This window comes from Pseudophryne corroboree, chromosome 1, assembly GCF_028390025.1.
Source record: "Pseudophryne corroboree isolate aPseCor3 chromosome 1, aPseCor3.hap2, whole genome shotgun sequence".
Classification (NCBI taxonomy): Eukaryota; Metazoa; Chordata; class Amphibia; order Anura; family Myobatrachidae; genus Pseudophryne; species Pseudophryne corroboree.
Window position 1 is genome coordinate 849,980,864 of NC_086444.1, and position 237,413 is coordinate 850,218,276.

General features: G+C 44.6%; 1 protein-coding gene across 3 annotated transcripts; it reads left to right on the plus strand.

Moving 5' to 3' along the window:
• The first annotated feature begins 22,412 nt into the window (after positions 1–22,412).
• On the plus strand, positions 22,413–191,256 carry PRKG2 (protein kinase cGMP-dependent 2). 3 transcript variants are annotated; one of them, XM_063919955.1, is made up of 18 exons: positions 22,413–22,951; positions 49,901–50,067; positions 51,448–51,561; positions 53,222–53,327; positions 54,178–54,241; positions 82,165–82,242; positions 142,148–142,242; positions 143,432–143,500; positions 146,556–146,654; positions 156,507–156,657; positions 159,311–159,447; positions 172,810–172,899; positions 173,716–173,857; positions 176,097–176,260; positions 178,523–178,645; positions 184,853–184,915; positions 188,198–188,264; positions 190,333–191,256. In XM_063919955.1, the coding sequence occupies exons 1-18, from the start codon at positions 22,413–22,415 to the stop codon at positions 190,426–190,428; spliced, it is 2,364 nt and encodes a 787-aa protein (XP_063776025.1). In that variant the 3' UTR covers positions 190,429–191,256. The 3 variants fall into 3 exon arrangements, with proteins under 3 accessions (XP_063776025.1, XP_063776023.1, XP_063776024.1); XM_063919953.1 differs by lacking the exon at positions 22,413–22,951 and adding an exon at positions 30,570–31,244 and having other exon boundaries at positions 190,333–191,251; XM_063919954.1 differs by lacking the exons at positions 22,413–22,951; positions 49,901–50,067; positions 51,448–51,561; ... (4 more) ...; positions 143,432–143,500; positions 146,556–146,654 and adding an exon at positions 153,609–153,710 and having other exon boundaries at positions 190,333–191,251.
• The last annotated feature ends 46,157 nt before the right edge of the window (positions 191,257–237,413 follow it).

The following is a 237,413-nucleotide window of genomic DNA, read 5'->3' on the forward strand; positions in this document are numbered from 1 at the left end:
ACACTGCAGTGCCACTCCTAAATGGGCCCGGTGTTTGTGTCGGCCACTAGGGTCGCTAATCTTACTCACACAGTCAGCTACCTCATTGCGCCTCTTTTTTTCTTTGCGTCATGTGCAGTTTGGGGAGGGTTTTTTGGAAGGGACATCCTGCGTGACACTGCAGTGCCACTCCTAGATGGGCCCGGTGTTTGTGTCGGCCACTAGGGTCGCTAATCTTACTCACACAGCTACCTCATTGCGCCTCTTTTTTTCTTTGCGTCATGTGCTGTTTGGGGAGGGTTTTTTGGAAGGGACATCCTGCGTGATCACTGCAGTGCCACTCCTAGATGGGCCCGGTGTTTGTGTCGGCCACTAGGGTCGCTAATCTTACTCACACAGCTACCTCATTGCGCCTCTTTTTTTCTTTGCGTCATGTGCTGTTTGGGGAGGGTTTTTTGGAAGGGCCATCCTGCGTGACACTGCAGTGCCACTCCTAGATGGGCCCGGTGTTTGTGTCGGCCACTAGGGTCGCTAATCTTACTCACACAGCTACCTCATTGCGCCTCTTTTTTTCTTTGCGTCATGTGCTGTTTGGGGAGGGTTTTTTGGAAGGGACATCCTGCGTGACACTGCAGTGCCACTCCTAGATGGGCCCGGTGTTTGTGTCGGCCACTAGGGTCGCTTATCTTACTCACACAGCGACCTCGGTGCAAATTTTAGGACTAAAAATAATATTGTGAGGTGTGAAGTATTCAGAATAGACTGAAAATGAGTGTAAATTATGGTTTTTGAGGTTAATAATACTTTGGGATCAAAATGACCCCCAAATTCTATGATTTAAGCTGTTTTTTAGTGTTTTTTGAAAAAAACACCCGAATCCAAAACACACCCGAATCCGACAAAAAAAATTCGGTGAGGTTTTGCCAAAACGCGTTCGAACCCAAAACACGGCCGCGGAACCGAACCCAAAACCAAAACACAAAACCCGAAAAATTTCAGGCGCTCATCTCTACTATATAGTCTTAAATTATCTTAAGCACAAGTTTTAAAATAATTTCTATAACTCATAGACACATAGCAGTAGCATAAATGTGAAACACAGTCCTAAATTCCTTGTAGAACTAACATATATTTATGCTTTCCCACATACAAACAAATACAGTAGGTCTGAATTTTCAACAGAGTTCAAATAATAATTGTAAATATATGTAATTACGATGAGAAATAATTTATAGATATCATAAACAGACTAACGTCAATATTCCCATGTAGCAGTAAGCAGGAATAAATTGCTATGTGCATTAAAATTGAGGGCCCTGGTAATATTCCCAGAGGTGCGGAGTACAGCTTTTTATGGCATCTGGAGTAAGAAGAGACAGAAGGACAAGGCACCTCTGCTTCCCTTCTAGGCCACCACACATCTTATCCACTTACTCCCATGGGTGACAATAGTGTACTGCCGCGCCCAAGGCTACCACCTCCCAGGCAGAGGTTTGATTGGGGGAGGGAGATGACAGAGCAGTGACTGATTTTTATCACTTACACTGCACCATGTGTTTCCAAGTGAAGAGACACAGCTCTCCTTCTGTCAGACGTGTACCCTGAGGGAAAGAGGGATGACAGTGAGACTCTTTTTCTGATGTCCACAGGATTTTGGGACAGGCACCAGAATACTGTGCATAAGAGGTAAGTGCAGCAGGATGGCATACCAGTTTGTACAACTCTTACTAGAAGTCAGATGAATAAGAAGGACTGAATGTAGATGATAAGGATTTTAATTTCATCTCAAATACAGGTGTAAGCAAGTATAATTTTTTTTCACTTGCTGTTAATTACTAAGACATGGTATTGGAATAGTTAATTCTTGACAATTACTGATTGATGTTTAGTCAGAGCAAAATGCTGTAGTCAGCACAAACGGATTACAGGTGCCTGGACCAACAGTGAAACAAACACTGAATCCATTCCCTCAATCCTGTAGCTGCTCTGCAATGGGGCAATAAAGCTGCACTTTAGCACTGTAAGTGAATGTGGGTGTTATTACTAATTGATAACGATTTACAGTAATTTGTAGTTATGTCAACTGTTAAATTTTTTTTTTATTATTACTATTATTATTATTATTATTATTATTAATAATAATAATAATAATAATAATATTTTTAATAATATTTTTAATAATACTTTTTAATTATTAATTAATGAATATAAAATTATATCCTGCATTCCTGGTACCCTAAACACGTATTGTTGCTTGGAGAGATGATCTGTTACGGCAATAAACATGTTATAGTGCACCTGCAAGGATGATACATTTCTTTGCTATATTTAGTTTTTATTGGTAAAAGTGAACAACCTAGCCTAAATTGTGTCTTACAAAGTCTCCTTTATATAACATAAAATGCCTTAGCTACACAGGCTGTACTTATTGTCCACAGAACCTCAATGCTGTATTTATCTTCTGGGCTATTATATAGTATACAGTAGGTCAATCTGAGGCATGAAATGTGTCTTTTTAATGTACTCTACATTTCGACCCATTAATGACTAGAGAATTTTTGTATTGTTCCTTTAATATGTATTAGAACATAAGGAACTGTAGAGGAATTTGTTCACATTTGTTTTTTATAGAAATTCACAAAATAGGTCAACTCCCTGAATATAGCAGAGATGAAATTAATTTGATCATTTCTGTCTTTATATATTTTTTAAAACAGGAGGCATACAGGAGACTAGATGCTAGCAGAGTAAACGTAACAGAGTCTTAGGCGGGATGTACTAAGCATCGCATCTGCAATGCGATACATCCCACCAACTATCGGGTACATACTCCCGATAAGAGTTTTTTTCTCTGCGATAGAAGAACTTATGGGTTTAGGACCTGGAAGTGCTTCTGCACATGTGCAGAGAGTCTGTGTGCTGCAGCGGGGGAGTGCTTGGAGGGGTCCGATTGGATTCCTCTCAGAAGAAACACCAAAAAAAAATCCAAGGCCCTTATTGGGTATGGTGTTACCCACCTGGTCAAAGCTTCGGAATGTATGGTATTCTGGAGCTTGGTACATATGGAAATGTGGCTAAAACTCAGAAAATTAGATTTTTTGAGTTTTGGACGCATTTTCACCTTTAGTACATCCAGCCTTTAGAGCCTGATTCAGAGATGGATGCTGTGCACAAGTATGCTAATGCCTGCAGGAAGCATCTGAAGATAAAATATGCCTCCTGCCAGCATCTCAGATCTGAGACCTGCATTTAAGGATACACCATCGGATCACCAGTTCGACTAACAGACACAATAGTGGCAGCATCAGGCATATGAGTAAGCCTTAGCTTACTCAGAAAATCCACCTCCTGCATGCTTGTGGGGTCAGTATTCTGCATTGGAAGACTCAGACACTGGCATCACCACTCCCAGAAAACAGGGCCTACATCCCCTTCCCTCTACCTTCTGGAAACACTGCCTACTCACAGTCCCAAACAGCTGCAGCATGTTAATCATGGTGGGGCATGGGGGCACTGCTTGCGGTTTTGCAGGACTCATTTTAACACCTCTATTACCCCACTCACACCATCTAGGCCAGGCATGTCCAAACTGCGGCCCTCCAGCTGTTGTGAAACTACACATCCCAGCATGCCCTGACACAGCTTTAGCATTCTCTGACAGCAAAACTGTGTCAGGGCATGCTGGGATATGTAGTTTCACAACAGCTGGAGGGCCGCAGTTTGGACATGCCTGATCTAGGTGAAAGTGATGAGTCCTAATGCTATCAGCACAGGGCTAGTTTCTCCTAGTAAGGCGGTTGCATTTTTATTATTATTATTTTTTTTTTAACCGCGGTTCCAATTTCCCTAGAAAATTCAGTCCTGTGGTAAACAGACTAGGGCTGCAGAACATTGTGGTAGGGGGACCCCACACTTTGTGCATCCCTGTTATGGTGTATAGTGCTGGAAGATACTTTTTTGGGGGAACCTCATGCTGTTTGTATTTCCAACTATGTCACTGCCAGCCTAGGCTTTGAGTGATAATGTTGATGATGACATGTTTTTTTTGGGGTGGCTGACACACTTTATCATTATTATTATTATTTACAATATTTCTTTTCTAGAACAAGGTTACCAACCAGGTAGTTGTTATCTCGCTGGCCAGAGGGACCTCTATTTTGTGGTGACTTCTGTTGAAAGCATAAAAAAAAAATCAGTCAGGCACGTATTTGAAAATATCTGGAAAACCGCCATTTTGGCAAAAAGAAATGCTATTACATCCTAGAAAAAGGGTCTGCCGCAAACTCTCTGTGATATAAAAGCACTATAAGTGAATTTGTGATATAACATAGTTACTTTTCATTTGTGGCACCCTAACCCATTTATACGGTGTTATAATGGGAAGTGGTTAAAATTAGAGATGAGCGCCGGAAATTTTTCGGGTTTTGTGTTTTGGTTTTGGGTTCGGTTCCGCGGCCGTGTTTTGGGTTCGACCGCGTTTTGGCAAAACCTCACCGAATTTTTTTTTGTCGGATTCGGGTGTGTTTTGGATTCGGGTGTTTTTTTAAAAAAACACTAAAAAACAGCTTAAATCATAGAATTTGGGGGTCATTTTGATCCCAAAGTATTATTAACCTCAAAAACCATAATTTACACTCATTTTCAGTCTATTCTGAATACCTCACACCTCACAATATTATTTTTAGTCCTAAAATTTGCACCTAGGTCGCTGGATGACTAAGCTAAGCGACCCTAGTGGCCGACACAAACACCGGGCCCATCTAGGAGTGGCACTGCAGTGTCACGCAGGATGTCCCTTCCAAAAAACCCTCCCCAAACAGCACATGACGCAAAGAAAAAAAGAGGCGCAATGAGGTAGCTGTGTGAGTAAGATAAGCGACCCTAGTGGCCGACACAAACACCGGGCCCATCTAGGAGTGGCACTGCAGTGTCACGCAGGATGGCCCTTCCAAAAAACCCTCCCCAAACAGCACATGACGCAAAGAAAAAAAGAGGCGCAATGAGGTAGCTGTGTGAGTAAGATAAGCGACCCTAGTGGCCGACACAAACACCGGGCCCATCTAGGAGTGTCACTGCAGTGTCACGCAGGATGGCCCTTCCAAAAAACCCTTCCTAAACAGCACATGACGCAAAGAAAAAAAGAGGCGCAATGAGGTAGCTGTGTGAGTAAGATAAGCGACCCTAGTGGCCGACACAAACACCGGGCCCATCTAGGAGTGGCACTGCAGTGTCACGCAGGATGGCCCTTCCAAAAAACCCTCCCCAAACAGCACATGACGCAAAGAAAAAAAGAGGCGCAATGAGGTAGCTGTGTGAGTAAGATAAGCGACCCTAGTGGCCGACACAAACACCGGGCCCATCTAGGAGTGGCACTGCAGTGTCACGCAGGATGGCCCTTCCAAAAAACCCTCCCCAAACAGCACATGACGCAAAGAAAAAAAGAGGCGCAATGAGGTAGCTGTGTGAGTAAGATAAGCGACCCTAGTGGCCGACACAAACACCGGGCCCATCTAGGAGTGGCACTGCAGTGTCATGCAGGATGGCCCTTCCAAAAAACCCTTCCCAAACAGCACATGACGCAAAGAAAAAAAGAGGCGCAATGAGGTAGCTGTGTGAGTAAGATAAGCGACCCTAGTGGCCGACACAAACACCGGGCCCATCTAGGAGTGGCACTGCAGTGTCACGCAGGATGGCCCTTCCAAAAAACCCTCCCCAAACAGCACATGACGCAAAGAAAAAAAGAGGCGCAATGAGGTAGCTGTGTGAGTAAGATAAGCGACCCTAGTGGCCGACACAAACACCGGGCCCATCTAGGAGTGGCACTGCAGTGTCACGCAGGATGGCCCTTCCAAAAAACCCTCCCCAAACAGCACATGACGCAAAGAAAAAAAGAGGCGCAATGAGGTAGCTGTGTGAGTAAGATAAGCGACCCTAGTGGCCGACACAAACACCGGGCCCATCTAGGAGTGGCACTGCAGTGTCACGCAGGATGTCCCTTCCAAAAAACCCTCCCCAAACAGCACATGACGAAAAGAACAAAAGAGGCGCAATGAGGTAGCTGTGTGAGTAAGATAAGCGACCCTAGTGGCCGACACAAACACCGGGCCCATCTAGGAGTGGCACTGCAGTGTCACGCAGGATGTCCCTTCCAAAAAACCCTCCCCAAACAGCACATGACGCAAAGAAAAAAAGAGGCGCAATGAGGTAGCTGTGTGAGTAAGATAAGCGACCCTAGTGGCCGACACAAACACCGGGCCCATCTAGGAGTGGCACTGCAGTGTCACGCAGGATGGCCCTTCCAAAAAACCCTCCCCAAACAGCACATGACGCAAAGAAAAAAAGAGGCGCAATGAGGTAGCTGTGTGAGTAAGATAAGCGACCCTAGTGGCCGACACAAACACCGAGCCCATCTAGGAGTGGCACTGCAGTGTCACGCAGGATGTCCCTTCCAAAAAACCCTCCCCAAACAGCACATGACGAAAAGAAAAAAAGAGGCGCAATGAGGTAGCTGTGTGAGTAAGATAAGCGACCCTAGTGGCCGACACAAACACCGGGCCCATCTAGGAGTGGCACTGCAGTGTCACGCAGGATGGCCCTTCCAAAAAACCCTCCCCAAACAGCACATGACGCAAAGAAAAAAAGAGGCGCAATGAGGTAGCTGTGTGAGTAAGATAAGCGACCCTAGTGGCCGACACAAGCACCGGGCCCATCTAGGAGTGGCACTGCAGTGTCACGCAGGATGGCCCTTCCAAAAAACCCTCCCTAAACAGCACATGACGCAAAGAAAAAAAGAGGCGCAATGAGGTAGCTGTGTGAGTAAGATAAGCGACCCTAGTGGCCGACACAAACACCGGGCCCATCTAGGAGTGGCACTGCAGTGTCACGCAGGATGGCCCTTCCAAAAAACCCTCCCCAAACAGCACATGACGCAAAGAAAAAAAGAGGCGCAATGAGGTAGCTGTGTGAGTAAGATAAGCGACCCTAGTGGCCGACACAAACACCGGGCCCATCTAGGAGTGGCACTGCAGTGTCACGCAGGATGGCCCTTCCAAAAAACCCTCCCCAAACAGCACATGACGCAAAGAAAAAAAGAGGCGCAATGAGGTAGCTGTGTGAGTAAGATAAGCGACCCTAGTGGCCGACACAAACACCGGGCCCATCTAGGAGTGGCACTGCAGTGTCACGCAGGATGGCCCTTCCAAAAAACCCTCCCCAAACAGCACATGACGCAAAGAAAAAAAGAGGCGCAATGAGGTAGCTGTGTGAGTAAGATAAGCGACCCTAGTGGCCGACACAAACACCGGGCCCATCTAGGAGTGGCACTGCAGTGTCACGCAGGATGGCCCTTCCAAAAAACCCTCCCCAAACAGCACATGACGCAAAGAAAAAAAGAGGCGCAATGAGGTAGCTGTGTGAGTAAGATAAGCGACCCTAGTGGCCGACACAAACACCGGGCCCATCTAGGAGTGGCACTGCAGTGTCACGCAGGATGGCCCTTCCAAAAAACCCTCCCCAAACAGCACATGACGCAAAGAAAAAAAGAGGCGCAGTGAGGTAGCTGTGTGAGTAAGATAAGCGACCCTACTGGCCGACACAAACACCGGGCCCATCTAGGAGTGGCACTGCAGTGTCACGCAGGATGTCCCTTCCAAAAAACCCTCCCCAAACAGCACATGACGAAAAGAAAAAAAGAGGCGCAATGAGGTAGCTGTGTGAGTAAGATAAGCGACCCTAGTGGCCGACACAAACACCGGGCCCATCTAGGAGTGGCACTGCAGTGTCACGCAGGATGTCCCTTCCAAAAAACCCTCCCCAAACAGCACATGACGCAAAGAGAAAAAGAGGCGCAATGAGGTAGCTGTGTGAGTAAGATAAGCGACCCTAGTGGCCGACACAAACACCGGGCCCATCTAGGAGTGGCACTGCAGTGTCACGCAGGATGGCCCTTCCAAAAAACATTCCACAAACAGCACATGACGCAAAGAAAAATTAAAGAAAAAAGAGGTGCAAGATGGAATTGTCCTTGGGCCCTCCCACCCACCCTTATGTTGTATAAACAGGACATGCACACTTTAACCAACCCATCATTTCAGTGACAGGGTCTGCCACACGACTGTGACTGAAATGACGGGTTGGTTTGGACCCCCACCAAAAAAGAAGCAATTAATCTCTCCTTGCACAAACTGGCTCTACAGAGGCAAGATGTCCACCTCATCATCATCCTCCGATATATCACCGTGTACATCCCCCTCCTCACAGATTATCAATTCGTCCCCACTGGAATCCACCATCTCAGCTCCCTGTGTACTTTGTGGAGGCAATTGCTGCTGGTCAATGTCTCCACGGAGGAATTGATTATAATTCATTTTAATGAACATCATCTTCTCCACATTTTTTGGATGTAACCTCGTACGCCGATTGCTGACAAGGTGAGCGGCGGCACTAAACACTCTTTCGGAGTACACACTTGTGGGAGGACAACTTAGGTAGAATAAAGCCAGTTTGTGCAAGGGCCTCCAAATTGCCTCTTTTTCCTGCCGGTATAAGTACGGACTGTGTGACGTGCCTACTTGGATGCGGTCACTCATATAATCCTCCACCATTCTTTCAATGTTGAGAGAATCATATGCAGTGACAGTAGACGACATGTCCGTAATCGTTGTCAGGTCCTTCAGTCTGGACCAGATGTCAGCATCAGCAGTCGCTCCAGACTGCCCTGCATCACCGCCAGCGGGTGGGCTCGGAATTCTGAGCCTTTTCCTCGCACCCCCAGTTGCGGGAGAATGTGAAGGAGGAGATGTTGACAGGTCGCGTTCCGCTTGACTTGACAATTTTCTCACCAGCAGGTCTTTCAACCCCAGCAGACTTGTGTCTGCCGGAAAGAGAGATCCAAGGTAGGCTTTAAATCTAGGATCGAGCACGGTGGCCAAAATGTAGTGCTCTGATTTCAACAGATTGACCACCCGTGAATCCTTGTTAAGCAAATTAAGGGCTCCATCCACAAGTCCCACATGCCTAGCGGAATCGCTCCGTGTTAGCTCCTCCTTCAATGTCTCCAGCTTCTTCTGCAAAAGCCTGATGAGGGGAATGACCTGACTCAGGCTGGCAGTGTCTGAACTGACTTCACGTGTGGCAAGTTCAAAGGGCATCAGAACCTTGCACAACGTTGAAATCATTCTCCACTGCGCTTGAGACAGGTGCATTCTACCTCCTATATCGTGCTCAATTGTATAGGCTTGAATGGCCTTTTGCTGCTCCTCCAACCTCTGAAGCATATAGAGGGTTGAATTCCACCTCGTTACCACTTCTTGCTTCAGATGATGGCAGGGCAGGTTCAGTAGTTTTTGGTGGTGCTCCAGTCTTCTGTACGTGGTGCCTGTACGCCGAAAGTGTCCCGCAATTCTTCTGGCCACCGACAGCATCTCTTGCACGCCCCTGTCGTTTTTTAAATAATTCTGCACCACCAAATTCAAGGTATGTGCAAAACATGGGACGTGCTGGAATTTGCCCATATTTAATGCACACACAATATTGCTGGCGTTGTCCGATGCCACAAATCCACAGGAGAGTCCAATTGGGGTAAGCCATTCCGCGATGATCTTCCTCAGTTGCCGTAAGAGGTTTTCAGCTGTGTGCGTATTCTGGAAAGCGGTGATACAAAGCGTAGCCTGCCTAGGAAAGAGTTGGCGTTTGCGAGATGCTGCTACTGGTGCCGCCGCTGCTGTTCTTGCGGCGGGAGTCCATACATCTACCCAGTGGGCTGTCACAGTCATATAGTCCTGACCCTGCCCTGCTCCACTTGTCCACATGTCCGTGGTTAAGTGGACATTGGGTACAGCTGCATTTTTTAGGACACTGGTGACTCTTTTTCTGAGGTCTGTGTACATTTTCGGTATCGCCTGCCTAGAGAAATGGAACCTAGATGGTATTTGGTACCGGGGACACAGTACCTCCAACAAGTCTCTAGTTGGCTCTGCAGTCATGATGGATACCGGAACCACGTTTCTCACCACCCAGGATGCCAAGGCCTCAGTTATCCGCTTTGCAGTAGGATGACTGCTGTGATATTTCATCTTCCTCGCAAAGGACTGTTGGACAGTCAATTGCTTGGTGGAAGTAGTAAAAGTGGTCTTACGACTTCCCCTCTGGGATGACCATCGACTCCCAGCAGCAACAACAGCAGCGCCAGCAGCAGTAGGCGTTACACGCAAGGATGCATCGGAGGAATCCCAGGCAGGAGAGGAATCGTCAGAATTGCCAGTGACATGGCCTGCAGGACTATTGGCATTCCTGGGGAAGGAGGAAATTGACACTGAGGGAGTTGGTGGGGTGGTTTGCGTGAGCTTGGTTACAAGAGGAAGGGATTTACTGGTCAGTGGACTGCTTCCGCTGTCACCCAAAGTTTTTGAACTTGTCACTGACTTATTATGAATGCGCTGCAGGTGACGTATAAGGGAGGATGTTCCGAGCTGGTTAACGTCCTTACCCCTACTTATTACAGCTTGACAAAGGCAACACACGGCTTGACACCTGTTGTCCGCATTTCTGTTGAAATACTTCCACACCGAAGAGCTGATTTTTTTGGTATTTTCACCAGGCATGTCAGTGGCCATATTCCTCCCACGGACAACAGGTGTCTCCCCGGGTGCCTGACTTAAACAAACCACCTCACCATCAGAATCCTCCTGGTCAATTTCCTCCCCAGCGCCAGCAACACCCATATCCTCCTCATCCTGGTGTACTTCAACACTGACATCTTCAATCTGACTATCAGGAACTGGACTGCGGGTGCTCCTTCCAGCACTTGCAGGGGGCGTGCAAATGGTGGAAGGCGCATGCTCTTCACGTCCAGTGTTGGGAAGGTCAGGCATCGCAACCGACACAATTGGAGTCGGACTCTCCTTGTGGATTTGGGATTTCGAAGAACGCACAGTTCTTTGCGGTGCTACTGCTTTTGCCAGCTTGAGTCTTTTCATTTTTCTAGCGAGAGGCTGAGTGCTTCCATCCTCATGTGAAGCTGAACCACTAGCCATGAACATAGGCCAGGGCCTCAGCTGTTCCTTGCCACTCCGTGTGGTAAATGGCATATTGGCAAGTTTACGCTTCTCCTCCGACAATTTTATTTTAGGTTTTGGAGTCCTTTTTTTACTGATATTTGGTGTTTTGGATTTGACATGCTCTGTACTATGACATTGGGCATCGGCCTTGGCAGACGACGTTGCTGGCATTTCATCGTCTCGGCCATGACTAGTGGCAGCAGCTTCAGCACGAGGTGGAAGTGGATCTTGATCTTTCCCTAATTTTGGAACCTCAACATTTTTGTTCTCCATATTTTAATAGGCACAACTAAAAGGCACCTCAGGTAAACAATGGAGATGGATGGATACTAGTATACTTCTGGATGGACTGCCGAGTGCCGACACAGAGGTAGCTACAGCCGTGGTCAGTGTGGTCACAACAATGGCAGTGTGGCACTGACTCTGGCAGCAAAAGTGTGCACTGTACGTTATATGTACTCCTGAGTCCTGCTCTCAGACTCTAACTGCTCCCCACTGTCAGTGTCTCCCCCACAAGTCAGATAATACACTTACAGTCACACTATCTATTATCTAATCTAGTATAAATATCACTTCAGCAAGTAGTATAGTAGTATACAGTATAGTAGTACTCCTCCTAATAATGCTCCCCAAAATACTGTGTCTCTCTCTTCTCTAAACGGAGAGGACGCCAGCCACGTCCTCTCCCTATGACTCTCAATGCACGTGTGAAAATGGCGGCGACGCACGGCTCCTTATATAGAATCCGAGTCTCGCGATAGAATCCGAGCCTCGCGAGAATCCGACAGCGTGATGATGACGTTCGGGCGCGCTCGGGTTAGCCGAGCAAGGCGGGAAGATCCGAGTCGCTCGGACCCGTGAAAAAAAACATGAAGTTCGGGCGGGTTCGGATTCAGAGGAACCGAACCCGCTCATCTCTAGTTAAAATACCGCTAGTTGGGATCCCGGCGGTCACAATGCTGATGCCAGGATCCCGACTAGCGGTGAAATGCCGCCACCAGAATTCCCGGTGACACAGGCTATTCTCCCTCTGTGGGTGTCCACGGACCCATAGAGGGAGAATAGAACCTGTGACGAGCGTAGCAAGCCACCGTGCCCGCAGCCTGGTGAGTGCAGCGAGCCTGCAAGGTGCTTTCTAGCACTTGCCCCCCTGCCAGCATTGCGGCAGATGGATCCCGCTGTCGGGATCATGACAGCCAGTGTCCCATCTGCCGGCATTTCATACCGATCTCGTTATAATGTCATGAACCTGTTTTTCTCCACAATTTTTCAATTAAAAACTTGGGCTGCATTGACATAGCTTAAATCCAATATGGTAAGGCAAGTTTTCTTATACCCATTTCACACCAAACTCCAGGATCCAACCCGTGATATGGGACACGGTTCCAATCTAGGTCAGATCTGGGATAGACACTGGGGAGATGACGTCAGACACGCTCACGTGGTCATCTCCGGCTGTTCCCAAGCAGTGCCGCCTTTGGGATTCTCAAAAGAGCTGCAAACATTAATATGCTGATGTTTTATATGTTCACTTTTCCAGTTGCCTTGGCAAGGCCAGACCAAATGATTTTGTGGGCCTTGTACAGCCCACGGGACGGACATTCCCCACCCAAGATTTATATAATTGTACTGGGATATGAAAAATAAAGCTGCTTTCAGTAAAATAAGATTTTTCTCACCGGTAAATCTATTTCTCGTAGTCCGTAGTGGATGCTGGGGACTCCGTAAGGACCATGGGGAATAGCGGCTCCGCAGGAGACTGGGCACAGCTAAGAAAGATTTAGGACTACCTGGTGTGCACTGGCTCCTCCCACTATGACCCTCCTCCAGACCTCAGTTAGGATACTGTGCCCGGAAGAGCTGACACAATAAGAAAGGATTTTGAATCCCGTGTAAGACTCATACCAGCCACACCAATCACACCGTATAACTCGTGATATGATACCCAGTTAACAGTATGAACATAACAGAGCCTCTCAACAGATGGCTCAACAATAACCCTTTTAGTTAACGATAACTATATACAAGTATTGCAGACAGTCCGCACTTGGGACGGGCGCCCAGCATCCACTACGGACTACGAGAAATAGATTTACCGGTGAGTAAAATCTTATTTTCTCTGACGTCCTAGTGGATGCTGGGGACTCCGTAAGGACCATGGGGATTATACCAAAGCTCCCAAACGGGCGGGAGAGTGCGGATGACTCTGCAGCACCGAATGAGAGAACTCAAGGTCCTCCTCAGCCAGGGTATCAAATTTGTAGAATTTTGCAAACGTGTTTGCCCCTGACCAAGTAGCAGCTCGGCAAAGTTGTAAAGCCGAGACCCCTCGGGCAGCCGCCCAAGAAGAGCCCACTTTCCTCGTGGAATAGGCTTTTACAGATTTAGGGTGCGGCAGTCCAGCCGCAGAATGTGCAAGTTGAATCGTGCTACAGATCCAGCGAGCAATCGTCTGCTTAGAAGCAGGAGCACCCAGCTTGTTGGGTGCATACAGGAGAAATAGCGAGTCAGTCTTCCTGACTCCAGCTGTCCTGGAAACATATACTTTTCAGGGCCCTGACTACGTCCAGTAACTTGGAATCCTCCAAGTCCCAAGTAGCCGCAGGCACCACTATAGGTTGGTTCACATGAAAAACTGATACCACCTTAGGAAGGAATTGGGAACGAGTCCTCAATTTCGCCTTTCCCATATAAAATACAGATAAGGGCTTTTGTCAATTCTGATACACGCCGGGCCGACGCCAAGGCCCACAGAATGACCACTTTCCACGTGAGGTACTATAGCTCCACGGATTTAAGTGGCTCAACCCAATGCGACTTCAGGAAATCCAACACCACGTTGAGATCCCACGGTGCCACTGGAGGCACAAACGGGGGCTGACTATGCAGCACTCCCTTAACAAAAGTCTGAACTTCAGGCAGTGAAGCCAGTTCCATTTTGGAAGAAAATCGATAGAGCCGAAATCTGGACCTTAATGGAACCCAATTGTAGGCCCATAGTCACCTCTGACTGTAGGAAGTGCAGAAATCGACCTAGCTGAAATTTCTCCTTTGGGGCCTTCCTGGCCTCACAGTACGCAACATATATATGCGGTGATAATGGTTAGCGTTCACTTCTTTCCTAGCTTTAAATAGCGTAGGGATAACTTCCTCCGGAATTCCCTTTTCCTTCAGGATCCGGCGTTCAACCGCCATGCCGTCCAACGCAGCCGCGGTACGTCTTGGAACAGACAGGCCCCCTGCTGCAGCAGATCCTGTCTGAGCGGCAGAGGCCATGGTCCTCTGAGATCATTTCTTGGAGTTCTGGTTACCAAGCTCTTCTTGGCCCACCCGGAAACAATGAGTATAGTTCTTACTCCTCTCCTTCTTATTATTCTCATTACCCTGGGTAAGAGAGGCAGAGAAGGGAACACATACACCGACTGGTACACCCACGGTGTTACCAGAGCGTCCACAGCTATCGCCTGAGGGTCCTTGACCTGGCGCAATATCTTTGTAACTTTTAGTTGAGGCGGGACGCCATCATGTCCACCTGTGGCCTTTCCCAACGGTGTACAATCATTTGGAAGACTTCTGGATGAAGTCCCCACTCTCCCGGGTTGAGGTCGTGTCTTCTGAGAAAGACTGCTTCTCAGTTGTCCACTCCGGGAATGAACACTGCTGACAGTGCTAACACATGATTTTCCGCCCATCGGAGAATCCTTGTGGCTTCTGCCATCGCCATCCTGCTTCTTGTGCCGCCCTGTCGTTTACATGAGCGACCGCCGTGATGTTGTCTGACTGGATCAGCACCGGCCGGTGTTGAAGCAGGGGTATAGCCTGACTTAGGGCATTGTAAATGGCCCTTAGTTCCAGAATATTTATGTGTAGGGAAGTCTCCTGACTTTTCCATAGCCTTGGAAGTTTCTTCCCTGTGTGACTGCCCCCCAGCCTCGAAGGCTGGCATCCGTGGTCACCAGGACCCAGTCCTGTATGCCGAATCTGCGGCCCCCTAGAAGATGAGCACTCTGCAGCCACCACAACAGCGACACCCTGGCCCTTGGAGACAGGGTTATCCGCCGATGCATCTGAAGATGCGACCCGGACCACATGTCCAACAGATCCCACTGGAAAATCCTTGTATGGGACCTGGCGAATGGAATTTCTTCGTAAGAAGCTACCATCCTTCCCAGGGCTCGCGTGCATTGATGCACCGACACCTGTATACGTATTAGGAGGTCTCTGTCTAGAGACGACAACTCCTTGGACTTCTCCTCCGGGAGAAACCCTTTTTATCCTGTTCTGTGTCCAGAACCATACTCAGGAACAGTAGACGCGTCGTAGGAACCAGCTGCGACTTTGGAATATTCAGAATCCAGCCGTGCTGTTGTAGCACTTCCCGAGATAGTGCTACTCCGCCGAACAACTGCTCCCTGGACCTCGCCTTTATAAGGAGATCGTCCAAGTACGGGATAATTATTTCGGCCATTACCTTGGTAAATACCTCGGTGCCGGGGACAGACCAACGGCACCGTCTGGAATTGGTAATGACAATCCTGTACCACAATTTTGAGGTACTCCTGGTGAAGAGGGTAAATAGGGACATGCAGGTAAGCATCCTTGATGTCCAGTGATACCATGAAATTCTCCAGGCTTGCAATAATCGCCCTGAGCGATTCCATTTCGAACTTGAACCTTCGTATATAAGTGTTCAAGGCTTTCAATTTTAGAATGGGTCTCACCGAACCGTCTGGTTTCGGTACCACAACATTTTGGAATAGTAACCCCGGCCTTGTTGAAGGAGGGGTACCTTGATTTCACCCGCTGGAAGTGCAGCTTGTGAATTGCCGCCAGTACTACCTTTCTCCGAGGGCAGCAGGCAAGGCAACGGCGAGGGGGAGTCGCCTCGAGCTCCAGCCTGTATCCCTGTGATACTATTTGCAGAACCTAGGGATCCACCTGTGGGCAAACCCACTGGTCCCTGAAGTTCCCGAGACGCGCCCCTACCGCACCTGTCTCCACCTGTGGAGCCTCAACGTCAAGCGGTGGACTCAGAGGAAGCGGGGGAAGATTTTTGATCCTGGGAACTGGCTGCTGGTGCAGCTTTTTCCTTCTTCCCTTGTCTCTGTGCAGAAAGGAAGCGCCTTTGACCCGCTTGCTTTTCTGAAGCCGAAAGGACTGTACCTGAAAATACGGTGCTTTCTTAGGCTGTGAGGAAACCTGAGGTAAAAAAAAAATATTTTTTTTTCTTCCCAGCTGTTGCTGTGGATACGAGGTCCCAGAGACCATCCCCAAACAATTCCTCACCCTTATAAGGCAGAATCTCCATGTGCCTTTTATAGGCAGCATCACCTGTCCACTGCCGGGTTTCTAATACCCTCCTGGCAGAATGGACATTGCATTCATTCTGGATGCCAGCCGGCAAATATCCCTCTGTGCATCCTTTATATATAAAACGACGTCTTTAATATGCTCTATGTTAGCAAACTATTATCCCTGTCTTAGAGTATTAACATTATCTGACAGGGTATCAGACCATGCTGCAGCAGCACTATTTATGCTGAGGCAATTGCAGGTTTCAGTATATAACCTGAGTGTGTATATACAGACTTCAGGATAGCCTCCTGCTTTTTATCAGCAGGCTCCTTCAAGGTGGCCGTATCCTAAGACGGCAGTGCCACCTTTTTTGACAAAAACACTGGCTGCTTTTTCTCCCCAAAAATAAAACCCCTTTTATGTGGTACTTGGGTTCATGTCAGAAATGCGTAACACATTTTTCATTGCCGAGATCATGTAACGGATGTTCCTAGTGGATTGTGTATATGTCTCAACCTCGTCGACACTGGAGTCAGACTCCGTGTCGACATCTGTGTCTGCCATCTGAGGTAACGGGCGCTTTTTTGAGCCCCTGATGGCCTTTGAGACGCCTGGGCAGGCGCGGGCTGAGAAGCCGGCTGTCCCACAACTGTTTTACGTCATCCAGCCTTGTAAGGAGTTGACATTGTCGGTTAATACCTTCCACCTATCCATCCACTCTGGTGTCGGCCCCACAGGGGACGACATCCCATTTATCGGCCTCTGCTCCACCTCCACGTAACCTTCCTCATCCCACATGTCGACACAGCCGTACCGACACACAGCACACACACAGGGAATGCTCTGACTGAGGACAGGACCCCACAAAGTCCTTTGGGGAGACAGAGAGAGAGTATGCCAGCACACACCAGAGCGCTATATACTGCAGGGATTAACACTATAACTGAGTGATTTTTCCCCCCAATAGCTGCTTGTATAAACAATATTGCGCCTAAATTTAGTGCCCCCCCCTCTCTTTTTAACCCTTTGAGCCTGAAAACTACAGGGGAGAGCCTGGGGAGCTGTCTTCCAGCTGCACTGTGAAGAGAAAATGGCGCCAGTGTGCTGAGGGAGATAGCTCCGCCCCTTTGTCGCGGACTTTTCTCCCGCTTTTTTATGGATTCTGGCAGGGGTATTTATCACATATATAGCCTCTGGGGCTATATATTGTGATATATTTGCCAGCCAAGGTGTTTTTATTGCTGCTCAGGGCGCCCCCCCCAGCGCCCTGCACCCTCAGTGACCGGAGTGTGAAGTGTGTATGAGGAGCAATGGCGCACAGCTGCAGTGCTGTGCGCTACCTTGGTGAAGACTGATGTCTTCTGCCGCCGATTTTCCGGACTCTTCTTGCTTCTGGCTCTGTAAGGGGGCCGGCGGCGCGGCTCTGGGACCGAACATCAATGGCCGGTTCCATGCGGTCGATCCCTCTGGAGCTAATGGTGTCCAGTAGCCTAAGAAGCCCAAGCTACCACCAGTTAGGTAGGTTCGCTTCTTCTCCCCTTAGTCCCTCGCTGCAGTGAGTCTGTTGCCAGCAGATCTCACTGTAAAATAAAAAACCTAAAATATACTTTCTCTCTAGGAGCTCAGGAGAGCCCCTAGTGTGCATCCAGCTCAGCCGGGCACAGGATTCTAACTGAGGTCTGGAGGAGGGTAGTCCTAAATCTTTCTTAGCTGTGCCCAGTCTCCTGCGGAGCCGCTATTCCCCATGGTCCTTACGGAGTCCCCAGCATCCACTAGGACGTCAGAGAAACACTTGTATTCAATGGAGAGAGCTCTCCCAAATCAATGCACATAAACTGCAATCCCTTATCACAGGCATTCCCAACCGCAGTTCTCAAGGCACACCAACAGTGCAGGTTTTAGTGATATCCAGGCTTCAGCACAAATGGTTAAATCAAAATAACTGAGGTACTAATTAAGTCACCTGTGTTCAAGCCTGGATATCACTAAAACCAGAACTGTTAGTGTGCCTTGAGGACCGAGGTTGGGAAACACTGCCTTATCATATAATGGAATGGCAGTGGAAAAGAAGGATAAAGTAAGGCCTTTATTAATAGATGTAAGAAGACATAGGGGGTCATTCTGACCCGATCGCACACTGCAGTTTTTTGCAGTGTAGTGATCGGGCCAGAACCGTGCATGCGCCGGCGACGCAGTGCGCCGGCGCATGGACGCCCGTTGCTGCGCTACGATCGCTTCTGCCTGACTGACAGGCAGAGGTGGTCGATGGGTGGGAGGGGCAAAACGGCAGCGTTTGACCGCCGTTTCTTGGCCGTGGTCCGGCCAACGCAGGCGTGGCCGGACCGTGCGGGGAGTGGCCTGCAGCGGCTGTGTGATGTCACACGCAGCCGCTGCGGGCAGGGGAGCGATGAGTAGCTCCTGGCCAGCACGCTAAAGCTGCGCTGGCCGGGAGCTACTCTTCAAGTGCAAAGGCATCGCCGCTGTGCAATGCCTTTGCACTTCTGCGAGGGGGGGCCGTACTGACGTGCGGGGAGGACTAGCCCTGTCCCAGGGACGTGCAGTCAGGGGAGGCAGGGGAGGCAGTGCCTCCCCTGTCTTTACTGATTAAAATAATATAAAGTAGATACTTATGACACATATTCTGTGTCATAAGTATTTGCTTTATATTATCCTAATCATCCGAGTCCTGTGTAAAAGTGTTTGGGAGGCACCGATCGGGGTGCCTCCCTGTCAGATAGGGAAAGGTATGGGGAGCGGGCGCGGGCGGGGCCTAGCAATGGGCATTAAAAGCCCATTGAAAAATCATGGGAAAGCGGCACCATTAGAGGTGCCACTTTCACTCAGGGACGTGCTTTCAACCCATGAAAGCACGCCCCTGTCAGTGAGGCCACAGTGATTAGCCAGCGGATCCGTCACTGGATCCGATGTCAATCACTGTTGTGGGCGCGGCGGAGGTGCTGGCGGCGTTGGTGCGGGCGGCGGGGGTGCGGCGGTGCGGGCGGCGTGAGTGCGGGCGGCGGTGCAGAGTGAGAAGCTGAGCGGTAACCCATTTCAAAAATGGCACCTCAGCGTCATTTTTGAAATTGAAGATGGCCGCCGCGAGCCAATCACGGCTCGCCGCGTCATCGCTCCGCCCCCTCTGGCTGACTTATATAAGTCAGCGCGAGGGAGCGGCTGTCAGTCCGACGGCGGAGGAGGAGCGGAGAAGAGCTCCTGAAGGTTGAAGACGCCGGAAGTCCTGGATGGGCGGCGGCTATGCAAAAAAGCTTAGCAGCCGCCGCCCACCAAGTGAAGACGCTGGAAGCCCTGGGGAAGGCGGCGGCCATGCAAAAGAGCTTTAAGGCCGCCGCCTCCCAGGTGAAGACATCAGAGGAAGATGCTGGAAGCCCTGGGGAGGTGACGCCCCCCCCAGGTGAAGACGCCTGAAGCCCTGGGGAAGCGGCGGCCATGCAAAAGAGCTTAAAGGCCGCCCCCCCCAGGTGAAGACCCTGTGCAATAAAACTTATTTTTTAAGACTGTGTGGTGTTTTTATTTTAATATTTTCTTTACAGGTGGGCAACAGGTGCCAGCAGGCCATTTATGTCCGGGCATGCTGGCACTTGTGGTTCTCCAAGTGCCAGCATGCTGGGGCAGGCTTGCTGGGACCTGTAGGCCACCTGTAAAGAACAATATTACTATTCTTTACAGGTGGACTACAGGTGCCAGCGGGCCCATTATGTCCGGGCATGCTGGCACTTGTGGTTCTCCAAGTGCCAGCATGCTGGGGCAGGCTTGCTGGGATCTGTAGGCCACCTGTAAAGAACAATTTTAACAATGAACCCCGCACCCACCACCACCAGGGGTGCGGGGCATAGCACTGGGCTATCAGCCCAGTGCTGGTTATTGCTCGGGAGGGGGACCCCATGTTTATTTTTTGGGGTCCCCACTTCTGAGGAATTCCAGCCCTGGGCTGACTAGTTTGGGGGGGTAGATTAATGCTATGGCAGGGGGACCCCATACCGAGTGTCCAGTGTTGGACTGGGGCATGAAGGGCCCACCGGGGGAACGCAGCTATAGGGGCCCATAACTAGGGGTGTGACCAGCCTACAGATGGGGTGTGGCCAGCCTCTTCAGTGGCTTCAAATACACAATAGTTTAGTGCAGTGTAATGCAGCATATCTACCATGTATAATACGAGTGCACAGTCTGGAACCTGATCCCTAGAGGAAGGAGTGGGCCCTCAGGCAGTGGGGCCTACCGGTGGTTTCCTGGTATACCTGTGGGCCAGTCCGACCCTGCGAGTGTCTCCCCTGCTATGGCATGACCCCCCCCCCCCCCTGGCTGGTTCTGCCTGGTCCTGGTTTTACGGATAAAGGGGGTGGGGGGGCTACGCTCCCCCCCCCTCTATTGGGGGGGGGGGATGGGGGGGGTGTTAGCTGCTTGCGCTTCCCCAGCCACTGACTTCACCGCACGCCACTGGCTTGCAGTAGCGTGAACAATACACAATGGGGCTAATTCAGACCTGATCGCTGCTGTGCATTTTTGCATAGCAGCGATCAGGTCTGAACTGTGCATGCGCCGACGCCGCAGTGTGCCGGCGCATGTCAGACAGCCGACGGCTGTCTTAGCCCTGCGTTCGCCTCTGCCTGATTGATAGGCAGAGGCGGTCGCTTTTCCAGCGGCGCTTGTCCGCTGTTTAGGGGGCGCGGGCTGGGCAACTCAGGCGTGCCCAGACCGTTGGGAGCAGCGACGAGTAGTTCCCTGCCAGCCCGCAGGAGGTGCGCTGGCTGGGAGCTACTCTTCCAGTACAAAAGCATTGCTTCTGTGCAATGCTTTTGTACTTGTGCGGGGAGGGGGTCGGGCCTGACATGCGGGGCGGACTAGCCCTGTGCTGGGCGTCCCCCCGCATGTCTGAAGACTGATCGTAGATTTGCTAAATTTAGCACAGCTACGATCAGGTCTGAATTGGGCCCATTAAGGCTCCTAGCTATGTCAAAAGATACAGGTTCTTGACAAGCAATATTACTTCAAAATCATTTTCTTGGAGATCTGCGCAAGTGCAGTAGATAAATCACTGGGAAAATGGCCACCACGCCATTTTCCCGGAGATCTGTACATGCGCAGTAGAGTCTGAGCCCTCTAGTATTCAGACTCTACAGCGTTCCCGGCAGAGGGGAGGGGGCCTGAATGGAGGAGGCTGGACACAGGCCTTCTCCTCTCTTAAAGTGCCCCTGACTAGCACAGTTAGCACAGAAAAATCTGAAAAATCTCTGCTATCTCCAGTGTAGACATTTTATTAAATTTAGAGTGGCTAAGAAAAGCCCCTTATCCGGTGAAAAATCCTTTAGATATGGCTTTTTTTAACTTCAGGAATAAACTTCCGTATTATTACATACGTGCAAAGGCAGAAAGATACTTCAAGACTATGCTTATCTTTCACGTAAAGTAACTTGAGCAGTAAGATTCAGAAAAAATACCAGGGACAATAACAAACAACAAAAGCGATACAATACAACACATGGAAACATTAGTAAAACATTTACGCACGTTGGGGATGATACAGATTTTGGTGCAAAGCACTTGGACAAAACAATTCTGCACTGCAGGTGGGGCATATTTAAAAGAGCTGGGTGTTCACACTGAAATCTAAATGAAAGTGTAAAAATGAATGAGTCCAGCATTTGTGGGCTACATGCAAAAGTAGCCAGTATTTATACTAAATGCAAAAAGAAAAATGTTTTTGCATCCCTTGGTTTGCAGCATGGATTGTCTAGGTACACAGTTGTTAGCTTTTTTCTTTTCTCCCCACTCAAAATCATAATTTCAATTATAATTGTAATGAGCAATGGAATATTGAAACCTTCTTTGTTATAATAAGGGGAATACATTTTTATCACTAGATAACAGACCTGAAGAACTCTCAAAAACACAAGTGAAAAGGATGTAAATATCATGCTTATTGCTTATGGAGTTAGAGAGGATCGATACCTCTCAATTGTAGCTAGAAGACAAATGTTTAAATCTCAGGTTGCTGTCATACCGCTGTCTAGGGAATATTGATTAATACTACATTTGTGGTTTCTGTATAGGGTATCAAGAGAAATGGGAAATGGCTCCATGAAACCCAAGCCACTGAGGCAGCCAGATGGTGGACAACTGGTGAATCTCTCCATCAGCTCCTGCAGCAAGTTTCGCAATACTGATACCATAAAAGGAAAAGTATGGGAACTTGAAAGAGAGCTGAAGATGAAAGATGAGGAACTTATGAAGAGAGAAGACATATTTCAAGAGTTGCAGGAGAAGATGACCAAACAGACTCAGGTGATATCAGAAATCACAGAGGAGCTTCAAAGCAAGTGTGTCCAACTTAACAAACTGCAGGATGTTATTAGCTCTCATAGCGGAAACTCCATAACACCCACTTATAGAATGTTACATGGTTCCCCAACTAAAAATCACCATACATCACCTTCAAGAAATCCACAGACATCACCTTTTAAGACACTATCTGGATTTTTCAGCAATAGTAAACGGAAAGGAGCCAAGGCGGGGGTCTCTGCAGAACCTACCACCAGGACATATGACCAAATTAATCCACCAAAATTCTCTTTGGAGAAAGCTCGTGTTACCAAAGATTCAAGGTAAGCAGTAATGGTTTCCTTCTGTAAAAGAGCTGGACAATACCATACAGGTTTATTTTATAAATGCAGCATTTCTTCTCAATTAGATGTGCAAAATACATATAGGAGTTAATTAAGAGGGGAACTTAATGTTTATCAGAAGAATAGGACACGTATAAAGTTCCTTCATATTAGTGTTACATTTGTATTAATTGTTTTATTGATTATACAGCTTTATTAATGGCACCAACTAAATGAGTATACTGTTGTATAACTATGTGAAGTACGATATTTGTTACCTATTGGCTGCGGTGCATATGTTTTTAACACAAAGCATTTCAAATTGTTTTCTTGTAGAATATTTTAACATGAATACTTGCACCATCTGAGATGCTGTGGTTACTGGGTGACATGTGTCAGAAAATAAATAATTAGGCATCTGTCAGTTTAGTTCAGAGGCGTAGCGTGGAGCCATGGCTCCCAGAGCAAGCTCACGTCATGGCGCCCCCCTTCCCATATATAGATGCTAGGGTGAGGAGGGAGACAGATGCTGGGGGGAGAGAGAGGAGGGGGGGCAGATGTTGGGCAGAGAGAGGTGGGGACAGATGCTGGGGAGAGAAGAGGGCAGATGCTGGAGAGAGAGAGAGGGGGGGGATGCAGGGGAAAGAGAGGTGGCAGATGCAGGGCAGAGAGATGGGGGGGTGATCTAAGCAGAGGAAGGGGGCAGATGCTGTGGAGAGAGAAGAGGGGGGCAGATTCTTGGCAGAGAGGGGGAAGAGATGCTGGTGAGAGGGGGGGACAGATACTGGCCAGAGAGGAAAGGAGGGGGGGGGGGTAGATGCTGACCAGAGAGAGAAGGGGGATCAGATTCTGGGTAAAGAGAGCAAGGGGAACAGATACTGTGCACAGAAGGAAGCATGTACAGTAGCAGTGAGAGAGACACAGGCTGCACAGAGAGGTGACAGAGTTAGGCAGGAGCTATGGAGACGGTAGAGGCTAGATCCAAGTGGCCTAAGGGACCTTTTCCGTCAGGGGGAGGGGCCACGACACAAGGGGGAGGAGCTACGCCAGCGGTACAGTTGGTCTAGTATCCACACCACCAACTATTACCTTTAGTAATTAGGTGGCGAGCAAAGCGAGCCCGCGAGGGTACTTTTCGGGTACCTTGTTCGGCCGCAGCTCCTCCCCCTGGTGACGGCTCTCCTCCCCTAGGTACGTCAGAAGGTCCCTTCTCCCACTCCAATATAGAACCAACCCTATGGAGACAGAGAAGGCAGGCTTAATACTCACAGACAGAGGCCATGCTGTGAGATCCTCCGTGTTCCAGGGGTCAGAGGAGCATGTGACAGCTCCTCCAATCAGGGGCTCTTCTAATCAGCATGTGCCAAGCTCCTCCAATCAGAGCTCGGCATATGATCTTCTGACTAGAGATGAGCGGGTTCGGTTTCTCTGAATCCGAACCAGCCCGAACTTCATGTTTTTTTTCACGGGTCCGAGCGACTCGGATCTTCCCGCCTTGCTCGGTTAACCCGAGCGCGCCCGAACGTCATCATGACGCTGTCGGATTCTCGCGAGGCTCGGATTCTATTGCGAGACTCGGATTCTATATAAGGAGCCGCGCGTCGCCGCCATTTTCACACGTGCATTGAGATTGATAGGGAGAGGACGTGGCTGGCGTCCTCTCCATTTAGATTATAAGAGAGAGAGATTTACTGGAGCTTAGGACTAGGAGGAGTACTGTAGAAGTGTAGAGAGTGCAGAGAGTTTACTAGTGAGTGACCACCAGACAGTGCAGTTTATTTAATATATCCGTTCTCTGCCTGAAAAAAGCGATACACACAGTGACTCAGTCACATACCATATCTGTGTGCACTGCTCAGGCTCAGCCCAGTGTGCTGCATCATCTATATATATTATATATCTGTCTGACTGCTCAGCTCACACAGCTTATAATTGTGGGGGAGACTGGGGAGCACTGCAGTGCCAGTTATAGGTTATAGCAGGAGCCAGGAGTACATAATATTATATAGTGAGTGACCACCAGACAGTGCAGTTTATTTAATATATCCGTTCTCTGCCTGAAAAAAGCGATACACACAGTGACTCAGTCACATACCATATCTGTGTGCACTGCTCAGGCTCAGCCCAGTGTGCTGCATCATCTATATATATATTATATATCTGTCTGACTGCTCAGCTCACACAGCTTATAATTGTGGGGGAGACTGGGGAGCACTGCAGTGCCAGTTATAGGTTATAGCAGGAGCCAGGAGTACATAATATTATATTAAAATTAAACAGTGCACACTTTTGCTGCAGGAGTGCCACTGCCAGTGTGACTGACCAGTGACCTGACCACACTGACCACCAGTATAGTTAGTAGTATACTTATATTGTGATTGCCTGAAAAAGTTAAACACTCGTCGTGTGACTTCACTTGTGTGTTGTTGTTTTTTTTATTCTATAAAAATAAAACTCATTCTGCTGACAGACAGTGTCCAGCAGGTCCGTCATTATATAATATATAATATATACCTGTCCGGCTGCAGTAGTGATATATATATATTTTTTATATCATTTATCATCCAGTCGCAGCAGACACAGTACGGTAGTTCACGGCTGTGGCTACCTCTGTGTCTGCACTCGGCAGGCAGTCCGTCCATAATTGTATACCACCTAACCGTGGTTTTTTTTTCTTCTTTATACATACATACTACTACGACATCTCTTTATCAACCAGTCTATATTAGCAGCAGACACAGTACAGTACGGTAGTTCACGGCTGTGGCTACCTCTGTGTCTGCACTCGGCAGGCAGTCCGTCCATAATTGTATACCACCTAACCGTGGTTTTTTTTTCTTTCTTCTTTATACATATATAGTTACATAGACATCTCTTTATCAACCAGTCTATATTAGCAGCAGACACAGTACAGTACGGTAGTTCACGGCTGTGGCTACCTCTGTGTCTGCACTCGGCAGGCAGTCCGTCCATAATTGTATACCACCTAACCGTGGTTTTTTTTTCTTTCTTCTTTATACATACATAGTTACATAGACATCTCTTTATCAACCAGTCTATATTAGCAGCAGACACAGTACAGTACGGTAGTTCACGGCTGTGGCTACCTCTGTGTCTGCACTCGGCAGGCAGTCCATAATTGTATACTAGTATCCATCTCCATTGTTTACCTGCGGTGCCTTTTAGTTGTGCCTATTAAAATATGGAGAACAAAAATGTTGAGGTTCCAAAATTAGGGAAAGATCAAGATCCACTTCCACCTCGTGCTGAAGCTGCTGCCACTAGTCATGGCCGAGACGATGAAATGCCAGCAACGTCGTCTGCCAAGGCCGATGCCCAATGTCATAGTACAGAGCATGTCAAATCCAAAACACCAAATATCAGAAAAAAAAGGACTCCAAAACCTAAAATAAAATTGTCGGAGGAGAAGCGTAAACTTGCCAATATGCCATTTACGACACGGAGTGGCAAGGAACGGCTGAGGCCCTGGCCTATGTTCATGGCTAGTGGTTCAGCTTCACATGAGGATGGAAGCACTCAGCCTCTCGCTAGAAAAATGAAAAGACTCAAGCTGGCAAAAGCAGCACAGCAAAGAACTGTGCATTCTTCGAAATCCCAAATCCACAAGGAGAGTCCAATTGTGTCGGTTGCGATGCCTGACCTTCCCAACACTGGACGTGAAGAGCATGCGCCTTCCACCATTTGCACGCCCCCTGCAAGTGCTGGAAGGAGCACCCGCAGTCCAGTTCCTGATAGTCAGATTGAAGATGTCAGTGTTGAAGTACACCAGGATGAGGAGGATATGGGTGTTGCTGGCGCTGGGGAGGAAATTGACCAGGAGGATTCTGATGGTGAGGTGGTTTGTTTAAGTCAGGCACCCGGGGAGACACCTGTTGTCCGTGGGAGGAATATGGCCGTTGACATGCCAGGTGAAAATACCAAAAAAATCAGCTCTTCGGTGTGGAGGTATTTCACCAGAAATGCGGACAACAGGTGTCAAGCCGTGTGTTCCCTTTGTCAAGCTGTAATAAGTAGGGGTAAGGACGTTAACCACCTCGGAACATCCTCCCTTATACGTCACCTGCAGCGCATTCATAATAAGTCAGTGACAAGTTCAAAAACTTTGGGTGACAGCGGAAGCAGTCCACTGACCAGTAAATCCCTTCCTCTTGTAACCAAGCTCACGCAAACCACCCCACCAACTCCCTCAGTGTCAATTTCCTCCTTCCCCAGGAATGCCAATAGTCCTGCAGGCCATGTCACTGGCAATTCTGACGATTCCTCTCCTGCCTGGGATTCCTCCGATGCATCCTTGCGTGTAACGCCTACTGCTGCTGGCGCTGCTGTTGTTGCTGCTGGGAGTCGATGGTCATCCCAGAGGGGAAGTCGTAAGACCACTTTTACTACTTCCACCAAGCAATTGACTGTCCAACAGTCCTTTGCGAGGAAGATGAAATATCACAGCAGTCATCCTACAGCAAAGCGGATAACTGAGGCCTTGGCATCCTGGGTGGTGAGAAACGTGGTTCCGGTATCCATCATTACTGCAGAGCCAACTAGAGACTTGTTGGAGGTACTGTGTCCCCGGTACCAAATACCATCTAGGTTCCATTTCTCTAGGCAGGCTATACCGAAAATGTACACAGACCTCAGAAAAAGAGTCACCAGTGTCCTAAAAAATGCAGCTGTACCCAATGTCCACTTAACCACGGACATGTGGACAAGTGGAGCAGGGCAGGGTCAGGACTATATGACTGTGACAGCCCACTGGGTAGATGTATGGACTCCCGCCGCAAGAACAGCAGCGGCGGCACCAGTAGCAGCATCTCGCAAACGCCAACTCTTTCCTAGGCAGGCTACGCTTTGTATCACCGCTTTCCAGAATACGCACACAGCTGAAAACCTCTTACGGCAACTGAGGAAGATCATCGCGGAATGGCTTACCCCAATTGGACTCTCCTGTGGATTTGTGGCATCGGACAACGCCAGCAATATTGTGTGTGCATTAAATATGGGCAAATTCCAGCACGTCCCATGTTTTGCACATACCTTGAATTTGGTGGTGCAGAATTATTTAAAAAACGACAGGGGCGTGCAAGAGATGCTGTCGGTGGCCAGAAGAATTGCGGGACACTTTCGGCGTACAGGCACCACGTACAGAAGACTGGAGCACCACCAAAAACTACTGAACCTGCCCTGCCATCATCTGAAGCAAGAAGTGGTAACGAGGTGGAATTCAACCCTCTATATGCTTCAGAGGTTGGAGGAGCAGCAAAAGGCCATTCAAGCCTATACAATTGAGCACGATATAGTAGGTGGAATGCACCTGTCTCAAGCGCAGTGGAGAATGATTTCAACGTTGTGCAAGGTTCTGATGCCCTTTGAACTTGCCACACGTGAAGTCAGTTCAGACACTGCCAGCCTGAGTCAGGTCATTCCCCTCATCAGGCTTTTGCAGAAGAAGCTGGAGACATTGAAGGAGGAGCTAACACGGAGCGATTCCGCTAGGCATGTGGGACTTGTGGATGGAGCCCTTAATTCGCTTAACAAGGATTCACGGGTGGTCAATCTGTTGAAATCAGAGCACTACATTTTGGCCACCGTGCTCGATCCTAGATTTAAAGCCTACCTTGGATCTCTCTTTCCGGCAGACACAAGTCTGCTGGGGTTGAAAGACCTGCTGGTGACAAAATTGTCAAGTCAAGCGGAACGCGACCTGTCAACATCTCCTCCTTCACATTCTCCAGCAACTGGGGGTGCGAGGAAAAGGCTCAGAATTCCGAGCCCACCCGCTGGCGGTGATGCAGGGCAGTCTGGAGCGACTGCTGATGCTGACATCTGGTCCGGACTGAAGGACCTGACAACGATTACGGACATGTCGTCTACTGTCACTGCATATGATTCTCTCAACATTGATAGAATGGTGGAGGATTATATGAGTGACCGCATCCAAGTAGGCACGTCACACAGTCCGTACTTATACTGGCAGGAAAAAGAGGCAATTTGGAGGCCCTTGCACAAACTGGCTTTATTCTACCTAAGTTGCCCTCCCACAAGTGTGTACTCCGAAAGAGTGTTTAGTGCCGCCGCTCACCTTGTCAGCAATCGGCGTACGAGGTTACATCCAGAAAATGTGGAGAAGATGATGTTCATTAAAATGAATTATAATCAATTCCTCCGCGGAGACATTGACCAGCAGCAATTGCCTCCACAAAGTACACAGGGAGCTGAGATGGTGGATTCCAGTGGGGACGAATTGATAATCTGTGAGGAGGGGGATGTACACGGTGATATATCGGAGGGTGATGATGAGGTGGACATCTTGCCTCTGTAGAGCCAGTTTGTGCAAGGAGAGATTAATTGCTTCTTTTTTGGGGGGGGTCCAAACCAACCCGTCATATCAGTCACAGTCGTGTGGCAGACCCTGTCACTGAAATGATGGGTTGGTTAAAGTGTGCATGTCCTGTTTTGTTTATACAACATAAGGGTGGGTGGGAGGGCCCAAGGACAATTCCATCTTGCACCTCTTTTTTCTTTTCTTTTTCTTTGCATCATGTGCTGATTGGGGAGGGTGTTTTGGAAGGGACATCCTGCGTGACACTGCAGTGCCACTCCTAAATGGGCCCGGTGTTTGTGTCGGCCACTAGGGTCGCTAATCTTACTCACACAGTCAGCTACCTCATTGCGCCTCTTTTTTTCTTTGCGTCATGTGCTGTTTGGGGAGGGTTTTTTGGAAGGGACATCCTGCGTGACACTGCAGTGCCACTCCTAGATGGGCCCGGTGTTTGTGTCGGCCACTAGGGTCGCTAATCTTACTCACACAGCTACCTCATTGCGCCTCTTTTTTTCTTTGCGTCATGTGCTGTTTGGGGAGGGTTTTTTGGAAGGGACATCCTGCGTGACACTGCAGTGCCACTCCTAGATGGGCCCGGTGTTTGTGTCGGCCACTAGGGTCGCTAATCTTACTCACACAGCTACCTCATTGCGCCTCTTTTTTTCTTTGCGTCATGTGCTGTTTGGGGAGGGTTTTTTGGAAGGGCCATCCTGCGTGACACTGCAGTGCCACTCCTAGATGGGCCCGGTGTTTGTGTCGGCCACTAGGGTCGCTAATCTTACTCACACAGCTACCTCATTGCGCCTCTTTTTTTCTTTGCGTCATGTGCTGTTTGGGGAGGGTTTTTTGGAAGGGACATCCTGCGTGACACTGCAGTGCCACTCCTAGATGGGCCCGGTGTTTGTGTCGGCCACTAGGGTCGCTTATCTTACTCACACAGCGACCTCGGTGCAAATTTTAGGACTAAAAATAATATTGTGAGGTGTGAGGTATTCAGAATAGACTGAAAATGAGTGTAAATTATGGTTTTTGAGGTTAATAATACTTTGGGATCAAAATGACCCCCAAATTCTATGATTTAAGCTGTTTTTTAGTGTTTTTTGAAAAAAACACCCGAATCCAAAACACACCCGAATCCGACAAAAAAAATTCGGTGAGGTTTTGCCAAAACGCGTTCGAACCCAAAACACGACCGCGGAACCGAACCCAAAACCAAAACACAAAACCCGAAAAATTTCCGGCGCTCATCTCTACTTCTGACCCCCATTGCTGAGATCAGGGAGGAGGAGACTGAGAAACAGAGTGAGATGCAGGGACTTCCCCTGCTGCTGCTCTCTCACATAGTGAGTCATATATTATCTAATTCCCCCTCCCATCCCTGTGCTGTCGGCGCCGCTGCTTGTCATGCAGTGTGACAGGCGTAGCAGCAGCCGGCAGCAAAACTAGCAGAGTAGCAGAGCAGGGAGAACGCCTCCCTACTTTGCAGACTCTGCTTAGTGGGTAGCGCTGGGCCTGCCTGCAGCGCTGCCAGGCACCCTCTGAGGATTCCGGTGCCCGGAGCTTGCGCTCCACCAGACCTGCCCTCCATATGCCCCTGGTTTAGTTTTAATATCAACCAATTTCTTGAGAGCAGGGGCTTAGAGAGCCATGCCGCAAAATGGCCACCCGCACACTGTGCAGGGGGCACCATTCTAATGCAGGGGGCCAGAAGAAGGAGTGGGCTTGCGCCATCTTATGTATGCAGTGCAATCAGAGACACAGGAGTATCAGGTTTCATGAGCTACCTGTGAAGCTTTCCGACAGAGGAGAGTTAGGATGGTGAAGAGAGCTGTAAGTGACACAGGGATCCCAGCTTCTCCTCCTCCCTGCCTGAGTGTCTGAGTCCTGTGTAACCTGTTATCTAATGAGTGTCTAGAGTGAGAGACACACAGAGAGTTCCCCTGAGTCCTGTCCCAATGTGTAAGTAGTACAGAGGCTGCTGCCATTCTTGCATGCGACAAGATAAATTATAGATTTAATTTTTTATGTGTATTTTAAGGTAATTTAAGTTGTCTTTGTTCCACTACAATACATTTTACAAAGTAGTTGTCTTTCAATTAGGTTACAAACAGTACCCAGGCATTATTTAACTATTAGTTTAATCTAATATACACTATTGGATAACATTTAATATTCACAATCTATACCTCCCAACATGACCCATTCCAGGAGGGACAAATGTCTACCTGGACCTCCATCTTAATTTATGATTGCAATCACCTGTGTTGAAACATCTTTCTTATCAATTAAATAGATCAACACAGGTGACACCAACCATATATTATGAGGCAAGTCTAGGTATAGAACATTTTGTCCCTCCTGGAATGGGTCATGTTGGGAGTTATGCACAATCTTATATTCAGCCCCTCCCCTTCCACCAGGGCCCCCCTGTCTTAAGTGCCCCGGGCACCCCCAAGGCTTAATCCGGCCCTGGTGATGTGAAAGCGGTATTAGTAGCACATGCAGTAACAATGGCCCTCATTCCGAGTTGTTCACTCGCAAGCTGCTTTTAGCAGCTTTGCACACGCTAAGCCGCCGCCTACTGGGATTGAATCTTAGCATAGTAGATTTGCGAACGAAAGATTAGCAGATTTGCGAATAGACAGTTCTTAGCAGTTTCTGAGTAGCTCGAGACTTACTCTGCCACTGCGATCAGTTCAGTCAGTTTCGTTCCTGGTTTGACGTCACAAACACACCCAGCGTTCACCCAGACACTCCTCCGTTTCTTCAGACAATCCCGCGTTTTTCCCAGAAACGGCAGCGTTTTTTCGCACACACCCATAAAACGGCCAGTTTCCGCCCAGAAACACCCACTTCCTGTCAATCACACTACGATCACCAGAACGAAGAAAAAACCTCGTAATGCCGTGAGTAAAATACCTAACTTAATAGCAAATTTACTTGGCGCAGTCGCACTGTGGACATTGCGCATGCGCATTAGCGACTAATCGCTCCATTGCGGAAAAAAAATAACGAGCTATCAACTCGGAATGACCACCAATGTTGCCAGTATCAAACTTTAAGCCAGGCAAAGCAGATTCATGTTTTTGGGGGGTTTTGCAGATCATTTATAAAGGTACATACAGATTATATTCCATTAAACTGACATCCCACTGCGGATTTCCATGACCCCAATAGATCTCCTTTTAATAATTAACCAGTAGCAGATAGCTGGCAAACTTACAAATACGCTAGTTACCCACTCTATGCAGTCCAGATCCAAATGCTGGTAAGCGCAGCTGTGCTGCTTTGTTGGGCAATCAGTACTTGCGTGTGGGCTGCTGGTGAGCGGAAACAGGGCTGCCATTAGAAATTGTGGGGCCCAAGACTGACAAAGTAGACAGGGCCCTCCATCCAAAAAAAAATAATTCTGCCGCTGCATCGCTCCACCCTATGTGAAAGCTGATGCACAGGTAATGCTTGTTTTAAAAAATCCTCCCTGCGCAACAGTCCACTGTTGTTTTATAGCCTAGTGCAGCTCTCCAGGTATTGATGGTAGGAGCCATTGTTGGGACCCACTCTCTGTAAGGGCCCAGGAAACGAGTCCCCACAGTCTTCCCCTGATGGTTGCCCTGAGCGGATAGATACACACTGGGGAACTGTGAAGCTGGAGGGAGCTGCTGTGGCTTTGCATGCGCAGCCAGCAGCTCCCACCGGAAATTCTGTTTGCAGAGAAATACACAGCTCTCTGCTGCTGTAGCCATACCTCCCAACTGTCGCGTTTTTTTGCTGGACAGTACCCTTTCTTTTGGTCTGTCCCACTGTCCCGCCCATGGGCCGCAGTGTCCCGCGGTGGGGGAAAGGGCAGTTAGGAGGCTTCTGTCACTCATCAAGTTGCTGCTCTGCGGTGAATAGACGCCATGCGCATGTGGAGGCAGAGAAGCTGGGGGCATAGCCAGCAGCTCACAGAGCGCTGGTCATGCCCCATAGTGACGGAAAAAAGGGACGTGGCTTGTGATAGTAGCATTTCCATGAAGCCACACCCCTTCCCAATAGGTCACACCCCCTCACTGAAATTGCCCTCCTTGCCAGTTGACAAAGTTGGGAGGTATGCTGCAGCAGCTCCATGGTCGCAATTGCGATTGCGGTCACAGCTTTTACTGAAACGGAGACACTGCTGTCTCTGTCTCAAAAATAAAAAAATTAGCTCATCAGGGGAGTTTCCAGGTACCGGAACCCCCTCTGCGTGCGCCACTGACTTCTGTGACACGCCTGCAACACTCCTGTTACGCACCCAGTGCACTTGAATTGCCACCTCCCAGGTGTGCCCATTAGATTTTGGAAACTGTATCGCAATCATTACTGCGTCTCTGTGTGTACACACTGTCAGACACTGTGGGGTATATTTACTAAGGTTCCGATTTTGACCGAGATGCCGTTTTTTCTTCAAAGTGTCATCTCGGTAATTTACTAAGCAAAAATCACGGCAGTGATGAGGGCATTCGTAATATTTTGGAAGTCCTAGGAAAAAAAACACGAATCAATACACCATCGGTCAAATACGCCTGCAATTTGGTAGAAATCGGTCATTTACTAAAAAGTGCAAAACACAAACACTGCCGACAATAGCCAAACACTGCCGTGCTAAAATACAAATCGTGAAAAAGTGCTAAAAGAAACAGACCTGCTTTTTTATCCCGTGTTTGTATAGGCATGCACGGATCCATGAGATCCGTGCATGTTTTTCAGTGGGAAGGGGGGGGGAAATGTTCTAAATTTTCAGAAAAAAAATTGCGTGGGGTCCCCCCTCCTAAGGCAAACCAGCCTCGGGCTCTTTGAGCCGATCCTGGTTGCAAAAATATGGGGAAAAAATGGACAGGGGTTCCCCCATATTTAAGCAACCAGCATCGGGCTCTGCGCCTGGTCCTGGTTCCAAAAATACGGGGAACAAAAAGAGTAGGGGTCCCCCGTATTTTTGAAACCAGCACCGGGCTCCACTAGCTGGACAGATAATGCCACAGCCGGGGGTCACTTTTATACAGTGCCTTGCGACCATGGCATCAAATATCCAACTAGTCACCCCGGGACGGGTACCCTGGGGGAGTGGGGACCCCTTCAATCAAGGGGTCCCCCCCCAGCCACCCAAGGGCCAGGGGTGAAGCCCGAGGCTGTCCCCCCCATCCAATGGGCTGCGGATGGGGGGCTGATAGCCTTTGTGAAAAGTGATTGATATTGTTTTTAGTAGCAGTACTACAAGGCCCAGCAAGCCTCCCCCGCAAGCTGGTACTTGGAGAACCACAAGTACCAGCATGCGGCAAAAAAATGGGCCCGCTGGTACCTGTAGTACTACTACTAAAAAAATACCCCAATAAATACAACACACACACACCTTGAAAAATTTAACTTTAATACATCCATCCACACCTCCATATACACATACTTACCTTATGTTCACACGAGGGTCGGTCCTCTTCTCCAGTAGAATCCATGGTGTACCTGTTGAAAAAATTATACTCACATAATCCATGGTTGAAGGCTCCTCTGCTTGTAATCCTTTTGTAATCCACGTACTTGAAAAAATAAAAAAACGGACACCCGACCTCGCACTGAAAGGGGCCCCATGTTTTCACATGGGACCCCTTTCCCCGAATGCCAGAAACCCACTCTGACTGATGTCTAAGTGGGTTTCTTCAGCCAATCAGGGAGCGCCACGTTGTGGCACCCTCCTGATTGGCTGTGTGCTCCTGTACTGTATGACAGGCGGCACACGGCAGTGTTACAATGTAGCGCCTATGCGCTCCATTGTAACCAATGGTGGGAACTTTCAGGTCAGCGGTTGACCGAAAGTGACCTCACCGCTGACCTGAAAGTTCCCACCATTGGTTACAATGGAGCGCATAGGCGCTACATTGTAACACTGCCGTGTGCCGCCTGTCATACAGTACAGGAGCACACAGCCAATCAGGAGGGTGCCACAACGTGGCGCTCCCTGATTGGCTGAAGAAACCCACTTAGGCATCAGTCAGAGTGGGTTTCTGGCATTCGGGGAAAGGGGGCCCATGTGAAAACATGGGGCCCCTTTCAGTTCGTGGTCGAGTATCCGTTTTTTTATTTTTTCAAGTACGTGGATTACAAAAGGATTACAAGCAGAGGAGCCTTCAACCATGGATTATGTGAGAATAATTTTTTCAACAGGTACACCATGGATTCTACTGGAGAAGAGGACCGACCTGCGTGGGAACATAAGGTAAGTATGTGTATATGGAGGTGTGGAAGGATGTATTAAAGTTATACTTTCAAGGTGTGTGTGTGTTGTATTTATTGGGGTATTTTTTTAGTAGTAGTACTACAGGTACCAGCGGGCCCATTTTTTCGCCGCATGCTGGTACTTGTGGTTCTCCAAGTACCAGCTTGCAGGGGAGGCTTGCTGGGCCTTGTAGTACTGCTACTAAAAACAATATCAATCACTTTTCACAAAGGCTATCAGCCCCCCATCCGCAGCCCATTGGATGGGGGGGACAGCCTCGGGCTTCACCCCTGGCCCTTGGGTGGCTGGGGGGGGGGACCCCTTGATTGAAGGGGTCCCCACTCCCCCAGGGTACCCCGGCCAGGGGTGACTAGTTGGATATTTGATGCCACGGCCGCAAGGCACTGTATAAAAGTGACCCCCGGCTGTGGCATTATCTGTCCAGCTAGTGGAGCCCGGTGCTGGTTTCAAAAATACGGGGGACCCCTACTCTTTTTGTTCCCCGTATTTTTGGAACCAGGACCAGGCGCAGAGCCTGATGCTGGTTGCTTAAATATGGGTGAACCCCTGTCCATTTTTCCCCCATATTTTTGCAACCAGGATCGGCTCAAAGAGCCCGAGGCTGGTTTGCCTTAGGAGGGGGGACCCCACGCAATTTTTTTTTAACATTTAACCTTTTTTTCTTTTTTTTACAAGCTGCACAATGAAGCCCAGCACAGATCTCTCAGATCCGGCCGAGATTCATTGTATTAAAGTCGGCAGTGTTTTACAAGTCACTCACGTAAAACACTGCCAAAAAAAACGAATGACATCGACATCGGAAAAACCGAAAATGCAGAATACGGCAGCTTAGTAAATTAGTCGTAATCATTTACAAAAAGTTGCATATTTACACTTTCGATGTCATTCGTGATTGAACTTTGACCTCAAACGGGAAAATACGAATCTTAGTAAATTTACCCCTGTGATTTAGATGCATGTGCAAATGAAAAACATTGACCATTTCAATCAGGCCCCAAATGTCTGGTCATCAGAGGTGTAAGTATTGGTTGTAGCAAAAATGACAAGCTGAAGAGAATTACAAAATGTCACTGGAAAAAAACATATGTGGCGAAAAAGTTGGTATAAAAAGAATCTAATACACAATAAAATAATAATCTAATCTAATAATAAAATCTAATACAAACTTTGGAATGTTGCCTGTGCATTATGTCTAACAATGAAGCTGACTATGGCAGTACAGTAGTCTCCTATTAAGCAGATTATTATCTGCGTATGTACAGCCATATAGTGTATAGTATTTATATTGTACTGTATTTATCCTAGTGACATACAATGGTGAGTGAGTGGCATTGGCGTAACATTGGGTGTTATGGAAGAAAGACAATTCTTGTTTTTTACTTACATCTCTATAGGCTGTGCACAAGTGCGCCCATAGTGAAGTGCAGTGAAATTTGCAATGTTGTGGGTACCGAAATGGGCAAATACGTGTACAGCCAAACTTCACACTGATGTTTTGTGGCACTTTTAGCGTAATTCAATTGATCCCTTTTCCTCCCATAACAGCCAATACTAATGTAATTGGCAATTATGCAGTTTCCAATTCCATGTCCATAACTGACTTCTGTGTTTTAATCCATTGACATTGGGGGTCATTCCATGTTGATCGTAGCTGTGCTAAGTTTAGCACAGCTACGATCCTTAACTCAGACATGCGGGGGGACGCCCAGCACAGGGCTAGTACGCCCCGCATGTCAGTGCCGCCCCCCCCCCCCGCACAAATACAAAAGCATCGCACAGAGGCGATGCCTTTGTATTTGAGGAATAATTCCCGACCAGCGCAGCTCCTGCGGCTGGCCGGGAGTTACTCGTCGCTCCCGCTGGCCGCGGCCGAACGGTCCAGCCACGCCTGCGTTGACCGGACTGCTCCCCCTAAACGGCGGCTAAACACCGCCGTTCAGCCCCCTCCCGCCTAGCAACCACCTCTGTCTCAGAGGCGATCGCTAGGCAACGATGACTGCCATGCGCCGGCGCACTGCGGCGCATGCGCAGTTCCAACCCGATCGCACGGCTGCGAAGAACTGCAGCGTGCGATCAGGTCGGAATCACCCCCATAGTCAGTGCCTTATTAGACTAATGTTAGAAACAAGGTTGCCACGGTGGCCACATCATGTCTGCTAGTGTACACATCTTCTACGCACTGTCCCTCATTCCGAGTTGATCGCATGTAGCAACTTTTTGCTGCTCGTGCGATCAACTTGACGCCGCCTATGGGGGAGTGTATTTTAGTATAGCAGGGCTGCGATCGCTTGTGCAGCCCTGCTATGCTAAAAAAGTTTTGTGCAGAAGTAGACTAGCTTTACCATGTGCGATCGATCCAGCGATGAAGGTCCCAGATTTGACATCAGACATCCGCCCTCCAAATGCCTGAATACGCTTGCGTTCGACTCTCCACGCCCGGAAAACGGTGAGTAGACGCCCCAGAATGCCTCCCCACTGTCAATCTTCTTGCGATCGCGCTAGCGATCACTTTCTTTTTATTCTGGCCGCTAGTCACCGGGCAACGACGCGAGTGTGCATTGCAGGTGCCACGCATGCGCAGTTCTGACCCATTCGCACTGCAGCGAAGAACCGCTGCATGCGAACGGGTCGGAATGACCCCCAGTGTTATAGATGGAGACAGCCCATCTTATATGTTACCCTGTTGCAGACTACAGTTTATGAGGGGGAACATTATTCTCTCCAACACAAAAATAATGACTGCTCAGGTGAAAGCGAAGAAAGTTAATATGGCAACACACAGGGGCATAGCTATGCCATTTAGGGCCCCTTAGCAGAATTCCATGCCCCCCCCCACCCCCCATCCCTGCCCTGACAGCACAGAGGCGCCCCCCTGGGGAATGCTCCTCTCTTGCTGCCCACTCTCCTGAGACAGTGTGACTGTGTGCTGCTGTCAGGGGGCGGGGACACAGAGACTCACAGAGAGGGGCAGGGAGGAACAGAGACAAAGGGCCAGATGCATCATCGCTTGGAAAGTGATAAAATGGAGAGTGAAAAAGTACCAGCCAATCAGCTAACTGCCATTTTTCAAACACAGCCTGTGACATGGCAGTTAGGACCGGATTGGCTGGCACAGTTCACTCTCCATTTTCTCACTTTACAAGTGATGATGCATCTAGCCCACTATCTGCCATATGCAGTAAGATGACTGGTCCCCTGTCAATCATCCTGCATAGACCTGTGCCGGGCCAATAAACTTTCAAGTGGAGTTCCCTGGAGACCTGAACTGATCCGGCTCCATCACCCCCTGAACTGGGCTTTGATAAAGTCCCCCCCCCCCCCCCCCTATATCTACAATTAAGTACTTGGGAGGAGAGTGGGGGAGGTCACAGAAGGTGAACACAGCAGCAGCACCGCGAGGTAGGAGGGAAGTCCGCACTCCGCATCTCTGCATGCCATAATCAAAGTCAGACTCAGCGCTGCTGTAATTTTGAATCTTGCGCCGATCGCCAGTCAACCAGGACTCAGAGCTGCCACAGCAGCAGCTCCTGATTGGCTGCTGGTCAGATTCAGAATGACGTCAGCTCTGACTATCACATGGCTGCCTGGCCTGCCAGTGAGACAGCGAAGTGTGATCAGCTGACGTCTCGACATCAAATCTAAACTAGGTGAGCGGTGGGCGGCGTGCTGCAGCAACAGTGAGAGTCAGTGAGAGTGGGTGCAGGGAAAGGCTCAGGCCCCAGAGACGATTTGGGCCCCATAGCAGCCGTATCCCCTGCACCTATGGTAGCTACGCCCTTGTCACAGTTTCTACTGAGACTGTCATACAACTCTTATCTAGATTCGAGGGGAGACGGCTGTGTACCAGGTGAAATAATATAACCTATTTTCTAACTCTTTTCATTATAAGAACAAATGCATACCTCCCAACATGACCCTCTCCAGGAGGGACAGAATACTCTGTTTCTGGACTTTTCTCCTAATGTATGATTGGTACCTTTCTTATCCATTAACCTGTTCAGCACAGGTGATGGCAATCATACATTAGGTGAAAAGTCCAGGAACAGAGCATTCTGTCCCTCCTGGAGAGGGTCATGTTGGGAGGTATGCAAATGATGCTATTTTCTTCATTGCAAAAGAGCAGGAATGAATTTAACACACACAAGTCTTTCCATTCTTCTTACATATATTAGTATTCTTTTTATTGTACGTGCACAAATGTTCACACGTGTAAGAGAAAAGAAATCTGTATATAAGGCTCTCCATGTGGAAAGTTGTGTGACCTACATCCTAATTAGCTGCCAGTGTTGCTCACCTGGGAATACACAGGCAGGTTGCACAAATCTCAAAGCAATTAGTTCTCAACATACCTTTCGCTGGATGGGTTAAAAGGATTAATAGTTGCATCTTAATCAATATTCTGGCCTGCAGGCTGGAAGCTTTAATTGTCCAGTTTATGCAAAGACTTAAAAGTTTTGTGGGATATGCAAACCGCAAGGTTGCCTAAGAGAGTGTGGTATATACATTTATTTTCGTCATGGCAATTAGACATTTCAGCACCATTGCCTTTCTGTAATCCCAATGGTATAATAATCTCTGTGTGATATTGTATGACATATGCAAAATACCCATTATACAAGCAGCAGGAAACCATTCAAAGAATACAAATAATCTATAGATTATATATGTCTACCTTAAATTTTTTCTCAGTTAACAACTGCATTTCTTAAATGGCACTTCTAAGCGCCCCCGATAGCAGGCCGATATGAGTGGGCAATGTATGAATGGTCAGCATCGCTGATAGTTCCGACACCTGCCGCTGTCGATTTTCGCCAGCGGCAGGTGGCGATGCCCTATCTAGTAGCGTGAGTAGCGAGATCCCGTGCATGGGCAGTGGAGCTGGCCGGGCAGGGAGACACAGCGCACCACAATATTCAAATGTTTCCCGTTTTCCCCCGCATGCTGGGACTTGTAGTTCTGCTACAAAAAAATATTCTTTTATTTGACACAAGGCTATCAGCCCCCCATCTGCAGCCCTTGGATGGGGGGACAGCCTCAGGCTTCACCCCTGGCCCTTGGGTGGCTGGAGGGGGGGACCCCTTGATTTAAGGGGTCCCCATTCCTCCAGGTTACCCCGGCCAGGGGTGACTAGTTGGGGATTTAATGCCACAGCCGCAGGGACCAGTATAAAAGTGTCCCCCGGCTGTGGCATTATCTCTCCAGCTAGTGGAGCCCGGTGCTGGTATGAAAAATACGGGGGACCCCTATGCTTTTTGTCCTCCGTATTTTTTGCACCAGGACCGGACGCAGAGCCCGGTGCTGGTTGTAAAAATACGGGGGATCCCCTGTCAATTCCCCCCCCGTATTTTTATAACCAGGACTGGCTCAAAGAGCTCGAGGCTGGTTATGCTTAGGAGGGGGGACACCACGCAATTTTTTTCTGTTTTTTTTAAACACTTTTATGCCGTCCAAAAAGTCGAATCCAGGACGCACACTATCCGTCAATTGGTCCGTTTTTCGACAGCGGTCTGTCTAATCTGTTTTTTATTGAATATGTCGAATTCGGGTCCCGGCGGCAGGGTGTCTGAATGTCGAATTGTGTTGAATTAAAAAACGGTCGAATTCCAGCCGGAATTCGACCGCAATTGCATATATCCCTATATCTTTCTAGCCTTGCCTTCAGAGTGCAAAGAAAAGGGGCTGTGCCGTGTGACCACGCCGCTAGTGTCATGTAGCCACTCCCACTAGTGGCATGTGGTCACACTCCCTCCCAACACATAACCATGGCCATTTTTCCGGCACTGAGTACCACTAAGAAAATATTTCTACTTGCACCACTGGCTATAATACATTTATCCCTGAGTGACAGACTCACATACATCTCAGCCGCATCTCCACAGGCAGGTGAGGGTGTAACTGAGCAGTAACAGGGCAATCACACAAAGGATAACTTCTCTAAAGGTGTATTGTGAGCAATTAGCCAGAATTGTGGGCTATTCATATTCAGATTTGTACATATTATAGAGCCGTCTTATTTCTGACAAATCTCTTCTATCAGATATAGGACTGGTGAAACTGTGGGGTTGACAACATTGCAGGATGCAGGATAAGTCAAAATACCATCGGTCGACATACAGTATGTCAACACCAAATGTCCACATGTTCAGAATATCAACATTCAGCATGTGTACGTGTTCAAAATGTCGATAGATTTCATGCCAACATCCACAATGTTGACACTGTCAAAATGTCAACTGCAGGATTTTTTAGGTTAAAACTAACCCTAATTTACCTTAGTATGCGTAACTTTCACCCTAAACATTGGTGGATCCCCAAGGAGGGGGTGAGCGATTAGGGTGAACGCCCCCCCACAATAACACACAGACCTCCTCCATGGGCTCTTCTGATGGCCGCTACTTTCCTTTCTTACCTGAGAACGAGCTCTAGGCTGGCCACACCCCCAACTGCCCCCTCTGCTACAGACCCTAAATCATAACTCCCAACACGACCCTCTCCAGGAGGGACAGAATGCTCTGCTCCTGGACTTCCCTCTTTATCTATGCTTGCCATTACCTGTGGTGAAACACCTTTCTTATCCATTAACCTGTTTAAAACAGGTGATGGCAATCACAAATTAAGAGAAAAGTCCAGAAACAGAGCATTGTGTCCCTCCTGGAGAGGGTCATGTTGGGACTTGGGAGGTATGCCTAAATGCAGCTTAACCCTCACAGCAGCCGGTGGTCTCTGTTTATACCAGTACCTCTCTGAAAGTGAGTGAGATCATTTATTGCTGGCAGTGTAGTGAGTCTGTGACAGTGGTAGGGTTTATAAAAAAGAGGATGGTGGAAAATAGTAAACACTTTACGGGTGCCTGAAAATCACCCATCCTCGCAGCCTGGAACAACCGTCCCAGATTGAGTACATCTGCACGGGGTGTGTGCGAACGGCTGCCCTGGAAGCCCAGGTAACTGATCTAGAGCAAACCATTACAAGACTGAGAGATGTTCACATTCTCGAGCAAAGCTTAGATAGGTGGAGGAGTTGTAGGGGGTGACACCGGTAGAGGAGGATGAGGACAGGTAGCCAACTGCGTCACGGTTAGAAGAAAAAGCGGGGGAGGCAGGACATCTCTGAACTACCAAAACCCATTAAATTTGCCCGATTGGACGAAGATTCTGTGGATGACAGTGAGGAAATGAGGGAGCTGGAGGAGACTGCTCCCTCTAGCAACCAGAGGAGCTGTCCCTCCAGCACAAAGGGGATAAGAGAAAGCGAGGTACCTAGTCAGATTGTGGGGGTAGGGGATTCTATTATCAGGAAGACAGATAGGGCAATCTGCTACCGGGGGCTGTGATCGCCGTACAGTCTGTTGTCTCCCGGGTGCTCAGGTACGACACATTGTGGACCGGGTAGAAAAATTGTTGGGAGGGGCCGGGAACGACCCGGTGGTCTTGGTGCACGTTGGCACCAACGACAAAGTTAGTGGTAGGTGAGATGTCCTTAAGAAAGATTATAGGGACCTTGGCCAGAAACTTAAGGCAAGGACATCTAGGGTAATATTCTCTGAAATATTACCTGTGCCACGCGCTAGTCCAGGGAGGCAGAGGGAGATTAGGGAGGTAAATGTGTGGGTTAGAGACTGGTGTAGGAAAGAGGGGTTTGTGTTCTTGGAACATTGGGCTGACTTCTCAGTCAGGCGCCATCTTTTTTGTCGCGATGGATTGCACCTGGATTAGGAGGGGTTGCAGTGCTGGGGGGTAGGATGGTTAGAAGGTTGGAGGAGATTTTAAACTAGGTGCCTGGGGGGAGGAATTAGAAAGCATTAGTGGGACAACTACAGAGAGAAGAAAGGAGGGACCTATAAAGTATAATGGGGGTGGAGAGGGGGGAAGCGGAATAATTGTCAGTGATTGTAAATCAAGGAATACTCAAGTTCCTAAGGAAACGGTATCTACAACAAAACTTACAGATCAGGGAATTACTAAACTTAAGTGTATGCTTGAAAATGCAAGAAGCCTAACAAGTAAAATGGGAGAATTAGAAACGATTGCACTTAATGATCAATATGATATCATAGGCATTACAGAGACATGGTGGGATGATTCTCACGACTGGGCAACAAACTTGGAGGGGTACACTCTCTTCAGGAGAGATAGGACTAATAAAAGGGGAGGGGGTGTTTGTCTTTATGTTAAAGGAGGTTATTTACGAGGGGACTGGAGACAACGTGGAGTAATTATGGGTTGAGATTTCGAGTGGGGGGTAGATACAAAAAAGCTTTTAATACGGACATACTACAAACCGCCAGATAATAGTGTGCCTGCCGAATTACAACTCTTGCAGCAAATCGAAAAAGCTGTAGGAATGGTGACTTTAATTACCTGGACATAAATTAGAACAATGAAACAGTAAATACAGCTAGGGGTAACAGGTTCTTAAACATGCTTAAAGATCATTACTTGTCCCAGGTAATCGAGGAACCAACTAGACTTAGGACTATACTGGACCTCGTACTAACTAATAATGTGGAGATGATATCAAATACTACAGTAGGGGAGACCTTGGGAAATAGCGATCATCATATGATCACATTCAATATCAGCTTTCAAAAACAACGTTAAAAAGGGTCTAACTAAGACTTAACTTTAGAAAAGCGAATTTCAACATGGTGAAAAAAGAAATGAAGGACATCAATTGGGAAATTGTATTTCATGGTAAGAATACGGCTGAAATGTGGGATCCTTTTACAACTTTGCTCAATAAGTACACTCATGTGTTCATTCCCAAGGTCAGCAAAAACAGGAGTAGTATATTCAAACTGATGTGGCTTAATAAGAAGGTCAAGGAACTAATGGTTAAAAAGAGGTGTGCTTTCAAAGCATTTAAGTCTGACGGGAAGGCAGAATCATTCCAGTATTACAAGGAATGTAACAAAAAATGCAAAAAAGAAATCAGAGCAGCTAAAATACAAAATGAAAAACAAATCGCCAAGGAGAGTAAAACAATCCCCAAACAGTTCTTTAAGTATATAAATGGTAAAAGGTTAAACAGGGAGAATATTGGACCATTAAAAGGCGAGTTGGATGTCTTGATTATTGATGATAGGGAAAAAGCAGATTTATTGAATAAATTCTTTTCATCAGTATTCACGAGAGAGGACCAGTTGGTGGGAGTAGGGCACAACATATGCTATGATTATGACCCATTACTAAGTACTTGGTTAAACGAGGAAGTAGTCCGGGAGAGGCTAAGTAAAATTAAGATAAATAAATCTCCTGGGCCAGATGGACTTCACCCCAGGATTCTTATGGAACTTAACGCAGAGTGATCGAGGCCCCTATACATGATTTTCAGTGAGTTAATTACATTAGGAATGATACCAAAGGTTATGCTCTATACAGGCAATATAAAGAAATAATCAGGCGTGACTAATAACTAATAAAAAACAGTTTGGTACTCTGGATAAGGACTGATAATTTAGACAAAGCTGCTCCCAATGAATAGTCTGCAACTATTCAGATGTAACAAAAAAAAAAACCACATATATATATAAAGATATATACAGGGAGCGCTAATTGGTCATGTATTAAAAAAAAAACATTTAATAGTAGCAATTAAGAAATAGCACAATACATTATTACATATCAATAATAAGAAACATGGAATGCTTAAAAATGGATAATAACCAATGTATACATGGTCCCAATTGAGTAAACCCACTGCTGAATAAAGGATCACAGTCCACAATTTACAGAGTTCAAACAGGCTGGATGGAAGCCCTCGCGCTGTGCTACTACCTCTAGTCACTCACCACTCCGTTGATGTATCTTTGAAAAACGGGATCAGCAGCGTGAATGTTCTGTACCGCTGCAGGTGTGGTGGTGAGCCCCGGCGTGGGGAGAGGGAGGGCGCGGCAGTTGTAGCTCCGTTAGCGGCTTAGTGGAGCGTCTCTGCCAGAGGGCTTGTGTGCCAGCCTCCGTGACCGCACTCAGCAGCGCTGCAAGAGTAATTAGCAGCCCCGGCGTGGGGAACGAGGAGTTTGGCAATTGCGGCTCCGTTGGTGGCTTAAAGAGGCAGCTCTGCAGGGCGGCTTGCGTGCCAGTCTCTGTGTCCAGCAAAGATGTTATAGGTGGCACAGCTGAGTGGCTCACGGGGTCTCTGAACCAGTATTAAGTTGGTTAAGTTGGTATTAAGGTGATTAATATCCAGATGGGTTGGCGATGTTGGTCGTCACAGTGGGAACATACACAAGTCCTTGACGCGTTTCTCTGCTAAACAGGGGGTATGTGGTTTCCTCAGAAGGTATATTTGGTATACACATGAATGAGTATTTAAGTAAATGGTATCCAATCAAAAAAGGCTACTAATTAAAACACAGATGAGGTGAATTTAAATAGGTAACCTAGCCAATCAATTCCTTATCCAGGTGTCAGACAATCAGGTTCAGAATGACAATTGAATATTATTTTTATATGCTCTTTAAACAGAGTTCAAATAAACATTCTTATTTTGACACAGTATGTTTCAAATATTATAGAAATGGCATCAGTCTGGAACAGTGCATATTATATAATAATAGATCCCTGAGCTTTTGAGCTGCAAAAAAACAGCATATTTACATATTAATTAGTGTTAAATAAACTAATTAGTTCTTTATGGCAGATAAGCCTAGATAGTTCAGTGGGTTAATGCACCACAGCAATCAATAAGACAGCTCAGCGTCACAGGTTCAATTTCCATATGAGTTTTTTTAAAAAGGGGGAGAAAAGAGAGAAAACAACACGAATATAGCGAAACAACTATTTCTATTTTAGTCTCTTTACAATAATTATATAATAGTGTTTCTCAGAGGGAGACACACATCTCCAATAGCTACAACAATATATGTTGTTTTAGAAGGAAGAAGAGCGACACAAATATAGTTAAACAACTATTTCTATTTACCCTTGTTGCATTAGTTACATAATATCGTTCTCTGAGAGGGACATGCCTTATGATACCGAAGGACTGCCGTACAGCAGAGGTGGTCCCAATATTTAAAAAGGGAATTAAAACTAATCCCTGTAACTATAGACCGGTAAGTTTGACATCTATAGTGGGGAAAATACTGGAAGGTATAATAAGGGAAAGCATTCTGGAGTACTTGGATTCCTCCAAGGTTATTAATAGGAATCAGCATGGTTTTGTGAGGGACAGGTCATGTCAAACTAACTTAGTGAGTGATAATATTGATCAGGGTAAAGCAGTGAATGTGGTCTTTTTAGACTTTGCTAAGGCCTTTGACAAAGTCCCACATAATAGACTTATTTTCAAATTAAATGAGCTTGGGGTAGGAAACACTATTTGAACTTGGGTGAGTAATTGGCTGTATAACAGGGAACAGCGAGTGGTGGTTAATGGGATGTTCTCTGAATGAGCCTCAGTGCTTAGTGGAATACTGCAGGGTTCAGTACTCGGGACATTGCTGTTTAACATATTCATTAATGACCTAAGAGTGAGCCTGGAAAGCACAGTGTCATCTTTCACAGACGATACTAAACTGTGTAGCATAATTAATTCAGACAAGGATGTTGAGTCTCTACGGAATGACTTAACGGGACTGGAGGTCTGGGCAGACAAATGGAAAATGAGGTTCAATATAGATAAATGTAAAGTTATGCACTTTGGATTTGGGAGTGCTTATCGATAATAGACTTAGTAGCAGTACACAATTCTCAAAATGCAGCAATAAAAGCAAATAAGGTGTTAGCATGCATTAAACGGGGAATGGAGACAAGGGATGAGAGTGTAATCCTGTCACTGTATAAATCATTGGTACGGCCACACCTAGAATATTGTGTACAGTTCTGGGCACCTCACTGCAAAAAAGATATCTTGAAACTCAAAAGGGTTCAGAGGCGAGCCACCAAACTGGTTAAGGGGTTAGAGGCACTGAAATCTTAGGATTGATTAATGTTATTTAAAAAATATATTATTTTATTTTTTTTCATTTCTATTATCAAAAAATTAGATTGGAAGCACCAGCTAGGCTTCCATTCCAATGTGCGTGTGAGAACCAGTAGAAAATGCATGACCACAGGAATCCTGATTGGCTGGCAGAGTGGTAAGTTCAGCTTTAACGCTGTCAATGTGGATACCTGGAAGGCTGTTTCATTTTACTACCCTTTTCTCAGTAAAACTGTGGTGATAATGGTTTCCCTTTGCTGTAAGAGGCAATAGAAAATCATAATTTTTTTCATCAGTGTATACTAGAGAGGACCAGATAGTGGGATTAGTGAGTAGCATTAATAATAGTAATGTTAAAGGCCCATTACATAGTACATATCTGTCTGGGGAAGTAGTCCATGATCAATAAAGAAAATGGAGACTAATAAATCTCCTGGTCCAGATGGACTTCATCCTAGAGTTCTGATGGAGCTAAACGCTGAAATAGCTAGGCCTCTGTATCTGATTTTCACGGACTCACTTACATCAGGCATGATGCCAAAGGACTAGCATATAGCAGAGGTAGTCCCAATATTTAAAAAGGGCATTAAACTCGATCCTGGTAACTATAGACCGGTTAGTCTGACATCAATAGTGGAGAAACTTTTGGAAAGTAAACTAAGGGATAGCATACAGGAATGCTTGGTGAACTCCCATGCTATTAGTAAGATCCAGCATGGTTTTATGAGAACTAGGTTGTGTCAAACTAATTTGATTAGCTTCTATGAGAAAGTAAGCAACAATCTTGACCAGGGTAATGCAGTAGATGTGATCTATCTGGATTTTGCAAAGGCTTTCAACACAGTGCCTCACAGGAGGCTGATTTTCAAATTAAGGGAGCATGGTATAGGAAACACTGTTTGTACATGGGTGACTAATTGGCTTGAAAACAGAGAACAGCGAGTGGTTGTTAATGGGATGTTTTCCACCTAGGCTAAAATAATCGAATTCCGCAGGGTTCTGTTCTGGGGCCTCTATTGTTTAACATATTTATAAATGATCTAGGAGAAGGACTAGATAGCACAGTGTCAATTTTTGCAGATGATACTAAAATATGTAAGGTAATTATGTCAGATGTCGATGTGGAGTCTCTTCAGAGCGATTTATATAAACTAAAGTTTGGGCAACGAAAGGTATTAGAAAAGGATTTGGGGGTACTCATTGATAGTATATTTAGCAGCAATACACAATGTCAAAGTGCAGCAACAAAGGCAAATAAGGTGTTAGCATGCTTAAAAGGGGAATTGAGACTAGGGATGAGAGTGTAATCCTGACACTGTATACATTGGTGCGACCGCATCTTGAGTATTGTGTACAGTTCTGGGCACCACACTATAAAAGAGACATGTTAGAACTTGAAAAGGTTCAGAGGCGAGCTACCAAATTAATTAAGGGGTTGGAGACACTGGACTATGATGAGAGACTTTCTAGGTTAGATATGTTTACACTAGAAATAAGACGACTAAGAGGAGATATGATTAATATTTACAAATATATAAAGGGGCAATATGTGGAGCTATCAGGTGATTTGTTTATTATGAGACCTCTACACAAAACGCGCGGATACCCGCTAAGGCTTGAGGAGAGGAAATTTCGTATTTTTCCCTGTAAGGGCAATACGAATATGGAATTCACTGCCAGTGAAGGTTGTAATGGTGGACTCGGTCAATGCATTTAAAAATGGGTTAGATCAATTTCTAGCAGAAAAAAATATCTGAGGATATAGCCTTAAACCAGAATAGAATAGGGAGTATAATATATTTCAGGTTGAACTCGATGGACTACCGGTCTTTTTGCAACCTCACCAACTATGTTACTATGTATCATTGGGGGTAATTCTGAGATGATCACAGCAGGAACTTTGTTAGCAGTTGGGCAAAACCATGTGCACTGCAGGGGAGGCAGATATAACATGTGCAGAGAGAGTTAAATTTGGGTGTGATGTGTTCAATCTGCAATCTAAATTGCAGTGTAAAAATAAAGCAGCCAGTATTTACCCTGCACAGAAACAAAATAACCCACCCAAATCTAACTCTCTCTGCACGTTATATCTGCCTCCCCTGCAGTGCACATGGTTTTGCCCAACTGCTAGCAAAGTTCCTGCTGCGATCAACTCAGAATTACCCCCATTGTCATATCAGATTAGTACAGTAAATACACCCCTCACATATAATGTAGGCTTAAAATGAATTCAGCCAGAGGAACAGCAATAAGAACTGAGATTTCTAAACTGAGTAAGATGTTTTATTAATGGTCTTTTGCATTTTTAGTATTCTAAGTAAAGTGCCAGGAAAACCGATGTTCATGTTCATTTTTATACATTTTAGGAATAGTATTCTTGTTTACTGTAGGTGGTGTCTATTTATCATTAATTAATTATCCTTTCATTTCTTTTCTTATAAAGCGAGAAAAAACTGATAACGGACGCATTAAACAAAAATCAGTTTCTAAAGCGACTAGATCCTCATCAAATCCGAGACATAGTAGAATGTATGTATGAGAGAAGATATGCTCAAGGAGAATATATTATCAAGCAAGGTGAACCAGGCAGTCATATATTCGTATTAGCCGGTAAGTGCTTTAGCATTTGCTAGATGGAACCTGTTCTCCTGATTTCGTATAATGTTTAGGAAATGTTGAGCTGTGACTGCATCCAGTCATGGAGAAAAATAGAGCAGGTGATGCGGTCTAACTCTGTTACTCTGCACTCAGAGTGTACTTATATAAACATATCTACTAAAATGGCAGCATGGTCCCAACAATGACACACTGTCTTTCAGCATAAAAAGTTGTTATACCTGCACTATTCCTGGAACCTTAAGAGACCACACTTGGTATCCCAATATTCTAAGTGCTAGTATTTCACTGGTGTGCCTGCATTATATATGCAGAACCTAACCTCAGCAAACATCTCAGGCTGGTGACGTTTTTGCTATTTCAAATGTAACTTGTACTGTTTCCAGAATTCACCAGAAACAGGTTCTTATGGATAGATGTGAGATGAATTACAAAAGCAAAGTTTAATGTTAAGAGTTTGAGCTCTGTTTGTTAAGTGGTGAAAAGCCCTATCTCCATCAAACACATGGGGGGAGATGTACTAAGCCTGAAAAGTGATAAATTTCACAGTGATAAACTGTCAGCCAATCAGCAACTAACTACCATGTCACTGGCTGTGTTTGAAAAATGACAGTTAGGAGCCGATTGGCTGGTACTTTATCACCGTGATATTTATCACTTTTCAAGGCTTAGTACATCTGGCCCATGGGAATAGAACTGTGATGTCTTGCCAGGGAAAGCTTACCCATCAAGGATTACAACAGTATAAGTATGGCTGCAGTTGTTCTGTGACAGCAAAGACAACAATAAAAAAAATGCTTTATTATTGAAATAAAGGATTGCCTTCATATTTTTTAAAGGGGAGGTTTATCAAACCGTCTAAAGCTGACAATCAGATTCTAGCTATGAATTATCAAGTACAGATTATAAAATGATAGCTAGAAACTGATTCATTGCAATGGGCAATACCTCCACTTGTCCCTGACTGCTTACTGTACCAGCAAGTAATCTAATCTTGCCAAGGAAACAAAGCTTAGGTAGCTGCTTAGGTGCCAGGATGCGGGAGGCGCCACTTTGCCCGCTTATCACAAAATTAAGAATGTCTATGAGAGAGACATTCTTGTTGTACGTAATGTAGGCGGCGACTGTGGAACTTCTAAGACACCGCCTCCCTGTTTTCACCTGAGGGGCTAGAAGTGGGTATAGGTGGTGGTGGTTTGTGAGAGAGGGTCAGTAAGCTGAAGTTTTGCCTAGGGTGCTTAGAAACCTTGCCATGGCCCTGTAAGCTATATAGTATATATTTATCACTGAAATAATAAGTACACAATAAGTGAACCAACACTGAAATATTTAAATGAATATTTTTTCATCAAAAATGAAACAATATATTTTTAGAGGGAAAAACAGAAGTTTTCCAGCAGAATAAATTTCTGACATCCATCCCAGTATGGACAACGTTTGGAGAGCTGGCAATACTATACAACTGCACAAGAACTGCCTCTGTCAAAGGTTAGTGTACAGTTATTAGTCCATGAAAATATGTTACTAGTGATAAACTACATTTTCAAACTGTTCAGTGAAATATCGGGGGATATCAAAGTTTGGAGCAAGATAAAGTGTACAGAGATAAAGTACCAGCCAATCAGCTCCTGTTATTTTTCAAACATAGCCTGTAACATTGCAGTTCGGAGCTGATTGGTTAGTGATTTATATCTCTCTGCGAGCTCTGTAAATCTATCCCATTGTCTGTAGAAAGTTTGAAGCATGCGGTCCCTCAAGTTTGACCAGAATTTGGCCTGAAGAGTTTCTAGTCCAACATTAACCACACCACACAGCAGAAGAATTCCCTGTTGTACCAGCACTATTAGCAGAGTTAGTGGGTATGGCTTTCTGCTGAATGGTAGAGCAAAAGCGGAACTTGAACAATGTATTTCCTGATCTTTGCTTCTCTAAAAAGGCCTCTTCCTCCAGAAATCAGATTATTATCACTAAGTCCTGCATTGATTTCACTTTATTTCATTATGTCACAAAAATCATCTTTTTAGTTCATTTCTATATTTAGAGCTAATTAAAACTATGGGGTATATTTGCTAAATGACATTAAACAATGATACATTTTTTAGTATTCCTGGCAGTCACATCAAAGCTGCAAATTGTCACTCCTGGTATTGAATTTAATATTATTTCAATTTTAAATCCTGCAGGCAAAAAAAAATGTTGTGAGTCGGAGGCTTTGAAAAGCCCCTATTTAGTAAATATACCCCTAAGACTTTCAATAGTTGTGTTACTTGCTTCAGAATTCAATATGATGTATCTCCTATTTGTAATTTGGTGCTTTGTTATTTAGTGTGGCTCTGCATTCCAATATTGTGGTATATATTGTGAGGGTAATAGGGGTGCTAATTCACTTGATGGCTTCCATTGATTTGATTGTCAGGGATACTAACAAAGTTATCTTTGTTTCACATTCTCAAAATAAGGACTAGAATTCACGAATGATTGAGTTAAAAGTGCATTATCATCCCACAGGGCATAGAGAGCATCCCTCTTAGAAAGAATAAGCGAAGGCTTGGTTTCACCCTCCAGTGGTAAACACTAAACAGTGAAACTGCTAGTTGTAGGAAAAGACTATGAACAAGACCTAAGTTTTATATTCCCCTAACGAAGATAAACTGTATGCAAATATTAAAATCAGACATATCCACAAACTGATTATTTGCATATTATTATTAACTGCTCTACTGTAGAAATTGGTTGGCAGCCACATCTATTGGCAGAGTACATACTGGAGTGACTGGCAATAGGGCCGATTTAAGGGATGATTTCCCTTGAACCTGGTTTCCGAAACACACTATACGATTTAATCAACGAAGGGAACGATATATCGTTCCGTCCTTCAGTAGCATACACCTGGTCGCATGCCAAATCGTCCGGTTCACCATGCAGCATGGCCAATTGGATGACATTGCATGCTACCGTGGGAGTGAGCAAATCAGTCCACACTAGGCGATGTAGACGATTTGTCATCATGAAATGTCAAATTGTCCCGATATCGGTCCAGTGTGTACACGGCTTATGTTTCCATTTGAATATCGTAGAGTAACCTATTGAAAGAATAAAGCAAACAGTTTTTTAGTAAAGATTAATCACATATATTTTTTTTCTGAAGCAATCATCAATGTTAAAACATGGGCTCTTGACAGAGAAGCATTTCAAAATATTATGAGGAAGACAGCACAAACTAGACATGAGGAGTACCGGAACTTCCTGAGGAGGTAAATCTTTCTATAGAAATTCTATAAATGGGATAGTAAATGATCAGGACAGACATTTGTAAAACTGACATAAGAAGAAATGTTTAAAGCTTTATTCCTACATAAATTGTGAATATTTCCACTCACCACTGTAAAATGGCTGCAAAATGGGGTGGGGGAGCAGGCTGCAAGGTGGACTAATCCTCCCACGAACACAGCTTTTCTGTGGTGTCAAAGCTTACATTTTTGGCTAGGTTATTAGATGAAAATGACAGCATTGAGCAAACCCAGGGATCCGGGAGGGGGAAGGAGCTAATTAACACAAGGAAGTAATGAACTGCTATTCATATAGCTTCATATTCTGCTTTTACACAATGTACATAAATGTCACAACATGTTTACATTATGTTGGTGTGTCAGCAGGGCTATCTTAATGTACAGGCACACTGGGCAGCTGCCTGGGCCCCACAACTCTAGGGGCCTTTGAGCAGGGACGGGTGGTAGTCACACAATCAGAGCAGTGTGGCATCATTCTCTACCTGCCTCCCAGCCTGTAGCCAGAAAGTGAATGGCTAACAGCATGCTGATTGATGGATGGCTGGAGCTATCCTCCAATCAGAGTGCTGAAAGTCATTTACTGTATGGAAGCACTTGTCGAGATGGGGTAGGACCACAGAAGAGGCATGTTATGATTTGTTTTTCCATTAAATTGGCTCTTGTGAATGGGTGAGTAGGAACCCCAGTGCAGTGCTTTGCTCAGGCCATACAATACTGTAAAAATGGCCCTGTGTGTCAGAATACTTTCTTAGAGTGCTATTTAGATAAAGCACATAACATAACATAGTATTTAAACTCTCTTTGCTTTTAAAAGTGTATTTTTGTTGAAGATGCTTCCAGAAGACAAGTTGATGAAGATTGCAGACTGCTTGGAATTGGTAAGTTCATATCAACAAAATATATATAAATGTTGAATAGGAACTGTAGGCAGAAGGTTATATGTGATTGGGAACTTCCTACCCCAACTAGAAGAGCCATTGTGGCCCCATCTCTGGGATCTACTGACTTCTGGAGAATAGCTTATGTTAAAGGCATAAGGAGGAATGACATACATCATTTAAATATCTAAAATAATGAATAATTATTTTTCAATGCATCTCATCATAGTTTGCTCAGAGAATTGAAATTCTCTGTGAATCTGCATTTACTAACAAATATTTACATATACAAACCTATGCTTGCCCTTGGTACGATGCAGAGATCACAGTGGCTACAGTCACTAAATTGTGACCATAAAAATTACACAGGTGACTTCTTGTATGAGGTGTGGTATGTTGACATTTTACATGTGGGTCATTCCATAAAAATGAGTAAAAATGTCCCCCCAAAAAAAAGCTGTGAATCTTTTCAGTTTTCAACATTGGTTGACAAATTAACTTATAGTTCTTTCGACAGATTTTCATAAAAAAAATAATACAGGCTCTTAATTTGGAGTTGAGGAGAATTATCAAGTAGATATTTCCTTTACGAAAAACAGAGGTGAACTTGGCTTCTCCCATACGTGACTACTAAATTTTGTGATATTGTGTGGGATATAACAGAGAAGAAAATGTTCTACCTAAAAAATATGTCTAGTTAGGCACTTTGATTTTACATTCATCTTTTTTTTTTTAAACTTCTTTATAGCAAACATTGATATGTTAAAACTTGTTCAATTATCCTGTACGTGACAGTGGAATGGCCCACGTCGGCACTCATAATATTAGCACTGCCCTAACCCTAATTGCAGCATAACTCTAAACCCACCCTTATAATTGCAGCTTAACTTTAATTGTAGCCTAACACTGACCATAATTTCATTTGTCAACATTATGAACTTTGACATTCAGACTATATTGACATTATGGTGTTAAAATTCTTCATGTTGACATCCTAACTGCATCCCTTTTGTATGCTTATAATTCCAACTGCACAATATATGTTTTCTTTTACAGGTTAAGTATCCCATATCCAAATATTCCGAAATACGGCATTTTTTGAGTGAGAATGAGATAGTGAAACCTTTGTTTTCTGATGGCTCAATGTACACAAACTTTGTTTAATACACAAAGTTATTAAAAATATTGTATTAAATGATCTTCAGGCTGTGTGTATAAGGTGTATATGAAACATAAATGAATTGTGTGAATGTACACACACTTTGTTTAATGCACAAAGTTATTAAAAATATTTGCTAAAATTACCATCAGGCTGTGTGTATAAGGTGTATATGAAACATAAATGTATTCTGTGCTTAGACTTGGGTCCTATCCTCATGATATCTCATTATGGTATGCAGTTATTCCAAAATACGGAAAAATCCGATATCCAAAATACTTGTGGTCCCAAGCATGTTGGATAAGGGATACTCAACCTGTATAATACTAAAGTTTTCTTTTTAAAATATATATATATATTAAATATATTGGTTGCAAATCATTTTTATAAAACTTACTTATAAGTAAGAGGACAAGTCTGGTAGAAGTAGTGTTATGCACTCACTGGTCGTAGGTGCGTTTTGTCATAAGCATCGTTTATGTTTGCCTGATTCTGTAAAAAAATGCCTAGACAGCATACAGTATGTGAGACGATTACATTGGATGTACCGCGGTTTCATGTTTATTAAGAATATAATTAAATGCTAAAAGAAAAGCTCAAACAGTGTCAGACTGTCAACGATGTACATTAGCAATAAATAGTAAAATCATAGACCCTATCTGGTTTGTACATGGCCAGTTATTTGTAGTGGGTCTGAAATGCAGGTGAAAGTCTTGAATTTCCTGATTTATAGCATGGAAAAGGTGTAAGTAATAGATATAGAGTAAATCAGTCAGGTCTGCCAGACTTTGTAGAACTTCCTCAAGATGTTTCAAGTAGAGTACACATCATTTTAAGTAGGGTAGTTATGACTTGACCTGTATTAGTCACTTCTCCTGGGAGATGGTCCTGTGAAGAGTGACTTTTGGGAATAAGCGTTGTGGACTAACATAATTCCTGAATTACTACAGGAATATTTTGAGCTATATTAATCAGTAATACTATGATAAAAAAAGCAAATGTTTTATTTAGTGATGAGCGGGTTCGGTTCCTCGGAAACCGAACCCCCCGAACTTCACCCATTTTACACGGTCCGAGGCATACTCGGATTCTCCCGTATGGCTCGGTTAACCCGAGCGCGCCCGAACGTCATCATCCCGCTGTCGGATTCTCGCGAGATTCGGATTCTATATAAGGTGCCGCGCGTCGCCGCCATTTTCACTCGTGCATTGGAAATGATAGGGAGAGGACGTGGCTGGCGTCCTCTCCGTTTATTCATGTTGATGCAAATATTTGTGCTTATTGCTTAATTGTGGGGACTGGGGAGCAGCTGTATTATATAGGAGGAGTACAGTGCAGAGTTTTGCTGATCAGTGACCACCAGTTTTATCCGTTCTCTGCCTGAAAAACGCTCCATATCTGTGCTCAGTGTGCTGCATATATCTGTGCTCACACTGCTTAATTGTGGGGACTGGGGAGCAGCTGTATTATATAGGAGGAGTACAGTGCAGAGTTTTGCTGATCAGTGACCACCAGTTTTATCCGTTCTCTGCCTGAAAAACGCTCCATATCTGTGCTCAGTGTGCTGCATATATCTGTGCTCACACTGCTTAATTGTGGGGACTGGGGAGCAGCTGTATTATATAGGAGGAGTACAGTGCAGAGTTTTGCTGATCAGTGACCACCAGTTTTATCCGTTCTCTGCCTGAAAAACGCTCCATATCTGTGCTCAGTGTGCTGCATATATCTGTGCTCACACTGCTTTATTGTGGGGACTGGGGACCAGCAGTATTATATAGGAGGAGTACAGTGCAGAGTTTTGCTGACAGTGACCACCAGTATATATAGCAGTATGGTACGGAAGGCCACTGCTCTACCTACCTCTGTGTCGTCAAGTATACTATCCATCTAGATTCTATACCTGTGGTGCATTTTAGTTTTGCAGTTTGCTGACAGTGACCACCAGTATATATAGCAGTACGGTACGGAAGGCCACTGCTCTACCTACCTCTGTGTCGTCAAGTATACTATCCATCTAGATTCTATACCTGTGGTGCATTTTAGTTTTGCAGTTTGCTGACAGTGACCACCAGTATATATAGTTGTACGGTACGGAAGGCCACTGCTCTACCTACCTCTGTGTCGTCAAGTATACTAAACATCTAGATTCTATACCTATGGTGCATTTTAGTTTTGCAGTTTGCTGACAGTGACCACCAGTATATATAGCAGGACGGTACGGAAGGCCACTGCTCTACCTACCTCTGTGTCGTCAAGTATACTATCCATCTAGATTCTATACCTGTGGTGCATTTTAGTTTTGCAGTTTGCTGACAGTGACCACCAGTATATATAGCAGTACGGTACGGAAGGCCACTGCTCTACCTACCTCTGTGTCGTCAAGTATACTATCCATCTAGATTCTATACCTGTGGTGCATTTTAGTTTTGCAGTTTGCTGACAGTGACCACCAGTATATATAGCAGTACGGTACGGAAGGCCACTGCTCTACCTACCTCTGTGTCGTCAAGTATACTATCCATCTAGATTCTATACCTGTGGTGCATTTTAGTTTTGCAGTTTGCTGACAGTGACCACCAGTGTATATAGCAGTACGGTACGGAAGGCCACTGCTCTACCTACCTCTGTGTCGTCAAGTATACTATCCATCTAGATTCTATACCTGTGGTGCATTTTAGTTTTGCAGTTTGCTGACAGTGACCACCAGTATATATATATAGCAGTACGGTACGGAAGGCCACTGCTCTACCTACCTCTGTGTCGTCAAGTATACTATCCATCTAGATTCTATAGCTGTGGTGCATTTTAGTTTTGCAGTTTGCTGACAGTGACCACCAGTATATATAGCAGTACGGTACGGAAGGCCACTGCTCTACCTACCTCTGTGTCGTCAAGTATACTATCCATCTAGATTCTATACCTGTGGTGCATTTTAGTTTTGCAGTTTGCTGACAGTGACCACCAGTATATATAGCAGTACGATACGGAAGGCCACTGCTCTACCTACCTCTGTGTCGTCAAGTATACTATCCATCTAGATTCTATACCTGTGGTGCATTTTAGTTTTGCAGTTTGCTGACAGTGACCACCAGTATATATATATATATAGCAGTACGGTACGGAAGGCCACTGCTCTACCTACCTCTGTGTCGTCAAGTATACTATCCATCCATACCTGTGATGCATTTCAGTTGTGCGCAGTATATATAGTAGTAGGCCATTGCTATTGATACTGGCATATAATTCCACACATTAAAAAATGGAGAACAAAAATGTGGAGGGTAAAATAGGGAAAGATCAAGATCCACTTCCACCTCATGCTGAAGCTGCTGCCACTAGTCATGGCCGAGACGATGAAATGCCATCAACGTCGTCTGCCAAGGCCGATGCCCAATGTCATAGTAGAGAGTATGTAAAATCAAAAAAACAGAAGTTCAGTAAAATGACCCAAAAATCAAAATTAAAAGCGTCTGAGGAGAAGCGTAAACTTGCCAATATGCCATTTACGACACGGAGTGGCAAGGAACGGCTGAGGCCCTGGCCTATGTTCATGGCTAGTGGTTCAGCTTCACATGAGGATGGAAGCACTCATCCTCTCGCTAGAAAACTGCAGTGCCACTCCTAGATGGGCCAGGTGTTTGTGTCGGCCACTTGTGTCGCTTAGCTTAGTCACACAGCGACCTTGGTGCGCCTCTTTTTTTCTTTGCATCATGTGCTGTTTGGGGACTATTTTTTTGAAGTGCCATCCTGTCTGACACTGCAGCGCCACTTCTAGATGGGCCAGGTGTTTGTGTCGCCCACTTGTGTCGCTTAGCTTAGTCACACAGCGACCTTGGTGCGCCTCTTTTTTCTTTGCATCATGTGCTGTTTGGGGACTATTTTTTTGAAGTGCCATCCTGCCTGACACTGCAGTGCCACTCCTAGATGGGCCAGGTGTTTGTGTCGGCCACTTGTGTCGCTTAGCTTAGTCACACAGCGACCTTGGTGCACCTCTTTTTTTCTTTGCATCATGTGCTGTTTGGGGACTATTTTTTTGAAGTGCCATCCTGCCTGACACTGCAGTGCCACTCCTAGATGGGCCAGGTGTTTGTGTCGGCCACTTGTGTCGCTTAGCTTAGCCATCCAGCGACCTCGGTGCAAATTTTAGGACTAAAAATAATATTGTGAGGTGTGGGGTGTTCAGAATAGACTGAAAATGAGTGTAAATTATGGTTATTGAGGTTAATAATACTATGGGATCAAAATGACCCCCAAATTCTATGATTTAAGCTGTTTTTGAGGGGCTTTTGTAAAAAAAACACCCAAATCCAAAACACACCCGAATCCAACAAAAAAATTTCAGGGAGGTTTTGGCAAAACGCGTCCGAATCCAAAACATGGCCGCGGAACCGAATCCAAACACAAAACCCGAAAAATTTCCAGTGCACATCACTAGTTTTATTCCAAACAACTGGAATATCCATCTTGTCATGAAAAAAAAAAAAAAAATAGCCGGATTTAAGTCCAGCCTTCATATAGAAAATGGCACAACACGGGCCTTTATACTACAGATTGTTTGATAACATAATTCCATGTGAATTGCATTATAATAGACCCAACCCTGCTGTGCAAAGATAGGACAGCCCATGATGTACTTAAGCATCTACTGCAGGACAAAAATTGGAGTGACCTAATGAACAGTGGGGGTCATTCTGAGTTGTTCGCTCGTTGCCGATTTTCGCTATACTGCGATTAGTCGCTTACTGCGCATGCGCAAGGTACGCAGAGTGCATGCGTTTAGTTATTTTACTAAAAACTTAGCTGTTTTGCTGTGGCTTCTGCAGCGCTTTTCAGTCGCACTGGTGTTCGGTAAATTATTGACAGGAAAGGGGCGTTTCTGGGTGGTAACTCAGCGTTTTCCCGGCGTTGGCTAAAAAACGCAGGCGTGTCAGGGAAAAACGTGGGAGTGTCTGGAGAAACGGGGGAGTGGCTGGCCGAACGCAGGGCATGTTTGTGACATCAAACCAGGAACGAAACAGCCTGAGCTGATCGCAGTGTAGGAGTAAGTATCGAGCTACTCAGAAACTGTTAAGAATTTTTTATTCGCAATTCTGCTAATCTTTCGTTCGCAATTCTGCTATGCTAAGATTCACTCCCAGAGGGCGGCGGCCTAGCGTGTGCAATGCTGCTAAAATCAGCTAGCGAGCGAACAACTCGGAATGACCCCCAATGATCCTTATTACCTCAATGACTTCTCTACCACTAAGTTATTTCCTATGAAAGGGGGTTATTCAGCTTGGATAGCTCCTGCGATCCTCAGCGCAGTTTCCTGATTATTAGGAAACTGGGCATAAGCAGTACCCATTCTGTTTATACTGTATACCTAAAAGCATAGATATACCTAAAACCTGGACTGTTGGGGTGCCTTGAGGACCGCATATGGGAACCACTGCCATAAGGTAAAATATCTGCCCACGGTAAATCAGAAAATGTGTTACATGTGCCTCTAACACATAAGTCGGTGAGACATTTGCAAAACAATTTTACCAAAGCACAGGAGAGCTCATTAAAGGGGTTATATGTACGCATGTAACAAACTGAAAAGAAGACCCAGTTAGTTTATTTTCTTGGGCAGAAACATAATATGGAAGTTAGCCACTTCAAATACATGCCGAGGAATCACACGCTCTATTTCTGAAAGATTTTACAGAAAGAAACTATTTTAAAGGTGTTGACTTTATGTCAGTCCTGTGTTCATCATATAATTTAACTAGAAGAAAAGCAACCTTCCATTTGAAATGTAGTCAAAGAGCACTTTGCACTTAAGTGTAAATTACACCACCAATGTATCAATGAGTATTTCATAGAAATTCCCTGGTGTCGTTTATTAATTCCATGCCACGATGATACAGTGTTTGCTCTCTCATTTCCCAGGGTTTTGATGATGAAATCATTCTGAACAGGTCTTCTTGGATCTGCTCCCTCTAGAGGGTTGGCCATGTAATGTAACACTGACACAGATGTTACGAATTAATAATTCAGCGTAATTTCACCGAAGAGCACAGTCATTTTTCTTTAAAAGAAGAAAATGTGTTTCTAATAGAGTATTTGGAGAGCAGACGTAATAACCACAAGAGAATTCCATTCTGATCCCAGATATTAAATCTAGAGGTATGAGGATTAATGGTAGTGCACTTTGCCTGCTACCTCTTCACATTACAATATTTAAAATAGATTGTTTAGGTTATTTATTCCTCAAGTTTTGCTTTATATGTATATATGTATAATGTATATTCATACATTTGCCCTCAACATTAGTCTGCGGCTATTATGCTGCTAATCTGTCTTACATTTTAATTAATATTAATTTAATTTATTATTATTATTATTATTATTATGTCTTCTCTCCTGTGCATCAGTATACTATGTATACTATACATATTGAGCATTATTTTAATTTTTTTCTGCATTAAAACCTAACAAGATTTTCACAGTAGAATTTGCTATTCATTTATTTAGTTTGATCCTACTAATTTAATGAATGAAGTTTGGGATGATACAACGTATCCTGTATGTTATCGCTTTAGAAACCCATAAATAAAGTTTAGTTTGAAATGTAGTTGGAAATATTCCTAAAAAAAAAAAAAAGTTTAGTTTCTTATATAAAAAAATCTGAAACCGTTTGATTTGATATACATAAGGTTACTGTGTTTACAGTTCTATTAGCAAGAAAAATTGAATATGAGTATAGAACACATGTAGCATTCACTCGCTACATTTAGTACATAACCCTGGAATATGTTCTATATTGTTCTTCTAGTCTCTGAAATGAGGAAACTGTCATTTCCCTCTATGTGTCAACCATTCTCAATAATACTTACGGTAAATGGAGCAATATAATTCTGCACAGAAGCAAATGAATAAACTTCAGTGCAGTGGCGCACCTAGAGAGGAGGAGGCCCGTGTGCAGTCTCTGTCCGAGCCCCCTCCTCTCTAGCTGGCACAGCAAAAGACTCTGGGCACTGGGGTCACTAGGACACCCTAGCGCTGTCCCAGACACTAGTGTGCATGCGTAGGTCTCCGGGAAAATGCATACCCTCCAACATTTTACACATAAAAACCGATACAAATTAGAAAAGGGGACGTGGCCATGGGTAAAGGGGGTGTGGCCATGCCCCTTTTCCTATACTTTCAAAGGAAGTTTGGAGAGCTAAAAATCGGTACAGACCATAAAAAAAGGGTACTGTACCTGCTAAAAAGGAGGGTATGAAAATAGCACAGCTGGCATTTTCCGGGCAATTTTCCTACTGCGCCTGTGCAAAATGCCAGGAAAATGGCACCATTTTCACGGTAGTTTCTGAAGAGCTGCTGCTACTGACATGGGACTCCAGAAGGTGAGTACTGAAAAAATGGGTGCTGGGTGTGCAAACACTGCATCCATTACAGATACACCAGTGCTTCATTGGAACAGTGCCTCTAATTGTCATCTTACAGTATAAAAATAATGGTCCTTTTGCACCATTAATTTTTTTTATTTATCTGCATGGTAAAAAACTGGAAAGCAAATACATACACCGCAATGTGATAGTTTGACTTATTGTTAGTATTGTGAATATGCTATTGTGATTATAGCTTGAAAAGCAAAATGTAGCAAATGCAAACACCTGGAATAAAAATGTAATACGGGTTGAGCATCCCTTATCCAAAATTCAAAATCCCATATTATATATCTATATAACATATCTACATATACACATAATATATAATATGTATGTCATTATCTCAGTAGGAGACCTAAAAATGTGGGATTTTGAATTTTGGATAAGGGATACTCAACCTGTAATGGAACACAACAGTCAAAACAGAATAAGAATTGAGTGTAATCTACGTTAAAATGGACAATAGCATAGGACAAATATGCAAAGGCAATACATATACACTTAGGTAACATTGCAGTGATTCTGCTGTGAATGGAATAATAGTAACTCCCAACCAGTACAGTCTGTTAGTAAGATAATTTAGAAAATGCAGAAAACAGAGATAATGAAAGAGATCACCCATATAGCTGTCAGATGTAAGTAACGTTCCTGTAAAGGCAGGAAGTAAGTGTAAAGTGTAAAGTGTTGGATAATGGGCGATTCAACACACTTTAGGGGGCCAGTTTAATTTGGGCAAATTCGCAATGTTGCAAAGGGCAGTCACAATGAAGTGGGGTTGTTAGTAGTGGCAGCACATCACGACCGCATCATTGCTCATTTTCCCTTGTACCCCACAAGGGTATACAGTAAAATAAGCAATGTTTGTATACCATAAAAATTGTCAGTATGATGCACATTGCGATCCAACATCGCTCTGAATTAATTTGCCTCTTATACATACTGTACATTGTTTCTGTACAGATGCTAATAGTAAAAAGGCCAAATCAGTCCTTTAAACCTTCAGAGAAGACTCAGGGAGGTGGACTTACATAAAACTTCCCCCTTAAAAGATGATGTTGTTGGGAGTTGGGAAAGGGTGGGTCTTGATGACGTTATCATTACATAATAAAGAATTGTCCAAATCAGGCAATATACTAAAGAAATGTTAAAAAGTGAGAAAATAAGAAAACATGCTCTATCTCTCCATTTCTGGCACTCAGGGGTACTCATTATGAAAGAGGGGAATATCCTCTTTCAAATAATATGACTGTGACAGGACGATTCAATACGAAAGCACTCACCGCTTCCGCGTCCCGTTCCCAGTGCACAGAATGGAAGGTTTAGGTCACACGGGACCTGACCACATAGGGGATTCCCGCTTACCGTCAGTAACCGCCTGTTACTGACTCCACCCACTGCGCTGTGGGCGGGTTTATGCTGCCACCACCAAACTCCTAACCTGCCGTGGCGTTTGGAACCACGGTTCTGCTCTGTATGTGCCGACACACTGCGTTACCACACCTGTGTGGTGTTGACGAATCCCCACTAGTCACCTGACTAGGCCGCTACCAGTAGCTGGCGGAAGGCGGAACTTGGAGACGTTAGGTGCTTCCCTGGACAGCCGGATGACGGGGCTATGTTTGGCATAACCCTGTAGGTCACAAGATGACGCAGTCTTCTTGAGGCAAATGGTATTTATTTGCAATAGTTCTAAAGAGAACTCTTCCCTATTGCTAGGGGAAACAGCATACAGCAAGATGTTCACAGCAGAAAGTAGTTGGTATAATACCCTCTGGATGCACGCAGGCCTCCTTTTTATGTCAATTTTCCACACAGTACAACAGGGGGTCATGTCCTCCCTGAGCCCTTTCTATCCAATCAGGATATCTTACAAAATACCATTAATAAATTACATTTCAAAAGGAGATAAGTGCAATAAAACAATATCCTCCTTCCTGTCACCCAGACAACGTTTGGTATCAGATTAACATTCACTATTGATAAATTTATCACAAAGCTTCAAAATACAAATGTTTCTGTCTCATTCACATCTCCATGCAATCCCAGTGTTTGGGATTACAACAGGAAAGGCTGCAACACAACAAACAGTCTTCCTTCCTGCATCTGCCATTCAGGGTTCGTATATCAATTAAATCATTACATGAAACAGGTTCCAAGCCCAGAACTACTTTACATATGGAATAAGGAGATCCCTGTGAGTAACATCTCTCTAAGGAACTTACACATCAAAAGGTGTTGTCATTCACACCTCTCTGCTAGGACAGGGCCATTAGCATGCCACTTCCTACTGACAGGAGATGATTATTCAGACATCTATAGTAAGTGCATTTTTCCTTTAAATATACAGGTGACCACATCTTAAATATAAATAAATTTAAACATGCATTCCTGCAATTGTGCACAGAGCACTACATATGACATGTTAAGACACATAATTAAACATATTTTTAAACAGTCTGCGCTCAGCGCCGTAAGTACATTTAACAGTGACGCCAAGCGCCTATTGTCCACAACATGGCGCCGGGCACGAGGGTTAACCCCTTCAGTGCCGCAGCTGCCATTACACGTGTGGCTGGTTAGTCTCTCCGGCCACACTCCTCCCCTCCCATTCAAGCGGGCCAACCAGGGACCCATGTCCCAACGATTTGGTCCCTGGTCCCGCAGTCCTTAATGAGGTTACTGGGAGTACTTTGGGGGTTCAGGCTCCTCCTGACGTGACAGCCCAACCGCATTACTATGAATAATATGAAAGTCATAAACCTGAAGAGCAAGGCTCCACCGCAACAGTCTGCCGTTTTCCCCCATGGTGTGCTGGAGCCACCGTAATGGATTGTGGTCCGTTACCACCGTAAAATGGTGGCCATACAAATAGGGCTGAAGCTTCTTCACAGCCCAAACAATAGCCAAATTCTCCTTCTCAATTGTGGCATACCCCACCTCCCGCAGTAGCAGCTTTCTGCTCAAATAGGCCACAGGGTGCTCCTGTCCATCCGGCCCCTCCTGGCTCAGTACTGCCCCGAGTCCGTACTGTGACGCATCAGTCTGTACAACAAAGTTTTTACTATAGTCCGGCGCCATCAGTACTGGGGCTTGTACTAGAGCTGTTTTCAACGACTGGAATGCCAACTCACATGCGGTCATCCAGTCAACTATCTTCGAGAGATTCTTCTTAGTCAGATCAGTCAGGAGTTTGGCCACGGAACTAAAGTCAGGGACAAAACTTCTGTAGTACCCTGCGATCCCTAAGAAAGCCAGGACCTGTCTCTGGGTTGTGGGCCAGGGCCAGTCTCGGATTGCCTCCACCTTCGCTGGTTCAGGCTTCACCTTACCTCCCCCCACACGGTGTCCCAGGTACTGTACCTCTGACATCCCCATTTGGCACTTGTCAGCCCTGATGGTCAGACCTGCCCACCTAATTCTCTCCAACACCAACCCCACGTGCCTCAGGTGACCTTCCCAGGTTCGGCTGAAGACAGCAATGTCATCCAAGTAGGCCTGGGCGAAATCTCTGAACCCCTTCAGCAGGTCATCGACCACACTCTGGAAGGTGGCTGGCGCATTCTTCATCCCAAATGGCATGGTTTTGAACTCAAACAAGCCAAAGGAGGTGATGAAGGCGGACCGTTCCTGAGCCTCGGGAGTCATTGGTATCTGCCAATACCCCTTGCTCAGGTCGAACGTAGAGATGTATTTCGCTCCAGCCAACTCGTTTAACAGTGCGTCAATGCGGGGTAGGGGGTAGGCGTCGGATTTGGTCACTTTGTTCAACCGGCGGTAGTCTACGCAGAACCTGGTTGTCCTGTCCTTCTTGGGAACCAGTACAACGGAGGCGGCCCAGGGACTGTTGGAGCGCGTGATTACACCTAGCGCTAACATCTCCTGCACCTCTTGGTAGATACTCGCCTGCGCCTCTGGTGAGACCCGATACGCGGGTTGCTGAATCGGCCTATGCTCACCAGTGTCTACTTCCTCTACACCACCCTCACCCTTGGCATCCGCGAGGAGGTCAGGAATGGGATCTTTTCCTGGTTCCTCCATCGGCAGGCAGCACACAGCAGCTACCGACTCCACACTCTCGTGGTATGCCTTTAACATATTTACATGGTAGGTACGCTGCCTCCTACCATCGCTGTCAAATGACACCACGTAGGTGATGTCGCTTAGGCATTTTGCGACCGTGTACGGTCCCGCCCAGGCAGCCTGGAGCTTGTTCTGACGTGTGGGCACCAGAACCAGCACCTTCTGCCCTACTCCAAAGACCCGAGCATGCGCACCCTGGTCATACCAAGTCTTCTGCTTGGTCTGTGCTTCCGAAAGATTCGCTTGTGCTAGTCCCATGAGATTCTCTAACCGATCTCTGAGTTTCAACACACACTCTACCACGGACTCATCCTGGTGGATCAGCTCCCCCTCCCAAGACTCCCGGAACAGGTCGAGAGGTCCACGGACTCTGCGGCCATATAGTAACTCGAAGGGCGAGAATCCGGTTGACCCCTGGGGCACTTCCCGATATGCAAACAGGAGGTGCGGCAGGTATCACTCCCAGTCTCCCCCCTTCGAAGTCACAAATGCCCGTAGCATCTGCTTCAGAGTGCCATTAAATCTCTTGCAAAGTCCGTTAGTCTGGGGATGATAAGAGGCAGTGCGGAGTTGACGCACTCCGCACCTCGCCCAGAGACACTGGACCAGATCACTCATGAACTGCGTCCCTTGATCAGTTAGGATCTCACTGGGGAATCCTACTCTACTAAATATGCCTAGCAGAGCGTCCGCTACCTTTTCCGCAGTGATGGCGGACAGAGCCACAGCCTCTGGATACCGGGTAGCATAATCCACCACGGTGAGGATGTATCTCTTCCCCGATCTACTGGGCACAGGTAGGGGACCTACTATGTCCACGGCCACTCATTGGAAAGGTTCCCTGACTATTGGCAAAGATTGCAGGGGAGCCCGAGCATTGGGGCGTCCAAGCCGTTGGCATACATCACAGGACTTACAGTAGGTCCGGACGTCATCCGACACTCCAGGCCAAAAAAAGTTCTGTGTCAGATGCCTCAGTGTTCAGTCCCGCCCCTTGTGTCCCGCCAAAGGGATTTCATGTGCAACTGACATCAGTTGCTCCCGAAAGCTCCTAGGAACCACCAGTTGAACTTGCTCCCGTACTGGCCTATCCCCTTCTACCATGGCTACCCGGTACAGTAACCCTTTCCACCAGGTCACACTCCCTGCCCCCATCCCAGCAAGGCTGCGACCAGCTTGGCGCCTCATACCTTCCAGGGATGGGTCAGAGAGCTGAGCTTCCCTAAACTCCTGCCTGCGGCCCTCTCTTTCTCCTAAGCCTGGACACTCTACAGGGGGAATATTGGGGTCAGTCAAGTTGGGGTCAGTCATGGTAGGGTCGGGGTGGTCGATCATACTCACCGCCGGAGTTGTCAAACCACTAGGGACAGGAGCATCACTGGGCACCCCCACAGGATTCAACAAACTGGAACCGACATCCTCTGCATTGCTAGGGGACGTAGGCCCACCAGAGGCAAGGGGCGGATGTGCTGATCTGGCCGCTGTGGTCTTTTCCTCTGGGCTGGGATGCGCTGGCAGAGAAGATGAAGACTGCAGTCTGGCCGCTTGACTCCGGGTGATGGCGTTCGCGAAGGCAGTAACGATTCCTCCACCGAGATCATTCCCCAAGACGACATCAGTTGGGAGGCCATTGATTACGGCAACATCTCCTTGCTCTTGTCCAGCTCCCCAGTCGAGGTAGACTCTGGCCATGGGCACTTCTCGCTCTAGCCCATCGGCCACTGTAACTTTTGCAGTGCAACCCTGCAGTACTGCAGCAGGGTCGACAAGGTGGGGGCTCACAACAGTAATGGAGGCCCCAGAGTCTCTTAACCCTTCGCCCTGCAGGGACCCCACTTGGACCGGCTGCAGGTGCCGCCACATATTTGGTGGGGGATTCTTAGCCATGCAGGTGACTCTCTCCGCAGAGTCTACCAGTTCCTCGCCACACTCCATCGGACTGACAGGAGGGGGTACAGTCTCTGAAGGCTCACCTCCACGGGTTAAGCAAGCAATCCGGTAGAACTGCTCCCTGCAGATCAGGTCAATCAGTGCGTCCCATGTAGTGGCTTCAGAATCTTTCACCCACTTCACCACGTACTGCCGCAGCTTGGTGGCAAACTGCTCACGGGTGCTGCTAGGATTCTTGGGCAAGTCTCTGAACTTCTTCCTGTAAGACTCTGGAGTGATGAAGAATCGCTGGAGGAGGGCCTTCGCAACTTCGTCGTAATCCCCACAGTCCTCCGTGGCCACTCCTCGATAGGCCTCCAAGGCCTCTCCATGCAGAGTGGGCACAAGGTGTCTCACCCACTCCGACTTGGGTAAATCGTGTAGTTTACAAGTCCTTTCAAAAACTTGTAAATGTCCATCAATGTCCCCATCACTGTCTGCAAACTTGGCAAACTGAATGCGTCCTGATCTGTGTACAACAGCTGACAACGGCTCCCGGGGTACCACGGCCTGTGGTGCCCGCTCCGCATGCCACATCCGAATGACAAGCATGTGTTCTTGCTCCGTTGCCCTTTCCCCCAATTCCGCTAGCCAATCTGATAGGGTATCCGGGGCGCCCCCCCCTGGGACGTTGGAATCCTGGCCCTGCTAGGGATTGCTGGGAAACATGGCTGCTGCTAGAAGGGGCGGGGCTTGTGGGTCTCACCGCTTCCATACGAAGGTCCACTGGTGGGCCGTCCTCTGCGATGCTGACACCGTCAGTGCTTTCCACCTCCGCCCGATGGGACCCCTCCAAGCTCATGAGCGCCGCCTTCATGACGCTTCTGGATGCGTTGAAAGGTATATCCACATCCTTCTCCTGGCACACGATCTCCAGATCGCCCTTAGACGTTCCACTGAAGTCCATCATCTTGTGCGTTCTCCTGCGCTGCAGTTACTCCTCTCCTGAGTAACTCTGCTTCTCTAATCGGGTGACCGAAAAGCCGCCTGGGATGATCCCACCGCTATGCCACCAATTTCTGTGACAGGACGATTCCGTACAAAAGCACTCACCGCTTCCGTGTCCCGTTCCCAGAATGGAAGGTTTAGGTCACACGGGACCGGACCGCATAGGGGATTCCCGCTTACCGTCAGTAACCGCCTGTTACTGACTCCACCCACTGTGCTGTGGGCGGGTTTATGCTGCCACCACCAAACTCCTAACCTGCTGGTGGAAGGCGGAACTTGGAGACGTTAGGTGCTTCCCTGGACAGCCGGAGGACGGGGCTATGTTTGGCATAACCCTGTAGGTCACGAGATGACGTGGTCTTCTTGAGGCAAATGGTATTTATTTGCAATAGTTCTAAAGAGAACTCTTCCCTATTGCTAGGGAAAACAGCATACAGCAAGATGTTCACAGCAGAAAGCAGTTGGTATAATACCCTCTGGATGCACGCAGGCCTCCTTTTTATGTCAATTTTCCACACAGTACAACAGGGGGTCATGTCCTCCGTGAGCCCTTTCTATCCAATCAGGATATCTTACAACATACCATTAATAAATTACATTTCAAAAGGAGATAAGTGCAATAAAACAATATCCTCCTTCCTGTCACCCAGACAACGTTTGGTATCAGATTAACATTCACTATTGATAAATTTATCACATAGCTTCAAAATACAAATGTTTCTGTCTCATTCACATCTCCATGCAATCCCAGTGTTTGGGATTACAACAGGAAAGGCTGCAACACAACAAACAGTCTTCCTTCCTGCATCTGCCATTCAGGGTTCGTATATCAATTAAATCATTACATGAAACAGGTTCCAAGCCCAGAACTACTTTACATATGGGATAAGGAGATCCCTGTGAGTAACATCTCTCTAAGGAACTTACACATCAAAAGGTATTGTCATTCACACCTCTCTGCTAGGACAGGGCCATTAGCATGCCACTTCCTACTGACAGGAGATGATTATTCAGACATCTACAGTAAGTGCATTTTTCCTTTAAATATACAGGTGACCACATCTTAAATATAAATAAATTTAAACATGCATTCCTGCAATTGTGCACAGAGCACTACATATGACATGTTAAGACACATCATTAAACATATTTTTAAACAGTCTGCGCCCAGCGCCGTAAGTACATTTAACAGTGACGCCAAGCGCCTATTGTCCGCAACATGGCGCCGGGCACGAGGGTTAACCCCTTCAGTGCCGCAGCTGCCATTACATGTGTGGCTGGTTAGTTTTGCCGGCCACAATGACCAATGAAAAGTTATTCTTTGGTGATAGTATGAGATCACCAGAGAACGCCATTCTGGCTTTAATACACTCAGTGGTACCGTCATTGGGAAGAGAGAGCTTCTCTTGCAAATTATGTGGCCACATATATTGTTATTGTCTGATGATCAACAGACAATGGCCCTCATTCCGAGTTGTTCGCTCGCTAGCTGCTTTTAGCAGCATTGCACACGCTAGACCGCCGCCCTCTGGGAGTGTATCTTAGCTTAGCAGAATAGCGAACGAAAGATTAGCAGAATTGCTACTAAATATTTTCTTGCAGTTTCTGAGTAGCTCCAGACCTACTCACAGATTGCGATCAGCTCAGTCAGTTTAGTTCCTGGTTTGACGTCACAAACACGCCCTGCGTTCGGCCAGCCACTCCCCCGTTTCTCCAGACACTCCTGCGTTTTGCCTGACACGCCTGCGTTTTTTAGCACACTCCCGGAAAACGCTCAGTTACCACCCAGAAATGCCCCTTTCCTGTCAATCATTCACCGATCAGCAGTGCGACTGAAAAATGCCGCAGGATCCACAGCAAAACTGCTAAGTTTTTAGTTAAATAACTAAGCGCATGCGCCCTGCGTGCCTTGCGCATGCGCAATTAGCAACAAAGTGCAGCATAGCGAAAATCGGCAACGAGCAAACAACTCGGACTGACCCCCAATAAACTTTAATTGCAGACATACTAGTAGTGGGGGGAGGACACTTACTGTGTGTAGTACCTGCACATTTGGGGGACTCTCATTTGAAAGAGAGAAGTCCATTCTTCCAAATAACATGCCTCTTAGCAGGGAGAACCCTGAAAAGTTATTCCTTGGTGATCCTTTGTGATCACCAGAGTACAGTACTCCGGTGAGCTACAGAAATCATTACGAAATACAAAGGTGGAGAAATACCTTTCTAATCCTGACATAAACAATAAACTCAGGGATTTCCTCATTTGATAGGGGAGTAGTCTCATATTTCAAACAGTGTGCCCTCTTAGGGGGGAATTCAGTTACCCATGGTAAATTACCGCAGGTGAAAACGGGTGGAATGAAAGGGATTCTATTGCCCCGATCTCCCCTATCCTGGCATCAATAAACAGTGTTTATCTCATTTTGTTCTTTAGGTTGTCTACTTTTTAAAATGCTATACAGTACATTGTTGGGCTAACATATTACTCCTAACCATTTCATTATACTTGCAAAAAAATGCATTATCATATTCACATGCATATTTAATTATATTATGGAAAATCTACATGTAGAATCCAACTTTTTGCTGTTTTGGAATGGTGGATTAGAAACAAATACACATATTTGATTTTTGGTAGATTATCCTTGCCAAGAGAAGTCAGCAAACTAATGTTATAATATGGACAAACCCCCCCCCCCCCAAAAAAAACAAAAACAAAGTATCATTTGTGTGGATACTCCAAAAAACAGGATTTTAATACCTGCCGGTAAATCCTTTTCTCCTAGTCCTTAGAGGATGCTGGGGTCCACTTCAGTACCATGGGGTATAGACGGTTCCGCAGGAGCCATGGGCCTTTCAAGACTTTTTCAGAGTGTGAACTGGCTCCTCCCTCTATGCCCCTCCCCCAGACCTCAGTATAGGAACTGTGCCCAGGGAGACGGACATTTCGAGGAAAGGATTTACTTTTAATTTAATGGTGAGATTCATACCAGCTCACATTTCAACCATGCCGCACAACATGGCATTCAACAAACCACATGCCAACGAGCATGAACATTACAGCAAACGTGCTGAAAACATTTTTAACCAAATAACAACTGCAGGTAAAGTACGCACTGGGCTGGGTGCCCCGCATCCTCTACGGACTAGGAGAAAAGGATTTACTGGCAGGTATTAAAATCCTGTTTTCTCATATGTCCTAGAGGATGCTGGGGTCCACTTCAGTACCATGGGGTTATACCAAAGCTCCAGTACGGGCGGGAGAGTGCGGATGACCCTGCAGCACCGACTGACCAAACTGTAGGTCCTCATCGGCCAAGGTGTCAAACTTGTAAAACTTAGCAAACGTGTTTGCCCCTGACCAAGTAGCTGCTCAGCAAAGTTGTAATGCTGAGACCCCTCGGGCAGCCGCCCAGGACGAGCCCACCTTTCTAGTAGAATGGGCAGTCACCGAATTCGGTACCGGAAATCCTGCCGTGGAATGAGCGTGCTTAATCGTACCTCTGATCCAGCGCGCAATAGTCTGCTTAGAAGCAGGACACCCAATCTTGTTGGGAGCATACAGGACAAACAGCGCCTCTGTTTTCCTTATCCGAGCCATTCTGGCGACATAGATTTTCAAAGCCCTGACCACGTCCAAAGACTTTGAAGCAATGAAGGTGTCAGTAGCCACTGGCACCACAATAGGTTGGTTTATATGGAAAAAAGAAACCACTTTTGGAAGAAATTGCTGACGAGTTCGTAACTCAGCCCTATCTTCATGGAAAACCAAGTAAGGACTCTTGTGAGACAGGGCCCCTAACTCAGACACCCGTCTTGCGGATGCCAAGGCCAACAGCATGACCACTTTCCAAGTGAAAATTTTTAACTCTATCTCCTGGAGAGGTTCAAACCAATCCGATTGAAGGAATCATAACATCACGTTAAGATCCCATGGTGCCACAGGAGGCACAAATGGAGGTTGGATGTGTAGCACCCCTTTCACGAATGTCTGAACTTCTGGAAGGGTGGCCAATTGTTTCTGAAAGAAAACTGACAAAGACGAAATCTGGACCTTGATTGAACCCAATCGTAGGCCTGCATCCACACCCGCCTGGAGAAAACGTCCTAACTGAAACTCTTCCGTTGGAGCCTTCTTGGTTTCACACCAAGACACATATTTTCTCCAAATACGGTGGTAATGTTTAGACGTTACTCCTTTCCTGGCCTGAATAAGAGTGGGGATGACTTCTTTGGGAATACCCTTTCGGGCTAGGATTCAGTGCTCAACAGCCATGCCGTCAAACGTAGCCGCGGTAAGTCTTGATACACGCACGGCCCCTGCTGCAGCAGGTCCTCGCAGAGAGGAAGAGGCCGAGGATCTTCTATGAGCAACTCCTGAAGATCTGGATACCAAGCCCTCCTTGGCCAGTCCGGGACAATGAGGATTGCTCGAACTCCTGTTCTTCTTATTATTTTGAGAACTTTTGGTATCGGTGGAAGTGGAGGGAAGACATATACCGACCGAAACACCCACTGGGCCACCAGTACATCCACTGCTATTGCTTGAGGGTCTCTCGACCTGGAACAATATCTCTGAAGCTTCTTGTTGCGACGAGACGCCATCATGTCTATTTGAGGAATTCCCCAAAGACCTGTCAACTCTGTGAAGACTTCTTGGTGGAGGCCCCATTCTCCTGGATTGAGATCATGTCTGCTGAGGAAGTCTGCTTCCCAGTTGTCCACACCCGGAATGAAAATTGAAGACAGAGCTCTTGCATGTCTTTCTGCCCAGCGGAGGATCTTTGACACCTCTGCCATTGCCGCTCTGCTTTTCGTTCCACCCTGACGGTTTATGTACGTGACTGCTGTTTCATTGTCTGACTGGATCTGTACGGACTGATCTTGAAGAAGATGCACCACTTGTAGAAGGCCATTGTAAATGGCTCTCAACTCCAGAACAGTTATGTGAAGACAAGTTTCTTGACTTGACCATCTTCCTTGGAAGCTTTCCCCCTGTGTGACAGCTCCCCAGCCCCGAAGACTTGCATCCGTGGTCACCAGGATCCAGTCCTGAATCCCAAACCTGCGTCCCTCTAGTAGGTGAGAACTGTGTAGCCACCACAGGAGCAAAATTCTGGCTTTGGATGACAGGATTATCCTCTGATACATGTGTAGATGGGATCCAGACCACTTGTCCAACAGGTCCCATTGGAATACTCTGGCATGGAAACGGCCAAACTGTATGGCCTCGAAGGCCTCTACCATCTTTCCCAACAACCGAATGCATTGATGAATCGACACTCTTGTTGTTTTCAAAACTTGTTTGACCATTCTCTGGATTTCCAGAGCCTTTTCTACTGGAAGAAATACCCTCTGTACTTCTGTGTCCAGTATCAATCCCAGAAAGGACAATCTTGTCGTTGGTTCCAATTGTGACTTTGGAAAATATATGATCCAACCGTGATGTTGAAGTATTGTCAGGGAGAGTGCAATATTTTGCACCAGCTTTTCTCTGGACCTCGCTTTTATCAGGAGATCGTCCAGGTAAGGAATTATATTGACTCCTTGCTGTCGAAGGAGGACCATCATCTCCACCATTACCTTGGTGAACACCCTTGGAGCCGTGGAAAGTCCGAACGGCAACGTCTGAAATTGGTAATGACAATCCTGCACTGCGAATCTCAGATAAGCTTGATGCGGAGGATAAATGGGAACATGTAAGTAGGCATCTTTTATGTCCACTGACACCATGAATTCCGCCTCCTCCAGACTGGAAATCACTGCCCTCAGAGATTCCATCTTGAACTTGAACCTTTTCAGATAGATATTCCGATTTTTCAGGTTCAGGATTGGTCTGACCGAGCCGTCCGGCTTCGGAACTACAAATAGGCTTGAATAAAACCCTACTCCTTGTTGTGACAAGGGAACCAGGACAATGACTTGGTCCTGACACAATTTCTGTATTACTGCTGCTACTACTTCCCTGTCTGGAAGAGAAGCTGGTAAGGCCGATTTGAAAAATTGGCCTGGGGGAACGTCTTGAAACTCCAGTTTGTACCCGTGGGACACAATTTGTAAGATCCACGGGTCTAGGCCAGATTGAACCCAGAACTGACTGAAAAGTTTCAGACGTGCCCCCACCTGAGCGGACTTCCGCAAGGGAGCCCCAGCGTCATGCTGAACATTTGGCAGAAGCAGTGGTTGATTTCTGCTCCTGTGATCCCGGAGACGCTACAGACTTTTTTCCTTTTCCCCTTCCTCCCCTTTCTACCTGCAAAGAGAGGGGACCCTTTACCCTTTTTGTATTTATTGGGCCGAAAGGACTGCATCTGAGAGGGATGTGTCTTTTTCGCCGGCGCAGGAGCATAAGGCAAGAATGTCGACTTACCTGCGGTAGCTGCAGAGACTAAAGCATCCAGCCCATCTCCAAACAAGGCCTCACCTTTATACGGGAGAGCCTCCATATTTCTTTTGGAATCTGCGTCAGCATTCCATTGGCGAATCCACAACCCCCTCCTTGCTGAAATAGCCATGGTAGCGGCTTTTGATCCCAAAAGCCCAATATCTTTCATGGCCTCTAGCATATATGCAGCAGCGTCTTTGATATGACCCAACGTTAGGAGAATCTCGTCTTTATCTATTGTGTCAATCTCTGATGACAAGTTTTTTGACCACTTTTCAATAGCACTACTCACCCATGCACAGGCAATGGTAGGTCTGAGTAGTAACCCATTGGCCACATAAATAGATTTTAATGTAGTCTCTAACTTGCGGTCTGCCGGCTCCTTTAGGGAAGCCGTCCCAGGTGCAGGGAGAATCACCTTTTTTGTCAAACGTGACAGGGCACTGTGCAAAACGGGGGGTGACGCCCACCTTTTCCTGTCCTCTGCCGGGAAAGGATAAGCTACCTGAATTCTTTTGGGAATCTGAAATTTCTTTTCAGGGTTTACCCAGACTCCCTCAAAGAGAGTATTCAGCTCATGAGATGGAGGAAAAGTTACGTTAATTCTCTTTTCTTTATAAAAGTAAGCCTTCTCCTGAGGTAAAGGAGGGGCTTCTGTAACTTCTAAGACCTCCTTTATAGCAACAATCATGTACTGAATGTTCTTCGCTAATTTAGGATCTATTCCTCTGGAATCACTAGTGTCGACTCGACACAGGAATCAGAGTCCGTTTCGGTATCAGTATGTACTATTTGTGCAAATGGCCTTTTATGTGACCCAGAGGGGTCCCCTGTGGATGAATAAGCAGAACTATTAAAAATCACATCTTCGACTGATTTTCTCCAGGATTCTGCATGAGACTTATCCAATCTCTTACTGATATGATTCACACTATCACGTAATTCTTTCACCCATTCAGGCTCGTGGTGTGCCGGCAGCGCCACCACATTACAACTCTGTGTCCTTAAAATGGCTCCCTCAGGGGAAGAGCTCCCTGCCTCAGACATGTCACACACCACACAAACACACCACAGACACTCCAGGGCTTATAGGGGACAGACCCACAGTAAAATCTGTCAGAAGGACACAGAAAGGATTTGCCAGCTCACAACTCAGCGCCAATATAAAATTCCCTGTGTAATCTAAAATGTCCACAGAGACCTGTAGCGCTTTACAATGTCAAATTATATAATACAGCACCAAATACACTGTGCCCCCCTAATTTACACCCTGATACTTGGTTCAGTAGTGGAGGAGGACCAGCGTTTCTTCTCCTGAAGCCTGTGTGGAGAAAATGGCGCCGAGCAGTGTGCTGGCTGACTGAGGAGGAAGCCCTGCCCCCGTAATGGCGCGTTTCTCCTCAGAAATTTCAACATTATTTTTTATACTGGTGCGGGCTAGGACTGTGCCTCAGCATCTTATGTCCCTTTTTAGCCAGTTTTGAGTAGGTTTCATGCTGCCTTGGGCGCCCCCCCCCCACGCCCTGCTGTGCCTGTGTTAATGGTTAGCATGGAGCGCAGCATTCCCGCCCACTGCGCGGTACCTTTTAGCCGTCACGATGACTGAAGATCCTCTTCTGTACACTCACCTGTCTTCTGACTTCTGGCTCTGTAAGGGGGTGACAGCGGGCTGTGGGAGTGAGCGCATAGCCGCAGCTAGTGTTCAGTACCCTTCAGGAGCTAATGGTGTCCTGTCAGCCAGAAGCAGAGCCATGAAACTATTCAGGAAGTTGGTTCCTACTTCTGCCCCCTAATCCCACGAAGCAGGGAGACTGTTGCCAGCAGCCTCCCTGAAAATGAAAAACCTAACATAAAGTCTTTTTAGTGAAACTCAGTAGAGCTCCACTAGAGTGCGACCAGTCTGCCTGGGCACATTTTCTAAACTGAGGTCTGGGGGAGGGGCATAGAGGGAGGAGCCAGTTCACACTCTGAAAAATTATTTAAGTGCCCATGGCTCCTGCGGAACCGTCTATACCCCATGGTACTGAAGTGGACCCCAGCATCCTCTAGGACATATGAGAAATAATTACTGATACTGATGCTGGAATGTGATCAACCCAAAAAGTGCCAAAATAGGATCAGCTGTGTGAGGTCAGATGGAAGTCAATATTAAAAGTGTGCTGGGTAGGGTGAATGCAGAAATAATCCTCACAGTGTGACACAATGTGAGCCGGTACCTTTGTTTTAAACAGATTGTCTTTGCAGCAAAAGCTCTCTTTAATATCTTTGTTGGTGACATTGCAAATGGTATTGAAGGGAAAGTATGCCTTTTTGCAGATGATACAAAGATATGCAACAGGGTAGACACACCAGGAGGGGTAAAACAAATGATTGATGACCTAGCTAGGCTTGGAAAATGGTCAAGAACATGGCAACTACAGTTTAATGCTAAAACATGCAAAATCATGCACTTGGGTCTCAAAAATCCAAAGGCTAAATATAGTATCAAGGGTACTATAATGGAAACTACAGAGGAGGAAAGGGATTTAGGAGTCACTATTTCAAGTGACTTAAAGGCAGGAAAGCAATGCAACAAAGCAATGAGAAAGGCAAGTCAGATGCTTGGTTGCATAGGGAGAGGAATCAGTAGCAGGAAAAAAGAAGTAATAATACCACTGTATAGGTCATTGGTACGGCCTCATCTGGAATACTGTGTCCAGTTCTGGAGACCATATCTCCAGAAGGATCTAAATACATTAGAGAGTGTACAAAGAAGGGCAACTAAAATTGTGCATGGCCTACATCACAAAACTTACCCGGAAAGGCTAAAAGATCTTAACATGTATAGTATGGAGGAGAGAAGGGAAAGGGTGGACATGATAGAAACTTTCAAATATACCAAAGGTTTTAACAAAGTTCAGGAGGGAAACATTCTTCGAAGGAAGAGATGTATTAGAACCCGAGGACATACACTGAAACTGGAGGGAGGCAGGTTCAGGGGAAATTTAAGGAAAAATTACTTCACAGAAAGGGTAGTGGATAAGTGGAATAGCCTACCATCAGAGGTGGTAGAGGCTAAGACTGTAGAGCAATTTAAACATGCTTGGGATAGGCATATGAATATCCTTACAAAGAATTAACAAAGAATTAAGGTTCAAAAGGGGTTGAGATTACCTAAAGGATAAAAAAGGGGCAGACTGGGCCAAGTGGTTCTTATCTGCCGCCAAATTCTATGTTTCTATGTTACTAAGCCTTGGATGGAGATAAAGTGGACAGAGTTAAAGTACCAGCCAATAAGCTCCTAACTGCAATGTCACAAGCTGTGTTTGAAAAATGACAGGAGCTGGTTGGCTGGAACTTTATCTCCATCCACTTTACCTCCATCCAAGGCTTAGTAAATAAACCCCTCAGTATACTCAAATCCAAGATCTGGAATATTATCCAGGAGCTTTCCTTTCCATATGGCAAAGCGAAGTGAACAATAGCAATATTTGCTGAACTAACCGGTAATAACAACAAAGAAACAGAATAGAAAGACACTACTTTACTTTCTCTAATCACTTGGAATGGCTGGGACCTCTTATTCCCTTTGTGTCTTGCATCCTTTCCTTCTCTGTGCTGGCATCTGTCTCTCTTTTGCCCCTTGTGCAAGACCTGGACTTCCTCTGCCTCTCTTGCATCCTGAACTTGGAATCTTGGCAGGATAATCTCTGGCCATAATGGATCCCTCAATGAGATTGACACCCTTGTGACTGTATTGCAATTAGCACTAATTTTGAAACCTTTTCTGTCAGTGTCTGTTTTTATGACAACTTTTCAGGTCCACCAGACTCTACAAGTGAAACAAATTTCTCCACTATGCTAACTGTGGCGCACCCATAGTATTTACACATTCTGTATATACAGGTTGAGTATCCCTTATCCAAAATACTTGGGACCAGAAGTATTTTGGATATTGGATTTTTCCGTATTTTGGAATAATTGCATACCATAATGAGATATCATGGCAATGGGACCTAAGTCTAAGCACAGAATGTATTTATGTTACATATACACCTTATACACACAGCCTGAAGGTAACTTTAGCCAATATTTTTAATAACTTTGTGCATTAAACAAAGTGTGTGTACATTCACACAATTCATTTATGTTTCATATACACCTTATACACACAGCCTGAAGGTCATTTAATACAATAATTTTAATAACTTTGTGTAGTAAACAAAGTTTGTGTACATTGAGCCATCAGAAAACAAAGGTTTCACTATCTCACTCTCACTCCAAAAATTTGGTATTTCGGAATATTCCGTATTTCGGAATATTTGTATATGGGATACTCAACCTGTATATTGCCTCTCCCAGCAATTTCAGTGACCAAGTGCCATTCAGTTTCTGTGCTTCTCTTTCTGACTTCAATAGTTTCCCTTTCTGTATGTCTTGTCTCTGGTTCAAATGTTTTCTAACTGTATTTCTGTAGATCAGAATGTGGCCACACTTCTTCTTCTCTACTATATGATTCCTTCTCTTCTTGTAGTTTTTGCTCCAAAGCCCTGGTTTGTGGTGGGCTCTGATGTAATTTCCTGTTTCCAAACAGCTTGAGCCTCTATCATGAAGCTTTAAAATTACCACTTATCACAGTTTTTTTGATGTCAACATTTTCAGTTGGAAAAATTAAGCTAAATTAAACGTTTTCAGGGGTCTTCATAAAAATTCTGCATAGATATTATATGAATCAATGTCCATTGTCACTGCAGCACTAGATCTGTTAGTTATCCACAATTTATTTAATTTTATTATGGGGATACTCAGAGACAGGATTCTCATACTTTAAATTGTCATTCGAACCTTTTTAAGTAATGTTCTAAAATATACTTTCTTAAAGACGAATAGCACTAGATTCATAAATAGTAAGTATGTTGTTGACTTCATCTTCACAACATCTCTAGAATATGACCCTTATTCATCAGTGAAGCTACCAAAACGTATTCATGCCCTTAGATGGATAATCCAATGGGGAACCCCTTAAGAAGAAAGAAAGATCCCTTGATATGCTTTCTTCCTTTTAGTTCAACTAAGACTATATACACCAATTGATGCCTGGAGAACTCACAATTGTTTCTTTTATGAGATGCTATTTTTGAAGACACTAAGTGGCTCATTTATCAATGAGTGATAAAAGTCAGTATGTATGATAACTCGTTGCGTAGGATAAATGGGTCTCCAGCCAATCAGCTCCCAAGTGTCATTTTTTTTAAATACATGATAGTTAAGAGCTGAACACATAGCAGGAGCTGATTGGCTGGAGCACCAATAATCATACACAATGAGTTTTATCATTCATGAGTTTTATCACTCATAGTAATGCTAGTGTACATTCTTCATCAGACAGAATGATTCTACATGAGGTAAATGTGGAACAGCAGAATTTTGCAGGATTGGAACAGCAGCAATAGGTCTGATGGATTCCGTCTGGGTTTTAGCTGAGTCTGTTATAAGCCACCGCTGGGCTAATCACTACAACTTGTCTGCTACCTTTAAAAATGTGTTTGTTCAGTAGGTCATTGCTCCTGATGCCAGCAAGTGGCCAGACGGTAGGTTAAGCGTCTGGGGTTACGTTAGGAGCCATTTGGAATATGTACTACTTGTGCTTATTAGAACTTTGACTGTTGTGCTGCTGTTTAAAGACTGCCTGTAAAACATGACCTGCAAAACCAGCATGTGCTGTGTAACCTGCCTGAGATGGAAATAAAGTGTACTCCATCTGTGGTTCTGTCACAATAGGTAATAGTGAGATTATAAACAGATCAGCGTGTTTCTTCCACAAAAATCTATGTTACCTTAGATAAATGATATATTAATTACATGTTAAAAATGTAACATGTTAAATGTTAAAAATCCATTTAGCAAAGTTGCACTGAACTGCAAATGGACAGCACATTAGAGTATGGCATGCCAGACCACAAAACTTAGTGGGAACAGAGCTAAAAAGGTATCTGTTTTTAATAATAATTATTATTTGTTAACAGGAATTGTATGAAAAAGGAGATTACATTATCCGTGAAGGAGAGGAGGGGAGCACATTCTTTATCATTACAAAAGGGAAGGTGAGAAAGAAAAAGAAACATGTTTTACTTTTTCTTATTTTGTTTCTAACTTTTGAAAAAAAAAATTGTATTGGAAAATGTGGTGCTTTTATTTAAATGTTATAAGACTGTAGTTAATTTATCATTATGAGCTTTCTCTGTATATCAGTTTTTGTCATTTCATTCAGTATTATCTAAGTAATGTAATTTTAGCGCTGGTTACAAATAAAATTCAATACAAGAAAACCATTTCATGAATCCTAGTGTTTTAGGGGGACATTTACGAAGCAGTGATAAGAGCGGAGAAGTGAGCCAGTGTAGAAGTGGCCCCATCAACCAATCAGCAGCTCTTTATCATTTTATAGTATGCAAATTATAGATGTTACTTCAGTGCTGATTGGTTGCCATGGGCAACTTCTTCACTGACCGCTCTTATCACTGCTTAGTAAATGTCCCCCATAGTGCACATGGCAGAAATGTAATTTGTAGGTTAGAACAATATACCTGCTCTGACCGCACTACTATGTACCACAGACACCTGCCACTACTGGGGTAATAATCTTATTCCTGCAGTATTTTTAAAGTAATTTTCTCAGTGCTGTGTTATAAATTGATTGTCTGAATGAGTCCTTATTATGACTTTCAGTGACTATGAAAGTAACTACATTATATGTATATTGTATAAGAGTTTTGAAGAGTTTCAGAACAAAAATGTATATAATTCATGAAGAGCTATATGCAAATACAAAATGCAAGAGCAAAGTGTCCTTTTCAGTACTGCACATGTGCAGTAATATCGGGTATGTCTCAGTCTAAACTGTGGGCCTAATTCATGTATGTATGCAATGGTGATTATCAAGCAATGGGATGATTATCGACAGACTGCGCATATGCCACAATCGCGATGCACATGCACGAAGGTGCCACTGCCATCCCGCTCACAATGAGGATTTTATGGGAAATTGATTGACAGGAAGTGACCATTTGGAGGTGTTAATGGCAATTTATGGGGAGTGGTTGGGAAAACGCAGGCGTGTCATGGCCGTATTCGGTACGTGTATCTGCTGATGGCTGTGAGCTCGTACGTGCAAAAACATGGCATCTGAGTCGTTACTGCTGTGTCCAGTCTGCGTAGCCATAGACCAACCCTTAGCCTCGATGTTCCTAATTTTTCTGCAAAGACTGCGAATATCTACGCAGCTGCGCATGACTTTGCGATAGTTCCGGTAGACATCTCTTTTCATTTCTGGGCGGCAGCTGCACTTGCTAACATTAGCAATTCTGTAGCCTAGACAATTGAACTTACTAATACATTAGCGTACGAACATGAATTAGACACTGTATGTGTACAGTAGATACAGTAGATGGAAAATTGGGATGGGTTCTCATAGCCTGAGTACAGTAAGGACATTCACATACTTAATGTTGGACTGGAAAAGGTGCAGATATGGCTGTATCACCTGTAGTGCAAGATCAATGTTGATGATTATGATCATCAGAACAGACCTTGCATTGTCTGGTAAAATAAAAAAAAATAAAAAGCACGCAAGTACCAGCTCCCACAAAGAAAGAGCGTCTCTAGTGATGCCAGATATGGCTGTTGTTGGCAAAATCAGGGTGACAAAACCTGGATTACCCCAAAATTGCAGATACCGCACTCAGATATGTCAGCCATGGCTGGTGGCACTATAGCAGGAAAACTGGCAGTATGATGTCCCCCTGCCATAGTACCAACCAGTCCTAGGCTATTCAGCAGGAGACCCATTTCAGCACAGTGGCGTAAGTTCATCCCCGTTGCCCGGAGGCAAGTTAGAGCTTGGTGCCCCCACCCCTCAAAAAATAAGTGCCAGGACAGAGGTGACAGGGCCAGTACTGAGATGAAGGGGAAAGTCCAGTGGGGCCAGGACAGATTAAGACAAAGGTGACAGGGCCAGGATGGAACAGAGGGGCAGGAGAGATGGGTGACAGGACCAGGACAGAGGGGACATGGAGACTACAGCGATGACAGGGCTATGACAGAATAGAGGAGACAGGAGAGAAGGGTGTCGGGGACAGGACAGAGGTGACAGGGCCAAGACAGAACATTGGGGACAGGAGAGAAGGGGTCTCAGGGACAGAATAGAGGTGACAGGGCCAATACAGAGATGACAGGGACAGTCCAGTGGGAAAGAACAAAAATTACAGGACCAAGATAAAGAACCAAGATAAAGGTGACAGGGACAAGAGAGAGGTGATGGGATCAGGAAATAGGTGACAGGGCCAGGACAGAGGGGACAAGGGCAGAACAGGGGTGACATGGACAGAACCAGGACAGAGGTATCAGGACAGAACTGAAGGGATAGGAGAGAGGGTTAACGGGGCCAGCACAGAGATTACAGGGTCAGGACAGGGACAGTGGTGGCAGGGACAGGACAGAGCAAATTGCAAATGCTGATTTACATACAGGACTAAAAGCAACACTTTAAAAATACATTTCATACACTTTAAATGGAGCCGCTGCGGCCGCTATACTTAATCCTCAACCTATGTACTTATTCCACCATTAGCGTACAGAGCCCGTACCGTGTACGTACTTTGCGTACAAACGCTGCGCTGGCTGTACAAAGTACACTCAGCGCGTACACACCCAAAGATTCACCGTGAACCCTTAACAGCTATGCATGCGATAGTAATACACTTTAAACCTTAGCAGGGAAAGGAAAACATGACACCAGATTGTATTTAAAATGCCGGGTTCCGACACCACAACATATTATTACTGAAAGGGGGTTACAATAACAAAGCAATACAATACAATAATGGCTACAGTCAGTGGTACATACGTGTTTGGTTTTCGCCGCGCTACCCAGTCTGGTCCTCAGTCATCTCATAGATAACTTTTAGAGTCTTGTGTGACAGGTCCTGCAGCTGGCTCCTTTTATACAATCTTCCAAAACTTAACACAATGGATACTGTAATCTTTGTCCATTGGACACAGGGATGGTCATTTACAGTACAGGAGAGGTCATAGGTTGGTTTGAATAGGTGGGCGATGTCTGTTCCAGATGCACTTGTGGGTGGTCTCCTCTGGGTTTCCGCCGCATACCTAATGTACAGTAAATACAGTTTATATCTATATTCTGCTCCTGCACATAACTATTCGCAGGAACGTGCGATCTTCTGCAAACCAACACCGGAATATTACCCTTAAAATACCCTACAGCTGGATACCAAACACCACCTTATAACCTTGTTCTGTCCCCTCCTATCCTGTAAAGGTGAATCCCTTTGTTCTGATACCATTTAAACTGTTGAAACTTGCTGGTGTGGTGCAGGGAGACTATGTGTACATTGTGCACTATTTGGATTTAATATGTAATGTGTTTTGATAGCTTTTCCATGCGTTCACAAACTCTACCGTAAATACTCATACCACGCGCTAATGCGCAGGACCACGGGAGCGACCATACGCAAATTGCGAATATGCGCACGCACGGCAGAACAAGTACACGCACGGAGGCCATCTGTGTGTAGTTTGTACGTGATGTGTGTACTGCAATATTTTTTTGACTTTGACAGTCCACCCTTTGGCAGTCACAGATAACTGCCACTACCTAATCAATAAACAGAAAAATATCTATACAAAAACTACAGAAGCTTGGATGGTCGAGGGAGAGTTGTAGGTGAGTCCATGTCTGAGGGGCATGTATCATCGTGCCGTATATGTTCTACATAAGCTTCGAGGTATTGCGAAGTATACATTAAATCTTTCTCATCCCGTATTAAGGGTCTGTAAATAGGCCAACAAACACTACCGAGTTCTTTTCGGCTTCTTGTTCCAACAAATGGGGTGCACATTTAGTTGATGATACATGGAGGGGGAACATATGTGAGTGCTAATATATGTGGATATCACCTGTCGACTGTGTGTGCCATTAGCTGGAGGTTGCAGAGATATAAGACACATATATAAAAAAACATTCACATAAACAGTTTGGGTAGGGCTGACATCTTTTCCGGATGGATGTATCTGGGCAGAGGGGGAGACAAAGAAAAACATGTAAAAGAAACAGGCCATGAAATTCATTTGCAATCCTTATCATAACACTGTCTCTATGGATGGGTCGTAGATTAAATCTGCTGCTATAACAGCGCCCTCGCTCCTTAGACTCATCAAATTTGTGCCGTGCTTGCGCTGCATTAGAATTTGAACACACCTAAATATCGAACCAATAATTATGACGACTCCCAGGATACAAAGGAGAAACTTCCCCACACTCATAATGACATTTTGAGCCCACTCTCCTAAACCTGAGAACCATTTGCGTGGGTTCAACCATGAGACCCAGCCGGTCAGTTCATTACTCACAGTCGCTAGGGTAAGGTTGTGCTTCCTCCTGAACTCCCACTTCAACTGCAAGATATCGTCCATCTTTTGATCAATGATCTCCGTTGGGTCGTCAGTGCTGTTTGTAATATACGTACAGCACTTCACACCATATTGAGTTGCCAGAGTAACACAGTACCCACCTGTCAGGGCTGTGACATAATTAAGGACCATCTTGTGCTGAATCAGTTCCTTCTTGTAAGCTTGCAACTCCCTTCCCGTATACCTGAAGGTGTTGTCATACATCTCAGTGATATCGATCAAGTTCGCTAGCGCATGGATATACCTATAATTTATAGTTCCTCTGGCAGTACGGGTAATGTCTAATGCGAGGAGGAACTGAATCCCGGTGGATTCGTGGATCAAATCAGAGGCTGTGTGCTCTGCCCTATCTATGAGGTGTCTCTTGATGATGTGTTCATAGTGAGTATGAGTATAAGGAGCCTGAGCACTGCGGTGAACGTCTTTCATTTTATCATGGGTTATGGTCGTGACCTCCGGTAGTACTCTTCCAATATAACACAATCCCTCTGAGCTCGGGGCAAGCCACTTGTACGCCTTCCTCCCACATATGAAATAGGCATCATCTGGGAGAACATAGGGGACAAAATATAACATCACCATATTACAAATTTTCCAAGTAAAGAAACCAATCCCTAGTTCTCCCATCTGCTCAGTACAAGTATCGGGCTGGATGATATGAGCACAATACCCTGACGATACTTTTCCAACCCACATGGTCTTGCTTCCACGGTGACAATGTCTATAATATTTGTCCTATTAAAAACACGTTAAAGGTTAAAGAACACAGTACGCAATTGGCGCAAAAAGTACCGCAAGGGTACTCCCTTAACTATACCTTAAGGAATGTACTTATACTGTAAACATTTGTGCAGTGACAATGTGTAGATGTAATGCAGTGTAACCTTGTTAGCTTAAAAGCTGTATGAGCGACTATGACGCTCTGAGAACCTTTATGCATTTATAATAATCAATCAAATACCGGTCTAAGGTTCTAACGCCTTTAGTGAGAGAATGAACGTTCAAAAAGAATAATACAATACAAGCTATACACTACCAAAATAACATAGAATATCTAACCAAGTAACTAACATATTATACAATAAAGACACAAGTACGTTTAAGGGGGAGGGGAGAGAGAGGGGGAGAGAGAATGGCTAACAATAACAATAAGACAATATGGTTGCAGAGAAGCTTACACATGTGAGAAACAATCACTGCGCAGTTAGTCAATGCTGAGAATCTTTGTGGAGAAAATACTTGAGCTTACCCATACTGGCTGTCCCTATATACACAACCCTACAATACCGCATGGGACAGAAGCTAGACTCTATTTCTGGAAAACTCCCATGATTCCAAAGACTGCACCACATGGCTGAAAGGGGGAGGGGAAAACACCCAGCAGCAGCCATTTTACTCAAACCAACTAATCTTATTCCACATTCCAATCCAACTTCCTAGAACCATCTTATTGCATACAGTCCATGTTATATGAATCACCAGATCACAATGTAACCACACATCCCAGCATGCCATTGCTACAGAACCCATATTCACAAGTAACTGCATAGCGGTATTCATGATTGACAAGATATATTATAACAAACCAGCACAATCTATTTTAAATCACCATAGGCAAACAAATACCACAAATGCTATGCTACAGGTTGTCTAATGTCCCAGCTACCATCACAGATTCCCAGATCTATCACACAAACAAGTTACAATATCCTATTTAAACCAGCACCATTGACCTTAAAGCAATCTGTCTATATTTCCTTATCTAGCCATGTGAATTCTATACTTAGCCTTCCACTTGGAGGTCAGTCCTAGGGATGAAGCAGCCATGCTGCTGGGTGCCAGGTAGCTGTGTGAGTGAGTGAGCCCTGTGATTTCCAGTGGATAATATCATACCTGCATTCCAGCTGTGGGGGGGGGGGGGTGTCAACCACAGGAAGTGTGTCTTTCACAGTATGTGAGCTAGCTGTATCAGTGGCCTTGGTTATGCAAAACGATGGGTGATGACTAACACATTCCTGTCTTGTGGGAAGCTATTGTTTGGCGAATACAAAACAAAACCCTGTCTCTGGGTTTTGTTCGATATTCATGATGTCCACTTTCAGTTGAGACAATGACATCTCAGCAATCATTCTTCTGGAGACAAATCCAGCCCCATTTCGTAAACACAGGTGTTGGCCCTCCTCATTGAGTCTCAAAGCTCAGTGTAATTAAAGGCTATTGTACTCCGTCTGCGGGAAAGATACTGATTTGGAATACAATTAATCTTCAATTACTATTCCTGTGCTTAACTATGCATATGAACATGTGAAGCCCTCCCAACATGCAAGCTATTGTTTGGGGAATCTCTAAGGTCAAAGAGCCATCTTTAATACACTATACTTTGCTGAACTCAGGGGAATATTAACTTATAAAATACATTATTTTGATTTAAATATGCCGCGTGCACACACACATGAAGTGCATATATGGCAACGTGCAGTGTGATATTTTTCTGACTTTGACAGTCCACCCTTTGGCAGTCACCAATAACTGCCACTTCCTAAAACATTTCAAAAAGAGAAAAATATATGTCATATGTAAATACATTTCTATGATTGGGTAAGGGAGGAGAGAAGAAGGTAGGAAAAGGGTATGACCTAGTGAGATAGCAGAAGCATGCGTGTATGAATCCATGTTTGGGGGGTCATGTATCATCGTGCCGTACGTGTTTTAAATCAAGCTTCGAGGTATTGCGAAGTATACATTTGAATTCCTTCTTATCCCGTATTAAGGGTCTGTGGATGGGCTGTCAAACTTTACCGAGCTCTTTTCGGCTTTGGTTGCAACAAAATGGGGGAGCACATTTTAGTTGATGATACATGAATGGGGGAATATGTGATTGCTGATATCTGTGCCTGTATTCCCTATCGACTATGTGTGTCATTACCTGAAGGTTGTAGAGATGAAGATAAGAAACAATTATGGTAAATGCAGTGATATTCTATGTCAGGTTAATGAACATTTGTCGGTTGAAGTCTTGTCTGGTGTCAGTTGAATGCAGTCTTCTTTGGGCTTTTGTCAAAAAGTGCGAGCAAAAGCTTTGTCAATGTCCATAGACTTACAAAAGTGTTGGGCTAGCGTAATTTTAAAATTTCTAGGAAAACTGGGGGTCTATGGCATAGTTCATCAATTATCTGTGTATAAGGTTGTCAAAACTTCTTTAATCCATCAGTTGTCTGTATACAAGCTCGTCAAATTCCTCGTCTAAGTGGGTCTTTTTACCTTGGAGAAAACTGAAAAAACAGGTGAAAGAAACGGACCGTATAATCGCATTTTCATCACATCATTGTCTCTACCGTTGGGTCATAACTCAAATCCATTGGAATTACAATTTCCTCACTCCTTAGACTCATTACCCTGGTACTACGTTTGCACTTCATTAAAGCCTGACCGCATCTAAATATCAAGCCAATCGATATGACAACACCCAAGATACATAGAAGAAACTTCCCAACATCCATTATGACTCCTTGAGCCCATTCTCCTAAACCAGAGAACCAATTTCGCGGGTTCAACCATGACACCCAACCAGTCAGCTCATTACCCACAGCAGCAAGGGTGAGATTGTGTCTCCTGCGAAATTCCCACTTTAATTGGAGAATGTCGTCCATCTTTTGGTCTATGACCTCGACCGGATCTTCGGTACTATTTGTGATATATGTGCAGCATTTCACGCCGTACTGCGTTGCCAGTGTGACACAATATCCACCTGTCACTGCTGTGAGATAATTAAGAACCATTCTATGCTGAACCAGTTCTGTTTTATAAGCTTGAAGCTCCCTTCCGGTGTATCTAAAAGTGTCATCATACATTTCTGTGATATTATCTAACAAATTAGCAAGCGCGGATATGTATTTATAATTCAGCACTCCTCTAGCGGTGCGAGTGAAATCTAACGCGAGTAGTACCTGAATCCCGGTGGATTCGTGGATCATGTCAGAGGCCGGATGCTCTGTCCTTTCTGTCAGTTGCCTTTTAACTACGTGCTCGTAATGAGTGTGAGTATAAGGAGCTTGGGCACCACGGTGAATATCTTTCATTTTGGTATGCGATACAGTCATTACTTCAGGCAATACTTTTCCAATATAACACACTCCTTCTGAGTTTGGGGCAAGCCGCTCATACGCCTTTCTCCCGCATGTGAAATATGCATCATCGGGGAGAACATATGGGACGGAGTAGGACATAACCATATTACACATCTTCCATGTGAAATCTCCTAACCCTAATTCTCCCATCTGTCTAGTACACATATCTGTTTGTACGATATGTGCACAGTATCCTGGTGATACCTCTCCAACTCTCGTAATCCTACTTCCTAGGGTATACCTATATCGGAATGATTTTCCACTACCGGCTATGTGGCGTATAAGTTCTGTATCTGTTGGCATTCTATCGGCTCTATGTGAAAAGGTCATGGTTTTGTTATTCCATGACACTTCCCAATTTCCCGGCTTTCGGGGATTGGAAATGTTAAAACATACTAGTGGTCTATCCACATGATATTGGTGGAGCTTCAAACTAGGAGGACTAGAGATATTAAACCTCCTGTCCACCGGCCTCCCACCACTTAGCTCAAGTACCTCCCCTATCGTTAAAAGGAAATGGTACTAGTCATAGCTTGCTGTGGCCTTGAGGTACTTGAGAGCATACCCAACAATCTGTCTGATTTCACACTTTACCCACTAAGGAGTGATAGTCACTCAATGGGTGCCGGTCCATGTTAATGTTAAAACTGGACTGACATTTCTTGATGCACCCATCCTCTACTACACTGTCACAGAGTCTACAGATACAGTTCTCTTTTCAGCTAACAATCCTTCACAATGTTTACAAATAACATGGCTGTTAGATTGTTTCCGGTACTCGCCTTTGCTTGGTGATTGTGTTGCTATTGGAAATTTACACCTCCGTCTCAGTCATCAGAAACCCATTCTGGATCCTTTCTCGACCTCACTGGTACTCTCACCAAAACAGACTGCTCTGGTCAACATCAGGGTCAACATGAAAACACGGATCACAGTCTCTTGAGGCGAGTCCATCTTACAGGAGGAGAAAAGGAGAAATTTGTAATGGGGGTATAGGAAAACAGTTTGAGGGGGAGAGAAACTTGTTACGATAATTAGTTCTCTAGTCTTGTTGTTCTTAAGGTGCTGTCTCTCAGTCTTCCAAACGAACATTCCGGTGATGCAATATTCCTTCCAAACCAGCGAACTTTCTGTAAGGAGCAAAAAAAATCTTGCATTACCATTTGTCTAACTGATGTGTGACATACCATCTTTAAAACATGAAAACATGAGTGAGAAGAGAGAAAACAAAAAAAAACAAAAGAGAGAGAGAACAATTCATATATATATATATAACATAACACATCAATAAACAACAACAGGAAAAAAAACATTTTTCAAACATTTTAAAACATTGTCAGATCATCAGGCTGTCATATCTACATGTCCAATGGTTTCCTTGCGCAGTCCCTCCCACCAGCACTTCCATACTCCACCCTCTGTATCTGGCCAGGATACATTGATGCGGATAGGTCATGCTGGGGTTTGGTAGACTTCTGCAAAGACCAAGTAGATATACAATGTTTGAGTCCTACCAATAATCGTCAGAGATGGGGAGAGAAAAGAAACATTTCACAGATACATTTACAACGTTTCACCCGGTCATTCCTGTGTCTTCAGGGAATGACCTCCCAATTTATTAACTGTTACCTCAGGCTTACTATCAGTCCTAGTGATCCCCTTTCCTGACTATATATTATGGGTGTGGCCCAAAATTCTTCCTATATGATCCCTGATTATAATTTGGTGTGTCATATTCATGCTCATATTCATGTCTAAGGGGTCTGATTTTATGTGGGCTGTTGCAGTTACTGGCATAATGCCCTTCTCTTTTGCAAAGATCACAAACCCTGGGCTTCCTCCAAGTGTCAGTGAAATGGGGTCTTGGTTGATTTGATGCCTCCTCAAACGCTTGGATGCTCATCACCATCAACCGCTTTCCCTGTACCTCCCTGATTCCTTGGATACCATGATTATGTCGTTGTCTAGGGAGTTGATATACCTTCTGTGAATCTTTGATCATACACTTAGATCTTTCCTAGGATCTGGGAAATCAGACATGATTGATCTCAATTCTGTCCGGGACCAGGGATGGCGCATTGCACTGTCCTTGACGGGAATGATTCCCTGATCGTCAGTCTTCCCATTGGGGACTGTGATCACCCTGACAGGACTAAATTCAATTACATCACCTTGTGTTGGTCTTACAATATAGGGTACATTTGTTTGCGCGTGATATATAACACCGTACGTACCTGTGGACACGACCTCACCTGACCCTCCGTTAGGGGGTTTGATTACTGTCTTTACCAAGTTGGTCGCGTCCACCTGGATGTCTTGTAGGCTGGCTGCTGGAAGAGGTGCCGATATCGTGCTGGGCTCACTTTCTTGCTGGTAATCCTGAGGGAAGTTTAACATGGGGTGCGACTTGCACAGGTTAACATTTGTGATTTTTACACTTTCATTTTTATAAACATTATTACATTTGTTACTTTCATTCTTAATACAGTTACTAAGTGCATTTTTATCGTACAACATTGTGCCATTTCTCTGCAACCATAATCCTCTCCATTGCCATGTCTCTCTTCCCAAGATGAGGGTCAGATATGTAAGTTAAATTTCTTTGCATTTCACTTTCCTGTTGCCATAACTGTAAACAATCATAATGTCTAATTCGTTGCTTCCAGGATTTTATGAGACAGATCCTTCGCCTTAAATTATGCAGTACCTCTGAGTCAAAACTACCTATCCCAGGAAATGGTGCTTTATCCCCCACAGTCATTCGTGTCCATTCATCACAAAAGGTCTCAGTGTGGGGACCATATCTTCCCCACATTACTAACCGAGCAGACCCTCGGGGTCTGCAAGCCTCTGCAGCCTGAACTCTGACTGCTAAACGTCCCTGTGTTGTGCACTTGGCTTCCATTGTGGACCTTTTTAACACAGAAAAACTTCCTAAAATGCACCAAACACGGAAGTCTACGGTGGAAGTTACCCAAGCTCTTCCACCAGCTTCTTCTACTCTGAGTACAACGAATCCGCCCCTTTTTAGCAGACCCACGTAATCGTTGCAGGCCCTACCAGCGAAAATTTCTTACTTTACACAAATCACGCTTGCATGTGCTCCCTACAACACGTATGAGGGCAATTTACCTCGTATCACGTTGCGTTATTGGTCACACCTACAACCGTGCGGTCCAATCGTACCACTTATAGACACTTGTTGCCCATAAATGGTAGGATCATTGGAGTCTCCCTACTGTGCTCCAAAACAGCCAGAGCGTAATACCACGAAAACTTTATCACACTCCGTCGCACGTTTTCACCAAGACCGTGCACGCACGTTTTCACCTAGACCGTGCTCATCACGTATTCACCTAGACCGTGATTCACCAAGATTTACTTCACCAAGATTTCACCAAGAGGAGTTCAATACACTCATACCGTTTTCAACCCACACTAACATTCTATAGTTTTCTGATCAGAAAAATCATTTCCCGTAATCTGATAGCTCTCCCCAGAGGCACTACAGTAAAGTAAGGTATTTAAGCTAAGTTTTGGAAACTGAACAAATGTGTGCTATTGTCTTGTGGCTTCTGTATCGCCTTACTATAAATGTAAGCGATATTTCACTATATAAACGCTTACCAAACACCACACAGTATCTTCTATGCTGTGTGCTTGGTTTTTTTTTTTTTTTTTTACAATTACTCCCTTAAGTATTACTTTTTATCTTTTAACTATTAATAACAACAAATGTCTCAGCGCGTTATCAATGGTATGTGGCAATCAGGAGAATGAGATGTGAAAATATACGAGTGAAAATGCAATTCTAAATTTAATCTAATAACATACATTGATGTAAGCACATGCATATAGATATTTAGACCTTATTCAGTGCTTCTAATTTGCATATGAATTGCTTTTTAACTACAGTAACTCTGTAAAGGCGATTTCTTTCAACACTGCTAGGGAACAAAACCAGTCACACAGGTTCATTTGCATTTCAATGGCCATCCTGCACCAAGCAGAGTAGGGTGGTAAGGAAACCAAAAGGAAAAAAAAAGAAAAAAACTTTGTTTTATCTGTGTATCGTTCTTACATCAAATACTCATTCCACTATTAACTTATATCAACCTCTATCTGAACCACTCATGATTGACCATGATATAGATTAAATAAATGCATTAAAAAAAACTCATTAAATGGTGATTTCTTTTTGACTGTGGATGGCTGATTATTTCCTGAGTCAACTGAAAATCAGCCGTTCAAAAAAAAATTGACCTTCCCAAAATGGCCGCTGCTCCTCCCCCATCCATGAGGTTTACACAAAATGGGGGACAGACCTTTTGTCACAAAGAAAAATCATCATGCCAGCCCCTTTTAGTTATCACGCTATGCAGAGCGATTAAAAATAATTTTAAACCTATTTCAACAGACAAACCATCCAATCTGTGTGTGCAGTTGGCACCAAATAGAAATAAAAACCAGATTTACAAAGACAATAACGTACTGTTCTTACCTTCCAGTTCCCGAATTCCCTCAGCACTCCTTACCAAGTGAAGCAGGCGCTTATCTGGTCAGCACTGCGAGGGATAGCACCTTCCCGCCTTTTGCTAATCGATAATGTCTGCTAAAGTTACCTAGTGCAGATATGTGAAGACCGGAGGAGCCCTCAATTGACAATGTCTATAATATTTGTCCTATTAAAAACACGTTAAAGGTTAAAGAACACAGTACGCAATTGGCGCAAAAAGTACCGCAAGGGTACTCCCTTAACTATACCTTAAGGAATGTACTTATACTGTAAACATTTGTGCAGTGACAATGTGTAGATGTAATGCAGTGTAACCTTGTTAGCTTAAAAGCTGTATGAGCGACTATGACGCTCTGAGAACCTTTATGCATTTATAATAATCAATCAAATACCGGTCTAAGGTTCTAACGCCTTTAGTGAGAGAATGAACGTTCAAAAAGAATAATACAATACAAGCTATACACTACCAAAATAACATAGAATATCTAACCAAGTAACTAACATATTATACAATAAAGACACAAGTACGTTTAAGGGGGAGGGGAGAGAGAGAGGGAGAGAGAATGGCTAACAATAACAATAAGACAATATGGTTGCAGAGAAGCTTACACATGTGAGAAACAATCACTGCGCAGTTAGTCAATGCTGAGAATCTTTGTGGAGAAAATACTTGAGCTTACCCATACTGGCTGTCCCTATATACACAACCCTACAATACCGCATGGGACAGAAGCTAGACTCCATTTCTGGAAAACTCCCATGATTCCAAAGACTGCACCACATGGCTGAAAGGGGGAGGGGAAAACACCCAGCAGCAGCCATTTTACTCAAACCAACTAATCTTATTCCACATTCCAATCCATCTTCCTAGAACCATCTTATTGCATACAGTCCATGTTATATGAATCACCAGATCACAATGTAACCACACATCCCAGCATGCCATTGCTACAGAACCCATATTCACAAGTAACTGCATGGCGGTATTCATGATTGACAAGATATATTATAACAAACCAGCACAATCTATTTTAAATCACCATAGGCAAACAAATACCACAAATGCTATGCTACTGGTTGTCTAATGTCCCAGCTACCATCACAGATTCCCAGATCTATCACACAAACAAGTTACAATATCCTATTTAAACCAGCACCATTGACCTTAAAGCAATCTGTCTATATTTCCTTATCTAGCCATGTGAATTCTATACTTAGCCTTCCGCTTGGAGGTCAGTCCTAGGGATGAAGCAGCCATGCTGCTGGGTGCCAGGTAGCTGTGTGAGTGAGTGAGCCCTGTGATTTCCAGTGGATAATATCATACCTGCATTCCAGCTGTGGGGGTGTGTCAACCACAGGAAGTGTGTCTTTCACAGTATGTGAGCTAGCTGTATCAGTGGCCTTGGTTATGCAAAACGATGGGTGATGACTAACACATTCCTGTCTTGTGGGAAGCTATTGTTTGGCGAATACAAAACAAAACCCTGTCTCTGGGTTTTGTTCGATATTCATGATGTCCACTTTCAGTTGAGACAATGACATCTCAGCAATCATTCTTCTGGAGACAAATCCAGCCCCATTTCGTAAACACAGGTGTTGGCCCTCCTCATTGAGTCTCAAAGCTCAGTGTAATTAAAGGCTATTGTACTCCGTCTGCGGGAAAGATACTGATTTGGAATACAATTAATCTTCAATTACTATTCCTGTGCTTAACTATGCATATGAACATGTGAAGCCCTCCCAACATGCAAGCTATTGTTTGGGGAATCTCTAAGGTCAAAGAGCCATCTTTAATATACCATACTTTGCTGAACTCAGGGGAATATTAACTTATAAAATACATTATTTTGATTTAAATATGCCGCGTGCACACACACATGAAGTGCATATATGGCAACGTGCAGCGTGATATTTTTCTGACTTTGACAACGGGTATACCTATACCGAAAATACCTCCCACTGTTGGCTATTTGGCGTACAAGTTCAGAGTCTATGGGTATCCTATCACCTCTGTGTGAAAAGGTCATTGTCTGGTTATTCCACGTCACTTCCGAATTTCCCGGTTTTCGGTAATTGGAAATATTAAAACACAATAAGGACCTGCCTACATGATACTGGTCGAGCTTCAAACTAGGGGGCCTAGAGATATTGAATTTTTTGTCCACCGGTCTCCCACCCCGCAATTCGAGTACCTCATCTATTGCTAAAGGGTATGGTACTAATCCTGACTTACTCTGACCTTGAGGTACTTGTGAGCACACCCTGCATTCTGTCTGGTTTAAGACCTTACCCACTAGTGAGTGGTAATCACTCAATGGATGGCGGTCCATATCGATATTAAGGTTGGACTGACATCTCTGGATGCACCCATCCTCTACTATATTCTCACAATTCCTACAAATACAATATTCATCAGACAATAACCCTTCACAGTGCCTCCGAGCTCCATGACTACCAGAGCGCTTACTGATGCCAGCCTTTACTAGAGTGATGTGCTGCTCCTGAGATCCTACAAATTCATACTCGCCATCAGAACCCATTCCAGATCCCTGCTCGACCTCTCTGGGACCCTCACCAAAACAAACTGTCCTGATCAAAACCAGAATTACTAACAGAACCAAAAACGCAGTCTCTTGTGATCGATCCATTTCGTTAGGGGAAAGGAGGAAAATAAGAAGGAGAAAAGAAAGGAAAATGCAGGGGGAGGTGAAAAAAGAAAATGATGCGACAACCGTTTTAGATCTTGTTGCTCTCTGTGCTCAGATGCCCTTCAACAGTCCTGCCTCTCAACTTTCCCGGAACAAACACTCCAGTGATACGAGATTCTCTACACTTTGCTCTTTGTCACGAGTTCTCTCCGAGTCAGCGACCTTCTTGCAGTGGGACGACAAGTCTCTCTTTCGGCGACCTTCAATGCTGTCGTGCTGGTTAACAAGACTTGGTATGGTCCTTCCCACCTGTCTATGAGGCAACCTGAGCGTAAGAAATTTCGAATCATCACATAATCCCCAGGCTCAATGTCATGACAATTACTGTTCGGTAAGTCAGGAATCACCAGCTTTAAATTTCTTTGTTGATTTCTCAGCTGCTGGCTCATCCCAATCAAATATTTCACAGTCACTTCATTATTACATTTCAAATCATCCTGGGGGTCTATCATTACATGAGGTTGTCGACCAAAAAGAATTTCAAAGGGTGATAAGTTAAGTGGAGACCTGGGAGTGGTTCTGATGCTGTACAACACTAGTGGCAAAGCTTCTGGCCACAACAATCCAGTTTCAGCCATTCATTTGCTCAGCTTGTTTTTAATAGTGCTGTTCACTCTCTCTACCTTTGCACTCGCCTGTGGACGGTACGGAGTATGCAGCTTGCTATTAATTCCCATCAGTTTGCACATGACCTGAAAGACTTCACCTGTAAAATGGGTACCCCTGTCACTTTCAATTATTCTAGGGATACCATATCTACACACAAATTCCTGCACAATTTTCTTTGCAGTGAACGTAGCAGTATTTGTGGCAGCAGGGAACGCTTCTACCCAGTTGGAAAATACATCGTTACAAACTAACACATATTTCAAATTCCTACAGGGTGGTAACTGTATGAAATCGATTTGTATTACCTGAAAAGGTCCGTCTGTAGGAAGGATATGGGATGGCTCTGTTGGTATTGTCTTTCCAATATTCTTCCTCAAGCAAGTAAAACATGTCATTGCTCTCTTACCTGCATGAGAAGAGAATTCTGGCGCACACCAGTAGGCTCTTACCAACTTGCACATACCCTCTTTGCCCAGATGAATCAGAACGTGTGCCGCCTCAGCTAGGCTTGGAAGATATGCTCTGGGGGCCACCGGCTCACCGTTGATAAAGCCTAATATTTATCTTACTTAAAACCCTCTAAAAGGTGGAAGAACACAGTACGCTATTGGCGTATGGTATACCGTAAGGGTACGCACGTTGCGTAACAATCGCTTAGCCGTAGTCGAGACGCTCGAGCGTCACGTTCGCTTACGGCCAAGAGATCACAGGCAGGCACGCTATAGGCTGCCGACTACCGTAATGATACGCTATTAGCGTAGCGGACGCTCGGGACCACGAGGAGATTACAAGCGGCGCAGACGCTCACAGTGTTAAACCTTTATAACTATACCATAAACAATGTATTTATGCAATAAACCTTGGTGTAGTGATAGGGTGTAAATGTAACACAGTATAACCTTATTAACTTGAAAGCTGTACGAGCGTCTCCGACGCTCTGAGAATACTTAGAAATATAATGAATACACAGATGCCGGTATTAGGTTCTAACACCTTATATGAACGTTCTATTTGCAAAAGAATAATACAATACAAGTCATACACTACCAAAATAACATTGACCACCTAACCAGAAAACTACACATGAAATACAATAGCAGTACAATAACACTTAAGAGAAAGAGAGAGAAAGAGGAGAAGAGAGAGAGAGAGAGATATGGCTCACAATAACAATAAAGGCAATATGGTTGCGGAGAAACTTACGCTCAAGGGAAACAATCGCATGCGCCTCTGGATATCCAGCTCCCGATTATCAGCAATGAGAACCGTTGAAGAGAATAGAGAGCTGGCTCAGAGTGGCTTGTCCTTTTATACCCTACACATAATACAGTACAATGGTCCCTATATTCTTATTGTTCATTGGACACAGGAATTCGTCTTCGCATTATAACAAAAGGTCATAGGTTGATTCATACAGGTGGGCTGTGACTATTTCCAACTGCTCAGGTGGGTGGGAAACTAGGTTTCCCGCCGCATGGATAATAAAGTGCAAATAATAGTAAATGTCCATAAACTTCTTATGTCCATAACTATTCGCACGAGCGATTAATCTGCTTCAAACCAACACCGGAATATTGCTAATTAAATACTCTTCCGATGGATACTAAACACCACTGTATAACCCTTGTCTGACCCTTCGTATCAAACAAAGAGGGATCTCTTTGTCTATGAACATGCTACATTAACTAAACTTTCGGATTCTATCAAAGGGACCATAATCTACAAAATACATTATATGGTAAAAATATGTAACGATCGAGTCGCACGCTAGGCGCACATAAACTCTACCGTAAATGCGCATACCATGCGCCTGCGGGTGCACGCAACAGCGAGTATGCGCACGCACGGGAGAGCGTACGCATGCGCAGCGGGGACACGTATGAGGTGCAAATATGGCAGTGTGCATCATGATATTTTTCTGACTTTGACAGTCCACCCTTTGGCAGTCACCAATAACTGCCACTTTCTAAAACATTTCAAAACGAGAAAAATATATGTCATGTATAATACATTTCTATGATTGGGTAGGGGAGGAGAGGAGAAGGTAGGAAAAGGGTATGACCTAGTGAGATAGCAGAAGCATGTGTGTATGAATCCATGTTTGGGGGATCATGTATCATCGTGCCGTACGTGTCTTAAATCAAGCTTTGAGGTATTGCGAAGTATACATTTGAATTCCTTCTTATCCCGTGGTACGGGTCTGTGGATGGGCTGTCAAACTTTACCGAGCTCTCTTCGGCTTTTGGTTGCAACAAAATGGGGGAGCACATTTTAGTTGATGATACATGAATGGGGGATATGTGATTGCTGATATCTGTGCCTGTATTCCCTATCGACTATGTGTGTCATTACCTGAAGGTTGTAGAGATGAAGATAAGAAACAATTATGGTAAATGCAGTGGTATTCTATGTGAGGTTAATATGCATTTGTTGGTTTAATTCTTGTCTGAAGTCTTATCTGAAGTCTCCTTTGGGCTTTTGCTATTAACGGTATGCAAAAAGCCTTGTCAATGTCCATAGACTTACAAAAAAAAGTTGGGCTAGCGTAAATTTAAAATTTCTAGGGAAACTGGGGGTCTATGGCATAGTCCATCTGTTTGTCTGTGTACAAGGTTGTCAAACTTCTTCTTTAGTCCATCTGTTGTCTGTATACAAGGTCATCAAATTCCTCTTCCAAGTGGGTCTTTTTACCTTGGAGAAAAACGAGAGACAGGTGAAAGAAACGGACCGTGGAATCACATTTTCATCACAACAGTGTCTCTATCGTTGGGTCATAAATCACATCCATTGGAATTATAATGTCCTCACTCCTTAGACTCATCACTTTAGTACTCCGTTTACACTTCGTTAAAGCCTGAACGCATCTAAATATCAGTCCGACCAATATGATGACACCCAGAACACACAAAAGGAATTTCCCTACATCCATTATAACTCCTTGAGCCCATTCTCCTAAACCGGAGAACCAATTTCGCGGGTTCAACCATGACACCCAACTGGTCAGCTCATTACCCACAGCAGCAAGGGTGAGATTGTGTCTCCTGCGGAATTCCCACTTTAATTGGAGAATGTCGTCCATCTTTTGGTCTATGACCTCGACCGGGTCCTCGGTGCTATTCGTAATATAAGTGCAGCATTTTACGCCGTACTGCGTTGCCAGTGTGACACAATATCCGCCCGTCACAGCTGTGAGATAATTGAGAATCATCCTATGCTGAACCAGTTCTGTTTTATAAGCTTGGAGCTCCCTTCCAGTATACCTGAATGTGTCATCATACATTTCAGTGATATTGTCTAATAAATTTGCAAGCGCAGATATATATTTATAATTTATCACTCCTCTGGCGGTGCAAGTGATATCTAACGCGATTAGGAATTGAATCCCGGTGGATTCACTGATCAGGTCAGAGGCCGGATGCTCTGTTCTCTCTATCAGGTGCCGTTTAACGATGTGCTCGTAATGAGTGTGGGTATAAGGAGCTTGGGCACTGCGGTGAATATCTTTCATTTTAGTATGTGATACAGTCATTACCTCAGGCAGTACTTTTCCAATATAACATAACTCTTCTGAGTTTGGGGCAAGCCACTTATACGCCTTCCTCCCGCATATGAAATATGCATCATCGGGGAGAACATATGGGACGGAGTAGGACATAACCATATTACACATTTTCCATAAGAAATTTCCTAACCCTAATTCTCCCATCTGTTTACTACACGTATCAGTTTGTATGATATGTGCACAGTATCCTGGTGATACCTCTCCAACTCTCATGGTCCTACTTCCTAGGGTATACCTATATCGGAAATATTTTCCACTACCAGCTATGTGGCGTATAAGTTCTGTATCTGTTGGCATTCTATCGGCTCTGTATGAAAAGGTCATGGTTTGGTTATTCCATGACACTTCCCAATTTCCCGGCTTTCGGGGATTGGAAATGTTAAAACATGCTAGGGATCTATCCACATGATATTGGTGGAGCTTCAAACTAGGAGGACTGGAGATATTAAACCTCCTGTCCACCGGCCTCCCACCACTTAGCTCAAGTACCTCCCCTATAGTTAACCGGAAGGGCACTAATCCTGATTTGCTATGGCCTTGAGGTACTTGAGAGCATACCCAACAATCTGTCTGATTTAACACTTTACCCACTAAGGAGTGATAGTCACTCAATGGATGCCGGTCCATGTGGATATTAAAACTGGATTGGCATTTCTTGATACACCCATCCTCAACTACACTGTCACAGAGCCTGCAGATACAGTTCTCTTCAGCTAACAATCCTTCACAATTTCTTCTATTGTCAATGCTACCAGATCGTTTTCTGATACTCGCCTTTACTCTGTGATTATGTTGTTCTTGGAAATCTACGCCTCCATCTCTGTCATCAGAACCCATTCCAGAACCTCTCTCGACCTCCATGGTACTCTCGCCGGAACAGACTGCTCTGGTCAACATCATGGTCAACAGGAAAATCCGGATCACAGTCTCTTGGGGCAAGTCCATCTTATAGGAGGAAATGGAGAAGAATGAGAAGGGGGAAAGAAATAATTGAGGGAGATGGGATGGGAAGTGGAGAAAAACAATAAAAGGGAACAGGGGATCCACAACTGCCTCCGATCTTATTATTTTCAATGCTCAGGTGCCGTCTCAGTCCTCCTGAAACAGACACTCCAGTGATACAACTTCCTCTACCGTCTGTTCTTTATCACGGGACCTCTCTGGATCAGCAACCTTCTTACAATGAGACGAATGAACCCAAGTCTCTCTCTCGGCAACCTTCAACGCTGTCGTGCTAATCAATAAGACTTGGTATGGTCCTTCCCATCTGTCAATAAGGCAACCTGAGCGTAGAAAATTCCGTATCATTACATAATCCCCAGGTTCAATGTCATGACAATTTCTATCTGGCAAATCAGGAATCACTAACTTCAGATTGTCATTTTGATTCTTTAGCTGTTTACTCATGTTAACCAGGTATTTTACAGTCACTTCATTGTTACACTTCAAATCATCCTGAGGGTTAATCATAACATGCGGTTGTCGACCAAACAAGATTTCAAAGGGGGACAGATTAAGAGGGGACCTGGGAGTGGTTCTGATGCTGTATAGTACAATGGGTAAAGCTTCTGGCCATGTTAATCCTGTTTCTGCCATAACTTTGCTCAATTTATTTTTAATAGTGCTGTTCACTCTTTCCACCTTCGCACTTGCCTGGGGGCGATATGGAGTGTGCAGCTTACTATCAATTCCCATCAACTTACACATTCCTTGAAAGACATCACCTGTAAAATGGGTACCCCTATCACTTTCAATTATTCTAGGGATACCGTATCTACACACAAATTCCTGCACAATTTTCTTAGCAGTAAACATAGCGGTATTTGTGGCCGCAGGAAATGCTTCGACCCAATTTGAGAACACATCTATACAAACAAGTACATATTTCAAATTTTGACAAGGGGGTAATTGTATAAAATCAATCTGTATTACCTGAAAAGGGCCGCCTGTAGGTGGGATATGAGATGGTTCTGTTGGTATTGCCTTTCCGATGTTCTTCCTCAAGCAGGTAAGGCATGACATTGCTCTCTTACCTGCATGGGATGAGAATCCTGGGGCGCACCAATATGCTCTTACCAACTTGCACATTCCCTCCTTGCCCAGATGAGTCAGCCCATGTGCTGCTTCAGCTAAACATGGAAGGTATGCTCTGGGTGCCACTGGTTTACCCTGTCCATCTGTCCAGAGTCCTGAGGACTCCTGGCCATATCCTTTTGCCTTCCAGACTGCCTTTTCCTGTGTGGAACACAAATTTTGCATTTCACACAACTTCTGTGTGTTGATGGTATTAAATACCATCAATTGTGTGATGTTTGTCTGTCTGGGAGTACCGGCTGCTAACTTAGCAGCTTCGTCTGCTCGGCTGTTACCAAGTGATACTGGGTCTTGGCTATATGTGTGTGCTTTACACTTGATAACAGCCACTCTGTCAGGTTCCTGTATCGCTGTTAGAAGCCTTTTGATGTGAGCTGCATGCGCTATCGGTGTACCAGCTGCCGTCATGAAATTTCTGAGGCGCCATAGGGCTCCGAAATCATGGACTACCCCGAAGGCGTATCTAGAATCGGTGTAGATATTGGCTGACTTTCCCTTAGCCAATTCACATGCTCTGGTTAGGGCGACCAGTTCAGCAACCTGGGCTGAGTGAGGTGGGCCTAGCGGTTCTGCTTCTATGGTGCCTTGGTCATCTACGACTGCGTATCCAGTACACAAGTCTCCCGAGTCCGACTGTCTGTGACAACTACCGTCAGTGTAGAAAGTAAAATCTACATCTTCCAGTGGGTTGTCACTGATGTCAGGCCTTGCCGTGAAATTTTGGGTCAAATATTCCATACAATCATGTGTGTCATCCTTTGTATTAAATCCTCCTTCCCCATCACTCTCATCCTCCACCTGGGAGATATGTTGCAGGATTTAATGCACTGCATCTCCTTATGGTGATGTTTACGGGGGCCATTAATGCCAATTCCCATCTTGTAAACCGCGCTGATGAGACGTGCCGGGTTTGGGCAGAATTCAGCAAGGCTGACACTGCATGTGGTGTATGAATTGTGAGGTTGTGTCCTAGCACTACATCTTCGCTTTTTGTAACTAGCAATGCTATTGCAGCGACACTTCGCAAGCATGTGGGGAGGGATCGCGCTACCGTGTCTAGCTGAGCGCTGTAGTATGCTACCGGCCTGCTGGCATCACCGTGCTTTTGGGTTAGGACGCCTGCCGCGCAACCAGCACTTTCTGTTCCGTACAGCTCAAAGGGTTTCCCATAGTCTGGCATACCTAATGCTGGTGCCTGCGTTAGGCACTGTTTGAGTCTCTCAAATGCCATCTCGGATTCGTCTGTATGCAAAATCCGATCAGGTTTGTTTGATGAGACCATCTCCTGCAAAGGTAATGCTAGAATGGAAAAACCTGGGATCCAGTTACGGCAATACCCACACATTCCTAAAAACGTTCTGATCTGTTGCTGGGTCTGTGGCAGTGTCATGTCTCTAATTGCTTGAATTCTATCAGCGGTCAGGTGTCTCAGTCCTTGTGTTAGACAGTGTCCCAGATATTTTACTTTAGGCTGGCATAATTGTAGTTTGTCTTTGGAAACCTTGTGTCCTGTGTCTGAAAGATGAAACAGGAGCTGTTTCGTATCCTTCAGGGACGCTTCCAGTGAATCTGAACACAGTAGTAAATCATCCACATACTGTATCAATATTGATCCACTCTCTGGTTGGAAAGACTGTAAACAATCATGCAAAGCCTGTGAAAATATACTTGGACTGTCTATGAAACCTTGCGATAATCGAGTCCATGTGTATTGGACTCCTCTGTATGTAAATGCAAACAAATATTGGCTGTCAGGATGCAGGGGTACCGAAAAGAAGGCGGAGCAGAGGTCAATAACAGTGAAAAATTTCGCAGTGGGAGGGATTTGCATAAGGATGACAGCTGGATTTGGCACTACGGGGAATTGACTCTCAACTATTTTGTTAATCCCCCTTAGATCCTGCACTAGCCTGTAACCCCTCCCCCCACTCTTTTTCACAGGGAAGATGGGACTATTGGCAGTGCTGGATGTTCTTACCAGAATGCCCTGTTGTAGCAAGCGCTCTATTACTGGGTAAACTCATAACTCCACCTCTGGCTTCAGAGGGTATTGTGGGATTTTTGGAGCTATCCTACCATCTTTTACTTGCACAACTACTGGAGCTACGTTTGCCATTAATCCAGTGTCTTGTCCATCTTTAGTCCACAGTGACTCTGGTATTTGGGATGTCATTTCTTCTACCTGGGATGGATTCCTATTTAACATAACAGTGTGGGACATTAATTTTGATGGGGAGTCTAGCATGTCTCGCACTTCCTGAGCGTGATTCTCAGGTATGTCTAAGAATACACCTTCAGGAGTACAATAAATGACGCACCCCATTTTACACAATAAATCTCTTCCCAGGAGATTAGTCGGTGCCGATGCTGCCAGCAAAAAGGAATGCTTGGTATGCAAAGGCCCTATTGTAATCTCTGCTGGTTTGCTAACAGGGTAGTGCTGGACTACTCCCGTTACTCCCATGGCTGGAATTGTCTTACCAGTGGTTCTCATGCCCACTGTCGAATTCATCACTGATTTGGCCGCCCCCGTATCTACAAGGAAATTTAATGATTTACCAGCTACATCAATCGTGACCTCGGGTTCACTTCCAAGGCTTGCAATCAATTTCACTGGCTGCAGATTACAGGTGTGGCCACACCCCTATTGGGTATGGTGACCTCCCTGAATCGTGCTGGCAGCAACTACTTGAGAAGGGGGTAAATGGGAACTACCAGAGACTTGCCAGTCTCTTTTTGGGGGATACCTTTTTGTTTCCCCTGCATGTGGCTCATGACTCCGTCTCTGCGGTCCCTGATCCCAATTTCGTGTGTCATGTCGTTGTCTAGGGGGTTGATATGATATTTGTGTGTTTTTCACTCTACAGTCTCGTGCAAAGTGTCCCTCTCTATGACAGAAATAACAGGTTACCACATTTGACTTACCCACTGGGTTTGGAGATTTATACAAAGGTTGCCTTGTAGTCAGGGCCTGTATACTTACGGTCATTAATTTATCACTTTGTAACTCCCTGTGTTTGGTTATATTCCGATCGTGATCAAGGGCGGCCTCTCTTAAAGTAGCCACCGACAGACCTCGCCAACACGGTTGCGTGGTCTGTACCCTAGCCTTCAATACCTCCTTTAATAAATCCATTAACACAGATACTGCTACTTCTCTATGATTTACATTTGTCTTTATGTCTTCTATGCCTGTGTACTTAGCCATTTCCTGTAATGCCCTGTGAAAATAGTCAGCAGCTGTTTCTGCCTCTTTTTGTTTTATGGAGAAAATCTTGTTCCATTTAACTACAGCTGGAAAATACTCTTTTAACTGTAAATTTATTCTCTTTACATTGTCTTGGTTGTACACATCCGTAAGGGGTACATCCTCATCTAATTTACAGTCAGCTAAAAATTGTGCTGAGTCGACATTGGAGGGTAAACATGCCCTCAGCAATATCTGCCAGTCTTTGTTATTGGGCTCTACCGTATTCCCTAGGTCTCTAATGTATTTCTGGCTAGCAACTAGATCTTTTCTAGGGTCAGGGAATTCAGACACTATTGCTCTTAATTCCATTCGGGAAAATGGACAGTGCATGGCAATGTTTCTGACAGGAGTGACTCCTGAAGTGTCCGTTTTTCCATTTGGCACTGCTATTACCCTAACGGGATTAAGTCTACTTACATCATTCTGAATAGATTCTACAGCTTGTGGTGAAATGGTTTCAGCATAGTGTATGGTGCCGTACTTACCCGTTGATACGACCTCACCTGTCCCTCCGCTAGGGGCTTTTGATACTAATCTCGGGGGTTGGGACGTGCCTACTGCTGTTTCTGATATGGTGGCTGCTAGAGAGAGCGCCGATATTGCTGCCGATTCGTCCTCTTGATCACACTCCTGGGGAAAGTTTAAAACAGGGTACAACTTGCACGGGTTAATACTTGCATTACTCATCTTATTCATATTATCCTTAACATTTATGCAGTTACTAAGTGCCTGTTTATTACAAATTAGTGCGTCATTCTCCGCAACCAACTTCTCTCCCGTTATGTAAGGTGGCGGTGGTGCCGTAGCTATCAGTTTCCTGATAGGGTTAGCTCCCGCCGCCTGAGCCAATCCTCTCTGTATTTCACCCTCCTGTTGCCATAACTGTAAATAATCATAATGTTTGATCCGTCTCTTTGTTGATTTAATGAGACATATCCTTCTCCTTAGATTTAGTAACACATCTGGGCTAAAGCTGCCTACTCTTGGGAACTTCTCCCCGTCATGTACAGTCATTCTTTCCCATTCATCACATAAAACCTCTGTGTGTGAACCGTATTTTTCACACATTACATACCTTGCCGACCCGATTGGTCGGTTTACTGAATCAACCCGAACCGAGGTTGATCGCCCCCTACCTGAACAACTGGCCCCCATAACTTGCAGGTGTTGCTTTCACTACCTCTGACCTTCAATCAGGGTCTTCAGCGAACCCTTACAAAAACCAAGATGTTCAAGATAGGCCGACGGTGGCGGTTTACCGAGTACCCCACTCACTCGCCCACGCCGACCAATACGCCCACACACTGCCTTAGCGCTGGCGTACTCGACCCAGGGCCCCTGCGACCTGAACCGCTATTTACTGGGACATGCGAGGGTGATCCGAAGAGCACTTACTCTTTCCAGTAACTATTGGTTGCTGGATAGTTCCTGAGTGACCAGCGAACCTCCCTTAAAATAAAAAAATTTACACAAATCACGTTAGAATGTACAAATAGCGTTTATGACCCCTTTCGTACGCAAATGGCACTGGGTCAGATTACTAACTAATGCACACAATTACGTGCGGTACAATCGTTCGGCACATAAGCAACTAATCTTATGTGCGGAGCGACCAGTGGAATCGAAAATTGCGGCTGCGAATTCCTTCAGCCAGAGCTTTAATGGCCTATATGGGTTCCGCACCAACCCCCTGGGTTGTGCTCTTTTCTCTATAGCGGACTTCTTAGTCTGCTGTACCTGGACCTCCTGGTCTGTTCCGGACCTCCTGGTCTGCAATACTCTAATGCTCAAATTTATGTTTAACAAGGGATGCCTCCCTAGCCACCATGCACGTCACTTACATGTATGTACCTCACGAGAACTCGATTTTCCTTTGGTTCAACCTCAAAAATTGTAAAAACATATATATGCAAACACTCACTCACCACATATACACTTTACTTTTGTTTCTATTTCTGCGCAGAAATTTCTTTCCTTTAGACCAGATGAGTCGTAAATTTAGAGAAGGATCTATTAGTTTAAATTTCGGACACTAAAATTGACTTGCGCTATTTATCGCGTTGCCACCTTTTCGCCTGTTTAAAATAACACTATCGTGTGATTTGTTACGTGGGCGTACCCGGACACTCCGTTGCGTAATATACGCTGCGTGCGTCGGCCTTTGGGTTGCGTACGCGAGTCTCAGCTTTTTGTTAGAGACACGTGTACGCAAGGCAGATATCCACCGTCACACAATTAACACGTTTATCAATGTAGGTGATCCTCGATCATCTATCGAGCACCACACAGATCTCTCCTTGTATCTTTAGGTAAAGCTGTGTGCGTGCTTTACAAATTACCCCTTAAATGTATTACCTTTACTCTTTAACTACTGATAGCAACAAATCTTTCTTAGCCCGTTAACAATTGTGAAATGGCAAACAGGAGAGTGATATGAAAATACACGAATGAAAAGAAATGCAGATATATGCGTGCGTGCGTACGCAAGACAGAAATAAAACAGTTTTAAAAGACACTAGCGTATTGTTCTTACCTCCGGTTCCGGATTCCTTCAGCACCCTTTACTAAGCGAAGCAGACGCTTATCCGGTCAGCACGACGAGGAATATGACCTCCCGCCCTTTGCTGATGGATAATGTCTGCTGAAATTACCTAGTGCAGATATGTGAAGGACGGACGAGCCGCCAATTGATAAAGCCTAATATTTATCTTACTTAAAACCCTCTAAAAGGTGGAAGAACACAGTACGCTATTGGCGTATGGTATACCGTAAGGGTACGCACGTTGCGTAACAATCGCTTAGCCGTAGTCGAGACGCTCGAGTGTCACGTTCGCTTACGGCCAAGAGATCACAGGCAGGCACGCTATAGGCTGCCGACTACCGTAATGATACGCTATTAGCGTAGCGGACGCTCGGGACCACGAGGAGATCACAAGCGGCGCAGACGCTCACAGTGTTAAACCTTTATAACTATACCATAAACTATGTATTTATGCAATAAACCTTGGTGTAGTGATAGGGTGTAAATGTAACACAGTATAACCTTATTAACTTGAAAGCTGTACGAGCGTCTCCGACGCTCTGAGAATACTTAGAAATATAATGAATACACAGATGCCGGTATTAGGTTCTAACACCTTATATGAACGTTCTATTTGCAAAAGAATAATACAATACAAGTCATACACTACCAAAATAACATTGACCACCTAACCAGAAAACTACACATGAAATACAATAGCAGTACAATAACACTTAAGAGAAAGAGAGAGAAAGAGGAGAAGAGAGAGAGAGAGAGATATGGCTCACAATAACAATAAAGGCAATATGGTTGCGGAGAAACTTACGCTCAAGGGAAACAATCGCATGCGCCTCTGGATATCCAGCTCCCGATTATCAGCAATGAGAACCGTTGAAGAGAATAGAGAGCTGGCTCAGAGTGGCTTGTCCTTTTATACCCTACACATAATACAGTACAATGGTCCCTATATTCTTATTGTTCATTGGACACAGGAATTCGTCTTCGCATTATAACAAAAGGTCATAGGTTGATTCATACAGGTGGGCTGGGACTATTTCCAACTGCTCAGGTGGGTGGGAAACTAGGTTTCCCGCCGCATGGATAATAAAGTGCAAATAATAGTAAATGTCCATAAACTTCTTATGTCCATAACTATTCGCACGAGCGATTAATCTGCTTCAAACCAACACCGGAATATTGCTAATTAAATACTCTTCCGATGGATACTAAACACCACTGTATAACCCTTGTCTGACCCTTCGTATCAAACAAAGAGGGATCTCTTTGTCTATGAACATGCTACATTAACTAAACTTTCGGATTCTATCAAAGGGACCATAATCTACAAAATACATTATATGGTAAAAATATGTAACGATCGAGTCGCACGCTAGGTGCACATAAACTCTACCGTAAATGCGCATACCGTGCGCCTGCGGGTGCACGCAACAGCGAGTATGCGCACGCACGGGAGAGCGTACGCATGCGCAGCGGGGACACGTATGAGGTGCAAATATGGCAGTGTGCATCATAATATTTTTCTGACTTTGACACCGTGTCCACCTGTCCACAGTGCTGAGGACTCCTGGCCATACCCCTTTGCCCTCCAGACTGCCTTTTCCTGTAGGGAACACAAATTTTGCATTTCGATTAATTGTGTGTTGATCATGTTAAATGTCATCAGTGATGTGATGTTCGTTTGTATGGGGGTGCTTGCTGCTGATTTAGCAGCTTCATCTGCCCGGCTGTTACCAAGTGAAATTGGGTCTTGGTTGTAAGTGTGTGCTTTGCACTTGATAACAGCCACTCTGTCTGGTTCCTGTATTGCTGTCAAAAGCCTTTTGATGTGGGACGCATGCGCTACAGGTGTGCCAGCTGAAGTCATGAAATTTCTGAGGTGCCATAGGGCCCCAAAATCATGCACTACTCCAAAGGCGTACCAAGAATCTGTGTATATATTAGCTGACTTACCCTTGGCCAATTCACATGCTCTGGTTAGGGCGACCAACTCAGCAACTTGTGCTGAGTGCGGTGGGCCTAGGGGTTCAGCTTCTATGATACCTTCGTCATCTACAACTGCATATCCAGTGCACAAGTCTCCAGATTCTGTCTGTTTGTGGCAACTACCGTCAGTGTAGAAGGTAAAGTCTACTCCTTCCAGTGGGTTGTCACTGATGTCAGGTCTCGCTGTGAAAGTCTGATTCAGGTATTCCATACAATCATGCGTATCAGTGTCTGCACTAAATCCTCCTTCACCAACATTCTCATCCTCCACCCTTTGTGCCTGTCCACGCACACTTGGCAAGTAAGTTGCAGGACTTAGTGAGCTGCATCTCTTAATGGTGATGTTTACCGGGGCCATCAGTGATAATTCTCACTTTGTAAACTGAGCAGATGAGACATGTCGGGTTTGGGCTGAGTTTAGTAAGGCTGATATTGCATGAGGTGTATGAATGGTCAGGTCATGTCCTAACACTACGTCCTCGCTTTTACTTACCAGCAAAGCTATCGCTGCAACACTTCGCAAGCAAGTGGGGAGAGACCACGCTACAGTGTCCAACTGTGCAGTGTAGTAAGCTACAGGTCTGCTGGCATCACCATGTCTCTGAGTTAAAACCGCTGCCGCGCACCCCGCACTTTCTGTACCGTACAATTCAAAGGGCTTCTCATAATCTGGCATACCTAATGCAGGTGCCTGTGATAGGCACTGTTTGAGTCTCTCAAACGCTAGTTCGGACTCATCTGTGTGAGAGATCCGTTCCGGTTTGTTCGAAGAGACCATTTCTTGCAAAAGTAAAGCCAGTATAGAGAACCCTGGAATCCAGTTTCGACAGTACCCACACATTCCAAGGAAAGTGCGGATCTGTTGCTGCGTTTGTGGCAGAGTCATGTCGCGAATTGCCTGTATTCTATCAGCAGTGAGGTGTCTAAGTCCTTGAGTCAAGCAATGTCCCCAATATTTGACCCTGGTCAGGGCACAACTGTAACTTATCCTTTGAAACCTTGTGTCCCGTTTGGGAAAGATGAAACAGAAGCTGTTTCGTGTCTTTCAAGGACGATTCGAGTGAGTCAGAACACAACAATAAGTAATCAACATACTGTATTAGTACTGATCCACTCTCAGGTTGAAAGGATTGTAAACAGTCATGCAAAGCCTGGGAGAAAATACTTGGGCTGTCAATGAAACCTTGGGGTAGACAAGTCCAGGTGTAGTGTACTCCCCTGTATGTAAAAGCAAAAAGGTACTGGCTGTCAGGGTAAAGAGGGACAGAAAAGAAAGCAGAACAGAGGTTAATGACAGTGAAGAATTTTGCAGTAGAGGGAATTTGCATGAGGATGACAGCTGGATTGGGCACTACGGGAATTGGCTCTCAACTATCTTGTTTATCCCCCTTAGATCCTGCACTAGCCTGTAAACCCCTCCCCCCACTCTTTTTCACAGGGAAGATGGGACTATTGGCGGTGCTAGACGTCCTGACTAGGATGCCCTGCTGTAGTAGCCGCTCTATGATGGGGTACACTCCTAATTCTACCTCTGGCTTCAGAGGGTACTGAGGGATTTTTGGAGCTATCCTACCATCTTTTACTTGTACTACTACTGGAGCTACATTCGCCATCAATCCAGTGTCTTGTCCATCTTTGGTCCAAAGGGAACCCGGTATTTGTGAGATCTTTTCCTCTACCTTTGATGGACACTTGTCTATAACAGTAGAATGCGACATTAGCCTTTGAGGGGTGTCTCATATATCTTGCACTTCTTGAGCATGGTTCTCAGGTATATCCAAGAAGACACCCTCAGGAGTACAATATATGACACACCGCATTTTACAAAATAAGTCTCTGCTGAGTAGATTAGTCGGAGCCGATGCAGCCAACAGAAAAGAATGTTTGGTTTGCAAGGGCCCTATCGTAATCTCTGCACATCTACTCAAAGGGTATTGTTGCACCGTTCCTGTTACTCCCATTGCCGAAATAATTTTTCCTGTGGTCTTTATACCTGATGTGGAATTCAACACTGACCAGGTCACCCCTGTATCTACAAGAAATGGTAATGGTACACCAGCTACATCAACCGTGACCTCAGGTTCGCTTCCAAGGCTAGCAATCAATTTCACTGGCTGCAGACTACAGGTGTGGCCCAACCCCTATTGTATAAGGGACCCTCCCGCAGCGCATTGGCAGCTACAATATGTGAGGGGGTAGCTGAGAATTTTCGGAGGTCTGCCAGTCTCTACTTGGTGGGTACCTCCTTGTTTCCCCTGCATGTGGCTTGTAATTTCTCCTATGTGGTCCCTGATCCCAATTATGTGAATTGTAGTGTGGTTCGTATTCTGGTCTAGGGGGTCGGTATACGTTATGTGTACCTTTATTCCTACAATCTTGGGCAAAATGTCCTTCCTTTTTAAAAATGTAGCATATTCTAGGTCTTTTCCCAACAGCAGGGGTCTGGGTTTTCGGCTGATGGGGTTTTGCTGTAAGAGCATTTATACTTAACGTCATCAGCTTATCCCCCTGTAATTCCCTGTGCTTACTGATGTTCCTATCGTGCTCGACAGCGGACTCTCTCAATGCAGCCACCGAGATTCCTCTCCAGTTAGGTAGAGAGGTCTGTACCCTTGTTCTTAATGCCTCCTTTAACCCGTCCATTAATACAGTAACAGCTACCTCCCTGTGATGTGCATTATCTTTAATGTCCTCGATCCCAGTGTATCTAGACATTTCCTGCAGTGCCCAATGGAAATATTCGGATGCCGTTTCACTTTCCTTTTGTCTTATGGAGAAGATTTTATTCCACTTGACAACAGTAGGGAAATACACTCCTAGTTGCAGATTGATTTGCTTTACGTTCTCCTGATTGTATTCATCAGTGAGAGATACTTCTGCATCTAACTTACTGTCTGCTATGAATTTCGTGGTGTCAATATTTGAGGGTAAACACACTCGTAGCACTGTTCGCCAATCTTTATTTGTAGGCTCATGGGCGTTACCTAACTCTTTAATGAATCTCTGGCATCCGACTAGATCTTTTCTGGGATCGGGAATTCAGACATAATTGACCTTAACTCTGCTCGGGACCAGGGACAATGCATGGCAATGTTCCTGATGGGAGTTACTCCCTGATTGTCAGTTTTCCCGTTGGGAACTGCAATTACCCTGACAGGATTTAATTCAATTACATCCTTCTGGTTTGATTCTATAATGTGGGGAGCTATAGTTTCTGCATAATGTATGGTACCGTACTTACCTGTGGACACGACCTCACTTATCCCTCCGCTAGGGGGCCTTGCTACAACTCTTGATGGTTCGGCCGTGCCCACCTGAGTATCTTGTATGGTGGCTGCCAGAGAGAGTGCCGATATCGTGCTGGGATCATCTTCCTGCTCACAATCCTAAGGAAAATTTAAAATGGGATACAGCTAGCAAGGGTTAGCGTTAGTACATTTATCAATCACATTCTTATCCTGTACTTATGCACCATTGCTTGTAGCCACTTTCTCCCCAATAATATATGGTGGTGGTGGTGGTGCGGTCGCCATTGTTTTCCCGCTAGGTTTGGAACCTGCTGCGCAAGCTAATTCTCTTTGCATCTCCCCCTCTTGCTGCCATAAAGTTAAACAATCTGTATGTCTAATCCTTTGTTTTCTGGATTTTATCAGACATATCCTTATCCTTAAGTTCTGCAATACCTCCGGTTCAAAGCTGCCCACCTTAGGGAATGGTACCCCATCTTTGTCAGTCATACATACCCATTCATTGCATAAAACTTCTGTGTGTGAACCATATTTTTCACACATGATAAACCTTGCTGACCCTTTCGGCCGCAATTCTGACCTTCTCGGTCCTAACTCTTCTGTCTGAACCCTGCACAAACGTCTCTCACTTGAGCAACTGGCTCCCATATTTGTGGGTCTTTTTAATAACAAAAAAATTCCCACAAACACCAAAATACTCAATGTAAGTAGACGGTGGAAGTATCACCGAGCGCCTTCCACTCGCTCTCGCCCACGTTGGCCGGTACTACCATACACTGTCGATAGCGAAGGCGATGTACCCAACTTAGGGCTCCTATCAGACCTTACAGCACCGTAATTTCTTTCGGTGGAAGTTCTGTTGGAATATTTTCCTGAGAGAGGCAGCGAAAAATTCCTTTTCGGTATCTTTCAACTGGAATTGTTTGTAGGGTGAAAAACAGAAATTAGATAACTATCCTTCACCATTTCCAGTGAAGCCCACCAGGGAGATTTCCCGACGTTATCAAAGAAAAACCCCTTTGTCTATACAATCACGTCTGCGTATGCTCTTCCACAGCGCATATGACACAATGGTATCACGTTGTGCTGTGCAGAACAAACGGACATGCGATGCAATAGCACAGCCTATAGATACTAGTTATTTATATGCCCTATGATTGCTGTAGACCACTTAGCCTAGACCCTCCGCCTAGACCACTCCAGACCACTTAGTTGTATGGGATCACTAAGACCACTTCAGACCACTTAGTTTTGATCATGCAAGGTAGCGAACCCTATGCCACCGGGCCTCTACTAACCCAGTGTTACCACTCCAGACACTTAGACCACTTAATACCTGGGTTCAGCTCCACTCACTCCGCTTTCACTCACTCAAATACGCTTTGTTTTTTTTTGTTTTTTTTCTGTACAGAAAATTTTCACTCGTTCAGATTGGCAGCTTTACCCCCAGAGGCAATACAGTTTAAACAAAAGTTTTATACTAATCTGCTTTAGAAACTGGGTAGTTTTGTGCTATTGTAGCATGGCTACTGTCCCACCTTTTAACTAAACAACACTATTGTGTAATTTGTACTTAGCGCCCGCACTCTTACACACTTTGCGTAAACACGTGACCGTGCGTGTCTTTTACGCTGCGTGCGCAGTCCTGTACTTTGTCCGAGACACGTGTACAAAACCGTACGTCCGCAATTCAACAAACCACACAGTCTCTATAAATGTGAGCAATGCTAACTATAATCGCTCACTTAACACAACACCCAGTTTTTTTCTGTATAAACCTTTAACGACCGAGCCAGACTTGCATGTTGTACTTTATTTTTACTTCCTTAGACACTTTTATTTTAGGTTTAACTATATAGCAACAAATGTATCTGGTTTCACACAGCTCTAACTGAATCTAGCAATCTGAGTCTTATGGCAACAATGTGAGAGGGTATGCAAAGTATGGGTGTCTTTTGTGTATGGTTTTTGGCGCCCAAAAAAATTTACAGATTTTTAAATAGCTTTTTCCTGTGTTTTACGGGTTCTACCAGCACCTCTGCAAACCATACAGAGCAGACGCCATCTAATCAGCACACAAGTAGGGTTTTCAGTGTATCCATCGACCAAGAAAAGGTTACGTAGGATACCTTCTTTCCGCCCTTTGCTGATAGATTAAGTCTGCTATGACCTGTTAGGCTGTGAGTATGTGGAAATCGGACGATGCCCCCAATTGTAAATGCTGATTTACATACAGGACTAAAAGCAACACTTTAAAAAGACATTTCATACACTTTAAATGGAACCGCTGCAGCCGCTATACTTAATCCTCAACCTACGTACTTATTCCACCATTAGCGTACAGAGCCCCATACCGTGTACGTACTTTGAAAATACGACACCAGATTGTATTTAAAATGCCGGGTTCTGACACCACAACATATTATTACTGAACGGGGGTTACAATAACAAAGCAATACAATACAATAGAATAATGGCTACAGTCAATGGTACATACGTGTTTGGTTTTCGCCGTGCTACCCAGTCTGGTCCTCGGTCATCTAGATAGATAACTTTTAGAGTCTTGTGTGACCAGGCCTGCAGCTGGATCCTTTTATACAATCTTCCAAAACTTAACACAATGAATACTGTAATCTCTTTGTCCATTGGACACAGGGATGGTCATTTACCGACTTTGACAAAACAGAACGGAAGGGTCAGCAGAGAGCGATGGCAGGCCAGCAGCACAGAGGTGACAGGGACAGGACAGGGGTGACAGTGGCAGGGAGAGGGGAGACAGGGCCAGCACAGAGGTGACAGGGATGGGACAGTACAGGGGTAGGAAAGAGGGGTGACAGGGCCAGCACAGGTGTGACAGGGCCAGGAAAGGGGTGGCAGGGACTGGACAGAGGGGACAGGGACAGAACAGAAGGGTCAGCTGAGAGAGATGACAGGGACAGTAAGAGGTGACAAGGACAGGACAGGGGTGACAGTAGAGAGGGGAGACAGGGCCAGCACAGGTGACAGGGACAGGACAAGGGTAACAGTGACAGGAGTGGGGAGGCAGGGCCAGCACAGAGGTGACAGGGATGGAACAGGACAGGGTGACAGGAATAGAACAGGTGTGATAGGCCAGCACAAAGGTGACAGGGACAGGCGTGACAGGAGAGAGGGGAGACAGGGCCAGCACAGGGGTGACAGGGATAGGACAGGACAGGGGTGATGAGGACAGGAGAGAGGGGAGACAGGGCCAGCACGGAGGTGACAGGTACACGACAAGGGTGACAGGAGAGAGGGGAGACAGGGCCAGCACAGAGATGACAGGGACAGGACAGGGGTGACAGGAGAGAGGGTAGGTAGGGCCAGCACAGAGGTGACAGGAACAGGACAGGGGTGACAGTGATAGGAGAGGGGAGGCAGGGCCAGCACAGAAGTGACAGGGATGGGACAGGACAGGGTGACAGGGACAGGACAGGCATGACAGGCCAGCACTGAGGTGACAGGACAGAGGTGACAGGAGAGAGCGGTGACAGCAGCAGGTGTACATGAGCAACAGGACAGAGGACACTCAGCTGCTTCCCAGCCACGCACCCCATACCTTTGCCTCTCCACTCCTCCTCTTGCTTCCAGGATCACTTGGTACAGCAGCAGTAGAGGCCGGGAGGCTGAAGGGATCAGAGCATTCAGACGGGCAGCTACAGCGCTGCCTACCGCCCGGCTCGCTGATTGTGCTGTGGCAGTGTGTGAAGATGCCGCTGTTCCCCACTACTGGCAGTACTGCAGCTAGCGATGGTGGCGGCGGAGAAGCCGTGCTGGGTGATAGTGCGGTGCAGCCAGTAGTCCCTGCGCTGAACACACTTCCTCAATTGATGCGGCTGCCCTCCACTCGGCAGCTGCTGTTATCTATTATAGCAAAAAGGGCACAGAACGGCAGGGGAACAATGGAGGAATTGCCCCCTTCAGGGCTGTAGCCCGGCGGCAAAAGACTCCATTGTCTCCGGCAGTTCCGCCCCTGTTTCAGCATAAGGTTCAGGTCTAGGACAAATCAGCTCCATGTTGCTGAAACTAGGGCTGTTTACACATCTCGGGGCAGTGCGCGTGGGTTAATAAATAAAATCAAAGAATTACTTCTAACAGAACCCTGATGCGAATAAGAGAGAAGTAGTGTATAACTTTATACAGTGTGGTTTCCATGCAGTATCAAATGCTGTTAGCGTAAATTAGGAAAAATATGTAGGTAACCTATTAAAGACAGTCACAGGCACCTTACAATACCTGCGGGTTATGTGGATCTTCATTATGCACAGATTGTGTCTTTTAATATAAATATACAGTATATATATATATATATATACAGTGGGGCAAAAAAGTATTTGGACAACCACCGATTGTGCAAGTTCACCCACTTAAAAAGATGAGAGAGGTCTGTAATTTCCATCATAGGTACACTTCAACTGTGAGAGACAGATTCTGAGGGGGAAAAAACAGGAAATCACATTGTATGATTTTTAAACAATTTACTTGTATATTCTTGTGGAAAATAAATATTTGGACACCTACCAAGCAGCAAGATTTCAGGCTTTCACAGACCTGTTACTTCTTCTTTAAGAAGCTCTTCTATCCTCCACTCCTTACCTGTATTAATGGCACCTGTTTGAACTGGTTATCTGTATAAACGACACCTGTCCACACCCTCAAACAGTCAGACTGCTACCTCTCCACCATGGCCAAGACCAGAGAGCTGTCTAAGGACACCAGGGACAAAATTGTAGAGCTGCACAAGGCTGGGATGAGCTACTCAACAATAGGCAAGCATCTTGGTGAGAAGAGATCAACTGTTGGCGCAATTATTAAAAAATGGAAGAAATACAAGATCACTGACAATCTCCCTCGACCTGGGTCTCCATGCAAGATCTCACCTCGTGGGGTATCAATGATCTTGAGAACGGTGAGGAATCAGCCCAGACCTACATGGGGGGACCTGGTCAATGACCTCAAGAGAGCTGGGACCACAGTCACAAAGGTTTACCATTAGTAACACACTACGTCGTCATGGATTGAAATCCTGCAGCGCCCGTAAAGGTCCCCCTGCTTAAGCCAACACATGTTTGGGCCCATCTAAAGTTTGCCAGTGACCATCTGGATGATCCAGAGGAGGATTGGGAGAATGTAATGTGGTCAGATGAGAGCAAAATCAAACTTTTTGGTATAAACTCCACTCGCCGTGTTTGGAAGGAGAAGAATGATGAATCCCAAGAACACCACACCCACTGTGAAGCATGGGGGTGGAAACATAATGCTTTGTGGCTGCTTTTCTGCAAAGGGGACAGGACGACTGATCCGTATTAAGGAGAGGATGAATGGGGCCATGTATCGTGAGATTTTGGGCAAAAACCTCCTTCCCTCAGTAAGAGCATTGAAGATGGAACGTGGCTGGGTCTTCCAGCATGACAATGACCCCAAACACACCGCCCGGGCAACTAAGGAGTGGCTCCGTAAGAAGCATTTCAAGCTCCTGGAGTGGCCTAGCCAGTCTCCAGACCTCAACCCAATAGAAAATCTGTGTAGGGAGTTGAAAGTCCGTGTTGCCCGGCGACAGCCCCAAAACATGACAGATCTAGAGAAAATCTACATGGAAGAGTGGGCCAAAATACCTGCTACAGTGTGTGCAAACCTGGTCAAGAACTACAGGAAACGTTTGACATCTGTAATTGCCAACCGAGGTTATATTACAAAGTATTGAGTTTAACTTTTTGATTGTCCAAATATTTATTTTCCGCAAGAATATACAAATAAATTGTTTAAAAATCATACAATGTAATTCCTAGTTTTTTTTCAGATGCTGTCTCTCATGGTTGAAGTGTACCTATGATGGAAATTACAGACCTTTCTCATCTTTTTAAGTGGGTCAACTTACACAATCGGTGGCTGTCCAATACTTTTTTGCCCCAATATATACATATATATATATATATATATATATATATACGATAGATAGATAGATAGATAGATAGATAGATAGATAGATAGATAGATAGATAGATAACATATATACTCAGCATCAATCCCAAGTAGTTTTAGTGTGAAGACCATAAACTTTTTAATCTTCATCGCCAAATGCTTACATGATTATATTATACAGCAATAAGTTAAATCATTAAAATAACATTACTTTCAAAATGTAAAATAGGTACATTTTATATGAATTTAGGTTAAAGGAAATGTGAGCGTTTATAGTGTGAAATTTGGTTTAATAATAAAACCACCCATAGCTGTTAATTTTCAGGGTGATAATGTTTTCTTAGCTTGCATTTGTGTAATGAGCTTCCCGTATTTTATATTCTTTGGCAAAATACAGCATAAAGCTGATTGTAACAAAATTTGTTAAAACACATGTGAAAATTGAATTCTAGTATTCAATGTAATGCAAGTACTCAGGTATAATAATATTATGCTTTGTGAAGTAATTTACATTGGACACGGTTCAGCACTACTATATTTTTCCTGATCACTCGTAAGTGAAAAATTAGCTGCAATATTGAATACTAAATCCTATGTGTGCAGGGGCAAACTCAGGATTTCTAGCTGTAGGTTTCCATGCCACATCACACGGGTTGGCATAATGAGCATGCAAGGGGAGTGGCTATCACTTTAGCCAGTTTAGCCAATGCTAGGGCTGCTTTTCAACCTCTTCCCATTACCTTATACACAGATAATGCTGCATGAGCTTTTGCTAGATTTCTCTTCATGAGCAGAGCAATGTGAAGTAGAACAAACCTCCTGACACTCACTGCAGGTGGCACAAAGTCCTTAGTGAGTGGGACAGTCACTAAAAATAGGTACTCAATGTTTCAAAACTCATACACATGAAAAATGAACAAAACCAGTCTGGAGATTTAATTTATAGCATTTCTAGTTTCCCATAGAATGCTATGTATTCACTGGTACTTGATTTCCTCCAGGATTTAAAATTATTTTATCAGGTGCACTTTTACAGAAGACAGATACTAGTATAGACAAGGACTGACATGCATCAATTAGTGGAAAACTGCATTATGTTGCGCCTTACTTGCCATTGTCTTAGCAAAGGTCCCCAGGAGGGTTAAAGAGGCAACCAGGTGTGCAGTGTGGGCGTCATGGTAATGTAATTGTATCAACATGGCCCCACCCACGCTATACAAAGTCGAGAGTCCCGGCTTGGTAACGTGGCATGTGGTGCCTAGATGATACAATTTATATAGAATGACTGATTAAGCTGACACTTCATGAGCAGATGACAGTGGCTACTCTTTCTGTAGTCCGGGAGAGGCACCCAAGATTTGGGCTCAAGACATTAACTTGCCCCAGCATGGAAGTGAGGTGAGTTGCCATTGTAACAACATATAAACACCAACAATGTAACTGGAACTCACCAACCTCATTGTCTTATCTCTCCGTAGATTAGTGTATTGTTGTACACAGCCCGAAAAGCTGCAAACAACAATCTGCTAATCTAGCGGTACTGTAAAGGGGTCGACAGTGTCTAGGTCAACACACATGATGTCGACACATATTGGTCGACAGTGACTAGGTCGACACAGGAAATGGGTCAACACGGTCATTAGGTCGACATGGAAAAAGGTCGACATACGTTTTTAATGGTTTTCTGGTGTCGCTTTCTTCGTAAAGTGATGGGGAACCCGAGTTGGTGCAACGTGTCCCCTCGCATCCTTCGGGCAAGGTTCCTCGCTGCGCATGGCACAGGTTACCGTTCCCAATTGTAGTCCACGTGGATCATAAAGTATGAAAAAGTTTAAAAAATTAAGCAAAAAAAATGTGAAAAACTCATGTTGACCTTTTCCATGTTGACCTAATGGTCGCGTCAACCTATTCAATGTCGACCAATAGGTGTCGACCTGATGTGTGTCGACCTAGACAGTGTCAAACTAGAGTCCGGATACCGTAAAGCTTGCCCCCTCAAGTAAATTGCAGTTTATTGTATTGAGCCCTATAACTGACACGGAAGTAGTGCTAAGGCAGTGCTATTTTAAGTAGCTGATGCCAATGAAATTCAAGTCCATCACCAGCCCCCGGATGCTTTATAAATCAAAATGTGACTGCAAGAATAAAAACAAATTGCAAGCAGAGAACATGCAATGTCAACAAAACACAATACCTTACCTGCTGTTCCTAATACTGCCCCACTCGGATCCAAACAGTTGGCAAGCTGTACTGCTTTATTCTACTAGTTCTTGCAACCTTTGCAGTCTGCTGCTCTTGGGGCCTAATTCAGAGTCGATCGCAGCAGCACATTTGTTAGCAGTTGGGCAAAACATTGGGGGTCATTCAGACCCGATCGCACGCTGCAGATTTTTGCAGCCGTGCGATCGGGTCTGAACAGCGCATGCATGCGGGCGCGACACTGGCCGGCAACGGCGATCACCGGCAGTGACAAAAGGAACGAAGAAAGTGATCGCACCGGCGATCGCAAGAAGATTGACAGACTGAAGGCGTTCGTGGGCGGCAACTCATCGTTTTCTGGGAGTGGTCAGAAAAACGCAGGTGTGCCCGGACGTTTCCAGGGAGGGATCCTGACGTCAGCTTCTTCCTGGATCATCGCAGCGGCTGAGTAAGTCCTGGGCTGTGGAGAAACTGCACAGACTTTTGTTTGTGCAGCTCACTGCACAGCCGAACGCATCCCTGCAAAGCCCTAACCCCCTCCCCTGTAGGCGGCGATTACCTGGTCGCAGCAGTGCAAAAAATAGCCTGCGTGCGACCAGGTCTGAATTACCCCCCATGTGCACTGCAGGGGGGCAGATATAACATGTGCAGAGAGAGTTAGATTTGGGTGTGGTGTGTTCAAACTGAAATCTAAATTGCAGTGTAAAAATAAAGCAGCTGGTATTTACCCTGCACAGAAACAATTTACCCACCCAAATCTAACTCTCTCTGTACATTTTATATCTGCCCCACCTGCAGTGCACATGGGGGGTAATTCAGACCTGATCGCTAGGCTGCATTTTCGTACAGCGGGTGATCAGGTCTAAACTGCGCATGCGTAGGCAAAACAATGCGCAGGTGTGACGCACTGGTACAAAGCGTATCGCCACTCAGCGATGGGTTTGTGCGAAGAATCCATTCGCACGGGCGTTCGCAAGGAGATTGACAGGAAGAAGCCGTTTGTGGGTGTCAACTGACCGTTATCCGTCAGTGGTTGGAAAAACGCAGGCGTGTCCATGCGTTTGCAGGGAGGGTTCCTGATGTCAATTCTGGTCCCGGACAGGCTGAAGTGTTCGCAGCGGCTGAGTAAGTCCTGGGCTACTCAGTGACTGCACAAATTTGCTGCTGCGATCAACTCTGAATTACTCCCTTGATGTCTTAAGCTCAGTAGCTGCTTCTCTGGATCCTGTTGGAGCTGTAGGAAATCTAGGAATGAATGAACACTCTAGACCCGTCATTGAGCAGGCACCGCCAGTGTCTTACATGGGGGAGAAGCGATATCAGTCCACATAACGTGTGCTGATATCATCACTTCTTCCCCATACTGACAATTAATACCTTTACCCCTTAGTGTGGAAAAAGAGTTTTTGGCTGGTGTGCAGTCACTGCAGTTTGGCTAGTCTAGCCTATGCAGAAAGCATTCGCCTAGCTGGGGAAGGGGGAATCATAGACCACCTGTAGAAACACAAATAATTGTAGTTGTGCCTATGCTAATACTTCTAGCTGTGCTGGTTATATCAATATAATAAGGGTAATATAATGCCCCACAAAGATAACCTTTGCAAATGTGTAATCCAATCTGACCTCCCCTCTTCCATACACAGTATATCACACACGTGTCCATTTTTCCATATGCCTTGAGTCCTTGTATGGCTTATCTCCCACAGTGTATTTTCGTTGTACACCCAACACGGATGCCTCACGTGAGTGGGAGAGAGGTGGCAGGGGCAGAGCTGGGTATACGTATGCGAAAGAAAGGTGGTTGGGTATATTTGTGTGAGGTGTAGCTGCCATACTACGGTGGCTGAGGCAGGGCTAGGGTATGATATAATTTATGTAATAGATTGACATGTTATAATACCCACCCCCTCTCCCAGCCCAAACTTTAACAATGTTAAAACTGTCTTACACACCAATTGATGCCCCACCCCCACTGAAGCTCCACCCACATTATCCACAGCTTGCCTATTTTGTCAGTCCTGGGCCCCACAATTTGCCGCAATGTAAGCTAATGCATTCACTGCTATGCTCATGCTGTGGCTTGACTTACCCTATGGTTGCGCAGAATACAAACACTCCCTGACTGTCAATCACTCTCTAAATAAGTCCTCACTGCGAACAACAACACATGGTACCTTGGCGCATGTGCAGTGCGACCGTGGTGATAATCGCTCAACTCGGGAAATATCACCATTGTGTAAATCTCTGAATCCGGCCCATTGCTACTCTTACTGACATTATTGGACATTACTATACATGTGGTTTGTCACTTGGCACAACCTCTAATGCTGACTTATTATTGAGGATTACTATTGCTCCTGTGCATATTAATAGACATGAAACTGCTGTACATAATAATAATAATTACTATTACTGGTGTACATAGAAGGTGGTATAATTGCTACTGCTGGCTACAAAGTTGATTATGTTTGATGGATCAGCAGTGAAAGTCCTCAGTGTTAGTGGCTTGCAGTAGCATAAATATAAAAATATATTTTTTTTTATTTTTAATATCAAATGTAAAATAAAATATGTAATATATGCATCACTGTGAGGGACTTCCAAATTTAATACAGTGCTCGCCACTGTTTTATGCAGTAATGGTATAATTGGTCGACAGTCAAAAGGTCGACAGTATTTAAGTCGACATGCACAAGGAAGACATGTGAAAAAGGTTGAAACAATGAAACAGTTGACACGGAATTGGTTGACACATGAAAAGGTAGACATGAGTTTTTCATGTTTTTTTGGTGTCTAATTTTAGCTTCCAGCACATGGAACCCCATGTAGTGTACTTGCTTTGCTTGCCATGCTTTGGGCAAGGACAGCTACCAGATGTTCCCAATTCTAGCCAACATGGATGGTAAAGTTAAGAAAGAATTGAAAAAATGAAAAGAAAAAAATCCCAAAAAAACTCATGTCGACCATATGTTGTGTCGACCAATGTCATGTCGACCATTTGACCGCGGTGACCATATGCATGTCGACCTATCATCTGGATACTGTATTATGCCATGTCTGATGTAGCTGGATTGTAGTTATTATTCACCATTTTTGTAAAGGATCCAATATTTGACAGAACCTAAAAAAGGAATTTTCTGCTTCGCTAACATTGCATTTTTATAATAAACATAATGATGTAACTGTATCTGTTCTGGAGCTGCTTGCTCTTTTCCTAGCATCACTGGTTCCTTATTTAAAATGTATTCAAAATTAGACAAGATTATATGCGGCAACCTCAGTGCATAGATCCACTTCCATCCTCAGTAAAACATTCCACGTCTATTATAACACGTGTTCACAAATCATCCATGAAATGTAGTAGTATATGCACAGCTGTCTTATTTATATATATAAATTATTAATTTTTTTCCCCTTAAATATAATTAGCAGGTTTCTTGAATTAGGAGGTTTCTTGTGAGTACATATTAAAACATTCATGTATTTGTTAAGAACGCGCTCCCTGTGATGGTTTGAGATAATATAAATGGCTATAGTTAAAACATGTTGAGAATGATTGAATATATGTAAAAAAACATAAGGTGTATATGTCTCTTTATAACATGGAGAACGTCTCCTCTGTTTCTGGTTTCTCTTTGTTGGTTACTTCTCCTCCAATAGGTCCAGATGTGAGGACGGTGTGCAATATAGAAAGTGAGGAGAGCAATGTGTAAATAATACATTTCAGACAAGTAAATTAATCCCCCTAGTGGTCAAGTTTCGTACCACAACTCACACTGGAAGTGGCGGCTATGGACCTCTAAAGGTGCCTTTAGAGTTGCCTCTAATTTATGTGTGAGATTCAGCGTACCAGTACTCACAAAGTATAGCTGTAAGACGTGTGTGTAAAGGTTCCTTTCTCCCGAGGGGGTGGGGTCACTCCTCTTCCCAGAAATGCAAAAAATGTGGGTTTGTTGACAACAATAAATAAAACATACAGGATCCTAGAAAGAGATTTCTCCCAATCCTCAAATCAAATTAGAAACATAAGGGTAAGATAAAAATTATGGCACTTTTATATGCAGTCCCACCACACTCAACCAGGAAAGCAAAAATGTACCCCAAAGGAAGACATCTAGTAGATCCTTCCAAAAAACAAAAACAATTTTAAATTGACAAAGATCATGGGGGTAATTCAGACCTGATCACTGGGCAGCAATTTTTGCAGCCCTGCGATCAGATAGTCGCCGCCCACTGGGAGAGTGTATAGTATTTAGCTGTGCAAGTGTGCGAACGCATGTGTTGCAGAGCTGCACAAACTGATTTTGAGCAGTCTCTGCGCAGCCCAGGACTTACTTAGCCACTGCGATCACTTCAGCCTGTCCAGGACCGGAGTTGACGTCAGACACCTTCCTTTCCTACGCTTGGACACGCCTGCGTTTTTCCAGACATCCCTGAAAATGGTCAGTTGCCACCCACAAATGCCCTCTTCCTGTCAGTCACCTTGCGATTGCCCATGTGATAGCTTTTTTTGCACCATCCCGTCGCTTTGCATCAATACCCGTTACTGTGGTCCGTCTCGCCTGCGCATTGCGGTGCATACACAGGTGCAGTTCGGACCGGATCGCAGGCTGTGAGAAAACGCAGCCTAGCGATCAGGTCTGAATTACCCCCCATATCCTAGTCTGCTATGGATCATTCTTTCAATGAGTTTTGTTCTACAGAGACAAGGGAGGAAATGTGCATACTGTAATGAACTACAATTTGGTAAAACTGCAAATTTTTGCCATCAAATAAAAAATCACTGCTTTACATCTTGCAAGAAATTGGGAATTTTTCAATTCAATTTGAAATCCAAAGTATCTGCCTCTTCTACCCTGTCCACTTTAGTTTGCAGTCATCTGTCATCCACCTGGTCCCTCCTCCAGTTTCCTTGCTGTCTGACTCCTCTACTGTCATCTGACCTCCCCTCTTTCCTCCTGGATAACCTCAATAACCCCAATGATATTCCCAATAATTCTACCGCTTCTACATTTTTCTCCCTCCTACCCTTCTCACTTCAATGGCCATAATCTTGACTTTGGGCCGATTCATACCTGATCGGTGTGTGCGAATTTGAAAGCCGACCGATTAGCGATCGACTGCGTATGCGTACGGATCATAGTGAGCATGTGCGAGTCCAAACTACGAAAAAATCCAGCAACTTTTTTGATTGCTAGGCTTACACAAGTTAATTGACAGGAAGCCGGCGTTTGGGGGTGGTAACTGCCCTTTTTCTGGGAGTGTCAGGAAAACTGCAGGTGTGCCCAAGCGTTTTCAGGGAGGGTGTCTGACATCAGCTCCGGCCCCTATCAGCCTGATTCTATCGCACTATAGGAGTAGGTCCTGAGCTACTTGCAAACGGATTTGCAGCTGACCGGCATTCGCAGAGATTTTCACAAGCCGTACGCAGACTTGGGGAGGGTTTTCAATCTGTTTGGGCGGTGACTATCTGATTACAAACCTCTGCAAATTCGCAGAGGAGCGATCAGGTCTGAATTACCCCCCTTGTCTTTTCCCACCATTGTGATATCTCTGACGTTTCTAACTTCCCCCTTTCCGCTCTCTGACTACTATCTCATTTCTCTTCCACATTCCACCCTTGACTCCGTTGCTCAGATGTTTCATCTCAATTTCTGATGGTCCTCCCCTCAGCCCAAGCACTCTAGGCTGCTGTGCTACTTCCAAAAGATGTTCCTGCGTTACGGGAAAGCATTGGAGAAAATCTCCAATAGCTTCCTTCAATTCAAATTCATGGTCTCTGCTTACTTTCTCTGACCCCTAGCCTGCCACATTCAATTTCCTCATCTGACACGTAGCCATTGACTAGTCTTTGTTTTCCTTATATTTATCCTGTTAACTACTACTTTACCCATGTTGTTGTTGTTTGAGTTGTTGTTAGGTAAAAGAATGAATTGAAATTAGATTTAGAAAAAGCAACTGATTATTTATTATAAAGACCATGCCCGTATACAGGTTGAGAGGGAACATCCTCTCAAGCCTGGGTCAAAATGCTTCAACACCAGGTACATGTCATACAATGAGTTTTATAATATACAGTTACGCCCCATTCTTATAACCCTCCCATATAAATTCCTACATTTTGAAGTACAGTGTTATGCAATATTAGGACAATTGGCAAAGACAACCAAGGGATATTTAGCCAAGACATTCTCGTGATGAGGCTGACTAGTGATTTAACCATGTCTCCTTATTAGGAATTAAACTGGACTTCGGATGTGCGTATGTGGAATTAATACTAGCCAACAAAGTTGTTATTGTACTTTGTATAGAGTTCAAATGAAATACAAATGAATCTGCTGTATCATCTAGCTAGAAACAAAATGGATTATCTTATGCTTTTATACTATCATGGTGAATATAGATCACCTTTGATATTGTGATTATTATGTGTATGCATAATATACGTACTATCCCGTAGTACATATATATAGCTGTTAGGCCTTTAGAATGTTGCCTCTGTCACAGTATTTGACAGTTCCACCCTCTGATCAGGGACATTATCCATGTGCCCTGTCATCTCAGGGGAATTTCTGGGAATATATAGTTCGCTAATAATCATTTCATGTACTATTGCTATTCTGCGTCTGGCAGTAGCCTTCTAAATACAACATAGGCCGCACCTGTAGACAGTGAACATCAAACGAATGGCTATAATCACATCGGGGTCACCAAAGAATAAACCTCATCACAGAATACATCATCACATACAATATACTTAAAAAACATTTTCCTAATCCGTAAATTGAATACTAGGATTTAAACATTTTTCCTTTCCAGTCCATATCATAATGTCTTTGTTAAAGTTCTTCTTTTATATCATGGGCCTCCTTTATATATTTGGCAATACACGTATCAGGATCTGTAATGTCATTGGTCAAATAAGCACAGCGGTGAGCTCAAAGTGCTGTTTCCGGAAATCAACAATATCCTCCAATTTGTGGTATTAAAGAATGTAGAACAATGTGGTATCGTAATAGTTCATGTCCAATGTCCTGGAATCATCATAAATGTCCAATGTCCTGGTGTATCATAAAGTTCAGTCATGATATCAATAACTTTAGATGAAATTAAGTTGATTAATCATAGACTCCATTAGCCATAGGAGAACTTATTAGCCACCTTTACCAATTCAAGGTTTTATTGATGCTCTGGTGGCAGGAACATGTTTCCTGATTACTGAGTCAATCACTCTTCTGCAAGAAAACTTTTCTCAAGTTATTATGTGTTTTTGTATAAAATTGCTAAATTAATCTTCTTAAATAACAAACATCTTCAGAATTAATAGGTAACCAATTATATATCATAACCTAAGGACATAGTGACAACTAACATTCTCCGTTATGTATGATATATCCTTTAGCCTTTGAATCTACTCCTGGTAAAATACATTTACTAAATCATAAACTTTAATGAACATCCTATGTAACCATTACTATTTATATACCTAACTCATTATATCTAGCACATCTAGAAACATTAGATTTGTATATTGTAACAATCCTTTCACATGCCCTTAAATCAATCTTTCCTATCTGCATAAGTTAAAAAAAAATTTGTATTATTGACCTATTTTATTTCCACTAACTGAAATACACCCGATATGTGTAGCTGATATTATCACTAGTGGTTCTTTCTTGAGATACTGTTGTATCTATACACATGTACCTGTTTCACTATTATCACAACTCTATAAAGTTTTGCATCAAATGTAACTTACGTAGAGAACTTTGGTCTGTTACTATACAATGCTGATGTCTTTGTATACATATCTAACAATTATAATAATAATTAGCAAAACAATTTATATAGCAGCAGTACCCAAAATCTTTCCAACAATTAATGGTATTGCTGGACTGGATACTCCTCAGAATAATATCTTAAATTATTAAATTATCCATACATTAATCTATACATCTCTCTTCAAGTGGAGTATAATACTCACAACCACGTTTTTCAAAGGGTGTTCGTTATACCGGTCATAAATCTCTCTGGATTTCCTGCTTAGAAACAAAAGAGGAAGGAAGGGTCTTATTGAAATAATTCCCATCCACAATAATGGATGAGTACTCATACCTACACCACACGTCTGCCCGCTCTCTCTTCAAAGAAAAATAAATCAAGTCCTAATGCTGTTATAAATAACGTCGCTCCCAGTATACTTTCAGAAATGTTAAAAGTTCTGTAGGATATTAGCTTATAAGCACATAGTCTATTATCAATGATCATAATCATCTCCATCTCGATTGAAGGGTTCATTCAAATACAACTCTGTGGTAGTAACAGTAGTAAAAGTCTCTGTATCTCCATACAATTGTTTTTTAGTCTTTAGGTTCCTTTAAGCTCTGGTCTCTGACCTTTTCATTTCATTGCAAGCTCAAGGATCTAGGTGTCCTTCTTCTGCAGCCTTTGCAACGGCTGTATCAGTAGTCAGCGGTACTTGCCCAGGACCATCCTATGCAATCTGTAATGGAACCGAAACATAAGCAACTTCTCACCATAACACCGTCTTCACTCTCTCAGTGATTTGTCCTGTGCCAGACTGTGTGTTTTCGTGTTGGTTAAATATCTTTCCAAGGTTCTTGCAGCTTTTGATATTCTTGTAACTGTTTAAATAATTTGTGTGACACATTTGAACCGTCAAATCATTTTGTAGTTTTGAATCAGTCTCTGGATAATATATCTTTGCTCTGGATAATATATCTTTGCTCTGGATAATATATCTTTGCTGGATTCCAAAAAGAATAACAAAAAAATTATATAGAAGAGAGACTAAGCAGAGGCTTAGGTGTAATTCTACCACTATTGAACCAACGATTGGACCATGTCATGATTCAAATTCTGCCATTCCTGTCTCTTTTGTAGATTAATAATGCTTAATTCTTTAAACCTTCCCTGTCAAATTATGACTTTTTATTCTCAACATTACACATATTAATTGAAAAATATTTTCCAAACTCCTATAAACTCTGTCTATCAGTAAAGAAACTTTACTGTCTTTGAAACAATAGCTCACACGTCTAGCCTTATTATTCATTTCTCAAATAGCGCAGCAAACTCCGTTGCTTTACTTTACCCCTTAACACCTGTTACAGATACTATAGTTCCTATTTTTTAGCATTAAACTATGTTGTATTAAAACAATGTTGTTTTTAATCAACCCAAAAATCTGCAGTAAACATGCTATAGCTTTCTTTATCACCATCACTATCCCTCTCATTATCACATAATTTGTTATTTTGGTCAAATGCCAGAACACAATGTATACTTCTCCATTAAACTTCATACTACCATAGAAAGCTTGTGAATCTATTTCATGCTAGTTACCCTTAGATGTGCATAACTCATAACATTTCCCATAGTAAAAGTTGGCAGCAACACTTTATTATTACTAATACTAATTCACTAATTCCCATACTAATTTCAGTTAACACACTGTAATTCACCATCCCATTATCCCCTATGGATGCTAGAGAAATTATTCTCCTGTTACTGTCAGTTTTTTTAAATGCAATGTATTTTACTTTATAATTGTCTTACTCATCCACATTATATTCCTTATACTCCCCACTTTTGGGGGTGAGGAAAACAACTGTATCAAAGCTGTATACTGTCAGAGGTAAGATGTACACATACAAAATCTACTGCTTAACCACAGTTTTAAACATTTTTTTTTTGTTCTTGCTTATACATAAGTTGATGGTTTGGCTCTGACTGTGTATCCATAATGTCTTATTCACGATAAAGTGTAATATTGTATTACCTTCTATAATTTCTTTGGTTATGAGCTTGAATGCATGCACATAGCACTTACAAAAAAATGACTGTATTCAGAGATTTATCATCTGGTCATACATATGTATCTATTAATAAATGTGTACCAAGGCTCCACCCTCTGAGGGTTTAACTATCTTTGGCCTAGTGCCAAATAATGACCTAGGTTGTTAACTATGTCAGCACACCGTTGAATTTTGTCTTGCGACACCTTGTCCTGTTCTGCAAGAAAACACAACTGTTTAGTATCTGACACCAATACTTCAAATAATTTATAACACCACAGTAGATCATCCACATATTGGGTAAACCATCTGTAGGTACAAAAGAATGTAGGTTATTTTTGCAAGTACAAAGAAAGATTGTCTATAAATCTTTTGCATAATCTAGTCCAATACAGTGTAATCTATTCCATCAACATTACATTTTTCTCATTGGGTAGTCTGTATTCTACCATTACTTACACACAAGGTTAGTAATCATACTACATCATCATACTATACATTTCTTTGCTTATCTCAAAATATCTTTCAGACTGGCCAGTCCACTCAGTCCACTCTTCACAAGATCTACGTCTCTCATCCACACTCATTACTTGCTCCCATGCACAACTACAACTTTCCTTGGACTGCATCCATTCTATGGAATGTCTTGCCACATACACGCATTCCCTGAAAACTCACTTATTCAGAACACTTATCAACATCGCTCACATTTTCTGTATAGCTTTTCTATACAATCATACCCCCACACTTTCTGGCTACGGAACCTGATTCATCACTGCATATCGTGCAGTCCACTAAGAACCTTTGCAATCTATAATATATCAATGCCTATACTTTGTTATGGATTTTAGCAAGCATATCCTTTACCTCCATTCATAGAATCACAGGGCAAGTGATATATATGTATGCTATGTATCCAACTGAATCTGTCCCTACTCTATATTTCCTGGAATCTGTAAAAATACCTCATCCGTGATACAGTATATTTTACACTGTAACTTACAAATTAGGTTACTTCCAAATAAATTTGAAGAATTGGCTAAAAGTATGTTTATACTGGAATCGTAGTGATTAATTGCTTGTAGCAATCTGTGATTTACAGCATATACTTTACAGAATGATACCTTTATCTTTCCCTATGATTCTAGCTGCCGCTGCTTTGAAAACTCTCCCCCCGTACAGCCCACCTCTGAGAGGGAGAAATCTGTTTGCAGCGATAGGGCGTCGTCTTCTTGACTGTCTGCCAGATGCAGATCTGTTAGCTTTGACGCTGTTAGCGCTGACATTTCTAGCCTGTATATGCTGCTGGGATTTTTCCTGATTACAGTTATGCTCCCGTAACTACACTTTTTTTTATTATTGGCAGCTTTCTCTACAGACTATCTGTTTAAGATATTAGTTCTTATATTAAAAATGAGTAGATCGTTTGTATAACAAACATTTAAAATTACAATCATTGTCTTCCAACAACATTTGTAGCACAAAACATATTTAAAGTATTGCTTATTATGATCCATCTCATTAGATGAAAAAAAGTCAAAACTCACTGAACATTTTTTTTTCATTTTCTTTACTACGTCATGCTGCTGCAGGAAGGGGGGGGGGGGTAGGAGTCTGGGCTGTCACAGCTCCCTAGCTCTCTCTGTACTACACAGCGTTGGAAACTAAATTTACTTATTTTACAGGAAAAAACTTTTTTTTATTTTCCTTTATATCGCAATACAACACACGGCATCCAGCCATTAATTTGCTGGCAGACCTTCTCACAATATATTGCATTAAAGAATATTTCTAACTGCACATTCTCTAGATCTGCCAAAAGCCATTTGAACATGGACATTAACTCTTTTCTTTCCTCTGTTCACCGCATATATAAACATTATTCACAAGACTTGTAAACATGCGAAACAGTCACAGACAGAAAGCTTCTGTTAGACACAGATCTGAGAATATACTTAACGGAACAAACACTGAACTTTTATGTCCCACACACAAGACACCATAAAACACAAAATGACATACAGTTTCGCAAGCGCAAGGGCGTGTCCTTTTGGTACCATAGTTTTATAGTCCTTTTTTTTTCATAAGTTGGGCGCCCATAAATTAAATAATAAAAAAAAACAGTCTGCAAACTTCAATATCTTGCAGATTTCAATATACGCTTGCATTGGTTGATCAGGTCAATATTATACAGCATAATTGAAATGCACAACATAGTTTGTTTTTCTTCACATTTTCTGTAGACTGTACCCCTTGGTCACAGTACTATACAAAATTGGTGCTTCTATGGAATATTTCTTCCATACATGATATGCACACTTAGGGTTAATCCTCCCTACCCTTCTCATACGCTGAAAAATTTGCAATCCCTGCAATCTTTCATACACGTGACACGTCTGTCAACTGGGAAACTGCAGTAGTCCCTCTTATCACAAACTACAATCACAAAGCAACATGCCAAGTTAAAAGTTGCTTGTCTCAGTGCACTACAATGTTAGCAAACAGACTCAGGTTATGGTTAAAACAACACCTCTTTAGAGTTGCTCAGTTCTTTTGTGCACAATAAACAAGGTTAGCAAACAGACTCAGAATATACTTGGGACTCTAGTCCGTAGATTCCGTTATTCACCAGAATCCATACATGATTAAAACAATCAGCAGCAGCACAGTATTACAGTATAAAATTTCAATCAAATTACTTATAATCAACTATAACCTCGAGTAATCACCCTATTTATTTCATTTACCCTTCTTGCACACGTGTAGCTGTCTAAAGGGGAAGGTGATCTATGTGCTTTCACTTAATTTGGCCCCTATCTTATCTGTCACTCGCAGCGTTAACGAGGGCACGTGATACTGCGAGCTTAGATTGGAACTCATCCAGACCCCGTGAAGAAGTTCCACAGCATTTACTCACTCAATTACTCATAGGGTGAAAAAACAGAGCTTTCTATTTATTTATTTATTTATTTATTTTCAATATCACAACTTTTGGATTAACTTTACCACATTTACACAACAACAAACAGGTCCCTGGGTTATTTTCCTAGCTTAGTCAATCCCTCCACTCCTAATTCTCATATTATAAAAATAAAATCACACAGACAGCTGGCAGGTATAGAAACAGCATGTACTGGAATATAGCACATACCATGATATTCTATACTTACCAGCGCTGTAATGATCCTGGAATATTCCTTCCATCCTCAGCTGCTGGCTGGCTGGCACACCCCTTTGAGAATTCGATGAAGAGATTGAGATATATAGGTCCAAACCACGAGCCCCCCAATTGTAAACTACTACTTTACCCATGTTGTTGTTGTTTGAGTTGTTGTTAGGTAAAAGAATGAATTGAAATTAGATTTAGAAAAAGCAATTGATTATTTATTATAAAGACCACGCCCGTATACAGGTTGAGAGGGAACATCCTCTCAAGCCTGGGTCAAAATGCTTCAACACCAGATACATGTCATACAATGAGTTTTATAATATACAGTTACGCCCCATTCTTATAACCCTCCCATATAAATTCCTACATGGGCACAATATCGAGAGATACTCACGGTTTTTTATATCCTTTGTACCCCATTATTCCCACTTTTTATTTTTTACCCAAGGTGCATAAATCCTTGGAAGCCCCCCCTGGGAGACCCATCATCTCAGGGGTTGGATCTTTAACAAGTAATTTGTCTTTCTTTGTAGACAGTTACTTACAGAAATATGTAAAGGGTTTACAATCGTATATAAAAGATACCACTTACTTTTTAAATTTAGTTAAATCCATTAAATGGAAGCGGGAATACAAATTTATAACGTGTGATGTAGAATCTTTGTATTCAAACATAGACCACGAAATTGGGATAAGATCAGTGGGACATTATTTGAGAGAAGATCAGACCCTAACGGAAGGACTTAAAGAATTTATTATTCAGGCGATTAGATTTATCCTGCACCATAATTATTTTTCATTTGACACGCAATTTTTCTTACAAACTAGAGGTACTGCCATGGGGACCAGGTTCGCGCCGAGCTACGCTAATCTCTTCATGGGCCGCTTCGAGGAGCGGCACATTTGGGACGGCGGGCTTGGCGCGGGCCTGGTCCTCTATGGTAGATATATCGATGATCTATTTTTCATTTGGGAGGGAGACCTCCTTTCAGCACAATCGTTTGTTGACAAACTAAATGAGAATGATTTTGGGATAAAAATTACAAGTACCATTAGTGACCGTGAGATCACTTTTCTCGATATTGCGCTCACTGCCGAGGAGAACGAGATTATTAAAACAGAAACTTTCATAAAGAAGGTAGATCAGAATCGCTTCTTAAATTACAGGAGCTGCCATCTCAAGTCATGGAGGGAAAATATACCAAAAGGCCAGTTCCTCCGAATCAAACGTAATTGTTCTTCGAATGAAGCATTCCTCAAACAATCGAGAGATCTATATCAAGCATTCGTTGAACAGGGTTACCCAGACCATGTTCTACAGAAAGCCCTAACAGAGATTACCCATCTCCAAAGGGAGGATATCCTAGAGGGAATGGGGAGTAAACGGTCAATACAAAAAGCGACAGAATTAAATGTGGTTGATAGAACAACATCTTTCATAACAAGATTTAACACGAGCCATAGCTGTATTAAGAAGATCATCAAGAAGAACTTCCCGTTACTTAAGTTGGATGATGTATTAAACAGTACAACAAAACTGTCTGACAATGTTATTTTCAGAAAATCAGAAAATCTTAAATTGAAATTAACCTCCAGTACTTTCAAAAGGAATAATAACCAAGAATCCAAGACGTGGCTTCCTCAGAAACCTAAGGGGTTTCACAAGTGTGGAAAAACATCTTGTAACACTTGTAAATTTTCTGAAAAGAAAAGCACTATTTTCACATCAGCTATAACAAAGGAAGATCATATCATACAACAGTTTATTAATTGTAGATCCACGTACATAGTGTATTTATTACACTGTGGATGTGGGATACAATACGTAGGGAGGACCATCCGCACTTTAAATTGTAGGTTCATGGAGCATAAAAGAAATATCGAAAAGAAATTAAGGACTAATACTCTATATAGACACATTACAGAGTGTCAAGATGGCAATATGGCTAATATTAATATCAGAGCCATTGAACAAGTAGGAATAACGTCCAGAGGGGGAGATCACTTCAATAAATTGTGCAAACGGGAAGCTTACTGGATTTTTTGCCTAAGGACCATGACTCCGTTTGGATTAAATGATACTATCGAGCTGAACCAACTTTAGATTATTCAATCACACATTCACAGTAGGAAGGGTTAGGTGGGCCGTGGGACCATGGTATCACTTTCACTGGGGTGTTAGGTAACAGAGTAGGAGGGGAGGGGGACGGTAAAAAATGAGGGGGGGTAAAGGGGTGGAAATAGGTAAGAGGGGTAGATAGGGTCAAATTAAGCAGGATGAATAAACATGAGGGAATACACTGGGGCTAATGCCCCGTTTAGTAAGATCTGGGAATTTGTCACTATACTTTGAACACTTTATGTTGTCAGAACGGGATAAGCCTAATCTGTCTATACACAGATTATAGGGTTTTCAATATATTTAATTTAATTGAATTCATTTAATTTATTTATTAATTAATTATTTATGTCCTCTTTTCTCACATATATATATATATATATATATACATATTTTTTAATTTATAGTTTCCTTATATTTTCTCTCTAATATGTCATGAATTAAGATATTTATATCCAGATAAGATTCTCTCTCTGATGATATATTGTCAAAGTGGAGGGGTTTAATCAACATACATCGAATATATCCTCTCAGGTATAAGGTTCTAGAAAAATGAAGTCACAGTCTAACCACCATTTGAGTACTTAGACGGGGGAATACTCCTGAAAAAAATTTAGAATCAACATGGGACAACAGAATATGAACCGGTGGAGAAATTCAATATAGTGTAAGGTTAATCATTAATATAACACATTCTAATTAATTAAATACAATGCAGCATGATGATGAATTGTATAATGATTCTATATCTAGATCAAGGTTTAAGTAAATGTTGCATTACATGTATTATTTTTTACATATGTATTTAAAAAAATTTTTTTATTATGATAGTAGTTATTGCAAAGTTTATTATAATTCCTTTGGGAAGTTGAAAATATAGCATTAGCGGTGTTTGTTCTAATAACATTTTATAAATGTATTTTTATTTCAATAATTTATTTTTATTTTTATAATTATTTTCACATTTATTTTTATTTTTATTCTCTATTTTTTATTTATTTTTTATTTATTTTTTATTTTTTATTTTTTATTTTTTATTTCATTTATTTAATTTTATTAGCAATTCTTACCAATATATATTATTTATATTATATAAATCTATATATATTTTTGTTTATATATATTTTTATATGTATTTTTTATATATATATAGATTTTTAATATGCGATAACAAGAGTTATGTTGAAAATACAGAACTAAGGAATATCAGTGTAAGACATGAAACTCATTACGATTGAGGCTGGTTACTAATGGAATTATCTAAATTGCAAATAAATATGGGAAACAAACCATGAAGATGGCCACGATACACCATACAGGGCCAACTTTATCACATGAAAGCTGAATGTAATTAACGAGATTTGAACGGCAAATTAACGGAAGTAGTCACATAAGGGCGGCACTGGCAATGCAATGCTGAGACCGCTATAAAAGTCTGATACCGATAGCTCTTAGGAGGTCTGAGGAAGCCGCCGAGTACAAAGGCGGAGAAACGCGTAACCAAAGAGCACCGGAGTGCCGCTGAGCACAATACCCACATCATCTACACACAGCACTGACGTCAGCGAAGAGAACGGGACCACGGAGCACAACGGGTAAAATCACCCTCCTCCATTGTTGCAACACGCTGGCAGGTCCAGTAGGAGTATTACAGAGGTGAAGCACCAGTGCCGTGGGACCCAGGTAACTCTATCATAGAGACTGTGTATTAAGGATTCCTTTTTTCCAAAGGATACTTCATTCAGCTGGATCCGTACTGCTACAGTGTGATATATGTGGACGATACCATATCAAATTATATAAATCTTCATGAAAAATGAAACTATGTTTCCTTTTGGCTAACAACTAATAACCATCTGAACTATTCCAAGGGACTTTGCTATTAAGCGAGGACATTGTGCAATATTAATCTAGCCTGCACAGGTTTTACAAATGTTTCAAGTCAATTAGATCAAATTATCATTGATACATATCTTTTTCTGGTATTCCATCTCAGTACTAGTTTTTAACATTGGTGTTATTAATACTGCTTTATTTATTGTTATCTATTTTTCATTTTTCTTTTTTCCTTTTTACTTTTTCATTTTTGTTTTTTCATGTTATCAATTAAAAGTCTATTGATTATTTATACCGCTAATGAGTATTAATTATATGATTAAAGTAAGTTTTATTTTCTAGTAATCCCAGCAGCGCTCCCACTCTGTTTGTTTTTTTGTTAGGTAAAAGAATGAATTGAAATTAGATTTAGAAAAAGCAATTGATTATTTATTATAAAGACCACGCCCGTATACAGGTTGAGAGGGAACATCCTCTCAAGCCTGGGTCAAAATGCTTCAACACCAGATACATGTCATACAATGAGTTTTATAATATACAGTTACGCCCCATTCTTATAACCCTCCCATATAAATTCCTACATCTTGAAGTACAGTGATTATGCAATATTAGGACAATTGGCAAAGACAACCAAGGGATATTTAGCCAAGACATTCTCGTGATGAGGCTGACTAGTGATTTAACCATGTCTCCTTATTAGGAATTAAACTGGACTTCGGATGTGCGTATGTGGAATTAATACTAGCCAACAAAGTTGTTATTGTACTTTGTATAGAGTTCAAATGAAATACAAATGAATCTGCTGTATCATCTAGCTAGAAACAAAATGGATTCTCTTATGCTTTTATACTATCATGGTGAATATAGATCACCTTTGATATTGTGATTATTATGTGTATGCATAATATATGTACTATCCCGTAGTACATATATATAGCTGTTAGGCCTTTAGAATGTTGCCTCTGTCACAGTATTTGACAGTCCATAAAAATATACACTTTTAAAATCCTTCTTTTGCTTCTCCCCCTGCTTCTAATGCTGGCAAACCCACTTTTTCCTCCTTCTCTCTCACCGTTGGTGATAAAGTCCGCTCCATCCTCTTCTCTCTCCACCTGTCCCCTTGATTCCATTCCCTCACAACTCCTCCACACCCTGTCCTGTTGAAGATTGTTCCCCTCATCTCTGTAACCTCTCACTTTCCGCAGGCACTGCCTCCTCATCCTTGCACTCGTTTCTCACACTCTAAAAAAAATCCTTCTTTTGGATCCTGACTCATTTCTAACTAGCTTCCCATTACGCTGCTCCCCTTTGCCTCTAAACCCTTGGAATTACTACTTTTCCAATGCCTGTCCACTTTCCTTTCTTCCCACGCCCTCCTTTACCTGTTTTAATCTGGCTTTTCACTCCCTATACTCCACTGAAACTGTCCTTATACAGCTTCACTCCACTGAAACTCTTCTTTTGCCGCTAAATCTAGGGGTCACTTTTACATTTTTATCTTGCTTGACCTGACAAGCAAACAGCTTACAACCCTATCCTTCTTCAAAGAGTTCCCCTTTTTGGGCTCAGTAATGATGCCCTCTATTGGCTATATGTAAAAGCAGTCAGTATGTACTTTGCATGAAATTTTTTTTGACAAAATAAATGTATTTGCACCTCTTGCAGTGCATCATGGTTTGTCCAGATGCAAAGTTACTGGCTCTTTTTTTGCTTTACTCCCACCTCAGAATCATATAACATAAAAATTGCATATTTGCTCTAAGATTACTTTTTTTTAACAAATGTATATTTATTTTAGGTGAAAATTACACAAAGCACAGAAGGTTATGATGAACCCCAGTTAATTAAAACACTGGCGAAGGGGGATTACTTTGGTGAAAAGGCCCTTATCAGGTTAGCGAGCTTTATATTATATTATTACTAAGCTATCATGTCAAGTGGTGGATTTCCCACTAGACATAAGAGTCATGTGCCTTTTTTCATTTATTTTGGCACCGATGGTGGTGGTGAAGTGGTTGGTGGGAGGTGACTTGTCGTGCGTGAGGTGGGGAGATGAGGATGGGTTTGTCTTGGCTGCCCAGAAGCATCAGGAATGGCCATAACATAAATGGGTCAGAACTAGCAGATATCGAACAGAAGCAATTTTAGGTCTGTTAAACAGAGTGTTCTCAATCTGTCACAATTTTGTGGTGTGCACTTTTCATGAGATTTGCAATTCAATTCATACATTCCTGCTTATCACATGAAAAGCTCATCAAACGCACACATCATCAATTTCTTGTTGTACACGTGAAAAAAAATCTTTAAATTGATTAAATATCCACCTAGGAAGCTGTTTCTAAAAATTCAGTTAGTTTTGGAGATGGCCAACACTTCCTACTCTACCTCTGCAACCTTCCCCAAGTTGAAATGTTTCTTTGCCATGAATATGTAACAGAGGGTGATGAAGCCACACATTCCCAAAACTCAGGGTACGTTGAGCTCTCTCCCATGCGTAGCCATGTTGAGGTGCTGCAATCTTCTGCCCCTTCGGGATCAGCCTCTAAGACAGTGGTTCCTAAACGTTTCTGAATCACGGTGCCCTAAAATATCAGTATTTTTTTTATTTTTTTACGTCACCACTAGGATAATGGTTTTTATTGATAAATTTTGAAAAAATATAAAATTAAATAAAATTTTGCTTACCTACCATCCTTAGGTTCAGTTATGTGGTGGTGTACCAAGTTGTTATTCTAATTGTCTACATGTGTTATGATTGGCAGCTGCCAGCACTGGTTTTGCCTATCACTTTGACCATAAATAATTTGATATGGTCCTGGACCACCAACCCGAGGCACCCCTGCAAGAGACTCACGGCACTCCAGGGTGCCTAGGCACACAATTTGGGAACCACTGCTCTAAGCGCTGTTGTCCCATGCTTTGTATTGCTTTGTTGATCTTCCTGTATATGACTGAACTATTTAGGAGGGGGTAGAGAGGAAGACATTTGTTACTTCATATGATTATATTGTTTGCTAATTTACCTATAACATGTAAAATAATAACAATTGTGTACTCAATCTGTTGCCTGTTTTTAATGTAGTGATGATGTCAGATCAGCTAATATTATCGCAGATGATGATGGGGTGGAGTGTCTAGCCATGGATCGGGAGTAAGTAGCACCACTTGTCTCCTATTTTCATTTTTTAGGCTACACATTTATCTAGAAAAAGTGGTAACACACATTTTACACTGCCTCACTTCCAGTATGTCGTAGGGAGTTACTCAAAATGAAACAACATAAACATGGACCTCATTTAGAAAGTGCACCAGATATAATCATAAGGGTTTTGCAACAATGTGTCTTGTCGAAGTGCCCATTGCTGGTTGAGTGCACCCTTAAGGTGCATACACATGGTGTGATATGGTCTACCGATATGGACTTTATAGTCCATATCGGTAGAAAACATAGTGCATATCTCACTGTGTGTATACACCTTGCGATGCCGATCCTGCGGGGTCGGTATCTCAAGAAAAAATAGACTGTGCCGTAATGGCACTGTTCACTATATTGTGTACAATCTAGAGCATATCGCATATGTTCCCAGTAGTGACCGATATTAGCTTGCGATACCGATCTAGCTGTCAAAATCGTCCATAGCCAAAATTGCATATAGTCAAAATTGCAAGTACATATAGTCAAAATCACAAGTAAATATAGTCCAAATTGGTGGTTCAAGGTAAATTGCATAGTCAAAAATTGGCAATAGTCAAAATCTCACCGTGTGTATGCACCATTACTCTCAGCTCTCACGAGACACCACCTCATATCATATGTGCTAGGTGTGTGGTGGAGACTGCGTAAAAGTGTAAATGTCAATCCAAACGTACCTCCTGCTACCAATTAGAAACCACTAAACTAAACTGTGTTTAGTAAAAATCTTTCTGTCTAGAATTGAGCTTGTGTTTTTGTGTTCGGATATTGTGATTTTTTAGCACTGTCCATGCGCCCTAGCGGAGGTTTCGTAACTATGAGCAACTCGGTTGTATGCATCTCAGTTACATCTCCACTTGCGGCTGAATGTCTTTAGCTTGTAGTCAAAAATTCTGAGCTGTGTGTATACAATAGTTCTGTCTGATTTCAGAAGAATATATTGTACCAGGCACATAGGGCTGGTGCATTTGCACACTGATAATGGCTACTTTCACAAGCTGCTGGATAGTTTTGGTGGTGAAGTCGCATAGATGCGGCCAACCAGGCATATGTAATAATACATGCATTTAGTTCTGTGCATGGAGTGCAAGTCCAATTTCAAAATAATTGTTAATTTGTAACTCTGAGTCAGCTCCTTAGTGTGCACCTGTAAAGGACATCTAGCTTTTTCCAGGTCTCTATATAACAAGGACCTCAGAGGCACATTTCTTTTATTACTCAAGTAAAGCATTTTTTTTCCTTCAGGAAACATGAAACATTTTTACACATTTTTATAAATATATACAGTACTATACAAAAGTTTTAGGCAGTGTGGAAAAAATGCTGCAAAGTAAGAATGCTTTAAAATAATGGAAGTGTTAATAGTTTATTTTTATCAATTAACAAAATGCAAAGTGAATAAACAGAAGATAAATCTAAAACAAATTAATATATGGTGTGACCACCATTTGCCGTCAAAACAGCATCAATTCTTCCAGGTACACTTGAATACAGTTTTTCAAGGAACTCGGCAAGGAGGTTGTTCCAAACGGCAGCGAGTTTGTTCCAAACATCTTGGAGAACTAACAACAGATATTCTGTGGATGTAGGCTGCTCAAATCCTTCTGTCTCTTCATGTAATCCCAGGCAGATTCAATGATGTTGAGATCAGGGCTCTGTGGGGGCCATATCAACACTTCCAGGACTCCTTGTTCTTCTTTACGATGAAGATAGTTCTTAATGACATTGGCTGTATGTTTGGGGTAGTAGTCCTGCTGCAGAATTCATTTGGTTTTAGGAAGTATTTGTTTTTCTTAATAGTGGTTGATTTTGTTTTTACTCCATATGTAATTTTTGGGCAGTATGTTGTATGAATCTGAGTCTAGGTGATATTTTTAGCTCTTGTGTGTTATTCTCCACCAATATTTAATCATCCCTACATGAGATACTGTTGAAAACAAAAAGTTATCTTTATCTTGCACATCTTAAGGACACTGCAAAAACCTGAATCATGTTTGACTTTAAACAAAATCGATGGACGTCGCCAGAACATTTTAGACTCAACATCACAAATTTACTAAAGATTGTATTTGATTGTCTATTTTGAAAATATGATGATAATCATCGATTTCGGGCATGTGCAATTTCAGGCGATTTCAGTCGGATTCTACCTTTACAATAGAATCCACAGAAAAATAGATGTATGAATTTCGTGGATTATTCAGACCTGATTGTTCCTCTGCGAATTTGCAGAGGTCTGCGATCAGATAGCTGCCACCCAGACAGAGTGAAAACCTGCCCCGTGCAAGTCTGTGTATGGCTTGTGAAAATCTCAGTGATCGCCGGTCAGCTGCAAATCTGTTCGCAACTCACCAACGACTGATTTTTCCAGTCTAGTCCTACAGTACGATTGAATCAGGCTGATTGGGGCCGCAGCTGACTTCACACACCCTCCCTGAAAACTCTTGGCCACGTCTGCATTTTTCCTGACATTCCCAGAAAACGGGCAGTTACCAACCCCAAACGCCAGCTGTTTGGCCTCGCGATCCGTACACATGCGTAGTCGAGCGATAATCGGCTGGCTTGCAAATTCGCACAACAGCGATCAGGTCTGAATAACTCCCTTAGTGTATTCTACTGTAAATGAAGGATTTAAATTCGGACGCTAAGGGGCATTTACTAAAGAGCTGGTTTTCAGAAGTGGAAATGTTGCCCTTGGGAACCAATCAGATTCTATCTATTATCTTCTAGAAGGTGCTAGATAAATTTTAAGTAGAATCTGATTGGTTGCCATGGGCAACATCTCCACTTCTGAAAACCTGCACTTTAGTAACTATACCCCCCAAGAATCAGACACTCTCAGTCAATCAGCGAACGTGTTATATGGCAGCATCTGCTAATTGGCTCAGAGAGCCTGACTTAATAAATGTAAAAATATTAGTTTTCTTTGTAACTTAACTTGTATTTGCTCTCTTATCTACAGTAATATTCTTTACTATCATTACAACAGTTTTGCTTTTTATTATTATATTAGGACATTTAATCTGACAGTTGGAACATATGAAGAACTTCAAAAGTACCTTGAGGGCTATGTAGCTAACCTGACTCTTGATGATAAAAGAAGACATGCTAAGTAAGTCTTAGATTTCTCTAATTCCACCTAAATGTATATAGAAGCAGTCTAAAAGAGGTCCCTTTCTGGTCTAGTCTGTTCAATATAACGTTGTTGTGGAAGGACTATTTTTACTATTTTAATAAACTAACTTGAAAAAATACACAATAAGGTGGTTTGTGCAATCTTGCAATGAAGTATGGGTTAAATTTACTAAGATACGAACGTACACTTTAAAAAAATCCTGTTCATTTACTAAACTCCCTTGTTTACTGAATTCGTGTTTTCATGTATGCATTAATTTTTGGCTGCTGTGTGTTTGTATGTGAGCGTGCAAGGGTGATATATTAAAGTTATACTAACTACGGTGTGTGTGTGTCCTGCCTTTTTTGTAATATGTTTTATTAGTGGAACTACAGGTACCAGCGGGCCCTTTAATGCCCCAAATGCTGGTACTGGTGGTTCTCCAAGTACCAGCATGCGGGAGAGGCTTGCTGGGATCTGTAATTCCACAAGTAAACTACAACACTAAATCTTAATTTTACACTTAAATGTTATGAACTCGCCACGCACAGCCCAGGGGTAATGAGCATAGCCTTGAGCTTCATTCCTGGCCCTTGGGGGCCATGGAGGGGGGGGGGAGGGGGCTTTATTGGGGGGGGTCCCCACTCCCCCACGGAATCCTGGCTAGGGCTGACTAGTTGGGAGGTAATGCTACGGATGCTACGGCTGCACATGGCTGGATTAGCAATGGGGCAGGTGAAGCTGCAGCTCCAGGGCCGCCCATAAAAATAGGCCCATAGCAGAACTAAGCGGGGAGGGGGAGGGGGGGTCAGCAGCAGGGGAGGGTGTTTACAGGAGAATAGAGAAGAAGAGTAGCTGGGGGGTGAACTGGGGTCGTTAGTTGAATTTTTTTTCTATTAGATCTATCTATCTATCTATCTATCTATCTATCTATCTATCTATCATCTATCTTTCTTCTTCGGGGTTCTATCTATCGATCGATCGATCGATCGATCGATCGATCGATCTATCTATCTATCTATCTATCTATCTATCTATCTATCTATCTATCTATCTATCCATTACATATAAATTCATAGGGCCCCCACTTTATTAACTGCCCCAGACCCCCTGAAGGCTTAATCCAGCTCTGGCTATATGTAAACCATGACGTGACATCATGCTGTGCATACAGAGAGGAAGACACGGCTGAGGCAGACAGTGACAGGCAGCTTAGCGACACTGCATTATATAGGGGTAAGACTTTTGTGCAGCAAATACGTAGTAATGTAAAATAACTAGAACTGTGTGGTTGCTAGTACCAGATTGGATTTTACCTCCCCCTCTACATGTGATAAGATTTATGTTGATAATATACATATCTAAAAGTGAGTGTTTATTTTTTATAGAACATTTTGTAGAACAAAAATGTTTAGCTGTCATAACATTTATTATAGTCTATATAGTTAACATAACCTATCCATTATATATATATATATATATACATACAGTAAATACACACACACACACACACACACACACACACACACACACACACACATATAATGTATACATGTCTAAATGTCATCTTCATTTTAAATATTTGTTTTTTCGGTAAGAGAGGAAGGAGGTAGTTTAGAGATGTGGTTTGTGGAGGTAGTGCATTGATATAGTGCAGAAATGTAGTGGGGGAGGTAGTGCAGTGACTTAGTGCTGGGAGTTAGCGCAGTGATTTAGTGTAGTGCTGAAATGTAGCACAGCTATGTAGTACTGGGAGGTAGCACAGGGAAGTAGTTTTGGGAGTTAGCAAAGTGATGTAGTGCAGTGATGTAGTGCTGGAAGATAGCACAGTGATGTAGTGTTGGAAGGCAGTGTAGTGATGTAGTACAGGAAGGTAGCACAGGATGTAGTGCTGGGAGGCAGTGTAGTGGTGTAGTGCGGGAAGATAGCACAGGATGTAGTTCTGGGAGGTAGCACAGTGATGCAGTGTGGGGAGGTAGTGAAATTATGTAGCGCTGAGAGGTAGTGCAGTTATGTTGTGTGTAAGATGATACATGCTGGCGATAGATAATTTCTAATTGCCACGAATAGCGCCAATAAGAAATTATAATTATCAGTCAAAAACCTGATAATTAGTAAATGGGCTCCAAAGTGTGTGGGTGTGGTGTGATGAGATAGTGCAGTTATATAGTGTGCCACATCACCCATGCCCACCTAGGAGAAATACTTTGTGGTGCTGATCACACCCCCTGCATCGGCAGAAAATAGTCCTTTAAAAATTTCAGCTCCAGGCCCATGTGGGCATTAATCTGGCACTGCGGTTGTATGGATCAGTATAAATGTGTCTCTCGGCTGTGGCATTACCTCCTTGGCTAGTGGAGCCTGGTGCTGGTTTTAAAAATACTGGGGACCCCTACGTCCTTCCCCCCCTTCCTGTATTTTTGGAACCAGGACCGGTCCAAGAGCCCGGTTCTGGTTCTTTAATTACAGGGGGACCTCACACAATTTTTCCCCTGTATTGTTAGAACCAGGACCAGCTCAAAGAGCCTGGGACTGGTTATGCTTAGGAGGGGGGACCCCACGCAGTTTATTTTTTCTTAACACTTTATTATACTTTTACAGAGAGAAGCACCGCACTGCTCTCACTGACCCGTGCAGGCTTCTCAAAACATGCTGCTCAAAAGGACTTCTATTTGAAAAGTGCATTTGCAGAAACGAATGTTGGTAAATTTCCAAGTTGTAGTGGTGCCTTTCAAAAGTCCTTCCGAGTATGGCTGATGGTATATTTATTTGTACATGTATGTTCTACTATGATTTTCATGTCTATTTAAGCAAACACTGCTGTGTTTTGTGCTTAGTACATTACAGAGATGGAATTGACAGCAGTGAAAATCGGATGAACACGAATTATAGTAAATATACCGCTTTGTCTTTCTATTCAGAGAATCTGGATAGATAGGGACAGTACTTGGTAAATGCAGGCTAGCAGTGCTGGATTACCAAATAGGCAGAGTAGGCACTGGCCTATGGGCCCGCGCCCTTTAGGGACCCAGGAAAAATTGAATAAATAATATTGATTTGATCTTAAAAGAAAATTTAAATCCAGCTTTCTTAAATTGTTTCCAAAAGATAGAAAAAATTAACCAACTCAACAGAAACTTTACATTAGAGATGCGACAGAGAAAATACTGTAATTATGTAAACCATAGACATCAGATTCACATTACAGTTTCCTGATCGTAGACTGTTGGTAAAATTAAAAACGTATTATGAGATAATTTGTGAGGGGATCCACAACGACTGCCTAGGTGCCCCTACAGTGTTTAATCCGGGACTGCAGGCTAGGTAGGCACAGGATACTGCATAGCAGTGTGTCTTGTTTCAGGATAAGGTATTTGAGACTGTAAAGGCGGGTACACACTACACGAGTTGGGATTGCGATGGACGACTATATCGTTGAACGATAAGGTGTTTAACGATATAGTGCGTACACACTGAACGTGATCGTTCAGTGATCTCACCGCCGGCATTCCTGAACATGCAGCTCAGCCTGACATTGACGGGTTGAGCTGCATGTCAGCTCAATATTGATGAACGCTGAGCGACATGCGGGAGCGCGCATTGTTCACCAATATCACCCACATACACACTGGACGATTTCAGGCTAAGAATAAACGATAACGACATAAATATCGTTATCGTTTATTTTTTAGCCAGAAATTGCCTAGTTTATATCAGTAGCGGATCTTGCTATGGGCATGCAGGATTTTTGCCCGGGGCACCGCCTTCCGGAGGGCGCTGCCGCCGTCCGGAGAGCGCTGCCGCCGTGGCAAGATCCGCTACTGGTGCCCCCCGGTGCTGCAGTGCGGTGCTGAAGTCATCGCGCACCGCACTGCATTGTGGGAGCGGCACATAGACACTAGAGGTCATAATTGACCTCTAGTGTCTATGCGGTGCTATGGGAGAGACATCATGACGTCTCTCCCATAGATCTGAGGAGCGGCGCCGGCGGCCGGAGACAGAGAGCAGCAGCGGTCGGAAGCAGGAGCGGGGATTGTAAGTATTAATTTTTTTATTTTTTAAGTGGCGCAACTAGGGGGCACAACTCTACAGGGGGCACAGTACTGGGGGCACGGCGCAACTAGGGGGCACAACTCTACAGGGGGCATAACTGACCACGCCCTTTCTCCGTGAAGCCACGCCCCTATTTTTCACCCGGGGCAACACAAAGTCTAGATCCGGCCCTGACCCCCATTATGAACAGAGATTGTGCATATAGGAGTCTTTCCAGATATAGCAGTTGGTTGCAGCCTGATTTTTATACATTCTCTGAGGTGCACATTATATGGAAATACAAATAATAATGTAAAGAAAACATTTGAATTTGAAGTTTGGACAAGTCACAGTAAGTCCTGATGTCCCATTACTGTTGTGAATTGATTTAGATATCAATGAGCAGCGTTTTAATGTAAGAGGGCGGCGGTGCGTGTGGTGGTGCCTGCTGCCGTGCAGGTGTAGTTTCGGTACTCACCAGGCGCCGCTCTCTCTCACCTTCAGGTATCGGAACCTTCAACGGACCTGGCAATCTTCAGTCGGATCCGGACACGGCGATTCCCTCTCGGAGCTGACAGACGAACGAGCTGAGGAGAAAATAGTCTACCTTAAGGGGGGGTATCAACCCTTCTTCCACCGGAAAAGGGGATACCCCAGGGGTGACGGCGACCTTCACCGGTTGGGTGAAAGGTCATCACTGGCACAAAGCCTCAGCCACCTAGAAGTCACACACTCGCACTCTCGCGCGTAGTGTGATGAAGGGGTTCTCACGTCCGTGAGCAAACCCCTGTTCCGGCGCTCGGGGACAGACAAAGGGACAAACGTACACAGATGCTACTCACCGTCAGTTCCGCACTGCGAACGTCTTCTTCTCTTACAGGTCCCTGTAAGGAGGCAAACAAACAACCAAACAGCCGTGCAGGGCCTAACTCTAACCTAGTGTCACACCCCTATACTAACTATAACGGCAGAGCCCTCAAACTAGCTATGTGGGTGTGGTGCAACAAAACTAAACACAGACTTAACAAGCTCACACTTTGCCCTGCACGGTAACAACATATCCAATCACAATCCACAGCGCAAGCAACTACCACAGTGCTGTCCCTTTAAGTACCTGAATCAGAACACCAGGTAGTGGGGGCCGCACAGCTCACCCACCTCCCGTACTCTCTTTCCAGGGGCTCAGGCCGAGCGGGCCTGCCTGCCTAAACACCTTGGGGTGGACTGGGCCTAGTGCCCAGTGCCACCTCTATTCACCTTCGGGGGAACCGCTTATTTATTGGGTCTAGCGCCCCCTATTTGCGCACGTTGGGTGACCTGAGCCTAGTACCCAGCGTCACCTTACATTAACCTAATTGGCCAACATACACTAGGGCCTAATGCCCTCTAATGCCCCACAGGCCTATTGCCTGATATGCCCCTCGGGCCTAATGCCCGCCTAACTGGTGCCACAGGCCGGTGGCCTGACTATCCTTACGGGCCTAGTGTCCACTATGTGCCCTCGGGCCTAATGCCCGCCCGACAGTGCCACGGGCCAAGAGGGCCCGACCAGAAATGCCCATGGGCTGGGAGGGCCCGACTTTGTGCCCACAGGCTGGAAGGGCCTGACTATGCCCACGGGCCTAATGCCCGATCACCCGGTGGTCTAGGGAGGAATGGGAGGGGGGCACCTTACAAGGGCCTACCTTGGTGGAGAAGGCTGCAGTGGGGAACTGCACAGCTCTATTGCTTCCCACCACTGCAGCGCTTCTCAATCCTGGATGGGCTCTTCTGCCGCTGGCCCGTCTTGGCCAGCGGCGCCGCCGTCGCTTCGCCGCATCCAGCCGCCGCTGGACATCTTCTTCCCCAAGCCTGGAGTCTTCTGGCCTCTTCCGCGGCCACCCGAGCTCTTCAGCGCTCTTCCGCGTGCCCTCCGTCTTCGGCTCCCGCCCGGCGTCTTCTCTTCTCCCGCGCGCGGCCCTCTTCTTTGGTTCCCGCCCGGCGTCCGACGTCAGACGCCGGGGGTGGGGCCCATGACGCGGCGAACGCCGATTGGCTCGCCGCGCCCGCCTCCGATTGGCCGGCGCCCCGCGAGCCGCTATTGGCTCGCGGCCGGCGCCGGATTTGAAAAGCCGCGGGCGGCGCTTTTGATTGGCGGCCAGAATGGCGCCAAGTTTAAAGCGCCGCTGCCGCGCCGCTACCCACCGCCGCCGACAGCCTGGTGCAGGGAAACGTCTGATCCCTGCACCAGACACCCGCCGCTGCTGTATACCCAGCGCTGGGGACAGACCAGCTGCCCCAGCGCTGTCCACCCTTGCGCTCGCAGGGGACACAGATCCCCTGCACCCTGCAGTGCTGATGGGACACAGGGCACATCTCCACATTAAGATCAAAGAAAAAGATGAAACTAGCAAAGGTGGCGTTCCAAAAACATTAGCAGCAACACTGCGCCCTGATTTATGCATGTCTATCCACTACATTCAATGCATTGCAGTTGCGCATATGCTAAACCCATAAATAAGCATGTGTTATATGAGCTCTAAATAAATAGGAACATTTGGCAGAATTTTTATTTTAGCATATATATATATATATATATATATATATATATACATATATATACATACACTCTCTGAAATATGTGCATTAAGTTTGTTAAAGTATAAGATTCATTTTTACTAATTTATTAACCAGTTTTTACAAACCAGTGGACACTGCCACAAACAGCGTTTTGTTTCTGGTCAGGGATTGCTTTACACAGTATTCAGCGTGAATGTGCAAGTAAATATATACTGCATTTACCAGGGATCTCACGTGTAAGGATTGTACCGCCTCCTCATCTCAACAGTCCCCTCCCAAAGAGCGGACTTTAGAGGGGTGGGGCTTATACTAAATAGGCGGGGTTTATCAGAACGCGGGTTCCTAGTGCCTGCTAGGTGCCGGTGTTTGACAGTTCGGGGCGGGGCTTACGTTGCCCGATTTTGCATATTTGAATCTTGAATGTGCTTATACTCTGTACTTAATCCAGAGGCACATTACCAGGTAATGTTGTTGCTAAAACCGGCTTTTAATATATTTATATAAAAAATGACGATGCACAGTAAACACATGTCTGCAAATAGCATTGCATAGCTTCAAAGAAACGTACAGGGGATTGCCATGCATTTGCCAGTGCTTAGACTATAGAGGGCTGGTTTGTTCTCTTGTAGCACTTGGAATAAATAGCATGCAAACAAAATATATGTAACTAAAGCCATAAAATATAGTATTATCTTGCAGTGGGGCTTTGCTTGAACAGGTACAATTTCATGGATCCACTTGTCTTCTCACTCATCAGTCTACCATGTCTTGCTAGTTGTGATATTGTTTTTCTATACATGAATCTATTTGGAATAATGTACAGTATGTTTATCTGTGTTCTCATGTTCCTCTGGAGACTAGGGTATTACATCCCACCTTACCAAATGCAGGACATGCGTATCTGCTATCATCTGGTCACAAACACATGTTGAACTTTTGTTGAAGTTACCTTTCTTTTGTTGGAAGATATTTTCTTTTAGATCAGTTTAAGGTGGGTACACACTTAGCAATGAATTAAACAACGTTGCTCATTTTGACCCATCCTGAGCACGTCCTTTACGTTATCGCTAAGTGTGTATGCCGCCAAGCAATGCGCGTCCCTGCGGGTCGCTAACGACCATCGCTGTTGGCCGTGCATGCAGCACAATTTGTACTGTCGTCCAAAAACTGCATACACGGGCCGGCCGCGGGGTGACGTCACTGAGTGATATCGTTTGCATATCGCTCAGTGTGTATGCACTGCCGCCAACCGCCAATAGAGCACATTGCCTAGTGTGTACCCACCTTTAGATTTACATATTGACAAATATTTAAGTGTTATGTCTGAAAATAATGTGCAGGCACTACTGCATCATCTGGCTGATGATGTGGATTGGTTATGTAGTGGTATTTTGACACTTTTTGCAAGTCTTGGGCTTGGAGACACAGTTGACTAAGTGCAGCTGATCGTTCACATTGTTAAGTGTGTACGCACTATGGGGCTAATTCAGACCTGATTGCTGCTGTGCGACAGTGCGCCGGCGCATGCTAGACAGCCGACGGCTGTCTTAGCCCTGCGATCGTCTCTGCCTGATTGACAGGCAGAGGCGGTCGCTTGGTGGGAGGGGGCGTGCCCTGGCCCTGGGTGGGCAGGCCGGGGCGGTGGCTGCGTGACATCACATGTAGCCGCTGCAACCCGGGCATCGGCGAGTAGCTCCATGCCAGCACGCAGGAGCTGTGCTGGCTGGGAGCTGTGCTGTCTGGGAGCTACTCTCCCAATACAAAAGCATTGCAGCTGTGCTTTTGTACTTGCGCGGGGGGGCGGTCGAGCCTGACATGCGGGGCGGACTAGCCCTGTGCTGGGCGTCCCCCCGCATGTCTGAAGACTGATCGTAGATGTGCTAAATTTAGCACATCTACGATCAGGTCTGAATTAGGCCCTATATTGTGAATGATGCTCACTCCCGCGGGTCGTTAACAATATCCCCTATTGCCTGTGCATGCAGTCAAATCTGGGGTTGTCGTTAACGATGCCATGCTGACGCATGCAGCATGGCACGCCCCCCTTCCTGCTGCTGTCTGCATCTGCCAAGTCTGCCAAGTGTGTATGCACATGCTGATGCCGGGTCCTGTCGCTGACAACATTGCATCCTTTGCGATCTCATCAAGTTTGTACCCAGCCTTAGTTTGGGTACACAGTATGTTGACTGTCGACAGCGAGGGATTTGGTAAGCATATACACTCACCAATCGGCCAGTATACAGTACCTGTCACAATTGTGCAGGCATTTCAATTTGCCCACCCAGCTGTGATGTCAGTCCCTGCAGCCAGTGTACGTACGGTCGGCGGGTCGCCCGAACACACACCCAGACATGACGATGTATCTGCAAGATAGATCGCCATCAGCTGTACTGTAGGGCCGACCCAATATGTCTGTGAACGAGGCAGCAATAGAGAATTGGACATTTTTATTAAGTGAGATGGTAATTTGTATTATGCTGCAATTATTTTAAAGACCTCGTAGTTAGCTCTTAACATTGAGCATAATCAAAGTGATAATAAATTACCTACTTAATTATAGATTTCCAGATGTATATTAATGATGGTTTAATTAAGGATTCTAGAGAGCTTTGGGGACATTGGGGGTAATTCTGAGTTGATCGCAGCAGGAACTATGTTAGCAATTGGGCAAAACTATGTGCACTGCAGGGGAGGTAGATATAACATGTGCAGAGAGAGTTAGATTTGGGTGGGTTATTTTGTTTCTGTGCAGGGTAAATACTGTCTGCTTTATTTTTACACTGCAATTTAGATTGCAGATTGAACACACCACACCCAAATCTAACTCTCTCTGCACATGTTATATCTGTCCCCCCCCCCCCTGCAGTGCACATGGTTTTGCCCAACTGCTAACAAAATTCCTGCTGCGATCAACTCAGAATTACCCCCAAAGAACACTAAATAAGCCCTACAAGTTCCATTATTACAGTTTTTTTCAAAACCCATTTGGGCAGTAATGGAAAACTATTTTCATTTTAATGTATCCATTCAGTAAGTAGAGCTGTGGAAAGTAGTTCCTGTGGAAACACAATTGAAATGAATGGACCTATTCATGTCAATGCTTATTGATGCATAATTCGTTTTTTAACTTTTCTAGATTGTCTGAAACAGCTGGATTTACAAGGCAATTTGTCCAAAGTTAGATTCAATATTCACCTGAATAATTTGCTGTAAAAGTATATATTCACATTGTTTAATTGTTTTTGTTCCTTGCTTTAGGAAATCCACAGGTAGACAGCTTGACAAGATGGTGTCACTTGAAAAGATTCAGATGAAAGAAACAGTTTCACGATTTTCCTCTTCCTCACCATTTGATGACCTAGAGATTATAACCACATTGGGTGTTGGAGGGTTCGGGAGAGTGGAACTTGTAAGAGACTTTATTTTTAAGAGAAACTGAATTATTGAAAAAGTAATTGTAATTAATAATAATAATAATAATCATCATCAGTGGCGAATACAGTGCCGACCATATAGTGCAGGGGGGAAATGCTTTGCACATATAAACATACATGTTCTGATGTATGTAACATATGTGCTAACTGGTTTCTCTGGGGATCGGCAGCGCTGTGTGCTTCAGGCGCCATGCGGAACCTGGGACTCAGCATAGGGCATCACACTTCTTTTAAGCCCGCCGCCAGACTCCTGTGAAACTGGCCAACGGGAGTCCGGGGGTGGGCTTAGAAGGAGTGTGTTGCCTTATGCTGAGTCCCAGGTGCCGCATGGCGCCTGAAGCACACAGAGGTGCCGATCCCCAGGTGAACCAGCAAGCACATACAGTATGTGAACATGTATGTTTATATGTGCTAAGTGGTTCCTTCCTGCACTGTATGGTCGGCGAGTCAGCCTAGGGGCTAATAATAATAATAAAAATAAGAATGTGTGTTGTACAGTGTTACCTAAGTTTGTATCAGAACTTGTGTAGTGATTTTACTTCTCCTATTATTGTACTGTTTATGAAAACAATGTGTATATTATCAATCTGGAAGTGAAATGGAAGGAAGAGGTTAAACCAGCGAATAAAAACTAGTGAAAGTATGTGAGAACAAAAGCTACATTACCAGGAACTTAACATTACAAACAATGGACTCACTTGACAAGTAGATTTAGTGAATTTTTTTATGAAATATTAGCCAATTTATTTTTGGGAAATACAGATCTATAAACTAATTTTTATTTAGTATAAAATAATTGAAATGTAATGATATACAGATGTGTCCTCTTATATCCTTGCTGCATAACTCTTCAAGTCGCGCCATGCTGTGGAGGCACTCTGTAGCACTGAGCGTCTTTTTGAGCGTTTTTCCCGTGAAAATGCGTCTTAGTCGCAGGGTAATGCAATAGGACGCACAAGTAGAACCCGCTGATTAAAATGATATGCAGCATTCTGTGTGTAATTGCGACTGTATCTTTATCCGAATTGTCACGTTACAGTGTTTTCTATAAAAGCACTGTAGCATAAAATTTTGTATACAAATAAAGTCACAGTCATACACAGAATATAGGCATGCTGCATATCAATTTAATCAGCAGAAGTTGCTTGTGCGTCCTATTGCATTACTTTCCAACTAAGACACATTGTTGCGGGGGGAAAAACTCAAAGATGCTCGGTGCTACCAAGTCACATGGCACTCACGTTTTATGTGTAACATGACTTGTAGCGCACATGTAAAGGGACACATCTGTATGATATATGCACTGATTTAAAGGATAATTATTTGCTTGCATAAAACCCAATGGTTTACGTACATCTCCAATGTTTTATGAACTGTGCTTGTGCAGACCGGGTCCTGGGTATTCGGAAGCAGTGCGGCTGCAGACATCAGGATAGTGACAGTCTGCAGTTGTTTGGCGGCAAGGAGGTGACACCAACGGGGAGTGTTTTGCAAAACAGGGGCCTGTCCGCCTTGTTTTCTAGGTGTGCCGAGGCCAGAATCTGCTTCTGCTGCAGCTTCTCTGGCCCCAGCAGCATGCAAACATCAGTTATCCAGAGTAACCTGAGGGTAACTCAGATGACAGACGTTCACGCAATTGATCTGACTCTTACATATTTTAAGAGAGTCGCTGCCTACAATGACGCTACAGCTTTGCAATACCATCCATCTCTGAATCAGACCCACAGTTCCAATACGTTACTTACCTTAGGATTGGCATCAGGCTATCAAACAGGTCCTATGAATTATATTCCTGCTCTGTTACTGCCTGTCATCTGGTATTTAACTATGAAATAAGCCAGTTATAAGTCGAGTGTTGGGAGAAATGTTAAGAATATCGTTTCAGTAAAAAACATAGGTTAAATGTGATTCTGGTGCAGAAGACGCAGCTGCAAAGTGTGCCTTAATTTCTTATTTCAGTAGCCGCCTCTTGTACAGTGGATTAAGGGCCTAATTCAGACCTGTTCGCTCGCTAGGTTTTTTTTGCAGTCCTGCGTTCGCATAGGGGAGTGTATTATCGTTTTGCAAGTGTGTGAACGCATGTGTAGCAGAGCTGTACAAACAGATCTTGTGCAGTCTCTGAGCAGCCCAGGACTTACTCAGCCGCTGCGATCACTTCCTGTCCGGGACCGGAATTGACGTCAGGAACCCTCCCTGCAAACGCATAGACACGCCTGCGTTTTTCCAACCACCCCCAGAAAACAGTCAGTTAACACCTACAAATGCCTTCTTCCTGTTAATCTTCTTGCGTACGCTTGTGCGAATGGATTCTTCGCACAAACCCATTGCTGAGTGGCGATCCGCTTTGTACCCGTGCGACGCACCTGCGCATTGCGATTTGCTTTGTATCTGTGCGACGCACTTGCGCTTTGTACCCGTGCGACGCACCTGCGCATTGTACCCGTGCAATGCAACTGCGCATCCCGTGCGACGTACCCGTGCGATGCACCTGCGCATTGCCTGCGCAGTTTAGACCTGATCGCCCGCTGTACGAAAATGCAGCTTAGCGATCAGGTCTGAATTACCCCCTATGACTGTATGTCATTATAATCATTGCTGCATGATCAGCCATGTTTATTACTTTTGCAGGTAAAAGTAAAAAATGAACAATTAGTATTTGCTATGAAATGCATAAAGAAGAAGCACATTGTGGAAAATAGGCAGCAAGAACATATACACTCAGAAAAAAGCATTTTAGAAGAAGCTTGTTCTCCATTCATAGTCAAGTAAGTGGGAATATTAGTTTTTAAAACTAAATAACATACAACATGTTTTTTAAATGCTAACTAGATGTAGTGCCATATTCTGAGTTTCCAACTATGTAGATGTTGGTTGATATTTTTTTTTTACTGCACGTGCCTAAGTCGCATGTGTCCCAATGGTGTTCTTACATACAGTAGCTGCAGTTGCAATTTCAGACCCACGCATGGAGAAATGTATGGAAAATGTATTGAGGGTTCCTGGGCGGTGACAGGAGGTGGCAATTGAGACACACAGAGATGGTCTGTCTTATGTGTGTGTTATAGGAGTGTCACTGAACTGGTTGCGTACACAGATGCATAATCACTGACATTGGATGCCATACTCAGACGGAGAATCTACATCTAGCATAGGCCAGGTGCAGTTTTTTTTAAACGCACCAAGCACGATTGAAGCATCTGGCAATTCATACGCAGACTTGTAGCTGTATTAGTACAAAGTTGTAGACATGTGGCCGGCAAAAGACGCACATATACATTCAACTCAATCAGGCATATAATGTTGACATTTTTCTGTTCATTTCTATTACATATAACTATCATTTGTATGCAAATTGATTGCCATACTCAGTGCATGTGTGATTACTGCTATATCTTCATGCATGAACGTCAGTGGTGCAAAAATACAATGTTTCTGTTCTGTATTTGCCATGCCATTTGATACCATGGACATCATGAATCTGAGTTGAATGTAATGCGATCGCAGTCCCAACCACTTCCAGCAATCAGAAATCTGACCGCGCCACCACCAGCTCTCCGCTTGTTAGATCAGCTGTCATCATTATTACATGCATATGTAGCAGACCCATCCATGGTGCATGAGATCCAGTTGACATCAGACAGATCTTTGCATATGCTCACCTCTGAATACTCCGCAACTCTGTCTCTGTTGTGTGAATGCCACATTGCCACCCAGTTATGCCACTTCAGCTGTATATGAGGAACGACCAAAGTGCGTACGGCTCTAACTCTGATTCACTTGTATATCTCTAAGTTGTACATTCAATTAGGGTGGACAATGAAGTGACATCTTGGGGTAAATTTACCACAAGCCTTTATCATTTGCAGGTGCCTGAAACAGATCGTGGTGACGGTTTCCAGCACTACTTAATCAATTCTGATTGTTTGCAAATTCATCACTGAAGCTCAGCACACTAGATGGAAGGCTGTACCAGCTGTAATACAGTTGTTTTTTTGCATTTTATTGAAAGCTTACAAGAACTCTCCGATGCCTGCAAGTCACAGACTTTTATATTTACCCCATAGTACCTATACACATTTACCCCATAGTGCCTATGGAGAATCATCATACCCTATCAAAATCCTTAGCTTCTGTCACATTATTAGGGTGAACACAGAGCAGGGCGCTCGTGGAGGGGTCATGGTTTTGTGACACGCCCTCTGTTCGTCAGTCTAGGGGGCATGCCCAGGACTTACGGAGATGCTGGGATACCCCCAAGCTCCATCCACGCAATGAATAGGTGCCATGCACATACGCATGCCATCTAATCACCCGGCAACTTTTCCTCTTTGCGGGACACTGGTAGGCTGTTTCAGCGGGGCAACCCCATGAGGGCAGGGCACATTTTAGCATTTTAAAACCAGACAGGGCGCAGCACCCCGCTAAAACACTAGGAATGTAAAATAAACTTTTTAATAATTAATAAAACATGAAAAACTAGAATAACAGGGTTGGAAAAGTGATCAGTCTCCTAATTTAATACTTTGTAGAGCCACCCTTTGCTGCAATTACAGCCATCAGTCTATTTCGGTCTCTACCAGCTTTGAGCACCTAGATTGGGAAATATTTGCCAGTTCTTACTTGCAGAATTATTTGTTAAATCAAATGGATTTAACCAATTTGAATGACCATTGTCTGTTTTCCAGTGTTTGGGAGCAAATGGTCGATTGTCATTTGCTCCCATACCGTACATTACCAGATTTTTCCCCCACCAGACAGATTTGACAAATAAATATTTAGGTGTGTACCCAGCTTAAGAGTATGATGATTTATCCAAACCAGGTATTTCAGTAATAAAATTATATTTATTGTTAAGATTTTGTGTAAATGTTGCTTTCACTTTCATATACTGTAAAAGGTTATAGTGTAACTAAAGCTGGTAAAAGTCTGAATTCATTTTATTTACCATGGTGTTATTTGGCAAATGTTAAGGAATTTGACAGGATATGAAGATTTTCTGTAGGCACTGTAGATCCATACTACAACCCTGCATTCCACATGCACCAAACTACCTCAAACTACCAAGTGACACTGGAGGAAATTGCACACCCCTGCAGATTTCCTCTAATTCGTATTCATGCTCTCCTTCTACTGCTTTGCTCTTTCCCACTCCAAACATTGTATCACAACTCTAATCTCCTCTCAATCCTTTGGTCTATATGACACTGTCCTTTCCTGATTGTCATCCTACCTCTCTGACCGCTCTTTCTCTGTCCCTTCTAATGACTCCACCTCTGCAACTCTTCCTATACCTGTTGGTGCCCTTCAAGGTACTTTTCTTGGCTCTTATGTGTTCTCAATTTATACCTCTCCCAGGATCAAACCCTTTTATCACCCCGGAGAACTCATCCACTTACTGATTATCTTTCCACTAGATTATTGCATCCTCCTTTTATCCAGCCTTGCTGACTCCCTCATCTCTCCACTACAATCCATCCACAATGCTGCCACACTTCTACCTCCCCTATCCTCCAGATCCTTGACTCTATTTCCCCTACAGAACTCAATTAAAATCTGACACTCACCTACAAACCCCCACCCAATCCTTCCTCTCTACCATAAAACTCTGATCCCATCTCCCTCCAACCTCCCCAACCTACTCTTCGCTAGCTATTCCAACAGTTATTATGTGTCTTCCCAGCTAATTACGTCTTCCCACTGGGATCCGGTCTGAAGATCGACAGTGCCTAGGTCAACAATGTTTAGGTCGACCACTATAGGTCGACAGTCACTAGGCCGACATGTTTTCAAGGTCGACAGGGTTTCTAGGTCAAAAGGTCGACATGAGTTTTTCACATTTTCTTTCTTTTTTTGAACTTTTTCATACTTAACGATCCACGCGGACTACGATTGGGAACGGTAACCCTTACCCGCGCGAGCCATGCGAGGAGACACGGTGCACTAATTGGGCTTCCCGGTCACTGTACAGAGAAAACACCGAAAAAAACATGAAAAACTCATGTCGACCTTTTGACCTGTCGACCTAGAACATGTCGACCTAGAAACCCTGTCGACCTTCAAACCCTGTCGACCTAGTGACTGTCGACCTATAGTGGTCGACGTAAACATTGTCGACCTAGACACTGTCGATCTAATGATCCACACCCCTTCCCACTCCCACCTCCAAAAGTTTGCTGGTGCTGCTCCCATCCACTGGAACGCTCTCCCTCTCCCTATCAGACTTTCCACCTCTCTCCAAAGCTTCTCTCTCTATACCCATTTCTTTATTAAGCCTGTCAGCTTTCATTCTAATTCACCACTGATTTATTATGCCTGGTGAAGTAATAAAGTGTAAAGGTCCATACACACGGAGCGATATAGCTGAGAGATTTTGACTATATAGTCAAAATCGCTCAGAAAGCTAGTGCATATCGCTCTGTGTGTACACAGCCAGCGATAGCGATGCGCGTCCCCGCCAGGTCGCTATCGCTGCTAAAAATAGACTGTGCAGGCAAGTCAATTTTGGCTAGGTCGCTGGAAAAGAAAAAGCATCCCCTTGCTTAAATGAGTTAGCCAGAATCGCTCATAGCCAAAATCGCTGGTAAAATTAGTCAAAATCGCTGGAAAAGTTAGTCAAAATCACTGGAAAAGTTAGTCAAACGCTCAGGGAAAAGGGAAAACGCTCAGTCAAAATCTCTCATAGTTAAAATCTCTCCGTGTGTATGCACCTTAAGGTGATAACTCACCAGCCAGTCAGCTCCTGTCATTTTTCAAACCCAGCGTGTAACATGGAAGTTAGGAGCTGATTGGCTGGTGCGTTATCACCTTCCACTTTATCACTTCACCAAGCTTAATAAATCTGCCCCTGTATTCCTTGTACACTGTCCCACCTCTCTGCTTCATCCCTGTCGGCATCTATCCTGTAAATTGTAAAGATTTGAAGTTCCCACAAGCTGTGCCCTCTCCCCTCCGGTATCCGGACTCCAGGTCGACAGCACAAAGGTCGACACACCTTATGTCGACGCCAATTGGTCGACACACCTTAGGTCGACATGGACAAAAGGTCGACATGGACAAAAGGTCGATAGGAACAAGGTCGACATGGAAAAAGGTCGACATGAGTTTTTCAGGATTTTTTTCTTTTTTTGAACCTTTTCATACTTAACGATCCACGTGGACTACGATTGGAACGGTAAAGTGTGCCGAGCGAAGCGGTAGCGGAGCGAAGGCACCATGCCCAAAGCATGGCGAGCGAAGCGAGCCATGCGAGGGGACGCGGTGCACTAATTGGGGTTCCCGGTCACTCTACGAAGAAAACTACACCAAAAAAACATAAAAAACTCATGTTAACCTTTTTCAATGTCGACCTTGTTCCTGTCGACCTTTTGTCCATGTCGACCTAAGGTGTGTCGACCAATTGGCGTCGACCTAAGGTGTGTCGACCTTTGTGCTGTCGACCCTGAGTCCCAGACCCTCCCCTCCTGTGCTCCTCCCTCTCTCATTCATCTTCTCCCCTTTGCCATCAGCGATTCTGAACTTTGTGTTCAGCAGACAGTGCTCTGTGGGTATGATGACTATATATGCTACAATGTTTATTTGACTTGCAACCTTTCTACGTCCTGCACTGTCTTTGAATTGGAAGTCATTTTATTTCTTGTTTCTTTGCACAGAATCTGTTTATGTATTTTGTTAGGAGCTGCGGACCCCTTGTGGCTGCATATAAATTAAGGATACCAGTTATATGACACACAAACATATACTGTATATTTTTTTTTTTCAGTAAAAACAAAGACATGCTTGATGTCACCTTAGTGTTATGAGTTCATTGAAACATGAATGTCAAAATGTGATATTTTGTAGAAAAATGCAAACATTTGGGAGCACTCCAGGAGATTTGTTTTAATCTGCTCGGATCTCTCTTCACAGATGCAGAAACAAATTTACACATTTTTGTACTGTATATGTCAGTCCTGTTCTGAATCTTATGGAACTTGACTGAATCTGTCTTCCCATGAAATAGGGCGTTTCGGGGCATGAAATGGCCAACAGCAGAGTAATTGCATTTCACCACCCTGACATGTGGGAGTGTCATGGGAATGTTATGGGCATTTATCCAAAGTTCTGTGTGATTCTGAGTTATGCATATGGGAAAGGGAAGCCTGTTTCGGACAGATTTCTAGCACCTAGCATTAGGCTGATGCTAGTGCTAATACTAATGATGACTGTTGTGGGTTTCCACTTGCACATGCATGAACCACCCCATTTGTTGAACAGATAATAGTATTAGCATAAAGTAGCCAATCAGTCTATTGCGTCTGCCCGCAGCTACAGCCATTATGCGTATGACTCAGAAACACCCCCAAGTGTGGTAGGTGACATAGAGCCGTACCACCACTCAATACAAATTGGCACAACTGTACTAACACACACACACACACACACACACACACACACACACACACACACACATATATACAGAGAGAGAGAGAGATACAATGTATCTCACATACTAAGGCTTGCACCTCTTGTTGAGGTAAAGGGCTCACTTGAAGAATGAGTCATAGCCCCTTTAGCTCTCATTTATGACTCTGATAGGAGTTGAAGAGAGTATTGACTGCATAGGAGAGAAAAGAGTTAAACATCTGGGGAGGGGTGGACCTAGCTGTTAGGAAAGTACAGCCTTTAAGGGGAGGGCTTGATATATATAGGGAAGGCGAGGCCATTTTAAGTCTCTTGGTGATTTGGTTTTATGCAAGACAGTGCTGCGTCTCCCTAGGAAAAGGGGGACAAAGCCTGATAATGCAGAGGAGACAAAGATCCCCTTTTGAAGGGATCTGCATCACTGGGAGAGGCACAGGCGATCCTCTGCAAATCATCTGGCTGTGAGTACTGGTTGTATTAAGGGCCAGTTAGCACAGCTTCCTGCATATGACAGGTTTTAGAAACCATTTATTGTGGTCAGTTTCCCCCTCCCCTCTGTATCGCAGCGGACACACCGCTGTGAGGCGGCCGGGATCCCTCCCGCAAAGTTTCCCCTAACAGGGAGGCGCCCTGCGGGACCTGATCGAGCGGTCCCAGCGCGCCCAGCCAGCGGGAGATCCCAATGCCGTGCGGCGGTGCACATGCCCTCAGCCGCCGGAGGCGGGGAGCAGGGGAGAGACGCGGCAGTGAGCACGCAGCTGAGGAGATTTACTCAGCTGCGGGCAGGCACTGAATGGGTGCTAATCACCAGCGGCCAGGGGGAGAGCCGCGTCCGGGACATTACCAGCGTGCGGGGAGACACTGTATGGCGCCGCTACGGGACTTGGTGTGAAACGGTCTCGTAGCGCATGCGCACACCAGAGACGCCGCAGTGTTTCCGGGCGGCTGTAGGAGAAGTTCTCCTCAGCTTTGTGTGGGGGAGAGGCCGCTCAGTACAATAGCGCGCCTCCCCATATGGTTAGAATTATTAAAAAGGTCTTAATAGTCAGCTATCTTAAATATCCCAAACGAGCGCCATTTACGGGGAAGGGATAGCCCCCCCCCCCCCCTGTATAGATCAGAGGGATGTTTTATGTGTGCCAATAGCTCCCTCTAATGGCGAAAAAGTATATGCAGAAATGTGAGGATCTACTTTACAAAATAATCCTTTGGACTATTGTATGTCCAAAGGACTTCTATTGTAAAGATCCTGAAAGGAATACAACGAAGCAAGCGGATACCAACTCTACCGCGTAGCTGAGTTACAGTTAAGGGTGTATATCGGCATGTCGGCTGGTGGTTTAAACGTTTTTCCCCCATTTATTTATATATATACATTTCTCATGTTCTGGATTCTATGTAAAGAAGAGAACAGTAATTCCAGCCGGATCCGATAGCCTTGCTCCGTCATCACTCACAGCCTTTCTCTTCCTAGTTAAAAGGGTGGCAGTGCTGTGAAATACCCTGGTACGGGGTTTTAACCAACATGTCTAAAGCAAGGACCCTACACCTGGAAACAGTGCTCCGCATAGGTCATGGCAAAGGACTTGGCAGATGGAATCTCCAGGTGAATCGCAAAATCACGCATGCAGCACTAGAAAAAGGCTGCGAGATTTATATATATATTCATTTATAAGCTAGGATCAGACCGGTAACGGCAGGGGAGCACGGTCGCTGCGTATTCCACGCGGGGTGCCCGGCGTGCGCCGCAGGTGGGGGCCGCCCCCCCCCCCCTTTTTTGTTTTATCTTCCACAGAGGACCGAGGTGACAGGGATTTGGCAGACTTCGTGATTGACGATGATTGGAAGGATGACGACGAAGAATCCGGGTCGGAGAGGTCGACGGCATCCGGTGAGTTGGGACAGTCTTTATCAAATTCCGCCGCGAGCTCGAGTTCGCGTAACTCTTCATCCCCCTCCTCATCCTCCTCTTGGGCATCGCAGACGTCCGACGCTGATAGTACTGCTAGGACACGGAAGGAGACTGAGAAACTTGCCAAAAGGGCGGCAAAGCAGCAGAAGAGGCGTAAGCGGCAGGCGAATGTGGGAAGAGGAGCGTAGGGCGAAGAAGAGGCGAGATCTTCCGGGGGTAGTGCACTGCGGGTATACGGCAGTGACGCGGGGCCTGCGAGATAGCTGCCGCAAACAGATACGTAGGGGTGACTTTGTAGACTATTTGGTTTGACTAAGGCCATGAAGAAGGATTACAAAGCGGCGGCCGCTACAAAGGGCATGGGGGCGGAAGCTTCCAGGTCTTTTGATAAATGGCTGGCCGGATTGGGGTGTTTGCGGCTTGCTATTTGGAGGACAGGCCGGAAGAGCACGTGAATATCACCCGGTACCTTCATCTAGTGCACGACATGCAGCGCACATCCTGGGGTTCGGAATGGCGGCGATATGACCAAGAGTTTCGGGAGAAGCAGGACAGGTTACGGGTCATGGACTTCGCGTTCAAAGACCTGGAGGTCTGTCTCAAAGTGACCCGGGCATCCCAGCGGGAGGACGAGACCCAGGAACAGGGTACGGGGGGGCGCCGCGGGGGGTCGTCAGCGCAGGGAGCGGGCGCGGACGGGGCATTTGCCAAAACAGGCGGATTGGCCGTTCGCATGGGCGGGCGGTCTGCCCCTCGGGGGAAATGCTTCGCTTTTAACAGCGGAGCATGTTCATTGACAAACAGTGCCGTTTTCGCCACTCTTGCCAGCAGGGCGGTGGAACCCAACCAGCCTCCTTTCGTTCCAAAGGGGGACGACAGGGCAATCGGGGGAAACAACCCTACCCTAAGCAGGCCGCGAGCGGGACCGCTCAGCAGGGCACCAGCGCCAGTTAAGTTGGAAACTATGGGTAAATGGTTGGGTCTTTATCCTAATAAACGGGATGCAAATTTTTGGTTAGATGTTTTTAAGTTCGGGTTCCGCTTGCCTGTTGCAAGCGAGATGTCCGTGCGTGCGCACAGAACCTTCAATCCGCCCGAGCTTCGCCGATGGTGTTGCGGGAAAAGTGGATAGGGAGCTCAGGTTGAGCAGGATGGAGGGGCCGTTTAAGTCAATCCCGGTGGATGACTTGGTCATCTCCCCGGTTCGGGTGGTGCCAAAGAAGACTCCGGGCGCCTTTCGGCTGATTCAGCATTTTTCTTACCCGCCACGAGCGTCGGTCAGCGACGCCATACCACCGGCTCATTGCTCGGTGGTGTATCAGTCGTTCGACGAGACGCTAGGTATGGTCCGCAGCTACGGGAGCGGGGCCCTCATGGCTAGGATCGATGTTGAGTCATCTTTTAGATTACTGCGGCATCCTGTCTATCAATTTTGGGGGAATGAAATTGACACCGTGGCGGGAGAGTGTAGCCCGCCCCAGGACGAAGTGTCAAAGCTCCGCGAAACTATTCGCCGTTTCAACGGCTCGCGTAAAGTCACGCTGCGGCAGGCTCAGTCCGTGCGGGGCATGCTGAACTTTGCTTGTCGGGTGATACCGATGGGCAGGGTTTTCTGCAGGAAGCTCGACAGAACTGCAGCGGGGTGTGCCAGGCCGCATCATTTCGTTCGTTTGTCCTCTGAGTTAAAAAGGGATTTGGCCGTTTGGGCTTCATTCCTGGAGGAATTCAACGGGGTGAGCATATGGCAAGCGCCAGCCATTGACAGCGAGAGTTTGCAGTTTTTTACCAATGCTGCGGGTTCCTCTGGATTCGGCTGTCTTCTGTAGGGATCGTGGTGTGCGGCATCTTGGCCGGCGAAGTGGCATAGCGAAGGTCTTAAAAAGGATCTGGTGCTGCTGGAGCTTTTTTCCCATTATGGTGGCGCTGGAAGTTTGGGGCGATCGGTTGGCTAACCGCAGCATAGTGTTCAGGGAGTTAATCTGGCCGTGGTACATGCGATTAATAACCAAAGGGCGAAATCGCTGGTGGTACTACGGGTTCTTGTACAACTGCTTTTCACTTGCTTGCGTAAGAACCTATAGTTCCGGACGCAGCACGTGCTCGGGTTGGAAAACGAAATCGCAGACGCGTTGTCGCGTGGACAGTGGGAGAGATTTCGGGGGTTTGGCTCCCAAGGCCGAAGAGCAAGGTTTTCACTGTCCCGTTTATGTTTGGCAGGTGACCGTACCGGACTGAAGGGTTTAGCGTTGCGGTCAATCGCGCCGGACACGCGCAAGGTGTACGGACAGGCTTGGAGTGAGTGGGAGGAGTTTGTCCGGGGGCGGCAACATCAAGGTAAGAGCAGGCATCGGCTGTTGCTTTCTGTTAGGTGGCAGCGCTACGTCTCCGACAGGTCACGAGCAGTGGTTTCTCGGTACTTGGCAGGCATTTCTTTTTCTGCAAGCTGCGAGGCGTCCCTGACGTAACGAAAAGCGAAGTTCTGCGGAAGGCAGTGAAAGGGTGGGCGCGAGTTGCGCCGTCGCCACCAGATAGGAGGCGGCCATCGATGCGGCTTTGTTGCCGGCCGTAATAATGGCCGGAGGGCGAGTTGAGTCGTCCAGGTTTGAGACGCTTTTGTTTAGTTTGGCGTTCTCGATGGCTTTCCACGGAGCCTTTCGATTTTCTGAGTTGTTAGCGCCTTCCAAGAGAGCAGATTCGCGTTTGCTGGTCGAGGACTTGGTAGTGGGTGAGAGGTCCTGGCTGTGCAGGTTACGACGCTCCAAGACGGATCAGGTGGGGAGAGGGCGCTGGGTTACAATGGTATCAGCGCTGGAAGAGAGCGTTGCCCGGTGAGGCTGGCACTGCAATACGTGGGGGTGCGACCCGTTAAGGAGGGGTCTGGGCTGTTGCATTATGATGGGCTGCCAGTCACGAAATACCAGTTTCAATGGATGCTGAGTCGCTGTTTGGCGGGCCTGGGCCTCCCACCCACTGCTTTTGGTACCCACTCCTTTCGCATAGGCGCAGTGACGTCGGCTGCTGCGGCGGGCTACTCCAGAACGGATATACAGGCGGTGGGGCGATGGAAAGCAGCGAGTTATAGACGATATATTCGCCCCGTCGCATGAGAGGTCGGTTTGCGCTTGGTGCTTTGCGTAAAGTCGCAATGTATTATGCTGTTACAGTTCTGTGAATTTGTGGTGTTGTGCGTCTGTTGGTGTTACCCCTTTTTGTTTTGTTTTTGTTTGTTATCCTACTCAGGGATTAGCTACTCGCCGTTGCTGGCATGAGTCGGCAGCGGGGGTCTGGAGTTATTTGCGATTTTTTGCCTGACTTGACGGACTGAATTCTAATCCATAATTCGGCTAATTTGGTCTAATCAGAGTCCCTCAGCAGGTCTTTACGTTTCACCTCCAGCTGAGTTATTACATGTGTTTCCCATTTTATACCCCCCCCCCCCCCTTCCACCTCCCCCCCCCCCCCCTGTTTTTATTTCGTTTAATTTTATTTGATTTTCCCCCTTTGTGTCTTTAATTGCACTTCTAAATTGGCAACGAAAAGTGGTGCAGTCGGCTAGGCCGTGACTGCTGCAACAGCGAGTCATAAAGTTTTCTTTTTTGGCAGATCCTTCAGTATAAACAATGAATAAGCCTCTTAGTAATCAATTCTACCCCTCTTTTTCCCTTCAGGATGGTTTTAAGTCAATTTGACCATTTGGGTGGTTGGCCACTCTTACATTTACGGGGCGGCCAGGTTTGTGGCCTCAGAAGGGTCTCAGGCATTGTTTGGAATACAGGGTGTCAGATGGCTTGGCTGGCGCGGAATGATGTGGGGTGAGCTGAGTAGTAGGTTAGTGAGTCAGGCCAGCAAGCATGGAGTCCCTAAGGTTTTCGTTGTCCATCTAGGGGGCAGCGACTAGGGGAAGAGGACATCCTTGGAGCTGCGGTGGGCCATGATACAGGATCTGGCAAGTGTGACCGCGCAATGGACCAATTTGTGTGTTGGTTTTTTCCATGATGGTGCCGAGATTTGTGTTGGAGGGGTGTGGCGGATGGTCGCCGGATTGATGAGGCCCGGAAAATGGTGTAAGGAGCTGTGGCACAGTGGGTGCTGTCCCACGGCGGGTAGGGTGGTCCGCCACCCGAGGATACGGTGCAGAGACAGCCACCTTTTCCGGTGCGATGGAGTACATCTATCCGAGGAGGAGATGATGTTTTTTCTGGAGGATCTAGGTTTCGCTTTGCAGGAGTTAGGGTAGGTTTCTGGTGGCGGTGCGAAAGACTTTGGGGATGAGTCTTTCGCTGTTGGCGGAAAAGAACGGCAGTTTCGTATGGTAGAGAAAACTGTAGTGTTTTACAGTTTGTTGTGGTTTAGGTGCACTCACCTCCATCGACTTATGGCCGCTTGACCACCCATCCGGGAAGGCAGCGGCAGGGCACCCAGGAGCGGTGGGTAGCCACTGTGGGGGTTGAGTTGTCACCTATTACCGGTTTATGGTAAGCTTTTAGTAAATTTATAGGATTGAGTTATTTAAGTTAATTTAGATTAAGGAGCCGTTCTTTTGGGCCGCCACCATATGCCAGATGGAGCGGCATATTAAATTAATCTCTTTTTATTACAGGTTTCCTAATGGTTAGGGACAAATAAATAGCTAGCAATTTTCTGCCAAATTCAAGTCTCAGTGTCGTTATTTCTGGTTATGATTATGAATGCTTTACTTTCAAAGAAAGGGGTCCACCAAATATCACTAAGATGTTTAGAAGAGAGTATTGACTGCATAGGAGAGAAAAGAGTTAAACATCTGGGGAGGGGTGGACCTAGCTGTTAGGAAAGTACAGCCTTTAAGGGGAGGGCTTGATATATATAGGGAAGGCGAGGCCATTTTAAGTCTCTTGGTGATTTGGTTTCCCTCCCTCCCGCCCTGGTAGTTGGAGATTGTGGCACGTGGTGCTTTGGCTCTAAGTTGTTGGCTGTTTTCGTTGGCTATTTATTGGCGGAAAAGAACGGCAGTTTCGTATGGTAGAGAAAACTGTAGTGTTTTACAGTTTGTTGTGGTTTAGGTGCACTCACCTCCATCGACTTATGGCCGCTTGACCACCCATCCGGGAAGGCAGCGGCAGGGCACCCAGGAGCGGTGGGTAGCCACTGTGGGGGTTGAGTTGTCACCTATTACCGGTTTATGGTAAGCTTTTAGTAAATTTATAGGATTGAGTTATTTAAGTTAATTTAGATTAAGGAGCCGTTCTTTTGGGCCGCCACCATATGCCAGATGGAGCGGCATATTAAATTAATCTCTTTTTATTACAGGTTTCCTAATGGTTAGGGACAAATAAATAGCTAGCAATTTTCTGCCAAATTCAAGTCTCAGTGTCGTTATTTCTGGTTATGATTATGAATGCTTTACTTTCAAAGAAAGGGGTCCACCAAATATCACTAAGATGTTTAATGATACCCGTGCAGTATTTCCCAATAAGTGGTAAGCTTATTTGACTGCTGCTTCTGACTGTACTGCTTACGCCATCTATAGGTAGCATAAGCAGCACGGTCTTCCAGGCATTGCTGAGTTCCCGCCAGATTAAAGCACAGTACACAGGAGCAGACTGGCGTTGTGCATGCACATTAGTTAGCAACCCGCCTGCCGGCAACTCAGCATAGAGCGCTGGAGAGGGGGAAGGTAGTGCCTGACAGGTAAGTGATAGTAAATACCAGTGGCATCGCAGTATCGCAGTGATACTAAACAAAATATGTCACCAGCATTTGGTATCTTTGTTAAATGGAGCCAATATTGAAGTATAATATAGCTAGAAATTGTTAATATGCATAAATGTATTTTCAGGTTATACCGCACTTTTAAAGACACAAAATATGTGTATATGCTCCTTGAAGCATGCCTTGGAGGAGAACTTTGGAGCATCTTGAGAGATCGGTAAATACTTTTGTCAGTTTCATTTTTAATTAATCTTGAATACACATATATTATGGGGGGGGGGGGGGGGAGATTTATCAAATCTCAAAGAGAATTAAAGTGGAGAAGTTGTTCACAGCTACCAATCACCTACAAGGGGTCTATTCATGAAGCAGTGAAAAGAGTGGAGAAGTGAGCCAGTGGATAAGTTTCCTATGGCAACCAATCAGCTTTTAAGTAACATTGATCAGGTGCATTCTATAAAATTATACGTAACAGTTGATTGGTTGCCACGGGCAACTTCTCCACTGGCTCATTTCTCCATTCTTTTCACTGTTTCATAAATAGACCCTAACTGTAATTTTTGTAGCACAGCCTGTAAAATAACAGTTAAAAACTGATTGGTTAGCATGGGCAACTTGTCCAATTTATCTTTCTCCAAGATTTGATAAATCTCCCCCATTAACATAAAATACAGTAGGTTAATGCTTAATATTGTTTTCTATTATGCAAGTTATTTTAATATTCACGATATACATCAAATGCAAAGTGCTTTCAATAAGTAAATACAGGGAAATTATTAGAAAATCGGTGTCTATGTGGTTGAAAAGACTTATGAAGCGCTGTTGACTTGTACAAGAGACACCAGCTTACTTATATGATCAGAGAAGACTTTTCACTTAGATTTGTTTGGAGACAATGAATAGTTTCTGAATGAAAGCTCGTAGTTATGGTGCAATCACTATGTGGGCACTCACAAAATGTTGAAACACTATCATGTGGCACATGTCAATGTCAAAACAGATGCGTAAATTGATAACATTTTGCTCTCACCAGAGGCAGTTTTGATGAGGCGACAGCTAAATTCTGCATTGGATGTGTGACTGAGGCATTTGAGTATCTGCATCAGATCGGTGTTGTGTATCGAGATTTAAAGCCTGAGAACTTACTTTTAGACTCGGAAGGTTATGTAAAACTGGTAGGTTTATTGTGTATAAAGTGACAAGTGAGAATGCAACAAAATATTAATGAAGGATTAGTGCACAATTCATCTGACCTAGTTGTGTACGGCTACTACTAATTTATTTGGTTTTGGTTGGGAACAAAATCCCGGCACACAGCATGCCAATGGTCAGGATCCCGGCAGCGTAATCCCGCCGTTCAAAATGCCGCCGTATTCCGGTGAGTGTTTTAACCCTAAACTGCAGCCTAACCCTAACCACCCCCTTACTTACCATCGGGATTTTGAGCGTCGTGATTCCGCTGCCGGGGTTCCGATCTTCGGCATGCTGTGTGCCAGGATATTAACTGCATCCCTTGGGTTTATAGAGTTCTGTGCATGTTTAGTATAGTTTATTGGATATCCTTCAGATTATGGAAATAACTATCCACATTTCTTACTGTCCTTAGTTCACACAAAGGGGGTCATTCCGAGTTGTTCGCTCGTTATTTTTTTCTCGCAACGGAGCGATTAGTCGCTAATGCGCATGCGCAATGTCCGCAGTGCGACTGCGCCAAGTAAATTTGCTATGCAGGTAGGTATTTTACTCACGGCATTACGAGGTTTTTTCTTCGTTCTGGTGATCGTAATGTGATTGACAGGAAGTGGGTGTTTCTGGGCGGAAACTGGCCGTTTTATGGGAGTGTGTGAAAAAACGCTACCGTTTCTGGGAAAAACGCGGGAGTGGCTGGAGAAACGGAGGAGTGTCTGGGCGAACGCTGGGTGTGTTTGTGACGTCAAACCAGGAACGACAAGCACTGAACTGATCGCACTGGCAGAGTAAGTCTCGAGCTACTCAGAAACTGCACAGAGAAGTCTTTTCGCAATATTGCGAATCTTTCGTTCGCAATTTTGATAAGCTAAGATTCACTCCCAGTAGGCGGCGGCTTAGCGTGTGCAAAGCTGCTAAAAGCAGCTTGCGAGCGAACAACTCGGAATGACCCCCAAAGTGCTTTTGCGCATTGCTAACAGTAACTATTTAATGTGTAAAGCCAGGTCCGAAACTAGGATTTTCGTCACCCGGGGCAAGGCAATAGTTTGCGCCACCCCCCCCCCCCGACCCCCACCACCACCACAAAAAAAAAAAACCAACAACAACAATAAAACAAACTGTCAGACTAAAATGTCAGATTACCAGTAAATTTGAAAAAAGGGGATACAATATTTCCCTATGTGCCTCAAATGCCCTGCAGTATGCATCACATGCCCCACCAGCGTGTTCAACTGTGCATCACATGCCCCACCAGCGTGTTCAACATGCTCCACTGTGTGTCCCCATACATTGCACTATATCGTAACACTTCGTCACTGCACTACATTCCCCTATCCACTGCACTACATCACTACACTACATCCCCTACACGCTGAACTACATCACTACACTACATGCCCCTATGCACTGCACTACATACCCTATATGCTACACTACATCACTACACTACATCCCCTTATATGCTACACCACATCAGTGCACTACATGCCCCTATATACTGCAATACATTACTACACTACATACCCTATATGGTACACTACATTACTACACTACATCCCCCTATAAGCTACACCAAATCCCCCCATCTGGGAGGCAAAGCGGAGCTTGATACTGCTAACTGAGAGCACAGTGCGCTTCTATAACTTGTACAGTGCACCGCACGCTAGTCGCAGCACTGCGTGGCAAAGAAGAGATTTAAGACAGTAGCCGGCATAGGAGAGATCCCAGGTACTGGAGCTCACCCATACAGCGTTGGTGCCAGCTGTGGGCAGACAGGTGGGTCAGAGACATTGCCAAGGGTGCTGTCTGCTGCCTCACTGGAGCAGCACAGCACTGCCGGTAAAAAAACAAAACAAAAACAAAAAAACCCTGTTCCTCTGTAACTTCTTGGAACCCCCTCAAATCCTGCACCCGGGGCGCATGCCCCCTTAGGCCCCCCCTAGTTACGGCCCTGGTAAAGCACAACTATTGTACTAGAAATGAGAAAGGAACATTACTTAAACATGACGCACGTAAGTAAGAATGTAGCACAGCAAGTGCTCTGTACAGTCATTTGAATTATGTTAGAAGAACAGCAGTATTTGCTAAGACAGTGATGTGGACACCATGCAGCTATCCTTTGAAATCTCATGCAGAGCTCTAATCTAGTTCTTATTCTTTATAAGCCAGATGGTTTTCAGGAATGCCTGATAAAAGAAAACTCACTTTATATACTTTACATCTTAGGTTGACTTTGGATTTGCTAAGAAAATCTTTCCTGGCCAAAAAACTTGGACATTCTGTGGAACACCCGAATATATTGCTCCAGAAGTCATTCTTAATAAGGGTCACAGCTTCAGTGTGGATTTCTGGTCACTTGGCATACTACTGTATGAGCTGCTTATAGGAACGTATGTGGTTTTATTACAGCAAATTAGTAGCTACAGTATACACACTAATAAACATGTTAGAATAAAATAATTTTTTTTGTTTTATTGATTTTCATGTATGTTACTAATAGGGATGTTGTGTTGAGATAAGGTGTTTGTTGTACTCTGCTGATCCTTTTATTCAAAGGGACAAAACAAGATTGCTTCTACTATATATTAGGAGAGATGCTTTGGTTCAACAAAATTGCTTGGAAAACCATTGATTTGTATGACAGTAAAATGCTAGGACAGTATCCTATTAGCACTGATGCCATTTCAGCCAATCAAAACGTGCGGATATCGGGATGGTCATTATCGCAGTATCCAATTAGAGGCCGCTTTGATCATCCGAAATTGGACCCGCGACCGCACGAAATTGGACCCGCAACCACACGAAATTGGACCCGCAACCGATCCTATGTGTTATCCCAGCTCTGGCAGACCCTTACTGCGGGTTATGCTTCGGGTGCCTGAGGCACCCATAGCATAATCCCTGATAAGTGCCGACATCGGGGCGGAAAGGATGCAGGCATTGGGTCAAAAAGGATAGCCCCTGGCGATCTTGTTAGCATCAGTAAAGTACCTCTGCTAGTACGATACCTACCATAATTTGGGTCTGAGATCTAACTTCAGTAAATCGCTCCATTAAAGCAGACATATGCACCCACTTGAGCATAGACAAGGGATGCACAGTAAAGACCTTTTTTTTTTTTTTGCAAAATCAGTAAATGATGATGATGTCGCCAGCACTGGTGAACTACTTCTGATTGGCTGTTTGTGATTGTACCACTAAAGCTGATAGGTGTTTTCTTCATTACTTGCCCATGCATTAATTTTTTGTGTGCGTGTTGCAGCTAAATATTTTGGGGTCATACAAGGGATGGAGAGCTGTATCTCCTGTATCAGATAGGTTTCTTACTTGTTAGTCTAATAGTAAATTCATTTTTTGCGATTAAAAACATGGACTCAAGTGTGTATGATTTATTGCTGATGTACTAAGCGCTTATGCTACTAATACAGACGACAGCTAAATCTTTCCCTGTGCAACTGCAGTTCTTTAGTCAACACATTTTACGCCTGCATCAGCCCCGTTATGTGTAGTTACATACTCTGCATTAACCGGTCAAATGTGTGCATGGTGAGTAAGATGTAAAACAATAGCAATAACTTAATACTACTGTATGATATACAAGCTATACCAGCACTGTTTAACTTCTACATTTACTGCTAAATAGTACCCTTCAATGCACATCATTGGCTATTATTTTAAACAAATTAAAGGGAATGTCAGTTAGATATATTGTTAAGCTGAGTATATCTAAAGGCCCATACACACTTGCCGATAAAATGAGCGATATTGCTCATTATCCCCCTTCCTGAGCGACGTCGCTCATTTTGTCGACTAGTGTGTATGCCGCCAGCGTCGAACGATGTGCGGCTCCGCAGGTCGGCAACAATCGTCGCTGTCGGCAGTGCATGCAAGCTCGATCTGGACTGTTGTCCAGGAGCTGCATGCACGGCCGGCGGCTGCGTGACGTCACTGAGTGATATGAGCAGTCATATTGCTCAGTGTGTACGGGCGGCCGCCGACCGCCCGGCCTGGCAGGGGTAACACTAGACGACATCGCTCATAGAACAACGTCGTCTAATGTGTATGGACCTTAACAGTACCTGAAGGACTATCTCATATACACTCTATACACCTGCTAGCTCTCAGCATCAGTCACATCATTTGATCAGTTTCTGTGGGTTTGAATAACACTGCATAGATAGATTTTGGCATAAAACCATGAGGTTCAATGCAGTATTTCTACAGTGCTGTCATTAATATTACATGTGTTCGGGGATGCACCTGTGAGAAAGAAGGCATGTACATTGTAATGAGACTGGGTAGTGTTAAAACTTGATTCATTGCAGAACTTTCATTGGTATCTCCCTCCGCAGAGCAAAGTTGGATTATTTCCTTGTTGGAGAGGTCTGCACTATGCTGTATGAATAGGAGGCAGTTTTCATGGGAAGCCATGTGCAGATTTCCAACAATAAACATTATATTAGCTGTAAGTTTTCTTTGTTTGGTTTATTTTTCCATGGCGACTGAGAAAAAGTGTTTTCTTTACATGTTTCTGCAGCTGAGTTGATTTCTTAACAAGACAGTTCTGTTTTTGTTATTATATATATCTTTGGGAGGATTATTTTTCATGTGTAATATGTGTAACATAACATATCTTGCATATTTCTCGCCAGCCCTCCTTTTGCTGGGCCAGACCAGATGATGATCTACAATTTAATTCTCCAAGGTATTGAGAAATTTGAGTTTCATAGAAAAATAACAAAAAGGCCTGAAGATTTAATCCGACGGCTGTGCAGGTAAAATTTTTACTTTATCAGATTAAGAATGTGCACCTTCCAAAAATAACTTAAAAGTAACAGTAATTAGTTATTGAGGGAATTAGGGATGTCCTGCCACCATAGTCAGTGTGATGCAGCTCTAGTAACACCACCTCTCCCATGGCACCTCTCTTGCCTCCTTTTGCGTCTCTGGTATTAGTAAAGATATTTTGCTCTGTAATAATTGATTTCAGGACACACCAATCACATTTGCTCTGTCCTGCAATGATTGCATTAGTAGCACATTTCTAAACGTATGAGTGGAATATGGGCAGAAGAATAAGGATTCTTTCTCTCCTTTCTCTAACCCACTCAAGACCTTAGTCACAGTGCTTCTAGTACAGTGATTGTGGGAACAAGTGCAGGTGATTGATGTTACTGTATGCTTCCTTCTGTAGTCAGTAACGCAAAGCAATATGATGGGAACTGCTGGGGGAGAAGTAGGTTGTGTGCAATTTAGATCATTGGGGAAGAATTTAAAATGTAAAAGCAAGTATAAAATGATGTTATCACATAGCATCGGTATAAGACAGTGGTGTCTATTTACTAAGACCTGGATGGAGATAAAGTGGACGGAGATAAGGTACCAACCAACCAGCTCCTAACTGTCATTTTCAAACACAGCCTGTAACATGGCAGTTTAGAACTAATTGGCTGGTACTTTATCTCCATCCACTTTATCTCTCTCTTACTACATAGACCCCAGTGTGTTAAAAGCATGGAAGTAGAGGATACAACAGTAATACAAATCTTAATGAAAAAAAAAAAAGAATATTTACATAAATTGAATATTAGAACTTAATTTGGTGTTATATATACTGTAGTTGTGTGATTAGTGTACTAATTGCATAGTACAGGGACATTTTCCCACATAAGCCACCAGACACACACATGCTACTTAACCTTGTTCTATTTAGTCTTTAATTGCATGATGAAATGCTGTGTGACGGCAGCAGAAGTAAGATGCATCTCTTGTATCTAGTCCATTAACACTGTCCATAACCACCCTCTAACAATGCCTGCAGAGCGTAGTGCACACAGCTGTTAGGGAGGGTGTGGAAGGTTGGGAGCAGGTACAATGAGTGGATATAAGACATTGGGTACAGGAGACTGGCAGTAAGGATGTCGCCGGTCAGAATAACAACACTGGCATCCTGATTGCCCAAATACTGACAAGGGTGACTAAACTAACCCTCCTTTCCTGCAGTCTAAACCAAACCCTCCCTTCCTGCAGCCTAACCCTCCCTTCCAGCAGCTAAACCCTCCCCACTCCCCTCCAGTCTAACTCGAACCCTTCCCCCACAGCCTAACCCTAACCCTCCCCGGGACATATTTACATTCGGTACTCTGGCTCTGGCATTTTGACGTGCTAAGTACATCCCAAAGACAGTATGTTAAAAGCATGGAAGCAAAGGATACACTCAAGCTCCTAAATGCAACAGAAAGCAAGGCTAGTAATAAAGGAACTCTGGTCTTTGCCACCCACAGGATTATTGCCACTTGAGACAAAATTCTCACCTTGCTTTTTTCTTTGCATCCTACTACATCCAAATTGAGGTACAGTATTTCTGTCAGGAACTAGTTACTTTCTGCATGTTACAAGATGGAAGCCATTGTTCACACAAATAGAAAATTAAAACCTGCCTAAATTTTGTAAGAAAAAAATAATACATTCACCCCAAACCATCTGAGAAAATGTCTTATGGCCTAATGACACCAAGGTTGGACTGTTTGGCCTTAATTTCAAAAGTCATGTTACACCAAGGTTGGACTGTTTGGCCTTAATTACAAAAGTCATGTTACACCAAGGTTGGACTGTTTGGCCTTAATTACAAAAGTCATGTTACACCAAGGTTGGACTGTTTGGCCTTAATTCCAAAAGTCATGTTTGGCACAAAGAGAACACAGTTTATCAATCAGAGAATACCATACCCACTGTGAAGTTGTAGCAGCAAGATGCTATGAGGCTATAGTACTTCTCTTCAGCTGCGATGGTGGCTCTAGTCAGGATAGAGGGTATAATGATTAACTGAATATATCAAGATATTTTTCCACAAAACCTATTGGCCATTCTCAGAAATCTGAAGATGGAGAGGAATTCTACCTTCAAACATCATACAGTAATTTTCCAAATCATACATCAAAGTCAACCTCAATCTGTGGAATGACGTAAGGAGTGCTGTGCACAGGAGGCCCCCTCACACTTTAATAAACATTGACCTTTTTTGCAGGGAAGAGCGGGGTATAGTTGTAAATGGCAAGTAAACAATTTTGACTTATTAAAAAGACTCACAACTTACACAAAGTATTATTTTAGGGGTATGTACACTTATGCAACCAGGGTAATGTACAGTTTGTTATTTTTTATTTTTTTGTTTTTCACTAGCATTATGTTGATCACAAGATCACATTAAAGGTTGGAAATGTCTGATATGATATATTTTGATTTTCAGGCTTTACATCAAAATTCGTACAATTTCAGTCAGGATGTGTAGACTTATTATACCTACTGTATATATTCGATAGTAGCAATTAGATCAATTAACAATCAGTCTAATTGACAGAAAGGGTAAAATATCCTGCTAGTGATTAGAAATACTTTAAAGTATGATTTTATTTATTTATTACCAGTTATTTATATAGCGCACACATATTCTGCAGCGCTTTCCAGAGAATATGTGGCCATTCACATCAGTCCCTGCCCCAGTGGAGCTTACAATCTATATTCCCTACCACATATACACACACACATTCATGCTAGGGTTAATTTTTGTTAGGATCCAATTAACCTACCAGTATATTTTTGGCTCGTGGGAGGAAACCGGAGTACCCGGAGGAAACCCACGCAAGTACGGGGAGAATATACAAACTCCACACAGTTGGACCATGGTGGGAATCGAACCCATGACCTCAGAGCTGTGAGGCAGTAATGCGTACCATTACACCATCCGTACTGCCTATTTGTTAAAGACAAGTGGCATATCTATATTTTATGCTAGTTCTGAAAGGAAAATAGTGTATGGTATATTGCCTATTACCCATTTTTGTATGATCATGTGACTTTTGTACACATTTAAAAAAAAAATCATATATATATATATATTTCCTTCTAAAAAACAAATAGAGGAGTTGATGCTACCAACCAGCATCTACCTATCATTTTATAGAATGTACTCGATAAATGCTTCCTTGGAGGTGATTGGTTTTATGGGCAACTTCTCCACTGGTCCACTTTTCCACTCTTTTCACTGCTTTATACATCAATCCTTTTATCTAAATATCTTTGTTTATTACCCTACAGGTGAAACTCAGAAAATTAGAATATCGTGCAAAAGTTAATTTATTTCAGTAATTCAACTTAAAAGGTGACTCATTACATGCAAAGTGAGATATTTCAAGCCTTTATTTGTTATAATTTTGATGATTGTGGCTTACAGCTTAAGAAAACCCCAAATCCAAAATCTCAGAAAATTAGAATATTGTGAAAAGGTTCAATATTGTAGGCTCAAAGTGTCACGCCTTGATCAGCTAATTAATCCAAACCACCTGCAAAGAGTTCCTGAGCCTTTAAATGGTCGCTCTGTCTGGTTCAGTACAATTCACAATCATGGGGAAGACTGCTGACCTGATATTTGTGCAGAAAACCATCATTGACACCCTCCACTAGGAGGGAAAGCCTCAAAAGGAAATTGCAAAAGAAGTTGGATGTTCTCAAAGGGCTGTATCAAAGCACTTTAATAGAAAGTTAAGTGGAACGGAAAAGTGTGGAAGAAAAAGGTGCACAAGCAGCAGGGATGACCCCAGCTTGGAGAGGATTTTCATGAAAAGGCCATTCAAAAGTGTGGGGGAGCTTCACTAGGAGTGGACTGAGGCTGGAGTTAGTGCATCAAGAGTCACCACACACAGACGGATCCTGGACATGCGCTTCAAATGTCGTATTCCTCTTGTCAAGCCGCTCCTGAACAACAAATGTCAGAAGCATCTTACCTGAGCTAAAGAAAAAAAGAACTGGTCTGTTGCTCAGTAGTCCAAAGTCCTCTTTTCTGATGAGAGCAAATTTTGCATCTCATTTGGAAACCAAGGTCCCAGAGTATGGAGGAAGAATGGAGAGGCACACAATCTAAGATGCTTGAATTCCAGTGTGAAGTTTCCACAGTCTGTGTTGATTTGGGGAGCCATGTCATCTGCTGGTGTAGGTCCACTGTGCTTTATTAAGTTCAGAGTCAACGCAGCTGTCTACCAGGACATTTTAGAGCACTTCATGCTTCCTTCAGCAGACAAGCTTTATGGAGATGCTGACTTCATTTTCCAGCAGGACTTGGCACCTGCCCACACTGCCAAAAGTACCAAAACCTGGTTCAATGGCCGTGGGGTTACTGTGCTGGATTGGCCAGCAAACTCACCTGACCTGAACCCCAAGAGAAAGATGAGAGACATGAGACTGAACAATGCAGAAGAGCTGAAGGCTGCTATTGAAGCATCCCGGTCTTCCATAACACCTCAGCAGTGCCACAGGCTGATAGAATCCATGCCACGCCGCATTGAGGCAGTAATTCATGCAAAAGGGGCCCAAACCAAGTACTGAGTACATATGCATGATTATTCTTTTCAGAGGGCCGACATTTCTGTATTTAAAATCCTTTTTTTTATTGATTTTATGTAATATTCTAATTTTCTGAGATTTTGGATTTGGATTGTGGTTTACAGGTTATCTTAAACTGTAAGCCACAATCATCAAAATGAAAACAAATAAAGGCTTGAAATATCTTACTTTGCATGCAGTGAGTCTATATAATATATTAGTTTCACCTTTTAAGCTGAATTACTGAAATAAATGAACGTTTGCACGATATTCTAATTTTCTGAGGTTCACCTGTAAACACTGAGCCTCAGCTTATGACACAGGCAGTAGTGCTATTGTGTTGTCCTGTCTGGAACAACTTAGAACGTCTAGTTTCATATTGCATTAGGGGAAAGACTATCACAAAGGTGACAACCAGATAATATAGGGTAGACTATATGGGCCAAGAGGTTCTTATCTGCCGTCAAATTCTATGTTTCTGTGTCACATGTAAATAGTGACATCACTAAACCAAAGAGTGTTCCATTCTGAGGCTGGAATTAAAAAAAAGTGTGTTTTTAGCATTATCACAGAGGGATTTATGAAAGAGCTCCTTTGCCATGTGTGTTAACTTGAGTCTACACAATGGTGGACGTGTCTGGCAGGAACATAGTCACAAACCACAACTATTTAATAAGCAACTGCAGCTGCTTGATTAAATATAAAGTAGGGACAAGCACTGTATGCTGTCTTATATTCAACAGAATGTCTATGGGCCTATGATATAGAAAGTTATCTAAGACTGTTGATTTAAGAGAAAATGCCAATTTTTTTTAGATATTCATACATTTTATGCAAATAATTGCCCTCTCAAATTCCAAAGCCTATAATTGAAAACAGGTATTTAATCAATATTAAATTCTACATACCATAGTTATTTTCTCTTGTGGTTCATTTCCATGACATCTCACAGAAAAATTCTGGCAGAGCAGCTTTTAATGAAAAAGTACTAAGAACTTACAGTGGTTTTATCTTAGGCATGAAGCAATGATTTTACATTCAAATAGCTGTCATGGGTTTGACATAATGTACATCATTGCAAATTTTAAGTAATGAATTGAAAAAATTACAATTAAAAATAAATAAGGTTAAACGGGCCCATATGTATCAAGCCTTGGAAAGTGATAAATTGCACGGTTATAAAGTAGCAGCCAACCAACTCTTAACTGCCATGTTACAGGCTGTGTTTGAAAAATGACAGGATCTGATTGGTTGGTACTTTATCACTATGCAATTTCTCACTCTCCAAAGCTTGATAAATCTGGGTCTTGATATCCTAACCTCAGACAGAATGTAAGAGACGTATAGTTACCATTGTACACTGAATGTGTTATGTACAGAAGTAGATTTTTACACAAATATGAAGGGCTTCATTCTGTAGACTCCAAACTACATATTTGCTAGGTAATTTTCACTTTCTTCTATATCTAAGAAACAGTTACGTAGGTGTTGTAAAACAAAATTCTGAGAGGAAAAAAAACCCTAAATTTAGTAATTGAGAGTGATCACCCAAACAGTGAAGATAGTACTAATGTGTCATATCATTTTTGTATATATTTTCACAGACAGAACCCTGCAGAACGAATCGGAAACATGAAAAATGGAATAGCTGACATTAAAAAACACAGGTTTCACTTTAACATTTTTTACGTGTGAAAGTCTCTCTAGTGCAAATTAATGCAAAACTAAATGTTTTATGCTATAGTGATTTAATAGTTTGCACTTATAGTAAAAATGTTACTTTTTTATTAATCTTTTGAATTAGCACATTACTTGAAAAGGATGTACATGAATGTGTAGTAATTTCATAATCATGGGTTCATTACTTTTAATAACTGATTCTTTTTCATTCAGTCTTAGCAAATTATCAAATAAGTGAGTGTCACAAAAAAGTTCTTGGGAGCCATATTCAGCCAATGGGGTGATACTTAGATAACTGTAAGCTGCAAAACATCCAAAATTCCCAGAATTCAAAGAGGCAAATCTCCAGGTATTGCTATGAATAATTCTGCAGAGAGAAAAAGCAGCTTCACTCAACAGTCGATGTCAGGGTTATATCTGGCCAGTGAGTAGCAGTGGGAATATAGTGATAGTTACAGTTTCCAATGGTAATAAAACGAGAATGCCCGGGAAATGAGAGGCACAGGAGTGACAAAGGGGATGTAGTTATTAAATGAGTTATTAGAACATACTGTATGGAGGTATCATTGTTAGAGTGTTTCTGGAGAGACTGGTTCAGAGATGTACACAGACCCAATTACTTCGCAGTTAAGCGACTATCTGTGGTCTGGGCATGTGTGTAAGTGGCATTATGCTTGTTCTGTGATGGTCACAGAGAGGATTTATTCACAGAGTGATTGACAGTCAGGGACCCTTTGGGGGAGGTAACTGGGGAGTGGCGGCAACCGTTTTGGAGGTGTATTACTGCTTGCCACTGTGATACCGTGTGCAGTAGAAATGTCTATGGCATCTTCCTGCGGCCATATTGCACAGCCATAGAGCTACTCACATGGTCAATGTTTCTCTGATGTGCGTCTGCTGTTTGCGTCTTTGAGTGGTGGCACAGAGACAGTGATTATGGACGATTCAATACATAGTGTTCCGTCTAGAATTTGTAGCGATCAGGGCACAGAGGCAGTGGGAGCACTAAATGTGCGCATGCGAAAAAGAAGCGCAGCAGGCCGGGGAGGGGGGGTGCAGCCCAGCCGACGTCACCATTGTGGTGGTGCGGCCCCCTTAACGTCATTAAAAAGGGCGTCTCTCAGCCGTCGGCGTCAGTGATGGGAGTGTGCCCAGCACCTCCAGAGGTGCTGGGCTTCCCCCAAGCTCTCCCGTTAATGTGAATAGATGCCGTGCGCAGCGACGACAGGATGTTTTAGCAGGGCGCCGCTAAAGGGGCAGGGCGCTTTTCGCCCCTTAAAAATCGGGCAGGGCACGCCTAAATATGAGAGTTAAGTGCAAATATTATAAGAATAAACAATGCAAATTTATTTATATACTGTGTCATTCATTTGGACACTAACAGGAGCGTAAATTCATTCCAGACGCCTGGAGGCAAATTGGAGTTTGGTGCTCCTCCCCCCCTTAAAAAAAAGGGGATGTGTGTGTGCATTCTTTCTTGGATATATTGGGGCCGCAAACACCCCTAAGGAGGGCACCGGAGCTAGTATCTAGTTGGGGAGGTGAGTGCCGACTGCATCGAGGAGTGTGTGTGTGTGTGTGTGTATATAATCCTGCAGAGGATTAGTAGGGCTCCAGCTACGCTGTGTGACAACGGCCGGTGGGTCAGGGTCAGACTCACGAGATTCAGCCATCTGCAGCATGCAGAATCAGCGCTCCCCGGTGGGTCCCATCTCACAGTCCAGCAGCAACAGTGGGTGCACTGTTGCATGCTGCAGCTCAGGTTGACCGGTACCAGACAAGAGCCGCCCTTTTCCATATTGCAGATGTTAGCAGGGCTCCTGGAACAGAGACGCCACAGAGCTCTGTTGGAAGAGCAGCAGTCAAACTTGAATCCCGCTGTGAACCACACAGATGTGCTGAACATGCATGTGCCCCTTCAGGGCTTGGAGCCCGGAAGCAGGCATCTCCATTGCCTCCTGGAGTTACACCCCTGGATCGTAGGCTAAGGAACAGGATTTCAGTCTATGGGAGATATGTATCAAAGAATGGAGAGAGATACAGTTCCAACCAATCCGCTCCTAACTGTCATTTTTTAACCATAGCCTGTAAAGTAACAGGAGCTGATTGGTTGGTACTTTGTCTCTCTCCAAGCTTTGATACATATGCTCCTCTGTCACATACATATCTTTAAAATATAGGCCTGTTCCTGGATCTATAGACAGTGCAACTACGTTCTGTACATTTCTTCCAGGACTGAGAAAAAAGAAATGTTTTTCTTCCCTTTAGTCTGTTCCTCTTTTTTATACACGACAATGGGGGTAATTCCAAGTTGATCGCAACAGGAAATATTTTAGCAGTTGGGCAAAACCATGTTCACTGCAGGTGAGGCAGATTTAACATGTGCAGAGAGAGTTAGATTTGGGTGTGGTGTGTTCAATCTGCAATCTAATTTGCAGTGTAAAAATAAAGCAGCCAGTATTTACCCTGCACAGAAACAAAATAACCCACCCAAATCTAACTCTCTCTGCAAATGTTATATCTGCCTCCCCTGCAGTGCACATGGTTTTGCCCAACTGCTAAAAAATTTCCTGCTGCGATCAACTTGGAATTACCCCCAATATCTTGTTGGATTTGTCAGCTTTCTCCGATCCCCTTACAGAGAAAAAATATCCTGCTATGAACTTACATAATATTGTGTCAACAGCAAATTCCCAGACACTGCTTTGAATCCCTTCAACCAAGTTATACCAAGTACATACAAAAGAAGTGGATGCAGGACATAGCATGTTTTATTATAGTACAGGTTGAGTCTCCCTTATCCAAAATGCTTGGGACCAGAGGTATTTTGGATATTGGATTTTTCCGTATTTTAGAATAATTGCATACCATAATGAGATATCATGGTGATGGGACCTAAATCTAAGCACAGAATGCATTTATGTTTCATATACACCTTATTCACACAGCTTGAAGGTCATTTTAGCCAATATTTTTTTATAACTTTGTGCATTAAACAAAGTGTGTGTACATTCACACAATTCATTTATGTTTCATATACACCTTATACACACAGCCTGCAGGTCATTTAATACAATATTTTTAATAACTTTGTGTATTAAACAAAGTTTGTGTACATTGAGCCATCAGAAAACAAAGGTTTCACTGTCTCAGTCTCACTCAAAAAAGTCCGTATTTCAGAATATTCCGTATTTCGGAATATTTGGATATGGGATACTCAACCTGTATATATAAATATAAAAATACACCAATTTTATTTTGTATTTCAGGTGGTTTAATGGTTTTAATTGGGAAGGACTGAGTTTGAGAAGGCTTTCATCACCTTTAAAACCTGAGGTAAAGTATACAGCAATGTAACAGGTACTGTAATGCACCTTTGTTGGAGAAGTTTGTGTATGCTCTACAAACATGTAATACCCCACCCTGTAAACCTAGAAAGATGCGATTATCCTTAGTGGTGGAAAGTTCCATTGCTGCTGAGAGGGAATGTTATAAATATACAATAACATTGCAAATTAGTAAAGGGGAGTAAAACAAATGCTGCTTTTTGATCAGGTTAAAGGTGTTTGAATTACAGTTTGTATAATGAATGTGTCAAATGGCCCATACACACTAGACGAGAAAGTAAAGGATCTCGTTCAGAAGTGCCAATCTGAGCGAGATCTTTTACAATCTTGTCTAGTGTGTACACTCAATGTCCTTAATGCTGCGCGCTCCCTCGCATCGTTAATTAACCCCTCCCTCGTCTAAACATGTACAGACGAGGGAGGTCCTCGTGAACGAAAGCTGCAGCATGGGCTACGTTCCACCTGCCGCCCCACATCCATCTCTCCCTTCTCCGCTGTTATTGGCAGGTGTGTATGCATTTGACGATGCCGGGACCCCGCCGCCGCCAATATCGGCGTCGGCGGGAACTCGTTTAGTGTGTATGGGGCTTTTGACAACAGTATTTGTAGCGTAGCCCAACAGAAATGTACCAGCTATTGGAGTGAGCATGTAGAAAAAACTTACAAACAGTAACTTAACAGGGAATTGGAAAGCTTCTAAGATCATGAAGTGAAAATCTCTGGATCATCACACATTATGTAGAACTAAGTAAGTATTGGGTCTTCGATCCTCCAAGATCCAAAGACCAGAAAGGGAAAGAAAGGGAAAGAATTATTGCCCATCATTATCTCCATAGCTATAATCCCCAAAGTCACTGTGCGGAGCACTGCTGCAATCACTGGGAGGAAACCTCCTGCAGTCACTGGGAGAAGCCCTAATTTAGTAATTTGGAGAAGCACTGATGCAGCCACTGAGAGGGGTCCTACTGTAATCACTGCGAGGAGCACTGCTGTGATCACTGGGAGGAACCCTCCTGCAGTCACTGGGAGAAGCCCTGATATAGTAACTTGGAAAAGAACTGATGCAGCCACTGAGAGGAGTCCTGCTGTAATCACTGCAAGGAGCTGCTATCACTAGGAGAAGCCCTGACATAGTAACTTGGAGAAGCACTGACGCAGCCACTAAGAGGAGTCCTGCTGTAATCACTGCGAGGAGCACTGCTGCAATCACTGGGAGGAACCCTCCTGCAGTCACTGGGAGAAGCCCTGATATAGCAACTTGGAGAAGCACTGATGCAGCCACTGAGAGGGGTCCTGCTGTAATCACTGCGAGGAGCACTGCTGCAATCACTGGGAGGAACCCTCCTGCAGTCACTGGGAGAAGCCCTGATATAGTAATTTGGAGAAGCACTGATGCAGCCACTGAGAGGGGTCCTGCTGTAATCACTGCGAGGAGCACTGCTGCAATCACTGGGAGGAACCCTCCTGCAGTCACTGGGAGAAGCCCTGATATAGTAATTTGGAGAAGCACTGATGCAGCCACTGAGAGGGGTCCTGCTGTAATCACTGCGAGGAGCACTGCTGCAATCACTGGGAGGAACCCTCCTGCAGTCACTGGGAGAAGCCCTGATATAGTAATTTGGAGAAGCACTGATGCAGCCACTGAGAGGGGTCCTACTGTAATCACTGCGAGGAGCACTGCTGCAATCACTGGGAGGAACCCTCCTGCAGTCACTGGGAGAAGCCCTGATATAGCAACTTGGAGAAGCACTGATGCAGCCACTGAGAGGAGTCCTGCTGTAATCACTGGGAGGAGCATTGCTGCAGTAAATTGAGGGAGCAATCATGTAGTCACCACGGAGAGCACTGCTTCACAACTTAATGGAAGTGGGGGGATGGGGGGTGGCTTGCCAGGAAAGTGAGCTGTCATTCTAGTTATATTAAATGTCATTTGTCTTACTTTAAACATAATGCTCCAAAAACAATGACCTGTAACTATAAAAAGGAAATCACAGTGTATCGTCTATAAACACAACATATTTTTGATGTTTGTTTTTTATGCTGTTTTATACTTCTAGCTTGATGGGCTCACAGATCACAGCTATTTTGACAGTTATCCACGAGATGATGAAATCCCCCCTGACGAGATGTCTGGATGGGATCAAGATTTCTGAAAACATCCTTCTGCAAGATATCAGATTACATGTAGGGAAACCCAGACTAAGGAAAACATTAATAGAAGTTCTTTATAGTTTATGATGGTTGGCATAGGAAGCGCGATCCATTGCCTGTCACTTGGCATGTCGATAACACCATTCACCATTAACTGTGCCACAGTGCTAGTGTAATACAATGGAGTGAGTTGGAAGTTTGTATCACTGCTCACAACAGTTTGTTATCCACCATATCATGCCAATTGCCCCAATAGAATGTACTCCATCTGTATAACATATTCTGCAAATAATTCTATAATATGCTGGACAGTGTTAAAGTTTAGTAATGATTTAATGAGATTATTTGTATATGACAGCAATCAAATTAGGGTTGTTAGCTATTGTCACCTGGTGGGGTGTTAAAACCCACAGCTGCGTGATCCACAGTTGCAGACAAGAGGATCCTTCAATAATGTTTATTAGGACATTTTGTAACTTACTGTACATACTCCTTATGGTATTCATATCCTTGTGCCCTTGAAGTACTGTAGGGACTAATATGTGGACAAATCAAGGCCTTGGTACTGTACATACCTATGTCTATTTCATTTTCTGGTATGTGGCTGTAGGGGACCTATATCTCCACTGATCTCAGGAGTCTGAGCAGAAAGAACCAGCACTGTATAATGGGAATATTTTACTTTATCTCACAATGCCAAAATGGTGTTAAAATCGTATTATTTTCCTAGCAGCATTTTCTAATGTTTTGTAATATGATGGAACATTTTACTTGTGAGAAATTCTGCATTTATACTGTTTTTTTTACAGTAGATTGAATTTAATAAATAATAATAAAGCTCAATTGAAAAGTGCAGTCGTCTGTAATATAAATGACAAATATATTCTGTGAGCTTTGGTTAAAAAAATCTTTAACATTTAATTGGGGGTATTCAATTGTTTGAAAATGGTGTCTGTTTTTTCCTATCTAATAGACAGGAAAAAACAGACACCCAACCGACTTTTGAAACAATTGAATATACCCCAACGAGTCTATTATTTTATAACTTACATTACGAATGCTGAAAAGCTAGATGCTGAATGTATGCAGCATCAATGATCCATAATTCTATTAATTTCCGTGTTCTATAATATATGTGAGCATATAAACTTTATCACAGCATTTATGGACCCCTATTCCAACCGTCACCTTTATCCTGTTCTCTTATCAGTGTGTATGAACTCTATAACATTACATATGGCATAAAAGGTGCACTGTACCGGCTGGTGGTACTTGAGGACTTGAGTTTAGAACCCCTGTATTAGGTTATACTTGTCATGATATATTCCGCCCCATTTTAATGTTAATTCCTGTGTATGTTTGCTAAGAGTAATACACTGACGATTCTCTTGGAGCATTTCAGGTAGTTAATCAGCCATAATATGCCATTCCCGAAGGGCCCATCTCAGCTAACATCACTACTTTTTCTTTGCATACATAGAGGTATGCAGGAACATTTGTTAAATGGAGTCTGCCATAATTGGCGGATATGTACACAGCTGAAACATCACTGTTGTAGACGGCACATCACCGCTAATTAAATCTGCCCGTCCGTGTAAGAATTTCCCATCTATTCACATACAAATGATGGAGAAGACACCAAACAGAGCAATAGGGCCCAGGTTATCATTTACAGAGGTGTGCACATGCATCCATGCACAGTGCGGACAACATTTACATACATACAGTACTACAGCAGTTGAGTGTGAAGGGATTACCATATTTGTAGGGACACTAAAAATGAGTTGCCATATACTGTGTGCTTAGTACACAATTATCCTTATTGTGTAGACTGAAACTGTACTGTCAACTAAATAACAAATTATTAAACATATGTTAATAATAATGATAAAACAACTGCCTTCAAAGTCACTAGGCCACCCTCCTGGATCCCACTTCACTTGAATGCCTCCTCAGCCGTTTACCTCACCGCACGTCCCTGATTCACACGTACCAAAATCCTGAGTTGATGTGTGTTGACATGTAAAAATCTGGGATTTTGAAGGTAGTGTGAAATGGGTATAACAGATAGATAAATAAAAAATGTAATAAAAAAACGGGTATGTGTATTCTGGCGCAGAGTTGTCAGCCCAATCTAAATCCTCTAAAGATCCGCCCAAACAACAGATCAAATACACAATTCTAAAACACACAGTTTGAGGATAGATCAAATGAATAAGATTATAAATATATGTCACTTGTATAATTAGAAGTCCTTTTCACGTAGCCACTCTCTTAGGTCGTCTCACAAACTCCAGATATTACACATATGCAAAAGAAAAAAATACAGAAATATGGGTGGTATTGTTTAACACAAATGGATAAATCCCGTGAATGTCCAAGAAATGGAGCCCTATCGTAATATCTGGAGTTTGTGAGACGACCTAAGAGAGTGGCTACGTGAAAAGGACTTCTAATTATACAAGTGACGTATATTTATGATCTTTTTCATTTATGTACCTTATTGTTATCGCCTTTGATCTATCCTCATACTGTGTGTTTTAAAATAAAAAATTTAATTTTGCAGATTCACATTGTGGGAGAATACAATTTCCAGATTATACAGTTATTTTACAAATGTCTCCAACAACAACAAAAAGAACATAGAAAACAAACATGTATATGTTTTTATATACAGTATACTGAAAGTAGAAGCAGGTTAATAATTACACATTTTCTTAAATTCCAATCCATATGCATGTGAATTGCAGTGACTGTCACAAGAACACTAAGAAAATAGCATAAATATGTAAATATTATACACTGACAAAATAGTTGAGGGTTAGGTGACAACTAAAACCAACTTTATTTACATAACAGTTCACCCTTAGGGTGGTGTCACACAGGTGCGTCTCACGCTGCAGAGCTTCCAGCTTCAGAAGAGCTCATGCCTAATTTTTATAGCATTGTTATTACAGCTGGGAAATCTCACAGCTTATAATAAGTGTGACAGGCTCTGCTCAAATATAATGTGTTTGAATTGGAGAAATGCTGCTCTTAAAAACCAATGAAGCGATTTGAGCGATTATTTCACTTCTCCATCCTACTCAAACAAATTAATGGTTTCAGTTTGGAGCGATTAGGAACTGCTTTAACTATAGCGTGAAAAGCACCTATGTGACATCACCATTAGTGGTGGGGAGAAGAAGAGCAAGTAAAAATAACCTTGTACCTCTAGGGCAGTGTTTCCCAACCGCGGTCCTCAAGGCACACTAACAGTCCTGGTTTTAGTGATATCCAGGCTTGGACACAGGTGACTTAATTAGCACCTCAGTTATTTTGATTTAACCATCTGTGCTGAAGCCTGGATATCACTAAAACCTACACTGTTGGTGTGCCTTGAGGACCGCGGTTGGGAATGCCTGCTCTAGGGCCTGGTGCTTAGTTACACTCAAGTCAGACGTAGATGCTTCAACTTTGCAAGAACAAAACAACTGTATATGTCCGACATCATAGTTCTGACTTCTCAGTTGCAAGTAGAGATGCCCTTGAAATGCATACGACTCTGCATTGCTTAGAACTGCAAATGTATAGTTCCGGAGCGTGCGCACAGCGAAAACGCGCAAAGTAAATAGGCGTACATTCTATTCATCCTCAGGCCCATGAGTCGCAGGAAATCTATGCACTGTTTTTGTAGAATTTGTTGTGCTTATTTCAAGTTAATTTTAACACACTTCATAACATATCCTTAAAAACATGCGATTACTTCAAAGGAAATCAGTCAGGACTTCCAAAAAGACAGTGGGCCTGATTCCAGTTTATACAGTATTGCACAGCTGCAGGGAATAACGTACAACTAAAATGTAAATGCGGCATGAGGTGTCTGTAGCAAATAGATGCCTCCTGCATGCATCTGCAGTCCGAGTGCTGCATCTGGAATTGCAGTACTGGATCACTGTCGCAACCATCGGTCACAACGATCGCAGCTCTCGGCCAGACTGAGTAAACCAAAGCTTACTCACAGTGGCTGTCAAAACTGGTGAGCTGGGTCCAGGAAATCTGCCTTTGATAACACAGACCCTAGGCTCGGAACACATACAAAACAGGGGCGACGTGCTGCATTTTGTAGTATGGTCCCCATCGCTGCCCTCCACATGCCACAGCATGTTAATCATGTAGAATTATCAATGCAAAAACATGCCAGATCCACCTACAAACAGGACTTGCATGCAACTCTTTTTGTTCAACAATTCTGTAATATTAGAGCTTTCTCAGAGCACAGCAATTAGGTTAGTGTAATACAGCACATTGAGCAGCAATGTCTTTTCAGCCAAAGAAAGAAAGCATTCAGAAGTTATTTGACCGGCACGTAATATTCTTCAAATGTCTGTAATACAAGAGCAACTGGGATGTACTTACTGTAGCATCCCGACGGCTGCTCGCGGACCGATCCCAGCATGGGAATCCTGGCACTGCTCAGAATCCCGATGCCGGATTCCCGACAGCTGACATTCTGAACTTAAGTATCAGGGGGAGGTTAGGGTTAGGCTGCGAGAGGGGAGCTTAGGGTTAGGCTGCGAGGAGGGAGGGTTAAGCTGCGCGGAGGTAGAGTTAGACTGCAGGGAGGTAGGGTTAGGCTGCGGGGAGGGAGGTTTAGGGTTAGGCTGTGGGGTGGGAAGGTTAGGGAGAGGGTAAGGAGTAGGCTTACCTTTCTTACGAAAAACTGTTTGGAGTCTCACTGGCGGGATGCCGTATCACACCTCTATAGATACCTGGCATGTCTGGGCATTCGTTGTGCCACTTTGTAAGTTAGACCCGTACCCAGACCCGTAATTTAATACTGATTGCATCTTTTCTCTTACGTCCTAGAGGATGCTGGTGTCCACATTAGTACCATGGGGTATAGACGGGTCCATTAGGAGCCACTGGCACTTTAAGAGTTTGAGAGTGTGGACTGGCTCCTCCCTCTATGCCCCTCCTACCAGACTCAGTTTAGAAAATGTTGCCGGAGGAGACGGTCACAGCTAGGGGAGCTCCTAGAGCTTCTTTAGTTTTATTGTTTTTCTAAGAGTTAAGTTAGGCACACGGAGGCTGCTGGCAACAGCCTCCCTGCTTCGTGGGACTTAGGGGGGGAGTAGTGTCCGCCCTGAGGGATTTTGAGCCACTTTCTCCGCTGACAGGACATTAGCTCCTGAGGGTGATGATCATTAGCCGCCGCAGACGACCGCTCACTCCCGCAGCAAGCTGTCACTCCCTAACAGAGCCAGAAGATTCCGGTGGCGAGTGAGTCACCGGCCCCCTCAGCAAGCGGGGAGCTGGTGTGAAGATGGCGGCAACAGGGTGGGAGCACAGTATTAACTGCGCTCCGGAGGCTCAGCGGTACATAGTGCGGCCCTGTGAGTGGCGTCCTGAGCCAGCGCCGATACCCTACACTGGTCAGCAACCCTGTCAGGGACCTCAGTTACACTGCCAACAAAAATCCTCAGGCCAGTATAAAGAATGGAAGAGCGGGAAGCAGCGCCATGTTCAGGGGGCGGAGCTTCTCAGAGCGGACCCAGCAGCGTTCAGCGCCATTTTCCTGCCTGCAGATCCTATACAGAGACGCTGACAGGGAGAGCTGTCCCTCCAAGCAACTCCAGCTATCCTGTGTGGTACCAGGGGGTTGTAGAAGGGGGGAGGCTGTGTAAATACTGTGTAGTCTATTAAGGTACACAGTAAGCGCAAGGTAGTTGTATTGTATCTACCTCAGTAAGCGCTGTGTGTGGGTTGGCTCCAATCTGTGTCTCTTTGTGGCATACTTGGGGGGAAACTGTGTCTGACATTCCTGTGTGTGTGTGTGTGTGTGTGTGTGTGTGTGTGTGTGTTTGTTGTCTCACATAGCCATGTGTAGGGACTCTGTGTCATATGCTGCAGAGGATGTACAGGAATGTAATGTTTTGTCTCAAATCCCAATTAATGAGTCTGAGTGGTTGTCCTCTATTAAGGGCATGATCTCTCAGATCTCTACCACGGTAGCTCATACTGAGACTGAAACTCAGGTGTTAAAGAAATCTATGGCAGTTTGGCCAGGTTCGGTTCCTATTCCTGCAAAGTCCTCTAGTATGTTCCCACAGAAACGTGCACTTGCCCAGATTATGCAAGATGACACGAATACCGACTCTGATACAGCGGAAGGTTATGGGGACGTGCTGAGGGTGTCGGTATCCCTTGCAAAGGGGGTGCAGCTCATGAGTAAGGCCATTAGAGATGTGTTAAACATTAATGACACACCACCTGAGCAGGTTGAGGAGGCTTACTTCACTGACAATAAGAAAGCCTCGCTAACCTTCCCTGCGTCAAAAGAATTAAACGCTATTTCTCTTACGTCCTAGAGGATGCTGGGGTCCATTTTAGTACCATGGGGGTATAGACGGTTCCGCAGGAGCCTTCGGCACTTTAAGACTTTTCAACAGTGTGAACTGGCTCCTCCCTCTATGCCGCTCCTCCAGACCTCAGTTTAGAAAATGTGCCCAGGAGACTGGATGCACACTAGTGGTGCTTTGCTGGAAAAATACTTTCTTAGGCTTTTTATTTTACAGGGAAGCTGCTGGCAACAGTTTACCTGCTTCGTGGGACTTAGGGGGGAAGTAGGAACCAACTTCTCAATTAATTAATGGTTCTGCTTCCGCTGACAGGACACCATTAGCTCCTGAAGGGTACTAAACACAGCCCAAGCCTAGCCAGCGTTCACTCCCACAGCACTGCCGCCACCCCCTAAAAGAGCCAGAAGTCAGAAAGCTGGTGAGTATATTACTGGAGTCCTGCAGAGGGGGGATCCTCTGGTCATCGTTGGCGGCATACAGGTACACGCGCAGCGGCGGGGCGCTGCCGCCGTGTCTCTCAGCACAAGGGTGCAGAGCGCGGGGGGGGGGGGGGGGGCACGCTCTGAGGGCATGTTTTAAAACCTTACTCTCGTTGGCAAAAAGGGTACATACATGTACAGCCGCTGATGTGCCATCCCCAGCCAGTATTAAATATTACATTGCTGAGGCTGAAGGACGGGGCTTCTCCTCAGACTTGCCAGAACACTCACTGGGTGCCATTTTCTCCTCCAGAAACTCCAGTGTGAAGTTCCTGAACGCTGTTCATGACAACGCTGATACAAGTACAGGGTGTTATAGAAGGGGCAGAGAGTGTTCATTATAATTAGGTCTGTGGGCCTATTATTGGTATATGCGCTGTAAGTGGGTAATATTTTCACAATAAGGCGCAGTGTGTGGACTGGCAAATCCCTCTGTGTCTCTCTGTCAGACTTTAGTGTGGGTCTGTCCCCAATAGCTCCCCTGTGTGACAAGGGTGTGTGTGTGTGTGTGTGTGTGTGTGTGTGTGTGTGTGTGTGTGTGTGTGTACACAAGTGTGTAACATGTCAGACATTGGAGAGGGTTCTTCCCAGGAAGAACCCATTTTAGATGCACAAGAGGGTAATGTGGTGGCTCTTCCCTCTCAGAAGGAGTGGGTGAGAATGTTGCAAAAGAATATGTAAATGCTTGCAAAGAAATTCTGAACAACAGACTAAATATTGGAGGCAGTCTGTGGAGGATGCACTGTTTACTGACCCCTCCATATCATCCACTCGGGTCCCATCCAGTTCCCAGAAAAGGTCTCTGGCCCAGATAATGCAAGGGGACACAGGCACAGATTCCGACTCTGACGTCGACACTGGGGATTTGAGAGGGGTAGACCCCAAATTAGCCAAAAGCATACAATGTATGATAGTTGCTATAAAGGAAGGGGTGGAGTTTCCTGTAGGGATGAGCGGGTTCGGTTCCTCGGAATCCGAACCCGCCCGAACTTCATGTTTTTTTACACGGGGCCGAGCGACTCGGATCTTCCCGCCCTGCTCGGTTAACCCGAGCGCGCCCGAACGTCATCATCCCGCTGTCGGATTCTCGCGAGGCTCGGATTCTATCGCGAGACTCGGATTCTATATAAGGAGCCGCGCGTCGCCGCCATTTTCACACGTGCATTGAGATTCATAGGGAGAGGACGTGGCTGGCGTCCTCTCCGTTTATAGAGAAGAGAGTGAGACAGTAGAGAGAGACACAGTAGTAATTTTGGGGAGCATTAGGAGGAGTACTAGTTACTTGCTGAAGTGATAGATAGTGTGACTGTATATTAACTGACTTGTGGGGGAGACACTGACAGTGGGGAGCAGTTAGAGTCTGAGAGCAGGACTCAGGAGTACATATAACGTACAGTGCACACTTTTGCTGCCAGAGTGCCACACTGCCATTGTGACCACACTGACCACCAGTATAATATATATTGTGATTGTCTGCTTAGGAGTACTACTTGCAAGTTGCTGATAGTGTGACCAGTGACCTGACCACCAGTCACCACCAGTTTAATATATATATATATATATAATTGTATATAATATATATATAATATTGTATACCACCTACCCGTGGTTTTTTTTTTTTCTTTCTTCTTTATACATACTACTATAGTAGCTTACTGTAGCAGTCTGCGGTGCTGCTGAGCTGACTGTGTCCAGCAGGTCCGTCATCAGTCATTACATAATAAATATATATACCTGTCCGGCTGCAGTACTAGTGATATTATATATATATATATATATATATTGATTTCATCTCATTATCATCCAGTCTATATTAGCAGCAGACACAGTACGGTAGTCCACGGCTGTAGCTACCTCTGTGTCGGCAGTCGCTCATCCATCCATAATTGTATACCACCTACCCGTGGTTTTTTTTTTTTCTTTCTTCTCTATACATACTACTATAGTAGCTTACTGTAGCAGTCTGCGGTGCTGCTGAGCTGACAGTGTCCAGCAGGTCCGTCATCAGTCATTACATAATAAATATATATACCTGTCCGGCTGCAGTACTAGTGATATTATATATATATATATATATATATTGATTTCATCTCATTATCATCCAGTCTATATTAGCAGCAGACACAGTACGGTAGTCCACGGCTGTAGCTACCTCTGTGTCGGCAGTCGCTCGTCCATCCATAATTGTATACCACCTACCCGTGGTTTTTTTTTTTTCTTTCTTTATACATACTACTATAGTAGCTTACTGTAGCAGTCTGCGGTGCTGCTGAGCTGACAGTGTCCAGCAGGTCCGTCATCAGTCATTACATAATAAATATATATACCTGTCCGGCTGCAGTACTAGTGATATTATATATATATATATATATATATTGATTTCATCTCATTATCATCCAGTCTATATTAGCAGCAGACACAGTACGGTAGTCCACGGCTGTAGCTACCTCTGTGTCGGCAGTCGCTCGTCCATCCATAATTGTATACCACCTACCCGTGGTTTTTTTTCCTTTCTTCTTTATACATACTACTATAGTAGCTTACTGTAGCAGTCTGCGGTGCTGCTGAGCTGACAGTGTCCAGCAGGTCCGTCATCAGTCATTACATAATAAATATATATACCTGTCCGGCTGCAGTACTAGTGATATTATATATATATATATTGATTTCATCTCATTATCATCCAGTCTATATTAGCAGCAGACACAGTACGGTAGTCCACGGCTGTAGCTACCTCTGTGTCGGCAGTCGCTCGTCCATCCATAAGTATACTAGTATCCATCCATCTCCATTGTTTACCTGAGGTGCCTTTTAGTTGTGCCTATTAAAATATGGAGAACAAAAATGTTGAGGTTCCAAAAATAGGGAAAGATCAAGATCGACTTCCACCTCGTGCTGAAGCTGCTGCCACTAGTCATGGCCGAGACGATGAAATGCCAGCAACGTCGTCTGCCAAGGCCGATGCCCAATGTCATAGTACAGAGCATGTAAAATCCAAAACACCAAATATCAGTAAAAAAAAGACTCAAAAATCTAAAATAAAATTGTCGGAGGAGAAGCGTAAACTTGCCAATATGCCATTTACCACACGGAGTGGCAAGGAACGGCTGAGGCCCTGGCCTATGTTCATTGCTAGTGGTTCAGCTTCACATGAGGATGGAAGCACTCAGCCTCTCGCTAGAAAAATGAAAAGACTCAAGCTGGCAAAAGCACAGCAAAGAACTGTGCGTTCTTCGAAATCACAAATCCACAAGGAGAGTCCAATTGTGTCGTTTGCGATGCCTGACCTTCCCAACACTGGACGTGAAGAGCATGCGCCTTCCACCATTTGCACGCCCCCTGCAAGTGCTGGAAGGAGCACCCGCAGTCCAGTTCCTGATAGTCAGATTGAAGATGTCAGTGTTGAAGTACACCAGGATGAGGAGGATATGGGTGTTGCTGGCGCTGGGGAGGAAATTGACCAGGAGGATTCTGATGGTGAGGTGGTTTGTTTAAGTCAGGCACCCGGGGAGACACCTGTTGTCCGTGGGAGGAATAGGGCCATTGACATGCCTGGTGAAAATACCAAAAAAATCAGCTCTTCGGTGTGGAAGTATTTCAACAGAAATGCGGACAACATTTGTCAAGCCGTGTGTTGCCTTTGTCAAGCTGTAATAAGTAGGGGTAAGGACGTTAACCACCTCGGAACATCCTCCCTTATACGTCACCTGCAGCGCATTCATCATAAGTCAGTGACAAGTTCAAAAACTTTGGGCGACAGCGGAAGCAGTCCACTGACCAGTAAATCCCTTCCTCTTGTAACCAAGCTCACGCAAACCACCCCACCAACTCCCTCAGTGTCAATTTCCTCCTTCCCCAGGAATGCCAATAGTCCTGCAGGCCATGTCACTGGCAATTCTGACGAGTCCTCTCCTGCCTGGGATTCCTCCGATGCATCCTTGCGTGTAACGCCTACTGCTGCTGGCGCTGCTGTTGTTGCTGCTGGGAGTCGATGGTCATCCCAGAGGGGAAGTCGTACTCGTAAGACCACTTTTACTACTTCCACCAAGCAATTGACTGTCCAACAGTCCTTTGCGAGGAAGATGAAATATCACAGCAGTCATCCTGCTGCAAAGCGGATAACTGAGGCCTTGGCATCCTGGGTGGTGAGAAACGTGGTTCCGGTATCCATCATTACTGCAGAGCCAACTAGAGATGAGCGGATTCGGTTTTACTCGGTTCTCAAAACCGAATCTTATTGGCTCACGGATGTCACGTGTTTTGGATAGCCAATAAGATTCGGTTTTGAGAACCGAGTAAAACCGAGTAAAACCGAATCCGCTCATCTCTAGAGCCAACTAGAGACTTGTTGGAGGTACTGTGTCCCCGGTACCAAATACCATCTAGGTTCCATTTCTCTAGGCAGGCGATACCGAAAATGTACACAGACCTCAGAAAAAGAGTCACCAGTGTCCTAAAAAATGCAGCTGTACCCAATGTCCACTTAACCACGGACATGTGGACAAGTGGAGCAGGGCAGGGTCAGGACTATATGACTGTGACAGCCCACTGGGTAGATGTATGGACTCCCGCCGCAAGAACAGCAGTGGCGGCACCAGTAGCAGCATCTCGCAAACGCCAACTCTTTCCTAGGCAGGCTACGCTTTGTATCACCGGTTTCCAGAATACGCACACAGCTGAAAACCTCTTACGGCAACTGAGAAAGATCATCGCGGAATGGCTTACCCCAATTGGACTCTCCTGTGGATTTGTGGCATCGGACAACGCCAGCAATATTGTGTGTGCATTAAATCTGGGCAAATTCCAGCACGTCCCATGTTTTGCACATACCTTGAATTTGGTGGTGCAGAATTTTTTAAAAAACGACAGGGGCGTGCAAGAGATGCTGTCGGTGGCCAGAAGAATTGCGGGACACTTTCGGCGTACAGACACCACGTACAGAAGACTGGAGCAACACCAAAAACGCCTGAACCTGCCCTGCCATCATCTGAAGCAAGAAGTGGTAACGAGGTGGAATTCAACCCTATATATGCTTCAGAGGTTGGAGGAGCAGCAAAAGGCCATTCAAGCCTATACAATTCAGCACGATATAGGAGGTGGAATGCACCTGTCTCAAGCGCAGTGGAGAATGATTTCAACGTTGTGCAAGGTTCTGCTGCCCTTTGAACTTGCCACACGTGAAGTCAGTTCAGACACTGCCAGCCTGAGTCAGGTCATTCCCCTCATCAGGCTTTTGCAGAAGAAGCTGGAGACATTGAAGGAGGAGCTAACACGGAGCGATTCCGCTAGGCATGTGGGACTTGTGGATGGAGCCCTTAATTCGCTTAACAAGGATTCACGGGTGGTCAATCTGTTGAAATCAGAGCACTACATTTTGGCCACCGTGCTCGATCCTAGATTTAAAACCTACCTTGGATCTCTCTTTCCGGCAGACACAAGTCTGCTGGGGTTCAAAGACCTGCTGGTGAGAAAATTGTCAAGTCAAGCGGAACGCGACCTGTCAACATCTCCTCCTTCACATTCTCCCGCAACTGGGGGTGCGAGGAAAAGGCTCAGAATTCCGAGCCCACCCGCTGGCGGTGATGCAGGGCAGTCTGGAGCGACTGCTGATGCTGACATCTGGTCCGGACTGAAGGACCTGTCAACGATTACGGACATGTCGTCTACTGTCACTGCATATGATTCTCTCCCCATTGAAAGAATGGTGGATGATTATATGAGTGACCGCATCCAAGTAGGCACGTCACACAGTCCGTACTTATACTGGCAGGAAAAAGAGGCAATTTGGAGGCCCTTGCACAAACTGGCTTTATTCTACCTAAGTTGCCCTCCCACAAGTGTGTACTCCGAAAGAGTGTTTAGTGCCGCCGCTCACCTTGTCAGCAATCGGCGTACGAGGTTACTTCCAGAAAATGTGGAGAAGATGATGTTCATTAAAATGAATTATAATCAATTCCTCCGTGGAGACATTGACCAGCAGCAATTGCCTCCACAAAGTACACAGGGAGCTGAGATGGTGGATTCCAGTGGGGACGAATTGATAATCTGTGAGGAGGGGGATGTACACGGTGATATATCGGAGGATGATGATGAGGTGGACATCTTGCCTCTGTAGAGCCAGTTTGTGCAAGGAGAGATTAATTGCTTCTTTTTCGGTGGGGGTCCAAACCAACCCGTCATTTCAGTCACAGTCGTGTGGCAGACCCTGTCACTGAAATGATGGGTTGGTTAAAGTGTGCATGTCCTGTTTATACAACATAAGGGTGGGTGGGAGGGCCCAAGGACAATTCCATCTTGCACCTCTTTTTTCTTTCATTTTTCTTTGCGTCATGTGCTGTTTGGGGAGTGTTTTTTGGAAGGGCCATCCTGCGTGACACTGCAGTGCCACTCCTAGATGGGCCAGGTGTTTGTGTCGGCCACTAGGGTCGCTTATCTTACTCACACAGCTACCTCATTGCGCCTCTTTTTTTCTTTGCGTCATGTGCTGTTTGGGGAGTGTTTTTTGGAAGGGCCATCCTGCGTGACACTGCAGTGCCACTCCTAGATGGGCCCGGTGTTTGTGTCGGCCACTAGGGTCGCTTATCTTACTCACACAGCTACCTCATTGCGCCTCTTTTTTTCTTTGCGTCATGTGCTGTTTGGGGAGTGTTTTTTGGAAGGGCCATCCTGCGTGACACTGCAGTGCCACTCCTAGATGGGCCCGGTGTTTGTGTCGGCCACTAGGGTCGCTTATCTTACTCACACAGCTACCTCATTGCGCCTCTTTTTTTCTTTGCGTCATGTGCTGTTTGGGGAGTGTTTTTTGGAAGGGCCATCCTGCGTGACACTGCAGTGCCACTCCTAGATGGGCCCGGTGTTTGTGTCGGCCACTAGGGTCGCTTATCTTACTCACACAACTACCTCATTGCGCCTCTTTTTTTCTTTGCGTCATGTGCTGTTTGGGGAGTGTTTTTTGGAAGGGCCATCCTGCGTGACACTGCAGTGCCACTCCTAGATGGGCCCGGTGTTTGTGTCGGCCACTAGGGTCGCTTATCTTACTCACACAGCTACCTCATTGCGCCTCTTTTTTTCTTTGCATCATGTGCTGTTTGGGGAGTGTTTTTTGGAAGGGCCATCCTGCGTGACACTGCAGTGCCACTCCTAGATGGGCCAGGTGTTTGTGTCGGCCACTAGGGTCGCTTATCTTACTCACACAGCTACCTCATTGCGCCTCTTTTTTTCTTTGCGTCATGTGCTGTTTGGGGAGTGTTTTTTGGAAGGGCCATCCTGCGTGACACTGCAGTGCCACTCCTAGATGGGCCCGGTGTTTGTGTCGGCCACTAGGGTCGCTTATCTTACTCACACAGCTACCTCATTGCGCCTCTTTTTTTCTTTGCGTCATGTGCTGTTTGGGGAGTGTTTTTTGGAAGGGCCATCCTGCGTGACACTGCAGTGCCACTCCTAGATGGGCCCGGTGTTTGTGTCGGCCACTAGGGTCGCTTATCTTACTCACACAGCTACCTCATTGCGCCTCTTTTTTTCTTTGCGTCATGTGCTGTTTGGGGAGTGTTTTTTGGAAGGGCCATCCTGCGTGACACTGCAGTGCCACTCCTAGATGGGCCCGGTGTTTGTGTCGGCCACTAGGGTCGCTTATCTTACTCACACAGCTACCTCGGTGCAAATTTTAGGACTAAAAATAATATTGTGAGGTGTGAGGTATTCAGAATAGACTGAAAATGAGTGGAAATTATGGTTTTTGAGGTTAATAATACTTTGGGATCAAAATGACCCCCAAATTATATGATTTAAGCTGTTTTTTAGTGTTTTTTGAAAAAAACACCCGAATCCAAAACACACCCGAATCCGACAAAAAAAATTCGTTGAGGTTTTGCCAAAACGCGGTCGAACCCAAAACACGGCCGCGGAACCGAACCCAAAACCAAAACACAAAACCCGAAAAATTTCAAGTGCACATCTCTAGTTTCCTGAAACAACACTGGTCCCAGAGGAAAAGGATTATTTTAAATTAAATAAAAAAGCAGGTTGTGACTTTTCCTCCTTCAAAGGATCCTGGGCTAACCCTGAGACCCTTTCCCTGAGGAAGACAGGCACAAATGGGAGACACCCCCAATGATAGACACCTCAGTTTCTCGTCTGTCTGAGAAAATAGTTTTGCCTGCCCCTGGTTCAGCCTCATTAAAAGATCCAGCTGACCGTAAATTAGAAACAACCCTAAAATCCATATATACGGCTAATGGAACGGTGCTCAGGCCCACCATTGCTTGTGCGTGGGTACATAATGCTGTGGAAAAATGGTCTGACAACTTGCTTGTTAACATAGACACAGTTGACAGGGATGAAATAGTCCTAACTCTCGGCCATATCAAAGATGCTGCAGGTTACTTAGTTGAAGCTATGAAGGATATTGGGTTGCTGAGTTCAAGATCCTCCGCTATGGCGATTTCAGCCCGCAGGGCGCTGTGGATCCGCCAATGGAATGCTGATGCGGAATCAAAAAAGAATATTGAGGCACTTCCTTACAATGGAGAAGCCCGCTTTGGAGACAAGCTGGATGCCATGATTTCAACAACTACATCAGACAAGTCAGCATTTCTGCCTTCCGCAGCTGCTCCACCTATGAAAGGATTTCATTCTCATACGATGGAATCCTTTCGGCCCAACAAGTCTAAAAAGGCAAAGGGTACCCCCTTCTTCGCAGGAAGAGGGCGAGGAAGAGGTAAAAAAATCTACAACACCATCAGGTTCGCAGGAGCAGAAGTCAACAGCTACTTCTGCTAAAACCTCAGCATGACGCTGGGGCTCCCCTGCGGGAGTACGATTGGGTGGGGGCACGTCTACTGACTTTCAGCCAGGTCTGGGTTCACTCAGATCTGGATCCTTGGGTATTGCAGATAGTATCCCAAGGGTACAAATTGGAATTTCAGGACCTTCCCCCATGCCGATTTTTCAAATCAGCCTTACCAGCTTCTGTTCAGGACAGAGCAAAAGTGCTGAACGCAATACAGAAATTATGTCAAGACAATGTAATTTCCTTAGTTCCCATGTCACAACAGGAAAAAGGGTTTTATTCAAGCCTGTTTTTAGTGCCGAAACCGGATGGCTCGGTCAGACCGATTTTAAACCTAAAGACTCTGAAGCTTTATTTGAAAAGTTTCAAATTCAAGATGGAATCTCTGAGAGCGGTAATCTCCAGCTTGGAGGGAAAGGAATTTCTGGTATCGATGGACATCAAAGATGCTTATTTACATGTTCCCATCTACCCGCAGCATCAGGCATACCTGAGGTTTGCGGTGCAGGACTGCCACTACCAGTTCCAAACATTGTCTTTCGGGCTCTCCACGGCTCTGAGAATATTCACCAAGGTGATGGCGGAGATGATGGTTCTTCTTCGCAAGAAAGGAGTCAAAGTCATCCCATACTTGGACGATCTTCTCATAAAAGCGAGATCAAGGGTGAAACTAGTGCAGAACATTGCACTTTCCCTGACGGTGCTTCAACAGCACGGTTGGATCATAAACCTTCCAAAATCACATTTGGAACCCACAATAAGGTTATCATTTGTGGGAATGATACACGGAAGCACAGAATGATAAACGGAAGCACAGAAAGTATTCCTACTGGTGGAAAAGGCTCTGGAAATCCAGAGGATGGTCAAACAAGTTTTAAAACTAGCACGCGTATCGATTCATCAGTGCATCCGCCTGCTGGGGAAGATGGTATCGGCCTACGAGGCTCTACAATTTGGCTGATTTCACGCCAGGGTGTTCCAATGGGACCTACTGGACAAGTGGTCCGGATCGCACCTACACATGCACCGGAGGATAATCCTGTCAACAAAAGCCAGTATTTCACTCTTGTGGTGGCTTCAAAGTTCTCACCTCCTGGAGGTACGCAGGATCGGGATTCAGACTTGGATCCTGGTGACCACAGATGCAAGCCTCCAAGGTTGGGGAGCAGTCACACAAGGGGAAAGCTTCCAAGGACGATGGTCAAGTCAAGAAGTACTCCTTCACATAAACATTCTGGAATTGAGAGCTGTGTACAACAGCCTTCATCAAGCGGCACACCTTCTTCTAGGTCGTCTCATACAGATCCAGGCAGACAATGTAACGGCAGTAGCTTACATAAACCGCCAGGGCGGAACAAAAAGCAGAGCGGCAATGGCAGAGGTGACAAAGATACTCCTCTGGGCAGAAAGACATGCAAAAGCTCTGTTGGCAATTTTCATTCCAGGAGTGGACAACTGGGAAGCAGACTTCCTCAGCAGACATGATCTCCATCCAGGAGAATGGGGCCTCCACCCAGAAGTCTTTGCAGAGGTAGCAGATCATTGGGGCGTTCCTCAAGTAGATATGATGGCGTCACGTCTCAACAAGAAGCTTCAGAAATATGTTCCAGGTCGAGAGACCCACAAGCAATAGCAGTGGATGCACTGGTGACCCAGTGGGTGTTTCAGTCGGTGTATCTGTTCCCTCCACTTCCACTAATACCAAAAGTTCTCAAGATCATCAGAAGAACAAGGGTTCGAGCAATTCTCATTGCTCCAGATTGGCCAAGGAGGGCTTGGTATCCAGATCTCCAGGAGTTATTACTGGAAGATCCTCAGCCTCTTCCTCTTTGCGAGGACCTGCTTCAGCAGGGGCCGTTTGTTTATCAAGACTTACCGCGGCTGCATTTGGCGGCATGGCTGTTGAGCGCCAGATCCTAGCCCGTAAGGGTATTTCCAATGAAGTCATTCCCACACTTATTCTGGCCAGGAAAGGGGTAACGTCCAAACATTACCATCATATTTGGAGAAAATATGTATCTTGGTGTGAATCCAAGTAGTCTCCTGCGGTGGAGTTTAAATTAAGACGTCTTCTCCTATTTCTAGAGGCGGGTGTGGATGCTGGCTTGAGATTAGGGTCTATCAAGGTCCAAATTTCGGCCTTGTTCATTTTCTTTCAGAAACAGTTGGCCTCACTTCCTGGGGTCCAGACGTTCATGAAGGGGGTTCTGCGCATCCAACCTCCCTTTGTGCCTTCTGCGGCGCCATGGGATCGTAATGTGTTGCAGTTCCTTAAATCGGACTGGTTTGAGCCTCTACAAGAGGTAGAGTTGAAGTTTCTCTCTTGGAAAGTGGTCATGCTGTTGGCCTTGACCTCAGGCAGACGAGTGTCTGAATTAGCGGCTCTGTCACACAAGAGTCCTTATTTGATTTTTCATGAAGATAGAGCTGAACTGCGGACGCGTCAGCATTTTCTTCCAAAGGTTGTGTCTTATTTCCATATCAACCAACTTGTGGTGGTGCCAGTGGCTTCTGACACCTCAGCCGTTTCAAAGTCCTTGGATGTCGTCAGAGCGTCGAGGACTTATGTTGCAAGAATGGCTCGGATAAGGAAAACAGAATCTTTGTTTGTCCGCTATGACCCCAACAAGATTGGGGGTCCTGCTTCTAAGCAGACTATTGCGCACTGGATCAGAGGTACCATTCAGCACGCTTATTCCACGGCAGCATTGCCGTTACCGAGTTCGGGAAAGGCCCACTTTACAAGGAAAGTGGGTTCTTCCTGGGCGGCTGCCCGGGGTGTCTCGGCATTGCAAATTTGCCGAGCAGCTACTTGGTCCTGGGCAAACACGTTTGTTAAGTTTTACAGGTTTGACACCTTAGCTGCTGACAACCTTCAGTTTGGTCAGTCAGTTCTGCAGGAACATTAGCACTTTCCCGTCCGTACTGGGAGCTTTGGTACATCCCCATGGTACTAAAATGGACCCCAGCATCCTCTAGGACGTAAGAGTAAATAGTATTTTAATTACCTACCGGTAAATCCTTTTCTCGTAGTCCGTAGAGGATGCTGGGCGCCCGCCCAGTGCTCATTTTTCCTGCAAATTACGTATTGTCTTTTTACACAGGTTCTCCTGTGTTAAGATGTTTTACAGCAGTTGCTGTTACGTTATGCATGCACGTTAGCATGGGTTATGTTAAAGACCATGTTAGGCAACATGTTTTTGGTATGCTGTGAGCTGGTGTGAATCTCGCCACTAGTTTAATGTAAATTCTTCTCTCATAGTTGTCTGTCTCCTCAGTCACAGTTCCTATAATGAGGTCTGGAGGAGGGGCATAGAGGGAGGAGCCAGTTCACACTGTTGAAAAGTCTTAAAGTGCCGAAGGCTCCTGCGGAACTGTCTATACCCCCATGGTACTAAAATGGACCCCAGCATCCTCTACGGACTACGAGAAAAGGATTTACCGGTAGGTAATTAAAAACCTATTATTTGAAAAATCCTGGGAAAACCTGGAGAAAAAATTCCAGATCCCGAAAAGGGTTCTGGTTGCTTTTCCCTTCCCTGAGGAGGATAGGAAAAGTTGGGAATAACCCACCCGTAGTTGACGCATCTGTCTCCAGACTGTCTAAAAAGGTCGTTTTACCTGTCCCTGGATCTACCGTGTTAAAAGAACCGGCTGGGGGGCGTGGCCTGGCTGGTTAATGGTGGAGTCCAGCTTCTCTTCAGCTCCTGCTATTACCCCATTTTTCCACCCTTCACCCCCTCTGCTGGAGACCCTGCTCCCCTGTCCGGCTACTGAGACCTCTCCTGCCGCTCCCCGCAACACTCACGGAGCCCGGGGACCAGTACGCTGCGAGCCGCCGAGTGCGGCCTTCACCACCACCGGAAGCGGTCCGCGGCCGGCGCGGGGCTCCACGAAAGCGGCTGCTTTCTCCCGCGACCGTGGACACAGACCTCCCCGGCTGCCCTGCACCCCTACTGGGACCTCTCCTGCCACTCCCCGCAGCCTTCACGGAGCCCGGGGACCAGCTTACTACGAACCGCCAACTGCGGCCTTCCACGCCCGCCAAGGCCGCGGCCTCGAGTTCCGGGCCATTCCCGGGGGCGGCCCGCGGCCGGTGCGGAGCTCCACGAAAATGGCTGCTTCCTCCCGCGACTCGCGGACACGGACCTCCCCGGCTACCCTGCACACTCTGCTGGTACCTGGAGCCCACCTGCCTGAATAGCCCTCCAAGACTGGATGGATTTGGTGAGTCCTGATCTCACTGTATGGGGCTGGAATCCCCAGTGTATTTCTTACAACGCTGTGCCTGGCCTGTGGGGTAGGGGACTACACAGGGCCCCCCTTACAGACTTCCTCACTCTACATTCTTCTGCTACCGGTCTCTGGGAACCCTCTGTGGTGGTACCCCCCCCATCCCCCCATTTATTGCTCCTTGCAGAGGAGCTGTCTACAGTTAAAGTGCCTGGTCCTCGAGCTGAAGGGGATTTGAGCTACAGTGCCATTTTCATAACATAACTACCCTGCTTCTCTGTCTGTGCAACGATAGGCAAGAATTGTTTGGAGATGTGACTATTTGCCGACTGCAAATGGCGATTCTTGCGTGACTTCTGTATTTCTACGCATTGCTGTGATGCTGGCTCCTCAATGATATATTAATGCCAGGCTGATGGGAGTCGTAGCTCGGTAGACGCATTCTAATGTAGCCCTGCACCTATACCTTTCTACAGTTCAGACCAAACTACGCTTTTATTGCTATATTCCCACACTATGGTTAGAACCAAATCCAGGAAATCATCCCAGACCAATTCCACACCTCGACCAAAGAGCTCTTCATCTCAAACGACCATAAGGCCTTATCTCCAACCGGCAACGGCCGAGACGGATCAAGAATCAATGGCGGCCAGTCCTTCTTCTTCTCCCTCTTCCTCGCCTGTATCATTGTCCAAAGGCGGCCCTACACCCCCTCCATCCTGGGAGAGGAACGAACTCAAGGAAATATTTACGTTCCTTAAAACACTCCCCACTAAACAGGATCTTCAGGATGCGATTAGGCAGGAAATGGCGACTGTTAAGAAGGATATCTCACAACTATCGGACAGGCTGACAGCTGTTGAGGAGACCCAAGATACTTCCGATACACTTTTTCGATCCCTACAGGATATCCTTACGGCCCAAACCATGGAAATACGTTCCCTACAAAATAGGGTGACGGATATGGACAACAGGGGACGTCGGAATAATATTCGTATAAGGGGCCTCCCGGAAGATGTCCCACAAGCAGGTCTCATCGACACTCTCACGAAGATCTTTAACGAACTGCTGGGAAATGAGCCTGACACCGAGATTGTCTTTGATAGGGCTGACTGTGCTCTTAAGCCTCGTGGACTCTCCTCAGACCGACCCCGCGACGTGATTTGCCGCTTGCATTATTTTACGCAAAAGGAAGAAATTATGCGCAAGGTGCGCCAGTTAGATGGAGTGGATTTCAATGGAACGCCGATCTTCCTTTATCAAGACTTGTCCTGGCATACACTTCAATTACGCAAGACATTGAAACCTTTGACGGACGAACTTCGCAAGCGGCAACTAAAATATCGCTGGGGGTTCCCCTTTAACCTACCAGTTTCTTATTCTGGGAAAGTACTCTTCCTGCAAAATTCTTCCGATTTGCCATCCTTTTGTGCTACGCTGGGGCTGCCGGAGCTGGCCATCCCGGCCTGGGAGGTGGAAATTCCGCAGCTGAAACTGCCTCAACATAAACAAAGAGGTCCCCCCTGGCAGACAGTCCGTTATGCCAAGAACGCTCCGACCGCTGTCGCAGTGTCCTCTGTCACGGATGATACCTGACTGGGCCCTCTCTACTGTTTTGATTTTTCAGTTTGTGAATTGCTCCGCGTCTCGGTGGGGCCGAGATCCTTCTACGTTGCCCTCCTGGTTCTTTAATTGAGTTTGCAATGTTTTTTCTACATGTGTGGTGGTTATGGTCTCTAGATGTTACTCCTAGTATTCGGGTGCTAGATATCTATATGTTTTCTTGTGAATGCTTCTAAGATGTTAGTACTTGCATTTTGATGTTTGCGTCCCCTGACGACGACTCCCTTGTCCCCCTACCCGCTTAGTATAATACTATTACTTGGAGCTGTGATCCTACAGTTGGGACGCGGTCTCCACGGCGGGTGCTTTATTATGGTTCATTTTTCTATTCTTTTCTTCTTTTGTTCTAACTTCTCTTTCCTCTTTTTATATCTCTGTCTCTCTTCTTTGGTAGTTTCCCTGGGAACCATGCTGCTGACTCCCTTACTTTGGACATCATGAGTGTTCCTACCCGAATTAAAATCTCCTCGTTTAATGTTAAAGGGCTTAATGTACCTGAAAAAAAGATCTAAATTACTTAGATCATTATGGATGGATAAGGTAGATGTAGCCTTAATTCAGGAAACACATTTTAAGACAGGCCTGAGGCTCCCCTCCTTATCGGACCGCCACTTTCCTTTATCATTCTTTAGCAACAATCCGGAAGGTAAAACAAAAGGGGTAGCAATCTTATTTTCCAAAAAACTCCATGTGACGGACGTGGTGGTCCACAGGCTGGTTCCAGGTAGACTACTCTTGCTAAATTGTCAAATTTTTCAACAAGTTTTCAGGTTCATTGTGTTGTACGCTCCCAATCAAGCCCAACCCCTGTTTTTTGCTTTGTTCCTCTCTCAGTTTGATTCCCTTTTGCAGGGCATAGTAGTATTGGGAGGTGATTGTAATTGGTCTCTAAATCCCACGGTAGATACTTCCAACGCAGCCCCTAGATTTTCGAAGCGCAAGTATTGCCAAGTTAGGAAAGTTTTTCACGAACTTCAGCTGGCCGACTCCTGGAGAGTCCTGCACCCTACTGCCCGGGACTACTCTTTTTATTCTCATCCCCACCAGGTCTATTCACGTTTAGATTATCTATTTTTAAGCCACAGACATCTTCCCCTCCTCTTAGATGCTGATAAAGGCCCAATCACGTGGTCAGATCACGCTCCTATTTCTATGACTCTTTCGTTCCAAGCACCCACTTTAGGTCAATGGTCTTGGCGTCTGAATGAATCTCTTCTGCAAGATGCCTATTGTAAAGGGGAACTCGAAAAGGCCTTGTCTGATTATATTGACCTGAACGATACTCCCGAGGTGTCCAAAATTGTAGTCTGGGAGGCACATAAATGTGTTATCCGGGGTAAACTGATTCAACTGGGTACACATGTGAAAAAACAGAAAAAGGCCCTTATAGATACCCTTTTACAACAGATACATACCCTAGAATCTGATCATAAAACTTCTCTGTCTGGAGAAATTTACGCAAAATTAATTGATGTCAGAGCCCGATTGAATAAAGTGCTATCTGATAACACGCTACACTCCATGCGTAAATGTCGAAATCGATTTTACCAATGGGGTAATAAGCCTGGCAGACTGTTGGCACGTGCTTTACGTGCACAGCATTCTGCCTCATTTATCAGCTCCATGAAAGATGCTAATGACCTTCTTCACTCTAAGACCCCAGAAATTGCCTCTTGTTTTAAACAGTATTACTCAACTCTTTACAATTTAGCTACAACCTTGAATAACCCTAACCCATCGATAGTGTTACCCCAGATTCGGAACTATTTATTAGCTACGGATTTCCCTACTATTTCAACGACAGATATAGAGCTGCTAGAGCGTCCGTTCATCTTGCAAGAATTAGATCATGTTATCTCGTTGACTCCTTCCGGTAAAAGCCCTGGCCCGAATGGTTTTACTATAGCATATTACAAAACATTTAAGGATAGTTTGGCTCCTTTACTGCTTCGTGCCTATAACACTATTTCTGCTACCTCACATTTTTCCCCTCAATCCCTAGAGGCACATATTGCAGTAATTCCTAAACAAGGTAGGGATCCCGCGTTGTGCTCCAGCTACAGACCCATTTCACTGTTGAATGTTGATTTAAAACTGTACGCTAAACTCATGGCTGTTAGACTGAATAGCTTTCTTCCCTCCCTAATACACAGGGATCAAGTGGGATTCATCCCTGGCAGGGAAGCTAAAGATAACACCACAAAGGTCTTGAATTTGATACACTTGGCTTGTTTGAGGCAATTACCCACAGTATTGCTCTCGACGGACGCTGAAAAAGCATTTGATCGGATCAGCTGGGATTTCTTTATCATCCACTAGGGGGTCACTGGAGTACTCTTGGGATATGGACGGGCTTCCGTAGGAACAGCACTGAATATTTAAATTTAGAACACTCCACCCCTCCATATCCCCGAGTACCTCTCAGTGTTTTTTCTGTGCTCGAAGTAGTAACAGCTATGTGGCTCAGGTCACAATTATTTTGAATTTTTATTATTCTTTTTATTTTATTTTTTTTCTATTTTACACATCCCTTTCCCCCTTCCAAAAGGCAGGGTCAGGGATAGTGCAGCTGCTGATAGCAGCAGGGGCGTGTCGGGCCTCTCTGAAAGAGCTCCCTCACAGCCACACACACACACAGAGGTGTACACAGGCTGGCCGGCGCTTACTAAGAAGCCCCGTCGGAGCCTCTTCACAGACGTTTCCATAACTATTGCAGGTATGTGAGGGGGGAGAACGGGGCGGTCAGCTTCCGCGGCCGCCCCGAGGTGTGGGAAAGGCGCTGGTGTCTTTCGGCTGTCTGCCGCCCGCCGCAGCTGCTCCGGCCGCCGGGTTACATAGCGCCCGCTGTCCTACACTGCTCCCGCGTCTCTGAAGTCGGGTCCGGCCGCCGCTTCTCCCGCTGCTCCGGCGCTTCTTACAGGGGAAAAAGGATACCCGTGTCTCTCAACGGGTCCGCCCGCTGCTTCTCCCGCACTTCAGGCCGCCGCTTGAACGCTGCTGCCCGTGTCTCATAGCGCTGACACGCGCTCCCAGGTCCCGGGGTGCCCGCTGCCCGCACTGCACGCTATGGAGCAGAGGCGAGGGGGGGGAAAAGGACAGCAGCAACAGGCTGTTGATAGTATAGACATATATAACTATATAATGATGTTTATACTGGCAGGGAGGCTGTTTTATAATGATTACACAGGCTGTTAATAATATCAGTATGAAACTGCACTGTGATTATATGTATAAGCATGGGGGCCATTTTAACCATGCTTCCTGTGTCTTCCTGCTGTGATTCCAGAACGTTCCTGTCCTACATCTCTACTCCACCGGAGGCGCAGGGGTGTTAGTGGGAATTTGGGATCACATTTCATAGTACTGGCCACGTGTACTGCACTTGGCCAGATATATATACAGAGACACCTTACTGCTATTTTACTGAGTCGTGCAAGTGTCTGTTTTTTGTGTATTGTATTGTCTGTCGCCATAATGAGTAAGGCACCAGCAAAAACTAAAAAGCATAATTGCAAAGTCTGTAACAGTGTGTTACCGGATGGATCTACCACATGTACAGTATGTTTTGTGAATTCGGTTCAGAATACAATTTCTGCTCCTGTTTTACAACCAATGTCCTCACTGGACCCTCCGTGGGGTATGTTAGTAAATGTACTAGATAGGTTACAATCAGAATTGACCGCCGCTCGTCAGGAGCGGGAAACGGCAAGATCTGAGTCTAGGGTGAGACCGCCAGAACTACCGGAGGCGTCTCAGCCTTGCGTAAGGTCCAAATCCATTTTGGGTAAAAGGGATAAATTTCATATGTCTTATGATTTTCCAGTGTCTGCTATGTTGCATTCTGACGATTCCATGCCAGACCTCACGGAACAAGATGAGGGTGAGGAGGGCGAAGTGGAGTCAGATGGCGAGGATTTTAACAGTTCCGGCATTGATGATCTCATCAGAGCGGTACGTCAGTCTCTGAAGTTTACTGAAACTGAGGAGCCTCTCACAAATGATCAGGTCGTATTTACTAAACGACAAAAAACTCCAATAAGTTTTCCTGTGTCGGAATCTCTTAATCAGATGTTAGTAGAAACACGACAGAATCCAGATAAACGGTTTTCTATACCTCGCAGATTTAAGTCTAGTTACCCGTTTCCAGACTCGGTAACATGTACATGGGAGAATCCACCAATAGTTGATTCTTCAGTGTCAAAGCTTACCAAGAAATTAACCATACCAGTGCCAGCAGCTACTACGCTTAAAGACCCTTCAGATCGCAAGATAGAAACTATGCTAAAATCCATGTATGTAGCAGCAGGTGTGATGCTAAGACCTGGATTGGTTGGCATTTGGGTCACTAAGGCACTCATAATATGGCTTACAGAACTCAAATCTGCTTTACAGGATGAAAACCTGATAATTCTTGTAAATCAAATGATTGAGGCTGTAGAGTATCTCTGTACAGCGTCTACTGACGTCTGTCAGCTCACTTCTCGTATTTCATCGTCGCTAGTTACGGCACGAAGAGCACTCTGGCTGCGTGCTTATCATGCGGAGGCAGAGGTCAAACGAGGTATAGAGGCGTTGCCTTACGATGGCAAGAAGTTGTTTGGTCCTGAATTGGACGCATGGATTGCTGAGGCTACAGGAGGTAAGTCTGTTTTCTTACCATTGCCTCCACCGGTATCAAGAAGAAGGTACGCTGGACCTTCGTTCAAATCCTTTAGACCTCAGCCCTTTCGAGGACGTGGCAGAGGATCAGCCACGCCTGCTAGACGTGGTCGCGGACGTGGTTTCCAACAAACCAACACAACTCGCCAGGACGCTAAGGTTACCGACAAGCCAGTGGCATGACGGGCTACCAGCCCATCTCGGTTCTCCGATTGTGGGAGCACGCCTTCAGACGTTCCATTTGGCGTGGTTCCACACATCCGCGGATGGGTGGATCCACAATTTAGTGTTAAAAGGTTACAAAATAGAGTTCGACTGTCTTCCGCCTCTGCGGTTTTTCAAGACAGGATTGCCTCTGTCGGACGACAAGAGGAGGGTTCTGCAAGTTGCCATTCAGTCCCTACTGGATTCGGCAGTTTTGATTCCGGTCCCTGTACACCAACAGGGTCAGGGTTATTATTCAAGTGTGTTTGTGGTACCGAAGCCGGATGGCTCAGTCAGACCAATATTGAACTTAAAGGGTCTCAATCAGTACGTAACTTACTACAGATTCAAGATGGAGTCTCTGCGTTCGGTGATTGCAGGTTTAGAGCCAAAGGAATTTATGATTGCGCTAGACCTCAAGGATGCGTACTTACACATTCCAATTTGGCAGCCTCATCAGAAATTCTTACGGTTTGCAATACGCCAGAACCATTACCAGTTTCAGGCTCTACCGTTTGGCCTGTCATCAGCGCCTCGGGTATTCACCAAAGTGATGTCTGTCATGATAGCTCATCTCAGATCCCTGGGAGTGACAATAGTTCCATATTTAGACGATCTGCTCATCAAAGCTCCGTCTCAACAGATACTTCTCCAACATGCGCTGTTAACATACGATGTACTGGTTCACCACGGTTGGATTGTCAACTTCAAGAAATCACATCTAATTCCGTCTCAACGCCTTCAGTTCCTAGGTATGATTCTCGATACGGTCAATCAAAGAATTTACCTACCACAGCAGAAAGTACAAATTCTACGCCATCTAGTACAATTAGTGCTCAAGCCACGCACAGTGTCGGTACACTTGTGCATTCGCCTCTTAGGCACAATGGTGGCAGCTTTCGAGGCGCTTCAGTTCGGAAGATTTCACTCTCGTCCATTTCAACTGAATGTGCTCGCCCAGTGGTCGGGCTCGCATTTGCAGATTCACCACAGGGTGAGGTTGTCGCCAAGGGCAAGAGTATCTCTGCTCTGGTGGCTCAAGGAACACAATTTAACCGCAGGAAGACGGTTCGGAGGCTGGAATTGGATAATTCTAACTACGGACGCCAGTCTCAGAGGTTGGGGAGCGGTAATTCAAAATTGTCAGCTCCAGGGTCTCTGGGCGGATCACGAAAAATTGCTGTCTATAAATGTCCTGGAACTCCGCGCAATTTACAATGCGCTACGACAAGCAGTGCACATGCTTCGCTCTCAGCCTGTCCAAGTGCAGTCAGACAATGCGACGGCGGTCGCATACATCAACAAACAAGGAGGAACGAGAAGCCGCATGGCAATGCGGGAAGTAGCTCGAATCCTCAATTGGGCGGAATGCCACCAGGTGATATTGTCGGCCGTGTTCATTCCGGGAGTGGACAACTGGGAAGCGGATTATCTCAGTTGTCGGGATTTTCATCCAGGCGAATGGGCATTAAATCCAGAAGTGTTTCACATGTTGGTTCAGCGATGGGGTTATCCTCAGGTGGACCTGATGGCGTCTCGACACAATCACCAAACGTTCCAGTATGTGTCCAGAACAAGAGATCCAAAGGCAGTGGCGGTGGACGCTCTCACTGTCGCGTGGCCGTACAGTCTTGTGTATCTGTTTCCACCGTTTCCGTTGCTCCCTCTGGTGCTAAAACGGATCAAAAGAGAGTCGGTCACAGTCATACTAGTGGCGCCTCATTGGCCTCGGAGAGCTTGGTTCTCGGATCTCCGAGGACTACTCGCAGACGATCCTTGGCCGCTCCCACTACGTCCAGACCTGTTACAACAGGGTCCGTTCCTTTACCCCGATTTAGCGCGGCTGCGTTTGACGGGGTGGCTGTTGAGGCCGCCCTCTTAAGAAGAGAGGGCATTCCAGATTCGGTAATACCAACCATGTTACGAGCTAGGAAGCCGGTTACGACAGCTCATTATTACAGAATATGGCGTGCCTATATAGGTTGGTGTGAAGCTCGGAAGTTTCCGACATCATCTTTCAAGTTATGCCGCCTTTTGTTGTTTCTACAAACAGGGTTAGATGGAGGCCTGCGTTTATCTACACTAAAGGTGCAGGTATCTGCTTTGTCAATTTACTTTCAAAGACGATTGGCTCTATTGCCGTCTATACGCACTTTTCTCCAAGGTGTCCTCAGAGTACAGCCTCCATTCATTCCACCTACAGCGCCATGGGACTTGAATCTGGTTTTAGAGTTCTTACAGTCATTATGTTTTGAACCCTTACAGCAAGTGGATATAAAATTTCTCACTTGGAAAACAATTTTTCTTCTAGCCTTAGCTTCGGCAAGGCGTGTTTCGGATTTGGGTGCCTTGTCATGCAAGTCACCGTATTTGGTGTTTCATGATGACAGAGCGGAACTTCGGACGAATCCCGCTTTCTTACCAAAGGTAGTGTCATCTTTTCACATCAATCAACCAATAGTAGTTCCTGTGTTGACGGCACATTCTGGAACTCTGGATGTGGTACGCGCATTACGCGTTTATGTATCCCGAACGTCATCAGTTCGTAAGACGGATACGTTGTTTGTTCTCTATGATGCTGCCAAGATGGGTTGGCCAGCGTCTAAACAAACCTTATCCAGATGGATAAAACTGACCATACGTCAGGCTTACCTTCATGCTAGGTTACAACCGCCTACGTCAGTAACCGCTCATTCCACACGTTCTGTGGGAACTTCATGGGCAGCTGGTCGGGGAGCTTCTACGACGCAGCTTTGCCGTGCGGCTACATGGTCTTCAGTGCACACGTTTGTGCGCTTTTACAAGTTTGATACGTTTGCGGCATCAGCATCTAGCTTTGGCCGCCTAGTGTTACAGGTGCCAAACAGCTCTCCCGCCCACGGGGGAAGCTTTGGTACGTCCCAAGAGTACTCCAGTGACCCCTAGTGGATGATAAAGAAAATAGGATTTTGGTACTTACCAGGTAAATCCTTTTCTTTGAATCCATAGGGGGCACTGGATGCCCACCCAGAGCAGTTTTACCTAGTTGTGGTGAGTTCTGAGGATCTTATGGTAACACACTTTCACCGACTGGTTCAAATTACAAGTGCTGGTTAGGGTGTCAACTGTTTAGTTGTCAGTAACGTTATGTGTCAACTTCGTTATTGTCCGTTATGTTATATGTAATACTCCATTGTCAACCTCTCTATAATTCCTGTTCGGCTCAGTAAAAAACACTGAGAGGTACTCGGGGATATGGAGGGGTGGAGTGTTCTAAATTTAAATATTCAGTGCTGTTCCTACGGAAGCCCGTCCATATCCCAAGAGTACTCCAGTGCCCCCTATGGATTCAAAGAAAAGGATTTACCTGGTAAGTACCAAAATCCTATTTTCATGAGGTCTGTGCTGGAGCATATTGGCCTGGGACCTATCGCGCTCCATAGAATCATGGCTTTATACACCTCGGACTCCTTTAGTATTACTAACGGCACGAGACAGGGTTGCCCCCTTTCCCCTTTGATTTTTGTATTGTGTATTGAGGCGTTACCAAGAGCTATTAGGAAAAATATTAATATTTCTGGCCCCCAGGTAGATGGTGAGGAATTCAAATTGGCGCTTTTTGCTGACGACCTCCTAGTGGTCATATCTAACCCCACTATTTCGCTCCCTCATCTTATGCGAGAATTTGATACCTTTAGCGGACTCTCTAACTTTAAAATCAATTACTCTAAATCCTCCGCTCTTAATGTCTCAGCTCCCCCCGCTGCGATTAGGGGCCTTCAACAAGCATTCCCCTTCTCTTGGAACTCTAATTGCATCACCTATCTAGGAGTTAAATTAACAAATAATCTTTCCCAACTGTTCACCCTGAACTTTGCGCCAATATTACCCCTAATTCGTAACGATTTTAGCAGATGGCACTCCAAACGCCTGTCTTGGCTTGGGAGAATTAATGTTATTAAAATGAATACTCTCCCAAAGCTGCTGTACCTCTTCCAAACTCTACCGATTTCTATCCCGAATTCTTGGTTCCAGTCTATTCAGCACCTGATTCAACAGTTTGTCTGGTTCCGTAAAAGGCCCAGAATCGGATATGCCACTCTTTCTAGATCTACTAGTTCCGGTGGTGTTCAACTACCTAACATCAAAAATTATTATCATGCGGTATTACTGAATAGAGTGCTCGATTGGACCAAAAATGGGGATATCAAACAATGGGTGAAACTTGAAGGGTCTTGTATGTCACAACATCCTGAGATTTTCCCTTGGTTACCCCGAATTGCAAAGCTCTCCCCTCCTCACCCGACGATCTCTCCAACGATAGCCGTCTGGAAAAATTTACGACGTCTGCCCTCCATTTCTTCCCCTTCTTGCCCACTGACCTCTTTTTTAGCTAATAATGAGTTCCCATCAGGCCTTAATCCCAATCACTTTCTTCATTGGACTGAGGCGGGGCTCTTTAGGGTCGGTCAGCTGATTGCAGCGTCTCAGGTGAAACAGTTCTCCGGGATTAGGCAAAATTGTGACATACCACAGACGGACTTTTGGAAGTTTCTGCAAGTCAGACATTTTATATTAACTAATTCTGCACGATTGGCATTTTCCCGCGAACTAACCCCATTTGAAAAGCTGTGCGCATCCACCCAATCCCTAGTCCATTCGGTTTCTACTCTATATAAAATGCTACAAAACTCCCAATCTGACACCAAACCGTCTTTTGCCCGCGCGTGGGAGAAAGATCTTGGTTTAACATTTTCACAGGAAGAATGGGAATCTATCTTTCTCAAAACGCACGCTAGCTCTATATGTATTCAGATTAGAGAGACCCAATATAAAATACTTACCTGATGGTATAGATACCCTTCCATTCTTCACACAATGTTCCCTGCTTCCTCAAACAAATGTTGGCGTTGCTCTTCAACAATAGGTACGATGATTCACATATGGTGGGATTGCCCACGCCTGAGACCTTTTGGAATGAGGTAATAAAGATCTCAACCGAGATCTTATGTGTTCAACTGCCAGAAGATTCAGCGTTCTGGCTATTGGGTCATTCTTCGATTTCTGTCTCCAGTTACAAGAAATCTCTGCTGAAACATCTTTGTAACGCAGCTCGTGCAGTTATACCTGTGCTGTGGAAGTCCTCGTCCCCACCTACTCGGAGGGATTGGTTCCGCAGAGTAGATAGCTATATGATTATGGAAGATTTACTCCTTACCTCCACTCTCCGATCATCAGATTTTAGGACCACCTGGGCTCCCTGGCTTGATTTTAAAACTACAGATGTTTATAAACTTTACATTTCGTAACACTGTTGCAATAGAGGTTTCCTGGCACTGTTTACGCCTTGCCATTAGTACCCTTCCCAGGGTGCTCCCTTTCTCTTTTTCTCTTTCCCTTTCTCTCCTTTCCTGCCTCTCTTTCCCTTTTTTCTCTCTTTCCTTTTTTTTATTTTCTATATAAAGTTTATGGTGTAATTTGTGATGTGCTCTGGTATTGAATGACAATTGTTTAAATTTGCTGGATATTCAACTGGCAGTGCTCAATTCAACTTCTTCACAATTAGTATAGTGTAATTCCGGTCTAGCTTACTGTGAATATTGTATTTGTGCACGGTGATTTCAATGTACTTTGTCTTCTTTCAATAAAAATCAGATTATACAAAAAGAACCGGCTGATCGTAAGATTGACACTATGCTCAAGTCCATATACACTGCTTCAGTAGTGGCGTTAAGGCCCACTATTGCCTGTGCATGGATTTCTAAAGCCATAGTAAAGTGGTCAGGCACATTACTAGAGGATTTGGATACAATGGATAGAAGTGACATTGAATTGTTTCTGCGTAACATACAGGATTCTGCGAAGTTCATGGTGGAATCCATGAAGGACCTGGGTACGCTGACTGCACGAATATCTTCCATGTCAGTCTTAGCTCGCAGGGGACTCTGGCTACGCCAAAGGTCTGCAGATGCAGAATCCAGGAGAAGTGTAGAGAACCTACCCTACACAGGTTAGGCTCTTTTTGGGGAAGCGTTGGATAAGTGGATTTCCACTGCAACTGCGGGTAAGTCACCTTTCCTTCCCTCTGCTACACCTTCTACAAAGAAACCATTTTCTTCAGCTGTGTCAAAGTCCTTTCGGACCGCTAAGGCAAAAAAGTCCAAGCCTCCTACCACTTTCTTTAGAGGTGGTCGTGCAAAATCCAAAAAGCCTGCACCCGCAGTTTCGCAGGACCAGAAACCTGCTTCTGGTTACTCAAAATCCTCAATGGATAGAGGTATCAGCATGACGGTGGACCGCACAGCCTGGAGGAGGGGCTGGTGGGTGCGAGACTAAGACGTTTCAGACATGTCTGGGTGTCGTCCGGCCTGGATCCCTGGTTACAGGATATTGTGTCCCAGGGGTATAGACTGGAGTTTCAAAAACTGCCGCCTCACCGATTCTTCAAATCAGGCTTGCCAGCTTTGCTGACAGACAGGGCTATCCTACAGGAAGCCATCCTAAAATTGGAAAAGTCACAGGTCATTGTCCTAGTTCCACCTCATATGCAAAACAAGGGTTATTATTCAAATCTTTTCGTGGTACCGAAACCGGATGGTTCAGTCAGACCAATTTTGAACCTAAAAAAAAAACAGAGATAAAGGCGCCCTAATGTTCCCAAGTTGAAATGCTGTCTGCTGCTCTCCAAAGAAAAGGGTACTAGCACACCCTAGACAAGTGAAAAACAAGAAAACAGGAAAAGAGAGCGCAGACAGACTAAATGTGTATTAACACCAATTTATTCATAAAATATATAGTAGTAAAATTTACAATCAAAAAATTTTTTTAAAAAATTTTTTTAGAGCTGATGATAAAATTAATCCAATAGAGAATCCACACTCCGCATATCTAATAGTCCCGTATTACTAGTGCACTAGTAGATAACATAATAGCCGGCATGACATTAGAATCTGAATAAAGTGATCCTCAAGTCAAATGATATAAATGGAAATACCACTGATCAACTTGTTTGTTAATGGTACCGTTTCACATGGAGATGTTAATGGATTGCAGTTTAACTGCTCCGTCCGTCACTCTCTCACTGTGACCGCTGACCGGAGCGAGTTTGCTTACCGCTTCCACAGGTGTCTCAGCGGTACTGTCATGAATCAAACGCTGTGTACTCCTCTCCACGGTCCGTCCTCCTGTGTACCTGCTGGATTGGCAAAGCAGGATATTGCAACCACAGGTGTCTAGCAATAGATCAAAATGCTCTCCGAGGTCCGGGTATACTCGCCACGGTTCCCGTATAGCAATCGGGACCAAATGCAGGTGGCTCCGGAGCTGATCAAACACTTCCAGCAAGATTTCAAAGTGAACAGTGGTACAAGGGATTGGCGGATGTCTGGATCTCTGATGTCCTGACGCGTTTCTCGACCGACAAACACTGGTCGTTTCCTCAGAGGGTTGGAAATTTCCGCCAATCCCTTGTACCACTGTTCACTTTGAAATCTTGCTGGAAGTGTTTGATCAGCTCCGGAGCCACCTGCATTTGGGAACCGTGGCGAGTATACCCGGACCTCGGAGAGCATTTTGATCTATTGCTAGACACCTGTGGTTGCAATATCCTGCTTTGCCAATCCAGCAGGTACACAGGAGGACGGACCGTGGAGAGGAGTACACAGCGTTTGATTCATGACAGTACCGCTGAGACACCTGTGGAAGCGGTAAGCAAACTCGCTCCGGTCAGCGGTCACAGTGAGAGAGTGACGGACGGAGCAGTTAAACTGCAATCCATTAACATCTCCATGTGAAACGGTACCATTAACAAACAAGTTGATCAGTGGTATTTCCATTTATATCATTTGACTTGAGGATCACTTTATTCAGATTCTAATGTCATGCCGGCTATTATGTTATCTACTAGTGCACTAGTAATACGGGACTATTAGATATGCGGAGTGTGGATTCTCTATTGGATTAATTTTATCATCAGCTCTATAAAAAATTTTTAAAAAAATTTTTTGATTGTAAATTTTACTACTATATATTTTATGAATAAATTGGTGTTAAGACCAATTTTGAACTTGAAATCGTTGAACCCTTACCTGAGGGTGTTCAAATTCAAAATGGAGTCTCTCAGAGTAGTGATTTCAGGTCTAGAGGGAGAATTCCTGGTAACCTTGGATATCAAGGATGCGTACCTCCACATTCCACAATTGGCTTCCCTCCCTGAGGTTCAGACTTTCTTGAAAGGGGTTCTGCACATCCAGCCTCCCTTTGTGCCGCCTACGGTGCCCTGGGATCTTAACGTGGTGTTACAGTTCCTCCAATCGGATTGGTTCAAACCTCTACCGGAGGTTGAGGTCAAGTTTCTCACGTGGAAGGCTGTCACTTTGTTGGCCTTAGCTTCTGCTAGACGTGTGTCGGAGTTGGGGGCTTTGTCTTGTAAGAGCCCCTACTTGATCTTGCATGAAGATAGAGCTGAGCTCCAGACACGTCAGCAGTTCCTTCCGAAGGTTGTGTCGGCATTTCATATCAACCAAATTTATTGTGGTGCCAGTTGCTTCTGGCTCCTCAATTTCATCAAAGTCCTTGGATGTTGTAAGGGCTCTGAAAATCTATGTGAAGAGGACTGCTCGTCACAGAAAATTGGACTCTCTGTTTGTCCTGTATGATCCCAAGAAACTTGGGTGTCCTGCTTCTAAGCAGACAATCTCTCGCTGGATCAGGTTCACTATCCAGCATGCGTATTCTACGGCAGGCTTTTCGTGTCCTACATCTGTTAAGGCCCACTCTACTTGTAAGGTGCGTTCTTCCTTGGCGGCTGCCCGGGGTGTCTCAACTTTACAGCTTTGCCGAGCTGCTACTTGGTCTGGGTCGAACACATTTGCAAAGTTCTACAAGTTCGATACTTTGGCCTCTGAGGACCTAAAGTTTGGTCAATCAGTTCTGCAGGAGCCTCTGCGCTCTTCCTCCTGTTATGGGAGCTTTGGTACATCCCCATGGTACTAATGTGGACCCCAATATACTCTAGGACGTAAGAGAAAATAGGATTTCTCTTATGTCCTAGAGGATGCTGGGGACTCCGTAAGGACCATGGGGTTAGACGGGCTCCGCAGGAGACATGGGCACTTTAAGAAAGACTTTAGATCTGGTGTGCACTGGCTCCTCCCTCTATGCCCCTCCTCCAGACCTCAGTTTGATACTGTGCCCAGAGGAGATGGGTGCACTTCAGGGAGCTCTCCTGAGCTTTCTGACAGAAAGTATATTTGTTAGGTTTTTTATTTTCAGGGAGCCTGCTGGCAACAGACTCCCTGCATCGAGGGACTGAGGGGAGAGAAGCAGACCTACTTCTGTGAGTTTCAAGGCTCTGCTTCTTAGGCTACTGGACACCATTACCTCCTGAGGGAGTCAGAACACAGGTCTCACCCTGGAGTTCGTCCCGGAGCCGCGCCGCCGTCCTCCTCACAAAGCCGGAAGATAGAAGCCGGGTGAGTATGAGAAGAAAAGAGAAAGGGGGTTTCAGAGAAGAGGGGGGGGGGGGCACATAATTGGCAGCAAATAATAGTATTACAGCGCTACTGGGTAAACACATTGTGTGTTTTTCCTGGGGTATTAGCGCTGGGTGTGTGCTGGCATACTCTCTCTCTGTCTCTCCAAAGGGCCTTGTGGGGGAACTGTCTTCAGATAAGAGGATTCCCTGAGTGTGTGGTGTGTCGGTACATGTGTGTCGACATGTCTGAGGTAAAAGGCTCTTCTAAGGAGGAGATGGAGCAAATGTATGTGTGTGTGGTGTCTCCGTCGACAACGCCGACACCTGACTGGATATGTGGAATTAAGTGCTGAGGTACATTTATTGCACAAAAGATTAGAGAACAGACAGGGAATCTACCCATGTCTGTCCCTATGTCGCTGGGACCTTCAGAGTCTCAAAACACCCACTATCCAAAATAATAGACACTGATACCGACACGGAGTCTGACTCCAGTGTCGACTACGATGATGCAAAGTTACAGCCAAAACTGGCAGAAAAGTATTCAATATATGATTATTGTAATAAAAGATGTTTTGCATATCACTGATGACCCATCTGTCCCTGACACGAGGGTACACATGTTTAAGGGGAAGAAAGCTGAGATAACATTTCCCCCCTCTCATGAACCAAATGAATTGTGTGAAAAAGAGCGGGAATCTCCAGACAAGAAACTGCAGTTTCCCAAAAGAATTCTCATGGCGTATCCTTTCCCTGCTAGGGCCAGGATACGATGGGAATCCTCCCCTAGGGTGGACAAGGCGTTGACACGTTTACCCAAAAGGTAGCACTGACATACCAAGATACAGCTACCCTCAGGGATCCTGCAGATAGCATGCAGAAAAGTACTTTGAAGTCCATTTACACACATTCTGGTACACTACTCAGACCGGCGATTGTGTCGGCAGGGGTTTATAGCGCTGTAGCAGCGTGGACAGATACCTTATCAGCGGAGATTGAAACCCTAGATAAGGATACCATGTTATTGACCCTAGGATATATAAAAGATGCTGTCTTATATATAAGACATGCTCAAAGAGACATTGGTCTACTGGGTTCTAGAGTCAACGCTATGTCGATTTCTGTTAGACGTATCCTGTGGAACATGCAATGGACAGGTGATACCGACTAACAGAGGCATATGGAGGTTTTACCTTACAAGGGTGAGGAATTGTGTGGAGAAGGGCTCTCGGACCTGGTCTCCACAGCTATAGCTGGTAAATCTGATCTTTTGCCTTATATTCCCTCACAGCCTAAGAAAGCACGTCATTATCAAATGCAGTCCTTTCGGTCGCAGAAAAACAAGAAAGTACGAGGAGCGTCCTTTCTTGCCAAAGGTAAGGGCCCTGCGCACAGCTAGTTCCCAGGAACAGAAGTCCTCCCCGGCCTCTACTAAATCCACCGCATGACGCTGGGGCTCCGCTAAGGGAGTCCGCCCCAGTGGGAGCACGTCTTCGACTCTTCAGCTACATCTGAGTTCACTCACAGGTGGATCCCTGGGTAATAGAAATTGTTTCTCAGGGTTACAAGCTGGAATTCGAAGAGGTGCCTCCTCGACGGTTTTCCTTATCGGCCCTACCGGCTTCTCCCCCAGAAAGGGAGATAATATTAAATACAATTCACACATTGTATCTCCAACAGGTGGTGCTCAAGGTTCCCCTCCTTCAACAAGGAAGGGGATATTACTCAACCTGGGCTGTAGTCCCGAAACCGGACGGTTCGGTCAGACCTATTTTAAAATTAAAATCTCTGAACCTATACTTGAAAAAGTTCAAATTCAAGGTGGAATCGCTCAGAGCGATCATCGCCAGCCTGGAAGGGGGGGATTTTATGGTGTATCTAGACATAAAGGCTGCATACCTTCATGTTCCCAATTATTCACCCCATCAGGCGTACCTGAGAATTACGGTACAGTATTGTCATTACCAATTTCAGGGTAATTGGCGGAAATGATGGTGCTCCTACGCAAGCAAGGAGTCACAATTATCCCATACTTGGACGATCTCCTAATAAGGGCGAGAGCAAAAGAGCAGTTGTTGAACAGCGTGTCACTTTCGCTGAAGGTGTCACAACGTCTCGGCTAGATTCTCAATATCCCGAAGTCACAGTTGGTTCCTATGACTCGTCTGCCCTTCTTGGGTATGATTCTGAATACGGACCAGAAATGGGTTTATCTTCCGATAGAGAAGGCCCAGGAACTGATGACTCTGGTAAAAAACCTATTAAAGCCAAAACAGGTGTCAGTGCATCACTGCACTCGGGTCCTGGGAAAGATGGTGGCATCTTACGGGGCCATTCCCTTCAGCAGGTTCCATGCGAGGACTTTCCAATGGGATCTACGGAACAAGTGGTCCGGATCACATCTACAGATTCATCAGTTAATCACCCTGTCCCCTAGGGCCAGGGTGTCTCTCCTATGGTGGCTGCAGAGTGCTCACCTTCTGCAGGGTCACAGGTTCGCCATCCAGGACTGGATTCTGGTAGCCACGGACGCGAGCCTCCGATGTGGGGGAGCAGTCACACAGGGAAGAAACTTCCAAGGTCTTTGGGTCAAGTAAAAAAACTTGTATTCAAATCAACATCCTGGAGCTGAGGGCCATATACAACGCCCTTCAGCAAGCGGAAACATTGCTTCGCGACCTACCGGTTCTGATCCAGTCAGACAACATCACTGCAGTGGCTCATGTAAACCGCCAAGGCGGCACAAAGAGCAGAGTGGAAATGGCAGAAGCCACCAGGATTCTCTGCTGGGCGGAAAACTTTTGTGAAGGGAGTACTGCATATTCAGCCTCCTTTTGTACCTCCGGTGACGCCTTGGGACCTTAACGTGGTGTTAAGTTTCATTAAGTCACACTGGTTTGAACCACTTAAAACGGTGGAGTTGAAAAATCTCACTTGGAAGGTGGTCATGTTATTAGCCTTGGCTTCGGCTAGGCGAGTGTCGGAATTAGCGGCTTTATCACATAAAAGCCTCTATCTGGTTTTCCATATGGATAGAGCGGAATAGCGGACCCGTCCTCAATTCCTGCCAAAGGTGGTTTCATCCTTTCATATGAACTATTGTGGTGCCTGTGGCTACGCGTGACTCGGAGGATCCCGAGTCCCTTGATGTGGTCAGGGCTTTGAAAATTTACGTGGCCAGATCGGCTACAGTCAGAAAAACAGAAGCACTGTTTGTCATGTATGCAACCAACAAGATTGGTGCCCCTGCTTCAAAGTAGACTATTGCTCGCTGGATCTGTAACACGATTCAGCAGGCGCATTCTACGGCGGGATTGCCGTTACCTAAATCGGTCAAGGCCCATTCCACTAGGAAGGTGGGCTCTTCTTGGGCGGCTGCCAGAGGGGTCTCGGCGCTACAGCTGTGCCGAGCTACTACTTGGTCGGGTTCAAACTCCTTTGCAAAGTTCTATAAGTTTGATACCCTGGCTGAGGAGGACCTCCTGTTTGCTCAATCGGTGCTGCAGAGTCATCCGCACTCTCCCGCCCGTTTGGGAGCTTTGGTATAATCCCCATGGTCCTTACGGAGTCCCCAGCATCCTCTAGGACGTTAGAGAAAATAAGATTTTAAACCTACCGGTAAATCTTTTTCTCGTAGTCCGTAGAGGATGCTGGGCGCCCGTCCCAAGTGCGGACTACTTCTGCAAGACTTGTATATAGTTATTCCTTAAATAAGGGTTATGTTATAGTCTCATCGGTCTTGGACTGATGCTATGTCGTTTTCATACTGTTAACTGGATAGTATATCACAAGTTATACGGTGTGATTGGTGTGGCTGGTATGAATCTTGCCCTTGGATTAACAAAAATCCTTTCCTCGTACTGTCCATCTCCTCTGGGCACAGTTTCTCTAACTGAGGTCTGGAGGAGGGGCATAGAGGGAGGAGCCAATGCACACCAGATCTAAAGTCTTTCTTAAAGTGCCCATGTCTCCTGCGGAGCCCGTCTATCCCCATGGTCCTTACGGAGTCCCCAGCATCCTCTACGGACTACGAGAAAAAGATTTACCGGTAGGTTTAAAATCTTATTTTTAATTACCTACTGGTAAATCCTTTTCTCGTAGTCCGTAGAGGATGCTGGGCGCCCGCCCAGTGCTTCGTGATCCTGCAGTGGTTACTTGGTTCAGTATTGCTTAGTTCTTGGTTAAGTACTGTTTTGTTACTTGGTTAAGTAATCTTGGTCAGACTTTGCTGATTTTTCAAGCTGGTTAGCTTGGTTTGCCTTGTATGTGTGAGCTGGTGTGAATCTCGCCACTATCTGTGTAATATCCTTCTCTCGAAGTTGTCCCTCTCCTCGGGCACAGTTTCTAGACTGAGTCTGGTAGGAGGGGCATAGAGGGAGAAGCCAGCCCACACTCTCAAACTCTTAAAGTGCCAGTTGCTCCTAGTGGACCCATCTATACCCCATGGTACTAATGTGAACCCCATCATCCTCTACGGACTACGAGAAAAGGATTTACCGGTAGGTAATTAAAATCCTATTTTCTGTTTGATCACACATGCACTAATGTGAGCCAATGGCAGGATCAAATTTTTGTCTGTTTGATAGTACCAATTGATTAGTTAAGACTGATCTGATATACAGTCACATGGCCAGAGAACATGTGATATTGGTATGCTTGCCTACCTTCCTGGAATGTCTGAATAATGAGAGATCCCCTGCTACCCACGAAGAGGAAGCAATTATCTGGAAGCTGTGTGGACCTGCTGAAATCATGGACTGCGCATTTGCAAGTGTGATGAGGGTGTCTATAATAACCCTCCAGGATCTTTAACTTTTGAAAAATGGACGCTTGGCCAAAGCCTAAGCTAAGGACAGTTATTAGTTCCCTATAATGGCACCATATTCCTCTAGTAACAATGTGTGGTAGGACAGCACAGCTGTGATTGACAGTGTGGATAAGATGGAGGTGCCTATGCTGCAGGTGGGGTGTGGAATGAACGGCTTTATTCACAGTGTGGTGGATATAAAGTAGGTGTACAAGGACATACATGTCATATTGTGCTGGTCCTTTTATATCTAATCTGTAATTTGCTGCAACCATAGTAAGTTGAAGTTTGGGTGGTGGCCATGTTGCGAGGTCTGAGTGGCATGTGTAAGGTATGAGTGACATTCGTGAGGGTCTGAGAAAGATTTGGGAGTATGTGAGGAGGTCTGAGTGGAATAGGAGAGTTGCGGGGTACATGTGGGGACTTCCAAGTGTGGAATCCTGGGTAGTACGGGCAGAACCGGCTGTACCAGTAGGCAGCTGTAGGCCGCTCCCCACAGCAATGATGCACCTCCTCTAGGTGCCTGGATCCTGCTTCTCCAGCAGCAAGCAGTACCTGACTACAATCTGCACCCAGCAGTGTCGCTGTAATGCTGCTGCTACCGCCTGCAAGCGGAAACATGCCAATTATGAGGGAAAACAAGGAAACAACTTTTAGGTAAGTAACCCATGGGCGTTTCTGCAGGACCACAGACAGTACAAATCTTACAGCGTGATGGGTGGTTTGCTCTTTTAAACAGCATAATAATGAAAACAGGCACTGGAGGAGGGGGGTTCAGTAAGGATATTAAAGATGGGGGGATGAAATACAAAAAAGAGCATACAAATATATGTATGTATACACCAGACCCCATATGCAGATGCAGTATATATATATATATATATATATACATACATATATGTTATGAGTCGCTCCTGCGGCTCAGCGCTAGTCCCAGTCATTGTCATGTCGCTTCTGTCTGACAGCTTCCCCGATGGTTGCCCAGGCAACAGAGATGCCGCCGGGAGCTGTGGGCCGTCGGAGGGAACGTTCAGCCCTCCAGCTGCAGAAAATGTGTAATTTAGAGGGGGCTTGTCCCAGTGGGCCTCCTCCCCTATATCTCCCTGACACTCCTGCTTAGCCTTGCCAAGTCCTCAGTAACTGTGGGAACACTTGTCGCTCTGTTTGTACTCTGGACCTTCCTGGCTTCTTTGCTGTAGCTGTTCCTGCTGTCTGCTGACATCTTGCAAGACTAAGCTTCAGTCAATCCTGCACACCTGGTTGGTCAGTTAACATCTTGCAAGGTCAAGCTTCGGTCTATCCTGCACACCTGGCCTGGCAGTAAACATACTGCAAGGTTAAGCTTCTGTCTATCCTGCACACCCGATCAGTCGGTAAGCATCTTACAAGGTCAAGCTTCAATCTATTCTGCACGCCTGGTTTGCTTGTTAACATCCTGCAAGGCCAAACTCCGGCAAATCCTGCTTCCCTGGTCAGTCAGCTAATATCCTGCAAGGCAAAGCTCTTGCTAAACGTGCATTCCTGGTCTGTCTGCTAAAATCATGCTAGGCCAAGCTCTGGACAATCCTGCACACCTAATCTGCCTGCTAACATCCTGCAAGGCCTAGCTCCAGCCAATCCTGCATACCTGGTCTGTCTGCTGATATCCTGTAAAGGCAAGCCTGCAGCCAATCCAGTATATCTGGTCTGTTTTCTAACATACTTTAAGGCCACGTCTTAACTAATCCTGCATAACAATCCTGTCTGTCGACATCCTGCAAGGCCAAGCTTCAGATAATCCTTCTTACCTCACCTGTCTGCAGATGTCCTGCAAGGTCAAATTACTTCCACTCTAATATATCTGGCCTGACCGTTGTTACCCCACACGGCTGAGCCTCAGCTGGTCCTGTCATTTTGGTCTGTCTGCATCAGCCGACATCCTACTCTACCTCTCGGCAACCTCTGGTACGGGAGGATTACGTAGGACCTAGTGGTACTGAAGTCTTATTAAGTTGTGTCTTAGCTACCAAGACACTGCCATATCCTCTCTCTCTCTTCAGTCATTCTGTGTAATCTGGGATCTCTGGTTTATTGGGTGAGCTCCTACTGCTGGAGGAATGAAGTCCAGGGGGCCCTAAGTACCGGGGTGCGCAACAAGCACTAAGTGAACAGCGGGGGTTTATAATGGCGAAACGCCTCTTGAGGGCTCTAGGAGTCTCACTCTAATAGAACTGGAGCTTCCCACGACTTCAAACAAGTCCAAGGCAGCTATGTTCCCAAACAGTTCCAAAGAACTCCACGGCATCTTGCAAGTCCAAGGTTCTTGCCTTTTCATTACATTATAACCAGCCAACATTGAGAAGCCCTTTGGAGTTCACTGCTTAAGATGGATCAGTCACTGCAGAATACGGCTCAAATTCTGGCTGGACAAATCCGAGTATTGACCCAGAAACTTCAGGAACTCACCTTACAAATGGCCTCTCAGGGTGATCAAATCAAGGCTTCCCAATGAGTTAATGAGCCCAATGTTAATCTTTTGAATTGGTTCTCCAGGGATTGGAGCAAATTCTTAAACTTTTAGGAAGCTTGTAAATTGTATTTCAAATTAAGACCCCTCTCTTCAGGTTCCAAGACTTAACAGGTAGGAATCATAATTTATTTGCTTCAAGGATATCCGCAAACCCGGGCCTTCGGATTGCCAGTAGATTCTTGAAGCTCTTCATTCTGTGAACGCCTTCTTCACTGCAATGGGATTTTTGTACTACGACCCGGACCGGACGGCCTCTGCTGAGGCTAATATCTGAATGCTCAGACAAGTACATGGTCCTGCTGAGGCGTACTGTACTGGGTTCAGGAGATGGGTGATTGAGGCTGGATAGAACGATGCTGCTCTTATAGGCCTCTTGGATCAAATCAAGGACTGTCTGGTGCAGTATCCAACTCCTAAGTCTCTGGACAGATATCCGGTCTTTAGGTCGACAGCACTTAGGTCGACACTCATTAGGTCGACCACTATTGGTCAACATGCATTAGGTCGACATTGTCTATAGGTCGACATGGTCACTAGGTCGACATGGAAAAGGTCGACATGGGAAAAAAGTCAACATGAGTTTTTCACTTTTTTTTTAAAATCATTTTTCATACTTTACGATCCACATGGACTACAATTGGGAACGGTAACCTGTCTGAAGCATGGTAAGCGGACACAGTGCACTAATTGTGGTACCTGGTCACTTTACGAAGAAAACAACACCTAAAAAACATAAAAAAACCATGTTGACCCTTTTCCATGTCGACCTTGTCCATGTTGACCTATTTCAGGTGTCAACCTAGTCACTGTCTACCAATAGTGGTCAACCTAGTTACTGTCGACCCTATGATCCCCACTTCTATGGACAGCCTTATGCAACTAGCTATCCTGGTGGACTGACGTTTCAGAAAATGGAGGCGTGGAAAGGAGTTTGGTGTGCCATCTTCTTGGCCTACGAATCTGGATATTTAGGATGATTCTGAGGAACCTATGCAGCTAGGTGCCATTCATTTGTCTGCCGAAGAGAAAAAGAGAAAACGTTCTCGGGGTCTTTGTATTTATTGTGGAGGGCAAGTTCATCATGATAGCATTTGTCCACTTAAAGCGCTAAGAGACAGAGCCTAAGTGATGTTGAGGGGATTCACTTAGGTATATCCACCATCTTGCCCTACAATTCCAAGTTCCTGCGGAAGTCTCCTTCTCCAGGTTAAAAGTCACAGCCTTTTTAGATAGTGGAGCAGTAGGCAGTTTTATAGATTCTGCATTTGATTCATCTTTGAGAATTCCGGTTAACCAACTCAATTATATCTGTTTGTGGGCTCGATGGTAACTCCTTATCTAATTGCCAGATCTCTTCTCAGACTCCTCCACTTCGTTTTACTGTTGGAATTCTCCATTCTGAAAATCTCAGATTCTTTTTTATTCACTGCCCTTTAGAACCTATGGTACTTGAACTGCCTTGGATGAGAAGACATAACCCGGTTATTCTCATAATCCAAAACCAAGAGGCATACAATATACAGCGTTGTCCCTAATCAATTTCACACATCTGTGGGGATATTTTATTCCCATATAATAAGTTCATATGTAGAAAGGTTATCCTCCATGCACTGTTTTCTTATACAGAGTGCCAAAGAAGTCTCAGCTTCACTTTACAGTGCAAGCGGAATCCACGCAATGGATACAATTATGACACTTTCCTGGAACTTTGGACTCCGCTTTTTTTTTCTTATGACCCGGTTATTGATTGGGAAATCGGATAGCCCGTTGGGGTTCCAACTGTGGCAGCAGTTGTATCAAACTTGCTGTTTGTATGGTTTAACCAATGTTGAAAGGCTTACCTACTACCTATCAAGCATTGCAAGATGTCTTCTCCAAAAAATAAGCTCCTAATCATCAATTCGACTGCCCAATCGACCTGATTCCGGATAAGAGGCTACCTAAGGGCAGAGTAAATGCTCCCTCTGTTCCAGAAACACAAGCAATGGAACAGTATGTCTAAGATAATTTGGCCAAAGGATTTATTCGGCCTTCATGATCTCCAGTGGGGGCTGGTTTCTTTTTTATCACCAAGAAAGATGGTTCCTTACACCCTTGCATCGATTACCAGGCCTTAAATAAAGTGACCATAAAAAAATCTTATCCTCTTCCTCTCATTTCAATCAACTTCGTGGTGCCTCTTTTTTTTTTTTTTTTGTCGTTCCAACTTAGTTTTTTATTTTGCTACTGGCAGAGGGGAGGAGACAGTGGGCAGCATATGGTGGTGCAGGAGGTGGTGGTGTAGGGTGATGTTGGAACTGCTTTGCGGTCTGGAGGCATTGGCATCTGGCGCATCTGAAGGGGGCAGTGACGCAATGGGATGGCAACCATTAATGTTGTGCATATGGGGGGGGGCTGCCCCCTAAATCCACCCCTGACCACAATATAGTCCATACGCCATCTCTGGACTTTGCTTACAAGAGAATGATGGTCCATTACAACCCAGTTTCATATCTTCAGTTTAGGTGTGACTGAAATGCGTATGGCTCAGCATTACCCAGACTTGCAAGCTGCCAGTTCCAGAGTATGTGCAGTGTGAATCAATCACATGATACGCTCTGCAAAAAGGCAGATGATAGCATCAGTCCCTATGGGCCTGACTCATAGGTGGGCACTAACTGCACACAATCCCGATGTCTATGCAGGGTTTTTTTTAACACCACTATGGCGCATGCATTGCCCTGACTGTGTGCACAAAGGCGCTGTTGCATACAGAGGCACTAGTATCAGAGACGGCCAGGCAAACCGATGGGTATCTGGGAGGTGGCCTAAAGGAATACATGAAAGGGCCCTCTCATGGATGTCTAATGGGAGTGTCGCAAGCGTGTCACTGCAAGTGACCAGTGTTCTCACACACAGAATCGCTGCCACAGAGGCTATGACCAGATGGGGACACTGCACCTGCCATAGGCAGGTACAAGTGTCAATGCTGGACACGATAATGTGCCGATGGTGAACTATGTGGAGCCATTGGTGGTGTTACTGTGCACAGGGGGGCATAAAGTGGGTGTCTCAAGGCTTGCACATTCCGGCGCATTAATCCGTACTAGGGGCAAGGCTTTAGCTAGCATCTGCTAATTATGCTAGCGTGACTCTGCAGACATACGCAAGTGCAGATGCAGCACTGCCCACAACTGATCAGGCACCAACTCCAGCTGTGCAGGGTCCATTCTGTGCATGTGCAGAACGGTCCTTGCATGCAGAATTGCATTTCCATCCATCAAATCAGGCCCTACTCCATACTTGCCTACCTGACCCTCTCCATGAGGGAGAAAATGCTCTGTTCCTGGACTTTCCTGGTAATGTATGATTGTCATCACCTGTGGTGAGCTAGTTAATTGATAAGAAAGGTGTTTCACCACAGGTGATGGCAATCATACATTACCAGGAAAGTCCAGGAACAGAGCATTTTCTCCCTCATGGAGAGGGTCAGGTAGGAAAGTATGCCCTACTGTATGTAGCTAACATGCCGCTAGTTACATTTTTGTCATTCTGTTTTAAATCTTAAAATGTAACTGTCATGTAAAAAACAATAGTACAGTGCACAGAATATATTATACGAAATTAGATTAACAGAATGTAGGAAGTGCATATCTCCCAACATGACCCTCTTCAGGAGGGTCAAAATGCTCTGCTTCTGGACTGTCCTCTTAATTTGTGATTGCCAGCACCTGTGCTGAAACACATTTCTTGTCCATTATCCTGCTCAAAACAGGTGCCAGCAACCATAAATTAAGAGAAAAGTCCAGGAGCAGAACATTTTGTCCCTCCTGGAGAGGGTCATGTTGGGAGGTATGTAAATGTGACGATTTGTGTGTAAAGATGTCAGCTTTTCCGGCCATGAAAAGAAT

Bases quoted from the DNA above. Each gene is read 5' to 3' on its own strand.
- PRKG2 (XM_063919955.1), top strand. From the start codon at position 22,413: ATGGGAAATGGCTCCATGAAACCCAAGCCACTGAGGCAGCCAGATGGT. The intron at 50,068-51,447 runs GTAAGTGCTTTA...ATATATTTTTAG, and splicing joins TCATATATTCGTATTAGCCG to AGGGAAAAACAGAAGTTTTC. The intron at 159,448-172,809 runs GTAAGTGGGAAT...ATGTATTTTCAG, and splicing joins TGTTCTCCATTCATAGTCAA to GTTATACCGCACTTTTAAAG.